Raw genomic sequence first — 215,459 nt, 5'->3', positions numbered from 1 at the left:
TTGACCTCCTGTGGCTGGTGTCGTACTTCTTTGTTCATCATTTTTGCTTGCTTTTAATCTCTAGGTCATTAACAGTACTTTCCTTATCTATCTGTAGACACAGACCCTTGGAAATATAAATAAAATGCAGGCAACAAATTCTGTGTATTTGGAGAGAAATACTTTTCATTTTAAGTTATGCTTCAGTGATAGTTTTCCTTGATAACTGAGATTTTCATTATTATGAGACTATAAAAGAACAAGTTTTGAACTTTGTCAATCGTGAGTGGAAACAAATCCTTACTTTCTAAGCACTGAAATAAAAAATGATGGAAATCCTAACTTATGATGGAAGAAATGGCATCTGTCTTTTCTTACTTTGCCTATGAATTCAGTACATTAGGTTGATATAATAGGTTAATGATGTGGAAATTGTCCTTTAGAAATGTAAGCATTGATCCCACCTATTAATGTGAAGTGAAATCAATATCTTGGCATTAGAATCTATGGAGTTTCTAAGCCCTTTTTTTGGTAGTTATTTTACTGTTCTGGTATGATCATACTATGCAAGAAGAATAAAACTGTGGAGTGACTTTCTTAGCCCCACTTACAAGCCTGTTATCTTTCCTGCATCTGCTGTCTTTCCTGCACATTTCTAACAAATTTTAAATGCATGTTAAATGCCCCTTCCTTCAACACTTGAGTAAATGATGCTCTCCTAGAGTGTACTTTTTCCCTGAGTACAGGATGAGAGAATACACAGTAACTGTACTGCATTTGTCATGTACCCACTAAGCATAAATGTTTGTGTTATGCTCATACTATGGAAGCTACAAACCATGTCACGTTCTTTATCTCCTCTGTGGAAAGCTTTGAATCTTTTTAAATTCCTAGCGAGGTTAATGGAGGTTGCGTGCTCCCTCCTGCACTCTTTCCTGCAACACCACACTGATAAAAACTGATGTGTTGGTCAGATTCTCGGCATCAGCTGATTGTTCAGGGAGAGAGAAGAGACCAAACAATGCACGTTTAAGGTTAACTGAGAAATTAAAGTGACTAGGAACACCGACAGATTCTCCTAAGTAGCAGAGCAAATCCCTGTGGATGAAGACAAATAGAAGGTGGAATAGCGTAAAAAGGGAGACTGAAGTTGAACAGGATGTGGCCTGACTTTCTCAGGTTTCTGATAGTGAGTTTAAAGGAAGTTGATTGAATTACATTGTTCTTACGTGACTGCTGGAGCTCAGGTTTATGGTTGTTCATTCTTGGCTAGAGACTGGGCAAAGTAAAGGAAGGAAAGTCAGAGAGCTTTAACTGCAGAGAGTTTGGTCCAGCCCTGAAGCTAGTAGCCACAGGGAAGGGAAAACAAAAGCAGTTACAGTTTATTAATGTAGTCCAGCATCTTTCTTAAAGTTTTAAGAGAACATTCAGTATTTTGTTTTTTATTCCTTAATTTTTCAATCCAGCTTGTCATCTTATATTCCATAAAATAATATGCCTGGTAATCTTCCCATGTCTGCTCTGCACCTGTTTTACTGATTAAAATAATACTCTGAAGTGTCTTGCCAGGAAAGCTGGTACTATGTAGGACCATCTCCCAGCTGCTAGAGGTGGGATCTTAGGGAGTATACAGCCATGTCAGTCCTATACTTGGCTTCCAGAACAATAGTTCTCAATCCTCTTTCCTGCTGAGCAGATTCAGACAACTCATTGAACGCAGATGGGTTTTCACAGGAAAATATTTTAGTTAAACTGCAGATGAAAATGAGGTCGTGTGTTATTTGTTTACAACAGATGACTTTTTGGCTATTCCTTACTAATAATGCCCTTTTGAGTTCTTTGGTATTTAAGAAATTGCAAATGACTGCAATTACATGTATCTGTATATCATACAATATTAAAAAAAAAAAAAGATACAGTTTTGACTGGTGGAGAAGCAGCCACAATATGGACTGCATATAAAATGCTAAAATCTCTGTAAAAGCTAGTAGAAATAAAGGATTACCTGTTTGACTTTTGCAGAACTATCAAGGCAGAATTGCTACTTATTAAAGTAACATAAATAAAGCTCTGAAATTACTATTTGCAAAGTTTTAAACTAAGGTCTAATAATGTGAGCTCACATTAAAGTATTCTATTAAAATGGCATTTAGGGCAGATGCATTTTGATTTATGATCAAAATTATTTTTAGATAGCCAAGAAAAAATCACACAGTAAGAATTACGCATACAGAGGAATCAGGGCCTCCATCTTAAATCTGGTTCTTGTACAGCTAATACGAATAAATCAAACTAAAACCTGAGCTTGAATAACTAACTGAATCAGCATAAACACAGTTGTTACAGGAGTGCATGTGCAAAACTTGCTGCCAAATCTAGAGCAATGAACATAATTCTCAGGGTTTTTTTTTTTTGGCACAAAATGTAACTCAGTAATTTTGTTTATTATCAGAAGAAAGTGCTTTCGATGTGGAATACATTACAGCTCTGTAGGAACAAAAGTAATTTAATTCATTGTGGTTAGCTAAACTGAATTACTAACTGTTTTGAAACTTGGATTCATTGGTAATAAGTCTATTATGATAAGCTGTATTTACAGTCCTTTAGCTTTGTAAAGTACAACAGAGTATCTTTTAACATTTTAAATAGAAGCTAGTAATTTGGGGAAAATTCTGTAGTAAGTAATTCAGCAGACTGGTGAGTGAAACTGCATGGTATGTTATTCTTTGAATCATGTGACTTCAAAACAAAGCTCAAGTTTCACATTTCCAGTATTTTGCCTAATGACTTTTAGTATTCCTAAAACGATTACTTTTTATAAAGGAGAACCCCTGTCACAAAACATTAAAATCAAGTCTTGTTCAATGGCAGCTGCAAAAGAGGATTTGCCCTTTTGTGAAATTCTACACAACTATACACAGCCTCTCTGACCTTTTTGTAGCATAACCAATATCTGACTTCTCTGACATTTGAAAATCGAGGTAGCAACAGTAAGATCAACTACCTAAACTACAGCTCCTATTGAAAGCTCCTTAAGCATGTAAAATGTTAAGGCCAAAATTCTAAGTCAGGAATAACAATACGTCTGAAAATGAGACTAACTGAATTGCTGTGCTGAAATAAGGAATTGAATCCTTTACTTTTAGGCATCCAATCTTAAAAAATATTTAAAATTTGAAAAACTGTCTGGCATAGTAAATAAAGGGAAGTTTTAAATACACTGGTTCCTCCCAAAATGCAGGACATATCCTTTAGGCTGGGAAGAGGAAGAAAAGTAACTTTATGTATCATTGGTAATTAAGGAGGAGGTTCAAGTAGATGATTCATTTGAGAGAAAGAATGTCTAAAAATAATTTTAAAAGTACTCTTTCCAACTTACAAAAACACCCAATTTCCCAAAATGAGTAACAGTGATGTCCTCTTCACAGCATTTACAAATGAAAAAACTGAAATAGCTGACTTACATTATTTGCTTTTCTTTCATTGGCAACAGATGGATAAAAACCTCACTGATTTGTTTTGTTAGACATCCTAGAGGCTGGATCAGGCAGAAAAATACATGACTTGCTCTCAAACTCATCATCCATTTATCTTCTGAGTATATCATATATCCCTCATGTTATCCCATGAGTGTATGCAATCTCCTATCCCTTCTAAGATAGTAACATAAGACAAATAACGGACCTACTGCTTGTAAACAACTTTCAGAAAAAGTTATAAAAATAAGAAGGAAGCACATAAACTTCAGGCAGTTGTAGCATCAGTTTTCAAAAAACCTTCATATCTATTCATGATTATCTTGTAAGGACACAAAACAAAAAACAGAAAGACATATTGCATCTCATTTACTTTGACAGATTTATTGCAATCTATTTTTCACAATTTCATATGAAGACTTTTTCAAGAATGTTCTGCTTTTCACCTGCTTCTCTAACTGGTACTCATGTAAATTAGCAATTTGCTGTTCTCCTCCTGCTTTTTGAATTGCAAACATCCAGTTATTTTAGCTTTAATCCAGTTCTGCACTTAAGAATATTCAATCTTGCTGACATAAGTTAAAAATGAAGATTTTTTTGTTGTATAATTTATTAAAATGCTTAGAAACATGATACAGTTGAAAGTGACACGAGAATAACTAACTGAAGTATCACATTTTCATAAAAAAAAGTGCATCCAGTTCCTAATACAAAGAGTCCCAATCAATTAAAATACTTTCTTTTGAATAAATTGCAAAGGAATAAAAAAAATTATTGTGGCACTTCAGTAAATTAGACTTTCTTGTTTTATTGCATATTACAATGCTCAGATCAATACAGGTTCATCATTAGCAGGGGATATAAGAAACTTTCAAAAGCAGGTCATGTTAGGGTGTCAGTCGTTTGGGATCCCGTGGGAACATGGAGGTCTGACGAACATTGTGCAGCCCCAGGTACAGCATAGTTACTCTTTCCAGCCCTAAAAAGAAAAAAAAAGAAAAAATACCGGTATAGTTAGTTCTTAGTCCTAAACACTTAAGAAGTCAAACACACTTTGTAACTACAGCCAACCTCACATATAGTAGCATGGCCAAAGACTGCTTGACTTCAGAAAGGAGCTGGAAGCAAAAACTGAATTTTACGTGCAGTACTTTCTACAATGATACATGCTTCATTTGAAACACGTATCAATTAGCAAGGGTACTAGAGGCTCAACCTTGTTTTGAATCACTTGGGACTTTTTAAGAAAGAGATAGTGTTGAAAACTGAAATGTGGGGCAGGGGTTCAGAAAACTGCATCTTGAATACAGGTCAGCAGTGTAGATTCAAACCACTCTCAAGAGCTGGTACCAAATGCTTCAGCACAAGAAGCATTAATTGCCATAAGCAACTATAGTAAAAACCTACCTTTGGAGAAGTTTATCCCAAGCCCTCTGCAGTACAAAAATTTAGACTGAGTAATACGTACCAGTGCAACTGCTATTTTTATGATAATACTAAATATTTCACTGTTTGCCCTATTGTCTTCCTGAAACCTTAGAGATTGTATGTATATACTGTTGGACATGGAAGGACTTCCATGGGGCTATATACGCACCCCAGCCATGCTGGGAAGAAACCCAGATGCACACTACTTTTCACATCTGCCTCGCCCTCCCACGTTAGGATTTCCGTATGAAACTGTTATGAACCAGTGTTCATTCTCACAGGATCTGTTTGCATGGTACTTGGCCTAGCCTCTGGGATGTGCCATGGGGAGCATTTACATTACACAACAGATGTAGTCTCAGCTTCCTTGATATTAGTCCTCCTGAACTAAATGATTTTGTATCATTTGCAAATGCTGTGTGCATCTCCTCTGCTTATACATAGTGCCCAACCATTGAGGTTTACATCTTGCAAGTATTTCAAAACAGCTGTCTCAATAGCATATTGCATTTATTAAAGGCATGCTTAGGAAATTGTTCTGAAAACAAGCCAAGAATGTAATAAATATTCTTTACAAAAGTAAGACGAACCCAGAAAGACTGACTCAAAGAAATTGTGGATATTGCTCAGGACCCACAAAGCATCCTTCTTCCATGTGCATGAACAGGTAACATTTTGCTAATGAAAACAGTAGGATATATAAACAGTAGGACAACAGCTGAAAATTTTAGTATGTAAAATGTTCACATCCAAGAAGGGAGGCCTCTAGATACAGTAACTTTGTTGAAACATTTAGCATCAGCCAAAGCTGATCAGTGACATTCAGTCAGACCACCGTGAATAAGACAGAAGCAATCACTTGTTTCTTTTCACAGCGGAACAGCTTCATCAAATGCACTAAGGGACGAGACGCCTCCAATGTTAGTAGGCTATAATAAATCCATGAATAATACAGTATTTTGTTTTTTCCTAAAGATTTCCTCATTGGTCAAATCTGAAGGTGACTCACCTGTCTAACAAGTCAGCATTTTTTCTTGTGATCAGCTACTTTGAAACTTGTCTAACTGTGCCCTTAATACTTTGCATATTTATTTCATAATGATTCTTACATATTAGCTTCTCTCCTTAAATACTCCAGCATAAACAGTTCACACAATTACCTATCAAGATTACTGTTTTGAATTGATATTGAACCCTGCTTGAGACCAAGCAGTTTAAGTTAAGCTCAGGCTAATATAAAGTAAATAAAATAGAGATACATACCTATTCCACCACCTGCATGTGGAGGTGCACCAAAACGAAAGGAATCAATGTAGGCCTTTATTTTCTCCAAATCTAGAGAGGGAAAAGATATGTTTACTTCCATTAATTTCTCACCTGCTTAATGAACCCCAAGTCCAACATACAAGTGACTAGAGGATTGCAAACACAACAAAATGTGTGTTTTGTATACCAATGAGATATACAACTAACAGTGGGGTTCTACTCAAACAGATACAAATGATCCAACACTATCTAGAAATTATGACTGTAGCCATTTTATTTTGTAATTTTGTTAATAACTTAATGGGGGAAGGCATTTCAGAACCAAGTAAGAGGCAGGCCCAACTACTCCTTGTCATTTATGGAAAATGATGACTTCTTGAACACACTGCAGTGAGAAAGTGAAGATTCAGCAACTATTCTCCATCTTGCTACAATGAGAGCTACTTCTTTGTTGCTACTTCCTGTCTGCAACCTCACTCTGCCATCTGCTGAAACCATAATTTTAAGCTATACATTGCACTCCTGATCACCACCTAATTTACTTTTACCCTTTTACTATTAGTCAGCCTTGTCCCTGTTGAGTCCTTTAATTTAACCAATGGAGGCTTCTTGAATGGTTCTTTTTCTTTCTTGTTGATTCCCAGTTCAGGGTTTAAAAGGGACCACAGGATTCTGCTGGAGTACTCTGTAAGAGGTTTGTGAGACTGCACAGAGGCACTGGCAGGATGAGACTTGCTTGTCTACCCTCATTCCATTGCAGGTACTTCCTGTGCTATGATCTCTTTAAAGGCCTCAGAAATGATCCATTTTCATCAAGGTGTTTTGGGGAAACTAACCAGTTTCTTAATACCACCACTCTAGATTAAAATGGTTAAACAGAATGAGATAGACTAACATTATGCAATAGACAGTACTGCAATTTTTAGCAGTACTGCCATGTATCAAATTCTGCCTCCCCAAATACTTCTTTTTCCAAAGGAAACATCCTATCATGTGCAAACTTTTAAGTATAGCTTTATATTGTTTAACTTGTTACCAATGCCGTGATGTTGGGCTCTTTCTGTTAACAGCTGAGGATCATGAATTCTCTGAGCTCCAGACAAAATTTCTTCCCCTCTCATGAACATATCATAAGAGTTGGAGTTTTTCTGGAAAGACAAAGATGAGTTTATTTCCTACTTACTTTATCCTAAAGATGGCAGATATGCAACTGTCAATAACTTTGCTTATGATATCCAAAGTTGTGTAGTAAGAGTGCAATGTATTTGGGGACTGCCCTTCAATTACAGTAATTTGGCTCTTCTCATTAGACTGGATTAGATTTTAACAACTGAAGTTCATCCACACACCCTTTGAAAAACCATTATACTTGTATGTAGTTATTGCAGCAAAAGATGGTATAGAAATATTTACTCTGGATTTAGTAATAAACTGGGGAATTTCTAGCAATGTAAAAAACCCCTATTTTCTGTTAAAGTGCCTGTTGCACTGGAAGAATGTATTTTTCAGAGATTACAGCCGAAGCACCAGTTCTCTGACCATAGAAATCTCTTCATAGAGCTACCCCAATTTTTAGCTTGATTTGTTTCCTTCTGGGACACTTTCACCAGTAAAGAGTAACTGTAAACATTTTATGAGTCATGTAATACTGATAAACTCTTGTTATCAGAATTTCACTTAGATCATATAAAAGTACTTTCATTTATCTATTTTGTCTTTTATCCTTATATAGAACAATTTCAACTTCAAAAAGAAAAGTCACACAACAACAAAAGATTTTACTTACAGGGTTTACTGGGTCTGGCATTGTATAGAAAGGCCTCACAGCAAGAGGGTATTTGTCAAGAATATAGAAGTCTGTGTCATACTGACAGAAAAGAAGATAATTTAAAACAGTTAGTACAAGATAAATTGATATAAAGAACAAATTACAAGAGGAAGACCCAACCAGTTAATCTTGGAAATCTTAAAAAAAAAAAAAAAAAAAAAAAAAAAAAACAACCCACTCCCCAATAACTTTGCACAAATTTGACAGTATTATCTTCAAAAACAATTGTTATCAACAAAAATGTGTTATTTTTCAGTTTTCCAATATTTCTTCTATTGTGAACTTTAGAACTTTGTAACAGTAAAATGTCTTGCCATAATAACTGGTGTATTTATTTTTTGCCAAAGACTGTTTTCTCCTAAAGGATTAATTAGAATCCGTGTTTTTAATTATTCTAAGAAACATTTTTGGAAAGAACCATCTGTTTGGTGTGTTTAATATAACAGGTGATAAAAATAAAACAAATATAAAACAGATTGAAAATGGTTTGAAACAACTTACTAATGATAAAGAAAAAACTGACAATAGATTAAGTAACAGCAAAATGTAAATGCAGTCAGATCAGTCAAGAAATGCTTATGCCAATCACAAACTGTCATAACTTACTCATTTTCTGAGATGCATCTTCTCAATCAGTACATAAAAAATTGTTTAATACAAAGCAGGCAATTATACCCAGTGATTCCATGAGTTCAGGCTTCAGTTTCAATAACAAATTCATTTATTCTAAGATAATAGTTACCTTTTCCTTCACCAGGCGTCCCAGGAGCTTTTCATTAGGTGTGCTGAAAAAGATTTTCACCATTAAAATTAAGTGATTTAAACTTTTACTGATTATATACTTCATAAAGCTAAAAATTTTAGAAGCCATTTGCTGCATCCCACTCTTACAAAATACATTACTTGTTTTGGAGTGTTCTGGATTGTGCAGACAGCAATTTCAAAACTCGACTGTATTTGTTTCTGTACCTAAATATTTTGTAATTGGTCCTAGAAATTGCTTAAATTAGCTGACACCTGAAGATATTCTTGCTCTTACTGTACCTACTTCTAAGTCACTATATTCAGATCACCGATAATTTGTGCACTAAAATTCCGATTGGCATGTACCTCATGCAGCCATTTTTCTTATGCACAGTAAGTAAGAAACACCATGAACAGTTACCGAAGGAATCATTTTGCTATATCAAACTCCTAAGATTGAAACTTCTTTGATGCATGGTTCCTTTAATTACAAAATAGCGTATTATCATAATGGTATTGGAGAGAAATGTTTTCATTTAGTAAGTGTCTGTAGAAGCATTTATGTATCTGTTAATTAAACCCATCTTTCAGTCAGTCAATGGTAATGAGATCATGACCGCCCAACAATTTTCCTGAGAGGCAGGAGGAGGAAATGGAGACATGTTACTGAAAAGAAAGACTTTCAGACTGAAGAATCTTTTAATTTAATCCTATTCAAAAAAATGTGACAATTCATATGAAGGACTGTAATTGTTAGGCAAACAAATGCTTCTCTTATGCTCAGAAGGTTCAAAGTTCCTCTCACTTCATATTTCAAGTTGTTTTCTTTTGGATCTCAGAGTCTTTGTGCACAGTCTGCAGTGAAAGAAAGGCCTGTTTTCATATCTATTCATTTATTTGTCAGGAGGGCCTGTCAGTTGCATAGTACAAAACCGGTACCTTACTATCACAAGTCTGACACATTTCAGTACTGCCAAAATACCTCAGATCTTCTTCATCACCCATCTCAACACCGGCCTCCCTAAGCATGGCTACAGCTTCACAGTATTCCAGCCTCAGAGTTGGCTCCAGAAACTTAAATGGCTCACATGGGAACTGTTTGTTCACTGTCTGAATTTCACTTTGAAATCTGTATACAAGAAAACAAAAAGAACAGAAAGAAAATACAAAACAATCAAGAAATGTAACTCTTCTTGTATCTAATAATGCTTTTGCAATGCCAATACAATTTTGCCACAAGAGGTCCCTCTTGCAACATACAAAATTTTTTTAAAGCAGCTTCTGGATAAGTTCTGTATAGTCCTACTGAAATGCTTCATGCAAGTTAATGCAATCTACTTAAATGATATACATACTAGTATTTTACTATTCTGTTTTACTCCTTTTGTAAGAAATTACTGACTAGGTCAAATTCTTCAGAACAAAGACATGTTTAAATTATCCTTTTGATTTGTAGTATTTAGTTGGGCTCTCCTTTGATTTGTACAATTTCAAATATAAAAGAAAAATTTCCATCTGGTCAGCTGAAAAGATTTGCATTTCTGTTGTCAAGATACTCTAATCTGTAAGAAAATGAAAACCACTCCTTAAACTGCTGACTTAGCTTTTTAATGAGTTAGACTGCAAATAATGGAAAATAGCCTTCACTGCTTTCATGGCAGAGATGCAGGCTATTACAATATATTTGATTCAAGAGAGCTTTATTAAACAGTAAATAAGAAGATTAACAGATCAATCAGTCTACCTCTGATGGCATAAGAGGAAGGATATTTTACAATAATGATGGATCACTTCTGTTAGGAAGCTTATCCACTAGTGAACAGCAGGGTTTTTTTTAGTGCAATCTGGCATATTCTAGGAGGTGCAGATCAAGCTAAAACCAGAAAATTTACTGGCCTGTGGCTTCACTGAACTCTAAAAGTTAGGCACAGAGAAACAGTTAAGCACAAAGCAAGAGTGTTAATTTTGAAGCTCTCCCGTAAATCAGATAACTAATGATTATCTGTCAGGCTGAGGATAAAATGCCCGCCCATTTTATACCACAGTGTTAGAGATCTCCTACAAATGAAGTTGCCTATGAAATGAAAATGCTCTCGTTACCTTTCCTGAAGTCCCTTGAATATCTGCACCAAGGTATCTGCAATCTCATCTACCACTTCATGATAGTGATAATTAAAAGCCATTTCCATATCCAGACCAACAAACTCAGTCAGGTGTCTGTGTGTATTGGAGTCCTCAGCTCTAAATACTGTAAAATCAAACACCAGAAATTCTATTTTACCTGAAATTATATTTCCTGTTTGGAAAAAAAAAAAAAAAACAACAACAAAAAACCCAGATAATCAATCACATCAGCTTACCAGGCAGACAATGCTGCCTTTCGACAGGACAACTCTTACTTAAAACCAAAGAGAAAACTGACTGCTGCAAAGCATCATTTACAACAGTGACAGCATTATTGTAGCTGTGATAGTCAAAGGATGTAAGAGAGACAAGATTTGTAAAGAGGCAGTACCTTGTGTTAGACTGACAGGAGGGGAAAAAATAGACAAGCTTTCAGGCATATAAGAACTTTCAGATTTGAAAAGCTGCATTTTTCAGAGGAAAAGGGTTTCTGCACGTGTGTATGTGTGTTTAGTTTTTTTCAAGGATGTGAGTCTATATAAAGATGTCTTCCTGCAAACCATGACTCATGATTTAGAAATTAACAAGACAAGATCATCTGAAATCCTCGCATCTTTTTTTATTTTGTAAGCTATTATTGACTTGTTTTCCAGCATTTCCAGCTTAGATGTCTTTAAACCTGACTTTGAAGTCTTGGAAAAAGGTACTGTATTACTGCTTAAAGAGGCAATGTCTTATTTTAGCACAGCTTTTGAGAAAGAGCACGAGTGTGGAAATTATTAAATTTGGATTATATACTGAAAGCCCAATTAAACGTGTGTGTTTTCTAAATAAAGCTGTTTGGTACATATATGAGAGCAAAGGATAAGTACATTTTAATATGTGATGTGAGGTACACAAAACTTAGATTGCCTATTTTTAACTGCTTGCTATTGGGCAAATAAAACATGTTTAATAGGAAACTTCAAGCTTCAGCAATCACAGTGTTGTTAGATGTTTTACTAACTTCATCATATTATTGATTTCCAATGCAACAATTCTTTCTCCTCCTGGAAGAGTAGGCACTGGAGAAGAGTATTCCACCCTTACTTCAGCATTTTATTTTTGTTCCAGAAACTTCTCTGTCAACCTTACTCAACCTCATTAGTCACCCCAACTGAAATTTGTGTTTGCTAAGTGAAACCATATAGCGTGAAACTATTCAAGCTTTCAGTGTACACGTTATCTTATTTGTCCCACAACTGCTAAAAGACATCACTGCACACTTCACAATTTGGATAAACCAATGCTCTTCTTACCTGGCCCAATGCAGAAAACCTTTTCAAAGTCAGCACATATACACATCTGCTTGTACAGCTGTGGAGACTGAGCCAGGTAGGCGCTGCTTTTGAAGTAAGACACAGTAAAAACATTGGCTCCTCCTTCGCTGGCAGCTGAAACACAAATGCTTACAGCAGTTAAGATAAAAATGAAAAATAATCAGAAATAGACTGATTCAAGTACTATTGGGCTTATGTTGAAAGATAAGAATGAGATTTTTTTTCAAAGCATATTAGATGAAAAAGATGCAACAGCATCCATTAGTGTTAAGGGAAGTTTTGTGGGCCAGGACTGTCAGACACTGTCTTGCAAATATAGTTGGGGTAGTTTCAGATGTTACTATTCCCAGCTGTTCCCTTCACCTACAAAGCTGGAGTTAACTGCAGAGGCTGAGACGCAAGACTAGATTTACCAGAAGACATCTGCCAAAGGTCTAAACCCTTCTCTAGGTATGTGACAATTAGCCCAGCAAGTTACCTTAAGAAAAAAAGGAGCCAAGAACACATGCATTTGAATTCCCCACTGTAAACTTCTTAAACTATCAGCTGAGTCACTTTACCTGTACTTTTCCCAATGTGCGATATGAATTACAGCTGCCTACCTTGCTAACAAAAACATGCCCAAGTAAATTATTAGTCAGTAGTCCTTAAAAATTCTTATGATAGCACTAGGTAAAGTGCTAAACATTGTTACTACTATTAACTATTCCACTGAGATTGTTTCTTTTCTTTCATTACTAATTACTAATACTCCCACTAAAACGGTTTCAGTGAACATTCACATAGTTACTTTTGAATACAGGTCAACAACTTTTAAAATCTCAAAACAGGTAAGATACTTAAATGTAAAGTTTAGTGAGGACTGTATCTATTTAACCTAGTTATTTTTACAAAACATTATCTCATTCAAACAATAGGATGCTTGCTTGCTTGATTGTTTTCAATGGTACACTGCACAGAAAGAGCAGCACACTTCCTAAACTACTGTGAATAAAATACTTGGGAGTCTTCAATGCTTCATGCTTTTCCTACAGAAATAGTTGAAACAAAGGTAGTGAATCATATAGCTCAGCAGTACTTTCCATGTAATAAGAATAGCTGCTTACATGGATTTTGTTAAAAAACACTGGTTTTATCTCAGTGAAGAGCCATCTTCAAAACATAAATGGGAAAGTATTAAACTCAGTAGGCAAAACATATGCATATAATAAACACATACAATGAGAATAATACAAAAATTCTGCCCTACAATAGCATTTTCCGTATCGTATGTCTCAGCAACATCAACAAAACCTCACAGCACACCAGAGGTGGAAGAAAAACATCTATCTATAAATCAAAGAATTTGACTTTTGAAGAAAATACAGCAGATTAACAACAGAATCAGAAGCTAAATCTATCCTTCCAAATTTTTATTTGGGCTGAAGCTGTTAGGCCATACTTTCAGAAAAATGATGCTAGCACCTTCCATTCAATCATACGCTCATTGCTACAGAGGTGACAGCTAATATTTTCTGTAATGGCATGATCTTTTATACCGTGATATGGAGGTTGTAACTTCTTCATGATGGAAGTTGCTTTTAACTTAAACCAGAACATTTTTTTGTTTTGATACTGGGAACAGGATTTTAGACTGACAGTGCTTAACATTCAGAACACTGGTGTGAAGAATAACACACGATTGCACATCTTTAGATGCTGTATCTTTGTTAAACCAAATCAAAACTTGTATATACTGCAGAGTACATAAATTAGGTGTATATATATTTGTGTTGTCATTGATTTAGCATCTGAAGTCAGAAGAAGAATAACTCCATTACCTGCTAGAAGTTTGCTGTATTATATATAAATCAGAAATGTTATTTTTTTAAAAAAGAAAAAGTTGCCCAATTTTTGGCAGATAGCTACACTGAGCAACTGTAAAGGAAGCAGATCTGTAGCTGCTGAATCAAATATACAGTACCTGAAATGATTTTGGGAGTCTGAATTTCCACAAATCCCTTGTGAATGAGTGTTTCTCGGAAAAGCTGACAAATACCAGCCTGAAGGCGAAAGACTGCCTGACTAGTTGAGGTCTATAAGGAGAAGATAAAATAATCCTAAGTTAGTTTAATTTTCCAGACTCTTCCAGTCTTCCAGACAGCTGGAAGGATGAATCTCCTCTCTCAGGAAGATTTAATTTGTTATCTTTGCCTAAATAGAGAAAAGTGCAAATTGATAATTATTTACTATACAAAATAATATAGCAAAGGAAACAAAAGAAACACTTCATTTGAATTTATACAATGTTCAGTTATAAAGGATGCAGTATGGTCAATTATGCATTTTAAAAAAATCACTGATTTATGGGACATACTTGTGCAAATAAAAATATTATAGTAAGAAATTAAATAAAAACACTAAACCTATTAAAAAGTTTTTACCACCTTAAACTAGAACAGCTGCAGAAATCTATAATGCATGATAAAAGCAACGCTCAAGTTATATATGGTAGGAATGTTTGTTTGGGTCTATTAAAGACTACTGAATATGATGTTTTCCACGTAAAACATAGCCACATGTAAACCATGTAAGTCACAAAACAACTCTAAAAGGAGATCTAAGCTTCTAGCAGGATTTAAAATAGTCCACATACACCCAATATGTGAACTGCAATTATTCTGTCTTTAGAAAATTTATTCCAAAAGCTGCCTGCATTTAGATGAAAGCCTGAATTGACCGTTGTCTATCTGTTTACGAACATGACACAATTAAGCTATTTATCTCCTTAACAAAATACTTACACTACATGTTCCTTTAACACTCTTGGGCTTTAATGTGGAAAAAAAAACCCCAAACTCAGTGAATGCTGCAAACACTGCAATATGTCAACACTGAACCCATATCTGATTTTGTGCTTGCAGCGTCTGAGACCTGACAGTTAGCAACCTACAAGTGATACAAAAACATCAACGAATTCTTGCAAACAACTGACAGAACATTTCTTTACGACAATCTGCGTCACAGCACTGTTTACCTCTCCTTTCTGAAAGGTACACAACTTTTCAGTTAGGGTAAAGAGCCTTGTGGGCTTTTTCACATGACTCCTACCGAACCACAAAACAAAAAACCCCAATCAAAACAAATTATATAACCACTAAATTTAGACAGTCAGACAGAACACTGGATACGTTGAAATAAAACTACATCCATCATCTCTGGAAGATAAAGATACCACTCAACTGAAAATCCGAAAGAGAAAGCTATAATACTGCAGATTCATAATAATTTCAAGATATTTGCAGTTTTAGCAGACTGATAAAATATCACAGCAGTCTCATTGGCTGAGACTGTAGTAAGTAATTGCTAGCAGCCCTCGCTGTCTGATAGCATTAACCACAGCCGCTACTCCCACCACTTTCAAAATGAAGGAAATGAGGTTTTGAACAACAGTTACAAAAGTACCCTCAAATGTTTTCAGCCTTTTTCCACTGGTCTCAAGAGTCAGACAGATATTAAGACAAGAAACTTAGCCCAAGTCCTGTAAGTAACTTTGCAGAGTGTCACATCAAAGCACTGGACTGATTCAAAGGGATATATATATATATTTTACCATCTCCTACTTAATCTGAAAGACATCTTCCAGGAGATGACAACCCAAAACAGTCATATTTGGGTTTACCGATACAATTCTTGATAAACTAAACAGTTTCTCAAAATATTTAGAGACAGAATGAGCAACATATTCATTTAAAGTGGGATAGCAACAATGCCTCCTTTGCCTTTTTGATGACCTAACACCAGTTTCATGCCAAAGAAGGTAAGAGTGTAGTCCAAGGCTATACACTCCTAGGAAGAAGAAAAATGGTATTTTGCTAAACCCAATCTGAAAGCAATTACTTGCTCTGAAGCCTAAAACTGTGCACAGAAACATAGCCTTTCTGTAACACTGATCTCCATTTAAAATAATTTGCAATGTAGTAACTCCTTCCTTTAGTGAGGATGCAAACCAAAGAATCTTAATGTCATCTATGTTAAATTATGTTTAAAAATAGTATTTATGAAAACAGCCAAATTGATGGAGTGGATGCTGAAGCCTTCTTTGAATTACAGGCCAAGGAAAGAATAGGCAATAAATTTTTGTACCTCAGATTAAACCTGACAAAAGCATTCTTCTAGCTACCATAGATAGCTGAGTTCCAGCACCCATTCATTGACGGAGATTGCCAATAGCAACAACTGTTGAGAATGTGATACTGCAATTTCCTCATAATTATTAAAAGGGGCCAACACCACAGTAGAGGTAAGCTCCTAAAGAATTCTAGCTAACAATGGGCAGTGGAGTCAGATGACCTCAGAAGTTTTGTGTATCATTACAACTTTCGAAATATTTTAAAGATGATACTGTATATACACGATGAAAAGCTTTTCGGATTTATTTACGTCCCTTGCATAAATATAGTGCTCAGGTGAAAAAGATATTGAATCTAACTGAAGAAAACAATTCAAGCTGTCATCCTGTCTTTCACTGACCTGGTGGTGCGTATCTTACCATATGTGGTTACAATGGTAGGCTATGGTAGGTTACCATATCAGCTACCACACTTAGGTGTGGCACAGCAAACAAGACAGAGACAGCTGTCACAAGAAATTATTATTTTTTTTTACCTTTGCCTTTAGAAAGATTACACCATGGCATTCTTTTCCTATAGTGTTTATTCTAATGTGAACTCTTACCCATACATATTGGCAAGCCATTTTATCAGAGACCATGCCAAAGACAGCAAATATTCCTTCAAGACTTAAGCAGAATCTGGAACAAACTCATATCACTTATATGTTGCGAACACTGTTAATACTTTAACTTCGTCTGCAGAGCTGGTTTTACAAGAAAACTCATTATCTTTCATAATTACATTTGTTAAAGCAGAAAAACGTATAGCTAACAATGCCAAAATAGGAGTTTTGGTCATAACCTCACCCTAATTTCACCTACTGTCTGTTTATTATTTAAATACTACAAAGGAAAATAATAGTAGAACAGAGCATGTTTTAACACTATATTTAAGATTATATTAACAATTATCACATTTTATTCAGTATGAGCTGTGGTGTTAGAATAATCATTGCAATGTAAGTTGCCAGAGACAGACAAATATGTTTTGATAGTATTGAGGGCAGTCAACATCTTATGCAATCACATCTCAAAGAGGTGTGACTAAAGGACAGACGTGCAAAGTTGCAAACTTTGCATTTTATTCCCATATCAGCTGTAAAATTCATTCTGCTGTCACCTCAGTTTTGCTTTTTTTCTCTCTGCTGTAACTCCCTGTCCTCCACCATGTAGGATCACTAACTACATAACGTAGGCTAACTAAAAAGGGGAAAGTAATGTAATTTTTACTGTAGACAATTTTGCAATTTCTGTATTATAGGAGAAAAGAAGTTTTTGCCAGGAAATATTATTTGCTTTAAGTAACAATTTAACAAACCCCAAAACAATTAAAATCAACTGTTTTATTCAAATTTCAGTATTGATTTATAGTGCAACAAGAAGATATGAACATTAATTTTGTCCAAATGACTGGGACTGCATTATGTCTTCTCTCCCAAATTACTATACACAATAAACAGATCATCTGCTTGTTCATTACTGCTTGAAGTCAGTCAGAAAAAAATACAGCTTTTGCAATGAGGAAATTGAATTCAACACAAGAAAATCAAGCTTGAAGTCACCAAGTATTTTGAAAAAAATTGCAGTAAAAGCAATGCATAGCTGGATTGTCACATAACATGGTCTGACATCCATAAACTACTAAAGGTACAGTTTAATGTTTATGCACTATTCTGAGCAGTCTGAACAAGATAATCTTGGCCCTAAAATGACTGTGCTTTGGACTCAACGAGCTCTACATGAGCGGGCACGATGACAGAATGAGGACTGCTAGATGCATATAATTCTAGTCAAATTTGGACAGAGTTAAGAGAAAAAAAATCCTCCTGGACATCAAAAATAAGCCAGAGTAAGGACATCAGAGTCAGGACCATCGTTAAAACCTGATGAACCTGAATGATTTTCTTTTTTAAGATGAAAACACACCAAGCAGCAGAAATCAAAAGTCTGTTGTACTTGCTTGCTGTCCTTTCTTTCTTGTTTTTTCTCTGTCAAGATCTTAATGAAATATAGTCCTTTAATAGTTTCTGCAGTTTTTACAGATATGAAAAGTCACGTCACTGAATATTTCAGTTAAACTTAAGCACAGGAGAAAAGCAGAGGTTTGGAAGCACAAGCAGTGCTCCAGTTTGCCTTTCTGAATTGCACCAATAGAGGGGTAGTAAATCAAACATATCTAGAAACAAGGTTTTGACTCTTATTAAACTATCATGAAAAGATAGTTTATTTAAGATACTTATGTCAATGGCGGTTTTCTTCATGGTAACCTGTGGCCAGGTAAAGGCACCAGGAGAATCTTGTCGGATGGAGCTATGCTATTTTTGGAAACCTGATCCCTTTCATTCATGCAAGAACTGAGTTTCACAACTCTGCTTTATCACAATTTGGCCTTAACCAATGAACTCACTGGTCAATCCATAATTAAAATTAGTTGAAGTACTAAACTACTTTTAAGATTGCATTTAAATGGTCAAACATAATTCTAGTCCCGTGGTAAGGATATTTTTTTTTAATCTGAGTCTAGACAAGTATATGCGCATTTAGTTCTTTAGATATTTCTCCAAAAATTAGTGTCTCTATTTTTGGTATTCAATGACGTTGCTCCTTCCTTAAAAAAATGGAGCATCGAGGAAACCAGAACTAGATGGTACAAACATTTGTGGTTTGACTTCCTCCCACACTTGTGAGAACAGATCATCACAGCATCTCCATTAGAACTACTTTGTTAACATTTTTTTCACTGCTGCCAATGATTTGGTTTTACCAGAAGAAACAGTATGGGAGAGCAAGCGGCTAACAATGGTTTCAAATGGCTCTGTGACCTTTTAATACATCATGTTTTCTAATCCTCATTAGCACATACTTTACTTAAGCAGTGCATTTGAAACACCAGGGCCTCTCTGAAGTCACATTTGTCCTGCAGGTCCAATCTACGCAACCAAATCACTGAAAATCAATTAGTAACTTTTTTATTATTTTGAAGGACAAACTGCCTTGGTGTCCCTGCTCCTGTGATTCCACTGCATACAGTGCTTAGAACGTGTACATACATACAAACACATATATTCTTACTGGGATTTTCCCTTTCTCCATTAAATACTTTTTCTGCCTATTCAGCTCTTCCTTAAAAAAAAACACCAAGGTCAGAGTAACACATAACTATTTAGAATCCTTTTTGCACAAACAAAGGCTCCTGCAGAACAAAGAAAGCAAAGTTACAAACAGTTGCTTTGGTTCTGAAACAAAGAATGAGGTGGGCAACAGAAGAGCAGCACAGAAATGTGATGCGGTCAGAAACAGAAGCCTTTCCCATACATAGGACAAGGACAGCAAGGTAGTCTTTTCCCTAGTCAAGGGCAAGTTGTGGCCAGGTTAGATCCTTCCATGAGTGGATGCAGAGGATGAGAGAGAAGGCACTGCAATTTGACAGCTCACTCTTCCATCAATGTAGTAAAAGGTTAAACTGTCTTTCTGAATTTTATTATCTTTTGAACAGTGCTCATGAAATACTTGTTTAGCATGGTTCACCATAGTTCCCTGTTGGAACGAGGGGGAAAAATAGCTTCTGCAGAAGGCAGGGTTAAAGTTCAGGCCTCAAAACAAACAAACAAACTAGCACTGAGATTGGCATTACCATCTGGTACAATTTCACTTGTAAGACACGTGTTACAGTGCCTCAATTGTGCCCAAATTCAAAATTCCATCTTAGATTTCAAAACTGAGCTCTTACTATACCGCTACATTTGAGAAGAAATGTTGTTTCTTAGTCTGTAAGCTGTCCATGTTCAGTCACCTTTGGATTTTGCTAATAAAGAATAAAAAATAAATAAATAAAAAAACAGATGCACATGGCCACATGATAAATCCTAAATATGCACCTTTAAACTACTAATACATACTCTTTGATGAATTTCAAAGGACGTGTTTCTAACTTTTTTCTGTTGTTTGTATGTGTATATGTAGATGAAGCTGTGTTTTCACAATGCCACTCTCATAAATTGAGAAATATGCTGTTCATTTTTCCTCTGGCCAAGAATACAGCTTCCATCAAATTCACTTCTATTGCTTTATGGATTAGATATCTGAGCAATAAATACACAGAAGCATGCAATACAAAACATTCCTTACCCTCAGATCAATGACTCTGTTGTCCAGTCTTGTATCTTGGTTTACAGTAGCTCTTCCATCCTAAACAATTGTGCAAAAATGCAGAATTCATATATTCAATTCATATATAAAACTAAAAAAGATCAACAGAGAAAGATACCCTTTGGTTAAAATAAAGGGTTATTTCCAAATTCAGAGAATTTCTAGAACAGACTGAAGAACATACAGCAAATTGCCAATAAGAGCAAAACAGTGGTCATAGGCAGAAACCAGCTATGAGGATCAGAAGAACTGACATACACACAAGTATGTTTCAGAGTCTGCAAACTACCTGGTTCTGACTTTCTACTGACAGTTCAGCAAGCATAAAGAAATTTTTAACAAACGCTGGACAAAAAGTAAAACGTAACTCTACCAACAAGCCAAAATCACTACAACAAGGAAGTTGCCAGTATTTCACGCTTTTGTTCAATTACAAGTATAATGAAAGGTATTTGAGGATGCAAAGTTTTCACCTCCTCTCCTTCCACTTCTGGCCGAACAGCATCATCCAGCTGTAAGGGCAGTCGGGGTTCAGCCAAACTGATCACATAGATCTGAAAGTGAGACAGGAACAGAAATAGCATGACACTCAGCTCAAAAGGAGGTGTGATTTACAAAAGGATATTTCTGGCATAGACATGAAACAGTGTTTTGCATAGGCTGTTAGCTGGAAGACTGTGATTTTATTCAAATAGTCAAGATCTGTGGTTGCATTCTCATGACAATGCTGGAAATGCTTAGTTCTGATTTTCCTTTTGAAAGATTAAAAAATGTATTTGTTTTGGTATTTATTTTCTGGGAAGCAGAGTAGCGTTGAGTTGCGCAAGTACATCAAGGACACACTGCCTGAGGGACAAGCCTATCGTTACGAATACCAGGTCTGAAACTACTAGATTTCACAGAGTTTTAGATTTTGATTCCAGCAGGATTATCTCAGTCTTCCTGTTGTTACTATACAGTTATACTTATCCTGTGATTATATCTGAAAGAATCATTTCAGACTGAAAATTTATGAGATAGCTAAAATACGGTCAGAGAAAGACAACTTGCCTTACAGTCTAATAGTAAGTGCAGTCAATTTGGTGTTCTTTCAGAAAAATCAAGGCTATATCTACACATATATGAAAATATATTTCTTTGAAATCTGCAGACTTTCCCCAACATTGTTAGCTTCAATGGCTACGTCTGGCCATTGTGCTCTGCTATCAAAGTGCCTGTGTTTCAGCAGTATTGTAGGCACACAGTTTGTGAAGTTGTTGAAAACCTTTAGAAGCAAAGGATATTACCTAAAGGTTTAAATATACATTCTATTTAAACAAATTATAAAGTTGCACTTCCTCCAGCCTTATAGTACAAGCTACGGGGATTTTAGATTTCAAGAGCTTCCACAGTGTTAAGTCAGTGCTTTGTTTTTACTGAGTGTGACGTATTCCATTCCATTGTACTAAGGGGAAGATTGTACCTTTGTGATAAAGAAACTTCTGACTTACACGTAAGAAAGAGACAGATTTTTTTTTTATGACAGTATCTGCTGCAGTTAAGAATCAGAACTAGAATTACAAGCATTCCTAGCCAAATTATTCTAGTGAGATACTTTATTTTCCTTGCTATTATGTTCCAAATGGCAGATAGGAATAGGAAATTAAAAAAAAAAAAAAAAAATCAAATCTGTTAAATAGAATTGTTTCATGCTTATGTTTGACACACTGAAATTGGTAGTTTAAAGCAGTTTATTTCTCTGGTATGGGACTGCTTCCTGAGAAAATATTTGACAAAGTTTATATAGGTAGATAGAATAGACAGAAAATCTCTCAAACAATTAACCCAGTGACCCATTTGCTCAAAAAATTACCCTTTGAACATGCAGCTCAACATCTTGCTGAGTACAGCCTCCAATTTTCTGATATGCTTTCCTCACAACGCCTTCTACGTCCACAATGCTCTCTTTGTTGATGCTGTCAATAAAGATAGTCAGCTTACTAAATTTCATTGCACACTGCACCAGACTGAGTATCTAGCACTAGGAAGTATAAGTACTGTATGGACTGCTGGAACAATAAAACAGAGTTAGGGATTTAGGTAAAGTTGTTATTTATTATATGTAATGACTGAGTTAATAAAGGGCTTTGCTAAAATATTCCCAGCTGCAATAAATTGAAACTGGGGTGGACGACATGAGAGGGAAAGAATTTTTATTAAGCTCAGTGCCTGCTCATTCGTTGCATGTGTATACATCAATTGACAAGTTGCATACTTCTTTTCCTAGGCCACATACACTCACGTATGTGTCAGCTGATGCAATTATCTGAAAGATGTGCCTTAAGCAGCAGAGCAACAAACTGAACGGGAGTCCTAGAGCTGGAGGGGAATATCAAAACTGACTGAGCTTGTTTAAACTACATGACTTGTTACTGAAAGATGCAAGATGCTGTAAGTCATTTCTCTAAGACAGAGGACATCTTAATTGCTCTCCACTAACAGTCACTGATAGTATATTAGAGCACTGTAACATCTTGAACACCTTCCAACAATATGATAGAAAGTGTGTGTGTTATAAGCAAACAACAAAGCATGACTGTTTATAAGCAAAAATTAGCCTCAAGATTGATAGGTGAGAAAATCTGTATGAATAGTTTTTGTTCAGGTATTCAAAGTATTGAACTTTAAAGCAGTAATGTCATACAGATAATTTGATCTACACTGAAAATGCATCTGCACTTTGTGATTGTGATTTGAATATCAGTATTGTATCTTTGTCACCTTGCAAAAGGAAAAGTACCAGAAAAGATTTTTCCCCCTCTTTATAAAAAATAACTATTACAATTAACTTTATTTTGCACTTCTCAGGCACTCTTCAAAAGATCTGAAAGAACGTTTTGTCTATCACTTGACCACAAAACCGCTTAGGAAAGTAGCAGGCCCACAATTTAACTGCAAAAAGAGGTGAGCAAAGATATAGATAGACAAGCTGGCCAGTACTCATCTTGGTAAAGCAGTTAGTGCCTTCAGGTTTATGAGGTTGCCTTCTTTGTATGAGACAGCCCCCACAACCCCAAACCAACAAAACCCCAACGCCTTCCATACACCTCAGTTAAAGGGCAGTGAGATAAATATTTAAATGCACAGGACTGAGGGGCAGTAACCCCCAGTGAGCGGAAGGACAGACTGAGTGCAAACAGAGTACAAGCTGCTGCTGCTAGTAACTATTGGCCTGATCAGTTGCATCTGTATTAGTTCACCTAGCGTTGCCCACTTTAAGCCAATATAAGAACTGGGAACAAAATCTTGACATTGGAGCCCTATGGTCTTTTTGTACAGGTACAGTAAAACCACATGAGAAACTCATCAAGATTGAGAAGCTTCTCTTCAGAAACACTATGTTTGGCATTAGACATTCTCTCACATTTTTAAAGTTGGACTTCCCTGGCTAAACAACGACATTTATCTTTTTAGTTGATGGGGAAATGTATACTGGTCTCTGAGAAAGCGTCTGGTGTGATCCAGAAGCTGAGATACAATACACTAAAAGTGGGACTACTCTGAGTATGACTACTTGCTCATTCTGCTTTTCTGTTCTTCTTGAAGCATCCATACGAGACTTACAAGAAATTAGATAGATCTTTGGTCTAACCTGGCACAAACTGTTTTATGTTATAAAGCTGAGTTCAGATTTAAGTTTTCTAACAAATTTTTTCAATAAAAATGACCAATTTTAAGAAAAAAATCTGATGACATAAAGTAGCACTGGGAAATTCCAGCGTTAGAGTTCTCAAAACTTAACATAACCAGTGCAAGTGAATTACAAGTAATTAAAAAAGCCAAGTTTAAACATTCTAGTTGATTACACCGTTTCTTTGATGGTAATTACCTTTTTTGGTGGTCCATCATTTTTAGGTGATTGAACTCACCGGTACCTGCTCCTCGTGTTACACAGATCACAGAACTTCATATGCTTAACTGACTTAACCATTTGGTAATTCCAGATATTGTATAAAATTTCTGAATGGTCTGTTTTTCTGGTAATGTTACCAGCCAAAACACTCCAAAACTAGAATTTGCAAGAGCTACAATTGCTCAAATCAGTATAACGAACAAATGACTAAATTTACAGGAAGCACAGAGTATGACAGTAGACTTTAAATCAAAATTCGTTTACTAAGGGTGAACCTACTTTCATCCCAACTATTTCAGCAGAGACTACAAATTAAAGAAAGACAAGCAGAAATGACACTAACAGCAAATTCTCTGTACTGAAAAAAAAAGAATAATAGTTGTATGGTGTTTTCTTAATCAGATTATTGATCCCACTGCTGATAACCGATATCAGTGAAGTCATTACAGAGCTATGATCAGAATATGAATAGTTCACGACATGCAAAATGGTATCAGTTTAAAAACACAGGGAAAAATTAACCTTTACATCACTGCAACTGTAATATCACTTTGCAGACCTGCATCGCAGAACTTACAAACTCCTAATTTATGATCAAATCTGCTTAGATTTTTTTTCTCTCTAATCTCAAATTACAATTAAAACAGTTAAGTTCCTTGGTCTGGAACACACTTTAAAATCTGTAACATCTCTTAGTCATTACATCTTTTGTAATTTTACAATGTATTCCAGCATAGTACCTACACATGTAGATGTCTGTATCCAAATAGGTATATAATTGCCTGGGCATACAAAAGCACCATATGTTTAAAAATATTCATGATCTATTCTAAATTTTCGTTTGATAATTAGAAAACATGCCCTTGTTCATTCAGACTAGTTACCTAATTTGGTATGCAAGTATTGTGTTCCGAGCTGTGGTTGAATTGCGCTCAGTAAGATTGTGTGTTGGAAAAGTCTAAGGTGACTAAAATCACCTTCATGACATAGTTCATCAAATGTAAACTACAGCAACCTAAAAGGGGCCACTTTGATCTCAACCAGTGATTTAATGAATCTGGCAACTATATAATCCTGGTAATGGTATCAAAGTGTTCTCCACAGCTGCAGCACTAAGTTATCTAAGCAATTTTTCACAAAATTCCACAGGTTTAAAAAAAAAAGAGGGGGGGGGAGAAATCTGAACAACTTGCAGAAAAGCAGGCCAAAGCTATCACCACTTCCACTAAAGGCAACAATATTTCCATCTATAACTAATATTACAAAGGACCAGAAGCTAAATACTGTTTAATCCTTAAAAGAAGCTATTTTAGAAACAGACTCATGAAGCCCAAACATTAAAAAAATTCTTTTGTACAGCAAACTGCTCCATTATATTGTAACATTCCTTCAAAATTCAAGACTATAATTACTAAAACGTCCACTAGATGCCTTACGTCCTTCTTAATTATCTGTATGTCTATTAGCCAAGACTTTCTCTTTTAACCACAGGATTGCATTATTGCAGTCTGTAGGACACTCTTTCATCGGCAGCTTCATGTTGCAAGCTGAACCCCATGTGGGCCTCTCTAAGTGAATCACAATCAATATTTCCTTGATCAGAAGTCTGAAGAACTCAAAAAAAAATTTATTTACTTTAAACAGAAAACATTTTAACTAATGGAAGCATCCATACTCATTCAAACAATATTTGCTTTGTTTTTTTCTCAAGACTGTTTTCTGTAGGCAGATCACATAAATTAGAGTATTAATACTTCCTTACAAAAATATTAAATAATTGCAGTAAAACATAAGAAACAAAGATCCTTTATCTGAATGTCAGTGAAAGCTCAAGGCAATACAGTGTACTTGTGAAAAAACAGTTCACTTTGTAAATAGTTGAAAGTATAAACATTGTTTACTCTAACTCAATAACACCAATTGTAATATTATTGTCTGCACAAATAAAATATGTATCCATTAAGCCCTCTAACTCAAATTTAGCAGAAAAGCTAACTGATATTCATATACATGAAGGCCAGGGAAACACCTATTCTTATTCTCCTCATGGTAAAAATCATCTATTTCCTGTAGCAACCTTCTAACACCTGGAAGAGCTAGAATATGCTGTGGGGAAAAAAATCCTGTCCTCTTTCAGAGATTTGAAGTAACCAAATCCAATGCCCACTTTAAAGCATTTTTATTGTAAAAAAGTCTCCCCTTTATTTCCCTTCTGAATTTATCCAGCTTCACCATCTGTTCATTGCATCTTGTCATACTTCTGTATCTGCTAAGTAAGAATTCTCTCCTGACAGAAAGTCTTCTTCTTGCATAGGTACTAATTTCTCTTGGATAAAACAGACAGGTTTCTTCAGTTTTACAGGAAGACAGACTTTCCTGACAGCATATCATTTAATCTTGTAACTTCATCATCGACTTTTTTCCAACTCGAAAATATGTATTTTGATACAAGGACAACAGAAGGGGACAAAATATTCTGGAAATGGTCTCATCACTGGCTTATATTATATTAAGGGAATTTTCTTATTCCTTTTCAAAACTCAAGAGAGCTCTTAGCATAGTACATAAGAAAACTGCATGAAATCCTAAACTGGTTATATATCATGATCTCAAATTTCTAATTACTACTTTCCTGGATATTAATGCAGAACCTACCTAAGATCTGTACTAATGGTCACAAAGGTACGAGTTCACATTGAAGAGCATCAAAGCGATCATTTCAAATGAGCCCTGTAATTATGCACTCTGAGGCAGTAATGTGGCTAAATAGTTTACCATACCAATTTCTGTGTCATCTGCAAACTCAACAGCTGCAATTTGACATTTTCTTCCAGATGACCAATATGAAAATTAAAAAGAAGTGGGTCAAGAAAATATTTCTGTAATAGCCCACAGCAACAGCTTCAGCAGACAAGGATTCCCCATTTTCAAGAAGTGGTAGATCATTTTTAATACTTTCAATGTGCTTCATTACTGTAAGAAGCCTTGTGAAAGGAAGTACCAAATATAACACAGAAAAACTTAAACATTTTCTGCTTAAGCAGACAAAAATAAGGTGGAAAATTAAGATTCTACACAGAGCTCCAATCATGCCTCTTGAGTTTTCATATTACCAATTTATCTAGCTGATCAACTACTGTACATTTTTCTAAATCATAATGTATTTTCATACAGGTTTACCCATCATTTTGCATGGTTTATCTTTTTTCAGAATTTTCATTCTCCTGCCTAGAGAGCAATAAAGTTACTTCCTGACCAAGGGCACATCATTTGAGTAGCTAAATTAAAATATGGCAACCCCCTCCTCCAACTGCTAAATCATATCACATCGCTGTTCGTGCAACAAACTCAGTAGCAGGGAAAGGCCCAAACCTTGCGAGAAGAAAAATAAATAAATAAATAAATAAAAAGAGACAGAGAGAGAGAAAGAAAACCAAAACAGACCAAACCCAATCCTTTCCGGAAAAAAATAGGTTGAGAAGTTACTAAATTTCACCATTTGGCACCTTTGTTGTGTTAAAGAGACAATTAACTCCTTCCCCTATAAAGCACCCCTTGCAGGACTAATCTGAAATTTTCTTTGACAAAAGACATGAGAAGAACTCCGTAACTGCTAATGGCACTGTGCTGCTTTTGATAGTTCAACTAGGAACTTTTCATAGTTACATTTACAGAAATCTCTTTTTAAAAAGTGAGACAAGCTAGTGACAAGTCTCTCTCACTAAAAACAAGTCACCATTCTCATGACAGTGGAGATAATCAGTATATGAATACATTTACAGAATATTAATGTTGCTAGACCACAGGAGGTTATGAAAGTTCTCAGTTTCTATGTGCCAATATCAAGAAGAGGAACTGGTCTGTTTATTATTTATGAAAATTTGTACCAAAAAAATGCTCATGATTTAACCAGTCCTTACACTATCTTAAGTTCTCCTTAAAAACTGAAGTTCCAGCATTTCACAAGCTATTTTAAAAAAGTTTTGGACCTAGCTCCTGAGAAGAGATTTCAGTATCAAAATATTTGAAAGCAGCACACAAATGCTGAAGTTTATACCACTGCCAGTAAAAGAGTTTAGTTTATACATTTAATTGACATGTAAGGTATTTAATGTAAATATGTTCTTCAATAATGTGATTTCCTCACTTAATGTGTAGGAAAAAGAGGCGATGATAAGAAAAGACATTCAAAAAGGCAGAGAAACAGTATAGTTATTTTTGGACATCTATGACCAGCCTGATCTGCTAATAATAACAATAGTGGCATCATTCCACAGCACGTGAAAACTAGCAGGAAAGTGACTAAAGACAAGGCACATCGGTTATTGTGCTTCAGGTGTTACTCAGGTGGTGTCCACAAATGCGCTTGGAAGTCAGCAAGCAGCAGCCACTGAAGGACAAGAGGCAGCTGCAATGAAGACATGAAACAGCAGATGATTGCAATACAGGATTGTAACCCAAATCTCAAACCTGGTGTTTTTTTTAAAAAAAGGAAGGCCATAGCAGGGAAAGTTCTATCATCCAAAGCACATGATGGTCAGCACACAGCCTTTTCAGAAGCATGTATAAAGAGTCAAACGTACATGCTATAAATGAGAGGCTCTAACATCAGGGATTACCCTGAAAATACTCCCGCAAGAAAGAACAGAATGAAAAATCAAAATGTAGTATGAACATTATGAACCTGGCTACTCACATGAAAGCAGATCTGTAGTATCAAAAAAAGCAGGGGGGATGAAAGGGAATTGGAAACAAACTAAGGATAAGGTTTCATCTGATTTAACAATTTACTGCTACCAGAAGAAAAAGGAGCTTTGCCCTCTCCTCTTTCCAGATATCCTTTTCCACCCTTTACCACTTTCTGCTATCTCCGGAGCTCCACGATCTAGTTTAAATCACTACCCTGACAGAAAACTAACCCAGCAAAAAAAGAGGAGTGAGTTGAGGAAAGGTCACAAAGTCTTACAAGTGCCAGAGTCAGCACATGGAAGAAAAGAGCAAGGGCCAGCTTCCCTCTCGTGACACCATGGAGCTCAGCTGCTCACAAAACAGAAACATAAGAAACTCAGATGTGGAGGGAACAAATACGAGGCAACACTGAAAACGTGAGATGTTTGAGAGAACTGGTAAATAGGAGACTGGGCATCACAACTAGAAGAGTTGTTTCACAGTTCTTTAGCATAAATTAAGTCAAGAGAGTGGAGGCAGACTGTTAGTAGGTTAGAGAGAGAGAGGAAGTGGGAAAAGAGAGATAGTGCACTTAATTCTTTTTGAAGAAGCCTTTAAGTGCTGCAGAGAACAAACTATTTCACAAAGAAACAGAACCCTTCATTTTGGCTCAAACACCTGTAAACAGCATGCCTCACACTGGCAGTGCCAGCACTAAGCACCGCCAAACAACAAACACTGCTGGTTCTGTTCTCCCGTTGCCTTGAACCTCATCAGCAGAAGCATTATCCTAACCTTCTTAACTTGGTTTCTGGAAGTCTATACTGTAATGAATCCCTCCTGTCCCTGACATATTGAAGGTTGAAGGCTCTAGCGCTTTTACAGCTAATTAGTGGGGGCTCCCTTCCCAGGCACAAGAGTAGTGCCAAGAACTACACAAAAGCAACTGAAGTGCCACATGTTAAACATATTATTGCACTGAATTGACCCACATTTCTCTTTGTGAACAAGTAGTTAAAACACTACGTGATTAAAAACCTCTATTATAAAAACACCTCTGTCATGTAAGCATATTTAGTACTGGACAACCCAAAAGCACAATCATTTTTGAGGTAAGAAGGCAGGGGAAGATAACTTTTTAGCTTTAAGAATAAAAGAAACCAAATAACTGAATTTAAATTGCTTCAAGAAACATTTCCTTAATTGGCACATCTATTACCTCAAATAAAAAAAAAATCTTAAAAAGCAGCTTAAGACCCTCCAAATCGTAGTGCCAAAAATAAGATGTAAATAAGATTAATATGGCGTATAGAAGCAACTTTAATTTCTTCAACTCAGTAAGCCATTTGCCATATATGGAGTTCCTTCACACCAGTTCTTGCTAGAAAATGTATTACCACATTGCAAATCTCCTACTCATAGAAGAAAAGCCCTGAACATGTGCACACACACACAAACACCACACACAAAATAAAGTGTCCCACTATGCTTAGCCTGCCAGACTTTTTTTTGTTAAACTGCTTGAAAGTAAGCCATGGCAGTGGCAAGAGAATGCTGCTTCAGCAGTTCAGAATGAATTTCAAGCCTGTTCTCTATTTTATCTTTTGTAAGTGTAATGTATTCAAGCAATAGTGAACTGACAATTTAAATAACTACATTTTAAAACAAACGAAGCATTGATGTTAATGTGTGAAAATGGTCCCAACCCCTGGGAGTCCTGGTTCCCACCATTGTTTACTCTGACAACAGGATATAATTGCTTACTTACTTGGCAGCAAACTTTACCATCTGCTTGCTTGCATGCTGTCCCACAGCCACAAGAGCCTGGACATTAAACTGCTGCTGACGCAGGACTAAGAAACACTGTTTCCCTAAATACAAAGAAAAACAACACAGGTGTATTAAGGACAAGTTACTCGAGGTCCTTCTGAATGGGAAAAATGCTTTACTACTACAATATTAAGCTGAGCGTGTGTGTGTGTGTGAATAGCTACATCTAACTAGATTCAGCTCTGCATATACACACACACATCAAATATTGATATAGATAAAATGATTTTGGCCTACATCTATAAGTGGGTGTGTGTACATTTTCTATAAATAACAATATGCCATCTAAGATAAGTAATATCAAGACAGGACCAATAACCAGAATTCATTCAATTCTTCTTCGATGCCAGAAGCACGTATGTAACTCACATTTTTCTTTGCTGCTTTGCTCACTTTCATACTACAAGGAAGATGAACAGCGTTCTCAGCTCTACATTACTTTAAAAGAAGGCTTTTTTCCTCTTCTAAAATGTACTCTATCACTTCTACAATTAAAGCTGTAGGGTTGATTTGACGAAGCTACTCTGAGTGAATTAGGCTCGATTTTGCACCACAGGGACTAAACCAACAATGCTGATTCTATAATACAACATACATTCTGAACGAAGGGGAACAAAAGAAGTATTGATCCTGATAAATGACAAGAACCTAAAAGACTCGAGTAAAAATTCCTGCAAGAGCAATTTATTCATCAACAGCTTAGGGAAAAATAAGTTAATAGCAATTAATAATTTGCAAAGAGTATGATGCAGTTTGTTGAGTTTTAAAATACATCTTTCCAAGTCAACAAAGCTCATTTTAATCTGTTTAAAGTATGTGTAATGACAGTTACAATAATTTTATATTTTTCCTTGCATCTCTAACAGACATTTATTCCTTAGCTTAAATTAAAAAAATGCCTCTTCCTCAAAGAGAAAACATAAACAAACACTCCACTGTTGTACCAGTATCTGCCAAAATGCATCCATACCCTTTTAATTCCAAGTTTTGACTCACATCATTATAACAATATTTCAATTAAAACAGTGAGAACAGGTAGAAGCCAGAAGCTTTGTTACAAAGTAGCTATTTCCCAGTTATTGCTGACTTATGCTATAGAACATTAAAACCAACATATATATATTACCTGCACAGCAACACCAAAATGCCAGATGCACTTTTCATCTGCAATCATGTGGATTACAATTCCTGACACAGTTGCAGATAATTTAAACAGTATCAGAAGATAAATGCAGATCATTTGACATACAATCTGTTGAAAATCAAGGCAAACATAAAACTAGCACACAGTACTATTAAAAAAAACATTATAATGGTTTGAAATGACTGACTTGTCCTATGACCTTGGTTTCAGAAATGCTACACAATTTTCAGAAAACAGACCACAACTATTTCCATATTCCAGGGATTCCAAAATTGAAGTAAAGAAACTAATACGGTATGATTTTTCATATTTCTTACAGGCAAACACTAAGCTACAGATTTAAATTAGAAGAGAGTAGGCTTCAGAAATTAAATAGAGCCTTTAACAATAAATATGCTTGTATTTCAGGTTTACATAGCAAGTCCACGAACTAATGATACATAAGAATAAAACACAATTTTTCCATGGGACACAATATGGTAAGTTTCTTCAGGTAAGTGAGGCCTTTCTCACACCTTTCAAATCTCCATGTTTCTTATTTACAAGGTAAGTGTTGATACAGCATTTCCTAAATACAGCATTTTTTCCCCTATGATTTCAATTACAAAGAATTTAACAAAGAATGATGGAAGTTCAGTGATGTATTAGGGATTCAAATGAAAAATAACAGCTGAAGACATCCGAAATGTCACCGAATTAGTAAATATTTAAGGAGAGGAGAGTGAAAGAAATGGAAGGACTTGCTATCATACAAATCGGAAGCAAAAGTTCGGCAGTTTTAGTTAAACCAAAATGTTAGAAGTCTGATTAATATCTGTGTTACAAAAGGACTCAAAATATTTTTGTCAGGAGTAACACTAGTTGGTTTTCCTGAGGAAAGAGGATGTTTTGTAGAATATAATAATCATTTCTAATCACACAGAAGATAAGTGATTAAACAAACCTTACTGATAGGGAATAGTTAAAACAGTTACAGTTACACACAGTTCCACTGTTAAAAAGATTGTAGGAGGAAACAGAACTTTTCCCAAGAAAGCCTAATGTATGTGAAGTAAACTATCAAAAAACAATCCATAATCAAATCTAGCTCATGATTAGATGCCTTTCCAGACAAAGTAATGGAAAAAAGGAAGCATCAGAGTGAGGAAAAAAAGAAAAAGACTACTGTTCTCTGCATGCTTTAAGATCTTTTCATATTCATTCTTTTAACTTGAAAGTGTAAGACCAACTTTACCTACATTCAACAAAAGCAAACATATCTATGTGTTTCTATAAAACAAATGAACATTTTATCCTATAAGGAGCCCTAAAAAGATTAGAAACTTCAAAAGAAATACGATTAAAAAGGTCTGATTCCATCTAATGCAAGGAACTTTTAGTCATTGAGTAAATAAGAGAATACACCACACATGGGATTCTTTCAAAATTAAGCAAAGAAAACCACATAGGATTACATATCTGTTCTTGGATGGAAGTACTGAAAGACACAAGACTTTACAAAAAAAGATGTAGAAAAAGAATTCTCATAGACAGTGAGAAATTTTTGGTCATATAAATACATTGCTAGTTAAATATATCTGCCAGCAAAGAAACGATTTTATACGGCTTATTATACATTTTTTTTCCAACATTTAAATTGCTGGACTTTTTTTTCTTCAGACGTACTACTTTGATGTTTTATGAAAAATTTGCATCCATGAAATGAAAACAAATTCAGATCTAATATACTGCCTAAAATCTAACTGTCTGGCAGAACCAGATCGATCTCCCAGCCGCTGTTCAATGATAAACTTGATCAGTAGCTTAGGCTGGCTTTAAAATGAGGCCAGAAATAGCATTTATTTCATCTACGATAAAAAACACAAGGCCCCAAGCACTTCAGTTTTATGTACCACTCCCAGAGATTCCCAACACCCCATTCTTTATTCTTTATACACCCTTCAGTTGGTCTCCATCAGGCTTCATGAGTGGCTTACTATAGGAGACAGCTGGATTCTGCAGTTGTTCCATGTTTCTGGTTTATTGGCTACTTTTCTACAAGATTTTCCTGTTTCCTGCAAGACTTTCCTTTCCATAATGGTAAGAACAGCGCCACGATGTGCGGGAAAGACTAATAGTACTTCTTACCCTCAAACATTTGCTTTTCTTATTAGATGCTTTCCCCCAAAGCTTAAGTAAACAGGCATACAAAACTTACAGCAGTCCCTGAATGTCAGATTTTGCTTCGTCAGACTAAGAGGGAACAAGAGGCGCAATCAATAAATTGAGAACACTTCATGAGAAACCTACAATCAATTCCTGTTCTTTCATTCTTCAGGTTTCATAATGAGTTCTGAAAATAAACATTGTTATTTCTTTAAAAACAATGGTCTTTCCCGAGGTCAGAGGTGAAGAGTGAGAAACAGCAGCTTATGGCTAAGTGTTTAATATTGCCATGTTATTTATGCTATTCTGAAGTACATGCATATATCATGCAGGATGTCTTTCATAAATGCCATAAAGAGGCAATAAACAACCACTGAACTTTCCATTCTGCTTTAAAGGTCTGCAGTAAGCCACCTCTCTTCCACTTTAATCTACTAAATTCTCTCAATAGTCTGAACTTTTTTTTTTACAACTGCAAAAGAAGAAAACATCATAAGGATTCTGTTATTTGTATACTAATAGTAGCAGTTATATTAAATACAGTGTCACCTGTCTGAGCAGCTCAAAGTTGTTAACAGTAATGACTGAGGCTATCACAGCTTTTGAGGTTGGACAATTCCTGTACACAGGAAAAAAGACTTGACGACCATGTAAGAACCACACTACAGAACTAGTTAGAAAAATCACACAGATCTCCCTAAATTTAAAAATTCTAACACAAATTAAAATGTGTGTTATATGTATAATTTACATCCAGCTTCTTTTTTAACTGACAGCAGTACAGACATTCATTAAGAAGGACTACAGACATTCATTAAAGAGGGACTTTTATATGAAAATAAAGCCTCAAAAAGAGAAATAAAACTATGAGAATATTCTGTACTGGACTTTCACCCCCAGTTTGCATTATTCCCAGTTCTAAGACTACTGTTAAGTTTCATTTGTGAAGATCATTTATTTGTGCTCTCTTCTTTCAAGTCTTGGGAAGACAATGTATTTGTGTCTCACTATAGAACAGCCAAACATAACTGGAAATCAGTACAACAGTTGTCAGCATCTGATGTCAACCAAAAAGGCCAGAGCCTATTTAGGTTTGCATATGGCAAACTGATCTCCAGAGAGAACTTCTGATTCCAGTGAAGAAATATGGCTGTCAGAGAGCCAAGTATGACAGCCCACAGCATTCAGAACCTATAAAATGCTTTTTGCTTTGTTTTATTTAAGATGTTTCTTATTTTAAGTTCAAACGAAATAGTCAAATACTGGCGATTGGAAGTAAAATGGTCTGAAATTTTAACACAGATTGTTGTTTCCTATAAAAGAAAAGATATAATGAAACTATTTATATGTAGGTGAATAAATACGACATGTCCAACAATCAGTAAATTTATAATAAATGTATGTTTTCCTTAGAAGCTCACTTCAACTTAGAATTATATTTTATCTTGTCTGTAACATCCAAAGCAGAATGACTACAATTTTTTTAATTACTATTATTTACAAGTGTCCACACAATATTTATAAGTGACTTTTGTTTTTATCATATTACTACTGGAATGTAATAGTAATATCTGCTCTCCTGCTCAGCTGAAAACAAAATTTCCTTTTCCCCTGTTCAGAAAAGAGGGATGGAAGAGAAAGCAAAAATAACCAGTTCAACTGAGCACTTTGAGTAACCACATGATAAAGTTTTCTTGTATGCAAGATGAAATTAATGGGAAGTAATTGCTTTGCTTCTTTTTACTGAAAATTTATTATGAAGACAAAATAAACATTCATTTATATCAAGGAGAATATAAAAATCAAAACCCTGGAGGCATCTCACCTTTAGCTCTGCTTGTATGAATTCTGCCACGAACCCAAACCACTTCATCAGCTTTCTCTACTGTCAAGTCTTTTATTCGAATCAAAACTCGATCTGCATCACAAAAAAAAAAAAAAAAAAACATATTTAAGAATGCTTCCGTTTTTTTGAAATAACCAAAAACATTTTTCACTTTAAACTCAGATACTACATTTTGTATTACTGCTAAATAAATCTTGCTATAATAAATCCAAGATGTTATTTTGTGTATCTACTTTACAGTGGATGTTAACACTGGAAACACAAAAGATCACATTTCCTCTCTCAGTGAATTGTACTTGATCAAGTAATTTTAAATTGGTTCAGGCTTACTGTTTGACTTGCACAGCAGGTTCAAACTGCAATAAAACAAAAGCAAGACTTACTGTAGCTCACGGATGGCAGAGCCCAACATGACTACACTATTTTTGATAGGATTTCACAGTGCTGCACTGCACCATGTGTGCCTATTGGTCTGGATTTTTGCTAGCTCAGGGATGTATGCACTGCTCCACTGTGTGTGTGGAAGTTGGCATGTCGCAAACAGCAAAACAAAGGTGAAAAGGAGATGCAACTATTTTCCGTATTTACGTCAGTAGGGTAAACATCGGAGTAGAATAATTATTATTTAAAGAAGAGAAATAAACCATGAACAGATATGAATTAGAAATTAAAAGAAGATTCATTTTGACCAAAGCAATGACATTTTGGAGCAACATCTCAGAAGCAATATAAGTATGTAAAACCAATAAAACTTACTTAAAGAGAGAATCTCTTTGATAACCTGATCAAGCACTACTGCAGTTGCCTGCAATGGCAGGAGACAGGATTCATTAGAAAGAACCCTTCAAATTCTATGTACCCAAGAAAGCTAGTATCTTTTAGATATCAAAGGGAATTGCATGATCAGGAAAGGGCAGGAATTTGGATAGTAAAGGAACAAATGAAAACTACCAAGGAAAGTTGTTTTTTTTTTAAATCAGGAGTTTTTAGAAACTCCACAGTTCTAGCAGCTACACTTACTCATTCAGACTTTGTATGTACTTAAAACCACTGTTCATTATAAGAAAAACTGTCTTCAAGGGAGGTATGTAATACAAGCAAATTCACTGTCTCTGTCCTTCATAAAAGACTTAGCCCTATGTTTCAACATAACATTTCATTTACTAAGAAACACCACCACTTCCACTCCAGACTTCTCTTCCCGTCAGAACTTTTCCAAACTTTGCCGACACTCCAGCTTGCCATCTGCCATTCTGGACTTCTTCCCTACGTCTCTGAATACCACTCACAGCTTGCCCTGCAATCCTATTATTCTGCACTGGGACTGGATTCAATTTCTGGAAATTTGTTTGTTTTTTTTTTTAATTCCCTTCAGTTTATGCTCAGAGTAATGTAGCTATTTTTTTAAACACAGAACTATAATGGTATCTCATATGAAATTCTGCTAGCAAAAACTCCATAGCTGACCTACTGTTTATGTGCTTTCTCCACAGAGAATTAGCATTTCCCTCATAGGCACACATCAAAACCAGAACAGAATGAAAGCATACAGAAAAATGTGATAGGAAATTGACTCAAATATATTCATAATTAAGAATATGAGAGACTGTGTGTGTGTGCACACGCGTACATGTACAAGAGCGTGTGAATGGGTGTGCGTGCTTTAGGGGAGGGAAGAAAGGGGAGTAAAGATGTTATCACTTCACAGCAACTTCAGATATCCAAACTTCATCAGTACTAAGCAAACATACAACCAGCACAAAATGTAAGCTTTTGTACTTCTAGAATTTTGATATTTAGACAGTTAGAATTACCTCAATCAACTTAAAATTGTATTATTATAAACCTAAAACATTTTCCAGGCACAAGCATAAAGGCAGAATGAGGTGTTACTCTTTTTATGGATCCCTCATGTTTCAGGCACCATCTGCGTTAGATAAACACTAAAAAAAAAAAAAAAAAAACTTTTGGATAATGGTCCATGTTTCATCAAAACTAAACAAAAAATTTTCATTGCAAAAATTTTTATATGGTATGAGTTATTAAAAATCTATTTCACCTTTCATAAAAAGGGTAACAAAATAGTCTCTGAAGAGGCACAATAAAGTGATTTTTTTTTCCCACAAGGACACAGTAACTTTTGTTTCACTTTGTTTCCCTCTTTTAACCTGCCCAAACCCAGTTTTCCTTCCTCTCATTTCTCAAATGCCAGTGGTTCACGGTATTATCTACACTTGCTAGTGTAAATAATCCTTTGTCACTCATTCTCTCATGTCCACGCAACATGTTGTGGCTAGAATCCTCCCTTTGTACTCTCGCATACCATTTCACCTAGAAATCCTTTCAGTTCATTTCTGTCTTTCCCACGATAAAAATGAAGATTCCTCACAGGGGTCCATAAAAAAACCACAGGAGTAAAACCTATGGGAAGTGATATGAAAAGGGCTGAGTGTTCTGTTACCGCCTTCCCCATCAGTCCTCAAATAAAGAAAGTCTCAGCTTAAGGGTTCTCCTGCATAATTTTCACACCACCTACTTATTGTTTCACAAATGCAAGCTGTACTTACATCTTCTGTTTTCTTGCCTCTTCTTTCCACATAAATACCTACCGACATTTGGATATTGCAAAAATAAAAGATGTTTTAAATCATACTACAGCTGCAGTGAAGACAAGGTAATATGGATTTTAAATAAAGATTAGCAGCTTGAGTTCAAACCAAGCACTCCACAAGTCTGAATTTACACTTCCAGCCCCAATTCAATATCCATGTTATCTCATCTTCACTGCCACTTTGAATCATTCCAGGGTAAACTGATCCTGGATTTCTTCTTCTGTTTCCTTTACAGACAACACAATGCCTTCTTTTCAGCATATTAAATATCCTTACCTTTCCTTCACAACCCTAGCCCTTTCTAAACATAAGAGGATAAAAACCCCCAAACCCACACAGGTTGTACCAGTCAAAAATCACATTTTATCCCTGCGACAAACCCCTGTCTGTCATATGAGCTTGTTTGCTAAGTTCATCTAACCTAGATCACAGGGTTTCAAAGGGTATGAGCAATATTTCTGCTGTTCCTGTGAAGTGCCAGCATCATTACCATGTTGGATTAATTTGAAAAAGAGGAGTGGAAGATAAGTCGAATAAAAAAAATCTAAAAGCCAAAAGCAGTGCAAGATGAAAGTAACTTCCGGGGAGGGGAGATGAAAGTAATGGAGCTGAAGAGAGGAAAAGGGAAAGGCGAATGGAGTTTTACTAGCAGTCATAGCCTAAAGCATGCAGAAAGGACTGTAAAGACATGATGTAAGGGGAAGTGAGCGCACCAGATAGGCAGGGCAGCCAACATTAGCAGAAAAAAAAGACTTCAGTGGGCCAAGAATGAAGGCACAGGTGTGTGTGAGATCAATATAGCAGGGTGGAGTACCTATGAAAAAATTTGGGAACAAGTGAAAAAAGTTTTATTTGGCCTGGAGAGGAACAAGAACCTATGAGTACAGAGGACAGACAACCACCCTATCCCTTGGAAAGGGAGAACAATTTGCCTTGATCAGTCTCAGCTTTTTAGCAGCCCATGTCTGGCCAGCGTCCTCAGTACAGTGCAGCTACTACAGTAAGCCTAAGAGCGACAGCGCTGAGGACATCAATCATGCTCCTGCCCACGAGTGTGCTGTCTGTACTGCCTCTTGGCTCCAGTTGCCAGATCGTAAGCGGATCTGCACATATCGTATCATAATTCACTCTTCTGACTTAGAAATAGCACATACCCATATGAACTTCAGAAACAAAATTAACACAGTAGAAACAGATGGGAACACCCACATTTGTGCCCTCCCTCCGCCAACAGCAGTTTCTCTAAGACAGTCAATCCAAGCAGAATACTTTGGGGAACAGCACATATATCCTGCTGACGTTAAGTGATGAGCTCAAGAGCTCTCCCTGGCAGTAAGTACTGAATCCTTAAATAAGAGGGTATCTGCCTTGAGGAAGGGACTAGGCTGATCCTGATTTTTTTATTTCAGGCCTTTTTTTTAATTGTTAGCTAATTTTGGTGTTCTGGGGAACCATCTCCTAAAAAAATTAAACAGCAGGAATAGAAGTAGGCCCCATCTTAAGTCCAATGGAAAAACTCCTCAACCTTGCACATTAGCTGAGACTTTCTTTATCTGAGGACTGATGGGGAAGGCGGTAACAGAACACTCAGCCCTTTTCATATCACTTCCCATAGGTTTTACCATTTGCTTTCTGAATGTATGTTCCCCCCTCCCACTATTTTGAGTGTTTCTTTTGAATATGAGACAGTCTACAGGGCAGACTTCTTCCAAGAGAGTAGGAATGGATCTACCATCTGAACCTGCCACAGTTTGGGGCTTTCACAGAATGAAACTGGCACAGGGGTTATAGCTTGCAGAAACCACAGTGAGGCAAGTGCCATCACAGCAGCATGCAGGGAGAGGGGATCAAACAGGGCAGTCCTTCAGACTACAGTCAGCAATGCAATTTAACCAGTCAGACGCTAACTTTGAGAAGTTAGCTTCTTCTCGTTATCGTACCTTCTAGGCTGTGATTCCACAGCAATCTAAGCCAACGTAACTTATGGACAGCTGTGTTCTTGCCTCCTCCAGCACTCATCAGGCCCCTAGCCAGCTTTTTCTTCCACATTGCTAAGCTGGCTAAACAAGTCATTATTATTATTAGCATTTAAGCATGCTGAAATGGATCAGCAAAAGACCCAGCATGAGGCAGAGGGAGACCACAGCAGCCAACAGTTGGACTGGCTTATGTCTAACAGAACTTCACCTTCAGTTCCCTTTCTTCATAGCTAATGCATATTTTATTCAGTAATGACTCCTAATACAGTATCTTGTGACCTTCTCATCCTGCTACATTTCTGACACCATGATACCCTTGAATTGGTTTCAATTGATGCTTTTGTGGCTCCTCCTCTTCCTATATTCTCCATTTCCCTCCCTAAGGGAGGTCAACCAAAACAATCATTCAGGGGAAAAAAAGGTTCACATGATAACAAATGATATGACTTTTTTTAACATTCCATTATGAAGAGGACACAAGAAACCAACCTATTACCTTCTCTCATTTTGCAGTTTTACTGTTCAAAATCATGTAGGTTGGAAGAGAGCTATGGATGTCTCTAGTTCAGCCCCATGCTTGAAGAAGGTTGCTCAGGGCCTTGTCCAGGCAAGGACAAAGATGGAGATCCAATAACCTCTCTGGGCCCAGTTCCAATATCTGACCACCCAGCATCATCCCTCAGCCTTCTCTTCTCCAGGCTGCACAAGCCCAGCTTATTCAGCCTCTCCTCAGAGATCCTGTGCTCCAGTCTCCCGACCATTTTGGTAGCCTTCCACTAGACTTGCTCCAGAATGTCAATGCCTTTTTTGCGCTGGAGAGCCCAAAAGTGGACACAGCCCTCCAGATGCAGTCTCGTGGGTGCCAAATGTATTAAAATAAAGGGAAAGAATGTCAACAGGATTTCAGTGAATGAAAAACAGTTTGGAAAATCATTTTCCAAACAAGTATGAACATATCTAATACATAATCTCTTCTTTTCCACTTTTTTAAAACTTTTTTCATTTTTTAACTGACCTGTTTTCTCTTGGGATTGTATCATTGATGACACTCCATATCTTTCCTTAGCATAATCCTAAAATGGAGGGGAGAAACATACAAGAATCAGAAATCAAAGAAGAGTGCACAAAAGCATGAATAAAATCATTACAGGTAATGCAAAATAATGAGGTATAATATTATAAGTTAAGAAATTTCTTTTTCAGACTCTTAGTAATACACAAGCAAGAGGAGGTAGTTGTGCCCTGTAGGAAAAAATAAAATCCAACAGCAAACATTCATTAGGATTATTCCTTGATTATTTGTAAATAGATACATATTATATATATTTGTAAATATATGTGACTTCTATACAGATGTTCAGACGAATACTTATGAAGCAGCTACTCCTGAAAATGTATTTAGCAATGGATCTTCTGTGGAATTTAAATATATCCTTCCCATATTTAGCTGCACTGAGAAATCCAGCAGATCACAGGCCAGTATCCCAGCCAAAGCAAGCCACTAACAAAATCTATTAGGTAATACACAGGGGAATGGAGCCTTTTCAGGAAAGGGATCACAATTCTAGATACAGTCTCCCCAAAAAGTTCAATCATTTCTAAAAAAAAAAAAACAAAAAAAACAAAAAAAAAACTTTTTATTTCTTTTTATTCTGTTCAGTATGTGAACAGAAGGTCATTTTAAATACTGTATTTGAGAGCCTGGGTTCCTCTGCTTTTGATGACCAATGACCCATGTGCAATTTCTAGCAAGGCCACCAATGCTCAGGAGTTCTTTACTACTGCTGCATTTTCCACCTTCCAACACAAGTAACCTCGATTTCGCAACAAAACGAAGCGACGCCCGTTATTCACGTTTTCCTTCGGAAGAAACACGGGCCTACGACTCTTCACGCTGCCCCGCGACCTCCAAGGACAGGACCCAAGCGTCTCCCAGCCCTGGAGGTGGCTGCAAGGGGCGCAGGGACGAGCTGAGCAGGGCCCCCTCCCCCAGCTCCCGCCGAGGTCCGACCGCGGGGGGCCGGGCAGGCCGCAGAGGGCAGAGCCCCTCGGCCAAGCGCGCCCCGGGGAGGGGGAGGCAGGGCCGCGCGAGGGCCAGGGGGGCTCCGCCGCCGGGCCGGGCCGGGCCGGGCCCTGCTGCCCACTCCGCGCCGCTCCCCCCTCCGCCCCGACCGCTTCCCCCCTCGGGCCCGCGCTCGCCCCCTCCCTCCGGACACCCACATCGGCCGCCGGCGGCTCGGCGCTCTCCGGGCGGCCGTCCTGGCCCTGGCCCTGGCCCTGGCCCTGGCCGCGGCCCGCCGCGCTCGGCATCTCGCTGCAGCTCGCGCGGCCCCTCACGGCTCGGCCCGGCCCCCGCGCCACGCTGCTTCCGCACGCGCGAGACTCTCGCGAGAGCTGCTGCGGGGCGGCGCGCCCTCACCGCCCATCGCGAGAGCTGCCGCCACCGCGCTGACGGCTAACGGCTAACGGCTCCCCGCGGGGGGAGGGGCGGGCGCCGCGGCGCTGCCCCCAGCACGGCCCCCAGCCTTCCTCCCCTCCCACAGGTAGGGCCGACGAAGGCTTTGCTTGGCTAGCCCCCCCCACAATCCCCCAGAAGACTAACAACGATCGAAGTTATCGTTATTATCTTCACAACACTGCCACCTCCGTGACAGGACTCCAGACACGTGCCATGATGCTGCGCCAAAGTTTGTGAGGCGCAGGCGAGCTGGCCGAGGCTGTCAGCGTTGTGCTCGTCTAGGCCACCTCTCTGGAGCCAGGACGGAGCACAGCGGATGGGCTTGGTCCTCAGTTGCCCTAGTTTGCAATGTGACACATTACGGTGTGAGGTATCGTGTTAGATTTGGCAACTGCGGTGACAGAGGCAAGCTCGTGCTGACATACTGGGTTGAATCGGGTAGCCGAACCAAAGTGCAGTTTGTCCTATCTTGCAGGTAGTATCTCTCTGCCAGCGCTCACCCTGATAGCAGTTTACTCTCCTGTCAGCTTGCTAATCCTGCTGCTTATTATTAGTTAACTAAAAACCAAAGTAGGTCTGATAATTTGGGGAGAATGAACATAAGAGTAAATCCAGGTGTTTCCCTCTGGCTGGGTGCTTAAATCAATGCTGTAGTACGAGGCTAGGACTTGCTGCAGGTGCCAACTTTCAAATGCCTAAAATCAAAGTTCTGAGCAGCTGTTGAATCCTATGGCCATGGTTTGTTTATTTTTTGCAATACGAGAAGAGGGAGTTAGCAGTCCTGATTTAAATTGCAGTTTTGAATTTTCACATTTGACTAACAATCCCTCTTGCAGTATCGATTGGTGTTCTTCATTTCCTGCCTTAGGGTTGTTTATTGTGCAGCCGTTTGTACTGCCTAGGTTCAGTATCTCTTCTTGTGGGAATCCCCTTGCAAAGTTCCCCTACTGTCTCTGTCTTATAGAATTACGCACTTCACCACTACCAGACCACATGATTTTCACGAAATCCTTTCTTCTCATGTAAAACCCTATACTACCAATAATTGAGATCCAGCAGCAAAAAAGACAAATGACAGTCAGTTTACATATCTTCTCACCACAACAAAGTTCTGAGAGTATCATGTAGTGTCTTTAAACAATAATGTAACAGTAACAAAACACTTGGTTTTCTCAGGGCTTGTCACTTGTATCTTTTCTGTTACCTGTCATCTAGAATACAAGGCTGAGCAGAACCACTGCTGAACCGTAACTGCCAGGGAAATGCAAATCTTGTGCCTCACCACTGAGTAGACAGTACCATCTGTATCGCACTGAAAGTGCCCTGTAATTCTCGACATTGCACTGACTTTGCTCCAAAATTAATTAAAAACGAAACAACTCTGTAACTCTTATTTTTATGCTGGGAACCTTCCAGTAGTGAATGGCATAATGACTATTACCTATATGGGCAAATAATCTGAAGGTGATTGTGAAAGAAGTGCCCTTTTAAAATAATGAGGATGTTAACTGAAAACAGAAGATGACCATTTAAAGGCACGCTACTTTTAACTATTTAACTATTTAATTTAACTATTAATTTAACTATTTAATTGCCAGTCTTTTAAAAGAAGCATTTTCCAGAATTATGCTCTAAGGTCATTTCTCCAGAATCCATTTCTCTTGCATGTAGAAACACTTTTTTTTTTTTTTTTTTTTTTTAGAAAAGAATTCTGAAATACACCGAAAATAGAGAAATAAATTAATGTTAGAAAGAAAAGCTCTACTGACAATATTTATTTTCATATTTGGTTAAATAAACCCTTCAAAATTTGTGAGCTGATTTGGAGCTTTGGCAGGAATTGCCAAAGTCTTTGCCATATGCATCTCACAAAATGTGTTGCAAGTTTCTGTAAAGAAAGCAAGATACTATATAAAGGTGATGTAGCTTATCTGCTGCACCTTCTGTTTCATTGCACTGTTATTGAAAATCATTTAATTGGAGCAGTACCTGCAGTGAACCTTGGAGTGATAAGTAGGAGTAACCCCACTGCTGGGCCCAGGCTGGAGGCAGAGGGGCTGGGAGGCCAGCACTGTCCCCTGGGGCTCTGCTGAGGATTACCGAATGGAAATGACATCACCCACAGCCAATCGGGGGGCCCCCGTGGGGACAGCTGGATGGAAGCCATATTACACTTAAGTAACAAGACATGACATACCATGTGCTAATGCTAAATAATTCATCCCTCAGGCATACAGTGAATCGCAAAGCCAAGCTGAGGCCTGGTCAACAGTTTGTAATTTAAATTAAAACTGGCTTTTCCGTCTTAAAGGAAGAGAGAGTTGTCAAATATTGTGATTAGAAGTGGAATGAAAAAATCCTCTTCATTGAGCTGTTATAATTTTATCCCATCAAAACATTTGTTTTGTGTGATTTTAGGGTCCGTCAATAAATACTGAAGATGTACTTCACATGTCTATTAACATACAGGGAAATTTTAAAGCAAGTTTTAAGTCAGCATAGTGTCATTTAATGTATCCTAGATATTTAAACATTAGCAACCACAACAGCCTGAAGTGAAACTACTCCAAAATTTGGTCTTTTATGTAACAGTGTTACAAAGCTTAGATGGGCGTTTCCATAGCAGAATCATTAATGCATCTCATTAGGGATCCAGAGGCATTTGCTTCTGCTTAAGCTGAAGATCACACCCAGTTTGAGCTAGCAGTAGACACAGACTGGACATGATATCAAGTGCAACATTACTGGAACTTGCACAGCTTAACCTTTCCGACTCAGTGATCCAAATAAGCTTGGCCAAACCTCTGACACACCTTTGTTAAAATGTAGAGCTGTACATAAGAGCTGAGTGTAAGGATATGCTAAGCAACACTTCCACTGAAATCAAGACAAAATAGTCAGCACCTTTTGTGATCTATCCTTATGCATTTCTTTACAAAAATGGTGGCTCAAATATCCTTTAATATTCCAGTGTACTCTTGAACAAGAAATGGACATTTAAATATACACTGCTTTGGTGGGAAGGAGGTAGGAATTGCATTTATTTTAGGATGAGAAATTAAAAGGGCCTCTGGCCAGTGGAATAAGTGAGATTACTTACCTAGACTCTGTGTATTTGGCTAGTTAAATCCTGGAGAGCATGAACTGGTACAGTGTTAAAATGAGCATGTGGAAAAAAAATACAAAACAAATTGGTAGTGTCTCTGAATGGCCTTCAGGGAATTCAGCTTTATTGCCACAATAGTACACTTTCCAATATGCAATTACTCGTTGTCATGGAAAGGGATTTTAAAGATTTCTCTTCTTTTGCATGCTGCGAATCATGCTTAATGTAAGTAAGAGGTTGCATTTGTATTTTTCTTCCCATGCTTATTTACTTATCTAGGTTCTTGTATGATCCTTATCAGGCCAGTATCTGAGTTTCCCTTAGATAACAAAAAGAAAAAAATACTAAAAAAATGCAGCAGCAGCTAAAAAATGAATATATTATTTATTTTTAAGTTATATATTCTGTGATAGGGAAAGCTCTTCTATTTATAATTTTCAACCTTGGTAAAAATGCATTTTTGTAATTGATCATTCTTTTTTTACTCAAACATTTGTACAATGAGTAACAAAGGCTTTGCATCTAAATCCAAGTAGGAGCAGAATTTGGCAAATCTAATTCCTTCCTGGATTTTCGCAGCTCTACTTCCTTTAGGAAGTTTTTAGTCAATGGGAAACAAAGGCTTATTGAAAGGATTAAAGTTACCACTATTCTCTTTGTTTTACAGCTTCAATCATGGTTTTCCTCTAGTAAACAACATTTGCAATTAATAAAACTTCTAAAAAAACAGGAACTTTGGGGAAGTACGTGCTTATGATAAGCAGCAGGATTTCTTTTAACAGAACTCTATACAAAGGTGTAGTCTTTTTAAGTTAAGACAATGATAACAATCGAGTTTCTCAATCCATTTTAGAAGTATTCCGTCTGATAAATACAAGACAACATGCTCTATAGTCAGGGATGGGTAATACATTTCAATGGGATAAATCTTGTCAACAGTTTATTGTGTCCCCAAATGATTTTAAATAGCTGCAAACAACTCACATTTCATGCCATGCATAAACCTAGTAATCATGTCTTACACGATGAAATATCTATGCCCATTGGACATGCAGCACTGCATATATTTATGATCTTTTACCCATAAATTGTTTATTGTTTCCTTTATACGATGCTTGAAAAAGGCATTTGGATAGCAGTTATCTGTGCATGTATAAGAACACATGGAATATTTAATCTTCATAATTTAGCTTTTACTGTTTTGTGTCATGAAATACTTTATGAATATTTTTATGTTCATATCCGCTATATTTTTTGTTCTTGCTTTATGTATTTACTCCCAAGGAATAGTCTACTGACAGGGGTAAACTGAGGGATACATTGTGACTTTGTTGACAGTCCTCCCTGGAGGGCAGTGTGGAGCTGCAGGATGACTGGGACTGACTGTGTTCAAGGAAACATTCATTTCATGAACAGCTCAGCTATTGTTCTGATCCAAGTGTTCAAGTCCTTTTCTGGGGTGGCTTATGTCCAAAGGGTGCTGAAAACAGCAATCTGGAGAATAAAGGAACTGCAATTCTGACTGGCCCCTTAAGTACAAGGCCATTGTTATTTATTAAATGCCATTTCTTACTTACAAAAAGCATCTTAAGCCATTATCTTTCTGATAATTTTTACCCTTATAGCTCACATGTAGGCAGATTTTTGCTTTCATTTTTTCAAGTAAATGTGCATTTGCACTGAGAGTGTCTTCGCTAACTTCTAATGCAGAGTAAACTTCTGGTGAAGTATAAACCTTTAGAAACAGAAGGTTTTAATGGGAATCCTGACTCAGACTTTCTTTCAGTGGCAGAAACAGTGCTCTGTTATCAGTAAAATGTGAGTCAGGCACCAACGTTAAATCTGATCTTTGAGATCATCGATTAAGAGTAAGTGTTCTTTGTTGCAGTTTTAAACAAACAAGGAACAGAGACGAGTCATCTAAATGATTAAACGTGACTTGACACAGAGGATGTTAAATACTATTTTTCAGACATTTTCCTACTGCAATTATGAGCTATTTTGTAAACAAAGTCTACTGTTGATTAAGGGTGCTACAACAGACATTTTGCATGCACACATTGAATCAGACTCTGTGAAGATAGTCACATAACAATTTGTAGGTTAGTGTAAGTGGATGGACTGATTCCTAGAGGAAATAAACGTTAGCATGAGAACAACAGCTGAACTAAAATCCCATAAGCCAGGAAAAACAGCTACACAATTACACTAACAGGTGGTTGGTTTCAAAACAAATTTCAAGGTCTGACAGCTCTGTGCACCTGCTTTGGGCTGATTTCTTTTAAGGACTTGGATTTGGCATGAACCATTGATAAAAACCATAATTCTTTGTGTCTGAGAAAAGTCATCATTACCATATAGTGAAGATAAACTGCTAAAGCTTGCTAAAAGTAGTACTTAGCCAAAAGGTAATATGGGTCATTCTGCACACTCTGTCATTATAGCTCAGGCTTTTCTCTACCAGAGAGCTTCAGGCAAACACAGTTGGGGTCAAACCTCTCCTTCTGTAAACTGAAATAATTCCATCTCACTAGGGTGATGCCATTTGAATTAGGTATGAATTCAGCCTGTACCTTCACCATCATAAGAAAAATAAAATTTTATTTGATATGGGATTTGGCAAAAGATACGCAACAGATATCTTTTTGTTATAATCTTTTTGTCTAAATTTCTTATAGTCGTTAACATTTTATTTGGGGAGATTTCTTGTTTATGTTTGTTCTCAATTTTTTGCCATTTTTTTTCCTGAGCTTCGGACAAATAGAGGATGGTCATTTTCATGTTGGGGAAAAAATGTAAACACACTTTTATCATTTGTATTTCTGTACTGGTGGTCCTTTATGGATAGCTCCCACATGTCAGTAACAAATAGTATAGATCTTAAACTTGATCAGAATAGATGCACAAATGTAGTGTTTTGACTTGAAGTTAATTAGTTTGCAGGGAATTGAAATGAGATTTTCAAAACAGCCTAGATACTCAAGTTCCTCTAAATTTCAGGTAGGGGGATTACATAGAATGCAAAGTTTATTACATCTTTACGAGGCCTGGGCCTTTCCTTTGAACACTTCACTGTGCAAACCTAACGTATGTCATGTTTTTATGTGATACATTTCTGAGTTCTAGAAATGTGCTTTGTTCTTACAGAGTGAGCAGGAGAATATGATGCCATATTCAGTACCAATTTTCAACTCTCAGCAAACAGTGTGATTAAATAATACGCATATCTGCAGCATAGTACAATTCTAGGGATACTAATATGAACTGTATAGTATACAAACTGCAGCCACTCTTCATGGCTGTACTTCCTCTTTTCTCTTTCTGCTGAGCAAAACTTGTAGGCATTTTTAAACTTTATGGTGTTTAGGATTGTGGGGAATGCATACAAAACTGCTAGTTCATTGCTTTATCCTACTCTGAGGGTTTCCCCCTACCTTTTCCTCCTTTTTATAGCTCATAAAAATGATGAGTATACAGTTCACAGTCCATAACAGAGAAAGATAAATAGGGTGATTAACCCATCATATTCCATCTCATTTTTAAAAGCAAAAATACAAATCCTACACATAATAACATGTTTTCGTTTTAACTGTCCCTCGTTCAGAATGATTAAATGCTTTACCTGACAGCAGGGTTGCTTACAGAAGCTTCTGTTTTCTGGACCTTGACAGATTACTCCATTTTTGGATTGTTGAGGACATTCCTTTTAATTTGTGTTTGGCTACTGTATATGATTTGGCTATATAACAGTGAAGCTCTATCTGTTGTTTTTTCATACTCTTACAGTTAGATTTCAGATTCCATGATCTGTATACTTGAACCCCGCTGACTGGAAAAGAAGATAATGGAAGATACTAAGTTACACCTGGTGAAATGTACTTAAAACATACATCTTTCCATTTGTTATATCAGATAGCTATGTTTGCAGTGGTTTTGCCTTGGGTGTCAACTTAAGACAGACACCAACAAAAAGCCAAAGCCTTAGCTGCCTTCTTTGAGGAGGAACAGTAATTGAAGCTGAGGATTAAGTTCAATAATTCGATGCAAAGTTTCATCACTTGAAGGATCAAGCTACAGAAAATTTTTCAGAGAAGGTCATGTGGATGAAAAATATGAAAATCTGCAAATTTTCCTTAATGAACTTCTAACAGCAAGCCGGTGGCAGCAGCCTTTCTTACCAGTTCAGCTAGGTCTGGAAGAGGCTGTCCACAGTCAGTGCGCTCTTAAAGGTTAACTTCTGTGGTAACCTGCATTTACACCGTATTAAGTACAATGTGAAATCACACCCTCAGGCCATCTGGCTGAACTACTCATACAAATGCATCACTGTCCATTTCAGACAAAATCATCCAGGTTAGCAAAGCACGGCTGTTTAAGCTAACCTGGCTGACCTTACCTGAAACAGAGTGGGAAATCCTATCATGAACAAACAGCAGAGAAAAGACTAGTAATCTCTACTAATGTTTAGTGTGATGAACAATTGAGAAGGTGCCAGTGGGCAGTAGCTTATACAGTACGGCTGTTTGCAAATGTGTGTTTGTCTATAGAGTGAGCAAATCTGAGAAGATTTGCATTGTTAGTTTTCTTCATTTGGAGACTACCACTATGCTGACTGCACTGCTGGACCTAACAGGACAGTAATAGTCTCTCCATCCAGTATGAAGACTGCTTGGAGTTGTGTTGTACTTTAATATATCTATAGATTTCAACTTCCTATCAGATGATTCTTTCCCACTTTGTTTGAATGTGGATCTGATCTTTTCAGAAGTTCAGAACAGCTCAGGACTTAGTTTTGAAAGCTCTTCTCAGAGACCTCGCTGTTGAGAGTGCTCAGATTTGGAAAGATTTGACCCACTTTGGAAAGTAAGGAGAACAAATAGAACTGGAAGTGGGAAGGTCACCTTTAATAGCACGTGAACTGCTTCTTAACAAGCTTTAGAACTGCTTTGTTTCTTCCTCTCCTAGTGCTATAAACATGGCAAGCCAAAGGAAGACATTAGAAAACAACACAAGGAAGCTATGAAGGCTGTTGAGAAAGCAAAGAAGCCAGCTGGACCGGTTAGTGTTAAACACAACATTGTCTAATAGTTGTATTGTGACGCAGAACCTCCAAGAGGGAAATTTGTTTTTCCCTCTCTCTCTTACACCTGTTTCATTTATAAGAGGGAGATCTTGTCCTGAATTCTTGTGTTTCAGATGTTACACAAACAGCAGTTAGATTACATATGTTGTGCACATCCATACAGTTTACAACTGTACAAAATCTAGTGGAAATTACTAACAGCAAGTGAAAGTATGTTGATTTATTCTTTAAGCCAAAGTATTTGAAAATTTCTCTAGCGTGAAAATCCATGTTTTAGGAGTTCTTTCTCCTGTTTATGAAAAATGCCACTTCTGTCTGCCAATAGTATAATAATTATATGTTACATAGTGTAAAGCACTTTTAATCTGTTTGTTTCAAAATACTTCTGTAAATACAAGAAAGCAAATGACTGGGCTTTGCTAGTGTATTATTTGCTAAAAACTCTCAGAAACTGTTATTTGTGGAGAATGCAACAGTTCTTACCTAGTTTGGGAAGAAAAACCTTCTCTGTGCTGATTTCTTCCTGGTTTCTATATGTTTTTGGAGGTATTTCTTTAAAAAAATGTATTAACCTCTGCATAATTTGGTCCCTGCCTATTTAGAAAACTGCCTTTTCCTTAGCGCATATTTCCATAGCTGTACCAGCAGAACACAGGCTTGAGTTAGTTCAGTCACTAGAAAGGCATTCTTTGTGAGGGGCTTTACTCCCCTCCTTTGTCTGCAGTATTTGGAATCTTTGACCCTCAGGATTCTTGGACCTTATCTATTTAACTTACCTCAGAAAGACCTGGAGATCTAATAAGGGTTAGACCTTCCACAGTTGTGGGATTAAGTGGATCATTTTTTGGGCTTGTAATTTTGATTTCTTACTTTCAGCTTTGGAGAAGAGAAAAGAGTTCTAGTTATCTTCCATGAGCTGTTGTATTTAACTTGCATAAAAGCCCCAAGTAAGCAAGATAAGCAATGATTTATCCAACTTTTACAATGTGTCTGTCAGGAATGAAATATCATGCAATGGCCTGAATGTGAACAGTGAGGCAAGTTTTCATTAATACTGTTTGTTTCTGAAGAGAAGAGGAGATCAAACTGTATTTAGATCAGAATTTTTTTTTTTGTTCTGAAACTTTCAATAGTCTACTATGTAGCAAAAGGAGGGTAGATGACTTTCTTAGGTTTCTGCCTGTATACAATGGCTAATAAAGACCAGAATGCCTCTGACCGTAGCAGATATGTTGATTTCACATGCACTGGTGTATTCACCCCAAGGTTTCAGTGTTGAGAGGTATAATTATTATGCTGTAAACACTTTTTTCTTTTTTTATTATTTAATATTGAAGAGAAGATAGAGATTATATAAATTGGGAGAATTTATTTTTACCTGAAACCTTTTTATTGAAGCATGATGTCAATGCTGACTACATACATCATAATGCTTCACCATATGGTAAATATCAACCACTGTCCTAAACTAAGAGAAAAACACGATAAACAGTCTTGTTTTTCAAAACCACCGGCCTTGAACAAAGGCTGTCACGAGCAAACTATTCTCAAAAAGTTCATCAAAAAACATCATCTCCAAAGTTCTTGAAAGAGATTCGAGATACTGTGTTCTTTTAAGAGTGAGGTGTAGATCAATCTGCCTCTAAAAGGAGATGATGGAGAATACTATGGAAGAACCAGAAAGCAAGGTGGGTAGTTGTCTGCCATCTACTGCAGTTTAGTCCTTTTCTCACAATTACTGCGTTTATTTGTAGCACTACAAACAGTGTGGATTTGAGTCACTCCTGGGAACAAACTGTTGCATCCAGTTGGGATTGTTTTGTGATATAACATTTCCATAATGACATGGGAGATCAAGCCATTCTGATTTCTATAGTTAATTCCCAAAAAACCCCAAGCCCTTAGTTATGGATTTTTAACAGAGCATTTAAAAGAACAATTATTTTTAAACAATCTGTATTGATCTTTTTCAAGAGGACATGAGAAAGGCATTTAAATTCATATAATAATGATTGTTTCCAACAACAGGAAAATGGAAATGCAAGAGTTTCTCTCCTTCTTGTTCATTTCTGTCTTTCTACTTTGATAAAGTAAAACACTAATGCGTGAGCACAAGGTTAACATTAAGAAAGATGTATAAAAGGACTTGCTGTTCAAAATACATGAAAACTAAAATAATAAAAGCATTTTATATGGAATAATTTCTCCACATTTCTCAGTAGCTGCAAGTCACATATTTTGAACAGGTACAGTGAAGCAAGTGAGGGCACCTCGTACTGAAAGCTCACTTTCTAGTGCATAATAATAGGCAGGGTTCTGTTGGTGTGTCTTACTAAATCCCTGGTATATGGACAGCTGCTTAACCCAAGGTTGAATGGGAAAGGAAGATTTTAATGCATCCTTTTTTCACTTACTGTTTAGCTGCTGGGCCTTCTGTTGAAAGAGACACTCATTTTTCTTGGCTTGGGCATGATTACTAGAGCAAGCACTTTTCTCAGTGAATTTGGAAATATTTTTTTTTATATAATATCAGAATTCTGAACCTCATGCTTGGGAGGCTGTACTGTTGAGAGGGAATGTTGAATTATTAGTAGTGTTATTTTAAAGCTGAAGAATCAAGTGCATGAGTGGAAAGAGGAGTTACTCAAATGACATGGAAAGCTTTGTTGTCCAGGACGGTCAGCAAAAGTGTTTGTACTGTCAGTAGTGACACAGTGGGAAGACAGGATATTTCCTGGCTCTCTAATGGCTTTTCTGCCCCTTTTGCTCCTCCACCAGACAGCCTGTGTTGCTCTCCACCGTGCATTAGGTTCTGCTTGCAGGCAGACATGCTCATTTGGTACCTTTTAAAGTACCGTTCCATTAAAGAGTGGTAGTAGGGGTAGGTGTTCCTCTATCACTGTGCTCTGCCCATTGCTGTAGTATTCAGTCTCTCTCCCTCAGTATCTCTCTACCTCTCGTTTGAAGACTAAGAGACATTTCTGATGTAAATTGAAGGATGTTTTCTTTTCCTGTTATGTCTTCAAGAGACCGGTTCTCCTTGTACACACTAACTCCCATGTGTAAATAGTAACTCTATCTAGTGTGGAAGCTATCGCCATGGTTGGTTAGATTATTGAACTACATTTCTCAATCTGCAGTTCATTTTTATTTTCAGAAAAGTGACCTATGGCTCTTTACATTAGGAATCAAGAGGAGGTTTTGCTGGAATATGTTTTGCAAGATGAAATGTTTATGGCAGTAAAAAAGAAGTTTTAATCTCTGGTAAAGGTTGGATAAATTTAGAATGTGATTTTATCCAGAGTAATTTGTCTCAAACTGAAAATTCTGAGGTGACACCAGATGAGGTAAAAGTCATATGCATGCACACCAGGCATGAAAAGAAAAGGTCTGTGTGAGAGACAGCAAACTTGGGCAGCTGGGAAGAAGGAGGGAGAATGTAGGTTCTGCAAAGGAAATACAAAAAGGAAATCTTTCGTATAGTAAGAGCAGCAAACAAGAATAATAATACAAAACAGAGAAATAAATGCAGCAAGCAAAAGGATTAAGAAAATGTAATTAGTTATACTCACTGAACTGATAAAGCTAGAATTGTCTTTATATCATCTAGTGTCTTGTACTTTGAAACTGATTCAAAATACAGTAAACAACAAAAATGAGAAAATGGCTAATAAACGAGTTTTGACTTTGGATATTTGAGCTGTGAAATGCCTTTGTTTTATGTATTTGTTTGTTTGTGATGTTATCTAGAAGTGGTGACTGATTTCTTCCTGTACAACATCCGTTCACTACAACTAAAGAGAGGGATAGGACATTCGATCTTTGTGTTGGTAATGAGAAAGTAATTTGTACATGCAAAGAGAACAGGTTACCTATTCTATTGCTGTGGCTGTCCCTAGGCTTCTATATCGGACTCTCAGGCTTTATGAGTCAGAGGTGTCAAATACTTTTTCTAGAGCAGGTTCAATAACAGTCCAAATTATGGTCCAATGGTCAAAGTTAAGGCTGTAAACTAAGATTGGCATAGAACAGCAAAGGAAAATAATCTTGTTTTAAGTCTCTCTATAGGTGGTACAGACTCTTCTACAAAATCAAAGAGCCATTAGTTGCTCTCTAACTGTCATTCAATTTCCTATGCTGAGAAGCTGCAGGATAAAAGTCATGCCTGTACCATATTTCTGCAGCGAACTGGGCTTGAGTCAGATTTTTCAATTGTTGCACAGAGTTCCTCATACACCTCTAGAATTTCAGAGAATAAAACCTTTCAGAACCTGGAGTTTTGGTATGTCCCATCTCTCATCAGATACGACTTTGCTGCTGTAACGGCTTTTTGGTCAATTCCGAGTTCAAGATAGATTTTTTGTGAAATACATTGCGTATGCTTTGGGAAGCTGGTAGCTCCATGACTAGCAGGGAGAAACAAATTCATAAGGCTGTTCATCATTTGTAGTATCCAAGTTCAGACTTATGAGACATTTCAGTATAGCAATACTTCCTTGCCTTTGGTATAGTAATGAAATACAAAAAATAGTGATTCCTTTCTGCTTTGTTTGTCAAAAGCCACTTTCTGCTTAGGTGATAAATTGTGAGATATTGCTGTAGAACCGTGTGGGTTCTAGTTTACTGTCTCAAGAGCAGTAGCCTCAAACTGAATAGAGTACAGCCTGGAATCACTTGAAATCCTATGGCTTCCCAAAACATTGAGAAGACTCATGAAAACATGGCAGGAGCTCTGAAGAGAGAAATGGAGAGGTCTGATTACACACTGGAGGAGAAGCTTTCTGTCCAAAACAAATGATTAAACTTCACGTCTCCCCTTTCCAAAATCTTCTCCAAACAAGATCAAAATCGTGCATAGGATTTAGTTCAGCTATTAGAGTTAGAGTTTTAGTTTGTTGCAATTTTCCATTGAATAGCAAAAAGTTTATATATTCAAGAAATTATTCTTTTCTCTTCTTTTTCCTTCATTATGATCTTTTCCCAATCTCTGTTATTTTTTTTTCTCTCTTTTCTTACTCTTCTTCTAGAAGTTCCTCTCTTGATTTTCTGAGCTTGTTGTCAGGAATGCTTTGTTTTTAGCAATCGACAAAAGTTCTCAAAGGAATGAAGTCAACTAGACTAGTGTTTGTCTGTTTTTTTGTTTTTAATTTAATATTCTTCCCTGTAGAGTCTTTATATATTTTAACCACTTGGAGACGTATTGCATTTAAATACAGGCATCGTTACTGAAAACTGTGGATCTGTGTTGTACAAGTAAAAGGAGAATTGGCTTAAAGTCTGCTTCAAAAGGAAATTGTGTAGGATCCTGCAATCCTGACCTGTTTCCCTTTACAGCAGCAATGAACTGAATCAGAAGGAAACTAATGAATTCTAGTTGATTTCCTTCAGCGCACCAAAGCTCTTTAAACATATACTGAAGAAGGGAAATGAAGTAGGATTAGTCCATTTCCCTTTGAAGCCAGCTGTGTGTTCACAGTGCAAGTATTGGAACACTGTTTCACTTGCCTCTTTCTGACTGTGGGCCAAACTGTAGTGTCATCCTGAACTGATGTGAGAGCCCAAAACATGCACACACAGACTGCTCCTGGACAGTGAGTTAGAAACTGATATTCATATGGTAAATTGTTTTGCGTTGTTATTCTTCTTTTTTTTTTTTTTTACTTTTGTTTGGCAGGGGACCATCTCAGTTTTGTTCATGAGCTTTGCCATGGCCATAAATAGTTCTGGGGCCTTATCATCCATTTTAGATTGACTTCAAATGGTAGTGTGAATTTTTACTGTAGTGTCAAGATATTTTGTTGTTACTTTAGTGCTATTATTTTTTCGAAGGAGAAAAGTCCCAAATATTTCATCTTATACACTGTAAGGCTTTCGACTCTGTCTCCCATAACATTCTCATAGGTAAGCTCAGGAAGTGCAGGTTAGATGAGTGGACAGGGACGTGGATTGAGAACTGGCTGAATGGCAGAGCTCAGAGGGTTGTGATCAGTGGCGCAGTCTAGTCGGAGTCCTGTAGCTAGTGGTGTCCCCCAAGGGTCAGTACTGGGTCCCGTCTTGTTCAAGTTATCCATCAGTGACCTGGATGAAGGGACAGAGTGCACCCTCAGCAAGCTTGCTGAGGACACAAAACTGGGAGGAGTGGCTGACACCCCAGAGGGCTGTGCTGCCATTCAGAGAGACCTGGACAGGCTGGAGAGTTGGGCAGACAGGAACCTCATGAGGTTCAACAAAAGCAAGTGCAGGGTCCTGCACCTAGGGAGAAATAACCCCGTGCACCAGTACAGGTTGGGAGTTGACCTGCTGGAAAGCAGCTCTGCGGAGAAGGACCTGGGAGTCTTGGTGGACAACAAATTAACCATGAGCCAGCAATGTGCCCTTGTGGCCAAGAAGGCCCATGGTATCCTGGGCTGCATCAGGAAGAGTGTTGCCAGCAGGTGAGCTGAAAGCTATATATATGTGGCTCATGCAAGTATCATTGTCCTACATATAGCACCTTTTATACCAGAACATCTCAAAATATTTTGTAAGTAATATGGTGGTTTGATAGTTGTTACCATCATGAAAGTATCACGGATCTAAATATCCTGCTCCGAAAGAACAAGACCTTGCCTCTCCTGTTGCTTTTCTTAGTGTCACAGAACTATACTGAATTGCTAGCAAGCAGTTGAACAGTTCTGATCCTCTGTGTAGTAGATAAACAAAAGATAAGCAGAAGATAGGTAGTGTCTATAGACAGCAATATACACATATTATATACATATATACATGATATATACACATACATATACAATATATAAGTATGCTGGACCGAAATATGGCTGCAGTCTGATAAATGATATGCCATGGTCATAAAGGGAAGAACTGGAACATTTGGGCTGGGACCCTTCTTCTACAGAGCTACTGGATCTTTGTGTCCTTGTAGAGTCTTTCTTAATTGTAGTGTGTCCACAGACCACTGTTTTGTTTGGCCTTGTCTACATTACAGAGTATCTGCCATTTCAATGTTTTTCCATGCCACTGTGGTTTTTGCCTGTTTAGTTACAGCTCATTACTGAAAGGCACAAACTAAGCCAACAAATGCTCTGGCCTGATGGCATAAATGAGTCTGCACCAGGCATTTACTGGTATGGCAGTGTCAGATGGAGGTTATACATTTTTCACAGTTTGTGTTGATGTAGCTATGCTGGCAGAAATGTATAGTGTAATGCTGACCGTAGGGATCAGTGGATGAAGATTCTTGGCTGCCCTTAAAGTAGATGTATACTAACCAAATCAGGGATTTGTAGATTAGGTCTGGGACTTCAAACTTGGTCCAGAAGTGAAAGGAGAATCAGCGGAATACTCAGAGCACCAGTGCAATGTTAGACTGTGTCAGGTTCAATACAGTGCAGCTTCTCTCTGAGGGTCCTGTTTACTTGCAGGTTGAGTGAGTTGCTGAGTTTGTACCAGAATTGACAATAGGTGACTAATATAAGCAACCTTCCTATTAAAATCGTGCTAACAATAAATGTAAGGAAGCTAACAATAGATATAAGGAAACTTGCTTCTTATTCTGTCTGCTGTTTTTTACCTAATGATAATACTGTCTCTAACAGACAGTGAGGGATTGCAAAAGTGGAGCTGAGTTCAAATCAGAAAATCTGAATCCATATAGCTCTGCCTTCTGAGAAGATTAGGCAGACCAAATCTAAATCCATGGATGAAACAGTGATCTTTCTTCAGGCTGTGGAAAAACGCAAGGAATTTCTTAGTTTGCTCTTCTTTGTTCTCAGGAAGGCACAGTGAAAAGAGAGAAAATAAGAAAGGCTATGTTTGCATTCCTAAAGAGGCTCTTATAAAAAAAAAAAAACCCTAACAAACAGAAGATAAAGAGTCAGGTAGGATAAGATGAGAATTTAAATGCAAAATCGCCTTGAGAATTTATATGCAAAACTGCCCTTAACTGAGAGCTACTGGGAAGCTTAACAGATCTCCATAAGTACTATTAACTCAGCCAAAAGCTAACAGCAAATTGTCAGTCTTCTACAAAGTGCAGTGAACAGTCCCAAATGCATGCAAGCAGATTAGACATGCATGACTTCTGGGGGCCCTGAGATGGAAGGGGATGCACCCGATCAGGGGAATGGGGAAAAAACAAACAAAAAAAAAGTGCTAATAATTCAGTACTCCCTAACCCTCTACTCTGGAGATGTTCCCTTTTGTATTTAATACAACAGAGGTAGAAATTAGGCCACAGCATCACTGGAGCAGACGGGCACGCTCTGTCTGTGCAGCAGCAGCATGTGCTTCTTTTCAGCGAGTTGCCTGGCAACGGAATGCTGTCCGCCTGAGTAACTGCAGGAGCCCATTGAAACTCGCAGACGGGCAAAGAGAGAAGGAGAGAAAGGAGAAAAGGGAAGGGGGGGAGAGTGAGCTCACCAATTTAGAGATTTCTGGCAGCAAAGCAAGGACACTAAGAATGAAGGAAGGAAAACAAACTAGGGAAAAGCAGAAAACTCTTGCTATTCGAGAGTAAATTTCTCCAGAGATGTCTGATTTTATTTCATACAAGTCAAAGAGGGATATAATTTCACTGATTTTATAGAAAATGAAAGCATGATCACACCCAAAGAATGTATTACTTCTTATACGTAGAATATGCATCCTTCTGAAAATGAGAAAGTGCTGTGGAAAGTTGAATACACGTACACGACTTCACTGTAGGTAACAAGAGCCATCCTCCAATGCAACTACTTCCCTCGTATTGCAGTCTGGGTGACTGGGCTTTCAGGCCGATAAACTCAGCTGGTATTAGCCCAGCAGGACAGGACATGCGAGCTCCTATAATGACGTCATTAAATGCGATGCTGGGGACTGACTCTATTATAGCGACCAGCAATTAGATAGCATCATTGTGCCAAGTGACTGATTTCTGTTAGTGTGGGAATTAGTTAAATATCACTTCATCTGGGATTTTAAAGAACCTAAGGGAGTTAAGTGTTTAACTCTCACTGAATTTCAATTGCATTTCTCCTGGGAAAAATTAATGAGCTGAGTCCAAAGAACTCTTGCTGTTTTCAAAGGAGCCTAAATTTATTGTTTGTTGCCTGATCTTACTTTCTCCCTCATTTATAGTTATTGAGTATTCAATCTTACATGCAAAAATATTTATCAGAAATTTTGATTATTAACAGTTTTGAAATTTGGAATCCTTGCTCTTATGGAACAAACTTTCTAATGATTCCAGCTAAGTTCCACTGTCAGAGTTTTAAAATAAATAGTTGTGAAGACTGTCATCTTGACTACTTTAAGAGTTAGCAGTTCACTGAACTAAATGGGTTAGTTCTCTTAGAAGTCAAGATCAGATACAGGAAATAAGCTTTAAATCAGCCTTCTTTGGAGTAGTGAAAGCTCAAGCACTGGAGAAAATACTGGAATTAGTTAAATATCCAAACAGGAAATGCTGTATTAAATCAGAACAACATTTTATATAATATGAAGCCAGTTTTTGGCAATTACCAGTAGCATAGGCAAGTACATTGTGAATAGTTTTTAAAAGGATTGCCTGTAAAGGGGACATCTTTCAAACCGTAATCTGTTGGTGATAGTATCATGTCTTTAAATGTAGAGCTTAAAGAAAATATGTATTAATATGACTGGTCATTGTAAGAACTCCAGAAGAGCTGTAAAATCCCTAATAGATAAATGCCTCTATTATAAATCTGAATTATTTTTCCACAGTGAAAAATTTCTATGGTGCATATTGCAAGGAGCTCTGCTGACACTAAGTTGTTCTATATATTTTGGTTTTCTTCCATGTATATAAAGGAATCCTGTATAGTAGTAGGAATATGCTTAATATATTCAAATTAAGAAGGGGACTGGACAATCATTTTTGTACATGAGCCTGATGACATGTTTGGGATTGAGTATACACTCTAAGCATGTGGATATGTTGTCATACTGTCCTGTTGTGTGAAGGCAACTGTTTTGCAGCAACCAACCACTTTTGAATTTTGGGAATGACACTAACAGACTCAGGTGGAGCATGCATCTTTTCTCAGTTAGATAACTGGTTGATGTTTTATGATCAAATCAGAGATTAGGAAAAACAGTCTCTTTGGAAAAAATACCCAAAGAACTGGAAATAGGCTTTCCATTATATCTGAAAAATTCTGTCCTGTGAGATAACAAACCCCGACAATTAAACTTTCTCACACCATGAGACATGAGACATTTTCTCATTTCCTTTGGAAAACAGAAAGTACATTTGGGTTAACCAGTTTTTTGTTGTCTTTTAGTAACTGTTGCTCTTGTTTATTTTTCTAGGAACAACTTAAAATATCTGGGGAGAATTGACTACCCAGATAATAGGTGGTTGTGACATTTACAGTTGTAGCTCGTAGGGCACTGAAAGAAGCAAATTCTTTGGAATCTAACATACTAAGTGATATGTAATTTATGGTATTCCTACTTTTATTACGAAATGCATACTTCTGGGGTATTTTTTAGGTTCTATGTTGCTGCTGTCATCAGGCATTTCATTGCTATTATTCTCAGTTCAGTGAGTTGTGTAGGAAACAGTTTTTCTCCCAGTGCCCAGGAAATGAGGCATGTGGATTGTTCATCAGACAATACGACTGCAGCTTAGCTTTGTGTTTGACTGCAAGAGATTTTTTGTAATCAGAAACTGTGTATCCATTCTATGTCTGAAGGTAGGATCAGAATTTCCCAGGTTTTCCACGATATGTGAATATTTCACCCATTCCTGATACAAAAAGACTGTGCCCAGACTTCGCTTTTCTCTTATCAAATTTGTCATACTTTACCATACAGTAAATGCCCACATGAAAACAATGTTTTAAAATAATGTTAAGATGAGGACATATACTCACAAAGGAAGAAAGTTCTAAATTACTATTCTCATTAAAACCTTCACTGAACAAGCAGAATGGTATCAAAAGATCAAGAGTCTGTGGCTGAGAAGGACTAAAAGAATCCTAACATTTTTACTACTATGCTATGATCTTTATTGTATAAGAAGATTCTTCAGTCATCTTTTCCAACTTCATAATCTCATCCACTGTTAAAATGAATAAAAAGCATTGTAGTAGATTAGTTGCAATACTTACTGCTGTACATTTTTATGCTTCAGTAGTTTATTTCTTTGATGTCTAGAGACATACTTAAACCTGAGAGCTTTTGTTCAGTTCTGAAATTCTCCACCTTTTACAAACCTCCTCTGATCATCCTATTGCGTATTTTAAGCTCTGAAATGCCAACCTGAGTACCGCATTCGAAGGCTGGATTTTCTGTGTGCATTAGTAATTGTCAATTGATAGTCTAAGTATTACAGGCTCACATTGAGCTATTTGGTTTGTCCAGGCATACATTTCTAAGCACATTTGCTCAGTTTCATTTGGATATCACTAGAAATACCTTTGATACAAATCTCATTTACTTTGACATTGAATTCCACATTCTATAGATTTCTACAAATATGACTTGACACTTAGTTTTCTTTCTTTATTGACTCCCACTTATATTTGCCTTTCATTGTGGCATGGCATCGTCCCTAAAACTTTCAGTGATCATTTAATATTCACCTGGAATAATTTAAAGAATTTCATGCTGTCTTATCTGAGATTACTGGAAAGCCACACTCTATTTGAACTGCTATACCATATTCCAATGGCAAAATATTATCAGAAATGTAAGTCACAGTTCTCAATAGACTTTTTCCTGTGGTATTTGCTACCCAGAAACAGATTTTTTCAATTAATCAATATAATCTGTCGGTAATTATATTGCGAGGATAAAATAGAATTGAGTGGTAATAGATATATGTCAAGCAGAAGCTACAGTTTGCTAATTCAGATAATGAGGTTGTATAGAGGTACCAAGAGAAAACTGTAATGACCATAGGAGCATCAAAAAGTCACACATTTGCAAATGTTCTGTGCCTTCTAATGAACAACAAACAAAAAATTTTTGTGCACGTGGAGAGATCTGAAGAGTAGAGGAGGAGCTGTGATCAGTGTCTCAGAAGGTTTGCACATATCTCAGAAGACTTGAGTGTTAACAGAGGATCAGATAGGAGCGCTGTCAGGCTCAGGACCCTGCTAAGATTGCTGCTGGAGTTCTGATTTCACTGTAAGCTGGAAAAACAATTTTGATGCTTTGTAATTGCCTTGCTACTGGAATAAAAATATGAATATCTTTGCAACATCATTTATGTATAAAGCAACTAACCAGACTAATCCCAGATTTAAATCTATTGTTTTGTTCCAGGAATGATTAATGTCCAATTTTTTGTGCACAGACACTTAATGAAAAGTCCTAGGTCAGGGGAGATAAAAATTTCAGAAATGTATTGTATATTTAATTGTAAGATTTAATTGCATGTTTATACAGGGGACAAACTATTAATTGTATTAAAACAACTTCAGCAGATAGTCTTGCTACTGTAAATCACTCTTCGAGGTTTTTATTCTGGAATAAGAATGTCTGTATGTAGGGGTTTTTTTTAAGCAACTATTCTACTTAAAACTGATATTATACTTTATTTGAATGAGCAAGTTTAGGCAAGCCCTTAGCTTTCATCAAGATACTATTCCAGTATATGTAGCTTTATATTGTAAGTTGCTATTGAAAGCTATGATACAAGGTAAAATATATTCAGTTTAAAATTCTGTTAAAAAGTCTGAAGTTGTAGTTTTGTAATCCTATAGCCAGAATGCCACTGCTGTGAGGAGCTCTGCATTTTTTCTCATTTTATTGTTAATCTTTTTTTCTGCTTGTCTCTATTCCCCCCCACTTTTTTGTCTTTTCCTCCTAATACTAGACAAAAAAATCACTGAATTAACAGAAAAGCCCATATGAGATAAAAGATGATGAGATTTTCAGTCATAGGGAGCATTTTAGTTATCATGGATTGGAATATGTTTCTCTAAATGAACATAATTTACCGTCAAAATATGATAGCCATCAGATTAAGAACAAATCTGCTTTCACTTATTCTATATATAGATACAGATCCTTTACTGTCTAAGTTGTCATGGCTGATGACTTGTTGAACTGTGATATATTGCTCCAGCTGCAGAGTGGCCTGTGTAAGAATATTAGTGGATCGATGGTTCAGTTTTTCTTTCATTTTCTATTTTTTTTCTTAGATTTTCTTTGGTTTTATTCTCCTATATTTTCCTCTGTCTTTTTTCTCAGCTGTGTGGTTATTTAGGGAACAATCATACTGTATATAGAGCTGTTTATTTAATACGTGTTTTCACATTTATTTAGGTATAAAATCCACATATGTTGGGCCGTCCCATGTCAAATGGGAGTAAATCCTAAGGAGGTGCCTCTTTCTTAACCCAGTATCTTGTGTGTCATCCAAAGAATAACTTAAAAGCTGATTATTTTACCAAGAGGCACCACACAGGGCAACCCTTTGATTTTCTTTTTTACTGCTCATGTGCTCTGATAAAGCAAATTAAAATAAAATTTCTCAGACTTTTATTTATATTTTTAGTTGCCCCAATAAAAGGGATCACCTCCACATTCTTGGGTGTGCTGTAAAGTGCTTTTCTGTTGAGCTAGTGTGATTACCATTTCCACATTCCTTAGTTGAAAAGAAAAAAGAAAGCTTTATAACATGAAGCCTGTATTACACAGCCCTGTCACTGTGTTTACGTGATTCAGTACTGCAGCTGTTTATTTCCTTTATTCTTTTCTCTGACAACAATTTAAGATGAGTTTGGTTAAAGTGAAATCATGTTCCTGTTAGTCACCTGTGTTATAAAAATCCTACTGCATTTGAAAGTGTCATCAGTTAAACAAATGCTTGAAATTAAATTGAGTAGTTAATAGATACGAGCAGATGGGCCCCCCGTTTCAAACCTTATACTTGGTTATAGTAAAAGATGTGTACTGCTGAGAACCAGCCTTTAAATAATGACTATACCATATGTTGTTGTAGAGAAACACGTTAAGATTTGGCAAACAGTTTAAAAAAATACTTAGTATCATTCAAAGTCTTTTTTTAGGATTAGCAAAGTTATCTCAAAACACGGAACTAGTAATTTAAATAGAGCACAAATTTTGTAATTCTAATTAGCATTTAGCCTGGTTACGTCCTAAACAAACTATATGGATAATTGAGAAAGACTTAGAAAATTGCTAGCGCTGTATCAAATTGTCTTTTGGCAAATCATTTAACTGGGCTGTCCTGAGCATTTGTTTGATATGTGAGAACATAGCCAATTCACACTGTTTGTATGATGAATGCAGGAAGTAATGGTTATCAAGGCCTGGGAATCCTGTTAGAATATATACTTGAATTAACATATTACTACTGATAGTAGGCTTACTTTGCTAGCAAAGGAAAGAGCTTGAAGTATTCAAGTACTAGAAGTCTTTAGAAAGCAAAAGGTACCATTCTAGCATATAGAAGAAAACATGTTAATGAACGATGTAAAAGATGAGGTCAACAACTTACCTTTTAGTGCATTAAAAATAACCATGCATTTACCATGTGAACGCTCTTCATTTAAAATAAATGCAAGCAGCAAATAAGAACACATAAAGTAAGGCAAGGTTTGTATGAAGAAGTAATATCTTTTACCCATCAAACTGACTAAAGTGAAATAATAGATGTACTTTCTTCTTTAGGTCTGAAATAAAAACTACCACATATATTGTTTTGTCTAATAACACAGCTTAAATCGTTTGTATGCATAGAATATCATAGTTGCAACATCACAACATCATTGCAACAAACATAATATATTTTTGAAAAGAACTTGTTTTTTTCTAGTCAACTTCCACAAAATGGTTCCTATGCTTTCTGATACAGTACAAAGAGCACAGAGCCAATAGTAGTGCTGCATACTGTATGATCCCAGTTAGAAGTGGTATGCGTTGAAGTAGAAATCCTTGGATGCAGCTTACATGGAATTGCCCTCAGATGCCATCAGAGAAATTTTAAATTTGTAGCCACATGATTTGCTGGGGACTTTGCCTGGAGACTCTGCTTCTGTTTTCTGCAGCTGAACATTTATCCTCAAAAACTGAATCCTTGATAATCTGATCTAGTTTTAGGTCACGTTTTGTAGTCTTTACAAAGGGAAAACACCAATCGTAATTAATATTTGGTCCTTTGAACCCCATTCTGAAATCCTTAATAAGTTCTTAAATTTTGTTATTGCTCCTATCTAAGATATGTGGTAAGATTGATGGTGTACCTTGGCAATCTTTTCAGGTTGACTGACTGAGGACTGACTCCCCATTTAGGTTGAATCAACAGAGCCAGATACTCTGAGCCTTCATGAAGTCTAGATGGACTTTGGTCTTTGCACAGTTTTTGCATTCTGGCTAACTGCCTAGGAGATTTCTTAGGACTAGGCTATGCCTCTGTAATTTATATTATCCTCCTGCCTGCACAGATCATTGAAAAATGTAATAGCAGTCCAATCAGGGGGGACTTCCCCTGTCAGAGCTGCTCTTGCTCCTTACCAGGACGGCTTTTCTGACTTTGGGGGAAAAACTGCAGTACATTTTGTTCTTGCTATTTCTAACATGCATTTATATTACATTACATGCAGTTCATAAATTTTCCCTCCATATTTCAGCTTGCTATGCATTCTCTATGGGAAAAGAAGCTCTAGGCTTTGATTCTTACTGAGCCCTCCTTAATTGCTTAAAATTGTGCTTGAAATTAGTATACTTGAAATTGAACAAGAGCTTGGGAATTTAAAATCTTATGTTTCTTTTTTGATTTGACTTTGTTTTGTGGACTGTTCTATTTCTCAGGGATGTTTTAGTTTAAGTCATTGCTTACTAGGATAGTTCAAACAATGTAACTTCTGTAGAATAAATACATTTATTCATTTATAATAATACCTACATATGACTTACACTTGAATGGGAAGGGAAAATTTTTATAAGCTAATTCGGTGTTGGAGGAAAGAACATTTAAGAATGTAGTAGAGTGAGGCAACATAGGGATGGCACAAGCACATCCATAATTAGTAGTAGTGTTGTAGCTACAATGGTCTAAAAGTGCAAACAAGGCAAGGTTTCTAGGAAGGGGCAAAGTCATTTGTTATATCAGTTCTCTCTCAGCTTGAGAAATGGATGAGCTTTTGAGAAAGCAAGCCTGAAAGAGATATGAAATAGAAGCAGCAAATGTTGATATTAATATAGTTTGGGAATGATTGCTGTGATAATTTAAATTACTTAATTATGCTAGTCAATTAAATAGTTTGAGAAGGTGGAAACACTAGTGCAGCAGAAGTTGCTAGTGAGAGATGGAAAAGTCGTTAGCTGCTGGGAGACTGAAGGATGCTGATGGAAAACTACAGTAAGGGGAAAGTTCAGACACAACTGTTACAGAGAAGAAAACTAATCCATTGAAACAAAGAGTTTAGTATAAACAAAGCCCCAGTTATGCTCCTGCAAAATTACTCCCATGAATTTTAGTTGTGCCTTGTGGGTATATGTCAGGACAGAATTTCTCCACCAGCATCTTTGCCAGATTGAGATTTAATATCTTTAATGTAGTTGTCTTCACATTTGTATTTAAAGTAACTAGGCTCGCTCTTTGTTCTTGCATTTCCTTAAATTGAATGTTTTCTCTCTTTAAGTGTGACGCACTTGTTCTTTTATTTGGTGAGAAAATCAAAGCTCAGACAGATTGCATAGCATTGTCCCTAATCTAATGAAAGTAGATAACTCTGTAGTTTGAAAGTGAAACCCAGCAGCAGTTCCAGAGAAAACAAATCTCATTAAGTGTAACTATTTTTTTCTATTTATATTGCCTTGTTTTCTATCTGCTTACAAATAGCTGTTTCTTCCTATTTCTGTTGTAGTTCTAAAAAAACAAAATGAAGCTAAACATGCTTTGATTGAGTTTATAGCATCATCCAGAAAATTCTGTGTATCTCATATCATATAGAAAGTATGTGATCTACCTTTTTAGGGCTCAATTATTTGCACTTTTTAGAAGTGTTTGGTAATATCAATACTTTTTCTATCATAACAAATTTGTCTGAAATATTTTCAAAGGAAGACATCTTATAAAATTTCAAAAGTCGACATGGTTGGAGTCCTATTGAAGGGTTTCTTTTAACAATATACTTCTCAAACAACTGTTGATCATTAAATGCCTTTGTTAGTGGATACATTTTATTTTTAGTAATGATGAATGTAAATGTTTATGACGCTTCTCTCCTTGTTTATACATTGTCCTACCAAAATATAATACAGTTCTGCTGTGAAGCAGAGAACAAGACTTATAATTAGCATTGGTCAGTTGTTAATGCAAAAAACTTACCGCAAATCTGCTTCTAAGGAGCTAGATCTCATATTACATATCCTATATGTTTTTATCATGGAATGGATAGAACAACAAATATTGGTTTAATTTATGAATGTATATCATAACACAGAGCCAGATGCCTAAACTGGTTTTCAAAGTGGCGTTTGTAATCATTTGTGAATGCAAGCATTTGCATACAACATGCTTGCATATGCAGAAATGCAAATTTGTATGTGCAAATATGTGTTCCTGTAAACAGAGGTTTAATATGTAAATAGGCAAGTAGATAGTTTGAAAGGACAATTCCTCATGTAGCTCAGTACTTCTAATATCAGCAGGAATCGAGGGCAGTAAGGATTGTGGCATTTATTTGTTAGGCATTTCTGTAAAATGTGTTTCTATGAAAATAAAAGGGTTGTATATTTAATCTGATTTATGATATCATCTAGTCCAACGCCCCTGCTCAGGCAGGGTCAGCTAGAGCAGATTGCTCAGGACCATGTCCAGTTGGGTTTTGAATATCTCCATGGATGGACACTCCACAGCCTCTCTGGGCAACTTGTTCCAGTGTTTGACCACCCTCACAGTAAAAAAGTTCTTTTTTATATTTAAATGGAATTTCCTATATTACAATTTGTACCCATAGAAATACACTAAAGAAATTGACAGTTCTGAACACTGCATCTTTCTGTAAGGAATGATGAATTGATTTTTCCTAAACTGGTTTTATATAATACTGGGTTTGCAGCTGAAATTACTTTTGGCATGGGGTATCTCCTTCTGTGGAAGATTTTGATCTTTTGAGGAAATATCTGATATTTTCTGTGTCAACTGCTGTTTAATAGTAGCAATATTTGAAATGAGTCCTGTAAAACATTTTGTATGAGCTGAAAGCTAATGATGTACATAGTAAGTTTCACTTCAAAAATTCATACTAATCTCACCTATGTCAGTATTACTAGAGAGTAAGTAGCGAAGAGTGACCAATGCCTTAAGATTTAGATCTTCTATCAATTAATTTTTATTTTGAATGAGTGCTTGCTGTGGACATCTGGTATAATTGCTTCTATCACATTGCTTTTGTCTCCATTTCCACCAGACATCTGCCCTACAGGCATTGTTTTCATTGACAAAAAAATGAATTATTAACCTTAATTAGTCTGAGCTAGATAATGGTTTATTCATAAAACATCAGTGATAAACCAGTTTATGGTTTCCACATTGTTTTTAGCTAGTTATGTTAAAGACAAATTTCACAGAAGTGATAATTTGACTTGCTAACTTAGTAAAAACTATAAATTGCCTCATTTTCAGTAAGATATTCTCAAGCTGAGAACGGCTTGTTTTTCTTTATTTTATGTCACTCCTACATTTTGCCAAGTTCAACTCATCACTAAGCCATAGTGTCCTAAAGATACTGTGAAACAACAAGAACCATTTCTCTAGCATTGGCAAAAGGCCGTTGTCATGAAAATGTTACAAAAAGACTTCAATACTGATGGCAAAGGTTATTCCTTCATTTGCTGGACATTGACCAGCTGATGTTTCTTTCTGTGATAATCGAGTAATTCTTTTCTGCAAAATGGTAGTATACTAATTAATATGAAAACTGTGTGAAGCAAATTATCAATTTGTTGGTTCTACATTTATTTAAAGTGATTCCTTTTGCTATCTACTGCAAAAAAATCAAATAACCTATGTTGTGAATTACATTCAGCAAGACCAATTTTGAAATTAGAGAAATGTATGTTTTTTCACTAAATTAGCAACTGATTTAGACATTCAGACATGAAATCTGTGCATATTAGCCACATGCAGTATTCCTTCCTTAATGTGGGTATTCAGTTGGCTGGAAGAGGTTGCTGAAAGAGGAAGAAAATCTCATTGTACTTTCATATATCAAATTTACTTGACCATATCTAATTATATCTTGTTTGACTGTCAGCAGAAAAAGTGCTTGGGTAATCTTTTTGGAGACCATAATAAAAAGTAAAGAGAAAAACATCAGGACTGTTTTGTTTGGTTTTGTTTTTTGTCCCTGTGCTGTTTGCTGTGATAGTGATATTGCCCTTTTAGGCACTTCCATTTGTATCCATTTTTTTAATGGAGCTTTGTGTTAAATAACATCATCTCCTATCTTCTCCATTTTGCTTTACCCACCCAGTTTTTCCCATGTCTAACTGCTTTTACCATGACAGTTCAAATTCTAACAAATACCTTTATAGAATTTTGAAAGGATACATTTATTCTCTGCTCCTGAGATATTGTTGCTTCTTCCACTGTCTCATGTAGCATACTTAAAATATTAACCCCCTTTTTGTCTACATTTGCTTGAATCTGTATACTCCGTAGCTGATACTCTCACAATAGACCTTCCAAAAAAAGAAAGTAGCTACTCATATAATGTACGAGCCACAGAACATCTTCTCCTTTCTATCAGAAAAAAAGAGTTTTACAGTATTTATTTTCTAGTATCAAGAGAAGAAAAGAATCTAGGGAGCTATCTTAGACTTTAACTGAATGCTTTTATTTTCAAATTTGAGTTCAGGGTGATGATGTTGGCCACAGTAATAGCGTTGTTTCAAAGGGTACACTCGCTTGTCTCTCTTAATCTTAATTTACTTCCACGTTATGATCCATCTCATAGGAAAGTGCTTTGGTTTGTTGCAGCCCAGTATCACAATTTCTATGAGATCTTGCAGTTCAGTCTTTCTATTACCCTGAGGGTCAATATCAAAGGTTCTTGTAGTGGTAGTTGCTCATCTCATACACAGTTATTTTCTATCCTTATCTTTATAGCTGGCAGTTGAAATGTTTCACAAACTCCACAGTGTATTTTGCACTTCTTCAACTCTTTGAGACTCGTGGTTAATATGTAACAGTCTCCTCTAAAGTGCAGTCCATGATGTATATATATATCACTATCCATGTTGATTCCATTCCTACCAGATCTTACATGCCTGGAATCAATTCCAGATGTTAAGATCTGTGCTTCAGAAGGTGGAGGTTTCTCCTGTCATGTCACTGAACAACTTGCTTAGTTTTGGGAACCATTCACTTCCCTTGAAAGTTTTAATTCCAGGCATACAAACATGGCTTTGAACTGTACACTGCCAGTGGACAAGATGATCACAAAGTGTCTAGGAGTCAATTTTTTTGGTTTTGATTAGGTAGTGGAAGAACTCACACAGTGTTAGTGAGGGAATGTTCTGTTGTCTTCAGTCAGTGTCTAGGTCAACAGTTGTGGACACTTCTCTTGGCTGTGGCATTTGCCTGGACTGCCTATGACACAGGGTCTCAGATTCCCTGAGGAGAGCAGTCTATAGTTAGGTATATAAGATTTGCAATACTTTTCTATTTACCAGGGGTTATTATATTAATGACATATAATGCCACTGTTGTTTTACATCAACCTACAAAATAGTATGTATTCCACTCTTCTCTGCGTGTAACTATTCTGGTTTTGGAACTGAATTGTTTAATATCAGGTTGCCTTGTCTATTACTTTACCTCCCAAGAATCCTAGGCTCATTATCATACAACTTGTGCTGTTGAAGTTTGATGAATTACAAATGAGAGCTGTGGACCAGTCTTCAGAGTCGTCTTTCAGAACTTTGGGATAGCCTGAAAATGATCTCCTTGCCTTGGACACCGAAAGGAAGAGCCAGTCTTTCTGTGAGAGACCCAGTCTCTGTCCTTGGTTCCTGTTATGTATGTTCCAGCCGCTGAAGGGGAAAGTTTTTTTATATATTTCCTTCAACTCTGCCTGATGGTCCTCTGGAAGATAAAGCAGGATACAAACAAGGTTATCACAATTATCCAGGGTTGGTCAAAGGTGTTTTCTTCTTGAATTTGTTTCAACTCTTAGAGGAGGTATGTAAAAACTTGTCTTAGTTTCCAGACTTGCTTTCACATCATCTCTACCTGCACCTGAGGGTGGGATGCCAATGGATCTTAGCTTTAGTATGTGCTTGCTCTTCTCTGATAGGAGTTAGACTCCTTTCAGCTGTTACGAAGGGTATCTGATGTACATAAATAACCCAGAAGACTGTGTTGACACTATGGAGTTTAGCGAGGTGCCAATCTCATCCAAAGACACTGCTCCTCATAATTATGGATGATTTGCTGAATTTGAAAAGTGGGGGACTCTCCATTAGCTTAATTAGCTAGACAGCTTCTTCTGCCCTGTATCTTCCTAAAGATGAGTAGTCAGTGCTACCTTCCTGTAATGCTGAGCTTCTTAATATTCTGGTTATGGATTCTCAGTGGGAAACTAAGATGGATTTACATCCTTCATTAGGAGAGCTGTTTCAGCCACAAGCTACATGTTGACTTTTTCTTTGGATGAACAATATTCATTATGTCTTTCACTTCTTCCAGAAGTAATGGTAGAGATTTAAGGTCTGTTTCTCCCTATTCAACCCTTTTATGCAACAGAATCTCTCAGAATTCCTTCTTTGTTCTTTGACAAAGATAAATTATTATTTCCAGTTAAGTCAGGAGATTACTTTGACTGAGTTTCTTCCAAAATCATATTCCTGAAAAGCTGAGGCACTGCTTCCTGCTGTAGACTTTGAATGGCATTTTTTTGTTCAAGCAGACAAAAACTTGTCATCTCTTGGAACCTCTTTAAATATTGAAGCTTAAAGCTACTGAAGGATGGAGAGCACAGTGTACCTATTTGTGCCTGTGTGTGCAGAAAGCTGTGATTAGATTCTCCTGGCATTGTGGAGGCAAAAAGGCCACTATTGTTTTGAACCTTTGGTATTTACACAAACAATGTGAATATGTAGTTGGACAGTAGACTTGAAAGAAATTCTGCTTGCAGAGAACAGAGATGCTGGAGGCCAAGTTCTTAGACAATTTGGCTTGCTTAAGTACTTTTTGCTTTGCCCCATTTGTGTGAAATCCTGCTGTATTCAAAAAATGGTCATAAATGGAAGAATATGATAGTCTTTAGCACTTCCAAACCCATTGCCTTTGCTTGTGTGCTGGCTCTAATCTCACTTGTGATAAGGTGTCACAGTTCTGACTTTTACATGCAAAACAGGTAGTTAAAGACATGCTTTCCTTTTTCCATTTGTATGCTAACATTTTAAGTTTTCACACTTACAAGTGTAACTGATTGTTTCTAACACTTTGATCACAAACTCCAAAGAACATCTGATCTCCATAAGTTGGTTTGTAGCATGAACTGTAAGAATAATTTCTTGGAAATTTCCACGCTGCTGAAATAAACTACTGAGGTGAGTATAACGTATTTGTTGTGGTGGAAGTCTACCATACATTTTCTCCTGGAGTAAAATGTCATCTTTCTCTTTATCCCCAGCCCTGCCACTACTGTTACAGTGTCCAAAATGATGGAATTTATCTTAGTCTTCTCACACTCAGTTTCCTGTCTTATTGACTAGCCTGCCTGTCACCATCCCTATGCTTTTAACTATGGACACTGCATGCTCCCACAGTCTGTAGCTATGTATTAGTCTCAGCTGTGATACCTATTGCAATTGCAGCTTTTGTAAGTCCCTAAATCTTTAACAATGCATGTTCAGAAATGGCTACTGATTGAGGGTACATATCTGGACATTCCTTTTAGAGATACAGATTATTGGTGCTAGAAGTCAGACATAGTTGCTGAAGCTGGACACTCCAAGTAAGCAGTAATTAAGAAAAAAACCCTGAGTCCTGTTGTCCAAAATAGGAGGGCAGCAATCACACCACAGGAATGCAGTTTTGCCATCAGTCTCTTAGCTTTGTTAGCTTTCAACCTAGTGCCAAATCTGAAGCAGAGCTGTATTCCTGCTTTCTATGCTTTTTTATGAAATTGTTCTATCCTCTCTGATAGAACTCACAAACTCATTCTCTAAGCTGCTCACTTTTATTTATTTATATATTTATTTTTAGTTTTTGGCCTCTATGTCTTCATGAAGCTCTCTGCTTTTGGAGTTTCTCTTCACTTCCCATTTCTTTCTCTCTTCCAGTGAGTCACTCTTTCTCTTCTTTGTTCCTACAAAATGCTGGATGTTCAGACTTGTATAAGAATTTAAACATCCTGCTGATTTCAGTAGGACTTTTCAAATGTCAAAAGCTGAACATAAGAACACTGGATCAGACCAAAGGTTCTTCTAGACCAATGTCTTCTCTCCTTGGCTGGCCAGCATCAGCGTATAAAAAAGACTACAGGAAGAGAATAAACATTTAGTGATACTCCTCTGACATGCTGTCCCAGCCTCCAGTGATTTTCAGCTTAGGACCTTCTTCAGCCAAGTGTAGTCTCTTTGTGTTTAATTGTCCTTGCTGGATTTTCTTCCATTAATTTGTCATATCCTTTTTTGTATACATATAAACTTTTCGCATCTTTTAATTTTACAGATTAACTGTATAGTATGAAGGAATACCTCCTTGTGTTGGTTTTGAACCTGATGCCCCCCAGCTTTTATCTTGATATGACTGTACGCTCCCTCTCCTCTATTTACCCTCTTAATGCTGCAAATATTGATCAGTCTATCTATGTATCTAGATGCTGTAGACTCCTTTGTACTTTATTATTTCTCATATAGAAGCCATTCCACACCTGTGGTGCCCATAATCATACATTAGCGATGAATAAGAATCATGTCGGCATCTTACTGGACTGAGTACCAAAATAAATACAATTATGCATTTGAGTAAATAGCTGAATTGTGGTGAAAAAGTTGTAATCCTGGATTACAAGTTGATTCTCTTTTTTTTGCCAAGGGTATTATCAAAAATTTACGTTTTCAGAATGTTTTCATTACCTTTTTCATGCCTAATTTGATACACTGTAGGCCTCAGAAAAGTGCAGGGCCAACCTGCAGCCCTTGCTGCTCTTGTTTATTCTGTATTAATGAATACTAAATAGTTTTAGAGAACAGGTGATGTATATATCTCAAACTTGGTGCTCAAACTCTGGATCCCAGTCAGAGGTGACTTTTTAAGATTTGAAGCTTTAAACTTTTGGTCATAGTTCTTTCATTTGTAAAACATGCATTACATGTGTTTTATTGCTGCAGTGTTCAACATCGAACAGATATATTGGGATGAGCTAATTATAACAGATAGAGAGATTGGGGAGGCTCTCAAGATAATACAAATGCTAAGTATTAATATTGTCTTATCTCTAAACTTTCCAGTCTATTTACCTACCTCGCAGGGGTTATACAGCACTTATCATCGCTTTACCTCATTAATGGTTTCAGCCATTATCCTCTCTTTTTTCAGCCTGTGAGTTAGCTCTTTTAGCCTATCATTGCCTAGCTTCTTCGTTATGCAGTTTGTTAATTAATATGCCCTCTTTTCTTTTGTCATTATAAGTTGTAGTAGCTGTATGTGCATCTTACTGTAAAGCAACTGTAATATTTATATAAGATAGAAGCTGTCTCAAGATTATGCTTATTGCACAGGAGAATTAATATTTCCATTTAGAGCAAGGGGGACATATTGTGCTTTCTTTGGGGACCTGTTAACAGGAAAATGGATTTGTCACATAGACTAAAGCAGAGTAAGCACACAGGTGCTATCCTGTGCTTCTGGGAGGATGTAAGCTGCTTGACTCATTCAGTACTCCAGACCAGTCATCGTATGTGAGTAAGCTGCAGCACAGCCCCTAGGAGACAAATACCTTGTCTGTGTTACAGAGAATCAAATATTGCAGCAAAAGATCTGAGAAGGAAAGCATGAAGCTGAGAGAAAGAAAGAGAGAAAATTAAGGAAAGGTATTAAATGGAAAGAATATCTTCTCTTGGTTCTTTTTTAAAGAGCTTCACAACATTTTAGAGACAGGTGGCAGAATGTTTTTAGGCAAATTTAACATATCTTATTCCCCTGCCTCTTTGCTGTTTGTTTCTTTTTAATTAATTTCTTTCTTCGCCTTTTTCTTTCTACCTTTCCTCTTTCCTTTCATCATTTTTCCTTTGATTGCTTTATACTTCCAATTTCTTCTTTTGGATCAGTTATTAAAACTAAGCAAGTATCACTGATGTCTCATTAGCACTTTTAGAAGCCTTCCTCTTGCCTCCTACATGCAGTGTCTGGTTGCAGAAACATGAGAGCTGTCATGAAATTAATGCACAACCAATATAATAAATTATGGAATCTTTAGTTTGATAAATCTACAATATTCAGTTCCCATTATTAAAGCAACTGAAGTGATTTCAGCATATAGATAAAAAAGGCTATATGCAGTTCAAGCTGGTACCACAGAGGCAGCTTCAGAACAGCTACCAGCAGAGGTGCCAACAACAGAGTCAGATATCACTGCCAGGAAAAGATACATTCCTGAGTTTGACATCTGGGTCCTGCAGCTGGAGTGAGTAGAAGAAAAAAGGGAAACAGTACAGACTGTCATCCAAAGGAGGTAGTAGTGCCAAGTGAGCATGGAAATTACATACAGATGCCACTTTTTTTTTTTTTTTTTTTTACTTAAGGCAAATAGCTCAGCTATATAAAAAAAAAAACAGCAACACCATCCAAAGATGTGCTTAGTAGCACCTGATGGATAAATTAGCATTGCTTTTTGTAGATATAGCTGAGTTATAACTGCAAATATGAGATTCTGAAGTCAAGTTTATAGTCGAATACATTTTAAAGTTTGAACAAACATGCTCAAAAGCATGTCTTTTATGTATAAAAAGACAAAGGACAAACATGGTGTATACCCACTATTTTCTGAGTGACTCATTGTTTTCGTTTTCAAGCCCGATACTTCATTTCAAAATGCATCACTCTTGCTCAGCACATCACTTAAATCACACAGGGCACACATTGTAATGACTCCTCTGAAAAGCCCCAACTGTCTGAAAGAACAGTTAATTAAAATTATTCAGGTAGCTGTGATGACAGTAAAAAAGCCAGTGTGCAAGAGGCCCTGCATTAGTATCCTGACCGAAAGCCTATCAATCTAGTGAGAGTCCCCACTGATTTTAGCAGGTGTTTGGATAAAGTTCTAGTCTTGTATTCTTTCATTTCTGTTTAAGAATATGAGTGAGGTTACGGTGACTGGGATGCTTGATTTTTTCAAGATTTGCTACAGCGAAACATCGTACCTGAATTCTGCCTTTTTCGTAAAATTGGAGGAAAGTAGTACTTTCGTTGGACCACTCTGTTGTGTTTGAAGAGCTTGATTACTAATGACTTTAGTGACAAAAGTTATAATGTTGTCTATTTAATGCATATAATCTTTACTATACCTTGCTTTTACTTCTAAGTGATTTATCAGATCTGAATTGATACCAATATTTGCCTGTATGTGAAACCCCTGAAATCAGTTACTGGAGGGACTGCTATTTTTCATTTCTTCATGGCTAGAGAGAATGTGTCATAAATACCTTCATTTTAAAAATAATTTATTTTTTGCTGAAAATTTAATATTATTTTACTGTGTCTCTTTATCATACACTTCCTGTCTTTGTTTCAGTCAAAATACAACTTTCCTGTAACCATGTGATGTAAACATCTCAACAGAGAAATAATGTATTTTCACAAATAAAAATGGAAAAAGAATTCTAGACTTTAAAATATTTTATGAGTTGCTGGGCTGGTCAAAATGATTGCTTCTGGAGAAGACTGATAATCAGCTATCTCCATTAATGCATATCCAGTGCTGTGTGGTGCATAATGTCTGCTGTGAATACAAAAATATTGTGTACACCCTTTGTTGAGGAAACACTGCACAGTAAACACAATAAGAAAATAGGAAAAGCAATAGTATAAAGAACTCACTAGAGATGCTCTATATATGCTTCTAGAAAAGACAGTATATAAACCTGTAGAAATAAAGAAGAAAAGGAAGAAGATTGGCTCAGAAATCTTATAATCAGATATGGAGCTATTTCTCTTAGAGATCCAAAAGTAATCTGTCTTGGAAATAGTTGAAAGCCATCTATCTAGTGTTAACCTTGAAATGAATTAATGGTCTAAATCTATTTTACAATGGAAAGGTATGCATATGCTGGAAGCAATCATACCCTGTTGATAACCTAAGCAGGAAAGCTGGGTAATCTATGGGTTCTAAGGTTGTCTCCTTGTTTACAGAGATAGTCCTAGGAAATCAGTAACTCCTGCCATGCTGCACTTGTTCTGGAAATGTGTACGGGTTGTACAGACTCCAGAAGCATTAAACCAGACATCTTCTGCAGCAATAAATTAACCCTAATTAACAAAATCGTGTCCTTGCCATGGTGCAGGGTGACCTGATTTTAGAAAGAGCATATTTAAGGCCTCTCTTTCTGTTATCAGGCCTTCAGCAGCTGAAAGGAGATTTCAGGCTAAGTTACTAAAGACAGTGACTGTTACAGGAATGCTTATTTGGGGAGTAAACAATTGGATAGATAGGTTTGAAATTCTAGCTACTGATGTACTTGAGGAAAGGTAATGTAGTTTGGCAGCTAGAGGTCTTCTTCACTGAAGGACACTTACATAATATACTATGAGTTGAAAGGAAAAAAGCTTGGATCCAAATCAGTCCTATACAAACAAGTCCCTTTCTTGTTAAGCTTGTATTATAGCTTGCTGTCTTGGTACTATCTGAAGCAGCATCAATGGATCTTGCTACCATTTGGGAAACCTGTGTGTATTTCAGTCACACATTGTCCTTGCAGGATTTCCTTAGGCTAAGCTGCAGAAGTGAAAGAGCTCCATTTAAGAGAGTCTGTGAATAACTAGGAAATGAGCATCAAACTAGGCATTATCTGAAGATGTTTGTTAACATGCAGGATGTTCCTTAAGGCCTCTATCTTGAATGAGAAGAGTTTTTATTCAGCATTGCTTTTTGAAAAAGCAAGAGTTCTTTTGCATGCATGTCACTATGGGACCTACTCAGGCAAAGAACGCTATTTGATGCACTTGGCACATGTCTGCTTCTCTGGTTTCTTCAGATATACTGCTATATATGCAGCCTTATTTGGAAGATTATACCATAACAGTAGTGAGAATGGGCACAAGTTAAGACCTTGGCTTGCATACTTGCCTGTGAACTACTCCTTTTCTATTGCAGAGTTGTAACCTATATCCTCATTGGTGAATCAAAATTGTTTTTACTGAAGGATATCTAGAGAAAAAAGATCTGTTGTGGGATAAGGCTCTATAGTTTCACCACAGAATCATATTACTTCTCTGATCCTTCTCTTTATCTTGTTAAATACTTACTACCTTTGGTATCTAGCTGAGAAAAAGAAATATTTTATATAGGCAACAGGCTCTACTTTCTAGGGAGTATTAGGGCTTTTTTATTACAGAGATTTTTTTATTACAGAGTAGAATGCTAAGCAGCTGGAGAAGCAAATTTTAAAAGGGTTCCAAGTCAGGAGTACAGACAACGAGATAAATGAGTTTAAAGTTTTCTTACCAAGTATAAGATTACGACCCAAAGTGTAACCAGTTGGATTTGTGTGTGTATGTGTGTGTGCTTGTGTGTATGAATGAGGAAGACAGACAATATATCTTTCCAGAAGAATGTTCTTACTTGAGGCTTTGCTGACAGAACTTAACTGATGAAACAAAATATAGGTAGTTATGCCACTATAATTTTCTGTAATATTGACAGAGTCTCAAAAACAGCTTCAGAGAAAAATGAAGAATTAGTCTTTAGACTGTGAAATCCTTAAACTATGAAAGCCACCCACTAAAAAGTTAAGAAGACATAAAGTGTAATTTTATTAATTCAAAGACAAAAGGGATCAATTCATACAGTCAGTGTTGTATTCTTTGTATAGGCATTATTTTCATCTCTAGGGAAGCAAAGACTTGAAAGAATACTCATGGTATTTACTTATATTTATCCAATGAATTTATAGACAGATCATAACTCAGCAGGCAGTTTTTGTGTATCAAAGTCAAAGGTCCTAGCATATGTCAGTCTTCCTACATAGATGTTATACATTTGATATCTAATAAATAATTAAACACTGGATTCAATAAAGCTACACGAAATATGGATTTGGCTTATTTAATATTTGAAAAGCTGCTTCTTTTTGACACAGAAAAATAATTTAGATATGGCAATCATTTTAATAAGACAAGATGAGTTTGTTGGTAGGAGTCACTTGGGAGGCTATGTCAATGTATGCTAATTCAGTGCAAAATCATACTGGTATAGAATACATTGACCATTTTCCACTTTGTGCTTACTGACTTGTAAATCTTGCATATTAGGTTTTTACTTCAGCTGGTTTTATTAGTTTCCTATTCTGGAAGGAATAAGATCTTTCAAAAATGTTAGAACAACATAAGCTATCCAGTTATGCAGTCTTCTCAGCTACTTTAAAGTAGAAGTGAAGCCATAATGCACTGTATATGAAGATACCTGCAATTCCAAAACAACAGTAGAAGTGTGACTGAAGTATGGATACGCCAGTGTATATGAACTAATTTCTCATCCTTTCCAAGTCATAAACAATTAACTGCTTCTTTTCCACAAACCCTGAATGTCTATTGTAATATAATGGAACAAATACAAAGCATCTGGAAAGAAAAGAATTATAATTAAATTAGCCTTTCCAATTAGAGAAAATGGTGGGCCTTTCCCTTGATTTAGAGTTCTAATAATCATTTGTAATCTGATTTAAAAGGGGCTTATGGTTGCATTCATAAAACTGGGCGACATTAGAATTGACATGACCTCTTAGGTACCTAAAGAAATTATAGGCCTACAGAGGTAGGAATATATCATTACGTCCTGAGCTGGCAACATTTTTTATTTCTACTGACCTTTGTTTGGATTAAGTCCAGTCTTCAGAAAATAATTTCATTTCATGCAGCTGAGAGTTATTATCAAGTTTTGCTGATTCAGGATTAAGTATACCTCAGTGACTGAAGAGCCCATTAGGATGAGCTGTCCATTCATTTCCAGAGCTTTATGGAAAGAGAAGGAAGGAAAATGTGCTGCAGTTATACTGTTTCTGGTGTACAGCTTGAATTACTGGGGTATGAGTATCTTCTGCAGCTCTACTTTTCTGAAGTGGGACAGAGTTCTGTAGTGTTCTGGACTTTATTTACTTTCAGCTAGATTAACAAGAGAAATTTAGATTTCTGCCAGTGATTTTGATATTTAAATCTAAACAGAAAGCTTAAAAAACTCTCACCTAATCCTAACAGATATAAGTACCTAAATATCTGCTGTTGTAAGGTACAGAGCCGTTTAAGTCCTGATAGTACTGAATGACAAAATGTGATCACCCTAACCCCCAGCAGAAGTCATAAACGAAGCATTTCCCAGCTTTTTTCAAAGACAGTCTTTGCTCCTATAGGTGCTTTTTAAAACACACACTTAATCCCATACAAAGCATACTGAAGAGGAGGAGGAGGTGTCCTCTTGCAAGAACGATGTCCCTTGTTGTCAAGGGACGTTGGGGCATAAGATCGAGTTTCTTTGCAGTCTGAGGGAGTGCACTATTTCCTGGGTGGGTGCTTAATCACCATGCTGTTGTATTTGATGGGGTGCTTCTGTCTTGTCACTCATGTTGAAATTGTTTAACTTTGCATAAATAAATATTCACTGAGTCAGAAAGAGACTGATTCTGTAGCCCGATGGTCAGGACACTCAGGATTATAAGGGAGAGGTAATCCCAGCTGCTCCTGTGGCTCTATTGATTTCCTAATTAATTTGTATCACCAAAGAGTAGCACTTGTCAGCTCAGTCAAGCATTAGCTCAAGCGTTTCAGTACCATACACTACTTCATGTGGATGCACCCTCTTTTTTCTTGCAGGGTATGACTTACATCTTGTTATTTCCTTCTGCTTTTCCCATTGGCAAGTTTAGGCAATGCCCTTCTGTGTACAGTGGCTTTTGTAAATCCCATTTCTATGTGTCTAACTGTTCCATGTACTTTTTAGAAAGGGTGACTCGAGGTCCTGAATTCTGATAGCCTGATTTACCAATCTGTTACATGCGTCGCCAGCGGTTGGGGATGCTAAGTGATTTGATGGTGGCTGAATCTCCTGTTGTACAACAGCAAATGACCTTAACAACTGCAAAGCACTGGAACAGGTTCAGTTTCTTTAGGTGGAATTAACTGCCATTTTTTCAGTAAGTGAAATGATTTACATAAGTAGTTTTTTATGCTCGTGTATGGTAGTAGGTGTATAGGGGAACCGGTGTCTGTATGTGATACTGATGTGTTAACAGGCTTTCTAATCATTCTGTTATTTCCAGCTAAAGACTGTGCCTGAGCAAGTGAAATATGACCACGTGTTTTCTTCTGCAAAAAAAGATGATTACTTAAAATCCTGCATACAGTAACTGTTACCACTGAAGATTTAACAGTAGAGAGGAGAACTGGCTGCCTACATAAATTTTCTATGTAAATGTTGCCCAATGGTGATCATTACTAGTTGGTAAACATGTCCCAAATCATAAAGCAGTTCCCTATTGGGACAGAGCTAATGGTGGATATGGATAAATAGGAGGGAGGAGGTGGGTAAATCACTTGTTTCTTTTGGTGGCTTGTGGAGGGCATTATGGCAGAGAACTGAAAGATTATGTGTAGGATAATGTGCATTATTAAGAACTGAGAATTTTTACATGGATTATCTTCAGACTTCGGAAACTGGAAGCATTTTAAAGAGATGCAAAAATCTGTGTTCTGATTTTTAATTGTTACTGAAACTGATAAATGAGCAAACAGGACGTTTTTCAAACACCTGGGTAGTGGAGTGGTTCTTAAATATCACAGACAGAGGATCTTGTATCCTTCATCTGTCACAGGTTTTATTAGGGACTATCCACAAAGTGCTAGATGAGAGCAGTTTCGTAATACTCCCTTCATATTAGCTTGTAGGAAGAAGACAGAGTGAGTAGGTTCACGGTTCGGTTGGCTGTTTATTCTCCGCCTCAAGTGTGGTTGGGCTGTTTGATTGATGCACACTACTCTGAATATCTGTGCCGTTGCCAGGCTCTCTCCTTCATTACTGAATGTTAGGAGAGACATACAGCTCCGCACATTCACGCTGTGCCGGCCGAGCGTACTTAGTCTGGTTTCAGCACAAGTGTGCTGACAGCATTTCTTCAGTGGAGCTAAGTTTGGGTTTGAGGCAGTGACTTAATGTTTTTTCCTAAGCTGATTTCATACTAAGAGACAATTTTTTCTCTCCTTTATGGATAGATTAATTATAGGCAAGAGAGAATCACAGTGTAATACTTAAACTAAATGCTTTACTTTTTTTTTAATAGGAAGCCCTGCTAAGGATTTTAAAGGATTCTGCTTTTAAAAAACATGCATCACATTGGAGAAGTCCTGTGGACCCAATGCAAATGTAGATTTAAAGTGTGTGTTAACAAATAGATATATCTGATGAGCAGCAGAAGTTATAATCAGGAATAAGATTATCCCCTCTGATTTTCTCTTTGTAGTTTAAAGTAGTCACTCTATTACAGATCTTTTTAGTTTAAAATCCTGTTATTCAAGACCTCTTTCCTGAATCTTCGTTTGAGGAAAAGCCCTCTCCAGGACCGCTGTCTGCAATCAGGTTTGGTTACGGAGGAAGCAGGGCTCAGTTCCCTCTAAGTGGGGCTTCTCACTCTCTCCACACCTTTTCAGCCTGTCGCCCTCTATCTGACAACTGCTTCATGTTTACTTCGGGAATTTTCGACAAGATAGCCAAACCAGTCTCACACCTTGCTGCTCCCAAAAGGCGGGGTCACAGCACCTTCCTTCCCCCGCCGCTTTTGGGTGCACGCTCCCACCCTGTCTCTTGCAGTTACTTAGGTTCTCATTCGGCTTCCTAGGGAGCCAGTTCAGTTCACTAAGCCGGCTGAAGTCTGTTCACTTTATTTTGCAGGTTTATTTCCTGTGGGAGGAGGGCTGCACAAAACGCTGCGAGTCAAGGTAACAGCTCGTTGCTGCTGAAAGAAAAAGTTCTCTTACCACCTTTCTTTCCTCTCTGAACCATGTGCCTGACATGGCCATTGTCAGCCCTCTTTGTGAGCTGACTGACTTCATTAAAATGGCATGAAATAAATCACACAAAAAAGATACTGTCTGCCTATTTAGACAGTGAAATCTATTCAAAGGAAGGTCTGACTGATTCCATAGCTAATACAAGGTAGGAGACAGGATCACAAGACTAAGAATGGGAGAGGACTGAGGATATGAAATGAAAGGATCAGGAGAGGGAGGGATGGAGGGAGGTAGGCAGGCAAGAGACCTTTCCCAGCAGAGCATACTATTAGATTTCCTCAAATTCCTGTGAAACTGCAGCCTTCGAGAGCTGGACTGGCTCGCCAGGGAGACACAAGAGCAGCAGAACTCCGGAGCGTGCAGAGTCAGGAGTAAAGGAGAGAAGGCAAGGGGTTGTGAGGTGTGAGGTTATCCTTTCTGGCCCTGCGGACTATTGATGAGCTCAGTTGTCTTTTGTCAGTGCATCGTTAGGGCCGAGATCCGTGTGAGATAGCACAGTTAAAGAAAATTTGGGGTTTGGGAGAAGGAGAGCAGGCAAGAAGGGAGGACTGAACTGAAAGGAAAGTGGATAGAAAGGAAGGCAGTAAATAGTAAGGGGAGAATCAGGGCAGGAACTCATTAAATCTACTTTGATGTCAAATAAATATGACATGAAGCCATAACCTGGTACAACAATCCTTTTCCCCCTTTTATTCATGTTAGATACTCTAGCTTGTTTTATCAATACATTCATGTATTGAGTTGCAATAGTGCACTTACACTTGTATGAGAGATGTAATTTCTGCTCCAAAGAGCTAACTGAATAATAGATTTCAGGCTTGTAATGAAGCTAATTTTGCCAAGACACATTTCTTTAGTGCTGTCACATTAGAACATGTATATAAAAAACCAAAATTATCCTCTTGCTTTCTGCAGCTTTTAGACATGGAGTTGATCTGGGGAAACTGAATTTAGTTTTCTGCTGTTAAGCATACCAGCGTTTCTATCTTTGATGGACTTATGTTGACTGACTTGGCAGAGTGAAAGTTTGTAAAGATATTTTAAATATTAGATATTTTCCCCAAGAAAGTGAAAGAAAGTAAGTACAAGAAAGATGACAAATATAATGTCCAGTAAAAGGTTGAATAGTTAGGAGGGAAGAGCTAAGGAAAGATGTTCTGTGTTGTGGCTGTTGAGGAGTATCATGTTCACCTTTGGAAAGCTGATACCTTAGGAGTCTCACTGATAATAATTATTGCTGTTCAGCCTTATTGTGGCCTTACAGAGCTCGTCAGTAGTGACAGCAAATTAATGAACAACCTGTGCTCTTGTAGCTGTGTTGGCTTCACTAATGGCACTGACAAGCAGATAAGGGGGCTCGTCAGCCTTTTCTTATCCAGACCTGTCATTGGGAGATCTGCTTGATTAGGGGGTGCTGAGTAGGAATCAAGAAAGTAAACAAACATATGCTGCATTTGCACTTTAAGAAACTTGAGAATAAAACCTGCCTTTGAGTTGAATCTTTTCATATGATATAGAAATAATTTATCTCTTGTCTACAGAAAAGCAGATGTGGGAAGGTAAGATGACACAGAAGCTGTTGTGTGGGCTTTATTTGTTCTTTGAATGGTCTATCTTTTCTTATTCGTCCAGGTTTATATGTACAGTTTTAACAGAGCAGAGCCATTAAAAAATCTATAAAGGTGTATTTTTAATGAAGAAAACAAGTAGAATAGAAGCTTTGAGAAAAGGATAGTAGAAATAAAATAGAGTATCAACAGCAAAAAAACAAAATTCCCCAAACCCACCAAACCAAAGAACCCTTCACAATGTAATGCTTCAAAAAAAACCCCATTATTTCTACTCAATTTGACATACTTGCATGGCGACAATATGTTCTTGGTGCAAATTCCAAAAGGTAAGGATATTTTAAATGTTGACCTATTTCTTTCAAACACTATGCCACAAAAGACAAATCACTGTCAGGCCGTTGGTAGCTGGGTATGCAAAGCTTGCATGTATTCAATAACATAAAACGTTTTTCCTGAAAAGAAAGTTATTTATAGATTCATTTTGGATAAATTCAGCAGTACAATTCCACCTGCTCCATATTAGAAAGTCTTAATTTCTTGTAGGTCCTCTCTGACTACAGCTGACATCAGAAGAATTCAGCATCTTCAGTCTAATTGTTTTGGGCTATAAGGACATGTGCTTCAAGAGGCATCATTCTTTAGATGCTCTGTCCTTTGAATTCAGCAGGAGTGTTTCACTGAAGCCTCCTGTCCTTTTGAGAAAGTGGTCATCTGAATCAGTGTTTCCTACATCTGGAATGGAGCCTGACTCCTCTGGAGTCAGTAGTAGCTTTACTGGAGTCTAGATTTTCACGTTCAGCACTTGAAAATGCTGCTAATAATCTCTATTGATCAACTACTATTCAAATTTCATTTGTTTTCAGAAACAATGAGCACAGCAGTGGTGTCTGCTATGTCCTGTTAGTACTAGAACGGTGGAGAAATGGAGAGTGTGTTTGCTGTAACAGAGTTCATGTTAAAACAAACGATCTTTAAACCTCATCCTGTTAAGTATAAAATATTTTCAGGGAAATTAAAACAATGACAGAAGATTTTTAGAATGAAGAGAAAAGATTTTAAAAAAATTGTGCCTGCTTTATAAGAAATAATCCCTGTGCTCTTGTAATTTCAATTGACATTGATTTATGGCTGTGAAAAGGAGACTGTATAGCTCTTTCAAAACATAAAGTGAGGGAGTGGCATCCTTTGAGCAAAAACTCTGGTGCCCTATCTGCTTAAGTGTTTCCTAAGTTTCAGCACTTTGAGACTACGAGAATACCCCATTGTTAGGGGATATTGGAGGCATGCCTGGATCAAGGAAGTACTTCCTCATCACGCTGTTTCCTTTCCCAAACAATATAAAAAATGGCCTTTTCAGCCAAACATCTAGAGGTGGTCACTTTGTACATTGTCCAACAAGAGCTCGACCATCGTAAGATAAACCATTCATTTGTATGAATGGCTACATGTTATTTCTGCTACTTCCTTTTTATTTTCATGGTGATTTTGTTCTGATTTATGCATAGAAGTTGAACCCACCATATAATGATTGTGTCACAAGACTAGCCAAGAAAAAACCAAGAAACTCCACCTCCTCAGTACCCTCTTTCTGTAGGCTGCATACATTAGCTGTGATACCCTCACTACCACTCAGGCTTGTACAGGCTCCTCAAATGTACAGTCTGTGCAGTCTGATTAGAACACAGTAAAAATATACCATACAAATAATGGATTATAGTGTAATTTTATCTCCACTGTGTTAAGTATTCTAACTTTACTCCAGAACAGCATTTCAGATGAAGCAAAATTAAGTTCATGTACATGTTATGTTCTTGGTTTAGCCTTGCATGATCCAAAGGATTTCTGACTAATCTCTAGCACTTACAAGGCTTACATTAGAGTATTAGGTGAATATCCATATTTTAATCCGGACTGTTAGCACGTGTCAGCCATGGCAAACAACTTATAGCGCCTGCATGCTGTGGAAAGAGTACCTTAATGTGTTTGTAAAAACGTTTTGAATCTTTTAAATTCTTTTGTAATTTTTTAATGACTCTAAAAGCATTTTAACCAGTTTGTAAACAGTACTAACCTGTGCACAGCATTTGTTAGCTGCTCTGTATCTTGAGTTGCGTGTTTAAAATGTTAGGGACAGCTGTTGTCTTATGGCATCATATAAACTGCTGAGACTCTGCATTGCATATGTCTGGAAAAATAAGTCATTAATTGATTATTCTGTATACTACACAGGAATGGTTTGGAAAGAGACTGAATTTCTTGTTGTTGTATGTGGACTTATCCAATGTATAAATTACAAATTTTGGCCTATTGACTTTTGTCGCTCAGTTTACACTGTGACAAATACATTTATTGGAACTACTTTTGATCCACAAAGATGTAAAAAAAGTCAGGGCTTCAAAAAACTCAGCTTAAACGTGACTTTGTTTTAAAAAGAAACATTCATATTTTTTATCAACATATATTTGGAATAGCTCGATGATTTTGCGTGAAATTTGCCTGATATACACAGAAGTGAAAGAGCAGAACTGGATTCATAATTTCTTACTATGTTTCCACATGACAATTTCATTCAGTTTGCAAATATTTTCTCCATAAGCACTACAGATATGTATTATATTCATATAGTTACAGATACGTATTTATAAATAAATGTGTATGGCTTTTGACTCATTTTCTTTGCTGGAGCCTAACCCCAAATATCTTGCAAGTCTGTTTTAAAGACATCCTTCTGCCCAGAGTTTCACTAATTCTACAGAGAACAGTGGCAGTTTTATGTACCTATGCAGGTCTCATCCTTAGGGGCATGGGTTAGGTTTTAATTTTGCTAATTTATTTTCTACTTGCTAATTTATTTTCTACACAAACGCTTTCTGTCATTTGTTTGAAAGTGTCCTTTCAGTGGTCTTTGGCAGTAACAGGGACTGCTGGGTTTATTCTGTTTTGCACCTTCTTTCCTACTAACTCTGTCCTTGAGGCAACGGTTGGCTGACCGTGGAGTGTAATGGGGATAACCTAAACTAATGCAGGGGGCTCTAAACATTTCCTCAGCAAATAAGCAGCAGGGTGTTCATAGCTAATAAGTATTTTATAAGTGTAATTAAATCACGATGATTGATTGGGCTGGGGTGGAAATCAGAATCATTCAGAACAACAGATTCTTCACAAGAAAACCCTCAGTAAATTAAGAAAACACACAAACAACCAAAATAAACCATTTAAGAAGTTCTGCTCCCATATTATATTTCCTAATTTCTCAATTCCGTTTATGAAGAACAATTTGATGAAAGCAGGATCTTTTGTTTCTTGAGAACTCATTTTTTTTCTGTTGTTAATTTATGTCATGCTGAGTGAAGTTATACATTATAGCTGAATCAATCTAAAAGTTTATTGTTACTAAACAGGGGGGATCTCCCCCTTCTTCCTCCCTGTCTTCCCCTGTGCTTGGCTCCAGGCCATAGTAGATTCTTGTCATCCTCTTTGCACCAGCTCTGGTTACTTATTGGACTCCTTGTTGAGCTGTTTCAATTCATTAAACTTCAGGAAAATTATTCATTTTTTTAGTCAGGTTAGTTTTGTACTGGTTCAGCATATTGAATTAGCTCAACACAGAATCAAGTGGCTACTATAGTCATTTCAAGGGAAAAGGATGCAGGATGCAGTCAAGATAGTACAGTCTTCTGACTGCAAAGAGGGGAGATGAAAACAGAAAGGTCTTTCATTTATGCAAATATATAAAATAAAATATATAATTTAATATTTAACATAATGGGACATATTCTGTTCCCACTTGTTATTTCTACAGAACCATTCTTGTGCCATGCTTGTGAAAACACATACTTCCTCAGTAATTTCATTGAAATATCCCTGTTGTTTATTTCATTTAAGTTCCATATGATTAATAGCTATTCTGTTTATTTTTTCTTTTTTAGAAAGCTTCCAAGCAACTGTGAACTATTTATAAAACAGTAACAGTGTTATGTTTGTTTGTTTGTTTTTAAATAGAGACATACAAATATTCTCAATGCTCTTTCCTCTTGGGTATTCATTACTTTGAAATCACTCTAACATGAAGATGTAACTAACTTACAGAAATATGATTTCAGTGTTAATTATTGGAAATACTGTATTGTCTGTCTGGTTAAAAAAATAGTTAAAACTAGTTAAAAAAACTTCTCTAAAAAGCTGCTTGACTACACATCTTGGATTCCTAAAAAGAATGTTAACAAGATTATACTGTATTTAGCCTTTGGATTAGGCTTATTACCAATAAACATGGTTGTTTTTTGGAAAATCAACTACTATAGGGATAAAAGTAGTTACTGTCCTTTAAAAAATAGTTATTTGGCTTATATTTGAGTTCAGTAACGAGTGTCTTCATTATATCACACAACCAACTGGATGTTGCCATACATTATCTTAATAAAATCTGGATGTAGACCCGATGGGGAAAGCTCTGTAGAGAAAAACCCACTTACCTTCCACAGAGGAGACATCCCGACATCTTTGTTTATAGTCCAAACACGATGTCAAATATAATAATGGTTTTGGTTCAACTACTTTTGACTACTATTAGCATATGAGACTAAATTCAGAAGAATGGTGCAGGGCAGAAGAAATGTAGGATTGACTTAAAATGCATGGCATAAAGGTTAGCCACATGCAGTAGTCTTAGTTTGACTCCTAAAGGCTATAAGAACCTTAGCACTTGCTCAGATAAATTGGTTTTCATTTGTGGGTTTTTTTGCACTCAAACAGTTCTCTGTTTAAAGTGGTGGTTTAAGTCATTCTAAAGATAAAAAAATCTAGACCTTACAGGTGTCAACTTACAACTTTAGTTTGTCTCATCCCTGGATCATCAATACATACTGAAACTTGTTTTCCCCCAATTCCTATCAGAGAGCTGTATTGTTTTCAAAGAAATTATTGTGCATTAAGAATTGTAAATAAAAGCATTAAGAGAAAAACACATTTAACACATTTAAATGAAAATACCACTCAAAATAACTTTTTATCATATACTTTTATTTACCTTGAGCAGAAAATTTTGCAAACCATGAATTACTGAGAACTGAAAAACACCCTAGCATATAACAGAGGAGGCTTTGGTTATAAGTGCCATTTCTACAGCGGAGTTAAACTATTGTAAACCAAACATCTTGTAAGGAAAAAATCTCCAGCCAAAGTTTAAGAATTTTTAACAGCAACACTGAAAACATTTACATATAATCAACAGAAATATTTTCTAAACTTTTAACAGTCACTTGCTACAATCCAGAAGTGTTTAGTTCACGTATCTATACAACCAGACAAGCACTAAAACTTTTGTGAACTAATCACTTGTCCACAGGTCCTGCCTAGACAGTTTGTCATCAATACGAAAGTTTTTTATATAAATAAGTCAATTAAACTTCACAGACGCTAAAAGAAACAATATAAAATTCCAACTGTAAATAAAACTGTACATTATGGTCAGTCTCGTTTTTGTGAAATCTTGCACAACTTTTTATAAGTGTCTCTTTATAAAATGATGGCAGAGGGCAGTGTTAGCTGGAATGGAAGCTTGAAGACTCTGACTCTGTAGACACAGAAGAATGTCCCCCACGTTTGCTTTTTGAAAGAATCTTGAGGCTTGATCCTCGGCTAACTGATGTCAAGGCGTTTTGTGCTGATGTTTTGAATTTGGCACCCAGGAAGGCATAAAGAATTGGATTCAGGCAACAATGGAAGAACGCTAGGGCTTCTGTGATGGAGATCCACTTATGCACTATCGTCTCCAAGCTGCAGCGATGTCTGATGACTCCTAGCAAGAGGAATGTGTCTATGGTGATGCCAATATAATATGGCAGCCAGCAGGCAAAGAAGGCGAGGATGAGAATGACCGTTGTCTTCAAGGCTTTGCGCTTCTGGTGGCCTTTTGAATGTGACAGCTTAGAAATTATAATGCAGTAACAAGTCAGGATTATTAGACCCGGCAAGACAAGTCCTACCAAGATATGCTGAAATCTGAAAGAAATCAGCCAGTTTCCATGAGGGTATATGCGATCACACAGGTACTTTCCTTCTACTTCACTAGTACTGGCAAAAATTATATCAGGCACTGTCAAAAGCACAGCTGGTAGCCATACGCCTACATACACCACCTTTTCAGCTAACAGCTTTCTTGGTCGCTGGCTGTTGGTAGCATGGACTATTGCCAGGTAACGATCTAAACTTATGAAGGCCAGAATCAAGACACTGCTATAGAGGTTGACTGTGTAAATGACATGAACTGCCTTACACAGAACATTCCCAAAGTACCAGCTTATGGCTGCATCCACAGACCAGAATGGCAAGGTGATGACAAAAAGGAGGTCAGCCACGGAGAGGTGCAGCCTGTATTTGTCAGTCATGCTTCTCTGTTTCTTCTGGTAGCCCATAACCATAATAACCAATCCATTGCCGATTATTCCTGTCAGGAAGATGATGGAGTAGATTGTTGGCAAGAAGATCCGGTTGAAATCAGCATTTTCATGCTGAAAGCATGGCTCTTCGTAGTCTCCATAGTCACCTGAACCAATTTCATCTGTGCCATTATCAGAAAATTCAATGATTAACCCAGAAGACAGCTAAAAAAAAAGAAAAATATTATTAGATGTTAGCTCCTCTACAACAGCTCACTATATGGTACATGATAATATCTTAAGAATCCCCTAAACAGTCTCCATGATCATGAATAGACAAACTTTTTGAAAACCAAGCAAAAAAAAATATATATAAAACAAACAATAAGAAATGAGGATTTTTTTTTCTAATAAGAAGCACTTTATTCTTCTTTCTCTAAAGAGTAAGATCTTGAAACTGAGGATGGGGACAGGAGGGAGAATGATAATGGCTACTCCCAGGAACGTATCGTTGGTTCAGGACACTTGGCGCTCTCACCAGATGCATGCTGCATATGGAGGAGACCAGTAGTCCTGGGAGCAGTAGGTTGGTCTGCGCTGAATACTGCCCATGACATTTAGTTCTTGCCACAGAAGTATGGAGAGCTATAAATAAATCCTGTTTGGACAATTCTGCTGCTCCAAAGCCCCTTCTCATTAAGGGGATGGGGTCACGGCGAAATAGAGACGGTACCCTTGGCTGATGTAATGAAGGATGGATAATAGCAAGAATTCCCTGCTGAGAAGCAATCGACAGCGCTGCACACACACACAAAACCCGCTGAAGAACAGGAAAAAAAGAGATGACCTTAAGCAGGGGAATTCAAAGCCCAGAGGGGTCATCGCGAGCAGGCACGCTCCCCTCCCTGCGCTCCCCACCCTTTGCGGTTGTGGGACGGTGCTGGTCCGGGTGCTGGCGCTGGGCCTTAGCCGGGCGGCTCAGCTAAGTGCAGCGGTGGAAAAAGGAAGCGAAATTCTGGTGAGGGCATGAAAGCGTATCAGGAAACCACCAACGGTTTTGGGCACCGCGCTCAAAAGCGGTGCAGGCTGACGACTGCCACCTGGCTACGTACGATTCCTCAGGTTCTGAGATTTTAGTTTTCATGGCTTTTGCATCATGAACCCATAACCTCCGCGCAGGATGCGCCCAGCGGATCCCGGCGCAGTTTACGCGCGCTCACATGCCCCGGCTCTACGGGCTTTCTGCGAACTGCTGACAGAGGCCGGGGCTTCCCAGAGAGCTCAGCTTGGGTGATAACTCGTCTCAAAACCCTGTGGCAGCAGCCGCAGCCGCGGGAGGTCGGACACCGCCGCGTTTCGGCTCGGCGGGGCGGCGGCGCCGGCTCCCGCCGCTCCCCGGCCGCGGCCCCACGGTGCGCGGGGCGGCGCGGCGGCTGCGGGGGCGCGGGCTACAGCCGCTCCCTGCACTCCGGTCACCGCAGATCCCCTCGCCCGCCCCCCGCCCGTCACTCCCCTGGCTCTGGCTGGGGTATTCAAGCCCAGAGACACCGCGTGTCACTGCAGCCGAGGGCAAAGCCGCAAAGCCGGGGGAAAGGCGCTGCGATCCGGCAGCGAGTGCAGCTGCAGCAACGTCTGGGTCGCTGCAGCGGGACGGGGCAGCAGCAAGAGGCCGGGGCCAAACGCTGCCCTGTTGCGCCCTGCGGACCGCCGGCACTTAGGCGCGTTGGGCAGCAGCGGGGCAGCGCCCGGGCCGGGGCGCGGCGGCCCCCTGCCCGCGGCTCGGGCCCCCGGCGGCGCCCCCCGCCCGCCGCTGCGCGCCGTGCCGCCCGGGGCCCGTTTGTTTGCAAACAGCGCGCACATGGGCCGCGGCGGCGGGCAGCGAGGGCGGCAGGCAGCGCGGCTGCTCGCGGCGGCACTTACATCCAGGCTGTCCAGGCTGTCCATGCTCTGAGCCATCTAACGGTCCCGCGCTGCCGAGCTGCTGCCGCCGCGCCTCCCCCAGCGCCCTGGCTCGTAGCTGCACCAAGCGCACGCCCGGCCCTGGTGGCGGGACGCCGCTCTTATAAGTTCCCCTGCTGCCCCCCGCCCCCGGGGCAGCCCGCCTGGCTCCTCCCCGGCGGGTGCCGCCCGGCCGCCGGGCTCCGGGCCGCCGCCTCGGCCCGCTCTTTGTCTGCGGCCCCGGGCCGCGGGAGCCGCGGGAGCCCCGAGTGCCCGCAGCGGCTTCGCGGGGGCATTTACCACCCTCCTGCTAATGCGCTTCTCCAGGCCGCTGGGAAACCCTCGGGAAGCCTCTCTGGACTGCACTGCCGGGCCCTGCGGTGCGGTGGGTACCGCAGGCAAGCTTTGCAGTGCGGTCACTTGGCTGCATGGTCCAGCAACCATGATGGAGGAGGTGGAGGAGAGGCCTTGCGTACCCTCCAAAATACACTCCGCTCAGTCCCCATAGCTGTAGCTCATCCCCGCTGAGGAGGGGGCGTACTGGAGATGCGGGGAGTAAGGTGATGATCCTCGTGGAGATGAGGGGTTCAGCAGACCTCTCATGGTCTGCAAGGAGAGGGGGTTGCAGGTAGCCCACCGAACTCCTCTGGTGGCTGTGGTTTTGGATGAGGAGCTGCAGGTGCTTCGTGAGCTTGTGTGAGATGGGATGATGGTTGATTGCTCCAGAGAGCTTTGGAACGTCATGAGAAGTGTAAGTGTTAGGAAAACAACAGAAAACAGGCAGAAAATAAAACATTGGCAAAATAATGGTGCTGCCAACTTTATTAAAAACCATGGCTTGGCATGCTCAACGTCTCATAGTTGTGGACTGGATTGATGGAGTGGACTGCCATGAGCTCTAAGAATAATAAACATTGAGTTCTTTATTTGCCCACTAACATTAGGGTTGCTGCTTATCTTTCTCCTTAATCTCAAGTTTGGGAAATTACTTTTTGAAATGTAAAGGGTGAACATTTTTAGTAATGACCTGATTCCAGGAGTAGGATATTCTTTAAAAAAAAGTCCTAAAATTGTGAGCATAGGATAAAAATAGCAATTGTAAGATAGGTTTGCAAGGGAAAACCAAACCTGATATAAAGAGAGAATAAAAAAGAATCATGAACTTCCTGTACAATTATCTCTGGAGGGGCTCAGTATTCTCCATGTTCGTGCAGATAAACTAATTTGCAGAAAAGCTTTCACTGGTTTTTGTTAGAATAGCTTTTCCCATGGTTTCACAGCTCATACCGTAGTGAATAATTATATTTGGGGATAATTGATTCAGTTATATGGATTTATTCTTTACAGTTGGAATTTGGACTGCAAACAAGAAGGGAAAAGGGCATTCTTTATTTAATAACAGTATGCTCAGATTACCCTGGCAGCCTCAAGGGATGAAGTCTGTCAAAAATTTTGTTCTTAAATGCCCCTGTTGCCAGCAAAGTTCACTCTACATTCTCTGAGTTACCTACCATTTTTAGATGTAAAGATTATATCTAGGTAGTTGACAAGAGTCACTCTCTTACTGCTCCCCTAATAGCTCTAGAACTTCTTTATATTTTGCATCAGAGAAGAAATGTAGACGATATAAATCATGGTCCTCATTGACTAACTACAGTGAGTGTGAGTTTGGTTATGATTAATAACATGGCTTATCTTTTTTTTTGTTTAAAAATACTGGTGTATAGGGTAGATGCCTAGAATGTCATTAGGCACTTCAGTAGTCTTACTCATATATTGTTAGAAAGCCTGTAACAGCACATATAAGTTGCTTCAAAGGCAAATTTTAATTGATTAGAATTCAGGAATTAATTAACAGTCTTTAGAAAGTTCATTAGCTACTTTGAGTTTATATCTTGAAAATTTGGGAGGGATACCATGTTAAAAATATATAGAAATAAAGAGTACTCTACTGAGTCCCCATTTTAAGGTACTGGTCATAAGCTTATGTTACCATGATTCTGCTCAGTTGAACTTCTTTAAAAACAAATGTGACAAAATTGTAATTATTGCTATGCATTCCCTATTTTCTATAGAACTTGTGATCTGTTCACTACTTTCTAGACATAAAGAAGGGAAAATACATGCCCAAAGTAATTTGCAGCCCAAGGTTAGACGACCAGGCAGACAGATGGGCAGTAAAATGAGACGAGGGATTTTTATATAGAGATCAGTAAGATAACTTTTGTATAATCATCTTTCACCTTTTCACATATGGAAGATGCCAAGCTGATGGTACTGGGAATTGCTGTGCAGTTTTCAACAAAGGTGTACTTTCTGAGAGGCTTGACAGTCTCCTGAACTTGCAAAAATATGTACCAGTTTTTCAGAAATATTCATGTTGAATGGACATTAAAGAACTGATCAGTACATGTGGCTGCATGCAGAGGAGATGAACTTTTGGAAAAAATAGATCCTACTTTGCCAGAAATTCATATGGGTGGCAGATGTGTCTTTTATGGGGAATGTATTCTGGTCTGGGCAGGGCATCGAAGGTTAAGCACTGCTCCTTCTCTCTCTGTGTGGTGCAGGACATTAAAATATGACTGTAATGCAGATGAGTTGTGGCCAACAGTCTAGAGCTGCTTGACAAATCTGAAGACTGGTTGGCCGTTTGCTGGGGTGGACAGCCTAGAGTGCATTGATGTGTCGGGTATCGACACAGAACTGGAGGTATAATTACAGCACAAGCAGGCAAGTGTTACCATCACACCTCCATTTTACGGTACAAAGAAACCTGTAATAGCAAGGAGTATTATGTGGCAGTTGATTTTGTTAATTAATAGGGTAGGGGGCAGTGACTCAAACAGTTATTTGTATTCATAGGTGGCATAAGAAATTTGGATTTGAGGAATAATCTAATACCGTGGATTGGCCCTGAAGCATGGTGGTGCTGAGTTGAGGGAAATTCAGGGACTGGTCCTCTGCCTGATGAGATGTCACTGAAATGTGTTTGGCTGAAGTCCCTCTAAAACTACCATTCACACTGCTATTTTGTATCTACAATCCCTTTTGTCTCTCCTAGCAGAAAGCTCATGTGAAAACTTCCTTTGTTGCACAAAGGCCTGTAGAGTGCAAGTTAATGATTTCCAAAGTGATAAAAGAAGGGGGCTGTTTCTGCAGAGCATGTAATTCAGAGAGTTAGCTACAAATCTTCTTAAGATAGAGCTAGCAAATAGCAATTTTCAAGTTTATGTTTTGCATTACATGTTTTTCTGGTGACAAAATTGCTGTGAAAACCGGGCCCTTCCTAACCCATGTGATACATATTTTTGTTTCTGAAAATGTGCATTCTGAGATACAAAATCCTGTGTGTTCTTACACTGTTATGCTAACAATACAAGTCCTCAGGTTGTGAATTATTAACCTATTTTTCATCTTCTAAAAAGAGACATAAGTGCTGGTCATGCAAGAGCAAAACTGTCTCTAATATACCTTTCTGGCGTAAGTATTTTCCCTTTCTAGGGAAAATTAGCCTATAGATTCGGTGTCCACAGAAGTAGAAAACAAATTGCATTTTATCTATCTATTTTAAATTACTTATTTGGTTTGAAGGCTTCATGTGTGTCTTTAACAAAGCAAACTTCCAGCTAATAAAATGTTGATGGCACCATTGTCTATGGGTGACAGCTAAAGGAGATACGATGTCTGATTTATGTAATATTTAAATGCCACCAAAGTGTAATAATTACCATGATATATAAATAAACTATTCCTTATTTTGTAACATTACTGGTGCTATCCTTTTAAGATGGATGGATAACTGTCTTAAAAACACGTAACTAGCAATCTGGCTGAAAGTACTGTACTATTTAGTAGGGAGTGGTTAATTTTCAAATATTCACTGTTTTTCCCTGTACATAGCAACTCCTGTGTTGGAAGGCTTCTGAAAGTGAGCTTTGAGATAGAAAGGGGAAGTATCTTTTGAAAGAATAACAGAAAATGTACTCAGGATTCACGAGACATTAGCTTTGAGTAGTGGATTGTTTTAGTCTCAAAAATTCCCTAGGGAACTGGTGCTGTGGACTAGCTGGCCACTAGATGAAAAGGATGGTGGTTTCCTTATGAAACTCAAATGATTACTATACACTGGACTGACTTCATGACAAATGGGTCTTCAAGTGGCCTTAAGTTGTATACATATTGAGGAACAGGATATACACTGTTTTTTCCATCTGATCCTTCTGCTGAAGTGGGAAAGGTATCAATCTTAGGCCTGTTAGAATAGTGGCAAACAGTTCATCGGAGTTGGATTTCAGTTAATGGCTTTCTCTGCTCTTGGTTCTCAAAGCTCCATGTCTCCATTTCTTCAAGTACTCCTGCCTGTGCCGCCGTGGAGCCAGGCAGCTCACTGCTGCTCTGATCCTGGAAGGGCAGCGTGCTCCTGTTTTATGGGCAATGTATCCCCAAGGCTTACTGATTTGGAAGCAAAAAGGCAAAATAAAATCTGCAAAAGAGCAGGACAGATCTGTCGATTGGTAGCATATTACATTACTGCAGGAAGAAGTCCTTGCATGGGAGGAGTGATACTTGAGTATTAGAACAAAATTAAAGTAAAAGCCTTACATCATATAAGGCAAAAAAGGTGTGATGTACACTGGCATAAAAGACAGATTCCTTTATGGCTTCCTGCTTTTAACAAGGCAGAATTTATTCTGTTTCCTTCCAGTATTGCTACAAGGCCAAGATGTCTAATGTCAGAACAGAAAAATCTCAGCAGAAAAAAAAAAGTGCTGTCCTCTAAAAGGAATCATAGTCACTCTTGTGTTTTAATCCCACCTCCATCTGTGGCCTCCGGCAAATCACTTAACCCTTCTGACTGTGTTCATCCGACTGTAAAATGGGGATAACAATACCTACTTACCTACCTCAGAGGAGAGTTGTAGGGATTAATTGGTTGATGTTTGGAAGGCACTTTGAAGATAGAAAGTGCTTATTTTAGAGCCTGTTGAAATTATTGGTGACACTGATCAGCTAAAATTCAAAGGAGACCAAACTCATTAAGGTTCTGATCTTCTTCCTCCATTTGGTGATGTTTATGGGTTAGAAAATCTCACTGCATGTGGATAGTTTATTGTTTGTTTGGAAGCAGACTAGACTGACTCTAAAAAGATGCTTTGAACAACTTTGTTAATCCTTTTAACAAACATGTCTTCATTTGCATATCATTGAAGCTGAAGGGTTTATCTTTGATGATTATATAGCAGAACACTTCAGGAGACACGTTAAAGTTTTTTTCAGAATTGTGGTCAGATCAGAATTACGAAAACAAAGTAAAACCTGCCTAACTGTGCCATAACTAATTTCTTTACGATAGCCAGGTAGTATTTTGGCTTTCTGAGCGTTCAGATGTATTTCTGTTTAGCTAAGAGATGTGTTTCTTACAATGTTCTTTTATGCTGCAGATTTCCATTAGAAACTTATTTGCAGTTTTGTTTGGATTAGTAAGGGCAGTATATGCCTGTGTGGACCCATACTAAAAGCATGCTAAATCCCTGTTTTCAAAGCATGTGGATATAGTTAGAAACCATAGTTCATTGTATTCACATTTACATGTATGTAGTAGCATAATATCAGGATTTCCTAGTACGCAGTTTTTTAGGCTCTAAAATACAGTTATACCTGGGACTGTGCGTCGCTTCTCCTACTGGTGTAAGCGGAACACAGCTGCTTGGAGACTGACAGACTGGACGGGGCCCTGAGTGACCTGACAGAGCTTGAAATCCAGAGGTCCTTTCCAACCTGGATTATTCTGTGACTCGAAGTAGGTCCATCAGACCATGTCCTCATGCCTCTACTACTAGCAGTGCTCTGAGTTACCTGAATCAAAATACATCCACTTAGGTTTGCATACATTCCCATTTGCTGTATACAATGGAAATAGCATTTTAATGTTACGTTTCAGCCTGACAGTTTTTGATCAATCTTTGGTTGAAACAGCGTCTCTGAAATCCTGGGCTTGTCGTATAGCAAAGTATACTAGCATATGCCATGTTTTCTTTATAATTTTCACACATTTCTTTTAATCCCTTTCTTTGCATGCATTTTTCACATGTTCTGAACTGTCTGGAATAATTTATTTAGCTCATTTTCCCACTTGTTTTGTGTCTGAAAAGAGGCACTGAAAGCAGAGTTAGGAATAAAAACTCTTCCTGTTTAGCTCAGTTCAGCAGTCTGAAGCTCACAAACGATTTAGTTTTGTTCCAGCAATCTTGAAGGAAAGTCTGTGTGTACGGGTGCTGAACCTCAGTTTGGATACTTATTCTTGAATGTAAATGCCAGGGATTGCTCCTGCCTCTGCTTCCTCTCAAAGTTGGTGACTAAATCTGTTGTTCAGCTAGTACAGGGGGCTCAACCAAATTCAGCAATGTGTTTCCAGTGTTTCTTTCTTTTGGATCTGTCCTCCCACAGTTTTCCCCCCAAATCATTGTAGAAATACAAACATTTTTGTACTGCTGGAAGCCAAGTATGGCCTTTTCTTCTTGCGGGAGGTGCAGGCCTAAGGCCCGATTTACATTTTTGAGTCAGTTTTTCCTCCATAGGTAGTAAAATCTGTACCCTTTACTCAGTAACTGTTCATCAGTATTATGTCTGTTGAAAACATGACTTAATATTTGTAAAACAACAAAAAAGTCTCCTTTAAATGTTGCCAGATTTTCAGTGCTGAAAACTCAAGGACCCTCTATACGCGGTACTTGCTTAAATACAGTGAGTAAATACACATGTAGTGCCATATCCAATTATTTATAACCAAATACAAGGATCTTGATACAGAGATGCAGAAGTATTTATGGCAGCTACGTTCTTTTTTTCTATTCATTAATTAACCAAGAACTGAGCATGATACTTGTGCACTACTGTTACTTAGAGCTGACGGGTTATGCTGTGTTGTGTTGCTCTTTGCAGAAAGCAAAATTTGTGCAATTGTAGTGGGAGGTTTTTGACCCCGATGTAAATACTGTTTTGAAAATTTCACAGCTAGGATTAGGGGACTACTCTTTGTAAATAATCACCAAGGTCACGGGTATGACTTCTCAGTCATTAGGTGACCAACCACTACAAAAGCAGGAGAACTGCCTGGAGAAATGGATTGGGGTGTCGAACCTGTATTTTTTTGATTTAAAGAGGAAGTAAATACAGTTTTCAGGTACGTCTTGCCACATCAAGAGTGCTCCAGCCACATGATAGAAAAAGCTAATCTCTTACAACTGAGTTTGCTAAACTTTAAGCCTGTTGCTTCAACTGATTCAAAAAAAGAGGAGGAGGCAAGTTTGTCTGGGCAACGTGTGCTGAAGCAGGCATCATCCATATAATTCCATAATGGCTGGGATGAAGCCAGTACAAACGTCATAGTCTCTCCTGCCAGGGAGAGAAGAACTTATCGCCAGAATGCTCTTTTCAACTCTGTTCTTACTGTCTCACCGAATTGTTGAACACGTAGAAGAGGCATCTAGAAAAATATTTATCACGAGTATTTTTCCGTGTGTGCATGGTCGTTCATGCTTTGCTATGTGTAAGTATATTGGCACAGTTAAAAAAAAAAATCTTCCTCAAACGCGCATATAAACAGAGAACAGGTGAATAAGTTTCAGTGGAGAAGTCAGAAAAAATGCCGCCGAAGCCAACCGTGGGCTGTGTTTAGCTACGCCGCTGCCCCCCGAGGCGCAGCTGAGCAGAGCCGCGGGCGGCGCGGGAGCTCCAGGACGAGGCAGAGGCGGCTCTCTTCAAACTTTTTCCATTAAGAAAAAGAATTGCAGCCTAAGATCCTGCTCCGTCATTCATGAGTTCAGTCTTGGAATAGTCATTTCATCAATTAATTTGTTATTCTAGGAATTTGCCATTATTTTAAATAGGCAAGTCTTTATTTCTGAGGTTATTTTTCAGTACTGAGTGAAATTATGAAAAACATACAAGAGAGGAATTCTAAAAATATTGCTAGGTTACAGTCTGTGTTCAGGACAGTCTGTACAAAGTGCTATTTTATCTTTTTTTTTTTTTTTAACTTATAAAAACAGGAAGAAGCCTTGCTACTTCTGAGGACCCTGATAAATGTTTCTACCTGTCTTTTTCTAGAAAGATCTCTTCAGGTGCCAGGCAAGGGTCACTGTAACCATGGGTACTTTGACTCCTTTTCCCCCTTGGGTTTCTGTGAAAAACTTGGTACGGTGCCCAGTTTAAACTGCATTTTGTGTTAGGTAATCATAGGCTCATTCTGTTCTTGGTATTGTGGTTTTAAGTTTTCAACGGTTGCTCTGTGGTTTGAAAGCTGTGTTTTTTATTCCCTCTTCTTTTCTAAGCAAAGAAAATGTTAAAGCAAAGTTGCCTGATAACAATTATTCCACCAAAATAAAGTCTCTTGGGAAGGATTGACTGTTGTGTGGTTTAAAACTGAAACCAAACTAAGAAACCGCTTTACTATAGCATCTATAGTTTGTGTGTTCGATTCACATTTAGCATTTTGCTGAACTTGGAAAGAGACTTTTCAGTACCTGTGATTTGGTCAAAATGCACTTAAGGATTAGAAAATACTTAATCTGTGTTTTTAACAAGGATCTTAAGAGTCACTCTTAGAAAGATGTGTGAATTTGTTTTAGTGAAATGTGGAATAGTTTATTTTCCATGAAGTAGTCTGTCAATCCTCCTGTGCTGCTTGGTTATAGAGCTATGAAGGACCCAAGTCTAGTTGAACCAGTAGTGTAAAACAGCTGAGGGAAAAAATTAAATACGCATTTTTATCACTATTCAAAAAGGACAGAGGTATTAAGCAAGAGGGCAAAGACAAGGGTACCTAATATGAAGATGACGCTATAAAAATAGAAACTGCTGTACTGGATGTGGAAGCAAAGCTCAGGAAGCACAATGAGATTAAGTCAGAAGGAGATCAGTGTGATCAAAGCCTGAAAGAACCGTGTTAAGTGAGAAGTCGTGTAACAGGTAGCTTTAATAAATCTGTCAAAATCAGGGCAAAGTCATGTGACTGTTGAATAGTAAATGCAGAGCATGCATTTAAAAAGAATACTATGGGCTCTTACTGCATTAGTGGTCTCACTAGCATGTGAAGATTTAGAACATCATTTTGGAGGGAAGAATATTTAAAGATGAAGATGTAAATGGAAAATGCAACAAAAGGGAAGTTGAGTTTACTAAAGGTATATTGTAGTACTGTAGACTGATTAGCAGCTTCGTTCGCTAACTCATTTTTGAGGCAAAAGAAATGCAGTAGACTACACTTGTCTGGACAAGTAAAGCATTTGATACGATGCCACTGTGTTGTTTAATAGCTTAGTTTATTAAACTAGAGTCTGTGGAATTAAGACAATATTTCTAATGTGAATGAGGAAGTTTATAAAGGGCAAATTAAAATAATGACACTGAAAGGGAAATAGTAGGTTGCAAGAAGGTAATCAGTAGAGCTCTTCAAGGTTCGGTGCTAGAATCAGTTGTATTTAGTATTTTCCATTAACCTTGGGTTCAAAAGCAGCGAGCTCCTGAAATTTGCTAACAGTGCAAAATCAGGTGTCACTGTTAAAAACTGGGATATCCTCAGACATGGCAGAAGGGAGAAAAACATGAATATACTGGTCAGTTGCGGGTGACTGGGAACCACCAACTCCATGCAGCTGAGAAGGAGATCAGGCAGGGTATTCCAGAAGAGAGAAGGAGTACTGTTGCTGTCCTACTGGGCACTGGAAAAATGTCTTCTGGAATACTTTTTGCATTTCTTAATAAGAAAAATGAATTCAAATGGAATAGGTCCAGACAAGGACTATTGAGGTGAAGTGTGGAATGGAGAGCTGCTCTTGCAAGCGGAGACTGAAAGAACCTTTTTTGCTTAGTTCACAAAATGAATGTCAAAAGGGGCAAAAGAGCAGGATAGTAGACATCTGAAATAGAAGAGAAATACTTGAGGTGGTATTAACACACAAATGAATGGATATAATAGCATGGTGACTACATGTTGTATAAAGGTGAAAAAGTTTTAACTGTCAGAGGAACAAACTTTGGGAACATTTTCCCAATAGAAGAGCATTATAAGATGAAGCATATGATACTGTTGTCTGCTACAGCAGATTGTTTGGGCTTGTTCAGTGGTCCAGTTGTTATCCTAGGTTCTGATCTGAAATTCTGTTCCCTTGATAGCTGCAGAGTCTGTGAGAATTAAAATGTAACTGTAACCTGCAACTGATGAGCAAACAGTCTATGCATTTGTATAACTTTTACGCTATGCATTTTTGTTTAATTTGTTTAATTACATCCCTTTCTTTAGCTTGTGAGCAGAGTCCATAGTGTAAAACTAAAAAGGCAGTTAAATTAGTGGTAAGGTATAAAAGGGAAACAGAGAATATAAAAAAAAGATAAACTATATATACAATGCTTGTACATATAATAATGTAATAAAATCCTATGTACAATGATCCAAGAATAGCTTGTCAATGAGAAAATATCATACATGAGATATAAGAGAGATGAATATCAGCTTCATTATTTAATTGCAGGTGCTAGTAACACATGTGGGCTCTCCCTAGGAGCCAGTTGGACTCATGTATCTGGCTATTCAGAAAAGTTATACAGTGCAGCGTGAAGGGAGCATGGAACTGAGCAAAGCCTGGATCCTGACATTGTTCTGCTTGGTAAACCCAGCTTGAAACTAACAGGGTTTTGTGTGGACTGAGGGCTGCACTGGGGTAAGGAAGGTTAAACAGTGAAGAGAGCAAGGGGTAGCAAAGAAGGAAAAATGAACAGTAAGTTCAGAAGGAGCAAATAGATAAGAAGGGAGACAGTAGGGACATTGAGGGGCAGAGGCAGGAAAAGATGGTGACAGATGAAGTCGATAGTCTTTTTTTTTTAATTTTCGGTTGCTACAAAACCCATAGAAGAGCAACCTCATCCTGATGGGTAGGAAGAGGTGAAGATTTCTCAGTAAAGGAGCAGGTCTGTTTTGAATTGTTGAAGTCTGAGCTGAATGATAAATGAGAATGCAGAGAGAAATGGGGACCTTAGGGGAAATTTGTTGTTGCTCAATTAGGACAGGGATAGTACCAGTTTCACAGGGACTTCTCTGTCATCCAAGGAAGAAAGACAAGGGAAAGCAGAGAAGATGCTGGACTTCATTTCTATGAGAAGTGTTATAAATACTAACAGACACGTCCAAAGTTGTTTAATAATACATGTTGGTGCATTTGTGTCTGCTCTAAAAAGAAAAGAATATATTGCTTGTGAAAATGTGAGACTGTGGCTCTTAAGAGAGGAAAATCTGTTTTATTCCTAGTGCAAGTAGAAAAAAATGAGGAGAAGTCAAATATGGATCACATTATAATTTCTGTCTCTAGCTGTTAAATAGGATCTAGCTGTTTCTAGCTGTTAAATCTTTACCCGTTTGTCCAATATGTTATTATTAAGACATTTTTGATATAATCTTATCTCATATAACAATTTTCCTTCTATTACTATTAAACAAGAAATCTTTGCTTATTATTCCTCTGGTTTCTTGCATACGCACGCACGCGCGCGTGCGCACACACACACACACACACTCTCTCTCTCTGGCCTTTTACCTGTGAAATGTGCATGAGGGGGCTCTCTTTTTCCTAGCAACAGTGGGCAACATGTAGCATTTACCCCATTTACTTCCTTACCACATGATAAAGATCCACAGAGGACCAGAGTAATTACCACAACAGCTCACCAAAATAGCATTTTATCTGTTCTGATTGCAGGAATTGCAGACCTGGAGGGCTTTATTTTTTGTAGAGTAGTGCTGTAATAGCTCTGAATGTCCCACCAGTCTAATTCCTAACCAGGAGGACCTAGCTACAGAGACAGAAAGAGTCTGTTTAGTTCTTTCTCCTGCAGTAGTCAACAGGATGCCATTTAGGTCGAAGTGTAAGATGGGGCCACTTGTCCATTAGCAAGTAGAGTGAAACCACTAATTCATTTTATGTAGACTACAAAACAACTGCCAGACAGTAATAACTTTCAGTCAGTGCTGACCTGGGGTAGATTTAACAAGTGACCTAGAAATGAAAAGCTCTGTAGGCAACTGCAAATCCCCTGAGCTACTTTAAAAGGCATGCTTCTAAACGATTTAGAAATGTATAATTTAGTAAGGGACAGTCAGTATGTCTTAATTAATATGCTCACATTTTTCTAGGTCTGATTCTCTTTTTCCATTTGCTTGATACTATCATTTATATCAGTAAAGAATGAATATAAAATACTATTTCATAAGAATAGTAATGCTTTATACCAACTTTGCACTAAATTAATTTATGAACAGTAGGGTGATACAGAATCAAACTCTTTGAGTGCATATTTACATTTATGAAAATGAGTGAAAATACAGAAAATAGAGTACCTTTTGAAATGATCACAATATGTCTTTGGTAGTCCCTGTCAGGGGAGGTACCCAGAGCAGGTAACGGGACTGTTTCAGGGCAAGTGCGTGGGCAAAAAAGTTAGTTTTTGACGGAACATGAATAACAGGGGAGTAGTCGTATAAAATAATGAATGGTCTAGAGAAAACAGAGCAGAAGCTTAGTTTCTTCTAATTTTACAAAGCAAAAATAATGAATTTAAAATAGTGGTGCCCTATTGGTTTTTTGGCTGAGCAGGTCACACAGCCAGTATGCCTGAGGACCAGCACCACGGAGGCTGCTGTGTGACTAGACATATTGTGCATGCACAGTCCCGCTGGATCTGCCTGATTTCCTGTGGATGTGTAGAGCAGCTCTGCTGTATGTGTTTGGTAGGCTCCATGCTTCTGGCAAGCATTTGGCTTTGCTGCAGATACGCTATATAGTGAGTGTAGGTCCCAGTGTTTTTTCAAGCTGCTGCAGGAAGGTAGTCATGAGCGTATTGCCACTGCCAAAATCATTCATGCTGCCTGTTTCTGGTTGCCCTCAAAAGAATTCATAGGGACCTGGATGAATTGTTCTGGTACAGTAGTGGCTGCTCCTGGCTGCCCTCTTTTCCTTAGCTTCCCATCAATATCAGCAAGTCATATTAGAGGTCTTCAGGGTAAAAAGGGAGAAAATGAAGGGTTAATTGGTATCCAGGAGAAGGCTGCCACTGCTGGAAGAACTCATCTTGCCTGTAATCTGCTCACTGTATACTCTTGAGTGATCTTCAGGTAAAAAAGGCTGCCAGAGTTGCCCGTAGATCATTGAACTGTCCTGGTGGACGGCCTGTGGACTTCAGGTTAAGCATCTCTGATATAAAATATGGGAAATTCAGAACTACTACATGAAAATATTTTTCCCTGTAATGTTTTCACCTGTTTAATTCTGACCACTGTTGAAGGAAGAATACTGGGTAATATGTGCTAGAGTCTAACACAATGTGGCAATTCCCATATTTCTGTTGATATACAACACAACATGTTAACTTACAGAAAGAAGAACTGTGCTCTAATCCTTGTTACATATAACTTGTCAGTTGAGACTCCAAGGTTTTATTCCTGGCTCAGCCTTTCATGTGCTGGATGACTATAGGCAAGTCATTTAACAGCCACTGCATCAGCTTAATGCTTTTCAAATGGAAGATTACATTGTGTGTACTTGAATCCAAGATAACCTGGAATATTAGATAATCTTATATTATACAAGTAGAATTAGGAAATATATATGATAAGTTGATGTTTCTTAAATTAGTTTTATTTGAAAAAAACTTCCTGGTTTTGATCTGTTGATAAAGATGACCTCAAATTACCTTAGAATGACTGTGAAAATACCGTGCCCATGTGCAATGGAGAAACTGTTAGTCTGAGCTGCTTGCCCTCCTTTCACAGAGGCAAAGTTGCCTTATATTGACTGTCTCACATTTACTACAAGGCATTACTCCCCAAAGACTGACCATGTGCACCTTTTGCCTCTACTAAATCAAGGCAATCCGTTGTCTTATTTGATGTCTGTCATGGTACTATCTACTTATTTTCTGAAACTATAACATGTTCATAGTATTTTTCATTTCCTTCCAGCCAGCAAGACCTTTCTGGTAGTGTTATCTGGGGCAGGTTCATGGAAATAGTGAGTCTGCAGTTTGCTCCGAAAATGCTGAGGTTGTTGACCTCTACTGAGAGAGTTTGTGGGATAGCTGCTGAGCCAATTTTGTCTTCTGCACACCTAAATTTTGCTCCTGATGTTAATGGTTTCATAGTTCCAGTAGGATAGGGCTGTCATCAAGGGAAGTTGAGATCACACAGGATGAAATGGTCTGTCATTCAAAAGACGCTGAAGGAGAGTTTTGGACATGGGGAACAAATTACTTAACTTGACTGAATGTCCCTGAAGATACACAGGAAGAGAACTAAATGTGTAGATGATGTTGTTCCAGTGGTTTGCATTGGTTTGAAGATTTAATGAAATAGGCTTCTGAATATTAATTATATATGTAGGTCTAGAAAATTAGAATCCTCAAATCATGAAGTGTATGAATTTCTGTGGTAAACTTCTAACCCAATGATGAAGAATGATTCTGTGATGGATTAAGGTGGAAAAGGCTTTATTAGCCATGAATTCATAGGTAGGACTAGATTACCTCCTTTACTTGGTTTATATTTCAGTTTTCGTATAGAATCACTATAATGCAAGCAGGGAAGTCTTTATTTGGAATTTAGAAGGCACTTAGAGTAACAAGCCAGGGGGAGTAAGTTTAAAGCTTAGGCAGAAACTCACCTTTTTTGCATTATACATCCAAACTAAATGACTTCAGTATTAATAGTGCCCATCTACAGTTGTCTGCAGCTGTTCCCTATCAGTTGATTAGGGAAAAATTCTGAGGATCCTCATCACAAAGAAACATGGGATTTTCCCTCAAATATATGAATGAATTCAAAAATAGCAAGGACCAGTAAACAAAGTAAGGCTTTATAGAATGAGGATTTGCAACTGGCATTAAGTTGACACAGAAATTTAGAATTGTATGTCAATCATCCAGGCTAACTGCTGTGTGTAAGTTTAACCACTGGTTTTCCAGAAGCAGTAAGCAATCAGGCGAAGTAGTGAGAAGTGTTCTTGACTTCTGATTCACTTATGTGAAAATTGTAACCAGTTCTGGTATATTGTGATTAATAATGTACAGAGTAACAAAAATACTCTCTTTAGTAGTTTCTTTAAATAAATATTTTATTTCAAATAATATTCAGATCTTAGGTATTTATGGTGTTATTTAGAATGTTTCATGATTACTAGATGCAGAAGAAAAGAGATTATTTTTAAATGGAAGTTAAATGGAAGTTAGATGAGCTTGTGAAATGTTCAGTGCATGAATTAATACACACTCTGCGAAAGTGCTTTTTACAGTTTAGGGTTAATTATCTTGACTTGGATAGTAACACATTCAGAGTTCAATTTAGTGAACTGGACCATGAACTGCATCTCTTAAACGCTGAAAATTAAGAAACATTAAAACAATGACTTCTAATAATACTGTCAAATAAGGCTTAAATTCCTGCAGTGGTTCCTCGGCTGAAGTAGCTGCTCTGTGTAACAATGAGCCGTATACAAAGGCTCCCTAGGGCAGGAAGATAGGCAGGATGTGGACTTGAAAGTTTGCTGGCCCAGTCAAGATTTTTTATCGCCTTGGGCTAAACTGCAGCAGTTCATTTGAGGAACTGTTTAACTGACGCTTATTTATACAATGTTACTCTATCTGTATTTAACTGAAAACTTTTAGCTATACCAGCTGGCATCATTGTAGCATTTCTAAAATAACTAGAAAGTTGAAATCAGTGAATCACTGTTACAGATGCAAGTCTGGCTGAATAAAATGAAAACAAGTGAAACCAAGATTTTGAGTAATTTTCCTTTTCCTCTTGCTATAGTTGACATGATTACCCTGCAAAGCAGTCTCTCCCTACTACTAACTACTCAGCACCTCAGCCCCCCTGTGCCTACCCCTTGACTCCTCCATCCTGAAACAAACCCTCCAACTTACATTTAATTCTGAAAGCAGAAGGAACTATACATGTTAGACTATTTTTTTAAACTTCTAGTAGTAAGTAAATATATCTATATCGTTAAATGGATTTCATATAGAACTGGGACCCACCAAAGTGTTCTTTTAGTTGTAATGTTCCCATGTGGCTCTTCTAACGTAATGCATTGCCTTTCCTGTGTTGGTGTTTCTCAGACATTTGTAAGAACCCCCTAGCGTGTGCAGTTTATAAGCACCTCTTGTAAGGGAGAGTTGCTTTGTTTGAAAGCTCATATTACATATGACCAATGATCATTTTATGAACACACTGCTACTTGAATACAGCAAATGACCAACTGGGAGATGTCTCCTATCTTACATTTCTAACTTAAGAGATTGTAATTCAAATAGAAAATGATAGAATAAAGTTATAATGGGAAGATCTGAGTAGTATTTTACAATAACCTAGATAATATAAAAACAGATCATGAATTAATTGGATTTTATGAACATATAAGCTAATCATTCTGATTTTGAAATAACTTGAAGCTACTATCTAGAAGGAGGTCTCTTCCATTGTGAGGGTATGGATTTGAGGGAAAAGGCAACTGCAGTGAGTAGTTTCTACTTTCCTATCCTTAACAATTCCAGACCCACAGACCTTACTTATCTCTAATAAAAAAAATGTTAACACGGTATTAGAGGAGAAGCCATCAACCTGCCACAGGTGACACTCCTGTTTCTGTGGTTTATGGTAAGTATCTTCTGTTCATTGGCTTAATTAAAAGCAGGTGGTGACATCAGTTGATTCCCAAGGTTCCTGAGCACTGCTCTGGTATGTTTTCTGCTTCTTACCTCCAGGCTTTGCTGTGTTTGGTTTTGACTTTCTATTAAAATTGATTTGGGCTTACCTGTTGAGATGAGTATTTCTTGGTGCAACTTGTATTTCAGGTATGTATAAGTCTTGTTTCTCTGAACAATGGTAGAAGGAAATTTCATGCAGACAGCTCACTATGAGATAAATTTTTGTGATAGCATTTCCCCTTCCCTAAATGCTGCTTTTTTTGCCTATGTTTTTAGAAAGGCTAGTAGACATCCCATCTTATGGGAATACATTGAACTCAGTCTTCTCACTCTATAAGAACTTCTACTTAGGAATGCACTGGACCACACTACACATCTATAATGGATGTGATGTATTTTGAGCTCTAGCCTCTTCTTTTTTTACTTTGGTGGAGACTACAGAAGATGTGAATGATTTAATTGATCCATTTGTTTAGGTTCCTTTTCTGTAATAAGTATGTTTTTATTTCAAAGCTAACTAGTGCTTTCTTTAATTTGGTTTGCGACCTGACTGGTTTGCTACTTGTAGTTACAGTTCCTTCATTGTGGCCATAGAGAATACCCATTCTCACACAGTCCACCTTACTTTGTAGCTAACTGTGACATATGACCCCAGAAATATTAGGGTCGTACATGAGTGGGTGGGCTGTGAATGAGAACACGGCAGTTCAAGTAGTTTTTATGGAGTGGATGCTCTCCTTTAAGCTACTAGACTAATTAGAAGGAAGTAACTCAAGTCCAGAAAACTTGAATTGCATGACGATGCACACTTAAAGACAGATTTGAGGAGAGGACTTGCACAGTGAAGTACTCTCTCTACAAACAAATCTGTCTTTTTTTCTTTCTCATTTAAAAAGAGATTAAATTCAAAAGACTATGCTTACATAACTGAAATCTTCCGTAGAATTCGGAGTTTTGCAAAAGCATCTGCATGGTTAGCAAAGCCTCCTATTTGCATCAAGTGCTTGCAGGGTTTGGACCAATGGTACTGTTTTCTATTTCTGTTTCTTTTCCTATAAAGTCATTACTGTACATTTTTAAAATGTTTAGGATAAGTCATATAGCTTATCTAAATGGTAGATACAATATTGCTTTTTGAGTCATAAGTTTTGCTTTTTCTGACTTGGTAATGTTGACTATACTACCTTAGGGTTTTTATCTACGCAAGGCTTTTTACCTTTAACATTACATTTAATATCCATTCTAGGAAGTGTGACCTTCCTGTTTATAGTGCTTTAAGCTATGCTTTTTTTTTTTTTTTTTTTTTTTTTTTGTTATTTGTTCTATAGTATTTATTCATAGTTGCATCATTTGTTGCATACTTTATAGAGGTTATTGCATTAACAGTCAAAATAGCTAGTAACTCCAGTGGGACAACAAGAATAATGCTACATTAATAGAGAATGACTTTTTTGTGTCAAGAGCATTTTAAATATTTAACTGTATAGCTATTTCAGCTACAGACAGAAAATTTGACAGTCTATTATAACTATTGAAGCAAGTTATAGATTTCAGAAATCGCAAGTCTAACATGTAAGAACTCAGGATAAGAACCTACATTCCAGCAACATTTCCCATTGTAAGATTTCCAAGATTTTGATGAGAGTTCAGAACAAAAGCTGCTCTGTTCCTCCTGGGGTTTACGTCACCGGTTGTCTTATTATTCCTGATCCTTTGCCAATCATATTGTAAGCTTCTAGAAAGGGATGAAAAAGCAGCTTTTTTCCTTGACAGCGAAGAATAGAAAACAATATCTTTTCTCTCCCAGGGAATTTTTTCTTTAACGTTTATTTTAACTTGAAACTATGTCCTAAACAAGCCTATGTTGCTGCAGTGGGAAAATAGGTGTTGCTTCCGTAGTTCACCAAACTACTAAATAGGGGAGCGAGGTGGCTCCAGAACCAGTGCTGATATAGAACAGATTCTGAAACAGGATCCAGTCAACTGCAGCTTAGGCTTGAAAAAGCACAGAGCCTATAGATGAAATCCTGGTCATTTTGAAGCTCATGGCCCAAATCCCATTGATTTGATGGGAGGTGCAAGATTCCTGCAAGTTGAAAGTGTCCTTCATGCAATCTGTTTGTAGGATGCCGATCTCCATCATAGAACTCGTAGAACAGACTCATATTTTCACTGAGGCTTCTTTATATCTGTCTGACAAAGAGGTAAAGAGGTCCTAAAATGGACATCAGTTACAAATATCTCCACCTTTATGGTGCTGACTGTGTCAGAAACTTTCAAATAAATATATGGAGGAGAAGTAGAGAGTGAAAAAGTCTGCTTGGTAACAGACTGGCAGGCCACACGTGCCATGAGAAACTATGAATTCCTTCTCTGGCTCTATGAATATCTTATAATTTGAGTGTACAGCAGTACTAAAGGGGTGTGAAGGGTGTACAGATCAACAATTTAGTAAGTTGGAAATTGTTATTGGATTACAGGATCCATGTAAATTTTCTCATATTGGGGTAAATCTTTTATAACAGCAAAAATTAAAATTATTTCCTAGGAAGGATAAGCCAAAATTTCATGCTGCTTGTTTTGCAAAAAAATATAATATTCTGTCTCTTCAATGTGCTAAGACATAGTAGGACCAGTAAGAAGCAGCCTTATTTATGTCAAGTCTGTTTACAGTCTATACAAAATAAATCTATTATCAAAAATATCCTATGTAAGCGTGTCATGGGTCTTCACTGAAATCTAGGCAGGATTATTTGCAGACCATAATGGCAAAGGTTTTATTTATAGGAAAGTGCCTGTGTTTTTAAAATGACCTTAAAGAGATTTAAATTTCAAAATTTTATGGCTGTAACTTTTGCATAAGGATCAGGCTGAAATGCCAGCTATATAGTACAGTAAAGATAAAGCTAATATATGAAAGTGATAACATTTTTACATGTTTTCACATAATGGCATTCCTGTATGGTGACCTTAGGTTAGTGGGTTGTTTTTTTTTTTTTTTTTTTTTTTTTTTAGTGGATAGAAATTATGCAGAATGAGTTGGGAGGGTGGGATTAGAAACAAATCTAGTATGAGAAGAAATCCTACTTTTCTAAATTTCTTTCATTTTCTGGCCTTTTGTAAATTTTGAATGCATGGCTTGTCAAACTTAAAATTATTTTAAACTTTTTTTGATGCAAATATATTTAATTTTGTCCTTTGCAACAGCCTCAGCCGTTAAAGCAATACAAAGAGGTATATTAAGTAATCTGTGCATTAACTGTGCTCAAGCAGGGTTTGAGGTCCAAAGACCTGCAGCTGTTTCTTTAGGAAAGCACTTTTGTATGTGTGTCTTTGGAATAGCTTTATCTTAATAGAAATGCATTATATTTATATTTTGCTTATAAATATCTTTTAATACAAGTTTCACAGTGGTAAAGAATAATTTAGTTTGGAAACCTGTATTTCCAGCTCTTGATCTGCATGTCAGAATTTCATTGCTAAACTAGATCCTGCAACCTCTTTGCCAGGGCATTTCCCCCACACGTTTCAACATGAAGCAACCGGGGTTGTGTCTGCAGATGCACAATTATGAACGGTCCTTAAATCACTAACGTGTTGAGCCAAATAGGCTACCAAAATTTGCTGGTGGCCAGATTGTCTGTATGCTGGACACATCTATTTCTTGTCCTCATAGAAATCATGGGTAAAACACACATGTTTTGAAATGTTTGTCAAGCAAAACAACGATCCTCTAGCTTAAGGAGAAAGAAGAGATGTGAGTGCCTTTCAGATGTTTCCTTCACTAGTAGCTTAGCTTCTGGGGGTTGTTGTGCGTTACTAGGCTGACTGAGGGAATCTCGATTTATCCACTGTTCTTTGTTTAAGATTTCCACAGGTTAAATTTCTCAGGATCTTGCCAGTTCTTTCATTATAGAATCAATATTTTCTTCAAAGTCTTTTTTTTTTTTTTTTTTTTTTCCCCAGCCATTAACTGTTTTCCACTGAATCAGGCTTTCTACTTAAAGAGTCTTTTGGGGAATAAAGCTCTACTTATTTCTTCCATTTTTTAAAATCAGCTTTTCAAGCCTCTTCTAGTAGCTTTACTAAGGCAAAATTGCCACTGAGCATTCTCAGTATGAAGTGAGTAATTCTAGGTTCTAATGCACTCAGTTTTTCTTAACTAAAGGCTCCAGAGTTGCATTTGTTATTATCATGAATGCTACCAGTCTTGACTGTCCTATCAGGTCACAATCTGTAACAAAAGGGTATTTTAAAGCTTAAATCCAGGTATATCACTGTCCAAACTGGAGTGGAAAGGCTTTCACTGATTTTAAGTCTGATGAGAGAACCTTGTTGTGAAATTGTTTGAATATGGGCATTTAAATTTTTTAATATTAAAAATTGTATTTTATTTTCTGTTATGCCAGCAGCCCCCTAAAGACTCCTGTCAAACCCAATGGAATTGTACACTGGCTTATTGCTTAAGTAAAATCATTCATAGTTAATTGTACTGATACAATTAATACAATCAAAATGAACAAGAGAAAAAACACCAGTGTTATATTGAGACATTCACAGAATGTTAACATTTCATTGGAAAACTATCAAATATAACAACTGAACTTTCATTCGGTTTATGTCAAATTTTTTAATTCAGTACTGTCCACAGAGTCAGATGTGAAACTGAAAGCTGGTTCATGGCAGAAACAGTCATGTGGAGTCAAGTCTCTTTTTCCCAGTACCTAAACCAAAAACACACTTAAGTGCTGACCTGCTGAATTGCTGAGATAGTTTTCCCCAAGCGAAGTTCTATGGATAGCAACGGTAGGTGAGAGAGACCCAAAGACCATTAATAGAACTATGAATATAGTCTTGGCCGTAGATACTGTTGCATCTACTAGCTAATTTATGGCAGTGTATTTGATGACAGTTGCTTATTTATTACATGTTCCCTGTCTATTTATAGCTGCTTTTTTTCTGTAGAGGCTTATGTAAATAAGTCTACAGAAATATTAACAGAATTTTAAGGACAACTGAAGTCTTGATATTATGCTTTTCAGAAAATATATTCAAATCTTCACACTGTCATATAAAATACTAGAAGCAAGCAAAGACATTGCTTTATTATGGCAATAAATTAACCTAAAAGAATGACTTAGAAGCCACAGGTCTGAATCATGATGTTGGCATTAATGATGCAGGAAGGCTGTATTCCTTGTTTAATAGTGCAAGTTTCTAGAATATGAAATGTCATGCTAGCTATATGTTTCACAGACAGGACATAAATGGGATACACAGCATGAAATATGAAGGACTGACAGAATCTGGTACGAGCACTTTGTAAGATTAGAAAGGTTAAAAAAAGTTATCAGTAGATAAGATTCATCATAATTAAATCTAGAGAAAATGAGATGTTTGCAGAGCTTATTTCATTATATTGACCTTCTTTTCATCATACACTACTTAAATGTGTTGTTTAAGTCTGGCATAGGGCATGTTTCAGCAAACAAGATTAAAGGAAAAGGTTCTGCTTTGAGACCTCATTCAGTGGAGAAAGAGTATGTTAATGGTATTGAACTCTTATGTGTCATTTTATTTGCATATCTCAGAGTCCTCTGAGAAGAAAATCATTATCTCTGTTTCATAGATTGTGAGATGAAGGCATAAAGAGTTACCTCACGGTGGTATATTGAAGAATATGAAGTGAGGAGCAGAACGGAGAGGAAACTCCAGATCTCTTGAAACTCCAGCTCAGCACAAGAGAAAAGAAATGGTACCTATTTATGTATTTTAAGTGGTTATGTTAAGTGTCATATGTAACTCTCAAAAAATAGGTTCAGTTATCTCTTGTGTGCATAGCAATATATCTTTTCTCTTGTTCATTTTGATTGCATTGATTGTATTAGTACAATTAACTATTAGTACTATTACTGTCAGTACAATTACCTAAGCAATAAGCCTGTGTACAATTCCACTGAGTTTGACAGGTGTCTTTAGAGGGCTGTTGGCACAGGGTCAAGTAAACCTCCTCCTCCTATTCTGTCATTATAATAATTACTCTTTGTTTGGGTAGTGTTTGCAATGTTCTGGGCAATTTCCCAACATAAAAGAAGGCAACATTTCCTTCCCTAAGAGGTTACATGATAAAAAAAAACAGACAAAAAGATAAAGACTAGAAAAGGTCAGAATAGAAACCACTAGTGTTTTAGCATCTTGTCGCATTTATTGAGTTTAAGTCACTGAGTAATCTCCAAAAACCCTAATCTATAATCAGTCTAAAAAAAGGCTCACCCTTTTTTTAATAACTTAACCTGTTTGTGTGCAGGTAACTGTGGCCCATTCCTAAGAAAGTCACTTCTCACACCAGTTGGGAGAATAACATGCAAAACCTATGTTAAAGACATTTACTTGTCTTAATTTGTATGCCAGTCTCATGAAAACTATGACTGCAACAGAAATCCTATTAGCAGACCTCATGGATGCCATCAGTTGACTGTTGACTGGATGTGGGGACTTGGAAACTCTAGTAACGCTTTTTAGGAGATTCTGCCTGCATATATACCTGATCAGATGGGTTAGCATTCTTAGAAGCACTACATTTAGATCAAAAACCTGTGTGTTTATAAAATTCAATTGCCAGAACAGGGCTAACAAAGTACAGTGTTTACGCTGCTGAGCATGGTTTTTGGAAATTCAGAAATCGGTCAAGTATTTTGATATTATTAATTTATATGTATGTAGGATAATGCATTGTTGTATTTTTAGCTGCCATAAAAGAGCACAATTTTTGTTGTTACTACACACATTAGAGAGACAAAACCAGAACCAGCAAGAAATAAACATCAGAAAGGAACAGTTTGTTTAGTATCACAATACCACACAGATTAAAATCTAACAAACAAGAAAGACGGGAAAAGGGGAAAGAAGATCTTCTTAATTGCTTTATAAACAGAGTTAGTGAAAAATACCTGATCAAAAAATTAAAAAATACAAAATCTCTACAAGATTAAAAATGCATAAAAAATTTAAAGCAATCAAATAAGAAAAATAAAGAAAAATGACAGGAAAAATTACAGCATTTTAATCATGATTTTTCCCTCTGATTATATTTTTATATATTATATATTATATAAGCTAAGTATTTGTAGATTCTAAATCCATTTCTTAAAATGAGCATTTAACTATAATTTTTTTCACTTTAAATCGACAGTTCATTTCTTGTTCTTAAGGACCTGTTTAGACTAGGATTTTTTTTCTAAGCTGGGATAAAAATTACACTTTTAAAATGTGACTTGCTCAGTTGTTCATAAATTTTGTTTTTTCAATTCACTCTGAGGTTTCGCAATCAACTTACACGAGGGTTAACTGTAGATTGTCTTTGAAAGGGGTGTTTTCAACCCTGCAGAAACTAGCTGAAAATTAAGTATTTTTAGTGTTAGTTTTCAGTAGGATCAGTGAGTTGTTCTTGTTTATCCTTTGGCTGTATGATTGCTAGAGCCCACACAAAGGAAGTGGTGGGAACACACAGCTGGAGATAAAAGGAAGGTTGGATTGCCCTTTTCAGGAGCAGTGCAGTCTTAGATCAGTTCAAATTGACTGTGAAATCTCACTTTTAGTATAGAGAAGGATTTGCTGATTTATAGAGCAAGAACATTTGCATTAATGTCTTGATTTCTGCCTTACATAGGCATAAATTTAGAGTACCTTTGTTGAAGTGAGGAGATTTAGAAGAGTAGGGAAAGCTAGAAATATTAAAAAAATTAGGAGAATTGCTCTCAGTGATATATTAAACAGCTTTTTGATTCTTTCATTTCAGCCTTTATAGGCTTTCCATTTATGCCCAGGCTAAAAATTGCGTCTGTTCCCAGAACACACAATATTCTGATTTAGCTTTGCTCATGCTTTTTCCACAGCTCCCTGATGTTCATGCACATGGTGACACAAGCAGGGTGGATTTCCTTGTCTGATGATTCTCAGTACCTTGCTGTTACTTGGAAGGCCGAAGTGTAGAGCAAGGCTTTAGAAGGACCTGGGCTTCAAGAATGTTCATGTTTTTATCAAGGCTGTGGGGCAAACATGTAACTTCTACTGCAGTTCCTTCATTTGTAAGGATAACAGTACTTGATCTTGCATTAGCTTGCACAGAAGGATCAGACTTCTGAAGCTCCACTGATTTAAACGGAGCTAAGCTGTTTTCCAATAGCTGAGTGTCTAACCCAAGTCGTACAGAGATGTCTGATGCACAGTTCTGTGCAAATGTGACTATCATTGATCTTTGGTACATAACTGAGAAAGCCTTGGTGTAATGTTCCCTTGGTGTATGTCACATGATTCTGTAATGGCTTAGTCCTTTAACTGCAAAAACTATGTCTCAAGTTCTATTAGATATTCTTCCCTCCTCAAAAACTTCATTTCTTTATCCTCTAGGAACTTTATTTTTAGTCTTTTAAAAGTTTGGCAGCAGCTGAGGAGCACAAAGTTCCGTAGAGGTCCTCGTTAGAGGCTGTGGATGTTGCGTGAGGGATTCCCTCTCTTCTGGTCCGGGTAATTCTTTTACTGTAAGAGCAATCCTAGCCTGTGCTGTTCTCCTACGAACTCCTCTGCTTTATTCAAGAGTTCAAGAGAAAGTTGTGGTCAAGAGAGAGCTTTCTGTGGGATTGTGTTGCAGGGAATGAAGCTGATGGCCAAGTGTGCTCTTTCTCCATAGCCCAACCTAATCTCTCAGTGCTGTTTAAGAATCTGTTGAGTTTATGAACGTTTAAAAAATTGTAATTGCAAAGCATGCTTTGGACAATATTTACCTGGAGAAAAACAAATCTGGCAGAGATTTCTGGCTTTGAATCTTAAACTAAATTTCTAGCAGAAGGAAATACATTTAAACATTATTATATAACTAACAGCGTTCTGCTGCAGGTGAGTTCTGCTAGAGCTTTGGGTTCTACCCAGGCTAATTTCTTGCCTAATTAGTTAACTTTTGAAAAAACAGAATAGAAACTGAATTGCATGTAGAAGCTTTCCCAGTGCCAGTCTCTCAATCTGTCAAAAGGTGTATTCTCACAATGATTGTGTCCATCCTCTGCTGACTCCTCTTCCCCGTAGAAATGCTCTATTGGAAGTGACCATTACTGTATCTTTTATTTCAATATTTAGGTCTCACTGACTTTCCATCTGTCAGGACCCTGAGTGCACCAAGAGGCCTTAAAGACCCTGACTGGCCTCACCTGGGGCCTCCCCCAACATGCTCTGCCCGAGGGCTCTGGAGCCCATGTCAGCTCAGCCCTGGGCCTTCACCCTGCCTGGGCCATGTCAGAGGGGTGCTGGGCTCCAGCTCCACCACAGCCCTGCTGGGGCCTGGCCATGGACCCTGCTGATCTGGCCCCCGCCTGTGGTCTGACTTCCCAGCCTGGCCTCAGAGCTGCCATGGCGCCACAGTTCTGCCTGGGCATCGCTGGGCTGTGTCTGACCTCGGTTACCCTCACCAGGCCCCATCCTGACCCTCACCTGCGGAGTGACCTCCCACTTGCCCCCGGCCCTTCCTCGCTACCACAGACGTGCTGGCGGCCTGGGCTGCCCTGCTCGCCTCGCTGGGGGCGTTGGGACAGGCCTGGCCAACGAGGCCCCTGCCCTGCTCCCCCTCGCTTCGGGAGCAGCCAGCCCTCGCTGCCCCTGTGCCACCGCCCTGGAGTAGTGTCCTGGCTGCGCATCTTTGCTGTGCCGTGTTCTCCATTTGAGTTAGCACGGCTGATTTAGCTTGTATGCTTGTGGCGTGAACATGCTGCCCTGGCTGTTAGGTGTTTCATTCCCGGGCAGTTGTTAGACGGTGCTGTTTTCTTATCCCCTGGAATGACTGCTATTGTTAATCTCTGCTAAAATACTGTTTTTAAAATAGTTATAACTATTGTAAAGCAGGCAGTGATTTCAGCTATTCAAATGTATCTTAAAATCATTTTGGATCACAGAATAACTGGATATTTTGCTAGCTACCTCTTGTTTTTTAATTTTGCCATCTCATACCTCTTTGAGGGAGGTCTGTTTTCATAGCAATTTTGTGTAAAACTAAATGCATATTAATTACATTTATTAAATGTGCTGAAAATTGCCTTTGGCCTGTCAATAGCTATCTGATACAGCTGTTTCCAGGGAAAAAGAAATTAATTTGGTAAATAGACCATCTCCTTGGACAGTAAAGTTGAATGTTTAATCAGATTATTGAATTGTTCTTACTGCAATATTGGCTTTCCTATTTAAATTTACTGTTGGAAGCACGATTTATGCTACTTTAACTGGATTTTTCTTTACATCGAAAATAAATCTGTATGCTTTATTTTAGAAAAGATTTTGTACAAAATTTATATTTTGCATACACGTCTAGCCTGAGCAGTCTGAGATTTCTTGTCTTCGAAAGAAGCAGCACTTGAGTGAGAGCTTCCCCGTCACCGTCTCGCATCTCCGTTTGCTTCTCTGACACCCTTGTGAGACATTTGGGGTCCTCCGGCTCACTATAAACCATCTGCTTGGCAGGTTAGGCCTGGCCTCCGCTTCCTTTGATGGGTAGAGCATGTGAGAAAGAGTTGCTGGACACGTCTAATTGTGCCCTCTATTCCTGGGGAGTTTAGCTCTTTTGATTTAATAACTCGTAAAAATTATTCTCCCTACCCATGAAGCAGAGCGGCTCCAACCTCAGACTGTGGAAAGCACTTCAATCTCAAATTAGGAGAAAATTGCGTACTGCTGCTGTCATCTAAGCCCTGTTGTTTGATACTTTGTACCTCCCATTCCTGCTCGTTCTCTCTGCTTTGAGTGGTTTACACTGGGATTTTAGGCCAGCTGTGAAGTGTGCTTTATGCCATAAATACGCCTAGCAGTACAGTCCAAATTATGCCATTTCAGGTACAACAGCACAAGCGAGAGCTGTGCTGTTTTCTGTGGTTAAAAAAAATTGCATTTAGTTCATGAAGGTATACAGCATTTCATTTTGGGGAAGGATGCAAAGAGAAAATAAGAATATCTGACACCAGAAAATTCAACAGTGCTTACATGTGCTTGGGTGGTCATTCATTTTATGTACAGGAAAAAGTTGGACAAAGCTGCTCACTTCATTGGAAAATGTCATCAGATTGTGTTTTCTTCATGATTTAGATAAATGGATGCTTAAAACTTGCGCTGTTGTTGTTCAGTGCACGGAAAGGTACCTATATTCCTGTTCTTCCGAGTAGGCAGGTCCGTAGCTTGTCCCTTTCAAATCACTTCTTTCTGGTGTAAAGGTTCCTATTTTCCCTAAGACTATTCTTCAAGCTACATATAGCAGGACAGCTGTGATCCCCTTATGGAGAGCAGCATTTTGAGAGATTGGGGAGCACGTTGGTAGATGCACTAAGGGAGGGTTTGCACGTCTGCTGGTTATTGAAAGGCTCCATTTGGTTGAGCGATGGCTGGGCACGTTTTGATAGTTGGAAGGTTCTGGGCTCGGATCATGCTGGCTCTCGGAAGGGACAGTTCGGACCTTCCTGAGGCCTCGCAAAAAGGCCTCTGGCTGCCCCATCTGCACTGTCCAGCTTGGGAGGTGCAGTGGTCACAGAAACGCAGCTACAGAAGGGCTGTGCTCGAGCTTGGGAGAGTCCTTGGTTTCACCTGCGTACCGGGAAGCCTGGGGTTTGGAGCCTGCGGATCCTGGGTGGTGGGCGGCGAGATGGGGGGACGGCACGCAGGGGAGACTCTGCTGCCCGGCAGTGCCCAGAGGCCTGCAGCGAGCGGGAGCCCGAAGCTGCCTGACGGAGCTGTCTGCTGTGGGGCTGACTTTATGGTTTAAAACCTGAACTTTCTGTTAAGGTGGGGTTTGTTTTGATAACTTGTACTTTAGGTATAGCAAAATAATACTTTCTGTTTATTTTAAATATGACAAAAACTCACAGCCGCCAATGGTCTCAAATAAGCGTAAAAATACATGCGTGTACAGGTGTGTATGCATGTGCATGTTTGAGGATAAATCATATTTATGAGGTAACCATCTGTATGTACTATCTCTGTATGTATGTGTACAAGCCTGTACTTCACTATATAATAATACTGAATTATATTTCGGCCATCCTAATAGTGTATGACAGCAAATGAAACTTCTGTATTCATATATAAGAACATATGAAATGACTGCAGACCTCTAAAACAACTTTAATACCAAATACCTCCAGAAAGTGCTATTTGTGTACCTATCAGTACTGAACAAGGATCCTTTGCAGCATAAGGCTGGTCTAACAGTCACCTTGGAGTTGTACGTCCTGCACGCTTACTGTGTACAGATCGGTAGGATTACAAATATAGGATTAGAAAATGCTGAAAATACTGGAAAAATAGGGTTAGAATTCCTAATTTATCTAGTGACAAGCTTTGTAATTTTTTTTCTGAAATGATGTTTAGTAGCCTATCATTGCAGTTAAACACAGAGGGTGAGCTCTCTCCCTAGTAATAATAATATTCTCTTGCTAAATGTTTCTAATCTCTTTGTGCCAAGTCATGTAAGATACAGAACATTCTGTGTTAATTCTCACTGATATGATCTGGAACACATAAAAGCCATATCTGACCCATTTTGTAAACCCTCACCATGAAGAAGAAATAGAGATGAGTTTGGGGAGAAGAATGAGCAAATTGAAATTGCAAGTTCAGGAAACAGTATTGCAACTTAAATTACTTGAGTGAGGAAACAAATTGAAGCTGTGTCACAATGCAGGTTGCAAAACAGAAAAACACCAAACATTAGTAAAAATAAAGCTAGCATTAAATCCATTTATCCATTTTGCCAATTCATTTCCTTTTTTTCCCCCCCAAAGACTTGCATTTTTTTTTTTTTTTTAGCTTAAGTAGAATTGTGTGGAAGAAAGGTTTTAAGCAATATATCAGAATATATCAGAAAAGCTTTACAGAGACTATAGAAACTATGCCAATTACATTTATTGAAGAATGCAAAGCTAGACAGTTAACTGGGATACACTAAATTTGACTGAATACTGAGCTGTTTTGCAACATATTCATTTAGCTGAACACCGTGCAACAGGCAGAGTGATAGCATGGGAGAAAAAAATTCTGCCCCAACATCTTCGGTTTGTTTTATATTTGAACCTCAGTCTGAACACTTGCACCCCAGCTTAAAGATGATTGCTAGGCTATGAATATCCTCTTTAGCAGTATTGTGTTTGGTTTTCAGAGCTTTGCACATCAACAGTTTCACTAGAGATCGATGTAAATGCAGGTACAGATTTATCACATGTTTAACTGGCTCACTATTGCCTCGCATTTCCCTGCTGTGCTATTGTATCACAGAATAATGCAATGTTGTAGTTGTCCTGACAAAATAAATAGTAAATAGCGGCAGTAAAATTGCCTCTGAAAAGCAAGTTCATCATCTTAAGACTGTCATGTAAAGCTCAACATGAAGAGTGCTAGATAGGCTTGACAATGCAGACCTCATCCTCTGAGCTCCTTAGGTTTTCATTTACAAAATACTGACGACAACGGTAGCTTAGTTTTTCCTGTCATTTTTGCATTTCCTTGAATTACTTTGAAATTTATAATTAATAAAATTGTTAGTAACGGTGGTGGCATGTGTTAATGACCTCTGTGTACTATAGAAACTCTTAGCAGAAAGAAAGCTCTTGGGAAACTTCTGGATTCATGTGGTTTGCAATATGCGTAGCTGTCAGATGATTTAGCAGTACTTTTCTGGGGTTTCAAATGCTAATACCTTTTTTCATGAAGAAATTGCCAAAGTTAAGATGAAAAGAGGTATTCAATAAAGAGGAAGTCTTTTTTTTTTTTATTTTCTGTATTTTAATTCAGTCTTTTCTGTTTAAGTTTTCTTTGTCTTATGTTGCAGCTTGAAATAACTTATCCACGTGCTTAAATAGAAATTAATTCAACAAAAATATCATGTACAAATGTGCTTAAGCCCTGTATTCTTCAGTAGGTCATTAGTGCCTGTTTAAGCCGAGCATGGACTTGATTCAGACTTTTTGGAAGGGTAGGCACTCTTCCAGCATGCCTTGTTAGCTGAGATTCGTTTGTTATAGAGAAGGCAAGGGAGTAAACAGGGGACGCTGGATTGAGGAAAAGGCAAACAAAATGAAAAGGAACTTCAAAGAGAAAGTCTTCCAAACGAGATCTGTGGAAAATAGCAATGTTATTTGTGTGGTAAAATAAAGCATTGGATCACCTGTGATCTACTGCAGGTGCATGACTGAAAATCTTACCTTACTGCCTTGAGTTGTGTGTTTCAGTGCCTTTCTAAGTGGGTTCAGGTATCTCATTACATAACATAGTGTAGCAGAATCATGTTTAGAGTCATGATCATCACTGGAAAACTTAAATTGTCTTATAATTCATTACAAGTCTCTATAGTAGTTGCTGTGATTAATATTGCTATATTCAAGTGCTACTTCAGGACTTTTTGCAGATTACCCAGATGGCTAGATTCCTTCTCATTTCACTGGTTTAGCTCTATACGATTTGAATGCAGTTATTGATGACAGGCCCTGCTGTAACTGGAAAAAAAAAATTAGGTTCTGTGTCTTTGATGAAAGGTTTTCAGGTATTGTGATGAAAAACATTATATAAAGTACTTAAATTGTAAATGCTCTGAAGAGAGACCATTGCTTTGCTTTGTTTCATTTAGTTTTCATGTACTAGCAGGGTTTCTGGGCCCTGTCGTAAAACAGCAACATCACTAGCAATAATGTGTTTTGTGTTTTTCTGCTAGTAAAAGGCTGCTGGATCACATGCGCAAATCTGGACATAAGTATCTTTTTCTTGTTTTATTTTGCTTTGCTTGAGTTTTATGTGATCTCAAATGGTAATAATGTCAAAGCATTTTTTTTCTTTCTGAATGCATTGTTGTTTTCATAAAACTGAGTGGCTGCTTCAGGAAGCTAAAGGGATTTTTAAAATTGGACAATAAAAATAATTATTTTATAGTTGGTGATACCTGAAAATATTAATGTAAAATTTTTTTAAAAATCTCACTTGTTTTTCAACATTGATTCTGTTTGCTTACTTTGGACTTCAGCTTGAACAGGGAAAATTAGCTTGCTTCTGTTCCTGTCCTCAAGATCAGTAGGCTATTTGAGTTGAAACTGTTGCAGGGAAACCCAAATACTTCCCTTCATTTTCTCCCTTCTACATGAAGTCAGTCAGTGTCAAAGACAAAATGCTGTGTTTCTTTATGTCCTAAAATGTTAGGTATTTTGTATTGCATATTATTGCTGTGCTTAAAATTCTAATCTCCAGATGTTTTAGGTTTTGTATTTATTTGCCTATTATGATTTACTAGCATTTTGTACTCACTTTTTACTTTAAATCATTGCACTGTGTGCAGTGTTGTAAAGAATGAGGTCCTTTACTCTCCTTTTTGATGGAATAGTTTGATATATTATAGATTTTGTAACATACTATGAAAATGGCCGTCGATTGGTTTTCTTGCTGTCTAATGGGCAAGAGCTGAGCTTTCAAGGTGCCAATTTCCATTTATGGTTAATGCAGAATTAGTGTTATCACTGACATTTCTAGGTGTTGCAAACGCTGTTAGTCCTGTCCAGGATGTTGAGTTTGGGCCCCACATATTGGTTCCTTGAACTCATGAGCTGCCTGGACCGGAGTCCCCTGACTCTTGTAAACCCTGCGTAGACTACCTCTGCTTGGAGTTTGCAAGCCAGAGCGCACAGGTGAGCAGGCCCTGCAGATGGCCATTTTCTATGGCAGAATTGAAGGATGGCAATCAAATGTGCATGAACAACTTCTGCAATGGTAGGAAAGAATGGATAGAAATTTTGAGCAGTGTAAGGCCAAGAAATTTTTTGCAAGGACCTGCCTGGCGTTCCGGATGAGCTGACTGCTGAGGCACCAGGGGCGCTGGTACTGCTTCCCAGATTCCACGGGAGCTGGAGTGTGTGGTGGTAAGGCCCAGGTCTCAATTTTGTGGATATGCTGATTTCTGTATTTCTTCAATGGCATACAGCAATTGAAGCAAAAAGATATACAGCCTTTATAAAACTAAACTTGATCAAACCTTATACTGCTGTTGAATACTCTGGGCAGAAACAGTAGTTTTTAAAGATGTGTAGTGTTCCTCTGTACATAGTTTTGTCTCTGGATCATGAAGCCAATCTTCTGTTTTGTTTGTGCTTCCTTCAGTTAGTGTCTGTCCCTCGACTGCTAGGAAACTCATGCTTTTTGTGTGTGTGTGTGCCTCTGAATTTTAAAATCTTGATATTAACAGCTGGCTTCTTGATCGTGTTTCTCAGAAAATTCTGTCTGCACACTATAGTCCCTTTACTTCTGCAGAGAAAACATGTTTTATATAGGATATATAGGATGCAGTTAATATTAACACTTTTTTCTCTGCAGACCCAATGGGTAGGATGGTTAGTGACCAGCTATTCTGGGAGAGAGAGGCAGAAACTACCCTTCAATCTGAGCATGAGGCTATGGGACAGACCCTAGCAACTGCAAGTCCTCTGTAAGACACAAGGATGCAGAGGGTTCATTAAACGAAGCTGGAATACATAGCTGGTGATTAGACAATACCCAGATTATCTCACTAGGAGCCTGGGGACTAATTATTTTCCAAGAGAAATTGAATGCAAATGAATAACTTCCATTATTTCCTGCCAGGGGGAACTGGGACAACTTCAGGATAGCTGCTGCATCCCTAGTGCAGAATCAAGCTCCTGCTTTTAGGGATCTGCATCGGTCATGGTTCTTGCTATGAGTTTGAGATCAAAACCTGTCCTGAATTAAAATAACAGGTTTGGAAAGGTTGCAGTTTAAGAGAGAGTGGATCTGAACTGTTTATTCTGTGTAGTGCTGAGGTAAAGGGCCACATTTTCTCTCAGTTGCTCAGATATAAATCTCATAGGACTCCATTAGCTTCAGTAGCATCCTTCCTGATTTACAGAGCTGGCATCCCTACTTTGGACTTTTTTATCTAATGGCTTATTGTGTCCCTAAAATGAAAACTTAATTCAGCTGTAAGCAAATGCACTTGTCTATATATGGTTAGTGGAGAAACATGATCCCCAGAAGATAACAGCAATAAAGTGAGGGTAGTTGTTGGGGACGTGGCTGGGGAGCTGTGGTGCAAGAAAGATATGATAGGTCTCTGGATGTGGGCAGCGGAGGCTGCTATGAGTGTGTGGAAGAGTCTAGAGATCAGCTGCAGTGAGAAGCAGGTCACCAGAAATGTAAAAGTCATTTTAAGAGACGTTATCAGAGCACCAGAAAGGAGTGGCTAGCAGAGTAGGGACTATAGCAGGATCCTGGAGCTAAGATGAGACTAAAATCAAAGTTTACAGAAACCAAAGAATAAGGGTGATCAAAACCCAGGGCTTTTGATAGGACCAGGTAAAAGAGCTTGAGCCTGTTAAACAACCTATTAATTAGCTTTCACTTTATAGTGTACCTGTCCCATTTATGAAAATGTATGTGGCTTTGGAATACTGTTGCTAATTTATCAAAAATTCTTTGCTCTGTTTTTCTATAAGCATTTATATTATTGGTTCTTTTATATTTTATGCCTCACAATGACATTTGGCTTTGCCAAATGTATCTCAGAGAAACTTTATTACTTTTGTATTGTTTGTGGTATGAGCATGAACTTTGACTTCCTGCCTTCCAATTTAGTTTGGTGTCTAACTTTCTGCTGTCTGGGTCACTCGTGTTACAGCTGGAGCTTCCTGTTTTTGAACAATATCAACCAACCACGTAAACCTGAGGGTCAGCTTGTGCAGAAATGATGCATGATTCCAGTCACTTGTTTTCTGAAATAAATTAGATTTACGTAATGAAAGCTGTCAGGTGCTATATCAATCTTCTGCAGTAGTCAAAGTACTTCCCTATTTACAATTCTTGTTTCTTGATGAGCAGCTCAGCCACTTAAAAAAATACTTAAATTATTTCTCTTAGAGGACAACTGAAAACTTCATTCAGACAAAACTCCCATTGATTTTAGTGGGCCAGATATTAAAAAATCAGTAGTTATGAAAACTTCATCTGGAGGCAGAGGGTATTCTCTGTAGGTAAAATCTTGAGTGAAATAGTAATCATTTGGGTCCAGTTGTACACTCTGCATATGCAAGTGAGGATGGCCATCTGGGTATATGTTTCTGGAAGATGCACCACACCACCCTGAAAGCTAGAGCTTCCAAGAGAGATTTTATTTTATTTTAGGAAGCAGGAAATGATGTGGCCTGGCTCTAAAAGGAAACTCTATAATGGTTTCTGTAAAGATAACTCTCATGAGCCACTGAGAGTTCCTCCAGATCCATTTCTGCAAGAGTGGAAATGCCAGTTCAGATGGCATTTTGAAGGAAGACTCTTCATAGGTGACTCTGCTGGAGATTTTCTCACTGCTTCCTATGCTGAGAATTCCGGAAGGCAACATACCTTGTCTCCCTATCAGTTATGAGTATTACAATTTCTCAAAGTAGCTTTCTGAAGCTATTATTTCTAAAATAATAGCATTACCAACCACAAGTGTTAAGCTTCCCCTCCCTTGCCCATAAGTCAGTCCTCAGAGAATCATGAGATTAACTTAGATCATGAGAATTTGAAGCTGCCGTATATTTGAAGTTCTTTTTATTTGACTTCTTGTTTTTGTGTCTTCAGGATACATGCAAGTCACACTGGCAAGCATTCCTCCAAAAAGGTCACATGCTGACCCAGAATTACATCAGCTGAGGTTTGGAAGAAAAAACATAAAGCAGTATGTTACATGCAATAAAATGGTAAGAGTTAGCAACACTGTAGCAGATGGAGTACACTCAAAACTGGCTTGCTCTTCCCTTTCTCATTCAGAATGAAAGAAAAAGTGTTTGGAACATTCAAGTGTTGCTTTTGTTTATAATTAAGGAACCTTTGCAGAGCTCCAACAGTTTAAAAGGGCCTGTAAGTGCATTGAAATTACATTTAGGGTAGGGCAATGTAATCAGAATCATTTCTTCTGAATTTTCTGTCCATTTAGGTTTTCTGATCACAGCTATGGGGTGACCTGTCTTTGACAAGTGGGCCAACTATTTTGCCTGAGTAAAATGTGTATACCTTCCTCATATCTGAAATATTCCTTGACAATATGAAGTATCTCCTAATCAGTGTACTTGTCTCTATTGTGTTTTTTTTAATGCATTCTTCTGATAGTTAATAATATTAATAATAAGTCTTGGGTTTCAGCTCAGACAAATTTAGATTGTCAAAGCAAATGTTGTACTCTGAGTAATACTAATGGAAATAACTGGGTGACAGATGACCTTGAGGACAATCATTTAAAAGTAAAGTTATGAAGCTACAGGAACAAGCAAAAATCCACCCTGATTATAGGAATGTACCATCCAAGTTGCCTGTCAGACAGTAGTATAAAACAAAAATCCCAAAGAAGCTGTATTGGAACGCCTGTATGTAAAGACTAGACAGAACTTTATTTATTACATCTTCTTTTAATTCATATTCATTGAATGTGAATCAGAGGTTTGTGCATCTTTGAGCTGGCCAAACACTGTCAGTCTTGAATATGAATTTTATGTTTTTATATTCATAGCTTTTTACTTTCACCAGCTTTCCTATGAGTTCATTTTGTTTGTATGAACTTAGAAGAAATTGCAAAGCTTAAATTTATCTTGTAACTTTTAAAAGAGTTTGTTGTAGGCAGGTATAGGACAGCACCGTGTTAGAATTCTCCATGAGGGAAAGTGCTGGTGGTCTGCTTTAGAGACACTCTTGTATTGTCCTCATCACTGGAGGCCCTTCCCAACATGCATTAAACCATGTGTCTTATGTCTGTCACACAAGGCTCATTTTCACTCTCAACATGTTTCCTGGGAGAATTAGTGCACACACTGTACTCATCTCTCAGGCTTTTAGTATGTAAACATATAGATACACCCATACCCACATGCATCCACCCATGCACACATACACACAAACATATATATATAGAGAGAGAGATACAGGCACATACAGGTATGCACAGCAATCTTTCTTTGTGCTAGAGCAAATACAGTGAGAAAAGCTCATTTTAAACATGGAGAAGATAGCACATTTGCATTCATGAGGGAATTCATTCTTCAGGCCTGTATCAGCAATTGAGAATATTCTTACTCCAGAACAGATGAATAAGTAACATTGTTATGATAAAGTTCTGAGATTTCTAAGCAATGAAGCTGTCAACCACAGTCTTTACCCTGAAGATGTATGAAATAATTTATATATCTTGCTAGGAGACTGTGGAGCACCATATGATTAAAATGAATGATCCTGAACTTTATTCATCATTCTACTGGATGTCAGGGTAGAACATGTTTAATACATTCATGAGAATCTCTGATTCAGAGAACATGTGTTGCTATAGTTTGAATTGTTATTATTTCCTGAGGGTTAACACCTTGATGCACAGGGATGCTGCATTTTTATAACTGGTATTATTAGTCGGTAGGTGACAAAGAGCAGCCTCTCTGGTCTTGAGCCTAGAGGAGGATCAGATAGGGTGTCCCTACGTGTGGTACGCTGGAGGTGTTCTTAGCTATGAGTTTTCTGTGTGTCTACAGTTGGAGTGTTGCACTCTACAGGCAAGCATGCTGATGTTGTGGAAGCAAGTTTCTCACCTGGTGGAAACCAAGGTTGAAGTCACGCACCAAGCACCACACAGAGTGCTCCACATGAAGTGTAGATGCAAGGTACCTCCCTCAAGAGGATAAGCGCATCTTCTCTGAGGGAACTCTTCCAGCAGTTTGCTCTCTACATGTGTGGGATTTTGTTAGTAACCAGAGCATCATTGTGGTGATGGGATTGAAAGATGCATTCAGGACATACTACAGTCCAGCCAGTGCTTCATAGGTAGGTGCTGTAATGTTCTGAAGTGTTTGTCTCTGGAGGACTTTTTGTGAAGTTTTCTGAATTCAGTAAACTCCTGCCAGCATCAAAGGTGAGAGTTTGACAGAGGCACTGAAAGTCAAAGTGATGAGATGGACTGGCCAAAACATCTGTCTATTTTTAATGGACGGGACTTAGCGAGACTTACAGTCTGTTACAGAATACAAGTAACTACTGTATCCCATAACAGAAATGCTTTTTCTCAGGTAGCGATGTCTGTAACCTCTCCATGATCCTTTTGCCAGGTGATTACTATTGCCATGTAAGACATTAAATAGTGACAGAGGTGTGATCTGTACAACATTCAGGTAGTTACCTAGGCAGACGTACTGATGAACAGACTAAGAGCTCAGCATCTGTGCTTTTAGAATATATATGGTTTTCTTCAAGGTCTTCTTGACATTAGTGCTTTTAATTTAAATTAATATTATAATTAATTAAATACATGAACTATACCTTAGTTCTCTAGCCACTGTAGAACTTGGGTTGATGGTAAAGGTAGCATTGAATTCCCTGTCTTCCTTTTATTTTGAAGTCATAGTGATCTCCTGTGCAAGTTAGGTCTCAATTAAAGCTCAAATTTATTTACTCAGAAAAGATGTTCAAGAAATTGGGATCTTCAAGGTGTAGTGACAATTGCTCATGCTCCTGCCTTGCTACACTAAAAATTACATATACTGTTAATCTTCTTGCCTTTGGAATCCTTAGTAACCTGAAGGAGCTCTATAGCTCCTCCCTGAAGTTTCATTCATATCCGTGGTGATTATTTGAAATACTGAGTCTTGTTTGTAATTTAGTATAGGCTTCTCCTATGCTATGCTTCTACGCTAATGGCGATGCAGGTTCTCATGTACAGAATGAGTGCAAATGTGAGCTCCAGTAGCTGTAGGAAATGTTCTTGTGGTTAATTTTTTTGTGTGTGTTCATTTCTGTCTTCAGAGATTACATATGATAACTAAGATTTTAAAAACTTTTTCTTATTTCTTGGATAACCACAAGAAAAAGAAGAGACATCTTTAAAGACGAAAAGAAATAAAAAGAGCAACACTAGGTAGCACTTGGTTCTGGATATTGATTCAAAAATCACATTAAATGCAGCTGACCACAAAGCCTACTGCCAGCTGAATTTGTACTGAAGACTTCCTCATATTCAGTTCATGTGAGGAGGCAAAGCAGCTGGAGCTTGTGCGGTTTACTGAGTAGACAAGTCCCGAGTGCAGGAGCCAGGGAGTATCCTGGATTTAATCTGGGCTCAAGATTCTGACTCATTACGTGACCCCGAACAAATCACTTGACCTTCCTGAGCTTCTGCCAGCTCAGCTGGAAAATTAGGTAAAAAGCAAAGACTGCAGTGAAAGCTCGTTTCTGTAACTGAACTAGATAGATGAAATGAAATGAGAAAACTTACAGGTGTTTGCCTGCACTTAGGCTATCGATACCAGTGGGAGCAATAGGAAGATTCAAACAAATGACAGAAAGCAGCAAATGTTAAGCATTTTTTCTAGCTGGGTATAGTCTTTCATAATAAGTAGCATTTCAGTGGAAACAGCCTGTTACAAATGTGTTAAAATAAAGCAGTTCAATATGCTGTGATTGCCAAGGTGTTGTCCATGACATTTATAGTCACAGTCTTTTTTTCTGCTTTTATATTTCTCCTTGGTCCCTCACACTGACACAGCATTTGATGGCACTCCACTCCTTTTGTACTGCTTTGAATAAAATTTTTAAGAAAAAGGCCTTAATTAGGACTTGAAGAGCCTTGGAAATTAATTAACCACAATGGAAGATGAGGTTAAATGAGTTTAGAAAAGGGCTCTGATTGTCAGTCTCAGGGTGTCATTCCTAGTTCTGCCACTATTAAACACTGGGCCTCTATTTTTATCTTATCTATCTATAAATGTTTGCAATGAGACATTGTCTAATGTAGTGAAGTTAGGAGTACTTGGAGATCTTAAGACCAAATACCCAATAGGAAAAAAAAAGTGGTTTTTTTTCAGGGGGGGAATGAGGTACTTGTAAATCTGTGATGAAAATAATAGCCATGATAATATTTGGATTTTTTTTTTAATGCCTTTAGAAGGGAAGATCAGAGAAAGAGATGGTAAAATTGAAAAGAGAAGAAGGGAAAAAAGTATAGCATGAGCAGGAACTGAAATGAGAAAAAGATTTTCTTTATATACCTTCTCCACCCATGTCCCCAAAGCGCCTTTAAAAACTGACATTCTGGAAAAAACCTGTTACAGTTCTGGTTACGTCACAGGCAATTTGGTCAAATTTGTTACGATGTCACTACAGTCTCCAAATGATTTCAAGTCTCGTAATTCACATTGGTTTTATGATTTTGCATTATGTGCAAATGTTTCATTAAAACATTAAAACCTGTAAATACCAATTGCAAGTTTGTTTGACCTTAGATTAAGAATTCGAGAGCAACTGACTTAGTCCCGGTTGTAGTTTTATTGCATTCTATTTTATTTTTATTACCATGCTATAGAAAAACATGTTCATATTACTGAAATCCATCTGAGAGAGATCTTATTACCTGAAAAAAAATATATTTTTTTGATCTTTATACTTCAAAGGTAATCCTTTTCAAGTCTGCAAATGGTTCAGAGCCTGCCACATAAATGCCACTTTTATATTTGTTTTCCATATATGGCTATGTCAGAAAACCTCATCTTCGACAATGCTCTTTGGTTTACGTGATTTTTCTTTTTCTGTTCAAAAATGTTTGACTATTAATTATATTTCTTTTCCACTGGTGCAAAGCAAACTCTGGCCATTCATGTCTTTTAAAATATTTTAACTGGGAGTAAGGGAATTTTATTTCTATTATTATTAAGTCTGGCACACTTTCTCTGTTTAGCACTAAAGAAGTAATTTTCTCATGTGTTCTTTCCAGTTAGTATGTGAGCCTGAAATTATTTTGATTTTCTTGGCTCGGAATATCTGTAACATCTCTGGCAGGCTTCAGCCGGATTCAGGCTACCTACAGTGCAGGTGAGAGGAAATCTGAACCTACAGCTAAAGCCTCTCCTCCACAAACCCCCGTCTTTGAAATGGAAGTAAAACTCTAATCCAAGCTTCTGAGCGAAGTGGGTATTTGAAAACAGGATTGAGACCTCTATTTCATAGATTGATCCTGTCTTACTGATTTGAGTTGTCCTATAGTTACACTGGAGTTATTTTGATTAGGGTGCCAGAGGAAACTGTTTCTGATTCAGTCTGATTCATCATGCCCAGACTTCTTTCTCATGCCTGATTAAACAAAACACCATTTACTATGTGCGCCTGTTACTATGGTTACCATAAACACCCAACATCAATGAAACTGATTAGAAATTGTGATTCTTTATATTCAAAACCATATCTTTTGTGTGCAGACTTTTTGATACATTTTGATTCATGAGAGCTTTGGGAAAGCAGTCTCTAAATGTGCTCTCACAAGTACTCACGGACATAGGTGCACCCTAGTAACTTGTATGTGCAAATTAGCATTTTCAGAAGAAGCCAACAAAGGCAAATCATTTGTTTAAGACGTGGATCTGGGAAGCCTGAGTTCTTTCCCAGATTCAAACACAAACATCTTGTTTGGCCTTGGACCTTGTCACATAAAGAATTTTTTTTTGAAAGGCCTGTACATTTGGGAACTTCTGTTTTCAGGCACAATAGCTACTTTAGGCCTGTTTTCTTGAGATAGTCTGTATATCTGTGATTTTATTTGTAGCCTGTGAGAAACTTTGGTTGTTTCCAACTCTAAAAATCATGTCTTAAGTAAAAATAAGTTAATATTTTTGTGCTATAAGGTGAAATAGCACTAATACTTTATTTTCATGTAACAGCCCACCACGCAGAACATTTTTTTACTTCCTTTTTCTGAGCCATTGATGAGATTTTCTTAAAATAAAAAGGAAGTTGTTGTTTTTTGCTACTAATATGTTCCACTTACTAAGTTTGTTCAAACAAGTAGGGTATGAACTAATCCGACCGTTATCATTAATGAAGGAAGATACCCATTATACATAATGGCTATCATTTGACAGAAAGATTATAGCAAGCTGAATCTAGCTTTAAAGATGAATCTAGCCTTAAAGATAGATCTAGCTTTGCCTGAATCAACAGTGAGGAAAAGAGAAGCAGCTTTGATCTTGCCTCACACAGCCGTATTCAGTGAGATTGCTGAGGAAACCTGATGGAGTAAATTTTGCTATTGCTCTGTGTGCACTCACTCAGGCTTTGGAACAGGATGCTAAATGTATGCAGAAGTTTTCTTTGCACCTATTCTTTTCCCTGTGAGAGGATATTGCCTTGCTGCTTTTCCCTGTCTGGAATGACATTCTTTTTACTTCTCCCTCTGTTTACACTAATGCACCCGGGGCCAGCCATTAACTCCTAGTGTCTTAAACCTTATAAACTCCTAGCAGACAAGCTCACAGATCCTAAATGTGAAAGTAGTCTGGCTCAGCCGTAATGGAGAGAAGCTTAACATTGCAGAAGTCTAAAACATTCATGTGGTTGGTTTAGTATGAAGTATCTGGGAGATTTTTTTTTTTTTTTCCCCACAAGGAGACCAGAAATGAGCCAGCATGAAGAATGCATTTCTATAAATTCCCTATAGAATATGATTTGTCCTGGCCATGGGAAGGTCACTGGTAGGGCAGTGTATGCAGGATTAGAGATACAGACTTGGCTTGATGATTTATTTTTAGTTTGAAACTAATATCACTTTTCTGTTATGGTGCTCCATTGCAGTCCATGACAGATGGGAAGAATCTACAGCCATTTGGGCTGCTTATAATATTTCAGCATTTACCACTGAATGGGCTATGTAGCCCATTGTGTGTTATTTTAGAGAGAAGCGATTAGAACAAAAAAGTAACATACACCAATTATTCTTCCTTTCTTTCTTTTCTTCTTTGGAAGGGATCCAAGAGATACATTAGGAAATCTAATGCCGAATGCCAGCAAAGACTGAACTACTATCAGGATAAGACTTTCTGATAATTTTCTGTTAGGACATAAAAATGTGCACACATACTGGAGACTCTTTTATTATACTACATTACAGATAAAATGCTGAATTCCCATTCTTCTCAATCAGACTCTAAGCTTTTTGAAAGAATTCCTTTGACTTCAGTTGTATAATGCTTTGTACCCAAGGCTTTATTTGAAGTAAAGCTCAGGAGTTTGACACCCAGACATGTTTGTTCCAAACAGCTTATAATAGAAGTAGTTAGTATTCCTTAACTATAGATGTCCATGAACTTTAAAAAGTGATGACAGATTGTTAAGTGCACATTGAGAGGCTGTTAAATGCTCATTGAGGAAGTGAACTTTTTTTGTGAGAAATTATCCAAAAGTGATAGAGGAGCTGACAATAGAATTCAGATCTCCTGACTTTGTCCAGCACCGCACCATCACTCTGGAAGATGCTGCTTCCTTATTCATGTACTCTGTGGGAATCCTACTGACTTGTGTACTCTTACTTACAAGAGTAAACTTGTATTTGCCAGCATTCCTTTGATATTAATACCTATGAATGGAAAAAAAACATAAACAAATTACAGAATCGTCTTCGTCTTTGTCACTATGGTTGACCTCTCCCTGGAGGTGATGAAAGTTGGAGGAGTTGCTAAATAACAGCCTGTCACTTGTTTGACTGACAGACAGGGATTTCCTAAATGAAGGCAGATATCTTTATTCCTCTCATGAGCATAAACTACAGTATAGTGAAGGAGATAGTGCATGATAACGCTAAAAAAGTGTCAAGGGAAGTGTGCTCAAGTCTTGGACATGGAATGGCACTTTTAAGGCCTTCTTGGATATGAAGCTGGACTGTATCCCACGCAATGGAAAAGTTATGTAGGAAAAAGGAAAGGTCAAATTTTTACTTCACTCTGGCGTACCAGCAGCCCTAATCATATAATAATGAGAGTGGAGCCATATCTTCAGGCCCTACTTAAAACTGTCATCCCTTTTTCAAAAATGCTATGCAGAGTGGATAAGATTATGACTTAATTAGTGTATGGTAAGTATGGATGAAAAGCTGAGCAATGTGCATGATTCTTAGGAACAAGGGATGGGTGAACAGTCAAGTCACAGTGTGAATCCTAAATTTCCACTGACAACAGAGGGGATGGTGCCACTAATGTGTCCAGGCTTCTGCTAATGTAATCAATAGTTTTTTATAGGTCAACTATTTTTTCTATGCCTTTCTCCACTACAGCGTACTGCAGTTTATGCTTAGGCTACCATCTTCACTAGCTGGTGCTGGGGGTAATAGGCTCAGCAGGCGGCACTGACAAGTAGGAAATATTGCTGCCAAAGTTACGGGGGAGAGGTTTATCTTATAAAACAAATATTGCCCATTTTGTATACAAATCTTCTGCCAAAGGGTTATATAAACCCCAAAACTAATCAGAACCGAAAAACAAGTGGTCTTTAGTAGACAGCAATTAAGGAATTAGGGGTTTTCTCTAAACGGGAGAGTCCTTCGCAGTAAAATAGGTGCCATGAGAGTGACAAAGTGATTATGTGGTCTCTTTGGTGTCAAAAGGAAATGCTAGTCCAACTGGCTCCAAGGCCCAGCAGGTGGGTTCCCCACCTGAATGATCCTTGGAGCATGTGGCTGTACAGGAGAACAAAAGGAAAGTTAACAGTCTTCCCTGGGGTTGCAAACAGCGGCTGAGGCGTGAGATAAAATCTTGAAAGAAAGAAATGTAAGCTGAGTTTTAGGGAGAGAGAGTTTCTGGACTAGGATGGAAAAAAGGAAAAGGGAGAGTCATCAAAAGGAACTGTAAATAGAGGAGATTAAGATAACTTAAAGATTCAGTGTCCAGCGGCCAATCATTTCTCTTTCCGAAGAAACCGCTTCTCAAATTCCTCCACACCAACTGATCAGTACAATGACAATTCGTTAAGTGAAACCCAACCCCTTCTTGTCGTTAATTCTAACCTATTTTTTGTTAACCTGTTGGTCCAATGTCCTGCGCTTTAGGGGACAGTTACAGAATGTGAGTCCATTAGTGAGAGATGGGAGGGAACTTTCTAAGAGTGGAAGGAAAGGAGGTGGGTGATGGACTGTGGAACAGTGTCCTCCTTCTACAAATAGTCTGATGTCATTTCTTTTGGCTTCTTCAAGTCATTTCAGCGCTGTTCACTTGTGTTCGTGTTAAATTAGTTTTCTCATTCTCTGTATTCTAGCTAAGACAAAGAATGATATCAGCCTGTGTATTTGTTTGCTGTTGGAGGCTGGAATGAGAAATGGAAAAAAGAGCCCTACTCAGTCATAAACTAAAATGGATTATTTTGTTTTTTATGCTCTGGTTTTGTTTGCCTCTCATTTGATTATCTGCATTTCTGCTTCTCTATTTCACACCTCTGTTTTCTTTTTCGGTTAGTTTTTGTTTCTCCCCTTTCTGCTGCTCTCATTATAGTGGTGGTTTCTGTACAGTGGACAGCTGTCCACCAGGAACTAGTTTCAGTCCCCCAGTTTATTTCTCAGTTGCCCAGTTGTAATGACTTGCACACACTAGTGACCTGGATACCATTCATACCTTTGACCTGCTCTCAATAGCTGTTGCTGTAATGGCTCTGATTAGCTGCTGACAGGGGCAGGGAGGAGAAACTACAAATCCTTCTATTGTGAAATGGAGTCTGACCTTTCATTCATTGAAGGCAGTGATTCCCAGGGAATCAGGATTGGGTCCAAAGTCTTGAAAGAGGATTGAGCTATTTAAGTTTTCGTTTGTAGCAACAGAAACGGCATTCTTGGCTCCCTAAATTATAGCTTTCACAAGGCCAGCAGTGCTGTTTATTCTGTCTTGTCATACTTTCTTAGTTATGAATTCATCATGTTTTAGACCCTAAAATGGAGTGTCAAACAATGCCACTGACAATGATCCACAGTCCTCATTACCTTTCTTCTTTAGCTACGGGCAGCTAGTCTTGCATACATCATCCTAATTATATTTACCCAAAGCCACAAAAACTGCTGGAATTGTGCTTTGCCTCTGCTATACAAAGAACACTTTTTAATAGGCAGGAGTCAAAAGCAAATTGACTTTTTAGAGGGAAACAGGCTGCTCCTCAAAAACTATTAAGGATTCTGTCATATGGAATATCCCTATCCTGTTGACCTTATTTACAGATTTCATGAAATATACAGCATCATAACATTGATGTATAGACCTTGTAGCATTCAATTTCTTTAAAGGATGCCTCCATATGAAATAAGGATGCTGGTCATGAATGTATGCATGCTGGGGCAATACTAATGAGACTAAACACTGTGGAATATATTGCACACAAAGGCTTTTTTTAAATGTAGTCATACACTCTGGACATAAAGCAATTTGGCATCTTACCCTGGCTACAAATGAGATGGTGTTATGGGAGGGGGAGTTGAGTAATAAAAGTGACAGTCGTAGAGTGTTATTGACAGCTTTTTTTTAATTGCAAGCTGGGTCTGCATTTATCCATGTTGTCCGAGCTCTGGTCGTCTTTGTGAGTAAAACGCAACTGTAGCATGGTAACATTTCATTCAGTGTGTTGGAATAATAGTTTATTGTAAACAATTAAAAACAGCTTTTATTGTTATTTTTATGCTTTTTATTATGATGATCATGCTCATAACCACAATGTGTGCGTTCCAGGGACCACGCAAACTGAGTAGATAAGATAGACCTAAGGCAGGGGTTACACGAGTGGAAGGAACAATTTGATGGCAACAAAGAAGATGCTGGATTTTTTGAGAGGGAAAGTGTAGGTGGGTTTCATTAGGACTGGATTTGAGCAGTGGAAAGCAAAGTGAAAGGAATGGTACAAGGGAGAAAAAGGAAGAGTATGTTAAGAGCTACAGGTTTGCAGTGAAGCAGAGGTGAAGAGAAGGTGAGGGAGACGAGAGGAAAGAATTAATCAGGGTATAAAAACCATCGGTAAGGATATAGGAAGTTCTTTCTGGCTATCTCACCGTCCCTATTTTGGCTGTTCTGGACCTGGCTGTTCTCCAGGCTTTGGCGTATTATGCACAGTGAGGGGAGGCACTGCCTGCTCACTGCCCTGCATTGTTCTGGGCGGCGGTTTCAGGCTGAGGACTGGCACCAGCTGGGTCCGGGATGGGGTACTGCAGGGTTGTGCTGTCTGATAAAAGACTCCTAGCGACAGGAGGGTCCAGAGTGGTGATCCGTCTCCGATAATGACTAGCTGCAGGAACCCAAACAATGGGCAAAGATGAAAATATTTCCCAAGCTCAAGCAGTTATAGTGGAATGTTTGTGCCAAAGCATGAAGATATATCACTTATGTTCTTTGGTTAATGTAAATATGGGTATTTTTTCAAACCTTCCCTAGACTTTAAGCTTAAACTCTTACCTTGTGGCAAGGTGTTCCACAGTATAGCCTTTGCTTAAAGAAGTTCTTTAATTAATTCATTAAAGAGCTTTCACTTTTATTGAACTTCTTATTATTGTAGTATGAAGGAAATTAAACACACCCTATTTATGTTCTGGGATGGCTTGAGGATTTTGCATAGTTTATGAATCCGATCTAACACTGGGACTTCCTATGTATTTGTGCTGAATTGCAAATTCCATTTCAAATATTGGGCTTTGTTTGCTTCTTTGATGTCTCTTTCTCCTCCAAATTGAGCTAAAATTTACAGTGGTGACAGTAAATGCTCCTGTGCCTTCACCGTACTTCTGCAGTGAAGGTCCATTAAACCCCGGTGATCAGGCATTCAGATGGAGCAGGTCTAGTGCAAAGAATGGCTACTGGCAAAGGAAAATTGATTTTAGAAATTCGAATTTGATCAGGGAGGCAACTGAGCATGGATTACTAGATGGGGAGCACAAATCACCTATTGAGATTTATTGGGGAGTTATTGGACAAAGGGGAACACAGATATTCACAGACAGATGAGGAGAAGGGATGACCACTGACAGTGGGCCTGGGCTTGAGACCTCATTGATCGGAAGTCACGATTTAGAGGGAAGAGATTGGGATTCCTTAAGGCTTCTGAGCTAAATCTGAGGAAGACTCAAGAGGGGTGAAAAGCTGAGTGTGGATTTGGGAGTAATAATGTATTATTTTGTCTTGAACTGCAGAGGACAATGAGCTGTGGGAGTCTGTGCAAGAAAAACTCATCTGAAGCAAACAGCCTTCAGATTGCTGGGCCTACTGAGAACCTGCAGTCCAAAAGATCAGCCAAACAGCTGACATCTACTGATACTTAGGCAAATTTGAGTGCACTTTGAGAGAGCCTAGTTAGTGTCCAGTTAAAGGGGTTCTGCCAGGCTTGTGACATCTCCATTTGTTCTTAGTGTCTCCGTCTTCTCTCTAATTTAAACAAACCTATCAAGACAGACTGGAAAGGCTGTGGAAATGTTTATTTTGCTAATCTTTTCTGTAGTTTCAGTGAATTCTGCACTTGTCTCAAATGCTGTAATACTACTTGTGATCACTGGGTCCCAGTACAATGCAAATCATTGTAAAATAATATTTAATGCAGTGTGTCATGATGAATATACCATCATATTTACCATATATGTATTTTGTTAACAAAATGATAGCAAAATACTAAGGGGATTATCATATTCTATTTCCAAATATCTCTCTTCTCTGTTTTGTGTTGAAATTCAGGTGGCTTTTTTTTTTTTTTTTAACTTAAATTGGTATCAGTCTAAAAGCTACGCTAAAATGTGCAAAGAAAACTTATCAGTGCAACATAATCCAGCAAGGTTAGATGTATGAGGGCTTACTTATACTAATACATTCCAAAGTGCTTTCTAATAAACTAAAATACAGCTGTGTTTTTGCGATGCAAAATTGTCCTTTGCCTATGAGGATAAAGACTAAAGACCATTAGACTGAAAGAAGTGTGTTTATTCAGCATTCATAACCTTGACCAGCAGTGCATTTTGTGCAGTATACAGAAATTTTTAGTGAGTGTTTAAACACACTTTTAGCCTGCATTTTTTGTGTGATCAATAGATTAGAATGAGATGATGTTAGTAACAGTTCAGTTTAATAGACAAGTTACAAAATTATTCACTGCCTTATAAGCCTTTAAAACAAATTTAAAAATCAATGTGATGTTTGGCAAGCCATCAATGTAGCTCTGTCAATAGGAGATGACATAGGGAGGTCATACGGTAGCAAATTCTGCTCTCAGGTAATAGTGCAATGAGAAAATAACACCGTTAAAATCAATGGGGTGGCTAACTTTACAGCAATGTGTAATGGGGCTGTTTACATAGGAACTGAGCAGTTAGACACGAGGCATAACCACGCGACTGGATTTAGCTTTTCACTAGTGGATACAGGCATACCATTTTTGCTCACAGAAAAGTCTAACCAGTGTATCCACATGTCAAAACACATATATGCTGATCATGTATACTGATACACTGAGCTCATAAGCAATCATTCTGCTAATCTCTGATAAAAACTACATTCTATAAAATACTACGTAGTGAAAATTTGACATCTGACTCATTTGTCTCCTCTAAATGATTCCCCCCAAACTGCGTGTGACAATGAAAATTCTCATATTGCCGGGGTGCTCTGTGCAGCATAAATGTGCTCTTTCCTGGAAAAGCAAATCCTGGGATGAGCACTTGTCTTCTGTAAGCACTGTACTGTCATGTAATGGTCAGCATATTTTAAGTAGGTAAGGTGAACTTTTTCCAATCATGTAAATTCAGTTGTGCCCTTAGTAACATATATGCTTACTTAATCATATCCATAGAATCAGCTTCGAAAGCAACTCATGTGTTTAACTGAGTTATATTTTAAAATGTTTGTGCTATCTTTCTAAACTGAAGAAACTTTATGACTGCCAGTCTGAGCACTTTTGCTTCTGCAAATAGAGAAGAATGAAGGTGGGTTAACAAGAGGAGTGCAGCACATAGCAGAATTGCATCCTGAAAACCTGACTGGTTTTCACAGTGATTTTTCAGTGGATTTCTGGATTGGATGAAAGCTTTTGTGCTTAAAGATTTCCAGCTCTCTGTTTTGATCTGAAGGAGTTTTAGCAGTTAGCAGATTGCAGTTTTAAGGTTGTAACTGACTGGTATCATTTTTCAGGAATAAATGGGAGTTAAACCTATGACTTATGATAATTACAGCACATCATATGAAATTGCATTTATGGGAGCTAATCCGTCTTGATCACTTGTAACAGAAGGCACTTTGTTGAGAGGATTGAGTGTGACTTCAAAATAAATGATTTCACTTTCACTGTTATAAATGGGAAAGGCAAGCAAGTTCCACATGTTTCTGGTTTATTTTCTCTAAGGTAGAAAATTAGTTGTGATTAGTATTAAGGCATATTCATAAAATATTATTATTTTATGTCATGGAGCAGCAAGGCCCAGCTCCTGCCTAAGGAAAGGCAAGCTTGTAGCCCAGGATGACCCCAGCACCCCTCGCCCAGCCAGGTGAGGGCATCGTGGCAGTGCCCTCACCCACCCAGGAGCGGTCCCAGCAGGTGTGAACCCAGTGGGTGAGCCAGCTGCTGGTAACAGAGTCCATCAATGGTCCCAGACAAGGCAAACCGTGAACCAGGTCCATGGTCCATCCAGGGAGCCCAATCACGGAAAAAAGGAGATGGGGCCAGAGGCTGGACTGGAGGCAGAGCTACAATAGGGGTCAAAAGTCCTTCCAGGAGATAGGGTGAGAGACAAGCTGTAAAGTACATTGAAGGGAGACAAGGTACCTTGCAGCATCAGTCCACAGTGGAGGCAAGGCTGGGGACAAGAGCCTGAGCAGAGATAGAGCTTCTGGGCCTGTGGGCAGGGGTGGTGGATGAAGGCCCCAGGTGAGGCTGGTCAGAGCCATTAGAGCCTGTTAGTGCACTCAGGGCCCTGACAGTTTAGAAAAGATAGTCTTTTTCCTGAAGAGCTTAGTCTAAAAAAGACAGACGTGGGGAGTTAAAACAAAAAACAGTGCACCTCAGCTTCTCAATGTGACTTAGTAATACAGGTTATCTCTGTCTTTGCAGAGCCCGAATTAAGTCATCATTTAATTAATAGTTTAAATGTTTTTCACAGAAGGAATCACAATGTAGCAGGGAAGCTGAGAGAATAACTGGAAAGCCTATAAATGTGTTTCAAAATGTTGTACTTTTAATCTGTGTTCACTACCAAAGCCCTGAATGTCGGTGTCAGAGTTTGGAAGTGCTCCGTAGTGATTTACAACTACCGTGTATTAACCTGTATGTTACTGGGATACTGAAAGCATTAATCCATTATGTTTTACAAAAGGCAGTGAGATGACAAAGAAGCAGGAAAAAAGAAATTATTGCTGAGAAGTGCCTTATCTTGAGCCAACACTTGAGAGCTATCAGGGGACAATAGTTGAGCCATTGGTTTTGAGAACTTTGTCTTAATCTCTTGCTGAGTTTACAGTACTGGTTTTATCTAGGAAGGGCAAACCCTGGGAATGCAGAAGAATAAACTCCTTGTGACTCTGGGTACTTAAAATGGGAGTCTTCCTCAAAAGAGAGGGTAGTGTTTTAGTGGGGGAGGCAGGCTGAGATGTGCGATGTTTGAAAAGGTTAGGCTTGCCCTTCCTAATGGTAATGGACTGAGTCTTTGACAAAGATAAGACATCTTTTCAGAATCGCATTTCTTTAATGATTTGTTTCTACAGCTAAATAATGACTGTTTTAGCTTTCAGGAGCTGTTTTGTCACTATATATCACTCATAATAGACTCCAGAGTGGGACTAAATAGTCTGTTTAATGGCTGACCTAATGCGTACATCACTGATTCCTGTTAAAGTGAATGTGTCCAGCTGAATAATATTATCTATTTAAAATATCAGTTTTCTGTTTTTTTTTCTAGATTAGTAAATCAGGGCTGGGTAAAGGCACAATGTGGATAAGGGGTGAGTAGCAGCACCCGTGTTCCCTGCTCCTGTGACCTGGAGTTTCCATGCGACACAGTGTTACACAAACGGGGAGATAACAACTCTCTTGCACCTCCTAAACCCACTTCCAAGTAAAATCTCTGTAGAAACTTATTTCTGTCCTTGGCTGTTGTACTCCAAACTTAATGGTAGAATGCATCCTTCAATATATGCGTTCTCTTCTTATATAGCAAATATTTTTAGAAGTGAGAAGAAATTTATCCAGTTTTTTACAGTGAATACTTTCATCTCATTCATGGGACCTCTTTGGGCCTAAGTTATGCACTATCATATGACAAATTTCATGAAGCTACATAGTTTCATGAGACAAATGCAATAATTTACTTTGTAATTATTGACCATGTAATTTCCATGCCATTCTACAGTATTATATTACAATTAAATGATCAATAGTGACTTTTAGTACCAGGAGCACTTGCATTAAATTTGTAGCCTGTAAAATAAACTGTTTTCAGATGAAATGAGCTAAAATGGTTAGGAAATAATGAAGGTGTCCACCCGCACTATAGGTAGGTAGTGCAGTCAGTGTACAGCCTGACTGCATGCCTACATCTGCCTGTAAATTTGAACGAGATACATGCTACTATTTCCTTTATCAGAAGGGGCCCACATTTTGAGAAGCCCATATAATGCGTTCGTAGGTTAGAGGAGTTCAGCAGAGAACCAGACTGTAGCTCTCAGCTGTGCTGTTTGTACTTCCAGCAAACTCAGCTTTGGAACTCGCTGGCAGGAGGAGTCCGTATTATACGAGTTATTCATTTCAAAACAAATAGCCAGCGAGTTTCATTGCCACAAAGAAGTAGAATATAAGATTTAGGGGCCCCTTGTACAAGCTTCACATGCAAGGTAGAGCATTCCCTTCTGCCTGGCTCTAATACATGGGAAGCACTGGTATTCCTGCTCTCCCCTATCGAAGCGGAGATGGATGAGGGTGGCAGAAGGTAGAGTAGCTTTGTGTTTGTGCAGCCATTGCACAGCGGAGGGTAAAAATGGGATTTCTCATTCAGTGTCCTGCTGGTTGTTGGATTCAGTCTTCACCCATTTATTACCAATTTCAGCCCTTCTTCCTGTGGAGATGTGGCAGGTGTGGTGATGAAACCTCTGCAGCCTTTGCCTAAGTTTTCCCCTGAATTCAGGAAGAGATTCTTCTGCAAACTCCTAGGGTGAAGGACAAAGCGAGCAACGTGCCAGCCAGGCAAATTGTAGTGTGAAAGGTTGTACGCGGAGTTTTGCTGCTAACTGCGGCAGGGACCGGAGCCCATCTGCCACTCTGAAGCACGGAGAGGCTAATGAAATATTTCTCCTGGCTAAAAGCTGGCTGGAGATTTGGAATAAAGTAAAGGGTAGCCTAGAAGGAGAATTTCCATGGCTTTCAGGCTATACCTAAATGAGTTGCTTGCAGTTTCTGCTTGTTTTTTGCTTCAGCTGGTATTTTATGTTTCTCTTTGCTGATTTCTGGTGTTGAAATATGAGCAGGGCAGGACAATAGAAAGTGAAAAGGAGCGTTCCTGGTTTTGGGGTGCGTTATTGCATGAATCTCTTTTGTCATTGCACATGACCAATTGACCTTTGAAACTGTGTCAGAAATAACTCCACATCTTGATGGATTACACTGACCTTAATAACAATGACAAAAAGAGAGTAAAAAATGCAGGCCCTTTTCTCCATAATCACCATGGACTGCTGGCTGTCAGGCCCAGACTTGCCTTATTGTCCTTCTCATTTACAAGCCAGACAGCGTTACAATGGTTTTTACTTACTGGCTAGTGCAAGAGCTAATGTGAAGATGGGCAGTGTGAGTGCCGCAGCCAGAGCGTCATGGTGTTAGCAGGGAAGGGGGAAGGACCCGAAGAGCTGCCTTTGAATATATGGCAGGGATTTTGCAGACAAGATGGTTACAGTCTGTTGTGATAGACTGAGATTCATTGTTTTTCCCAACGTTATTTCCCCTCACAATACAGGCTTTCAGCTACTGTAGTGATAAACAGAGTAGTTACACCTAGTGGCATTCACGGATGAAGATATTTGTGCCTCCTGATAACACACAATATATGCCTTATCGCTGTGTGTATCTTCCATTACGGAACAGAACTGGATTAGATTCTTCTGGGAAGATTATGCAATGTTTCCTTTGTATTCATGGCTGAAATGGAGTAATGGGATTTATGTGATACCGAGATCGGTCCTTGTTTAAAAGAACAGACAAACCAAGGATCGGAGCAGAAACTTTCTTGTATTGGTCCGTGTATTCAAGTATGGGGAAAAAAAGTACCAAGATAAATACAACGGCCCCAACTTCTGTAATACTTTTATTTTTATGTGACATGGTGCAAACTACTTATTGTTAAAAAAAAAAAAAAAAATCTTTTGGGCGACTATTCAAACAAAAATTCTGTCATTTAAAAATGTCGATAAGAGGTGTGTAATAAGGTAATGTCTGGGCTTCAGGGGAGGAGTGCTATGTTGGTTTGGCAAGTTAGCACCACTTTTGTCCTTCTAAAAGTGGAGGAAGCAGAGAATATTCACAAGTTACACAGTTCAGCACACTTGCCTAAGGAAGTGAGCGTGGTAGAGCCTTAGGGCTGTGACAGCGGCCATTGGGAGTCCATCCTGACCGGGTACTTTTCCAGATTTCATGCCCGCTAAAGCATCAGTTCCTTCTGATGTTTCTATCAGCCGTCTATTAAGTTTGCACTTACTAAATTTCCAGAAATCACAAGCAAATTAATCCAAGCATTAATCAGGTTGCAGAGGGAATCACTTAAAAAAAGAGAGAAAAGCTCAGTATAATTTATGATAATAGATTTCCAAATAAATTGCTTCCTTTAGTTAATAATTTGTTCTCTTGTGAATACATACTTGATAGTGCACTGGAAGTATTGTTTTTCTGACTAGGCCAATTAGTTAATGCTTACACAGTGCTTTGAAGATGTAAAGCACTATGTAAATGCAGAGTTGTTGTTGTTATTATTCGAATAGTCAATAATCTACCAGGCTCATAGTCCTCTTTGTCAAACATATTTAACAGCTGTCGGGTTGTGTTTAGCCTTCCTGTAAAAGTGGATGTTTCTTCCCTCTTTTGCATATTTTTTAAGAGAAAATTTAGTTGTTTTTTGCCAAGATGGTGGCTTTTCAGTTGTAGGAGGGTTTTTTTAGGAATACAAAATCGCCTCTTCATTGTACTGAAGAATCCCAGGAGGAAGATAGGCTGAAGTTCTATTTCTTTTGTAAGATTAACTTACTATTGCCTCACTTACCAGGTTTAAAAGCACTGTGGGCCTGGAATCAATAGGATTGAAAATGGAATAAATTAGCTTTATATTTACTCTGTTTATTTTCCTCCCTACCTACGAATGAATACCTATCTTTTAACACAAGGGCAGGGGAACAGCTCTGTGAATTTCCAAACTATTTGAGCTTAGAAGTGATAAGCACTAATTGAATTGCTATAAACACTGTATTTTCAAAGGGGCTTGTTTTGGGGATGCCCAGCAGGGAACACTCTGCATTGTATGCTGAAGTCAAGTTAGATGCAGAGACATACAATGGGGAAGTGCTTAAGCTTCGGTTGGATTTAGAGGCTTGAAATACCTAAAGCCGATGGGAGTTTTGCTGTTTTCAAGGAAGCTCTCAGATACTAATCCGTTCATTCCTAACAAGGTGATGTAGCCCTGAATTGCAATACCTATTTCTCTCTCAAACTTTTTTATTTGACCTTACAAATATGTTAGCCTATTGCTGGGCTTTGATATAGCACAGTATTTTGTACATTACATCCTTACTGTTCTTTCAGGAAGAAATGAAAACTAAGCAAAAAATGAGAGAGTGAGAATAGGGACGCTGCAGACATAGACACCTAAGAAATTGTGATTAATACCATTCACCAGTTTTATAACGCTTTTGTCTAGTGGTACTGGCCTGGAACAAACAATAACAAATCAACCATAATGTAACATCCCCTGAGAGCCATTTGGATCATGCAGGAGCTGGAAAGCAGACAGCGTGAGCTGGTGAAAACTGTTCTAATTACTTGTTAAGATACACTGCAAAATCTGGCAAGGGGATCTGTAGTGAGTATCACAAATGGTGCAGCAGTGCCACCACCTGAACGAAACAGAGACTCGGAGGGGAGGGGAGAAAGCAGTGAGGATAATTAGAATAAAATTAAATCATAGTAAAGATTTCAGTTAGATTTTAAAATCTTACTGAAATATTATTGCTTTGTCAAGCAGCAGCCATTCCCAGTGAGGCCAGCCTTTGGCCTTTCTCCCAGAAATCAGTTTATTTTCATCTCCAGTGCTAAGTACAAGACCTTGATGTTATGATATGCGTACGAAACCTGAACGGTGGCGAAAGGAAACTCTAACAGGAAAGGGAGCTCTCCTCTCGTTGCATCTGGGGTAAGGAGGTGTAAGGTAGGACCACTTTTTCCCTGACACCCTCCTGGAGACTGATGTTCCTTTTGAATCCTCCCACTTTTCTGTTAATCTTTGTACAAAAGGATTCTGGAGGTATTGGAAAGTGAAAGAAGAGGTAAGAAAGAGCTACAGCTTTTTCACTTTCCCTTGCTAGGTGTTGGCCTAGACGCATTATTTTCTTCTCTCAGTTGAATGGTTACGTATCTTTGCATGAAGTTCAGGTGGTTTGATGGCTTGGTGACAAGAGGACATACTAAGGAGTGTGCTCACTAAGGAAACGTGCCTGCTGAGGACAGGAACTGAGTAACATTGTCTTCAACTTCTATCTATGAAAAGAGAGACTTTTCTGGTGTGCGGTCCCATCACCTGTGGCATAGCTGACTGGTTTGAAGAGGCATACAATTTCTACAGGAAAGCCCAATAATTATTGAAGAATCTTGAATGCTAGGATTACATGGCACAAGATAGATCACCAGAGAAAGAGGCAAAAATGCTCCATGTCACCTTGTCAACTTGAAATTGTAATGAATTTAGGATTGTCATCCCTGGGTGGTTTGAAAGTCCCATACATTGCAGCTCATGAAGACAAAGTAAGACTGAAATGTGCAGAACAAATAAACTGACTGTGTATTTAGCCAGGAGTCATTGTAAATATTTTCTGCATGTGAAATATTTTTGAATTCCGTTTCAGGCCCTATTGCCACAGGTAGGGCTCTGCAACCTGATGTCTGTGAGCTGTAATCGTCAACCCTTCACAATGAAGCATTTGTTTTCACTGGAAACATACTCAGTTTAAGAGCAGTTATGTGGATTCAGGTCATTTGATAATGATTTGTTGGTTAGGCAGTGTTCAAGCAAGCCAGTTCAAGCACAACCTGCTAACCTGTTACCAAAAGCAACTTGCTGATGATCAGCCAGTCAGGGTCAATGCTGTCTCAGTTATGTCAGGTTTCACAGTCATTTTTAAACGCAGTTTTCTAACAAAGATTTGTCCCCAGAATGTAAAAAACAAGTTTCCCAGCTGGGAAACAAGTTGCTGAGGTTTTTATATCCCTTTACTGGCGGCACGAATGATGAAAAAGCCAAACAGGTACACCACAAAGAGCCAGCCTCTTCTTCCGTGAGCCTATAAGAAAAAAATATAACAAGAAGAAACACTCTTTTCCGCAAAGAGGTGAGACTAAGAGGGAGCCATCCTGTTTGTTTTTTCCCAAACAAGGAGGAAACACTGAGCTTTATTTTCCTGTATCTTGTTTAGCCACCTTGATTAGAGTCTATATTCAGGCGTCTTAATGGACAGCATATTATATAGGTTGTTTGAGGTTAGGGAACAATGGGTAGCATGGGCCGCAGAGTTTCCCATGTCTCTAAATATAAACACAATAAGAATCCTGTTAAGACAATGAAGCGAGAAAGAAACAGGCTCGCTGCCCTCGTGTGCAGGTCCTTTTTCTTGTGTTCTGGCCATTATGTAAACTGCCGTTCTGTTTTTCCCATTTGAGAGCAGACCTCTGCCTTATCATCGTCACAGCAGATGTGCCCAGCGAGTGTTTACCAATAAGGAAAAGAGACATTGCTGCTGTCTGCGTTGTTATTTCCTACAGCAAAGAATAGGGGAGGGAAGGAAGGCAGCCGGTGCTGCAACGCTGTGGGGACAACGTAAGCAGAGACCCTGGTGCGCAGCGGGAGCGGAGCCGTTGCGTAGCTACCAACTTCATTCAGAAGTGTAGGTGTGCAGAAGAAGTTAACTGCCGCCCGGATCTGTGTGTCTGCCCCCATACCCACAAGCTCAAGGCTGCAGTATCTTTTGATGAAAACTATACGTGCTTCTCCCCCCTGCATGATAGCTACACAGCTCAAACCGTCCCATGCAGCTTGGCTGCACCTGTGTGAAGTGGGTTTCAAACCACCTCAGCCACATCTATGTCAGTGGTGTTTTAGTCTAGCAGAGGTCATCTGCACCAAGATTGGCTCTCCTGTCATCCCCTTAGTAATGTGACGTGGATGCAAAGGCTACTGTATCAGCAAGGCCAACAGCTGTTTTGTATAGATGGGGGAAAAGTTAGTTCCACTAGAAAAATGAATTTCTCTGCGAAAAAGAAAATGTCTGTGTTGGAGCAAAATCAAAATCAAGTATAGACAAAGGCAGAACATAGCAATTTTTGGGCAGTAAAAATGTTTGTGCGGTAGTAGTAATACTTTTACTGTTAAATATTCATGAATATTTGTGAATTTAATGAAGACAAGAAAGTTATAAAATTCAGGTCCTCTCTGGATCTGAACTTTCCTGTTTGTTCAGACGAGAGATTTTGTTCTGCCCAAAATGGCTGTGACTGCTAAAAAGCAATCCCTTGGAGTCACGAGGTACTCGGGCCTGGGTTTTTAGGTTAGGACTTTGTCTAAAGGAAGCAAGATAAGTGTCCATTGAAGGTGTGAGCGAACTGAGATAGCCACTGTATATTCCTGCTAACAGGTATGGCTTCTTTCGGGCCTTGGGCTGTCACCTAACCTGTGGTTCTGTAGTTTCCCAGCTGCAAAATCCAAAGGGTAGAGTATTCCAGGAGGTCCTTTAACTTGTATTAATACAGCTTCACCACCTGTGCTCACGCCTTTGTGACAATTTTGAGGTGGCGTAGATCCGGCAAGCGAGGTTAGTTGTGCGGCACTGGAGTGTACACACGTAATATGTTTTGACCTCCTGGGGTTTTGTGGAGTGGTTCATTAATGCAATGGAACTTATTCAGGCCTCTAAGATTTTTCTTCCAGGTATTTGTCTCTCTAATTTTGCTTATCTTGTTTTCATCAGAAATACTTATTTCTAGGGGGCTGTGGGGTTAATAAGCCTGGAGTTTTTTAAAGAAGTCTCTGTGTAATTGTTATGGCACATTTTATATGCGCTGCAGCATCATAATCCTGTAGAGAAAAAAATCTATATTTCTTCATCATACTTTAAAGACTAATTCCCTGGAGTAATTTCCATTCTCTGCTAGTTTATTCTAAATAAAATTGATTTTTCTGGGAGATTAAAACATGCCTTGAAGATTGTCAATGGTTTTGTTGTATAGGCCCTTATTAATAGACTCCCTGCAGCTTAATTCTGTTTGTATAAGTTGAAAACAATAAAAAGAGTTGACAGTTTTGTCAGTTGCCTTTGCTCAAAAAATACAAGAAAGGAAACGCAGACACCTCCTCCCCCTCATGTAGCAAGTGACATTGCTGTAAACAAACTTCAACAAAGTGTTTAGGAAGATCTGACTCATTACTCAGGGTAGAGTGGGCTGCTGAGTTTATCTATGAAATGTTAAATCATGCAGAAAGTGAGTCGTAGGACTCGGCCCGTGCTTTGTTAACCAGGAGAGAATTGTTTATCATGATCAACAATAACCGTCGAAGGAGCATTCGCAAAGATACATCCCACTGTGCTCTTCTGCAGCGGCGGGTTTCGCTGTGGTGTGACAGTCTCATACCCCAGATAAGTGCAAGGATGTACTGTGAGTGGTTTGCGTGCAGGAGTTTCCTGTGTGCAGATACTGAAACTAGTGTATTTGCTTTGAAAAAAATGTTTATTCCTCTTGAAAAAGGCTGGTGTTTTTCATTGATAGAACTTGCCTTGTGGAAGTGTCTCCCTGTAGGTATCTCCAGCATTGAAAGTTGAGGTAAATGTTGCATTAGTGGGTAACAAAATGCAGTGTTTAAATAGTAGTGAGTAGTGCAAATTTACAATTCCTGGTCAAATAGTGTTAGAAGGCGGAGGAGATGAGACACAGGTGTTAGTGCTGAAACATATAATTCTAAACATGGTTATCTGTTACGGAAGATCACTTCTGAACTGAGAAATCGCTTGGCAGCTAATCGGAGAAACTTTGCAGGACTCTCTTTATTACAGTTAGGCCTGGTGTAGGAATTGAATCAACCATGGGTCCCTCCCATGGCATAGTATCATGGTTATTATTATGAAAGCAGGACAGAAGTAAAATTCTTGTTCAAAACAATTTGACAAATATTACTTGGGCTTTCCTAAATTCCCTACAATTTAGTTTAGATGTGAAACAAGAAACGACAGCTAAGTTCTGCCCCCACAAAGTCATCACCAAAATCATTGTACTTTAAGATTTCAACATGAGATTATTAATAGGCTTGCACTGACTTATAATATCATCCAGTTATACTCTAGACATATCCTGTACATGTGCTTTTTGGTGAACGAGTCCAGAATTTGGAATTTGTGCTGGAACATCTTTCAGGAAAGCATTTTGCTTAGCATGGATAACAATCATGAACCATCTCCACATGAAAAACAATCAAAATATATCCTTCTTATCTGTTCACTTAATTCTTGACCAAGCAAAAGTCTGTACCTGTGCTCAGCAGTAAGCACATGTGTATTCCTACTGATTTGAGGTTATAGTGGTCTTAAATTTCATCAAATAATGCTCTGAAACTCATGATGGCCTTTAAACTGTCATAAATCAGAATAACTTCAGAGACATCAAAGGATGCTAGTAAGTAGCATGAATGAGATGCGATGTGACAGAAGCACTTCGGAGGGTTCAAATTAAAATTTAAACCTGAACTCATAGTTCTGGAAAATTTGTCTCTGAACTGTCTGATGTGGTCCTGCCCTTTGCTCCTCAGCTTTTTTTATGTTTCATTTAGGAAATAATTTGTGGTAGAATTGAAACACAATCAAAGATTAGATTCACTAAAATAGAAAAATAAGTCCCTATTTTATATATATTTTTCTCAGAAATATTGTAAAACATGAATTAACAGGAAGCCAGATCTCCTAAAACCTCATGGACAACCTTACTATTCTCTGGAATAAATTCAGGATGTAGCCAAACTGGTGGCAAGATGAGTAGATACAATAACAGGTATTGCTTACAAACAAAACTTGTAAGAGTTTTTTGCTTTTTTGAATAAAACTGTTGCAATATGGCTTATGAGGTGTGATCAATTTATTTGTAAAAGGGATGTGTTAAATTCCAGTCCAACATGTAGCTGTAGAGAAACACTCAACTTGTTTTCATATGTTCTTTTATAAAAATTCATGAAGTCAATCCCTAAGTCATGTAAGTGATGGAGTTTTTAGAATGCTCCTTGTAGGAACATATTAAAAACAGATGTATCAGGTCTGGGTAACTTAATTCAGTCTTTGTCACAGAAATGAAAAAAAGTGTAACGAGTTACTGGTTGGTGAGCAGGCTGGTGGGGCAGCCTGTAGGTAAGAAGCAGGTGAGAAGTCCAAAGCAGAATTACAGGGTGAAAAGTACAAAACTACAGGAATAAAGTGAGCTAGAGAAAGGGACGTGTTTCAGAGCAGCCTTGAAATCACTGAGTTGGAAACAAATGGAAGAAGTGAGCTGTCCTATCTTCCCTCAGTCAGAACTTAAAACGTTTTGTATTTTAGTTATCTGTTGTGCTTTCAGTTTGATGTGGGAATTATCTTCAGCATGGCATGGGAAGTATCTTCAAAGTATTATCTAAAGTTTTTTATCTGGAGAAAAAAAACTTAAAAGGAATACTAAATACGGCTGAAAGCAGTAGAAATCTCCTGTTGAATAAAAATTGTACATTTATCAATAAATAGATTATTGATTCTGATACAACCATATCACAGTGTGGGTGGAAGAACAACTCTGGAAGAACTGATGATCTCAGAGAGAAAAGAGGAAAAATATTTTTACTCCTGGGAATGATCCTTAGTTTTGTCTGGTCTTTGAGAACATGTTTATGTAAGACAGTATTTCTCTTCAGTTAATCCTAATTCAAGAAACATACTGTTATGAGTTCTTTGCAATGTATGTTCTTGAGATTTCATTCGTCACCCTCTGAAAATATATTGAACTAATAATGAACAGGGACGCCAATCCCTTGGATAAAAATAGAGTCAGAAAAGCCTAGCTACCTATCTGTGTTTTGGAGAAATTGTTCAATTAGTTCGAGCATTTTGATGTAGCTAATAGGTACGATGCCACTGGCATTCCTCCGGTAACGCTGGCGCTCATTACAGGCAACAAAACTAATTGGTACGAGAAAGAGGAGAAAGTGGATGCTAAAGCCTTACGCTTTAGGAAAAAACAAGAAGAGATGATGAGTTAGAGACTTGTTCTCATGATAGCTGTAGTCTCATGTAGTCTGCTGTAATTTAAGATATACACATCATGCTATTTTTTATATGAGATAGAGTAAAAATTCTTTTGCTATTCCAGTTGCTAGATTATCATCAACACTTAATACATTTGGTTGAAATACTGAATAGTTTTTTCAGAAATACTTCTGCTGCATAGCATTTCTTAAGCTGTGCAAGAAGGAAGTGAATCTGCCTGCTGATCTTCTGAGAAAAATCATTTGTATAATTAGCAATATGAAGAATAAATGCAATAGAAAATAGAAATGCATTTCCAGTAGACACAGACATGCTGTTATTGCTGAAGAAGTTCTAGAAAGTCTGCTGGAAGAACAAAATCACATAAAAAGAATAAAGCTTATGCCCAGTATTTTCTATGAAAGCAAACTGATTCTTCTTGTATGCTGAATTAAATGAAGTGTAACATCAATGAAGTTAGTGAGAGAAAGATTAACTTTTCCAGCTGCTTAGAAAGATCCGAAAGAATGCAAATGTGGTTATTTGATATATGTTTCTTATGTTTTGGCAAAAGTTGGGTTAGGTCATGTTATTATCTTATGAAATGTGCTTTGAGGAGACACAGCTGTAAGTCATGCAAATTAAAAAAACCTACTTGCTGTGTCCTTCCTTAATACAGACTGGATAAAAAATAATTGAAATTACTAGTAAATGAATTTCATCGTTCCTGACCATTGTAAAGCAATAGAAGAATAATCTTTGGCTTTGTTCCATTAGCTGTGTTATTCCGTTGCTTTTAGTGTTGCAGTGCTGTTCATACGCTGAGGTACGTGCTTACCGACGCACATCGTTTTCAAATAAATGCTTCAGGCAAATGGTTGATGGAGTGCTGCCATCTCTTGGTTATGCAAATTATATGTTGCAAAAGAGTTACTGGACAATTTTCTTAGATGGACGTGCTGATCTCAGATAGCTTTACTCTGTTATGTGAAGGGTGATACTATTCAGGTCTAATATTCAACATATTTACAGACATTTTCCATAAAATGTGTCCAGCAAGGGTATTAATGATAATTTGAGAGACATTGAGTTTGCTCTTTCTACTGAAGATGGAAGCTGGCTGCTGTTGAGAAAGTGGTTTAGTAGTGGCAGAAGCACTGAAATGCTGTTCAGACACCGAGGCGCGTGGGCCTGTAGCTAGCCGCGTCGAGGAGAGGCTGTGCACATGCAGCCTGGTAGCCCGGTAGATACCGTGCTGCCCCTGCTTGTAGCAGGCCACCAGCTTGGCGGCCTCAGGGCTTGTCAGGCTGGGTCTGGCCTTGCCTTGACCTGCCTGAAGCTTTATTTCAGTTTGGTAGGCTGTAACAGCATTATCTATCTAACAGCCAGGTGTCTGGACAGAATTTGTTTAAGCTTTTTCTTAGCTTTGTACAATTGCGTGCTAGAGCTCATTGATATACTCTAGCTAATAGACAGTAATAACAAATAGTCCTCAGTGTAGAGCGAACCCTAGGATATGACACTAGACCCTCTCAGACCCTAGAATAAAGCACAGCATAGAGAGGCACAGGCAGGAGATGGTAGCAGAGGCCGTGGAAGTGGGGGCACAGGCACAGGGTGTACGAGAGGCCCCGGGACTGTGCACGACGGCCTATGGTGAGTTACTGGTGATGAGAGGGATGCAGCCTGGGGAGATGGGCAAAACCAGTTTTAGAGGATAACAGAGAGAACAAAGAACAGGTGTCCAATATATATGCGATGCACCATATATAGTAAATTTGGACATGATGTGGAACTGTAGACGGATGGAAAAAGAACAGGTGTAGAGGGTGTTAGCAAACATATAAACAATGACTGCAAGCAGATCCCGGAGTGAGGAGGGAGACACCTCCATCTCCAACATCATACTCATCCAGATGAAGATCTCGGGATGCTGATGACTTGCTGCAGCCACCCTGCCTGCCTCAGGCTCAAGATGTTGACCTTAGAAGCCAGAGGGTCAGGGGAAGAGTTAGCATAATACCAGAGAAAGCCATAGATACTAGAAAGTTTGTGTGTAGCAGTTTTAGCTGTATATAATTTAAACTATAAGTGTCCGTATCATTTTAGCTAGACTAATAACCATTCTTTGATTAGTCTGTTTACACTTTAATGAGTTTGGCCATAAATTCTTAGCTGCTTATACAGGACATGTTCCTTTGGCCCATATAAACTGCACAAGTTGTAGGGTAACAAATCAGTGGAGAATGCAGGCAACCTACTCTGTAATTTGGATGCAATACATGGATAATACTTTTCTCTCTTATTTGCTTTGGCAAAAAGGTCACTCTGCTTTAGGAGCTTTTATCCTTCTTTCCAAAGTATGTACCTGATTCTCTATGGTTTTCCACCTTATCCATAACTTTTATAAAAATAAAACTTCTGATTTGGTATAGTTTTCACAAAATTCAACTTAAAAGGCCTGTTACAATTTTGTAATTTACCCTGCATAATAAGATCTATTGCTTTTTACCCAATTCTCAGAACTTGTAGCAGAGACAGCATGTTCTGCACAAGAATAATGGATGGAAAATGGGTTGTGGCACCAGGGCTCACCAGACCCTTTACTAGTAATTCTAGTCCATAGACTCATTGAGTACTTTTTCCTTGCAGAGTTTTTATGTTGAGCAAGACCTGCTTATAAACAAGTATTAGTGTACTAATTGGCATTATTGCCATTGATCAAAGCACACAGACTTAGTGTTCTAATTATAGTGAAGCATTTGATTTGCTTTTTTGTGTGTCGTAACTTACTCTCATTCCTTCTGATAGGTGTGCTCAAACAGCCTGTTAGCAATGGACAAAAAGCCTGTAAAACAGCACGGGGAGAAAATTCTTGTTTAGTGGTATTCTATGACCCGTATACCTTTGCTGATTGTGCAGTTCTACCAGCCCCTATAACGATAGGCTTTGCGTACTGACTACATTGACCCAGCCGGTGTGACTGCCATGGCCCTTGGGCTGCTTCCGTTTTGGATTTCTGTGACTAAAAGTTTTGAAAAAAACAGTTTGAAAATTGGAAATAATCTTCATGTGTATTTGTCTTGTCCACAGCATTACCATCTGATGATAAGGAGCTAGCAGAGTCCACACGTGCATTCAGACCGTGGGTATATGTAAACTACGTTCCTCGTGAGGAGGTAATTATGTGCTCTTGCAGTATGTGTGTGAGTGCTCTCATGCTGTCCTCTGTCGCAGGTATATAAGGTGAAACGCTCCTATTACTGTTTCAGTCACTCATCCTGCTGATTGGAGTTTTGGTGGGCTATTTGAGGAAAGTATTCCAGTGTACCGTAAGGTTTATTGCGAACAGCTGACTGACCAGAATAACGTGAGCAGACAGGCTTCTACGAGGCAAAGCTGTGCTGCAGGGGCTCCTCTTGCAGCTGGGATGCAGCCTGGAGCTCGTGGTGTCACTGGATTGCTGCAGCCTGTCTTAATTGCCTTTGCTCCCCTTGAGAGAGACCTCCCTTTGCCTAGTTAGTACCCTATTCATCTATTTTTCTATAACCGCTACCCTGTTCATTTTTAATGGCAGTCACACAGTCATACACATAGTTACATTGATGTAATTCTCGTTGCTATATTTCCCTGTGGCTTTGCAGGGGTCTTGGGTACAAAAGGTGGCTTCTACCTGTTAGGCTAAGGCAACAGCAAATGGAGGAGTGACCCTGAGGAAATTACGCCCTTCAGTGGGGTGATTTTTTCACTACCTTGTTTAAAATATTTTTCTGCTATTTTTTAGAGTTTTTTGACTATTTTCTTTGGGCCTGTTTGGTATTAGTCACAATGCTTTCGTTAGGTGTAAGTGGTACTCTGCTACATGCACATTTCTGCTTCCATTTGGCTAGAATCGTTGCAGGCTGAACTTGTCAGTCTTCAAATTATTCTGAGACCTGGTATAGTGATTAAGTACAAGTAAGCCATTTTTAAATCCTCCCCCAATAAGGTGAAAAAGATTTCGGTTTTCCTTTTCTTTTCATTCTGTGCTAAATCCTATGATCCCCTTTACTATTTGCCAGTAGTTAGAATCTGAGAAGGGAATCATGGAAATGTGGTGCAATATTCTCCCCATCTTCCACGTAACACCCAATTACCATTATATGTTTAGTCTTCCTCATATTTTTGTTTTACTGGGTTACATGGGGCTAAAGCCAGAGAAGACTTGCTTTTGTCTACATCTTGTGGCTGTTTCTACAATAAATTCATCTGATAGTGCAAGCAGTATTTATGCAAACTTCAGTTTTATGTGTAGTTACCCTGAGAGGCTGGATGAGACAGTACTGGGATCAGGTATAGATGTGCAGTAGGTACCAGCACATCTTCTGAGGGACCAGCTAAGGTTCTTCCACATGCACATTTCATGTGCATTTGTCCCTGTGGTAGCTGCTGGTACTCCAAATACTCCAAGGACTCAAACCACTGACGCTATTTCAACATGCAGCTGCTCTCCTACTGGCAACTATTGGCTACTCCAAGTCTGACTCAACCTTATAAAGCTACAAAGCTCTACTTGATAATGAATTTGTCATGCAGGTTTCTTTGTGAGAGCGGTATGGTAGATGAATGTAACACTAGGTGCAGATTAAACAACACACAATGAGGTCTAACAGTCCAACAGCCCAAATCCAAAGGAGGAAAGCTATTTCCTTTATATGCCAGTTCTTTATGCATTGTATTTTGAGTTCTCCTACTGGTTATTATCTTCTATTGTGCAATTTTAAATTGGTTATTTATCCATGCACTAAGCATGCAGAAAATTCCAGTCATTAGTAGCACTATTTATTCAGTTTGTGATATGCATCTTCAGATACTAAAGTTAGATATTTCCGGGTCTGTACATCCTTCCCATATCATACCACAGATATCTTTTGTAGATTTTTCATTAGTTCTTTGATGGTTTACAGACATCCTGCTTGGGTAGTCTATTATCTGTCTGCTTATCAGCCGTGCTTTCAAGTTTTCCATTATTTCAGTTGTATTCAGATACAGTAATTAGACTTCACATCTTTCAGGCCTTCATAGGCTTTCAGTGGTAGCCTGAAAAATGTTCCTGTCTTAGCTCCACTTGCAACTTTTGGTGCCATATCCAAGACTTTCAGCTTTGATGTCTTCTGGAACAGTTAGCTCTAGTTTTGGAAAGGTGTGAAATGTCAATTTGATTGATGTGGCTATGTGCAAATAGGCTGTGTTTACATGAATACTTGTTACTTCTAGGTTATAAACATGACTGTCATTCTGTTTTAAAAATAAATGCTAGAGAACATACCTCCAACACTCTATTCAGGGAATTTGGTGTCTCTAATTAGCAGAGTAAGGGAATAGCATGGCTGCTGTATCCTAGAGACAAGATACATGCATGGGCCTACTCAGAAGAAAAAAAGAAAACCTTCATAATTAAGCTTTTGTGTAATTTTCCCATTTCATCTTTCTTTACTCAGTTGCTTATATCCACAGAAGATGACAGCAATGGCAGGTGAGGAAATAATTAAATGTGATTTTTTTTAATCCTTGTGCTCTGCCTCCAAGGCTGCTGCAGTCTCCAAAACGCCCTGACAATTTGCATACTCCCATGTTACTCCTTCACTAGAAGCATGAGATAAATAGCCTCATTAATTAGTCGATTCAGTCTCTAATAACAACAACATCCTTAACAAATTCCTTGTTAAGTAGGTGACAGAGAATTAAAGAAAGCAAAACTCTTCCTACTTTCCTGTTTTGTTTGTGGAGGAACTTAAGTGTTTCCATGAGACTTTAAATTCCAAATGACTAAGGTCATTTTGAAACTACTGCCTAAGGACACATTTTGTAAAATTTGGAAAAAATTGTCCATTTTTACCAGATTGGTAATCTGTCCATTTGAGGTGTAGGTCTGCATTGAAAATCCTTTTCCCTCCCCATCCATTTCAGCAACCATGCAGGAAAACAAGATGCAAAAGCAAAAAACAATCTCCTGCAGCTTAAAGTGAAGGGGTGGAAGGAGCTTCCAAATTCATATTTGTTATTAGAAGGATGAGGACACTGTTTCACTGTTTTGGTCTTCTGTATATTTAGGCAGCCAACTGGAAAACCACATTGCAAAGAGCAGTGCTAGGAAATTAAAATATTATCATCATCCCTTTTCATGGAAGCAAGAATAAAACTACTGTTTGACTTTGGGATTCCTGCATTCCAGATTTCCTTCCAAAAATGAGTATCTGTTCTAGTTTTGCCAGGTGTGACAATGTAACTCTTCACCATATACCAGAATCTTTGTAATGGATGTTTCTCTTGAAGTGCTGTTTATCTGAGAGAGACATTTTGGAGTTATGGTAGCTATGTCTGCATTATGTTAGTATTTCAAGATACCAACTACAACACTTGATCAGAAATGAGATTCCCTTCTGCAAGAAATGCTAGACAAAATGAGATATGAGATAAGTTGGTATGGCTGAACTAGAAAAGTTGGTGGTAATCAGGAAGCAAAGTTTTGCCTCACTTGTGGCCTTATTTAACGGCCATTGAAATGGTTGTGTTTTATGCTAATTTTGATGGCTATCTTATGATGCTTACCTTCAGTGTTGATTACATGACCTCTCAGGGAAGTGTTTTTACTCAATTCCACCCTGCTAAGTGAGCTATAGTTCTCATGACTAATCCTGTTGTCTTGACTGCAATTAATGTGTACATGAATGGCATATTTTTGTTTTTTCTCATATTTTCCACTTCCATATGAGGATAACTCTTGTGCTTCCTTGACCCATGAAGGGACATATCATGCAGTTTGGAAAATGCCTGATCTTAAAAATATACTTACTAGTAGTCACTAGTAGTCAGTGGTGGTAACAAATTATTCCTGCTTTCACCTCTTCAAAAATTAAATTCTTAGCTTTTGATTCTTCTTTTTGCTGGTCATGAGTTGTCCTTATCACTCTCACTGGCCTTCCAAGAACACTATACATCATAACCGAGTGGTTAACTGTTATTAAAATTAGGAGGACAAAAATAACTTCTTGGATGTGACAGTAATAATATGCAAATTCAGAGAGTTGTTGGTGACTTAAGGTTCTGCTTCTTCCTCTAAGATCTTATGTTTTAGAAATGTTGGAGGGTTAGAAGGCGAGAGGGAGTGAGCCAGCTCTTCTTCAAGAAGGTAGTCATCAGCTGCAAAGATGGGCATCTTATTGGGAAATGGCTATTTCTTTTTTGGTATCTGTGCTAGTAATGAATCCTGTCACTACTCATCCACACACATAACTTTAAGTGCAACTGTCTTTGATTGATTACAGTGCAAGGAGGCTGCTTGTAATTCTCAGTTTGTTCCAATTTATATACAAGACCATCTCTTGGTCACCTTATTATTCTGATGCTTGGGTGCATGTTTAATAGATAATACCACCTCATAATTCTAGAAATGATTTTATTTACAGGCTCTTACATTAAATCTAATCAATATTTATACTTCATGCAAATAAAGAATGATAAATTTTCTTTTACACATTTGACCTTGTATAAGATAGCAATCCTTTCCCTGCTGTAAAACTTCACTGTATGTTTTCAATCACCCTTCCTTTACTGATCTAGACACTGGCAGGAAGTTTTACAAGCTCTTGTTTTATTTCCTGCTCCTCTTAAATGCTCATGCTCAAATGTATTTCAAACAATTGGCTATGAACTATCTGTATTATTCTGATCCATATGTCAGTGAAATTATATCAACAATATTTACTGCACTGAAGAGCTTTACCAGCATCCAGCAGAGCATCAGCTTGCCTGGTAGTAATTCCCAAAGAGAAATGGATTGCATTTTTCATAGCTTAAGAAAAAAAAGTTTAATATTGATTTGAAAAAATCATACGCCGCCTTTTTTTTAACATGTTCAATAAAAGAGAAGTGTGGGTATGAGTCAGTTATAAGGAAATTTGTAAATAATATGACTAATACTGGTTAGTAAGATTTTTCTGACATGTAGAGACATTTAGAACTCAGCATCTTCTGGTTACATTTTTGTATTACAGAGAGATTGATGTGTTATGAGTTATCAGTTTTTTTATGACACAATCAATCAACTTATCAAGCTGTTCCAGAAGAACAAACTCCAGCATAAAATTAAAGTACTGTGGAGACAGTTACATTTTTGCCATACGTGTGCAACATTTTCACATTCAGGAAATAAACTGGAAATCATCCTGTTTTTACACTACATTTAAGAAAAGAATAGTATTATTAAGGAAGTAGTATGCATGTCTGTATTTATTCTATCCCTGTTCTTCACACGTTTGTTCTCCTGAACCATCAGGAGACTGAGGAAAGAAAGTGCTTCCAATTACAATCTCATTCTGAAATCTGCACTGCAGCTGATTAGATGGTTCATTTTTTGTATGCAGGTGAATAAGCATTTCATATTGTTATGCATGTGTCATCCTGATGCATCCTGAGTCTTCGCTTGTGGGTCACGTAGCCTAAAACATGAGATGATAATATTGTTGGTAAGCATTTGGAAAGCAAAACTAGTATCTTTTACCCTTTTCAACAAAGGTTACATAAAGCAAATAGAGTAATCAGGAACCAAATTCTGAAGTCCTCTTTCTAATTTCCCAAGGAATATAAGGACATTTTGTTCAAGAAAGAAGAAAATAAAACCCTGAGCAAAACAGTAAAATATCACACAAAGGCAGTAAGATTTGTTAGTAATAACATTTCTTTAAAATTAATCCTAGAAATTTCAGTACGTATGTGTTGCTGATGCTCCCTGCCCAGTGGAAAGGCCTTTTACAGCAAAAGTTATTTCTAGACATAGTACAGAACTTCTCCCAGGAGAAAATGTGGAGGAATATGGTTAGAGTGAGTCTTAGGGCAGACTAGCTATTTAACCATAGTCCTACGCAGGAGAGGTCGGCAAACAGTAAAAGTAAGTAAAAAGGAATACTAGAAGAAAGAGAGTTTGAGATAGGATTTGCATGTGAAGGAAATACTCTTTGAACATAAGAAAAAGGTTATTTCAGGCAAGGGGAAGAGTAATAGAAGACAGTGATTTAAGCAGATTGAAATACAAAGGAGGTGGAGTTGGAGTCAATGATTTTTGAAAGTGTGAGAACTGTCCTGAAGTTTGACTTCCCCAGGAACATGATTCCCTCTTTCTTTTAGCTGTTCCCTGTTCTCTGGAGAGCAGATGAAAATGGGGGAAAGGATCTTTACAGGGCTGGGAATGGAGGAATGAGAGGTGGTGAGCCAACTCATGTGTTTGGAGTTCTTCTATAGGACAGATGGCAGTCTGATTGAGAGCTTCTGAGTCAGGATCAGAGGAGAGGCCAGTAAGGGTGACATCGTAGTAGGAGTTTGTTATGGACCCCTGATCAAGGTGAGAAAGTGGACAAAATCTTCTTTAAACAGCTTGAAGAAGCTCTGTATCATAGATCCTGGTTCTTATGGGGACTTTAACCTTCCAGACATCTCTGGAAGGGCAACTCAGTGACAAGCAAGCAGTCAGGATGATTTCTGGAGGGTGCCTGGGATAATGTTTTGTTAGAGGTACTTTATAGGCCAAGTGGGGCGATGCACAGCTGGGTCTGTATTCATTAGTAAGAAAGAACTGGTTGGAGATACGATAATCACGGCTTTGGCTGTAGTGACCATGAAATAATGGAGTTCAAGATCCTGAAAAGATTGAGGATGGAGAGTGACAGAGTAGAGACTTCAGGTGAGCAGCCTTCAGCTTGTTCAGAAAACTTCTAGGCGGGATTCTGTGGGATTCAGCTCCGAAGGGCAAAAGAGTTCAGGAAATCTGCCAGGTCTTTAAGGACAGCATCCTCCAAGTGCAGGAATGGTCCATCCCAATACTCAGGAAGACCAGGAGACTGGTTTGGCTAAGCAGAGGACTCATGGTGGAACTCCTATGCAGAAAGGCAGTATACAGGGAGTAGAAGCAGGGACAGGCTACAATGGAGGAATCTAGAAACATTGCTGAGTGTGTACGAATGGTGTTAGGAAAGCCTAAGTTCACTAGAATTGAGACTTGCAAGGGATATCAAGGTCAACAAGAAGAGTTTCTACCACCACAGTGGCAGTAAAAGGCTGAAAAAGGAAAATGTGGCATTGTTGTTGAATGGGGCAGATGATTTAATGACAGGGACACAGATGAGGTACTCAGTCCCTTCTTGGCCTCAGTCTTCACCAACAAGGTCTGTCAGGCCTCTGTGATTAGTGAAAGGGTTCAAGGAGGAAAAGAACTACCAGTAGTGCATGAGGATTGAATCAGGGATTTCTTGAGAGAACTCGACATACAACTCCTCCAGACCAGATGGCTGCATCCAAGGCTTCTGTGAGAACTGGCTGTTGTCCTTGCAAGGCCGCTTTCTATCATCTTTGAAAGGTAATGGAGAGTGGGGGAGATCTGTGATGACTACAGAAAAGCAAACGTTGGATGCATCTTCAAAAAAGACTGAAAGGATAATCAGGGGAACTACAGGCTGGTCAGCCTCACTTTGTTCCCTGGGAAAATCATGGAGTGAATCCTCTTGGAAAAGATTTCTGGGCACATGAAGAAGGAGGTTGAGAACAATTAACATGGATATGGCAAGGTCAAATCATACCTAACCAATGTGCTTGCCTTCTATGATAAAATGACCGGATTTGTGGAACAATCTTGCAATGAACTGAGAAACCTGCCTTGACATGTTACTGTATGTTTTTTCTTATGTAACTCATACCATGAGGACATACCATGGGGAGACAAATTATATACCAAGAAGTTCTACAGTGAGGGCTTGCAACACCCTACTTCTTTTCTTAAAAAAAGCTCTTACATCTCTTTATGGCTGAATAATAGTTCAGCCAGAATGGATACGCTAGTCATAATGCAACTTAAAACCCATTTGAAATGTTGAAGCACCTTTTCTATAATGCCGATAATCACGAGAATTTAATCAGAATCTCCTGATAATATGGGACACAACTATAAAGCTACAAATGAAAGATATTCACTAATACATTCCTGAGAAGAAAAACTGCTGGATACTTTGCTGATATCCACTTTTTTTCTTACCTGCAAGCAATTCACCAAATAAATCTGTGACCATAGGAATGCTTCTGAAGGAACAAGTATTTTGAAGAGCAGTGAAAATATATCATCATGGTAAAGTGGCTTTCGTGCCCATTTGAGAAGCTTGCAGAACAGAGTTATCAAGAAATTATAATTATACATTCAAGTATAATGTCACTAAAAACAAGTCCCCTCATGTAGATCATTCAGAGACAATAGCAAAGTGACTAATAGACCTTTCAAGTGAACAGTGAATAGCAACCAGTCTGGAGCCAACGCGGACTGAAATGTGTTTGCAGAAACTAGTGGTATTCATTCCACTATTTCATATGATCAGGAAGTTAAATCATGACTTATTATAAAAACTAAAAAGGCAAAACTTTATCAAGAAAAATGCTTAATTTGGCTGCAGATAGTTTGTTGTCTATGGGTCTTTAAGATCTAGAGCTAGGACACTGTTTTACCAAAGGGTGTATGTTCTGTGGATGGTAAAACTTAAAGGTTACAATGCAAGCTACAAAGCTAACAGTATTATGTCATTATTCACCTTGCTTGAGGTGAATATAATGTATAAAGGTTTTAGACTATAATTACTACACAGAGATTTTGTGTAGGAACTTTAAAAATATAAGGCCTAGCGATAAAGTGATTCATAACACTGCAAGCAAGTAGACTGCACACATAATTAGGCTACTTTGTAATGGTCACTTTTTGTATTTGCTATTGTTTTCTGGTTAACCATTTGGGAGACAAAAGTAGATGGTAGCATCATGTAATCCACAACCTCCTAAGCGAGGCTCAGCTATGCTATGTGACCCACTGCAGGTCCATGAAGCACATCAGTGTCACACAGCAAGAGCAAGAACTTGACACGGGACGTCATTAAAGCTGACTTCTGAAATGAAGTGCTGTAATATATGGTGATGTATTACACTTCTAATGAATTGCTGATGGATTATCTTGTGCCACCACTGATACATCTCACTGCAAGCTGTACCAGCATTGTGTGACAACATAAGGCAAAAGTCATTCAAACTTCTTTCAGCAGGTGGAATTAAGAAAATTCTTGCATATCCCTACCCCTCAGACCTAGAGAACTATTAGTAGCCTTAAGTATAAGCTTAGGAGCAGAGCAGAACACTTAATCTTCTAACAGGTCTAAATCTTATTTACCATACAAGCTCTTTATCAAAAAAAAAAAAAAAAAAAAAAAAAAAAATCTCTAGCAAGAGAAGGTTTTAATCTTCCTGTTCTCAACTCCAACCAGGTTCCTGGTTAGGTTCAATCTGATGTAGTAGCCTAATTGTTAAACATCTCATGATTCATTTCAAACTCTTCCTGGTAGTTGCTTAAGGTAGTGCTTGTATCATTTGCACCCCGGTTTGCAGTGCTTTTGAGAAATGACCTTGTACAAGAGTCCTCCTCTGTGTGATTGGCCGTATTCGTATTCACATCATTTTTGCAGGATGCTTTTTGCCCATAGCAATACTGTACGGGGCACAGTTTTGCTCCTACTTTGCACAGACGTAGGATAATCGAGCAAAGTGCTTTCTTATACCATCAGTTTCTCTCACAAACTGGCTGAACCTGGATCTTCCCTGCTGCTTGTTGCAAGTTTACTGTGTCACTGCTTCCAACCTACATATTTCACAAGAGCCTATCCTGAAACTCATGTTTCAAAAATCTATCCCAGCTTGCCTACTTGTATTATTATGAGCTTTTTTTGCTGTGGTAAGTGCTAGTATCCTGTGCAGTAAAAGTTAACTGCAGTGACAGGCACTGTCAAGTGTCCGCCAGTGACTCTGATTTTCTTTTCCCCCCAAATGCATCAAGTGCTTTGTTTCTTTCTGCAGCTGCCACCTCCAATAAATAACCTTCTTCCTCCTTTTTTAGGAAAGAATTCCCAACACTTAGCCATTCTAGGTAAAGCAGCTCTATTTTTTCAGCTAGTCTCTGGATGAGGAAAATGAATCATGGAGCCCTCTTGTCTTGTAACTTGCAAGGTTACAAGTTCTGGGAAATGTCAAGGCCACTGACAAAACAGAGGAGACGACCTCATTAACAAGAGACCAATTTCTAGCCCCTGCTCTTTAATTACATGCTGCCTTAGATGTCAGGAGCACTGCTGCAAGGTGGATGGCTTGTTCCTGCGGGTTTCCAGGTTATGGAGCTTGTCCCTGCCACCTGCCCCTCAGAAAGCTGCCTCCTGCTCAAGTGCCAAGATCAGTTTGGAGCTGGAAGAGGAAAGAGTTTTAGAGACTCTAAAGATGACAGTAAATTTACTCTGGGAGTAAATTCAGAACATCTAAAACCAGAGTCACTTGCTGGGCTACTTACCGTTGTCTTGTCCAGACTTTTGGCTTCATTTTTACCATCTAATGACCTGAGTGCTTATCCTCACAGGGCTACATCAAGCTATCTGCTGCTCTCTTTTCCATTATGCTAAAGGTTTTGTGTAGCACCACCTTAGTTTTGCTTTCCTTCCTTCTTTTTGTTGATGGTCTGTCCTAGTTCCATTTGTCCTTAAACCGTATCTTTTACATGATGGGTGCAATTTCCAACGCTGATTCCACCCAGATGACCTCTCTGATTTCTTAATGGACCCTTCCTATGGTAGGATCCAGAGAACTAGCTCTCTTTTATCTTAGGATTTTACAAAGCTACTTCTTAATGGCAAAGAAAAACGAAAGCAAGACGTGTTGTCCTCATGCCCATTCTCAGATTGCTCACTTTCCTTGCAGACTTTGACTACATCTGTACTGTCAGTCAAGGAGGAGAGCTGTGACTGAGCTCAGCTATATGTTTACATACATTTAGGCACATGTTTATGCAGAACTTCAGATCATTGCCAAGAGGGAGCTATCCTCGCTTCCAGGGGATCAGTCTCGTTCCTGTGAGCTGAGCGGGTTGAGCAGGGGCAGGGACAAGCATTTTCCATCCCAGCCAGTGTCCCAAGTGTGGCCTTTCTGAAGTGCAGCTGCTGTCGCTTCTTGAATATGAAGTGACAAATTACTGACAGTCTACTCTGTTTTTTGAGGGGGCATTTTAAATTAAATGGGAACAGATGAGACCATTTCAGCAGCTTCTGGTAATGACACTTAGTTTTCTTCTTTAGACGCTGGTTGTTACAGTTGATGCAAGTCTGATAGTAACTGTCTCCTCTGAAAATAAACATGAACTGGTTTTCCTGTCTATCTTGGTGTAATAACTAGAAAGGAAACAATTTTTTGTAGTCTGTGGAAGCCGAACACAATTATTACTTCCTTCCTAATACTGACCACACAGCCTAGAAAAGGTCCCCTGAGAAATCATGCAAAGGTATGAAGATGTTAGCTAAAAATGCCAGCACCTCGGCATACCCCATAAAATTCTTGCCAGAGCACAGAACATAAAACTGCTGAGATAAATGATACACACACGTAGAGCAGCAAGCTGTCTTATTGCAGTTTAGATTCTGATTTCAAAACTGATGGCAACTGATTATAAGACATGACAAAGAATATATTATCCTTTCTCTGATTTTTTTTTCTTTTGCTCCCTAGAGCAGGAGGCATGTTTAAAGACTGAATAACCAAATAGGAGAGAGATGTGGCAGGAGACTTGGGGAGCCTGCTTGGTTTACAAGCAGTTTTTCCGGACTGCTTTCCTGGCCGGGTTTCTTTAGCTGCTCGTATTCCCCCAAATGTGTGTTTCTCCGCTGCGGGGAACAGCGAAGTTCCCCACCGGCAGGGCCAGGGCTGGCCCAGGCACTGTGCCCGGGGGTGCCCTGCTGCCCCGCCGCTGCCGGAGCCCCCAGCGCAGCCCGCAGCCAAGCGCTGTGTGTCTGACTTTAGGGAAAATGTAAATCAGAAAAACAGTCCTACTGTTTTTCTCAAAATAATAGAGAATTGTGGGTATGTCTCTGTTATTCTGCTATCTGTAATAACAGCACTTTTATGAACAAACAAGCAGTTGCGTTCCTGCGGTGCGTACAGGTGAAGGGAAGAGCACTGCCACTGAGGAGCTCTGATAGAAAGCTAGGGGTAATGCTAAAGCCGGAAGAGAGCAGAGGGAAAACTAACTACTCCCTGGTGTTTGCATTTTACCCAAATGTGTAATGGCAGATGTAGTAACACCCCAGATTACACAGAAATGTCAAAGCAAAAAAACCCCTGAAAGCCTCTAAAAACACTATTACTTATTTTCTGACACTGTTCTGCCTTTGAACTGTTTGTCACACACGTCTTTGTGACCATACATTTATACAGCTAAGAAAGGATTTCACTAAATAAACAGAGGGAGGTAAATAAAACCCTTTCAGAAGAGCAAAAAAATCCATTATAAGAAAAAATTATTACCTTATACTAAAGAGAGCACTTTTTTAGGTTCTGGTATTTTAAGCATTTCTTGCTGTGATCAGTTCCTGAGAAAATGGCGTGGTTTTAGATGACGTTCTCCCACTGCCAGGCTTTGCTCCCGGCCAACAAGTCCGCTGATGCCCGCGGTCGCCTGCCCTCCTCCGCTCTGGAGGGAGCGGGGTGTGCGTACCACTTTGGCGGCGTGCGCTGTAGCTCAGAAAGAAGAGAGGAGGTAAATCTCTCTGTAATGCATGAAAATAGCGGCTGATCAAACCACCTGTCTGTGAATTGCTTTAGGACAAAGCTAATCATGCGGCAAGTTCAGTAAAAACAGCAAAGAGAAGTTGATTTCATTACGGTTCAGGGAAGTGTCAAAAGATGACCTGTGAAAATGCTTTATGATAGATATCCCTTGGGTGTGTTTCATCTGATCTTTGCTGTATTGAATAACACTTTGTAGAAGATACAGCTTTAAAAGTAGTTGTCAAATGTGCAGGCTATCGTGGTTTCTGTAATCAGAAGACAAAAATAAAATCCTATGAAGTATTCAAAGATAGAATATTCAAAAAGGATGGAGCAGCCTATCCCTTAGTATCTTTTGTGAGTGTTTAGATCCAGATTAGTGTTATTTGAGCAGAGCATCGAATCTGAAGATGAACCACACACAGGGTGTGGCTTGGCGTGAACGCAGGCTAATCCTGACGCGGAGTTCTCACGGGATTTTTGCCCTAAATGTTACAAGCCTTGCGAGGTTAGCAGACCCAGGAGAAGGACACATTTCTATTTATGCTGGATAACAGCCTCTGTAATTTGGGATCCAACCTAGAACTTAAATCCTAGGATGAATGCAGATGCAAAATCTCTTAACGTTTGTTGTGATCTCAAGGTTTCCTAGGTACCTGTATAATTTATTGGTAGTCATTTAGATTATAACACCTCATACATTTTCTGTGAAATCCAAAAAGTTTAAATTACCCAGTAGCTTAAATTAGTGTATGTTCCGAGCATAGACAAGGGACTTGCACAAATTTTCCTCTTGCCTGTCTTTAGTTTTTATGCACAGCTATGTTAACTAGGAGTATATAAGAAAAATTTGCAGTAGGTACTTACATTGCAAGTTCTTTTGTGGCCTAGAAGTGTTGTTTGGAGCATAAATATTAAGACTTAGCTATAAGGTGTTCAAAGCATAAGAAGGCAAATTTAAAAATGTACAAAGTAATTTGGTATCACCACCAGAACAGGGTACTGATAAGATGAACAGCTGTTTCTCTTGTTTGTTGCTATATAGAAGCAGCAAAGAGACTACACTACTCAGATATTCTACACACCAACCCAAAAGCCAGATGGAAAGGCAGGGAGGAGCTCTGCAGATTCCTAGATGACAAAGGTGTCTTGTCGTAGCCATCATCATAATCCTTTTTAAAAGTGGGAGACTGGACACGGCTAACATAGCATCAAGCAATTTACAGCCTCAAGCTGGGATTCTCAAAGTGCTCGGCTCTAAGTGCCCTGGCTGCCGAAGCCACTAACTCCGCACCCTTTGAAGTCAACGTGGTGCTTAGAGCTGATTTCATAGAAGGAAGGTTGAAGTAATATTGAGCACCTGAAAGATCTTGATTCTAATCATAAAATATAGATGTAATACAAACTTGCATGATTAATCTTGGATAAAGTCATAGCTGTATAAGTTATGCCACCAGGGGATATTTTTATTAACAAAACAAGGAGGAGGTTCTCTCTAGCAGACTATGAGGGAAGTTTATTTTTCCAGGGATCTGTTCCCACTCTGGTGATGGTTTTGGCTGTTTCTGATTGGTTTTGTCTATCTAATTTAAAGAATTTTTCCAGCAGTCACAGGGATTTGCTGTAAAAGGAAATAGAGATTTCTCGGACATGTGATTGCTGATGGAAGATACAGATAGCTATTGCTTGGACTGGTGAAGGGGTCTTCTTAAGAAGCGTTTGAGAGGAACGTGCTCTGGGCAGGGAGTTGCTATACGTAAAAATGGGAGAGCGCCATGCTTTGTAAGTGCCTTTGATGAATATCATCCTGTTTACAGTCTGTTTACATGGGAAAAGCAATTGCACAGGTTTTGATAAATTTGTTCAGTTTTAGACCTTTGTGCAAGTAGGAAAAATGACCTGACAAATTAGTTTTACAAGAAATGAACAAAGCATGCCTTGAATAACACAGTATCTTGTGCACTTGCTTTGTAGGCATGTGGCACTATTGAGTCAAAAAGGCCCAGAAAACTATCTTGCTCCCTCAGGAACAGCAAATCTAGTCTGTCACTCAGAAAATCTGTACATAGGTTACGTGCTGTAACTCAGCTTTCATTGTCGTGAGATTTAAATGATAGTTTAAAGTCAGCAGGGTATCGATGGTGAAACTGTTGGTAGAGCGATGACGTTACATTTTTGGGACAAGTGAGTTCTCTGACGATGGCCCTCTTTTTTATAGTCACCCTGCCTGCCCGCTGCTACTGAGCTTCCCAGCTAGTAGGATGCAGCCCTCCGAGGGGACATGGAGGCACACCTCTCCCTCCCTTCCGCCTCCGGTTTGTTATGTCAATATGTCCTGGTTCAGGAGGCAACGCTGTAGGTAAACTCGCCCTGAGGCTTCTTGGTTTACAAAAAAGCCTTCTCTGTTAACCGTACTCTTCATGTTCTCTCTGCGGCTATTACTTCCTTCATACGCATTATTTTTAAAACAACCCAATAGTTTTTAAAACTCTTGTAGTAATGATGTAACAACATACGTCTTGGTTTCATGTTTCTCCTCAGATGATATGATAATGTTGGGCAGGCTGGGGCAGAGAGCTGACTTGTTCCTACTAAGCGAGTAGACCTCACTAAATGGTACAGAGCTGGTCCTTCTGTTGTCCATTTTTCCTGCTGTAGAAGAAAAATCATCTTCTGGTTCCATAAAGGTGTTTCTCTCCTTCCACCTCCCTTTCACACGTCAGCTCCAGAGCACAGAGAGTGACTGGTGACAGATACTTCACAAGAAAGCGCTGTGTAATAGACCGTTTTGAAGTATGTTCCTTCCTAATCTCTTCCGGTGGGTAGCCGGCGCATGTCCTGAGGCCAGCGAGTTTACAGCCTTTCACAGACTCTTTTTATTCTTCCCTGAAGAGCTGCCGTGTATTCGGCACTTGGGGCATTCTGGCTTCTCAGTGTGTCTCTCTGATCCTTCAGACCTGAATAGTTCCTTTGTATCCTTAAAATATGCTTAGATTGGGACTAGAAGGTTATTACAGAGAAATCGAGCAGCCTCTGCCTTTGTTTGCATGTACTACTAGTGTCGGTGCAATAAGCTCATTTGTTTAGGAAAAGTCATAGACTTATTGCTGTGTTTAAATTCAGGAAAATATACCCACTTGTGCATCTCTGTCCCTCTCAGTGGAACTGAAAGAACAGCCAGGGACCAGCTGAAGTAAAGTTTAATTTGACAAAAATAGGTAAGATACCTATTATTTATTCATTAGATTAAATGGTGAAAAACAACACAGCATGAAAAGTGAGAATGATGTAAATAACCCAGTGATTCCCATTTAGAGCCACAAAATCTTGAGGTAGGAAGAGAGCACAGTTTGATGTGACACTCATGCGGACAGATAATTCCAAACACTTGATGTATATTATTTAAAATGCCATTAAAATCATCAGTTTTGAAAGTGTTAGAGACTTAAATTTTCAAGTGGGCCTGGATGGGCTGAATATAATGCTGTGGACCTGAAGTGAAATCTTCCTCTATAGTGGATTTAAATCCACAGTATTTGAAGAATTGAAAAACATAATTTTCAGGATTTTGACAGACTTAATGTGAGTAATTTTAGGCTTAGAGGTAAGTATTAACAATAAAGCTGAATGAATATCTTCCTTTTTCTTTTCTGCTCTCTCTTTATATATAAAAGACAAATTGTTGCAGTCTTTTTTTTTCTTTTCAACCTGTATCTTGGATTTCCTGGATAGGAAACACAAGCATAATTTCTAAGTCCTTTTCAGTTTCTTTTGAGAGGTTTTATATGTAATTAATTAACTGTAAACATAGGATCTTTATATCTAAAGAGTGAACCTAAAGGAAAAAGTTAAAAAAAAAAAGGGGGAATCCTTATTTTAAAATGTGAGTTATTTTAGAATGTGAGTTATTTTAAAATGTGAGTATTAGTTGAACTGATTCAATAATGGAGTGATTTTGAGTTTCTTGGGTTTGCACTTCATTAAGGTATACAGCATTCTCCATACACTTTGTTATGCGCTTTGGTGAGAAATTGAATCTGCAGATTCAGTGAGACAGAGCCTTACTGTAGATCCTCTGTATAGACTCATTTTTAGAGCTGCATATGAGGTCTTTCATTAAATATATAGTTTTCACTATTAAAATACTGCTTTTTTGTTGATCTTCACAGCCCTAGGCAGATAGCCCTTCATTGACAAGATTTTTTAAAATGCAGACTTTCTTCCTGTTTTTAGGAACTGTAGAATTAAAACAGTATATTCTTTGGTGGATTATTTTGTGATTCACTAATTACTTTAGTAAGTTGGAAAACAAGGTCTGAAAATCCTGGTAATAATGTAAAGCAAACATCCGCACATAGTGCACAATGATTTTATACTGGAGGGAGGCATATAAGTGAAGTGAAATAACAAACACACTAAGAACCACCTCCTGGGATTTCCTGAAAGAGAAGGAAATGATACCCAACAGAGGGTGTTTCAGCTTGTTAATGAGCAGATGCAACTGGCAATCTTGCATAACTTGCTCTTAAATTATATAATTACATAAGTACAACTTAATTTCTTATCTGCCTTTGGTGAGTGGGAAGTGAAATAGGCACAAAAGAAAGCAGCCCATGCTGCGCCATTTATTATGCTTTTTTAATGGTTGTTTGTGTGTTGTGTGTCAGAAATGTGTAGTGCTGGTGAAAAGCGAATACATGAACAAGTGTAAAGGCATAGCAGTATTTTTAAACTTTTCTTATGCATTCCTGCTCATTACATATAGGCATATATATTGTTTGGATGCCCAGCCCCATTGTTGATGACTTGATATAAGGAATTGCAAGTGACATTTTTTGGCAACGCCGTGATATTAATACCTTCATAGAAATTTGGGAATGTTCTCGGCTCTGTCACATGCGCTTGCGATAAGTATTGGTCTTTTCTCACAGTATAACTTAAAGGTTTGATTTTATTATTTGAGTTCAAATTATGCTGGGTTTTGTTTAGTTTCATTTTATTCTTGGGGAGCTCAGAAGATTTGTCTGAGTCTTAATCTCTTTATTTGATGTAAATCACTTCATAGCAAGAGCAGAGCCCAAGGACTTCTGAGAACAAAAAACTATAGCGGGCCATTTTAATAGCCAACTTAAACAAGATTTGATTTTGATGTTGTGATTCTTTGCAAATCAAAATGTCTTATATAGGAATTTATTATTTTGTAATTCCCCTCTAACCAGTTAGCCATATTAATATCATTTTTTACTATTACATTGCTGAGGATGTACTTCCTCTGCCTTGATATTCTACTTTAGTTTTACATTTTACGAGGACTCCTGTTTGTTTTCTCATATATTCAGAAAAGAGTTTGATAGCAGGATCTGTGCGAGAAGAGATATTTTTCTCTAGTTAAAGTGTATACCTCCTGGATGTAGGTTACTCCAAAATAAAGAAGGTGGCTAATCAGAGAAAACTCCCCAGAACGACTACAGTCACGTGAAAGAGTCCCAGGAGATGTGAACGTCTAAGCAAAACTGTTCTAGGCTTTACCTACAACTGGTTCCTGAAAAATTTTGTTAGATCATTTTTATGCTGTGCTTTATTAGCTTATCTTTTAATAATCTTCTCAAGGTAGGAAAAAATTTTTCCCTTTGTAGAGCAAACTCCATCCAAAGACCACTGTGTTTTACCAGCATTAAATGCTGATTTCTCAACACACCATTTGGAGAGAGAAGCAAGGAAGGTCATGAAACAGGTGATGCAGAAAGATTTTTGGAGGTTTCACTAGTGAAGCACCTAACCTGAAATGCACTGTGGCAGGCCACAAGCTCTTATGGGAGCTTAGAGGGAATGCTAGTTGATCAGTAAGGTGAAAAACACAGACACAAAGTCTCAAGTTAAATATAAAAATCTAAGTACATATTTACTTGGCTGAAAATTTGTAACTTGCCCAGAGTCACATAAGGACTCTACTACGGACCTAGTAACAGAACCCCGGTCTGCTTTTATTGCAGTCATGGAGCTTGATCACACAGCCGAACCCAGCCTTTTTGAATAGGAGCTCGATGGGGAGGCGCTGTTCAGCAAGCACTTATGCAAGGAATTTTGTGCAGAAATCTTGTAGTGTCTGTGTATTCCTCAACTATTCCTCTGTCTGGTGACAGACATATTTAATAAAGTTCTCAGTGATTCTTCATCCATAAAACTGTTGTAGAAGGGCACAAAGATTTTCCTTTTATAATTTTTTTTGAAGAAATTCTGTTTGTTAAATTGCATTGCAAAGGGCTATCAGTATCAATTTACAAAAGCTTTAATTCATTTGTGACCAAAATAAATGAAAAAGTGCAGTTCATGTGGCTAAGCATCAGAAAAAATACTTGATGACACCCAAAAGAAAGTGGTGAAATGAATAGCTTAATGCTTATACATGTGCAAGGTGAAAAACAGTTTTAGAGATATCAAGGTCTTAGGAGACTAATATCAGAGAAGTATCAGTAATGCTCAACAAACATCAGAAGAAACAACATGTTCTCCAGGACCTGGCTGTTTTACACATACTAGCTTTACTCAGCTGTTTTGGTTGTACATCTAGATTGCAGTCAGCCTGAACTATTAAAAACATTGGAAATAAATATGACATCTTATTAATTTTTGCTCCTGATTTCTAAAGGGTGCATGGAAGAAAGCCCAGAGGCCAGTGGCTTAGTAGAGAAACTATTTTCAAAAGCACCTTAAACCAGCAGGTAAAAAGATGCTTATTCTGAGACTCGCAGCACTGGCGGTCAGCAGACCCCTCCATATAAATCAACACACTAAATGTGCCAAGTGCATTAAGTGTGCTTAGCACCAGCAATAAACTGTGGGGTATCTGGGCAATTTTGGACAGGGATACACAGAGGACTGGAGAGAGAAGAAGAGCAAAAAGAGGAAGCTCACCATCTGTTAGCGAAGATGATAAAGCAAATGCACGATTATAGTTTCAAGCAAGGGGGGCAGAACTTTGATGATTCTGAGTCGCAGATGATAGAGAGTTTTGGACTTGTTTTCATACATAGTTTTAAGATCTGAAATTCATGTGTTTTTGTACTGATTAGAGGTGGTACACACATGCACACGGACATGCAAGCTTATTTAGGTAAATTGCTGCACTCCACCACTGCGGTTGCAATTATAGGATCTTACACGTACATTTTGCTTTCTAGCAGTGAAGAAGTGCCCGTATATGAATATAACTGCTTCCACGCAAGGGCGTTACTCTCATTTCGTGTCCATTGCTAAGCTGATATAGATCAGTATATGAAATGCACAGGCATATTCAGTGATAGAGAGTAGGAGAAAATTTCCTGATATTTTTGCATCTAAAATGGATGAATTCTCTGTTACTCAGTTTTTCTCCACAAAATATTCTGACATAAAGGCTAGATGGTTTGCGCATAGCAGCACAAATGCCATTATCATGTTGATTGAGGTAAAGGGCAGAGGCGTTGGTCATAAGGATGCAGAAAAGAAGAAAAATGCTTTATTGCAAAACTAAAGCTTAAATCAATTTAAATGAAAAAACCTTGTACTGTCCAGGGAGGGAAGGACTCTCACAAAATCTGAAAAGGAACATTGAACTTGATACTAAAGAGCAGCATAAGAGAAAAAAACGTGATGGGAGAGAGAATAAATCAGACCAAAAGAGAAAACCGCCCCAGAGAAAATCTAACTAGAGCAGAAGAGAAACATGAAAAGCAAATCGACTCCTTTGTTTCACACTTAGCAAAGCCTCAGTGTGAACTGCAGCATCAGTGTCAGGCTTGAAGCTTTCAAACAAAAAACCTTGAGTCATGCAGGTCAGAAGGCACCTGAGCACAGCTTCACCCCTGCTTTGCTGACACATGTCATTGGTTTTATCTGGACTGCTACAGCCTCTTCTTTTCTGGCCCTTCAGGACCCTTTCTGGTCCACATCAAAGAGTTCCTTCCTCCATTCCTCTTTCTCATACCCCTCTAGCCACCTTGCTTTTCACTGGCTCTTGATAATGCCTTGTGCATGTACTCAGATCTACTGCATTGCTCTTGTTCCCCCTCCTAAGCTTCTACTTATATATATGATCCTTGACTCTACATTTATTTTTCTCTTTCCTTTCCTCTTTCTGGTTCCTGTGCTCCTGTAGCACCTCTTTTCTGCAGATTGCCTTTGTAGTGTTCTGTCCTTCTCTCCGCACTGTCAGTGTGCCAGACTTAATGCACCTTTCCTTTAGTCCATTGGCCTTTGGGTGACTCTTGACGAAGCACTTTACCTTCCTTTACTTCAAATTTCATAACTGTAAAACAGAGATAATATTGTTTTCTTCCTTTGTAAACTGTTCTGAAATCAGCTGGTAAAAGCTCAGTATACAAGGTAAATATTATTGCTATTCCATTGAATAAGTACTAAGAATAAAGTGTGCTATGCCTATCTTTTTCAGAGCTTTAATGGAAGATCTTCCTCTGTCCAGCTTAGACAAAGTAGGTGCATGCTGTGTATCAAGTGCAGACCCGAACTTAAGCTCTACTTCAAATGTATTGATAATACACAAAGTGTGGACATAATTTCCAGGTTATGTCATTGCCCTTAAAAGCTAGCATCTTGTTTTGCGGAGGGATTGTGGTTGCATATGTGGCTGCCTTCCTGCCTTGGGTATAGGTGTATATGAGATAGGAAGGGCTGCAGGAAGTCCTGTCACTGGTCTGATGAATGCATAGAAATACATTGTTAAGTGCCTGATATACCTTCTGCGCTTGCTAACTAAAAAGTATGGTCATGGCTTTTCTTGAAATTTTCCCTCAAGAATCATTTATCTCTATGTTGAGAATAAGCATGAGCAATTTCCCCCAGAAGGTGAAGTTCAAAGCTGATATTTCTGAAAACAGAGGCTTAGAAAGAAAATGCCACATCAGTTTTGACTCTGGCATCTTATCAACACTTCTAGATCTCTTTTAACTTACCTTTTTATGAAACAATATACACATGAAAACAGCTGGCATACATCTATCCTTCATTTAAAATGAAGATTGTATTGAAATTATGTTAAAAAGCTTTTGATTTTACATGGATTATAGCTTGTAAGCTTTACTTAGTAGAGACTTCATAAACTTTTACCTTGTTAAACTGTTATTGCCAATTTTCCAGTTGTTTTATGTGTGTAAGAATGATACGATGTTTCATCAGACACTGTATAAGATATTCTGAAAAGTATTTGAGAGTCTTTTGTGATAAGTTGTGTTTTCATAAATGACTTGTTTTTTCTGAACCGATTGAAGCTAAGCATTAGGCGATGATACCGTATAGGAATAGATGTGTCTAGAAGGGTCTTTCCAGAACCAGATTCTGTTGTTTGTTGTATGATCATATACTATCTAGCTGTTGGTCGTACATCTCTTGATATAATGGTGTATATTTGCAGCTTTGCTTTTTGCTTGCTTTGGTTAATTTTCTTAAATTCATTTAATACTGACTTGCTTTTACAAGAAACCGTTGTGTTCAAAGCTGTTAGGGATCCTTGGTAAAGTGGACTTACCTGCGGCCCCGAGGGCTCCCTTTATTAGAACCATCTCATTCCCATATTTTGTTACATGTCTGCTGGTAGGAGTCTTCTAGAGCCGAAGCTTATGCTAAATATTGTACTTACTGGAATCTCTCAGTATGGTCTAATTTTATTAGACATTATTTCATCTCTATTTCTATGCTATTTTTTCACAGTAGCTCAATATAAGAAACTTAAGAGGTCTGCGGTCACTGAAAGATGAAAAGTGGAGTGATGCCTCTTAGCGCTGATCTATACTGTAGACTGAACGATAGATTTCATAACTGTCACTGCTTAATGGAGTTCCCTGCCTGCTTCTGACGTGGTAATGATCAGCTACACCACCAGCCTCCAACCCCTCTCACGAGGGAAGCTAACTGCTGGTTCTGACTCTGGGTGTTTTGTTCACAGAACCATAAAAAACACCTGAAGCTACGCCTACACTAGGAAGTAAGGAGTTTTAAATTAATAGAGTTTTATGACTTAGATTTGCTGTTCCCGTTTCCAGTGTAGCCTTAATGCAGAGATAAGAATATTTCCAGATATTCTTAATGAATCCAGAAAATGTTTAGGAATTGCTGCTAGCTTGGTGTGTAGAGTGCATTGCCCTTTCCAGGCCTGCTCCACACTGCTCACACAAGCATGGACTCAGACCGCCTGCTAAGGGGCAGATGATATTTAGGCTGCCTCCTCATGAAATGTTCCTGAGTTTTATACCGAAGTAAGCAACAGATTATGTAGATGATGGGCAAGCGTGATTCAGCAAGAAGGCTCAGATCTGCACTTCAGTGAAAAGGCAGACACAGGCAAAATGACTTTGCTTTCTCATGACATAGTTACAAGGTTTCTGCAGATTTTTGCCTCTGTCTACTATTTCTCTTCAGGTAGTCATTCAGTTTTCCCTCTCTCTATTCTGGATTGTAGGCAGTTACTTTGTCTTAGTCTCAAACCCTGCAGTTCTGCTCACTCAGATAACAATGACAGTAAGGTTTCTTTAAAGCATGGTGTTCATTTGAACAAAAGCATCTTTACCAGTGCCAACACACGTAGCCTGTTTTGGCTTTTCCCTTAGTCTTTCTTGAGCTTTTTTGGAGACTCTCCTGGAATCTCTCCTCTGTCAGCCTATCTCCCTAGATTGCTTCTAGCAGGCTGGCCTCCATCTCCTCTTCCTGTTAGATGTCGTTCTTAACTCACTGTCCTTTGATTTCATACACCTGCCTTTGACAGATCAACTTGTGGAAAATGGGAATGCTTGACTGTGACTCATTTCCCCCACATCTGCTGGGTAATTGTTCTCTTCATCTACTCTGCTGCATTCCTTTCCGCTTTTCCTACTATTGGACAATCAGTTTAGTCACACAAGAAACTTTAATGATCTACCATAGCTGGTTATTTATTTCCTAAAAAATTACTCCTATAAAGTAATTTTGTGAACTAGTTATCCTGGTTGTTCCTCATGGGCAGCAGAGCAGTCTGAGCTTTGGGGCCAGATGCAGTCACTCATAGTGTTAAGTGTGAATAACTGATCAGCTAGTGTTGTTTGGTAATATGTGTAAATAGCACTTTATTCTGTAAAAATATTTAAAGCATCATCTACCTCTGCAAGCAAGCAATTCACTTGATTAACAGTAGAAAGACATATACCAAGGTGATCGAACCTTCTAACTTTTTATACTAAATTATGTCTTAGGAAAGGGAAAAAACTTGCTGCAAATTGTTGATAAGAAAAATCATCTGAACTGATGCCATCTTGGAGTCTACGGATGCTAACTGCACAGGCAGAAGTCTCCAGATTCATTTCTTGTATACCCAGTAGAGTTGATCTAAGAACAGCATTCTTTTGGATCGGTGCAGTGTTGATGTTAGGCAAAAAACACCACTAAGAAAGAAAAGAATTAGTTGTAAGACTAAGCAGGGAAGCACCTGAGCAGAAGAGATAGAAATGTCTGTGTGGACTTGATAAGCAGTAAATCACTTTATTTGAAACATTCCCCATACCATAGGTCGCTATTGTTTTTTTTTTTTTAATGAGGTATTTCTTGTATGTGTGGGCTTGAAGTGCTATACACTGTCCAAATAGAAAACAGAATAAAAGCCAGCCTCAAATAGTTGAAAATCTAAGTGAAAGGCAAACGTAAAGATAAAGCAAATAGATAATGGGAAGAGGGGAAGATGTAGGGAGTACAAATGGTTTGAGTGAGTGAATCTCAGCATTGGGACTAGTACCTTAAAGAAATGTAGAGATCATGCTGGTACAGAGTTTTATGAAACATTTAGATAAAACTGTTATCAAGGAATGAATCAAAATAGTTCCTGTAAAGGAAAACACTATCTCCACAGCCAGTTAGAATTCTTTCATTACTTGAAGAGAGGAAACCTTGTAGCTACAATAGTAAATAGAGTTTATGTGGATAAAGCCACACTGGAAAAAAATAGTCTCAGCCTAAGAAGAAAGTTGTGTTATGGATTTGGGAACTCTAAGAAGATAAAAAAGAAGGAATTGAGAAAAATATTAATAGTTGAGTAATGTAAGGACTTGTACTAGAACTTGTGAAAATGATCTGCAAAGGGAATAAATAGACCTTTTGGGATGGGGGTGGGGGGAAGGTGAAATTACGTGGGGTTGGTTAGCTATGAGGAGATACGAAGACTGCAGAAAGATCAGGTGGTGATAGACCATTCAGCACTAAATGACAGGTGAGCTTCAAGGTAGACAGGTGATAGTAAATGATTCTGAAGGAGCAATTGGAACTAATCATACTATTTGATAGATTCTAAATTAGTTGTAACAACTCTGAGAAAAATACTGGGCCATTGCAGGGAACAGCATAGAGAAGATTGCAGTTCCATGCAGTCTAGAAAGAAATTGAGATGTTAGATTGTATTAAGGCAAAACGACTATCATTACAGAAATTTAGAGTACCCCTTCACATATACTAAGGTGTTCAATTTCAGCTATTGCATCTCAAAAGGCATATGAAATAATAGAAAAGGTCCTAAAGAGAGCAACTAAACTGATGAGGAAATACAAAACAATTCCTGCAGAAGTAAAGATAAGGAAATTTAAGACAGTGCTAAAAGGAAATTAATAAGGGACAACCTAATAGATGAATGATAGTGAGGTGAGTCTTCCTATTTGCTCTGCAATAACATGAAGAGAAAAGGACACTTCAGTTAAGTTCACTTAAATAAAGTTAAATGGCAGCAACTCAAAGAAATGAGGAAAGCAAATATGCTGTACACTCTGCTAACTAATCCAGTGTTTTCATTCTTAACACTCTGCTGAGGCAAATACTGTTATAATAGAATTTTCAAAGCAGTTGGTGACTTTCCGGTGACTGCCGCTCTTACTGGCTTTTGGCCAGTCTGAGCTTTCCAGGGCCTGTTGGCCCTCCAAAGTGCAGTTGGTCACCCAATAGCCACTGCTGGCCACTCCAGAGTCTGTTTCTAATCCTGTCATGCAAGGCCAGACTTAGAACTGTACCTTGTCCAGCTGCTGACCTTGACTGAACGAGCCCAACATTTGTCCTGAGGGTTCTTCTGAATGCAACACTCTTTGTACAGGTGACCAAACAGTGCGTAATAGTGTCTAACTCTCCAGCATCCAAGATCCAAAGAATTCAAACTGCAGCTCCTTTGTATGTACATTTAATCAGCTCCTTATATGTTGTATCATGTACCCTGTCATGAACACTTTAGTGGGTTAATTACCTTCTCCATGTGCTAAGCATCATTATCAAGCATCATTACGAGTGCCATCTGTTTAGTTAGTGTTTTATTTGGACAAAACTCTAGTCTAGGTTCTCTCCATAAAGTACCTTTTTTTTGTAGACCTTTTAGATGGGCAGATAGATGATAACGAAATGATCAGAATATCTAGAATCTGTCATTCACTCCCTCAAGCTTGCCATTGCTTCAGTTACACAACTTCAATAATTGCAATAATTAACTTCTACTTTTTAGGTCCGTGTAGCATTACTTAGCCTAAAAAAAGTGACTATTGATTTTGGGTAACTTAAAGGTCTGATCTTTCTTAAAGAGAAATTGATTGTGTTTTCTGAAGTTCACCCAAAATAATTCTGGAAAGTTTTTCCCTTTAAGATAAATTTAAAGATGAATAATTATAGCGATCTTTTTACTAGTAAAAGCATTGATTCTAATCTAATTTTTCTTAGATTTTCCTCAAGTACCAGGATCCACAGTTGGTTCTGAAGAATGGGTACAGGTATACCGATGCTGTGCCCAATAGTACTGAATGTACTCCGCATCCTGTGATGGAGGAACATCCATGCTGCTGTAGAGAAGCCAGGCAAGATTTCTGGAGACCTGGATTCTGTCCTTGCTTTGATATTTGCTGGCTTTAGCCAGATGACCTCATCTCTTTGTGCCTGTGTTTCTCTTCCCAAAGCCTTCCATTGTCCAAAAAAACCCTTCTCGAAACTCTAAAGAAGTTTTCTGGTTAAATATTGTCTGTTTAATGTGCATGCAGGGCCAGATATAGCTGTGCTGGAGCAGGGCTGCTCAGCAGCGTGCCTGCTTTTCCGTCAGATGATACAAAACATGCACACCATCGTGGGCGGTGCTAATGGGATGCTATGCCTATACAGGCCTTGCCATGTCGAATCCTCCCAAGCTTATAGGACTATACATCAGATATATCAGATATATCTGGATATATCAGAATTTCAGCTGGAACATCAACAAATTTTAGCTCTGAAGTGGGAAGACAGGGACAGAATATTCTTTTCATGTGCAGAACAAGCATATTTTTAATGGAAGATTTTAAAATAACCTTGAGAGGACAAGGGTAGAAGATAGGATTGGAAGGGACTCTGAGAGATCCCTCAGCTCATTCAAGGCAGGATTTATTATGCAAAATCACTCCTTCTTAAATACTCCTGGTTGCAATTTGGATATATTAGCAGACTGGATAGAAAGAGTAACTTCTTTCTTGCAAAATGTCTTTGTTATTTCAAGACAGTTGCTTTGCTTCCTTGAGTCTTGGCTAAGTTAATATACCCAGTTCTCTCAATGTTTCCTCACAGAGTGTGTTTTCCGAAGCTTTGATCATTCTTGCTGCTCTCAGCTGTCCAGCTGACTCATATCTTTCGTGAAGTTTGGTGTATTAAACTGTATACAGTGCTCCAGCCTCAGGCTATAGCCTACTGAGGGCTACTGCGTATGTCCTATATGTGACATCTTCGTTGCACATTGTAGTATGAGGGCAATTTTATTAGAAAAAATACTGACTCATGTGCTCTTTGTAGTCCTTTAGCCTCTCAATCTTTTTGCTAATTAATTGTTCTGTAATTAGTTGTTCCCCATCTTGTATTTGTGCAACAGATTATTTCTACATAAGTGCAGTATGTTGTGGTTGTCTTCACTGATTTGTATCTTATTTATTACACGGTTTCTTCAATTTGTTAAGATAAATTTTGAATTTTAATGCTGTCCTCCACAGTGCTCATACATCCTTCCAGCTTGATATTATCTGCAAATTTAATTACTCTGCTTTCAATTCCACCATTCAAGTCATTCATAAAAATTCTGAATAGCACTGAGCTCAAGTTAGGCTCTTGCGGGAGCTTTATTCAATATGTCATTTCATTTTGGCAGTAAACCATTGATAACTACTCTCTGAATACAGTTTTGCAACAAATTTTGTAGTAGTTTTAGAATAACTTCATCTAGATGTAACTGCAGTAACTTCATCTACACCGTACTTCCTAGTTCATTTTTTGACAATATGTCAAAAGCTTTCCTGAGGTTAAAGTAAAACTAATCTTGATCTACAAAGCCTATTAACTTGTCCTAGAAAGAAATCAGATTGACTCTTAGTAAGCTTGTTACTTTATAGGTGTTCGTCGTTTTCAACTTTTATCATAATTATAGACCAGTGATCCTTACTTCAAATAGCCTGGGATTTCCTTTTCTTCCCCTTTAGAGATGGGCGCTATGTTTGCTTTTCCTGCTTGTTGGACACTTGCCTGTCCACTGTGATTTCAAAGGTGAATTACTGATGGGTCTAGGTTTGAACGAAAATAGTGCACAACATTTCCATTACTTGATTTCCTTTCCTGGACTAACTCTTTCTACTTACTGCTAGTGTACTTAGCAGATATTTTTTGTGTTGCTGTTTCCTTGTGTATTTGTATCTGTACCTTGGCTTTTGTTTTTTGCTTCTATGTTGCTACAATAGCATGAAGATATTAAATAGGATGCAACTGGACTTTATTTCTAAGCCAGGATGTTCTTCCTCTTATTAGGTCACTGCTAGCCAGTGATTTCTAAGCAGACTGTTCACCATTTTCACCACCCTGTGCCTTTGCATATTTTCCAGTCTATATGCACTGGAGACTGTTTCCTTTAAAAAAGACTATATAAACTCTTCTTCTGTTGTGTCACTCCTACACATTCCCTGTTGTCCATGCTTGGAGAAATAAACTCAGCTGTAAGAGAAATGATTTCTGTTGGTTATAAATTTTCTCTTTCAAACTGCTTATTTCTTTCTCTTTCTGATGCTGCAAATAGTTGGTGATAACTAGAAACAAAATAGCTTATGTGTATACACATTGTAAAATAAGGCATATTTTGTGGCAGAAGTGGTGATTAGACATGAGCTGGCAGCATATTCTGGCATTCTGAAGTTAATTAGGCATGAAAAATATTAATAAAAATAATAGCTTCTATTATACAGAACTCTGGGCTGCCTTGCAACCCCCACCTAATGCGCTGTTGAAATGTAGCCCTCATGTACTAGTGAATTCTGGGAAAACGTCCACAACAAGTCATACAGCAGTTCGAAAGAAACAGGAAATTTTCTTACAGTTTCAGCCAAAAGATGCAGCAAACTTTTCAGCTCAGCTGGATATTCAGATGGAATAATTACGGACATGGGGCTTAGAAACTGAGAACGGTCCGAGTGTAGACTGGGTGTTCTCTCTAGTCGGTGGGTTTACGTGGATAAAGGCTCAGTGAATCCTGCCTTCTGGTCTGCAAAAGTAATTTCACGTATAGCAGTTAATGATAGCTAAAGAAGATGTCTAGTCTTGGTAACACAGTGTAAACTTCTTTTAATATTCCTCTCGTCTTGTCATTTAGCTGGCCTATCTGTAGCACAGAAATGGTGTGACTTGTGGGTAAAAATCGACTCTTAATGAAAGGCCTGATTAAGCTGAATTGTGAATCTGTTTCAATGAGTCTGTTTATTTTTGTGTTCACTTTTTGTTTTATTTTGATGGATTAAACACTGATAAGAAGTAATAGTTGATTTTCTCTATGATCATTTGCATAAGTTAGATAAGGAAAATAGTGTTGTCCAGTGATCTATGTATCATCATCACCTCTGCATCTAACCATCATTAGCAGTGGAGCTTGCATTCTGGGTGTGTAACACCAAGAGAAGGGATGAGAAAATATAGCTGACCTGTGATAAATGGATCTGAAAGTTGAGATCTGATTGGGAAATTCCTACCCACAAAAATGGTTGGATTCATTCTATGGCAGAGTAAAAGCTGCTCATGATAATGATATGGATGTCTGTCTGTTGTAGCTTGGACCAAGGCCAACCTTCCCCTTATGAAAGGTCACCAAAGAGCCATTAAATAGCATCAACTTTCAGCTTCATGTCAGAAGTAGTTTGCCAGTCAGAAAGCAGCACTTCACAAGGTTTTAAATTCATCCTACTACATCAGGAGCAATGTAATAAGCTCTTCTAGACACACAGGACACAAAGAATCCACTTGGATGACACTGAATGTATGCTTTGTCATCTCTGAAACTCCACGGTCTTCTATTGTGCTATTATACTTAAAACAAAGAAGAATATGTACCTGGTGAATCACTCCTACTAAATCTGATTTACTTGTAGCAAAGCCTAAAACGAACAGCCCAACACATTCGCACTGCTAAGATATACAGCTTCCTTTGCTATTCTACACACAGGATAATGACAATGAAAATAACAGTAAAGGGTACCAAAACACCTTGAGGAAAATGACTTCTTGTAATAGTGCCTGACCTCCATCTGTTGTCCGTCCTTTATATGTTGCCTGTACAGAAGTGGAACCAATACACATTATTAAAAAACAAAACCAATTCTGTAGCTACCGAGTGATAGACAGGTATGTATTTTTCAAATCTGTTCTCTTGCCTCCCACCTTTCATTTGTTACAAAGAAAAGGGCAAAAGGAAACATTTATTTGTTTAAAAATGTGTACCTTGTACTCCTCTTTTGATAACCAAAGAAAAGTGTTCCTATTACTTATTGCTGTGCATTGTCTGCTAGGACTATGTTTTCTATCATGGGATTCAAATTGCTTCTTGTGCCATCAGCATTTTCCTTTTTCACATTTCTTTCAGGGCAAAATAGAAAATGTATTTTCTCTGCAGTAGCAGCAGTGATCTGGGAAAACTTTATTTTGGGTGAAAGGAAAAATAATGGAGTCAGAGTGAGTATCTACACTAAAAATCTATTTAGAACATCTAAAACCAATGTATTCGCCAGACAACAATGTGTCTGTTTTAAATAAAGCTCGGAAAGATATAGAAGCATGAGTATAATGATTAGATTTAGATTAATCTAAATGATTTAGGTTTAGAATGATTTAGATTAAAAAATCTGAAGATTTAGTAATGAGCAGTTGAAATGAGTGACAGTGTACTTAGTCTACAGAAAACAGTGTGAAGGCAATGCCATTCCTGTAATGGCAAAACTTGGAGCACATTTCAAAATAAGCCAGTGCATTTTCATTCAGGGTTATTGCCTAGGATACTACATAAATAAAAGTCAAAATGCCGCTTTCTTAATTCACACATGTAGCTACATTTAATGACAACAGGACTTCTGGCATGAGTAAAACCAGCAGGGTTTGGCCCATAAAAAATATTCTTGTTTGCAATCTGCCCATTTTCTAAAGGTTAGCACCAAGTCTGCATGCGCTCTCTTCCCTAGCAGCAGCTCTGATTGCAGGAGGTGCTGGCTTCTCCCCTCCAGTTGCTCATTCCTCCTTCCGTAGTACCTCTACAGCTGTGCCAACACAACGGGTAGCGGGACCATTTGGCTAACCAAATGTGGAAAAAAGCCCACAGCCAGTGCTCTGTGCTTATTCCGCGGTGGCAATTTAGAATAAGAGAAGTGGAGATCTGGGGAGTGTAATGAGTGTACCTCACCCAAAGATAAATAAAAGTAGTGATTAGAGAATGATAGATGCAGAGTCAGGACCCCTTTATGAGTGCCAAATCTCTCCTTTAGTACCGTAAATCATTCAGGGAGAGAGTAGTCAGAGAGAAAGTACTATTAAAGGTGATCATTGAGTTAAAAAAGCAATATTGAAATATATATAATCCAGCATCTGTTGAATACTGGAGTGAGTCTGTTTGCATAACTGTGGCATTTATGAAATTTAGCTATGATGGGAACTGACAGGTTTATTTCTGGCAGCTTAAAGTCTCAAGTTTTTGCCTTTCTCCAGGTAATTAGAAGTGATAAGGAAAAATGTCAATAACGCAACAGGAAACCAGAAGAATAAATTGCAGTGCAATTAGCTTCTTTTTTCTTTCTTCTCTGAATACACATACTAATGGATACCATTCAAATTGCTTGAGTCACAGACAGTGGTACAAGGCTCTGTTCTGAAATGATTTAAGTACATGCTTAACTTTAAAAATGTGAAGATTATAAATACTGCAAATGCCGAGACCACTTACACTTAATCTTTAGAATGTGCTTAATATTTTGCTGGTTCTGGGCTAGAGCACTGAGTCTTTACAGGAATGAATGTAAGCTGATCTGTTCCTTATGAGAAGGTGTAATGGAATTTTCATTTTTCCTTTAATTTAAAATTCTGTTAACAGTATACTCTTCCTGGCCCATGCAGGAAGAATTGTATCTAGATATGTTTCATTGTTACTGCAGCAAATGGGCCATAAAGTAAATGTTCTAATTAGTCTTTGAATCATTAGGCTGGATGTAGCTAGTCAGATGGCATTGTAGGCTGGTGTGTAGGAATGCTTCTATTAGATTGGGAATCGTTCTGAAAAGAAAACAGGGTCCTTATGCATGTTTGCAGAATTTCTTTTTCCTTGTTAGCCTTTGTTATGACTTAACAGTCACTCCTTTGCTGGCTGGTAGCATGGAGAGAATCCTTATTTTTTGTTGTATTTGCATAGGCACCGTTTTTGACCAGAGAAGACAGGAAAGTTTGATATTCCAGAATACAGGACAATTGGCTTTAGTCTTTATCTTGAGAAATTCATGTGCAGTAAATGCATTCTGCATCAGATTCTCATTGATATGGATGAAAAATACTAATTTTTGCCCTCTGTTAGCATCTTTAAATTACCGTGTGTACTACACTTCGTGAGCATGTTTTGGTCGTGTCCGGAAGAGACTTTTATGTGGGCCTTGAACAAATTAGCTCTGGCAGACAACTATATAGCCATGCTGACATGGCTGTGTTGCCTGCAGAATCTCTGCAAGACACACCGCTGCTTTATAGAGGTATTAGCTTGCTCTGAGTAGCTCAGAGATCTCTCAGATGACATTGCAGTGGACGGTGTTGACATGCCTTTCAACTAGGTAAGAAAGAAGCAATGAATGTATTAAAAAAGTGAACCCCTGTGCAAGAGAGAATTGCAGAGTTCAGGTGTCCAAGGTCCTCAATGTGTGAAATGTCTGAGGCCGTAACAAAGGCAAATACATAGTAGGAAGTCAAGGAAGGAAGAAAACAGGGAAGCTTGAGCTGGAATTCTGTAATTTGGTCATTCCAGGTTTGTTTGAATGAATTTCCTAATGGCATGGAAACACTTTGAGGCTTGAGACTATTATAGCAGCTCTTCCAGTTAAAGACCTTATTGAAAACCAAGTGAGAAGAAACTCTCATCCATCGTATTGCCTCTAGGCTGGAAGACTTCTACAGGCACATGAAAATTTTTAGGAAACAGCTTAGTAAAGGATCTAGCCTTTACCCTCAGCTGAACATACATTGTATAGCTGAGGAACTCAGTCTCACATCTCAGTGAGAATCTGTGAAGAGATTAACTGAATAGTCAAGTGAAACGGGAGAATCTCCTTTTGGTACAGAAACAGTTTCTGTGCCACTGTTTCACCTTATCTTACCTATTAGCATGTTTTCCTGGATTTTATCTGTGCCTTGACAGTTCCCTAGCAAAGCTGTGGGCAACCAGTGATAATGTGGAGTGACATTAAGAGTGATCTGATCTAATCTGCCTGGGAAACAGGGTTGGCTAAGAACCAATGCTAATGTAGAACAACATCAGGAGTGATCTGATTTATTGGCACAGAACTAGCATCAAGGTTGGCGTAATAGCAAAAATGGCTCATCTGCATCTAGTACAGCTGAACGCAGCTGGGTTGCAGTAAGCCTTAGGACTGGCTCATGCGCTGCAGCTCTGTGCACGTGATGGTTGCGTGATGAGTCTATTACCATTTATCACGTAAATATACATTTAGGGACCTTCCACAGCTGCTGGACTGTTGAATCTGTAGACTAACTGCTCCTTGATAGCGTTGGTGGTATAGCTAAAAGGACCATCTGAAATGCATATCATTAACCTGAGAGACTACAATAGCTCCAAAGGTTTATCATACTAGTGCAGGTGCTGGACTTGGGTGTGGGAAGAATTCTAGTAGCTAGAGCAGACGAAGAGGAGATTGGAAACGTCACGGACTCTTTCACTGGTGTGCTTTGAGTCTCTCTTAACATCTCTTCTGACCCTTCCACAGGAGTATTTAAAGAGAAAAATAAATGTCTGCAAAGACTTTTAGAATCTTGGGTTTTAGGTGCCTTAGAAAAGCAAAGTATTCTACAAGTGTGCAAAATCGAATGTCTCTATTCAGGAAATAACAGCTATTAATTCTTTCTATCAAACTACTCAAAGCTTTAGTTCTTGTGTATACTTGTAGTCTAAAGCCTATTTAAGTACAAAACAAGTCTTTATATTATGGGAGCGTCAGAAACCTTGCCTCCAAAATTGCACTTTTGGAGAAGAAGAACAGCAGTAAAGTTCTCTCAGGAAAGGGATAATACTTTGATTAACAAAAAACCAAACCCAAACAAACAGCTTAATTTTAGGATAAAAGTTTCCTTTCCAAATCAAACTCCTTCCTATGGAAATTGTAGATTCACAGAATCTCAGAAAACTGTAGCTTGGAAGGGACCTCTGGAGGTCGTCTAGTTCAGCCTCCTGCTCAAAGCAGGGCTAGCTTCAGATCAAGGGTTGCTCAGGGCTTTGCCCAGTCAAATTTTGAGAATCTTCAAGGACTCAAATCTCTGCTTTTTTAAATAAAAGCAAGCCTGTTTTGGAGTGGTCTGACTCATGCCTTTTGAGTCCTGTGTTTAGGCTTCACAGAACAGGGAGACACGGTTGATCGAAGGAAACAAGAAAATGAAAATGGCCTTTCTTTCCAAGCGGGGGATGTGCTATGTGCCTGCAAGCTGTCACTAAACATCTGCAAATATTTTCTGAGTAACTGTCTTTTAGTACCTAAATAGTCTGCTCATATTTCTGTGAGCAACTTTTCCCTCTCCTTGCTTTCATTTTCATGCTAAATTTTAAACTGCAGTACATTTTTATGAGTGCTATACATAAAATTTTTGAAGATAGGGTAAAGAATGGAAACACAGACAGAGCTTTTATTATAGTACTGCTAAGAATGTTGCTATAGTAAAGAACCTTTAATTTTTGTAGGAATGGCATCCCTGAAGTCTCTTAAATTTCTTCTCAACTGTCTTCCTTTAGCTGGAAAAAGGAAAAATAGTTCTTATAAACTCAGGTGTCCCTACCTCATCAATAATGTATATTTTTTCCCAGGACATAATTGAATTTAATTATCTTATACTGAACTTTGATTAAAAATCTCTGAACCAAATCAGTTTGTATATTCTTGAAATATTTTCTGTTTAAGTGGACCTTCCCTGCCTTGAAATCGGGGGTCTGATTATAAAATAGTGCCCCCAAATGACCAAAAGTGCTTAGGATTGTTGATTCCAAACAGAATGCTGCTACTTACAAAGCTTTGCTCCTGCACAGGCTACAGACCACAGCAGTATTTATCAAATAATTTTAAATAATTAACGAGAAAATTGTAAACTGTCCACAAATAATTCAAACAAAAAGAAATTACATTAATCAGGTAAATAATTCATTGTGAACTGCTGTCCAGCTTGATTCTGACAGCAATCTTAGTCCGTCAGGAAAATGAAAGGAAAGAATATTTGCAATAAATACAGATCACCTTCACGTCACTCTAGCATGAACATTCTCCCACCAATGTCGAGTATTTGCCAAAATTCTTTTGTAATTTCTCTAAATTGTAGCATGCGCACATTACATTAAGTGGACTTTACTCATAGGGAGAGTAATGTGATAGTGGAAAGTGGAGGTTACTTGAAAACTGTAAGACAAGACGTGTCTTAAAATAATTTCATATAGGGAGTAATAAATGGGTAATATGTTATTATAATGTATTGTAATTAATGAACTTTGAAGACAACAAAATGACTTTTTAAGCAGAAAGAAAGGATGGAAATGAATGAGAAAAAAAAGAATTGGGAATTATGAAAAAAAATGGATCAGATATGAGTAAAATTATTCTCCCATACTGTGGGAAGTAAGAGAGCAAATCTCATGAGTGCCACTTCTTTCAGTCTTTTGAAGATGACAGTATTTCTTACCTATGAAATGTAGGCCATTATCTGTCACTGATATATCAAGCATAACACAGGCACAGAAAAAAAAGTCATAAAGTAAGCTCAAGCTGTATTTTCCCTTCCCTTTTCCCTTGCAAAGTGCCGGGACAAAAACTTCAGATTACTAAAAGATGCATTTATCTATTTAGTTATTTGTATTAGCTAACAAAAATAAATTTGGTAATTTATTTAACCATGAAACATACAGGGATCTGTTAATACCTAACGTTATATGAATCTTTACCTGATAAACTTACCAAGAGGGATGTTCTTAACTTCATATTGAACATTATGCATACACTTTCAAATAATACAAATCCATAGCTGAAATTCATGCCTCTTCTTACATCCACTCTATCCACTTATATCCACTTTTATCCACTCAGTTATTCATAGGACACTGACCAAAGAACTGTGAAAAAACTAGACACACAAATGTAAGCAAGTTACTAGCTTATAGATTCACAACAGGGCAACATGAAAGTCTGGCCTGAACTTCCATTCTTTAACACCAAGCTTACTCCACTGCCATGACTTGTCACTACAGCTGTCCGCAAAATAGCTTTTTTCTTTTATGAAATGTCTGAGTCCAAACCTGAAAAATTAGTTTGTGCTGTATATTTCCTGCAATTTGTACTTCAGCTATTCAGTGCTTCCCTGTCCTCTGTAAACTAGGCTGTTTGGATGTGCCGTCTTTCTGGCTTTGTGCTGGGATCCCTGCTTTTGACCTACGGGTGACAGAGCTGTTCTGAAGAGCCTGGCCTCCTGGGCAGGGCGCTGTGAAGGAAGGGCACTTTGGATGAAAGTGTTTAGTTTTGAAGACAAAATATTTATTTTTGCTTTTTCCAGAAAACAGTGGCTTTTCCCACAGAAAGCAAGCATCTCTTGCCATTTTTAAAAATTGAGGATGCAATTTTTTATTCACCTGGTTAAACTGGGAATTTTTTCCACCCTCATTTCTAACATTTTGAGGCTCTCTTGCTGGATGATGGCTAAGATCTAGTGTTTTGCAGAGTCATGGTAATCTACTTCCCGAGTGCTTTTCAGCAGTCTCCCTAGACTTACTCTAGTATGAAAGAGCAGAATTTGACTCCTGCTGTTGCTGTGTGCATTGCAGACTGTGAATGTCACAGCATTTCAGGTACAACAGCGTGACAAGATGCAAGCAACACAGCATATGCATAAGTGGTTTCCATATACTTTTAGCTGTTCAAGGATTTTTTTCATCTTCACTCTTGCTGCAGCATTTGGTTTGCAAATCATTCCTAATTACTATGGTTAAATTAGAGATCAGGAAGGGGCCTAAATTTTTCTAGAAGTTATTGACCCACAACTCCATAGACTTTAACTGTTCTGCAGAGAGCAGGACTTTGTCTTCCCTTGTGAGACCTGTAAAATCTACAGACAAAAAACTGTTTCAACAAGTAGGGAGCTGAGCAGATCCTTCCTTAAATTTTACTCTATATAAATAAACACCAGTGAATGTTTTGGCTTTAAACACCTTGATTAGCATTTGGAATTTTAGACGTGGCAGCTCTGGTTGTTTGATTTATACCTTTGACCTATCTCTAATTATTTTAACCTTATAATTTGCATAAATCCAATCTCTACTGTCAAACAGAAATCCCCTCATGCATTGTGATTCACTGAAGAAATTAGAGGTGTGATACTGGGTGGGTTTTTCATTTGACCCTTTACAACTTTTTCTAATTTTGAATCACTCTAGTGAATTTTTCTGCTCTTGAAAGTAAAAGACCGAGAGAAGAGATTAGTGCCAAGAGCCACCTTGCATTGTGGACGCTGGTTTGCCTGCTTCTGACAGAGAGGATTGAGGCTGGCCTGCAACACCCATGCTCTCCAGACCTGCCCAGGGTTTCGTGCATTATATCAACTGTCAGGCTGTTAAACTCTGATTTGAATCCTATTCTGAATTCCAGCCCTAAACTCATCCAGCCAAACAAAATTCAGGCTGTTTTGAAATGGTTCCAGCCCATTTTGAGCTGTGAGGAAGCTGCCTGACTGCTGTGGACATTCAGCACTGTGTGAACTGGATGATCTGTCCGCGGAGTTAATGGTCCTTTCTGGCTTTATAAACTTCCTGGGACCGGAGTGAGAGGTCGCTGTGTATTCAGGATCTTTCCTGCACAGGTGGTGAAAAGATCAGAAGTGTTTTGTGGGAAATGGCAGTTTTAAACTTCCAAAATTTATTCGTATGGAAAAAAAGGTGTATCTTTTGAGAAGAAACAGGACATTTCACTCCCCATGTAGTGAAGCAAACAGCATGACAGCTGAGCAGAATGAGTAATGCTGCTTGCACGGCTGGCAGAAATACTGCTCTTCCACAGATGATGGGGGGCTTGCTGGCAGGACATCTAGTACAAGCGGTGGGAGTTTACCCTTCAGACATGTGAAATCGTTCTTCAGGGAGAGAAGAAAAAGGTATCCAGCCCTACAAGAGAGGAGGGGTGGCCTTTTCAGGCCCAGTTTCGTACCTCAAATTGAAAAGTTTATTTAATCTGCGTTTGCCTGGTGCTTCCCCTCTGTGCTAGAGGGCAGATAGTACTTCCTCACCTCACCAAAAGCAGTGACAAACCGTCATATGTTAAAAGATGAATAACTGTTCTGATGTTGCAATAATGAAGGCCATTACTATCTATTGCCTTAGATGGATTAAAAGGTTAAAACACTTTCTGGTGAAAATTAATTATCTTGGGAATTGAGTTAGAAGTGTTCATTGGTGGCTGGCATTTGCATGCCTGTGATGAGGAGCAGGTCACCTGCAATGTGCATAAACTCTCCAGGCTTACCGGCTAATCTCCTTCTCCTGTTTAAGGACTGAGCTTCTCACTGATATAGAGGAAGTCACATTTCACTAAAGTGACTGTCCGCAGATGGACTAATACTGGGCGGGAATTAGAAGAGGCTTTGGGGCTTTGATTAGCAATATTCTCACTCTCCTCCTTAGCTGGGGCCGTAAGAACTCTCCATTCTCTTTCATTCTGCTCTTGTCATGGTGCTGGGGAAAAAACTGATAGTAGAGGATGGAGGTGCCACATAGTCAATGTGACCAATAAAGCATTCATCAGTCTGGCGATGGGCTACATGACTCTTCCATATCCCGAGGATTGATTACCTATTGCCATTGACAGCACTGCTCACCAGCTTACAGTTAAGCTGGACACAAGTACTTTCCTAGGTCAATGCCAGAGAGCTTATCGCTTTGTATACCTAGCTCGGAGCATATCTACTTTAGTCCTTCCCCACTTTTTTTCTGTCTTTGTGCCACTGTTCCAAGGAGCAGTGTGACTCACTGTTGGGAGAGTGTCTAGCACGGTTTGGGAGAGACCCCAGTATCGACAGGACGAAGATGCATCTTCATGCACATACGCTCCTTTACGGAGAGGACAAGAGGAACTGGATTATGATGAACAGTAAAAATGAAAGCTTTGAAAATGCAGTCAGTGAAACATCATTGGGAAGGTACCTGCAGTGAAGACTCGTAGCGTTCAGGGTAGCAAATGTTACCAGTCCGTAGTTACTGCCTTCATGATAAGTTTGCTCTATGCCCTTGAACTGGCGAGGCTCTTCTCTTCGCAATTGCTGACCGTCATGTGACACATTTATCTGGTTTCAGAGTAGGCTCAAAGATGTTAAAAATCTCTAGTGAAAACTTCTACAATCTGTTCACTTTCTCTACAGCCTGTGCTGACTTCAAAGTGAGAATTAGTCATGGTCAGATTTTCTAATAATGTTTAATACTCTTTTTCTGCCTACTTTTTAATTGTTCAGGAAAGCCTGAGTCTTTAACTGAGTACCTCCTCTATGTTCAGGCCTGATATGGCATATGCTATCGTCATTTAATGGGAGAACAGAATCTGAGAGATCTGTCGTATCTTTGAACCTTTAATTTTGAAAAAATCATTTTATATATAAGCTCAACAGATACCACATCTGGTGCCACTTCAAGTCCTTTCAGACCCTATTCTACATGTGATCAGCATTCACTATCCTCTGCAATCCACTATGTGCTTTAAATAATGCACATTGAAGCCACTTGAAGATTAAAAAAACAGATAAAACAGTCTTCTCAGTTTTGAGCAACAAAGATGCACTCAGCATCAGGACCCTACATTGTCTTACCAGCTGTAGAAGTGAGTTGTGTGAACTGAGATCGTATCAGTCTTGTATGCCTCTATTTATTTATTTTTAAATTTTTGCTAATGGGTATGCTAGTAGGCATGTTTATAGATTAATGAAAAGCCCCAGATGAGAAGTGAGTCAATCTTTACATTAGGTTGCTTTTCAAAGTTTAGACTAGGGATAGTGAACAATGCATTAGTTTTAGTTTTACCAGTCTGTTTTCATGCACTTCATGTATATAAATCTCCAAAAAACGACAATTCAAGTTGACTGATATCAAGTCAAGCTCAGCTTCAGGGCAAAATTTGGCTAAAGGATGTCTTTATGAGTGCATACAAATGTTTCCCCTGTTTCCTTTACACTCTGGAATATTCTCTTTTTAATCACTGGCTATTTTTTTTTCTTATTCCTCTGACAGACAACCTGAATTGAATGTTTGAATGTAATAACTGTTCTGTAAGACTTAGATATCAAGTGGTTACTCACATTTTTATGCAAGCATGCAAATCTGTGTTAAAATCAGTGTTGGGCTAATTCTACCAGTTGCAGTGGACTTGCAGCTCTGATTGACTTGGTCCAGTCTTACTGAAGAACTTGTTAATTCCACATAGAGCAATTAAGCACTCAGCCTTGATTCTGCCTGGGAAGAATCTTCCTTTTCCAAGGAAATAGAAACAGAGAGTCCAGTAGTCTCTTTACTTGCAGCACTTCTGACCTTTATGTAACTGAGATAGCCACTACACATCATTTAAGCCGTATGTATAGAGCAATTTAAAATATTGGCTACATCTCAGACCATTTTCCAGTGATGCCAGAACAATGTTCATGCAACAAAGGGGAAAGTGATTATGCAAAGCAAGAGTTGCCTTCTCAAATGAACAAGTCATGGACATTTTACCTTCATGACGCTTAGGAGAATTGTCAAGCTTCTGTGAGTAATTTGGCTCTGCTGGCAGCGTGCTTGCAGCCGCGGCTAAATGCAACACTCGATTCCACCATTGAACACCCAGTCTGTAATTAGGTAGTCCTCTCCATGCGCTATACAGGAAGCCTGACTGGGGTTTCATTAGCTGACCTGATCAAGAGTTTGCTTTGAAGATATAACCTTGAATAACTTAATGGAGTGCACAGAACCAGTTTCAGAATAAAGACTATAATTCAATACCCATGAGTCATAACTCAGCTCTTACCACTATGCCCCCTTTTTAAAGAGCTTTGGCTTCATGCATCCAACTATTTTGTTTGTAGTTCCACTCTTTATAGACGTAATGTAACTGTGCTACTGTGATGAGCTGTGGCTTGTAAATTGAATATCTCTGAAACAGTGTTGCTTAGCATCTCTACTTACGTACAACTAATGAAAAGTGTTTATGCCTAAATTCATCCCTGGTGTAATTCCAATAAGCAGAGTGGAGCCAGGCATGCATTTAGTGCTAAGTGTTTTTTCCTTCTCACCATTATTCAAGTCTATGAGGCCACTGCAGAAGAGGGAAATAAAAGGTGGTGAGGAAGAAATAAGAATAAATGGACATCTGGCAACCTTGTAATTCTCCCTGTGCCAGGACAGAGCAGTGTAAGTGTACCCAAAAGAAAGTGGTACCTTGCAAGGATTCCATCTTTTATCTGCAGAGTATCTCTTATCCATAAATATCACAAAGAGCTTTACAGTCGTGGAAGTGTGAATAACACTGTTAAGTCCTTTCAGCCAGCGAGGTGAAAAGGCAGTCATTGCACTGGTAAAGGGTAATTGACTGATGGCTTCTGTGACCCTTCTGCTCGGAGAGTGAAGGACCCTGTCAGTCAGATAAAAATTACTACGTGGGAACAAGCGCAGAAGCATATTCGCCTAGCTCCAGTTATTGGTGAGGTCTGTGTGTTTTAACCCTTTGTGCAATGGCTTAAAAATACAAGCAGAGACAAATCTAAGAGCAGTTTAAAGGCATTTACGCCTTCAACCAAAAACATCCTATCAGTCTTGCCTTTAAAACTACAACTGTGGAACGGAGGCAGAGCAGGGAAGGGCGGGAAACCTGTAGCAGCCTCCGGGCGCCCTGCGTCCTGCAATGCTGGTAACGCTCCAGAGGGGCCTCTTCAAGCAGTGACGTGGTGCGTGACTCCAGAGGGAAGCTGAAGGCCGCTGCTCCAAATCTTGCTTTTACACTGAAAAGTCAAAGGACTAACTCAAGCCTTGCAGTGGCTGAGAACAGGTTTTGACTCTGTTTTCCCTCCGTGGTCCTCGCTGTAGGAAGATGAAAGCTTCGCAGTGCAGCTGAGGGTGAGCGACCTTTGTCGCTCACGGGCAGGCAGGTTTTTTTGTCTGCGCTTCTAAGGCTTTCCTTGCTGCTCATCTTGCGTACTGAAGAGGGAATTATTCCTGGCATGTAAATGCACCTGCCCCAAATCAAAGCCTGAATGTGACTTCTGGAAGACACCAGGAGAGCTTTTCTGTTCCTGCTCTGGTGCTCGGTAGCTTTGAATGTGCTGGCGTGTGGATTTTACCCAAGGAAGGTCTCACCAGAAACCAGGGGAGGCTTGTTATTTTCACCAAATGAACTTGAAAGAAAGAAGACAATTTGCTGTGGTTTCAGACAAAACCAACACATTTTATTTTCACTTCTTGAAGGTTGTTCAGAAGGGGGTATGTACTGTTTCAGCTGACTAGGGCTTTCCTGATGTGTTTCATCATTTTCTGATTTGACATTTAAGTCTTTGGAAAAGTTGCTAAAAGCATTGAGATGCCTCTGTATTTTTCCCCTTCAAAAAGGAACTTCCTTTCTTTAAAGAGTCAGCAGGTATTTAAAGTACAGCCTTTCCATAAGGAGAACCAATTCTTTGGGGATTTGATTTATCTGTAGGATATTTCTTCATTCCTCAGTGGCAAGGCAGAAAAGCAGGCTATCTGCAGGTAGGCTGTAGTGGCAGGAGCAAAGACGAGCTCTCCTGATGGAAGACTTGTAGCTGGCCAACACTGCCTAAGAATGAACAGCGGTGGCCAGAGAGAGGCAGAGCAGGGGCAAAATAAAGGTGAATTAATTCAGAACAATTTGAACAGAAATTCTATCAGATTATTTGTCTTCAACTACAGGCAATCTTCAGTGAGCGTGGTTGTAGGAACATGCCCATGTCTGCCATGGAAGCGAGCATTTACTGTGCTGTGGATAAGTCTAGAAAGTTAAACAACACCTTTTCCTTTTCTCTAAAGCAGATTTTTGTGGCTGCTTCTGTAGATCAGACAAAGGTTCTGATCTGTGACTAAACACATCAAGCTATTTGACTTTTATTTGGATTGATTTTTGATATTTACAGTTCCTGTGATACTGCAGAAAATGTTCTGAACGCCACCACAGTGTTTCCTGCCCAAATCCGGATGCAAATACTGCGTAAGAAGAGAGGCCTTTCAGCTAGATTAACAGATTTATAACAAAGTAAAAAAAAAAAAAATTAAGAAAAAGTTAGAAGGTAACAAAATAGTCTTGCATCACTTGTCTTTGTCTTATAATTAACAGCTCATCATTTCTTGACCTTGTGTAGAGTTGTAGGAGAAGTTCCTGTGGCGCAGATAGTTCAAGACTCAGTCTGGCATCATTGTTATTGATTTTTACAGGCCTGAAATCCCAAGGAGCTGATGTATAGAGAGATAATACTCTGTGCTGCTCAGTGGGTAAAGTAGGTCTTCTTTTACTGACTAAAGACTTTATTTTTCATGCTCCTTAAATAAGGAACACAGTGATTGACTGTAGCTATGAGGTGTACGTAGCCTATTGAAACAAATTAGGGGAAAAGAATTGTATAATTTATTCATTCATGTGAGCTAAGTTAATATAACACTGTCTCAGTGACTGACTGATACTGTTTAGTGGATGTGACATTTAAAAGTTTCATCATGATCCTACAGCATTCACTGGCTCATTCTCAATCGTGGAATAAGAAATGGGGCATTTGGCGAGCTTTCAGAGGCACCGCTATCTGCTGCAAAGTACGCGGTAACATTTCTAAGTGCATGTATCAACCTTTTCATCCACTGATCTCAACATGTTTTACTGAGTTAAGTAAGAATCATCACCCTTCCTTATTAAAGAAAAGAGATAAGAATGAAGAACTTTGCCCAAGGCCTTTAAAAATCAGACTATTTCTTGTGGTCATATACATAGCAACAGACCGGTGTCCAGCACTTCTGTGCATTAGGGGAGTCTTTCATGGTCTGAGCTTTGGGGCTCCTGTTTGCTTACAGTGAGACTCTACTCTCTTTCAAAATGCCACTTCTGTCTTTGCAGTTTCAAAGGCCGATGTGCAGATGAAAATATTATGCCAGATATGTCTCGTTCTCTATATTTTCAAAATTTTTTTTTTTCGCTTGGGAACTTGGACCACTAAATTATAGATGAAAAAAAGAAAAACTAATGGTAGTCTGTGGGCCTCCTCAGAGAGCAGCTCCGTAGCATAGCTTGTCAAGTAGCTGACTCAGTGGAAAAGAGAGAGAGATAGCTAAACCTAGTACCTCAGGCAAGGGGAATGGAGAAAACAAACTGTGGTTCAGGAGAATCTGTGCACTAGGCTCTTGTAAACTGGCATGATAAGACCATATTCAATGAATACTTAATCCCATTTATTATGCAGAGATTAAAAGTGACTGTAGCTTGCACGTCAGAAAGATGATGGATGAAAACTTCTTAAATATGCATTTGCTCAGTAAACTCTATTAAGATGCAAGTCTAGGTAGGATTGAGTAGGCTGGTTTCAGAACAGAGCAAATCCATAACGCAGGTGAATCTAACGAACTGTTTTTCCTTAGACATACAGTGGCTCTTACTGAAAACAGTGTTTGGTATTTAAAACCATGGTCTGTGCATATGTACAGAAGTGATTACCTAAAGCAGACAATATTCACTCATGTTTTCTCTTTTGGACTCAGTAATATTCCCATTCACCTATCACTCTGTTTCTCTCAGATACATGAATTTGTTCAGCACTCACATTGTAGGGAGGGCTGCGTTCAGGAAAGCTTTATGTTCCCTTCAATACGGATGTTTCCACCTGCACTTCCTTTTTGCACCTCGTTACTGTCTCAGCTTCTTTCTTGTTCGTACAGGCGCAGTTGCTGGCTACTATGGTGCACGGATGTTTCTGCTGTTGGCTATTTCTGTTTCTTCTCTCTGTAGTCCTTTCAGTAGCATTTTATGCCCCCAGAGCTCAACCTCATCTTTATATCTTAAATACTCAGTAGAAGCATCATGGAGAGGGGGAAGAGGCAGTCCATGTGAAGCAGAGAAGGCAGGTCCAGTCAGGCCGACGGCAGTAGCCCGTGGCTGGCCAGCGGGATGGCTCTGAGCAGCCCCCACGTTACTTGGTGTGGTAAGAAGTCATCAGAGCTGACGGACGGTTTAGTACGGGGAAGGGAAATCTTTGCCACTTCTCCATTTTTTCATCTCATCTTAACCCACTGCTTAGTATCCATTTCATCTTTTCCCGCTGTTCAACGCAGAGCACAGACTTCTTGCATAAGTGAGGCGGTCCAGCCAGGGCAAGCTGGTTAGTTAAGAAATTAGAAAAGCCCAGGCAGAGTGCGAGTGTGGGCACACAGCACTCAAAGCCAGGCTTCCTCAGGAACAGACAGTGCTTAGTGTGCCTTGATGGGGCAGAAGCAACACAGTTCAAGCAAAGAGTTGGATGTTCAGAAAAACTGTATTATGTTTCCTGGGTGCCTTTATACAGGATCTTAAATCCCACAGTAATGCTCGATACTTGTTTAGATCTCACAGCATTCCACTAATATACGTGCTTATTATGTCCTGCCCTTTTATATAGTGGTAAACTGATAAACAGAAGCTAAGTAACAAGACTGTACAGCAAGTCAACCGCAGATTTAAAACCTGAATCTTCATCTCCTTGCTGCTGCACTGGTACTGATCCCACTGGAACATGCTGCTTCCCCTAGGAAGTATATATTTTACTCCAGAAATAGAGTATGAAAATGAAATGAAACCATTAAAAGAATGGCTCTCCTTAGACGTAGGCCATGCGTGTAGCTGAAGCGCAGGTATAGACAAATCTAGAAAGTGTTACTGATGCCAGTGTTGTTGTAGAGATTGCTCTGAAGTGTGCAGAGATATTAGCTTAGGGGTTAACTTAGGTGCTCTCTCCAGGAAGATTATTTGCAAGAATAAATATTTTGAAAAATTCCTTTACCGTCTCTGCTAGAAACCAGCTTTTATTGGATTGCAAGAAATGGTTTCTTTTTTCAATACTTTTATTTTTATATCACTCACTGTGGCTTCTGCTATCCTATACATCTTCTGGGTACAGATGGTGCAAAACTCATCAATTTTGTATGTTCAGAGAGATATTGTATTAAGGAAACTGTGACAGATAGATACAAGAAATACCCTACATGTCTAGGAAATACAGTCCTGTATTTCTATGTACATAGAGTTATTGGCACCTACAATTTCCATACTACTGTACTACCCAGTAACCCAGGGTAAAGTTTCTGTAGCCGGTCATTCACTGCTTTGCGCCTTACTTATGTGTTGCACAGCTGCCAAGTCGGACCTGGTGTTTTGTTTATGCTGCACTTGTTTTGCACAGGTATGAATGACTGACAGGACTGCAATGCAGAAGGGAATGAGTCCCCTGTTTCTAGTATGGATGTGCTATTTTGGAATTTTGTAGGCAATATGAAAATGCATATTCAAATCTAAAGGTGCAGAAATGACTAGAGAAAGATGTGTCATTAAAAAAAAAATCAGTGACGACATTTGAAGCTGAACATGCACAGCCTGGAAAGAGATGTACTGATGAAGTATTACTAGGCCAGATGGCTTCTGGATGGATGTGCGATACAACAGAAATGGGAGACCGCTCTGAGCTGCATGGAGGTGAAGTGCTTTCTTTCAAAGTGGTGCAGACATGAACAAAGGCAAAAATGAATGGACTGAAAATATGGTAGCTGAAAAGCAGGCTGTTTCCTTACTTTACTTCCAAGAACTACAATAATTCACTCTTTGGGGGTTTTTTATCTGCAGTAATCTGGGACTTGGAGAGAAATGAAACAATATTCAACGGTTCTGTGGCGTTTTTCAGCCCGTTGTCCAGCAACAGTGAGTCCCCTTAGCTCGTGTCAGTCTTTCTAGACTCTGAGTTGAGTAAGATTGTTCGATATGTGTATGTCTATACAGATGGAAATGTAGTGATATGAGACTGGATAAAATTGATAGAAAAATCACATTCCTAAAGCTGAAATAGAATTTTTATGTACTTTTGGTTTATTTTTCCTTTTTAATAATAGAGCCATTTAATATGGTATTTGAAACTGTGACAATTTATATTAATTCCTTAAACTATTTATAGATATTGAAATAAAATTAAATTTAAGAAGTAAAATAGTTCAAAAGCGAAGGGAGGCAGATCGCAGAACAGTTGGAAGCCGTTGGCTAGCTACATGGGACTGCAGCTTTTGACAGTGGTGCAGAGAATACTTTTTCATTTAACTTTCAACTAAATCAAGTGAATTAGTCAACTGGCTTTTCAAAACTGATAAACGAACTGGGAGTTGAACTAGTTTTGTCTACTAGTTTTGAAGTCTGAAAGACACAGTAAGCATTTAATTATAGACTGGTAAGTTCAGCAAAGTTCAAATATAGTACCTTGGTTGTAAAAATGATGGCAGTCTATTTTTTCTGTAGCATGATTGAAATTGATCATTTTTTATGCGTACAGAGCTGGAAGACAAGTCCCAGACACTGGACATAACTTTATTGATTTTGTTGATAATCAAAAAAACCAGGAGAAAATGAAAGACAAGATGAACTACAGACCTCTGACTGGCTGATCTCTCAGTTTTAACTGAACTTAAAACTGTCTGTGTATGAAAAAAACCCCAAGTGTCTGATCTTGTCCTTGTCTTATGCTTTTATGAATGGTGATTCTTTGAAGGAGTCCTCAAGCAGAAAGAGAAGAAATAATAATAGGGAACAAAGAGTTTCCAACCAAAATTTTTGTGAGTTTAGACTTCCAAAAACATTTGGATTATGTCAGTAATTTAGGTGACAACTTCACTCTCCTCTTCATAAACTGGCATTTTTAGAACAGAACTTTATTGCTAAGAAATTCCTTATTTTTCTCCCAAAGTTAATTTTACTTACCCTGCGCATACAACCCTGCCGTAGTATACATAGAAAAGCAAAGGCTTCCGGGATACAGAAAAGGCCCTTCTAGTATGGCAAAAGCTGGCCTGGCATTGTAGACACTTCTATTGTCATTTTCTGTGGATTTTGAATTATGTCAGTCTCTTCTGTGCAGTTATCATACCTAATAGCGGAAGTAATAAGTCACTGTAAATAACAGTGTATTTTTCTGGACCATTCTGGGTGAAATAAGCATCAGAAAAATATTCACTAATGTTAACACTTAAAGTGGAGTTTCCAGCTGCCTTCTCCACCTTGACATTGCTTCTACACGGGAAGCAATAGGATTTGAAGCATGTGTGGTAATAAGAAAACTTTAAAGGGAGGAAAAGATGGAGTAATCGAGACTTCCTAGAGCTGTTGTTTCCGAGTGCCAGTATACAACACTGCATCCATTAATATCAGCCACCTAAACCAAGGGCTGTCATCCTAAAAATGCTAGAAACATACTGACAATTTCATTCTCGGCTGTAAGAAATCCAAACAGATGAGATTCCATTGATTTCTCTGGAAATAGCTTGATTTAATTGGTTCCTGTGAAAAGAAAATCATAGCAGTAATCTTTGTAATCAAAGTATGTCTGTGAATCAAGAGGTGTTTTCTGTGGCATGTTTCATGTGCTGGAGCTTCTGGAAGATGGGAACCATCAGAACGATGGTTCGTGTGCTGTGAAAAGGGGGAAGAAAAGGATGATAAAGTGTAATGAAAATTATTAAACTGAATGGATAATATGTTCAAGTGGAAATGTATGAATGTTACAGCATGTAGGCAGTCTAATTAAAATGATTGCTGAATTGCTGAAAATTGCCGGCATTGCCTTAGAGTTCTTACAGTTCTACAGACTTTGGCAATACGGCGCAGATTGCTTGCAATCGAGGCATTCATGAGCTCACTGGGAATTTAATCTTCCGGAAGCGACTGGGACAGCAGGCCAAGAAAGAGACTGGCTGTTTTCAGCTTTATAATGCAATGCACCAGGTGGTGGTCCAAAGTCTAGGGAGGACTTTGGACCCTGTCAATAATGGAAATTAATGTGCTAATTCTCTTAGAACTACAGATAAAACATGTACCTGCTGATACAGGTGTATGTTATGGTACATTTTGAACATTCCCTTAATAAATGTGCCTGCTTTAAATAGACCATGGAGAGCTAGACTGAAACCATACTGGCGATTTCTGTGGAGATAACTTGAGTCTTCATCATGGATTTAGATAAAATAATGTAGAAGTGATAGAGATCTTTCAGATTAAGTGCTATCTATTGTGTCTTAAGGTATGCAAGCCAGTTCAGACTCTGAAACATAAATTAAGACCTTTTGGGGAAAATGTGGAAAGAAATACCCCAAAGTGCAATGCCTTCATCACTATAATTAAATTTTAGGTTCCTTGTGAATATACTTCAGTTATAATATTGCCAGCACTATTTTGCACTTTTTGTTCAGTGCTTGCCTATTTCTGGAGTTGGAGAGGGAGAACAACTATGAGAAATTAACTGTTACATTGCCGCTTTTATTGGCTTTATATTAAATGAGAAGTTAGCCACAAGGGACTGCTCCAATTCCCTTCCCCTCAAAAAAAAAGTTTGGAAGAGGTCAGATGGAGGAGAGGTGCACGCTATCCTTACTTTTAGCCTAAATTTTAAAAGCGGAACTGAAATAATCCTTGCGTTGTCCACTGGAGTGATGAAAGGAGAACTGAGACCTGGGAGGTGCTGAGTTTTCTGCGTACATGCCAAGTAATACTGAGAGTGGACAGGGCTGTTCCTGTTGCCGGCAGAGTGGGTGACACTGGCGGATGGCACAGGTGCAGGGAAGAGGGACATTGCACACAGTGCAGGACAGAGGAGAGAGGTAGTATGCTCCTTTTACGCATCACAATGAAAATGCTTAGTTTGTTCCTATTTTACATTCTGTGTGAAAACGGGAAAAGAGCCCCAAGAAGAATTTTGAACGTAAGATGATTAAGCAAATAACCTTTTCTCATATGCTTAAGAAACATATTGTTTTATCTTTTTATGATGAAAAATTTGTCCCGAGTGGATAAACCTTGAGTGCTGTGAGTGAGAGGCAGACCAAGGAGCTGAGGCGGCTGAGGCTGCATTAGGACAGAGCAGAGGCAGAGGTGTTGCCGGGGATCGTGGAGGACCCCTGGGGAAGGAGTGTTGCTGCAGTCAGGAGAAGGTGCTGTAGAAATATGGGAGGGCAGCAGCGAGAGACTGTAATGCTGGTCATGAGAGGAACTGGTGACTGTCTCAGTATGAGTCAGTTCTGTGGAGCAGAGACTGGTGGAGCTGGAGGAGAAGGATGGTGCTGGGGAAAGAAGCTGAGAAAGCAGTTGTAGACCATGTATTTGCATTTGGGGTACAGGGGAAAAGAGGTTAGCATTGGTCCGAAGAGAAATTGATAAAGGGCAACATAAAGAAGGAGGAAAGGACAACATAAAGAAGGAGGCCAGTTCAGGTTCATGCAAAGAGATGGAGAGGAGGGAGAAGTAAAGAGGGAAGGAGTGTTCGGGGAAGAGAGGAGAAGTGGTAAGCGAAATCAAGAAGTCCTGTATGAGGTCCCTCACGCTAGTGGAGGGATAAAAACAAACAGCAAAGGAAACTTCTATGGGACTGCCAAAGTTACCTCTGGGAGAGGTACAGAGAGGAGGACACTGCAATTACGTGTGTAAGGACTTGTACAAGGGAGGGAAGAGGATGAACTTCTATGGGGTCAAGGACATGTTCTTCCATACAGTACACACAATACAGTGGCACTGAATAGGTGAAACCACTCACAGGATGGACTCCAGCATCAGCTGACAGTCTGATGGCAGATCTTTTTCGGGCATGGAAGTAAATGTCTGCTGCATTCCCCTGCATTCCTGTGATTCCTAGCAAGGAACCACAATAGACACGAAAGCTCTTTTATAAGTGACCAATTTGAGGACAAATAGAAGCTGGTTTCCTAGTAGAAGTGTACTTGACCTGCAAGTTGAGCAAAATGCTCTGGAAATTATGAAATGGTCTCTGGAGACAAGGGTGGGCTAATGGAGATGGAACAGGGCATACCACATGCATGCATGTGTCTCTCCAGCCACCCAGCTCCTTCATGCCTCGTACTTCTCAATTTCGACAGCATAATTATTTTTAAATATATTTTTAATCTAATGGAAAGATTTAAAAAAATCTGTTGGGGTTTGCAGACTTTAGAGAAAGGTTTCAAAGAAAGTAATTGGCTTTGCCTTCATTCAGACACTGAAGCTCAATTTTCAGTGCAGGAGAGCATTAAAAACAGCAAAGAAAAATGGCCTAAGTGTATATAGTTGTAATACATGCTACATTTGTAGCATCCCCAACAGAATACAAAAACAATATAGCTCAGGCACTTTGCTAGGATGAAAGAGCATCATTCCTTTGGTATTAGTTTATAGCACATGGAGTCATCTCTCACTTGCAGGAAAAGTCACTGAAATAATTTATGTCACTATTAAACAGCTTCACTGCTGATCCATTGCAGCCTCAGCACATTAACTATATTTACCATCTAAGATACAGAAAGGAATCTGTACCGTCTGACGAGGAAGCAATAAAGTTTTAGTGAAACGGATGTAAATCAAAGTTTAAGTTTGCCTAGTAAAAATACATAAAGCTATGCTTCACATCATGTTTTATGCATACAAGTATACTGTACTTACGAATAAAACCTGAATTTATTGATAAATACTATTTCCATATTGTTGATTGTTTTGGTCTGTAAATTAAACACAGTTTACATTAAATGATAATCTTAAGAAACGTGAAAGTAGGAGTCTTTTGTCACAGAACTTCTCCTTTGTTTGTTTTTGAAAAATCAGAACTGTATTGAATGGCAGAAGGGGGAGAGGAAATGATCTAAAAATGTAGATCTGATTATCATTTGCTTCCTGCAGCATCTATTGGATTCAAGCATACCGTTTGCTGCGTATACCTGCATTTCTACTTTTCTTTTTGGAACTTGTGGTTTTGCATCAAGCGGTTACTTTATTATGTCTTGCAGAGTGTCTGTATACTTGACAGACTGGCCACAGGATGGGGTTTATTGCCACAGTCCTTTCCTGGAAGATGATTTAGCCACCAGCAACCTTTGTACGTGTAAGGTAACAAAACTTGACATGGTAACACTGAAACTTGCCACTTGATTCTTCTGTTCTTTTGCAGTTCTCATGAGTTTCTCATTCACTGACTCCTTTCCCGGTATACATTAACTCAAATATTATTAACAAAGACCGTCTTAAAAGCCAGTGGATAGTCATTGCCAGTGTGAGATAGGCCCAGATTTTGAATGCAATCCCTTTTTGTAATGATGATGATCAATAGTGTCTTGGAGGGAGGGGGCTCAGGTGCTGGACGTACTCCGGTGAGGAGCGGCAGCCTCTCGAAGACAGATCGCAAAACTGCTGAGACTGGACCGGTGAGGGATTCCGCAGAGCACAGAGGAAATGTCGTGGGTGAAGGCAGTGATGAGCAGTGCCCCCTAAGAAGGAAGCAATTCTCTTTTTCTCTAAGCAATTCTTTGGTACTCTATGTGCCACTTTGGACCACACAGTCTGATGACTTCATGACTTCTGCCCCCCCCTGGGTATTAGACAGGGCACTGTAATCACTGTTTTAAATACTGTAATGTGCTGGGTGTTCTTCCTCCCCCCAGAGAGGGAAGAAAGGGTTAATCCGTTTCTTGCAGCCAGAGAGAAAATCCTGCCACAGTCCATGGGCTGTGTGTGATCGGTGGAAGGAAGGTCAGACCTACAGACCTCAGCAAGGTGGGATAGAAGAAGAGTGGGGGCTTTGGAAGAGATCTGTTTGTTCAGGGGAAATTTTGCCTATAGGCTGGCCCTAACGTCTCAGGGTTAGGAGTTGAGAGGGATGGGAGCACAGGGAGGAAGAGAGTTTTTGGTTTTGAACTTATGTGGTATTTTGCTATCATGTGAGTATGGCTCATCTGCCTAAAGCTTGTCTAATTTTTCCAAGACCACCAGTTGGTCTAATAAAACCACTCGCAAATCTTGCCTTGCTTTTGAAGTTATGAAGGTGACTATTTCTCTCCTGTTTTCCAGGACAATTCAAGTTAAGTCTTTGGTGTTCGGGACCGACGAGACCCTGGCTACCTCCTGAGATAACGTGATGCCCACACAGACTCCTGCTGTGGTGTGCCTGTCTGTTTTCAAGGATGGCTCTGGATTGTGCCTCTGTGCAGGCTGTGATACTGAATAAGCTGGCCTCATCTGGCAGGCAAAGCATCTCTCTGTTGAATTAATAGCTTTATGTGGCTCATAGGATGAAACGGGAAGGCAATCTGAGGGTGTTAGAACATCATCATCTTCTTTTCTTCTTCTTAACAGAACCATAGCTTCTGTGCCTCTCCAGCAGAAATGACCTTCAAGGTCTGTTGTGACAAGGCCTAAGTGGATGCATTTCTTATGGGGATGAAGCAACAAGGTTGTTTGCTTCTGTTGGTTAAAAATAGACTTTTATGGTTACTTTAATGTCTCATTTTTCTTTATACTTGGAAGGCTTAAAAATTTGCCCTGACACATATCGGTAAAACAGAAGCTACAGGGAAAGAGTCAGCTATAAGATATCCAAGCAAAAGGATACTTTAAAATCCATCATTTTCTGTGGCATCTTTCATATGCACAAAGTTACAATGCCTGGCAGGCTATCTCAGTGTGTCCAATTGCCTGTTTTAACAAACACATCTTTAGACTTGTGGAAGTAAAGTAAGGTCATTGCTTGAATGAGTAAGCTGACACTTGGAAAGAGATGCAGTGTGATAGGTCTACTGCTCTCCAAACAGTGTGTACAGAAAAAATAACAGTAAAACTAAAAGATAACATATAAGCAATAAAAAATAGCAAGTATCTCTTCCTAGGCACATCAATCCTGGCATCATCAGCTCAGCCACCAGTTAGATGGTGACGGGAAAACAGAGAGAAAATGTCTCATTCTAGCACTGAAGATTACATGCCCTCAAAAAGATAAAATTACCCGAGACCCTTCCAGATCACCTAAAAGGAGGGGTTGTATATATACAGCACATTGAACATCTAGCCCAATTTCTCATCTTTGTGAGAAAGCAAATACTTGATAGGTTTTGTATTTTAAACAGCACTCAAGGTGCATGAAAATAAATAAATAAGTTAACCTTAAAGTCTAAGCCCAGGAAGGAAAATCTGAGCAGACTTCAGCCTCCATCATCAGCTTAGCTCTCTGGGTGTGACAGGCAATTTTCCTTTTTAATTTTCTCCAGCAGTAAGGAAGCTAATGGTACATCTTAAAAGATATGACCTTATCCTTGTAAGTTACCTGAAGCTTGGCAGAAAATGAGCTGGCCTCACGTTCCATGAAAGGCCAGTTTGAAGGGAAGAATTCCCCTCTTGCTTTCATCAATGGACTGAGGAATGGAAAGAAAGATTTGATTTTTGCACGCAGTTTTTATTCTGCTTCAGCTTGATCCATGCAATGTTTTTTAATGGTAGCATTTTATATGTTTTTAAATTATGGATGCTCCATAAAAATAGATATGGCTGATCATTTTCAGTTGGCCAGAACAGATGTGATGTAGGGCCAAGTTACGCAAAAGCATACCTACGTGGAGACTTTTCTTCCTCCTCAGAGTCCTCTTGAAGTCAGTGGAACTGTCTGTATCAGTAAAATTATGGATTTGCTGTACTGTAACATGACAAGGTTTTTTATGAGAAAAATAAATTACAGCCAGAGCAATTTCAGTGAGTAATCTGACAAAGCATCATTGGTATGGTGAATCTGTCATAATTGTGGATAAAGAGAACATAGTGAATTCTTCATGTCTGTAGGGTTGCTGATCCAAATCTGCGTGCAGTTAAGTGGGAAACAGTACATACAACTACATCAATTTTACGTGCACACACACACACACACACACACCCCTCCTTATCATGTTACTCTGTTTTTTAGGAGAGCCAGTCCTTTCACTGCTAATCTTTGACAGTAGTTACTCCATTAACTTACTGTTTCATCTGCTTCATCAGAAAAAAAAAAGTTTAAACATCATTAAATTCCTCTTTTAAAATGCCATACAGAAACCCTATGTCAGAGCCCAAGTTGAACTGCTCTGGTTACAAGATGAATCTTTCTTCTTTTCACTCTTCACATCTGTTGTTGTACTGACCTTTAATTTACTGTATATTTTATTTATAAAGGCAATGTTGCATCCTATCATCATTTCTGGAGTTAATGAACTCTGAGAGCATGGTCTGTTCAAAGAGCGCGGTATGGTAATTTGCACATTTTGTTAACTGATTTGCAGTCTCAGGGCCAAATCCTATGATCCTGTGCAAATCTAACAGTGGACGGAAACAAGAATAACGGAGAGCAGGAGGCAGAGCCGTTCCACTCCGGCACTGCCCGGGCTCCAGTTCTCTGGGGGAAACGGACACAGTTTAAACCTGCTGTCAACTGACTTGCCCAAATTCCCGTAATTCTGTGGATCAGCAGAAAACTAAACCTGAGTATCACAAATGCCAAAATAATGATCTAATCACTGGACCATGTGTCCCCTATTTAGCTTGGCTTTAGAATTTGCACTCTGCTGAAGTGAATAGGACAGTTCACACATCCAGCTACTGTTATTACAGGTGTCTAAAGACTTGAGCACACATTGATGCATTGGTTTAAACTCATTTCACATTTCAAAGGTTTTCTTTGTGATCAAAGTGGGCTAGAGACTTCTTTATAAATGAAAGCAGAGATTTTGATACAGAAGATATAGCCACCATAGAAAAGAAAAGGCTTGGAGAGAGCAGGGGCACTGGGAGCCAACCCAGAGCAGTCTTTTTATTCTGATCTGAGTTT

At 38.4% G+C, this 215,459-nt stretch overlaps 2 protein-coding genes and 1 long non-coding RNA gene across 4 annotated transcripts; 1 reads left to right on the top strand and 2 right to left on the bottom strand.

Moving 5' to 3' along the window:
- Positions 1–3,818: 3,818 nt before the first annotated feature.
- DARS1 (aspartyl-tRNA synthetase 1) lies at positions 3,819–42,987 on the bottom strand. Its single transcript, XM_064514611.1, has 16 exons — positions 42,803–42,987; positions 41,598–41,655; positions 35,971–36,063; positions 30,795–30,897; positions 22,319–22,421; positions 20,940–21,020; positions 20,446–20,505; positions 14,128–14,239; positions 12,144–12,278; positions 10,822–10,969; positions 9,704–9,850; positions 8,720–8,762; positions 7,936–8,016; positions 7,186–7,297; positions 6,147–6,218; positions 3,819–4,434 (listed from the first exon to the last, which is right to left on the bottom strand). The coding sequence occupies exons 1-16, from the start codon at positions 42,890–42,892 to the stop codon at positions 4,343–4,345; spliced, it is 1,530 nt and encodes a 509-aa protein (XP_064370681.1). The 5' UTR covers positions 42,893–42,987; the 3' UTR covers positions 3,819–4,342.
- LOC112988312 (uncharacterized) lies at positions 42,969–214,425 on the top strand. Of its 2 annotated transcripts, none has more exons than XR_010389920.1 (7): positions 42,969–43,125; positions 51,112–51,204; positions 84,319–84,365; positions 116,711–116,836; positions 159,498–159,583; positions 211,627–211,715; positions 212,684–214,425. It is a non-coding gene; the product is annotated as an uncharacterized LOC112988312 (long non-coding RNA). The 2 variants fall into 2 exon arrangements; XR_010389919.1 differs by having other exon boundaries at positions 211,627–211,726.
- On the bottom strand, positions 91,010–94,448 carry CXCR4 (C-X-C motif chemokine receptor 4). Its single transcript, XM_026123493.2, has 2 exons — positions 94,309–94,448; positions 91,010–92,613 (listed from the first exon to the last, which is right to left on the bottom strand). Exons 1-2 carry the CDS (start codon positions 94,342–94,344, stop codon positions 91,552–91,554), a joined length of 1,098 nt encoding a protein of 365 aa, XP_025979278.1. The 5' UTR covers positions 94,345–94,448; the 3' UTR covers positions 91,010–91,551.
- Positions 214,426–215,459: the final 1,034 nt, after the last annotated feature.

This window comes from Dromaius novaehollandiae, chromosome 7 (assembly GCF_036370855.1).
Source record: "Dromaius novaehollandiae isolate bDroNov1 chromosome 7, bDroNov1.hap1, whole genome shotgun sequence".
In the NCBI taxonomy this organism is placed as follows: domain Eukaryota; kingdom Metazoa; phylum Chordata; class Aves; order Casuariiformes; family Dromaiidae; genus Dromaius; species Dromaius novaehollandiae.
Note: the sequence above shows the minus strand (reverse complement) of the source record. Positions and strands in the feature narration are given on the sequence as shown.

What these genes read in the sequence shown, in the direction of transcription:
- CXCR4 (XM_026123493.2), bottom strand. Translation starts at nt 94,344, where the DNA reads ATGGCTCAGAGCATGGACAGCCTGGACAGCCTGGAT. An exon ending in ACAGCCTGGACAGCCTGGAT is followed by an intron (nt 92,614 to 94,308) that starts GTAAGTGCCGCC and finishes CTTTTTTTTTAG; the next exon opens with CTGTCTTCTGGGTTAATCAT.
- DARS1 (XM_064514611.1), bottom strand. Translation starts at nt 42,892, where the DNA reads ATGCCGAGCGCGGCGGGCCGCGGCCAGGGCCAGGGCCAGGGCCAGGGC. An exon ending in TCATACAAGCAGAGCTAAAG is followed by an intron (nt 30,898 to 35,970) that starts GTGAGATGCCTC and finishes CTTTGTATTTAG; the next exon opens with GGAAACAGTGTTTCTTAGTC. An exon ending in GGTGATGAAGAAGATCTGAG is followed by an intron (nt 8,763 to 9,703) that starts GTATTTTGGCAG and finishes AATCTTTTTCAG; the next exon opens with CACACCTAATGAAAAGCTCC.